Below are 288,358 nucleotides of genomic sequence, written 5' to 3' on the forward strand. Positions count from 1 at the left end.
CTCAGCTCTCTTCCACCTGAGCTCTGGGGCCCTCTAACATCCCCGAGATGCAACACCCAGTGGAGTATGTTGGCAGCAAGGTGGAGAACAGACAGCTAGGGAACTACTACAGCAAGACAGAGGCAATGAAGCAGAAGAGTGATTTTTTTCATATTTTAGGCTGATGATATAGTAACTCTCGAAGTCTTTAAACAGAACATTTTTGTCTCTTTCACTTTTGATAAATGAAAGCCTTAGATTTAGATTCTTTCTGATTTCACTGTTCGCTTTAAGTTTCACTCATATGCAACCCAGGATAGGGTGAATAAAATCATAGTATAGCCCCCTCCCTCCACCTCTCCTCCTCAATCTCTAAGCCTGTCCAATGATTTTACTTCGTAGGGGAGATGGTATTAACCTAAGGCAGGTCTCTTCTGGAAAAAATGTGCCTGCATTATCACTGCATGACTCTGAAATGAAATCCCTGTGCATTTTTCAGTGGCAAAGAGAGGAGAAAGCACATTATAAAACACGTTACTCAAAAAAATAAATAAAACAGCTTAGGTTCGTGGTAGGAAAGCAGTCTACAGCAAAATACAACAACACACAGGAATGTATTTCTATGTTCAATATTGGGTTGTGTCTGGAAAGTAAACTGAAAGCCATTGGAAGGTAGGGACAAGTCTTACCTTCTCTTAATCTTCCTCTGTGCTTACAAGACTCCTTATCTCTGAAGACTATGCAATACTATTTTTGTTTCTCTATTGACTTTTTTTGTTTTTCTCCAGCTGATAATATAGCTCCCCTCACTAATCTCAGTGTAAGTGAAAATCTGAGACAGTGACCAACCTGAGGCTGAGATAGCAAGTACACGGTGTTGCCCTAAGTGAAATCCCAAGGCTCTCCTAGCTCTATCAGGATGCTTTGTGGTCAATCAGTATTTGCCAGGGTGAAACTAGGATACTAATGTGATTTATAGGCCAGGTATTCACTGGAGTCAATCATAAAATGAGCAGATTATTATTCACACAGGGTGTCCTTGCTGGGAAAACACCAAAACTTCAAGGCTTAGAAACAGGTATTTTTGCATCCTGTCTCTCTGGAAACTTCTTTTTTGGTTGTTTGGGAAAGACAAACTCCCTTCTATATTTAAGTAGCTGGCTTAAAATGCACAGTTCTAAAGGGACAAGGGGGGAAAATGAAGGCTTATGGATCTTATGTTAGGACTCAGATGCCAGTTGGATTTCTCTTGATAGTATTCTTCCTCCTTGGAACCCCATAGGCTTATAACTGTCTTACATTATGAGTCTTTTTATGTCAAGTTGTGTTACTTCTCCACCTGATTATCCTTTCCTTAAGAGGAGTGTGCCTTATTCATGTTATATCCCTTCAAACACTTAGCATACTGCCAAGTTCCTAATAAATGTTGAATAAATATTCATTCACTATCTTAGCTTGGATTTTTTAGGGAAAAAATACCCCATTGCCAAATATTATGTGTTAATACTTTATTGTGGAGGGAGTGCATTCCCAGGGAAGCAGGAACTCAGGAAAAGAGGAGGGAGGCAGGGAAGGAGAAAGAACAAGTATAAAGTGTGCATAACCTAACTGGACACTCCTTGATGTCAAACAGCACTAGTGTTTGATCTTACAAAGTTATATCAAAGAAATCGTATGAACAACTATATCACAGGACAGTCCACCTAAGGGGTAAGAAAGATTAATTTTTCACTGTCTCTGTCTTCCATTGGCCAAAGGTTAATGGCTCCATAGACCATTAACTCCTCTGCCCTTCCACCTTGCATGTGATGTGCCCAGGATCTGAGCGTGTCTGTAGCACCTCATACCTGACAGCCATAGGTAAACAGAAAGCTAACTGGAGCCCACACAGAGCTAGTCATATAACATCAGCTGGGAGGAACAAGTGGCCAAGGGCTCCAAAGGCAGTGAAACCAAGAGAAACTCAAGTGGAACTGAAGGGGTATCTAATCCTTTAGTCAAAGTTGCTAGAGTTCTTAGACTAAGGACTGGCTGAAAAGTAAGATTCCAATAAACTGTTTCTGAGGTTTACTGGGACAAATGTCAATCAACCATATTAATACTATACTGTTAAGGTACTGCCTTGGAATCTTTTTATCACAAATGTTCTTAACATTTAGAACAATGTTATGTATACTCTATATGAACCATATGTGCTGTGAGATATATGTGCTGAAAAAAATGACACAACATAGTACTAGGGTCAAGTTTGTCAATTGAACACCACAGTCGAACCATACTGATAATGGTCCAAATGCTCACTCTTCCTCAAGATTTCCCAACTGTGAAAAGCAGTAAAGACTATGAGAATTTGTGTATAAACACAGACAACCACAGTGAGACAGCATATTTATTCCGTACAGGTAAATACAACCTAACAAGTTATGAAGTGAGCTTCTACTCTGACCCAGACAAGTGCTGAAAATGCATGAATATAAAGCAGCCCTGCCTTCCAGATGCTCCCACTTTGGGAGAATGGGTAGACAATCATACAATTGTATCTAGGTATTGGAATTTCCACACTGAATACAAACTCAGTAGAGGGGATGCTTAACTAGGCCTTGGGAAATAAGAAAAGGCTTCAGAAAGGATGAACATTTAGGGGAGGCTTTAAAAAATAACCAGAAGTTTATTAGGAGCAAGGGAAAGGGAATAACATTCTAGACAGAAGCCATGGCAGGGGAGGAAGTCCCTGTTCAGTAAACATTATCCCAACTGCAAAAGAAACACCTACCCTTCTAAGGAACTTTGTTTTCGCATAGTGTCAGGGATTTAGATTTTCTTTCATTCTGCCCTAGGGCTGGAATTTGAATTTCAGCTAAGGTATAGAGAAAGATTCCGCCTAAAAAGTATTAGAATGAAAGCCAGAAAAGGTACTGGTGCTTAGGTCCCCAGGGCACAAAACACCCAAAGTAAGAAACTCCCCTTTGACTAGTGCTTCCTTTCCATGAATGACAAAGCCCCCTCCCTTTTGTCTAGTTTCCCAGGAGCCCTGAGTTGTTTACATCATTTCAGGTGGGGGGGAATGGGTGGTGAGCAAAGTGAAGGCATAGAGTTTGAGAAAATTCTGATGGAGTTTGACAATTCCAATGGATTCTACCCCCCTCTCAGCTAATTAAGAACCACCTTTGTGCTAAGTATCTGCATTCTTCTTTAATGGTTATTTTAAAATACAGTGACTTCGAAAAAGCATAACAATTTTAAAAGACATTTTCTTTTCTGCTTTTCTCAAACTAGTTAAAGTACAGGGTGGAGCAAAGTAGGCCTACAGTTGTGAGTACGTGAAACACAGAGTTTATTGTTACATTATTATTTTCCATACAAACAACTGTGTAAACCTACTTTTGCCCACCTTGTATATTGCTTTTTTTTCTCTTCTTTTTGTCTATGAGCATTGGTTTGTATATCCACTTATTTTAAAACCCATAGAACAGTATTAAATTCTTCACCACACAGGTTCACTAATATCTTTTGTGGCATAGTAAAGAGAAGCAGAAAGAAGTTAGGAAAATTTTATTTGTGAAAATGCTACCAAAAATATAACATATATTAATACATATATATTTTTAAGTATTTACCTATATATTGCTTTTCCCATTTAAAAATATCTTGCTTTAACTTAGAAAAACTTGACACAATTTTTTTGAGAAAAACAATGTACTATGCAATCTCAAATAAATCCTTTTTGACGGGGGAGAGGAACTGGAAACCTAAAATAGGTTGCATTTTATATTTTACTGATTCTGAACACTCATGTAGTGTGTTGGTGATATCTACTAAAAGAGTAATAATTTCTTTTTTATTAGCTTAGAAATGCCATAATATTTAAACTCCACAGCTAAATTTTTGTGGTGAATATCAACTGCCTTTGTAACATAACATTTTTCTATAATACCAAATGCCAAAAATTTAGCTCAAGAAAGAAATGCAGTTTTTTTCTTAGACTGTGAACCATTTTTTTTCCTTTTAGTGCATAAACACGTGCCTAACATGTATCATAACGATTTAATGTTAAATCCTGCAAGAGCTGCAAATCAACACAATAATGAAATCCCAGAATATCTCTTCTTTCTGATTTCCACAGACAGTCCAACTTCCCTTTTTATTTAGAATGGCCTCACTCCTCATTTTTGTGTTTGCCAGCCTGTTACAATAGGGGATACAGCGAGGGTTACCTTGAAAGCCGCTGGACCATTCAGCTGCTGCGAAATGCAGCAGCCGCGTGTTTGCTCGCTCGGCCAGATGGATCCTATTAACGTCCGTGCACTACGGCTTGCACTGGCTACCAGGGTGTTTCTGGACGCAGTTCAAAGTGTTGCCTTTGATCTATGAAGCTGTATACATTTTAAGCCAGAAACTATTTATCCTAAAATCACCCACAGTGGGCAATTTGAAACAGGGAACCATTGTTGAAGCTGCTAGCATCATAATTCAAAGTTAGTACCTTTCTCAATCAAGTCCACCAAGTTGCCATTACCTGGAAAAGTCAGCTGCACTTGACTGGATGGTCTAATGTAGAAGATAAAGGTATAACTTTTCCATAACACAATATTTCATGTATTTAAAATAAATAAAGTGAAATGTTTTTGTATATTTAATTTGAATTTTAATGTACTATACATCTTGATTAAGGTATATAATTTTTTAAAAAAGGAAACAGAACATATTTTTAAATTCTGCATAATGTTTTATATGCTTGAGATGTATTATTATTTTAGATCCCTCAAATAAAAATAAAACAATTTGTGGTGGTGTTACTGTTTTTAAGAAAAAGTGAGATTACATGTAGATAAGCCAAAAAAAAAAAAAAAAGAAAGAATTAAATCCACTCATCATTCTATCATCCAGTTATTCTAGAAGGTTGATAATGGCCTTGAATTCAGCAAAGGGCTATGTATCCACCATTAAGTAAATTAAGAGGTATCTTTTAATAATTATTTATTTATTTATTCATCAAATAAAACACAGTGCTACAGGCTGAGTTAAAGACACAGATAAGATTTGGAAGCTGATCTGAGTTAAGAATCATATAAATCAATAATTACAATAAGTGTACTATAGTGTTATAATTGTAATATTTGAAAAACCTTTAAAGAACAGTGGTGGTCTAGAGGACAGTAACTCAGTCTGCAGCAGGAAGCCAAAGTCGAATTTAAGGAGACAATGAAACTGAAGCTGGATCTCGAAGCATGAACTGAACCATCAAGCAGACATGGGCGGGAGGAACAGGAAATAGCACTAACTCTGGGACCAGATTGCTCGGATTCAAATCCTGCCTCTACCATGGCACGTGCTCTGAGTGACCTTCTAATTAACTGACCTCCTGATTGAGTAACACTCTGCCTCAGTCCCCTCGTTTCTGCAAAACGAGGATAATAGTATTGGCTTCAAAGGGTTGCTTGGGGATTAAATGAGTTAATCTATACAATGTCTCTAGAACAGCATTAGCTATTATTATAGAGATATGTGAAATATCAGGATGTATTTGAGAAAGTGCAAGTATTAGGGCCCTTGAGTACAAAGAAAGAGCTGGGGAGCTTAAGAACATGAGGTGGTAGAGTGAGTGGGGGTCAAATCATAAACAAGTTTAATTACATGCCATGCTAAAGGGTTTCGACTTGATTCTACAGGCAAAGGAGAGCCGATGAACTTTTTAAGGCAGAGGAGGGATATAATACTACTTGCATATACTACCTGCATATCAGCAAAATAATTTTAGTGGCAATGGAGAGAATGAATCATATCACAATCATATATTAACAGCACTAAGGAAGCCCCACTGCCTTTTCCAAGTTTTTAATGAAAATTTTAAAAAGTTTAATATTAATGCTATCAAAAGAAGAAGGGGGCAAACGACATAAAGAACGGTCACATCAATGCCATTTATATTCTTCCTTTTCTACAAAATATAGCATATATCTTCAAAGCTTAATTTGCATCTCACCTCTAATGATTCCAGACCTATGGCCAACATTGTACCTCATTTAAATCTCTAGAGATCTGAGCAAAGTTGTAGATCTACATATATTTAGAAATTGACAGAAATATCTTTTGATTAATTAATATCAGGAAAGTTGTATAGGATAAATTGTGCTGAGGGCAGACTGGGACATTTTCTGGAAAGGAGGAATCAGATGTAAGAAGGCACAGGAAGAGAAAGAAACCTGGAATTTTAATGAAATAAGAAGACCAACTTCAGTAGAATCAGAGACTATGTTAGGAGCTCACAGGAGCAAATATGAGCATAATTTAAACATGAAAGATAAAAGTGCCAATGTAGTATTTTCTTTTGCTAGTTCAGAGGCAGGCAAAACACCATTTGTGTTTTGGTTTGTTTTGGCTCTTGGTTCTCTATGTATTTGCACATTTGTCAATCTACCTCATCTAAATTTATTTATTTTACAATATTTTGATAAAATTAGAAATTTATTTCACTACACACACTTCTTTCAGTTCACATTTTAAATCAATTGATAAGTTCACCTTTTAAACTTGAATAATAGCTATAGAAGAAATGACCCACATTTTTCTAATTCATCTCTACTGCAACTATTGGCAGAGGTTAGATCCATTTTATGTGTAAAATATATGTATGTAACTTTTTTCTTTTAAAATATGATATCTCTTTCTCAGACCTAATAAATATGAACATTGACCCAAGGGCTCCAGTCTTTTAAATAACACTTTGAATAGCACTTCTAAATAGCACGTCTAGTCTATATTAAAAATTAACTGCAAACGCTCTCTAAAAGAAATTCTACACCAGGGAAATGTAGAAAGAAAAGTCTCTGGTGAGTAGCAAGGGGTGGGAATACTGAGTGGTGATACATCTCTGAATTAGAAGTTATAATAAACCAGCTGCCCGATCTGGTACAGGTTTTTTCAGGCTAAGGCTGGGTAGTGGAAAATGTTAAGGAGAAATTTTCCATTCATCTCACATACTTCACTGCTTAGAAATATGAACCACCTGTAACAGGAGCCCCAGGGGATTAACAAAAGTGGTGCAGATTACCCATTAATGACTCAGACCCCCCTCCTGTTTGAAACTCAGCCCCCTTTTTCCCCCTCTGAACATTTCATGATCTCCTCCACTAATTATTTGGAATTCGTTTGTAATAAATGCCTTATGTTCCCCTACTGAGGCAAGCTTGTTCACTAACATTTCACTTTTTCTGTGTGATGTGAGCTCCACAATAGAATTCCAAATGAAGAAAAGATAAACTTTTGCTCAAGTTGTGTTTGTTTTAGAAAGGAGAGGAAATAAAAGTGTTTATTTGGGCTGGGCTGAATGGTCCAGTCATTGCATTTTCTCCAGTAATTCTTTCATATTCTCCTTTATTACAGACAGAAAATACTTTTTTTTTTTTTTTCAGTTTGGGGGGAGAATCTAACTTGTCTTTGGACTGAGTATACAAAGCTTTAAATAATTTATTTAAAGATACCATTCTATTGTTTATGTAGTCCACACACACAAACACACACACACATTTGAACCCAGGACTTCAGCACCATGCCAGTATTTTCAGAGACCTACATCACTGGAGTGTCTCTTAGGTATACCTAGTCTCTGTATCTGTATGTTTTAAGTGCATCAAGTTTATTTCATGTTAAGGAAATAATTTTATAAGACATATTTCAGTTTCTACTAATAAATAGCTAAAAGATCATTTGGTTACTGCTCTATCTACTTCTGGGCAATTTAGTTACACAGAGTACATTTGACAATGACCAATAGATTTTCACTTGACGCAAATGGCAGAGTGGTGTGCTACTGGTGGTAGAGGCCAAGAGATCCACTGCACATCTTACAATACCCAGGAAATTCCTCCACAACAAAACATTATCTGGGCGCTCTCCCTCCCAAAAACATGCCCTCCCCTCAGGCACATTAAAAAAAATTATCTGGCTACAATTGTCAGTAGTGCTGAGATAGAGAATGCTTATCTAGACAAAGTTACTTACCATCTCTGAACTCCCATTTAATCATGTGTGAAAAGTAAACTATTCATACTGCATAAATACTCATGTTTTTTCTTGTCCTGTTAGGAGTTACGGAGTTTTAATTACATTAGAAATTTCTCAACATCTTTAAAGAAGCACAACATCTAAGATCTCAGAAACACAGAAAGCCATCTCACAGATATGTAAGGATGCTTTCAAAATGAAACAGAACAGCTAAGCCTTTATCTGGATGCAGGAGAGTTTTTAAAAGTGACATTGAGAAAACACATTCAGTGGATGTTGCAACTGGCAGACACCCAATCTTGGTGCACAAATCCAAGAAATAAGGTATTGAAGAGATTACTATCATGTTTACTGAAATGGCTAAAAATTAAAATAGTAATACTATTGGAGAGAGTAGCAGTGAATCAGGAACTAAAAATTTCTCAGAAATGTGACAAGAGATCCAGGCTTTGGTAAATAATAAAAATGATAAGGGACTGTGGCTTAATGAATGTAATTCTATTTATGTATAATCATTTATTTAGGGCATGTAGGGATGTGGGTTTGTGTCTTTTGTTTGGTTGTTTTTTTGTCCTGAATTACTTTCTATGATGAATTAAGCAAAAGCTTCTTCTATTTTATTTAAGGTTCACATTCATTTACCCATTAAAGCACAAGATAAGCTGCTTTTTTCAGTTATACTATTCTGTAAAGAAACAAGATACTGAGTCAAACCACTTAATTTCAAACTGACAATGTTCAAACTTGATCTTAGTGTTTCCCAACCTTTCCCACAGAAGTTCCTTAATTACAGATCTCCTTGGAAGAGCTGGTTTGGTAAGCCAAACCCAAACATATCTACCCTCTTTCCTTTGATGATATCAGTCCCTCTCTGGGGAATGTCCTCCTCTAGCCCCATTGTTCTGAGTCTGCGATCAGAGTATCCAGCCCACTGTCCAGAGGGGTATATGGGACTCAGGTATGCCGCTAGAACTGCCAAAGATTAGGTACCCGGCCCAAGAAAAGTTAATCAGCAATTTTCTCTGCCTTTTTTTTTTTTTTTTTTTTTTTTTGTATGGACATACTAAAAAGTTGCATTTCAGGAAAGCCTGAAAGAGAAACAAATACATGGCACCACCACTATGTGATGGAAGCCCTTCTGCAGTAGGAGAAAATAAGGCTGAAAGCAAAGAACAACTCATCTGAATGAACTTTGATAGCTTTTATCTTCTAGGAAAATTTCTCGTTTCATATAACTTGTCTAGTCTCTGGTCATAAACTTGGTAGTAATTGTCCCTTAATAATATTTTAATATCTGTAAGACCTGAAATGACGTTCATTCTCTCATTTCTAATATTGGTATTTTATCTCTCCCTCTCCATCTCCCTCTCTTTTGCTCTCTCTCTCCCCGTGATTAGTTTGACTTGAGGTTTCAGTTCTATTGATCCTCCCAAAGAACCACATTTCAATCTTCTTAATTATTTTTATTGTTTTACTGTGGGGTTGTTGTTTTTTTATTGATCTCTGTTATTATCTCTATTCTTTCTTCCTGCACAATTTGGATTGAATTTTTGTTTGTCTTTCCTGTTTCTTTAAGAGGAAGCTGAGATCATTAATTTTCATTATTCTTGATTTAATTCTTTAGTTTTAGCTGCATCTGACAATATAAAGAGAGAATTCACTTATTTCAGAATATTTCCTTATTTCCTTTGTAATATCTTCTTTGATTCATGGGCTATTCAGAAATGTGTTGTTTAATTAACAAATATTTGGAGATTTTCTAGGTATCTTTGTTATCGATTTCTATTTTAATTCAATGGTGGTAAAAGAGCATAGTTTATATGACTTGAATCCTTTAAAATGTATTGACTTGTTTGCTGACCCAGAACCAGGGTAAATGCTTCACATGTACTTAAAATAAAATGTGTCTTCTGCTGTTGTTGGGTGGATTAATCTGTCAATAAGGTCAAGTTAGTAGTGCTTTGCAGGTCTTTCCTAACCTTGCTAATTTTCTCTCTACTTGTTCTTTTATTGAGAAAAAAAAGCATAGGAGTTCCTCACTATAATTGTAGATTTATATTTCTCCTTTCAGTTGTATTATTTCTTTATGTCTTGTATTTTATTTTATTTTTTCTTCCAAATGCCAAAGTTCGTTCTTTCTTTCTTTCTTTCTTTCTTTCTTTCTTTCTTTCTTTCTTTCTTTCTTTCTTTCTTTCTTTCTTTCTTTCTTTCTTTCTTTCTTCCTTCCTTCCTTCCTTCCTTCCTTCCTTCCTTCCTTCCTTCCTTCCTTCCTTCCTTTATTTATTTATTTATTTATTTATTTATCCATTCCCACCCCCAGGCCTTCCCCATGCCAATGTCTATGTCCATGGGTTATGCTTATAAACATATAAGTTTTTGATTAATCTCTCCCCATCCATTCCTCCCTCCCCACCTTCCCTCTGACATCCCACAGTCTGTTCAACAGTTCTATGTCTCTGGATCCATTTTGTTCATCAGTGTATTTTGTTTATTATATTCCACATATAAGTGAGATCACATGGTATTTGTCTTTCTCTGACTGGCTTATTTCACTTAGCACAATACTTTCCAGTTCTCTCCATGCTGTGCCAAAGGATAAAAGATCCTTCTTTTTTACAGCTGCGTAGTATCCCATGGTGTAATTGTGCCACAGCTTCTTTATCCACTCATCTACTGATGGGCACTTGGGCTGTTTCCAGATCTTAGCTATTGTAAATTGTGCTGCTACGAACATAGGGGTGCATAAGTTCTTTGTGATTCGTGTTTCAGGTTTCTTAAAATATATACCTAGAAGTGGGATCACTGGATCAAATGCCAGGTCAATTTTTAATCTTTTGAGGAAACTCCATACTGCTTTCCATAGTGGCAGCCCCAGTCTGCATTCCCACCAGCAGTGCACTAGGCTCCCCTTTCTCCACACCCTCGCCAGCACTTGTAGTTCAATGATTTGTTGATGGAGCCATTCTGACAGGTGTGAAGCAATACCTCTTTGTGGTTTTATTTTGCATCTCTCTGATGATTAGCGACATTGAGCATTTTCTCATATGTCTCTTGGCCACCTGTATGCCCTCTTTGGAGAAGTGTATATTTAGGTCCTTTGCCCATTTTTTAATTGGATTTTGTCTTCCTTTTGTTAAGTTGTACGAGTTCCTTATATATTTTGGACATTAACCCTTTATCAGATGTGTTGTTGGCAAATATGTTCTCCCATACAGTGGGCTTTCTTTTCATTTTGTTGATGGTTTCCTTTGCTGTGCAGAAGCTTTTTATTTTGATGCAGTCCCATTTGTTTATTTTCTCCTTAGTTTCTCTTGCCCTAGGAGATGTATCAGCAAACATATTGCTACAAGAGATGTCTGAGATTTTGCTGCCTATGTTTTACTCTAGGATTTTTATGGTTTCATGTCTTACATTTAAGTCTTTTATCCATTTTGAATTTACTTTTGTGTATGGTGTAAGTTGGTGGTCTAGTTTCTTTTTTTTGCATGTACTTGTGCAATTTTCCCAACACCATTTATTGAAGAGACTGTCTTTACTCCATTGTATGTTCTTGCCTCCTTTGTCAAATACTAATTGACTATAATGGCGTGGGTCCATTTCTGGGTTCTCTGTTCTGTTCCACTGATCAATATGTATGTTCTTGTGCCAGTAACAGGCTGTTTTGATTACAGTGGCTTTGTAGTATAACTTGATATCTGGTATTGTGATCCCTCCAACTTTGTTCTTTTTTCTCAAGATTACCGTGGCTATTCAGGGTGTTTTTTGGTTCCATACAAATTTTTAGAATATTTATTCTAGCTCTCTGAAATATGCTGTTGGCATTTTAATCGGGATTGCATTGAATTTATAGATTGCCTTGGTTAGTATGGACATTTTAATGATGTTAATTCTTCCAATCCATGAACATGGTATATTTTTCCATTTGTTTATACCTTCCTCTATTTCTTTTTTCAGTGTCCTGTAGTTTTCCAAGTAAAGGTCTTTTACATCTTTGGTTAAGTTTATTCCTAGATATCTTATTTTTTTAGTTGCAATAGTAAATGGAATTTTTTTAGTTTCTCTTTCTGAAAGTTCATTATTCGTGTATGAAAATGCCATTGATTTCTGGGGGTTAATTTTGTATTCTGCTACCTTGCTGAATTCATATATTAAATCTAGTAGTTTTTTGGTGGAGTCTTTGGGATCCTCTATGTACAATATCAAGTCATCTGCAAATAATTACAGTTTTGTTTCCTCCTTTCCAATTTGGATGTCTTTTATGTTTTCTTCTTGTCTGATCACTGTGGCTAGGACTTCCAGTATTATGTTGAATAAGAGTGGTGAAAGTGGACACCCCTGTCTTGTTCCTGTTTTAGAGAAAATAGTTTTAGTTTTTGCCCAATGAGTATGATGTTGGTTGTAGGTTTGTCCTACATGGCCTTTATTATGTTGAGGATGATCCCTCTATCCCCACTTTGCTAAGAGTTTTTATCAAAAATGGGTGTTGGATTTTTTCAAATGCTTCTTCTGCATCTATTGGTATGATCATGTGATTTTTGTCTTTCAATTTGTTTATGTGATGTATCATGTTCATTGATTGCAAATATTGTACTAACCTTGAATCCCTGGAATAAATCCCACTTGGTCATGGTGTCTGATCTTTTTAATGTATTACTGGATCTGATTTGCTGATATTTTGTGGAGGATTTTAGCATCTATGTTCATCAGGGATATTGGCCTGTAATTCTCTTTCTTTGTTGTGTCTGTATCTGGTTTTGGAATTAAGCTAATGCTGGCCTCATAAAAAGAGTTTAGAAGTGTTCCTTCCTCTTGGATTTTTTGAAATAGTTTGAGGAGGATAGGTGTTAATTCTTTGAATGTTTGGTAAAACTCCCCTGTGAAGCCATCTAGGCCAGGGCTTTTGTGTGCCAGGAGCCCTTTGATTACTGCTTAACTTCATCAGCAATTATCAGCCTATTTAGGCTTTCTGACTCTTCCTGATTGAGTTTTGGAAGGCCGTATTTTTCTAGGAATTTATCCATTTCAGCCAGCTTGTCCAGCTTGGTGGCATATAGTTGTTCATAGTATTTTCTTACAGCCCTTTGTATTTCTGTTGGATCAGTTGTTATTTCACCTTTTTTGTTTCTGATTTTGTTTATTTGGGTCCTCTCTCTTTGTTTCTTGATGAGTCTGGCTATAGGTGCATCAATCTTGTTTATCTTTTCAAAGAACCAGCTCTTGGTATCATTGAATTTTTGTATTGTTTTTTTAGTCTCTATGTCATTTATTTCTGCTCTGATCTTTATTATTTCTTTCCTTCTACTTTGGGCTTTTCTTGTAGTTTTCTTTCTAAGTTTTTAAGTTGTAGGGTGAGAGAGTCTACTAGAAGTTTTTCTTATTTTTTGAGGTAGGCTTGTAGTGCTATGAACTTCCCTCTCAGGACTGCTTTCATTGTGTCCCGTAGATTTGGAGTTGTTGTGTATTCATTTTCATTTGTTTCCAGGAAGTTTTTTTCTTTCTTTTTTGATCTCTTTGGTAACCCATTCATTGTTTAAAAACATGCTTTTCAGCCTCCATGTGTTTAAATGTTTTTTAGTGTTTGTACTGTAGTTCATTTCTAATTTCATGCCACTGTGATCTGAGAAGATGCTTAATATGATTTCAATCTTTGTGAACACATGTTTTGTGTCCTAACATGTGGCGTATCTTTGAGAATGCTCTGTGTGCACCTGAAAAGAATGTATGTTCTGCAGCTTTGGGGTGGAATATTCTGTAAATGTCAATTAAATCCATCTGATCTAGTGTGTCATTTAAGGTCATTGTTTCCTTGTTGATTTTTTTCTGGAAGACTTATCCAGTGAAGTCAGTGGGATGTTAAGTCCCCTAGTATGACTTTATTGCTGTAGATCTCTCCCTTAAAGTCCTCTAGAAGTTTTTTACAAATTTAGGTGCTCCTATCCTGGGTGCATATATGTTTATCAGGGTTATATCCTCTTGTTGGATTGATTCCTTTAGTATTATGTAATGAACTTTCTTGTCTCTCATTATGGTCTTCATTTTGAAGTCTATTTTGTCTGATATGAGTATTGCTACCCCAGCTTTTTTTCATTTCCATTTGCATGGAAAAATTTTTTCCATCCCTTCACTCTCATCCTGTGTGGGTCTTTTGTTCTGAGGTGGGTCTCTTGTAGACAGCATATATTTGGGTCATGTTTTCTTATCCATTCAGCCACCCTACATCTTTTTATTGGGGTATTTAATCCACTTACATTTAAGGTTATCATTGAAAGATATTTATCTACTGCCATTTTGTTTCTTTATGCCTATGTTTCTCATTCTCTTTATTTCTACTTCTAATTATAGCAGTCCCTTTAACATTTCCTGCAATGCAGGTTTTGTAGTGATAAAGTCTTTTAGCCTTTTTTGTCTGGGAAGCCCTTTATTTCACCATCCAACTTGATTCATAATCTTGCTGGATAGAGTAGTCTTGGTTTCAGATCCTTGTTTTGCATTACCTTGAATACTTCATACCATTCCCTTCTGGCCTGTAGAGTTTCTGACGAGAAGTCATATGACAGCCTTATTGGGGCTCCTTTGTAGGTGACAGGTTGCTTTTCTCTAGCTTCCTTTAAGATTCTCTCTTTCTCTTGAATTCTTGGCATTTTAATTATGATGTGACTGGGCATGGACCTTTTTGGATTCTTCTTGCTTGGGACTCTCTGTGCCTCTTGAACTTGTGTGACTTTTTCCTTGACCAAGTTAGGAAAGTTTTCTGCCATTAGTTCCTCTAACCCCTGCTTACTTTCAACCTCCTCTGGCACTCCTATAATACAAATATTGTTGTTGATAGGTCCAAACAGAGTACTAAGGGCCAGCCTGAGTACCCTGAACAACAATATTCGTTTCATGCTGTCCCACAGTTCCCTGAGACTGTCCTATTTTTTAATTGTTTTTTGTTTTGGGGTCTCTGATAGAGTGATTTTTTTCTACTCTCTCTTCTAATTCACTGATCCAGTCCTCAGCTTCCTCTAATCTGCTGTTTATTCCTTCCAATGGACTCTTTATTTCCGTTATGTCATTCTTTATTTCTGACTGGTCATTTTTCATAGTTTCCATATCTTTTTTCATGCTTTTGAGCATCCTTACAATCAGTATTCTGAACTCTATATCTGAGAGATTGCCTATTTCCATTTCATTTAGCTCTTTTTCTGGAGACTACTGTTGTTCTTTTATTTGGGGCTTGTTTTTTGGTCTCCCCATTTTGACTGCTTTTTTGGGTTTGCTTTTAAGTGTTAGGTAGATCTCCTAGGACTCTCAGTCTTTTTGGAGGGTCTCTGGTATAGGCCAATGTCAGACACAGTTTGTAGCTGGTTCTGAGTACCCTGTTTGGACCTATCAACAACCCCAGGCTTGAGGTCTCCACTGCTGGGGCTGGGTGCGTTTGGACAGGACCAAGATGCACACCAAAGTCTGCTTTTCTAAAGGCCAGGTCCCAAAGCAGATCAGGCAAAGACTCAAACACCCTGAGGTCTGCCTCTGCCTGCAGACTGATTAATCTGATTCTCTTAATGAGCCTCAGGCTGTAGAAGCTGCACAGGGTGTAGCGGCTCTTTGTTATCAATCTCTTAACAAGCCTCAGGCTGTAGAAACTCCTCTGGGCAGTGGGAGAGGCTTTCCACCAGGGTGAGGCAAAAGCTGAATATTTGCCGCCTGAAAAAGATGTCCCCTACAGTCTGGGTGAATGAATCGGCATAGGAATTCAGACTGGCATCCCCTGATCTCACTCTCCAGAGCCCACAACTCCAGACTCTCCCCACGCAGCTCCAGTCCACTCCACTCCCCCTCCGCTGGAGCCCAAGGTGAGTGGCTGCACAGGAAACTTTGTGCGTTGGCTCTTTAAGAGGGGCCTGCATTTCCAGCCATCTCTCCCTGGCAGACAGAAACCCAGCTGCTTTTCACAGCCAGATGTTAGGTGGGCACCTTCCTCAGTTCTGGTGCTCTGGGCTGGGAATCCCAGCCTGGGGTTAGGCCCCAGAGTCCTCAGTGACCCACCCCCACCCCCCCATCCCACCCCCTGACTGAGATCTCCCTCCAGACCTTCAGCTGCTGCCTGTGGGAGCCCAGCCGGCCCTCTCGTGTCCGCATTTCCTACCAGTCTCTGTGCGGTCTCCACTTTTCTTCCTTGGTTATGAGGGTGCTCTCTAGCTCGTCTTCAGTTGGTTTTCAGGGTGGTTTTTCTGTTTTAGTTGTAAATCCAGATTGGTCCCGGGAGAGTGTCAGTGCAGCTTCCACTCTGTCTGCCGCCGTCTTGGGTCTCTTACGTCATGTATTTTGAAGATCTATTATGTGCCTATACATCCAGGGTGGTTATGTCTTCTTGATGAACTGACCGTTTTGTTATTGTAAACTGACTTTTTTTTTATCCTTAGAAATATTCCTTACTCAGAAATCTACATTGACTAATATCACCAGAATATTCCCAGCTTCCCTGTGTCCCTAAAGTAAACTGAGTTTATTCTTCCATTAAAATTTTTCACTCATAGGTCCTCTGAAATTCTCTTCCCTAGGAGGTTGGCAAAATTGGTATTTTCCCAGAGAGCCTTCTCCTGACCCTAACCTGGGAGCCTCCTTTCAGTCATTCTTTTTTCTTCTTCTTTAGCCTATCTTATTTATTTATTTTTTTAGGCCCAGCACTTATGACTAGCTGACATTATTTATTTTAAACATTTCTATTTTCTCCTTCACTAGAATGTAGAAGGATATGTCTTAATCACAGCTACACTTTTACCATGTAAAAATAAAGCAATATTCCCTGCCCCCTTTGCCTTTCTACTCCTGCCCATCACTGTCACTTGCATTTATTTCTTCTAATGTGTGTGCTAGAGAAGATACATCCTGAAATTGAAAAACGGCATCAGGATGTATGAAAATATATTTCTTCTTAATGTGGTTTTATTTTCATTTGCACTCCTGAGTTGACTGTGCTCTCTTTTTCTTTCTATTCTACCCTATTAATTTTCTCCCTTCTTTCTAATCTAAGTTGCTACATACATGACTAGAAAAATACTTGATTTTTTTTTAGAAGAAAGACTTTTTATTTTAGATTTTTTTTTACTATGAAATCAATTACTTTATTGATTTAACTAGTACTTACCAAGAGTGTACATATCAGCTCAGTCAGTGAAAAATACAATAGAATTTTCTGCCCTCATGGGGCTTACATTTAAGAAGGAATTTTTTTTATCAAAAATAGTAATTTTAACTCTATGCATAAGAAATAAATAAAATAACACAGACCAAAATAACAAAGAACAACTGAGAGGAGACTGATATGGAGATAAGAGAAGTCTTCTCTGAAGAGGGGACATTTGAGCTGAGCCCTTGATATAAGAGAACCAGCTGCACAAGTATATGCTAGAAAACTTTCTAGAAAGAATTAAGTTTGGTGATATGTAAGGAATGTCAAGAAGAATGAGGACAACTACAATGTGAGAAACAGAAAGCAATGTAGCAATGATTAAAGGGATAATCAAGGTCTAATTTTTTTAGAAATATATAGTCTATAAAAATGAGTTTAAAATTTTTGCTAATGCAATGGGAAGCCATTGGAGTGTGTTTAATGAAGGAATGACATAATCTGATTTAGGATTAAAATATTATCTTGGTCAGTCTATAGAAAATCGACTTTAAGAGATCAGTAATGCAAACATAGAGGCCAGATGGGAAATTATTGCCAAATCCCGTGAAGACATAATGGTTCCCTAGAGCCAGCAGTTATTATGGAAATTAGAGATTGAACTTGGGATATAGATATTAGAGGTGGAGCTGGGAGGAATTGGATATGAGGTCTGAGGCAGAGAAAGGGATTAAGAATAGACTTGGTGTTACATTAGCTGGACCTTAGGTTGGAAGTCTGGTCCTGACTTTTGCTAGCTGTGAAATCTCTGGTAAGTATTTACCAATCTGAGCGTCTGTTTTCTCATCTTTGAAATTAGGATAATAGTGTCTAGAACTGATAGTATTCAAAAAGGTAAAATTGTATCATGTCTAGTAGTGTACCTCAAACTCAATGGGTATTTAATAAATACAATAGTTTTGAGGAATTAGTTATTCAAAAAAACTACAATTTATTATGTAGTGCACTGTGACTTCTACAAGACATTTTTATTTTTTATTTTTTAAAATGTATCTTTATTGATTTCAGAGAGAGGAAAAGAAAGGGAGAGAGAGATATAAACATCAGTGATGAAAGAGTCATTGATCGGTTGCCTCCTGCACACTCCCTAGTGGGGATCGAGCCTGCAACCTGGGCATGTGCCCTGACTGGGAATGGAATCGAGATCTCCTGGATCATAGGTGGAAACTCAAACACTGAGCAGCGCTGGCCAAGCCTGCAAGACATTTAATAAAATCTCTCCTGATATTTGATGAAAGAGTAAAAAATTCCTGAACCTGGTGATAATAATTATATGAAGTCATATCTGATTGACTGACTGTACCAAACAAGAATTGATGTCTGAACGGCTGCCATCTGGAAGGCTGCCTTCCTGCTGTCATGCCCATGCCTCCACCCTTGGCCAGGCAGATGTTTGATATTTGGTTAACACTTGGATGAAGAGAAGACCTGACTATTAATGCTGTAGATGATATAAGGCTAGAAGAGAGAGTTAATAGGGGAGATGTTGAAATCAGAACTCAGAATATTCTCAACAGGCTGACAGCATGGGCCAGAAAAAACAAAGACAAAATGAAAAGCTAGAAACATGAAGTTCTACATTTCTGTTAAAAAAATTAACTTCACACATACAGGATTAGCAGCAATTCATGTGAAAGGATTTGGCAGTTAGAGTTGACTGCAAGGTCAGAATGAACTTGCAGCATGACTTAGTTGCTAAAATAGTAGAGACAGCTTTAGGCTGCATTAAGAGACGTTGAGTGTCAAGGACAAATGAAGGGCAGGCTCTGTTGTGTTCTGTTGTGATCAAAGCCATCTGGAGCATGTCTGTTTTTTGATGCCACAATCTATACTTTTATTATTGAGTAGCTACAATTTTTCACTTAAGATTGAGATATTAGTAATACAAATTTATATCAAGCAGAGATTCTACTCTCAAGGATGTCACAGTGGACTAAGAAGAAACTGAGATATATGTAACTAATTAACATACAAGAAAAAAAAGAGATACAACTTTTAGGGTACATAGCAATAAAAAAATAATGCAGATGCTTGGGATAGAGATTGATCACTACCAATTATAGAAATCAAAGAAGTTGGACTTCATTATGTAGGCAATGGGGCAGCCATTGGAAATGTTTGCATTGGGAAATGGTATAATCAAAGCTGTGTGGAAGGAAGGAAGGAAGGAAGGAAGAAGGAAGGAAGGAAGGAAGGAAGGAAGGAAGGAAGGAAGGAAGGAAGGAAGGAAGGAAGGAAGGAAGGAAGGAAGGAAGGGGAAAGAAGAAAGAGAGAGAGAGAGAGAGAGAGAGAGAGAGAGAGAGAGAGAAGAAAAGAAGAAAAGAAAAAAGAAAAAGAAAAGAAAGAAAAGAAAAGAAGAAAAGAAAAGAAAAAAAGAAAAGAAAGAAAAGAAAAGAAGAAAAGAAAAGAAAAGAGAAGAAAAGAAAAGAAAAGAAAAGAAAAGAAAAGAAAAGAAAAGAAAAGAAAAGAAAAGAAAAGAAAAGAAAAGAAAAGAAAAGAAAAGAAAAGAAAGAAAGAAAAAAGAAATTTGCACATTATTCCATATGACTGATCCTCACTTTGTTGTGGCTGTGGGATTTAGCCACTGGAGGCAGAACCAGGAAAAACTAATGAAAATTGCAAGGAGACAGGTTTTGATGTAATACAATGAATTTCTTTCCATCATGTTGTTCAAGATAAAAGAACTACTGGTAAGCAAATAACCAATCTTTTCACTGGAAGAGTTCAAGCAAAAACTGGATGGCCACTTCTCAAACCCTGCATGAGCCAATGCAGTGGTTGGTCTTGGAGTTTCCTTCCAGAGCAAGCGATCTTAGAAGTCTGGTTTCCATGGCATAGCAATATGTTGATCAGTTAACATGGTGAGCAAAATTCCTTGTGTATTTTGTTAGATTCAAGTATGTTCTTTCTATCACCCAAAAATACCACTATGTGCTTTTAAAACTAATTATTATTTTTTATCACAAGATCATATTAAGGACTTGTTCTAACTTCTGTTGTCACATTGTTTTCTTTTAACTCATTATTCATTATGTTTTGATCAAATAATTTTGTTCATTACTTTTGTTTTCAGTTCCAATTGATCTTCCTAAATGTAAAATAAGCTTTAAGATCTTCCTTTCAAAATATACACCACAAGAGATAAAAATTATTAACCACAGGTATATGTATTTTAGATCTATCAGTTAGTACAATTAATGGGATAAATATGTATCATATGTTCTGTCTATGTTAAACGTACACATAGTAACAGAACTATAAAAATGGCAATTTGGCTTCTAATTGAGGAGTTTAATTTGAAGAATAATGTTGAAATATATTAATAGTTTATATTACAAATTATGCTGATTTCTTAACATTTTTAACAAAACAATGTTTTTTTCAAGTTTTTGTTAGTTTTATGTTCATTCTCAATATTGCCTATAAAGTACAAAAACATTGGCAATAAAAACACTACCACTTTTATACTAGAGAAAATAAGAAATCAATCACCATGCTGTCACAGGCAAGGAAACACCCACAAAACAACAGGAAAGGGGGCCACAGCACAAGCTTGTAGTGATAAATTATACTGTGGCCAGTGCATGCAACTAAATCAACAGTGGCCTGATTAATGGCTCCTCCACATAACACTGCAGAATGAAACAGAAAACTCTGCAACTTTTCATTAGGGAGTGTTTTTAGTACACCCAGGGGCACAGTGAGAGGAAGAACTTGTATGAGAAGTTTCTTTCTTTAAAAAATGTCTTGACTATACTTGGTTTAATATTTATTAACAGAAAACATACTCAGAAAATTAGACTTCTACTTGTGCTTTATTTATAAAGAAAAATAAACAATTGTCAGTTTAAATAAACTTTATGTTGTCTTCCAGAATCATATAGTACCAGAAAATATGACTTTGCTAGAAAAAGCAAATGTTAGTAATGACACTTTTGACATTTAAAGACATCTTTTACTGACAAATAAAAATTAGGTTCAGATAATGTTAGATAACAGAACAGGTAAATATGACTATAAAATTGCTAGTAATTACCCCATTTATAGGAGTGACTGCAAGTTTAATTTTTATTTTAAGATTTTTTTTTTTTCACATTTTTCAAAATTTTATAAAGTGTCCCAATTAGCCCTCATTTTCTGCAGCAAGACTACCAGTCCCCAATGGTGGAAGATTCTATTTCCTTGATTACCTTGACCATTTTGAGGTATAGTGGTTAGGTATTTTTTAGAAGATACTTATATTGAGATTTGTGTAATATTTTCTCCAAGGTTAGACTAGAATTAGGAGGAAGAACACAGAGGTAAAGCACAATTTTTATCACATCATATCAAGGGTACATACTATCAACATGACTTACCACATTTGATGCTAACCTTGATTGTATAGCTAACATAGTTTGTCAAGTTTCTCCTATAAAATTACTTTTCTCTCTTTTCATACTTTTTTTGAAAGGAAGTCACTATGCGCAACCCACACTGAAAGAAGCGAGGAGTTATGCTTTGTTTTCCAAATCATCCTAAAATTAATCACAAATTTCCTAGGGAAGCTTCAGCAACGTAATGGTAACACCTCAGCACTGGCCATCACCTTTGACCCAGAGGTAACATCACATCAGCCAATGCTGTCATATTTGGGTACTCTCCCAGCTCCCACCCACAGGGCTTCTAAGAACAGCTGTGACCCCAGGACCTGGGCCCAAAGAGAAATGAACGTGTTGAATGAGTCTATCTAGCAGAATAGATGCCAAAATTGTACAACTCATTAGTTACACTTCTCATCTTTTGCTCTTTCCTTTTGCTTAGTTGGCTAAAATGTATCCCACTTCTAAATTAATTGTAGTCATTCTCTCTCCACTATTCTTTTCTTACTCTGTTTTATTTCATAATTGTTTTATTCCCAAGTCTCCTTTTACAGATTATTTACAATGACTGAAAAAATCCAAAGCAACATCATGTTGATTCTGCCCTACTTCCATATATTACTGATCACACCCCTATGCATCATGTGCTAATGTCGAAATATTAAATTCCCTTGAGCAAAGAGTAAAACAGTAACTATTTCCATGGTGACACCATTACAAATTAATTGTTTTAAATGCACACTTTAGTTTATATAATGCTAATGAAAAAAGAGATCTCAAAAGTCTCTTTCAAAAATAAGTGCTGGATATATGATCCCCATACTCTGAACCAGATGCTGAAGATGAAAAGGAATGGATCCTGACATCAAGGAACTTGCAGACTGGTAGGCAGCAGTTAGCTACCCACATAGTATAATTGAAAGTTATCATCAACAGTTTTTCTGCATTTATTCTGAAATTCCAATCATTGCTGCAATTCTTTTTGTAAAGGTTATATTAACAGTTGACCTAATACTAAAAACTAGAGAATCACAAGTTAATAACGATGTATCTTTTTTTAAGCCTGATTGAAATTATTTAAATTAAAAGATTGGAAATATGCAATGTTGTTAAGGTGTGGTTCTATTATGGATTGAATGCCTATGATCTTTGAATGTTTATAATTAAGTTGTTAACCTTCTTTATTTGTTTGAGGTAGCTCTTTATCTATTTGGCTTATAGTTCTTTTATCTATCATAGATTTCAGATGTTTTCTGATGTTTACTTGTCTTTTTACATATTCATAACATTTTTTTCTATTCTAATAATTTTAATTTTACATAGCTAAATTTATTAATATTTTCCTACAGGATTCTTCCTTTCATATTCTTTTTAAATTATTACTGAAAATATTAAATAGAAAATATTTAAAATAATACTGTATAAACAACATTATTCTAATTTTGTAAAAATAAAATAAGTATAAAAATAAGGAAGAAATTATATTTCTCAAATTTACCCAACTTTTTAGTTAATGTGTATTATTCTTATAATCAGAATAAGCTATAAATGTAACATATTTTTAATATACAGCTATATCTCAAAGAGAAAATGCATGAACCCTCTAGCAACCACCCTCACTTCAGCATGGAAAGGCCAGTATCCCTGGAAACAAAGCTTAGGTGAATTTTAAGCAAATAACAAGAGAGGGTTCAATTTTCCTTTTGGGATAGATATTCCTCCTCTGCCAAGACTGGTAAGGCTGGTATAGTCTGGACTAAAAGAAAGTACACTGAACAGCTTGGAAGTAAAAAAACCAAGAAAAAACGAAATGTCGAGTAAATGCCACATCACTTCCTTTATTCACATGTGAATGATGGTCCTCTATTTCAGGCAGTAACTTAAATCTGTAAAAATTTCAGGAAGGCAATAGATTTTGGAGGTTATTCTCTTTTTCTTTAAAAGACACTAAATGCCTCTGAGTTTATAAAATGCAGCCTTCTAGATCTCAGGTATATATGGAAAAAAAAAGTTTTAAGGTAGTGTTATTCAGACTTGGCAAAATGGGAAGAGAAATGCTGCCTGGGCAGAGCGAGGAAGGGCTCTAAAGAACGCTGACCAAGAACAGATTGTATTTAGGAGGCTTAGGAATTGTCTTCAGACCAAGGGACAGCGCCATCACTAAGCTTGTGACTCTGGCAGCCAGTGGGGTCACCCTGGCAGTGAAGTGCCTGGCAGTGGGCCAGGGCAGCAGGAGTCGGACCCTGAGCAATCTCATCTTCCTTTTCACCCCCTGGGTGATCTCGCCTGGGGAAGTGGCAGTGGCCTCACTCATAAACGGGGGCATAGCAGGGTCAGCACACAAGGCGAGCGTGGACCGTGTGAGACGCGGCCTGCAGGGAGGGCTGCTCAGCTCAGGCTCACGAGGAATGTGTTTCTAGTTTAAAACTTGCCTGGCCTTCCCCGCAAAGCCCCCGCCACTGATCCTCCCGCCTCCACGCTGGCCCTGGGCACACTCAGGCAAAAGGGGAGCATTTGTGCCCCTGCTGAGTGAGGCGACTTGGACGCGGAGAGCAAATTCACTGCACATTTTCATTAGGGCAGTTAGACCCTGGTCATTAAAACATAATAATATCAATAAAAGTATGAGCAGTGCTTATTTATGCAGATGCTTCTGTGAGCCACGGCAGTGTTAATTGCATTTACTGCATTAAATTCCTTCTCCCAGCCGCCTGGGAGGTAGGTGTGGTTATCCCCACTCTGTAGATGAGGAAAGCTGAGGCCCAGGGAAGTTAAGCAACCTGCCTAAATGCACAAGATTGGTGAGCCCTCGGGGAAACTAGAAGCTGCCAGAAACTGAAGAGTTTTCTGTGTATATTCAGGGCACTCCCCACCACGTCCTATCACTTGTACAAAGTTGTCTTCCCAATTTTGGCTTGAATAGCTCCTACAAGAATTCTTACAACATTTCTACTCCCTGGCACATTTATAAGTTAACATATGTATTTCTCCAAAGTTTACATAGTTATAAATATAGTAATTTCTAATGCAGTTTAAATATAGACATTTAAAAATAAAACTCACCAGTTTAATTTATCCAGTGTAACATATATTGTAGTGTTTTAACACTGATCATTAGTCATTTTTTAAATACATGAGCACATTTTTTAAGTTACTATTTGACATCTTCCCTGTCTCTCTTTGAAGTCATATTTCCAGTCAACTTTCTCCACATAATTTTATCCTATTGTAATAATATATCTTTATGCTTAAGTCACTCAACATACTTGGCTGTATTTGAATGTTTTTTATTTAAGTTTCTATCACTTCAGGTCTAAGAGTTAAAACAGTTTCTTCAGATTTATTTTTTCAAATATTGTTATTTGACCAGAGCACTATAAGTATAATGCATATGTTGACAGTTAATATAATAAAAGTACAATTTATGAAGAATACATTGTTTAATAACATGGATAAAGCTTTTTTCTAACTGGTTGATGCATTCCTGAATAAATATTACTTGTTGCTAGAATGAGTCAGAATTTACACAAAATAAAAGTAAAATAAAAAAGAGAGAGGGAGAGAGTATTTGGACACTTAAGGGTGTGGTTTACAAAAGGTGTATTAGTCATTTTTGTTAAATTAATCAAAATCTAATATAAATTAATAAATGAGAAGAGTGGTGAGTGACAGTGGGCAAAAGACTTTTTTGCCCATGATAATAAAAACTGGTAAAGAAACAGTTTTGCCTACAAGTAGAAAAAAATGTTGAAAAAATATAGATTATTTTTATATATTTTAATTTAGAAATTATGAATTTAACAGTTTATTTTTTCACACTTGTAGGTTTAAGACTGATTCATCAGAATTAAATTTGAAATTTTTAATTCAAATTTAAATTTTAATTTAATTCCTCTTTCATGAAAAACATGTAACTGAGACAAGATGACACCTTGATAAAGAGCACTTTCCAGACTGATGTTTTTCTTTTTCACCATGAAGTTACTTGGTTGTTTCTTTTCTCTCTCTTTCTTTGGGACACTATTCCATGGCAAGGTTAGGGATTAGGATGTCTTCTTTTTAAAATGGAAGAATGGTAGACATGTTAGAGAAGAGGTGGAAAATAGAACCCACATAACACCCTTGACCAGAAATTAAGTCCCTAAAACTCTCCATGTCAATGAGCTTCTGAGAAAGTCTTCAGATACCTCAGGAGTACTCATGCCCGAGTTGGAGGGCTGCTGACATGCAATACTAAACATGGGAGAGTGGAAAGAACAACTACTTTAGAATCAATCAGATGTGGGCTTAAATCCTGCTGCTGCTGATCACAACTTGTGTGATCTTCAGCACATTCCTTAAACTCTGAGTTGCAGGTTCTAATATGTAAAAATTAAAATCATAATTCTGAATACCAAAGATTGTTGAGAGTATAAATGAGTCCAATGTGTGTAAATCCCATAATGTAGTGCCTGAAAAAATGCACTCAAGAGATATAAATTTACTCTTAATAAGTTTCCTCACTTCCTAACAGAGATATTAGTAATTATTCCACAGGATCTGTTGAAGATTAAAAAGGTAATTTCAGTTTTGTTTTTATTCCCCACTAGAGAGGCAGAAATTTTTATTTATCAAGAAGTTTGAATGTATAATTCAATAAATGTTTATTGAGTGTTTATTATGTGCCAGACACTGTTCTAAGTGGCTGGGTTGCAAAAATAAATAGGAAAGCATTCCTGGTCTCAAGTAACTCACAATTTGGCCATATAGATTAATGTTCCTACTAACCATATTATAATGAGTTAACCAGTTATTGTATTTAAGATGTTTTACTGACCTCTGAGAGAACAATTTCAGTAAGAAGATGAGAAAGTTGGATTCTGTTGGTGTGAGGAATAAATGGGAATTAAGTGAAGACAGAGTATATGGACTACATCATCAAGAAATTTAAATCAAAATGGAAGAGAATGTTGAAGATGGTTGAGCAGAAGGCAGACTAAAAAGATGTGAGAAATGCTAGTACATTTACAGACCTAGCAAGTGGGACTGACACCTAAGACAGAATCAACATGCTGGAGGCAACATGTGTGAGTCCTGCGGGTGCTTGGAAACTGGCATTAGAGCAGAGTTGGAAGACAGGAATGGAAAATAAGTAAAAAGATGCATGACAGAAAAAGTAAATGCTGGTTATTGGGACTGGATCCCTGATGTCAAGTCACAGCTGATATCCATCTTTCAGTGAGGAGGCATCCTGCTTCTGCCGTCCTCGTGCCAGATCCATCTACAGTATCACCGCTCGCAGTGCGCTGAGTTTGAAAATGAAACTTTTATCATTGACAGAAATAAGTGATAAAAACCAGAAAATCAAAATAGTAAAATCATCAAAGAATTCTTCATATTGATTTTATTTAGATTTTCCCTACCCAATGCAATCCACAAATCAGGGACTTACAGATTATAATACTCAAAATCTCTTCACTTCTAGTAGAAGTACTTCTTTAAAGATCATATATTCTTCACCCACAATTCCTTCTTATGTTTTCTTGTCCAGCCAAAATCAAGGATACATAATACCAAAATCTTAATCCATATCTTCATGATTTTCTAGAAGTGTAAAGAGTAAACCTGTTTGGGGTGGGGATTTCTAACAAAAATGAAAAGTCCAGATTTTTTAAAGTACATTATGTGCTATTATTCACTTATTCTGTCCTTAATGCAGTAGATTTTAAGTTACTGATCCATTATGCATGAGAAATGGGAGGACTGAGGATGTGCATGGCAATTTTATAGTTCCCTGTAGAAAAAAGTTTAAATTATGTGTTTGTAGACTTAAAATTTTACCAGATGTCCAGACATTCTTTTGTTATTTCTTCATGAGAAATTCTTTTTAAAATCCACCAAAAGTAATCCTTGTCTAGTTTTTCTCCCTAAATGAAACCTGTATTTTTGAACCTAAAATTAAAGATAAACAAGAATTAAATGTGTATCTAAGTAAAACTGAGTAATTTTCAAGTTTGAAAGTATTAACAACATACTGTTTAACAAAAATATTCAAAATAGCCTCTATTTAGATGGTGATGTCTGAATCTCAAAAAAAAAAAAAAAAAAAAAAGGAGGTAAGTTCATCATCAAGTTTTTCCTTTTTATGTTGTACATTAAAAGAAAGAATTGTTGGACATTAAAGATAACGATTCTTATCTTTAGTTAAGTATCTAAAGATAACTTAAGTGAGAAAAATTAAATTTTACATTTAATAATAAAACAATTGTTTAATATTTATTGCTGGTTTTACTCTTTAACATAAACTAGGCCAATATTTAATATATATGTAATCCCCTCAACTATCCTGCCATTATCCCTATTTTATATATGGGGAAATGGATTCTTAGAAAATAAAAGTGATTTGCATAAGGTCAAAAAGATAATAAATGGCAGGGCTGAATTTGAACTTAAGCAGTTCTGAATCTAAAGTCCAAGCTCCATCACTCTAAGCATTATTTTTTTAAATGTCCAAAAGTAAAGAATTATAGTTCATGTAAAAAACTTACCCACAGTGTGCACCAGAAAAAAAAAAAAAAAGACATGAAGGTAGCAGCAACCTCTCGATGAACTCATAGGACCTATTATATAGCTCATGTTGTACAAGAATTCAGTGAAAACATACTCGATGTGAGCCATAAAAACACTCTAAGCTTTACTCTGTAGCCAAATGGATTAAAATCAGCCGGTTTATAAGGAGCAGCATCAGATGTGATATAGCCCTGTTACATTTCAGTAAATAAAGAGGTCAGAAGGAGGAGATAGTTTCCACATGAGCAAAGAGAGTTTGTTTCCTACAACATGATGTTAAAGCCTTTCTGGGCAGCCAACAGGGTTTTTCATGAACTTTCACAAACTTTAAAGGGAAAAGTAATTAAATGGCAAATGGCAAAAGACTACTCAGAAATCTCCAAATTTACAAGAAACCCCTTGATTCACATATTCATTGCTAGGGTAACTAATATTTGCAAAGCACAATTCTTCGCCTAGGGTTCTGGTGACTTATATGGGACAATTAGGTGGGAATTTTATAGATTAGAAAACTGAGATCCCGTGATAATTGTAGAGCTGATGGTGCTTATCCGCTACACCAGTTCCAACCTGTGAAGAACGCTAGCCACTTCTGAGAGAAAGGACCCCCTTCATACAATCAAGAACAAGCAAAGCAAGGACATCCCGAACAGGACAAGGCAGAGCAGAGTTTTAACCTTTTAGTCCAGTGAGCGTTGCAGAGTAAGCAGCAATTAATATCAAACTAGTGTTTTATTATTGAATATAAAATTTAACTTACATATGTAATCTAAAAAACAAAATAACCAAACGGAAACAAATTCATAGATACAGAGAACAAACTGATGATCACCAGGTGGAAGGGGCGTTAAAGGATGGATTAAAAAGGATTTAAGAAGTACAATTGCCAGTTATAAAATTAGCGAGATGTAAAGTACAGCATAAAGAATATAGTTGACAATGGTGCAGAGAGGGACTGGGGAGGGGGAAGGAACGGGGTGGAACAGGTCATTGGGGAGAAAAAGGGACATCTGTAATATTTTAAACAATAATAAAACTTAAAAATAAATAAAAATAAATAAATAAAAATAAATAAAAAATAAAAATATAAGACAAAAAAAAAAAAAAAAGAATATAGTTAAGCCCAGTATGGCTCAGTGGTTGAGCACTGACCTATGAACCAGGAGGCCACGGTTCGATTCCCAGTCAGGGCGTATGTCCGGGGTTGCGGGTTCAACCCCCAGAAGGGGCATGCAGGAGGCAGCGGATCAATAACTCTCTCTTATAATTGATGTTTCTATCTCTCTCTCTCTGTTCCTTCCTCCCTCTGAAATAAATAAAAACATTTTAAAAAATGAATATAGTTAATAATATTGTAATAATGATGTATGTCAAATGGGTCTAGACTTAGAGGGGTAATCATTTTGTAAGTTAGATAAATGTCTAATCACTATGTTGTACACCTGAAAGTAACATAATATTGCATTTCAACTATAATTGAAAAATAATTTTTTAAACTATATAACATTCAAAGACTTGCTAAAACAGTGTAAAACTGTTCATGTACACTGAACATAGTTAAATGGAATAAGATGTGAATGCAGAGAGGCTAAAGCCTCATCCTGAAAAGCCTTTTGTGTTGTATGTAGTTGAGTTTTTTGTCCTAAAGACAGTGGGAAGCAACCGAAAGACTATGCAGATGACAGGCATTATTAGATTTGCATTTTAGAGCAATCACTCTAAAAGCAAGTAGAGTTTCTCATAACATGTAAAGTGGAAGCTGATCATAATGAACATTAGTTACTATATTCCTTATCCCCCCCCCCCCAATCTGTTCCAATCATATTTATAGAACTAGTTTTTGGACATTGTTTTTCATTTTATTATTTTTCACTCAAAAATTCTAATTATCACAAATTGTTTTTCATGATTGAAGTAACAATTATGATACTTTGTTATTTAGGACAGATCACTATCACAAATAATATACTATCTGTATGTAAAAAATCTCATAACAAAAATCAGAAAATTAATAATATTTCCAAAAACAATTACAAACCAAATTAAAAAGCCATCTACAGAGGAGGGTTCTAGGAAGATAGCAAAATAAGAATCACTAGAAATATGGCTCTTTGTTAGATAATAACTGAATTGGCAGAATCTGTCTAATGTAACTATTTTGGAAGTAAGTTCTGCAGCTACTAAAGCCTTGTGATTGTCAGGGGACAGTGTGAATAGCAAGTTGTAGTTCAGGTCAGTCAAATTCAGCTTTTACCTCAGCCCCATGGCCAGCACTGTGCACGTGTCCCTGGAACAGCTTGCACACAGGTTCCAGGACCCAGGGTGTACAATAAAATGCTGTCCTCCAAATATTGGGAATTTGCATTTGATAACTGATTTTTTATCTGATCACAAACGTGCAAATACAAAGGTGGGAAGCAATTGTTGCAAGCCTACATTAAGGCTAAATCAATTTCCAGGTGATTTAAAAAGTCAGTGCCCTTTCTACTCCTCCTTCAATTTTGTCTTTTTTTCCTCTTTTAGAAGCCAGACATTAAAGACAAATACATTCAAAAACAACTGCATGTACAGAGGATATTAGAAAGTCACTGCACATGCCCAGGGAAAGTGTAAGCTCAGAAAAGACCTGAAAAGACCTTAAGTTTCAACTTAATGTGATCCTCAGCATAGAGACAGCCTATAATAATAATAATAATAAAAGCAAACACCAATAAACCCTGAAAAAGGAGGAGAATTTAACTACCAGAGCTACCATATTATTATTTTTAAATGTCTTATTTTAAACAAAAAAAAAATCCTTTTTAAAAAAGTAGGTAGGTATAGCCCAATCAAAGGAAAAAAATAAACCACCAGAAATGGTCCCTAAGAAAGACCAGACAGCAGACCTACTTAACAAAGACTTAAAAAAGTGTTTTAAAGATGTTCAAAAAACAAAAGAAAGCAGATATTAATAAAGAAATAGAAAACCTGAAAAAGAAACAAAAATGCTGGAGCTTAAAAGTACAATAAGTGAAATAAAAAATCACTGGAGGGATTCAAACTCCAGTTTGAGCAGCTAGAAGAAAAAATGGTGAACTTGATGATAGGACAATTGAAATGATTGATTCTGAAGAAGAGAAAGAAAAAAGACTGAGGAAAATTAAACAGAGCCTAAGGGAACAGTAGAGCACCAGCAAGTGTACCAACATACACACTGTGGGAGTCCAGAATAAGAGGAATAAAGGGACAAAGATTACATGAAGAAATAATGGCAAAAAAACAACTAAAGTTTAATAAAATACCTATACAGTCATGTGCTGCTTAATGACAAGGATACATCCTGATAAATGCATCATTAGGTGATATTTGTCATTGTGCAAACATCATAGAGCGCACTTACACAAACCTAGATGGCATAGCTTACTATACACCTAGGCTATATGCTATATTACCATTGGACAGTGGTCTGTCACTGACTGAAATGTTCTGTGGCACATAACTATACGTTAACTAGACTTATTTTGGTGAGCAATCATTATGTCGTACACCTGAAACTAATATAATGTTATGTGCAAATTATATCTCAATACAAATGTTAGACCATAGAAGTTACTGTTTGGTTTTACTTCTTTGACTAATTTAAATTACAAAGAAAACTCTTAGGAACATAGAAGACACTTAATAAATTGATATTTGTTGATTAACAGCATTAAATTAAATTCTAGATAATATCTTTATTTAAAGCATACAAATTTGAGACTTTGGCCCATAGTATTTAAATTTCACTTTAACTTTTTCTTTAAATGAAAGCATGCACAGAAGATGAATATTTGCAATATAAAGGTGGACTTGTTCAGATTGAAGCAGGAAATCAGCAATATGACTGTTTAGTGTTTCTCCACCTCTTAACCCAAGCATTCCTTCCTCAAAAGGGTCTTTGGAGAAGCTCCATGAATCCCCAGAGGCTTATCAGAACATTTAAACCCATGCCTAGTCCCATAATATACCTGAACGAACAATCTTTTGTAAGTTAAAATCTTTGTGGCTTCTTAATTAACCAATGCTTTAATGGCTTTTCTCTTTGGACTTTTAGGAAGGAAAAATCTTGAAATCAAAATTTAGGTCTTGAAATCTAAAATCAAAGGCCATATGATAGTCCAAAAACTTTCCTCAAGAGCTGATGAGAAATGAACTCAAAAGGGTGACTCAAAATGAATAAAAATGAAAGCAACAAAAACAACTGATAAAATTCTCTACTCATCCAGTACATGAGGCTTCTCAGGAGTCAAATAAACAACTAGAGACATACCCAAAAATGGCATAATCACAACATGCCACCTAATAATCTCTGCTCAGTGACTCTTTACCTAGGAATATCTTTGTCCTAATCCCATGTGGATATGAATTTTCTTCAGAAGCCAGGTTATGTGTCCCTATATCATGTACCCACACTTCAAGCTAAATTTCCACAAATCAACTCTGTCTGTATTTACTTAAAGTGCAACCTGAATAGAAAATATGCAGGCCTTAATTATAAGTTGATTCTTTTGTTAGCTAAAAATCTAATTTCTACCCTATCAGTTAAAAATGCCTTTCTGAAATTCTAAATATTTGCTTTAAAAACACCTAGCACCTAAAATAAATTTTCCTTTTATAAATCCTGAATGAAAGAATGATCTAAAAAGCTTAATTTAATTATTTTGTAAAGCAGAGTCCCTTTGAGCTTAAACACAAACTTAAAAATATTAATTTTTGCCATCACTGATATATAACCACCATAAATAATATGTTTTATCTACTATTATGTCTATATTGTAATTCAAGTAAAAGTAGGAGGCATTTTATATAACTGTCAAATCTATCAACTAGATTTTATAAATACACTTTTTCAATTGTGTGAATAGCCTTTATTATAAGGTATATAAAATTTGTAAGTAAAGATAAAATAGATTATGAAATATCTCAGATTATTTCTTACTAGATAATGTAAAATATCCAAAATACCAAGAGGTACTGTGATGTTCCATCCTCAAAGTTTACTTCAAACTTTTTTCATTGTTTTTATTGATTTTTCATTTGGTTAAATCTACATGTGTTGCTAGAAAAAACAACACACACAGCATGTGCAAAGAGAATATCTCACAACATGTGATACAGTATTTTGAACATGATCTTGACATCTCTAATAAAAGTTAAGTATACATCAAGAACTATTACTTGTAAACCCAGAGCAAACCAAATGAAAAATAATATTCTCAGCAATTTAATTTGTATTACATTTATTCATGTTTACTTGCTTCTGTACACTTAGGTACCTTAATACTAATAATAAAATTAATGTTGGCAAGAAGAGCCATGCTAAAATCTTTTCCTAAGACATTAATTCCCTCTTATCTTTTGGAATGCATAATCTGTAAATTTTACTGACACTGTGAATCAATCAAAAGTGCTTAGAATGCCAAATGAATGTATGCTTTGCGGTTAAGTGTACAGTAATGGAAAAGATGAAAAACACTACTGCACTCCTGGTAGTGGTGGAGACACTTATCTAATTACACAGCTCATCAGCCCCTGCCAACTAAAAAGGCAACAGCCAGGTGGAGCATCTTGATTTGCCTTGCAATTCTTTATCAGGAATGTTCAAAAATATTTTATATCAAAGATCAGCTATTAAATTCCCCTCAAAATGCACTTTTTTAAGACTTGTTTTGGAGCAATAACTTAGGCAATAAATACGTACACTTTTTTATGACAAACTGATAGTACTCAGGGGTACTTTTCAGCTACATCTTTGACATTTGCACTAATTTTGACCCTTCTCTGTATGGCATAGGTTTTAATAAACTTAACTCTCAAAGAATTGTATAACCAGTGGCACACCCAAAAGGGTATAGGTTCTCTTTACATAGAGAGAATAACTTGTAAACATTTTCAAAATTAAAATAAGAAATAAGTTTGTTTTTTTAAATCTCCATTATCAGTATGTGCTATTTATCAGGATCCAGGAACTATAAAGCTACACACTGATAGTGAATAAATTAACTGTAGATTGTATTTAAGCATAGTTTTAATGAAGTTCTGGAGTAAACTACCAATTTTTCTTCATTACAGTAAATCTTAGACAGAAGTCACTAGAAAATATCTCCTTTGTGGCTCCAATTGGCTGTCTCCTGTTTTTGCTCATTTAGTTACCAGTTGATCCTTCCCTTGACCCATGTTAGATTGTTTCCACACTGTGTAAGAAACAACAGTCTTCAAAAAAAACAATTGGAGGAGAAAAACTTTAGAGCTATTTTTGGCATATTAAAATATGCAAATTAAAGAAGTATCATTCACTTATTCATTTGACTCTTATTGGATATTAACTAAAAAATTTTAAAACATTGTCCTTCCCAAGACACTAAAAATTTAGAGCATTCAAAATGCAATTTTTCATGACCTTCAACATTGATATAAAATATTTCTACATTACTTTATTGTGTAACATGAAACTAAAGATTAGGTCCTTGTGCTTATTGGTCTCATGCAGCAATAAAATATGCACTGAAACCTAAGGCAGTACCTGGCTGTAATCAGCTCATCCTAATGATCCAGAATTACCTATGTATGTGTAAAAATATAAAATATTTAAAATTAAAACACAAACATAAATTTTCAGAGGTAATATGTAGACTCTTCAGGGTCCATAGACCTTGTATGGGAAAGACCGTGGGGGTTTATATATGAATAAATTAAAACTAAAGCATAATTGAGATAATAGCCAAAAAACAAAATGGCCTCATAGTTTAAAAGGGAATCACCCAATGGAGCACCTACATACATAGCACAGACTGTATTTCCCAGTCCAACTCAAAAAGAGGTGTGACAGCAAGCCATGTGAAAAATATCTGACCCCAAAGTGAACTGAAAATAGAACTTTAGAATTGAAAAAAATAAATGAAAAAGAGAAAGGCTGAATTGAACTAAGCTGCATAGGTTGAAAAAAATCCTGAGTAGTGGTAACTCAATAAGTTTCTGAAAGCAGATTCTATATTAAAACAAGGTAGCTTCGATTTAAGTAAGAATTAATGCAATAAGTATGATTATGACCTGGCACTGAACGTGGCTGAAAAATTCCTTTGCTTGGATGTCGTTAACTAATGTGAGCATGTAATATATCATGGTTTTTGAAATGTAAAAAGTTATTTTTGGAAGTTAAAATTTTATTAATAATTATCCTGAGAAAACAGACAAAACTGGAGTACCTGGGTACCCTACCATTTACTGATTTAGAAAGGCTATAGGATGAGCTGAACTTGGGGTGAGGGTATTGGATATCAGGAACTAATTCTGGATATATTAAGTTTAACAGGAGTATGAGATATCTTAAAGAGTGATTGCATATAGGTCATTGGGCATAGGTTTCTGAGTTCAGAAGAGAGTTCTGGATTGGAGATAAAAATTTAAGTGTCATCAGTACATGCATTGATGGTGTCTAACGTCTTGCGCCTGGATGAGAGCAAAAGGGAATGAGTATAGCTAGATAAGAAAAGAGCTGACAGAACCGGCCTTGAGCCACTCTGATATTTAGAGGACAGGTGCATGGGGGCAAACAAGCAAAAAAGGATCTAGAAAGAACTCTGATCCATTTACGTATAAATTTCTATCTCATGTAGATATAACCCATAAGATACATTGAAAAGTTGCTAAGAGAGTAGAACTTTAAAGTTCTCATCACAAGATTTAAAAATGTGTAACCCTATATGGTGACAGGTGTTAAGTAGACTTATTGTGTTGATCATTTCACAATATATACAAATATTGAATCATTATATTATATACCTGAAACTAGTATAATGTTTTTTGTCAACTATACCTCATTAAAAATATTTATGGGGTGGGAGAAACCTAACAGCAAACAACACAAAATTCAAGACTTTAAAAGTTTATTCCCTTTAAAATCAGAAACAAGGAATCAGGAACATGCTTGAGGCCTGCTGTCACCACTTCTTAATAATGTAGCACAGTTCCAGCCAATGTTAAGAAGACCAAAATAAAATAAAATGTGTAAGAATTAGAAATGAAGAGGAAAATAGATTATGATGCTATAGAATTATAATAGAGTGGTATTGGCAAATGGATAGCAAATAAATCCAGTCTTAGCCATAAATTAATTTACATACACTATACAACAGAATGTGAAAAGGGTCAACTATGAAAATTAGTGCTAGGTTATCCATATAGAGAAGTTATGAAAATTATATCTATTTAAAAAAAGAATATAACTCTAACTTGTTTTCAAAATTTAACACCTGAGTTTTTCTAATATTAAAATATTGTTTACTTACTCAGACATCTCTTATAGCAATGTGTTTGCTGATACATCTCCTAGGGCAAGAGAAACAAAGGAGAAAATAAACAAATGGGACTGCATCAAAATAAAAAGCTTTTTCACAACAAAGGAAACCATCAACAAAATGAAAAGGTAGCCCAGTCTGGAAGAACATATTTGCCAACAACACATCTGATAAAAGGTTAATATCCAAAATATATAAGGAACTCATACAACTTAACAAAAGAAAGATAAATAATCCAATTTAAAAATGGGCAAAGGACCTGAATAGACACTTCTCCAAAGAGGACATACAGATGGCCAAGAGACATATGAAAAAATGTTCAGTCACTAATCATCAGAGAGATGCAAATTAAAACCACAACATGGTATCACTTCACACCTGTCAGAATGGCTCCATCAACAAATCAATGAACTACAAGTGCTGGCGAGGGTGTGGAGAAAGGGGAGCCTAGTACACTGCTGGTGGGAATGCAGACTGGGGCAGCCACTATGAAAGCAGTATGGAGTTTCCTCAAAACATTAAAAACTGACCCAGTGATCCCACTTCTAGGAATATATCATAAGAAAACCAAAACACCAATTAGAAAGAACTTATGCACCCCGATGTTCATAGCAGCACAGTTTACAATAGCTAAGATCTGGAAACAGCCCAAGTGCCCATCAGTAGAAGAGTGGATAAAAAGCTGTGGCACATTTACACCATGGGATACTACGCAGCTGTAAAAAGAAGGATCTCTTATCCTTTGGCACAGCATGGAGGGAACTGCAGAGTATTATGCTAAGTGAAATAAGCCAGGCAGAGAAAGACAAGTACCACATGATCTCACTCATATGTGGAATGTAACAAACAATAATAAACTGATAAACAAAATAGATCCAGAGACATAGAAGCATGGAACAGACTGAGGGATCTCAGAGGGAAGGTGGGGAGGGGGGTGTGGGTGGGGAGAGATTAATCAAAGAGCTTATATGTTTATAACCCATGGACACAGACATGGGTATGGGGAAGGCCTGGGGGTGGGGTGGATGTGGAGTGGAGGGGATCAATGGGGGGGGGGGGAAGGGGATATCTGTAGTACTCTCAACAATAAAGATAAAATTAAAATATATATATATATTGTTTACTTTTCAAACAAATAAGAAAATAGTGAACCTTAAACCACTTCTTAAAATGTGGTCAAATTTTATTTATTCACACAGCAAAAGAATCAAAAAACTGCTACCTCAATTATGACAATACCCTCAAAAACCTTTTAATGCTCCACAAATGGGTTTTTAAATAGAATACATCACAGCCAGTGTCCTGATTCAACTCAAACTGAATATTATAATCACTAATAGAAGGCTGCCAAAGCCAAGTTCCCATGGGGTAGCGGGTGGTAAGAAACATAATAAACCTTTGTAAAATTATTTGTATAAAATTCACTGGAACAATGTTGAGATGGATCACTAGGCAGAGTATGGACAATATCATCATCCATCAGGCTACTTCTTAGTAAAACAAAAATAGAAATCTTTTGGAACCAAATCAAAGATAATATTTTTAAATTAAAAAGATTTAACAGAAGGACAATCAGGACCTTAAATTATAAATGCCCATCCTTCAAACCTCCTCCAAAATAAGTTTATCTGTTTAACTGTTTTTTGTGATTGAGAATAAGTGTTAGTTCCACTAAAAATCTATCAGATTTTTATTACATGGGGAAAGCTAAATTGAAAGCTTTTTAAGATTTAGTTTTGAATTAGGAGACACTCATTTTTCCTAAGGTCTCAAGTGTCCAAATGTTTTTATAAAATGTATAAAATTTTTCTAAAAACCTACCTCTGTACTTGAGAAGTTTTTATAACAAATCTAAGAATAACCAAGAAAGAAGTTTCAATGTTATACCAAACTGTACCTGTAAGACTAAGTTGTTTACAAGACATTTTGTTTTAAACACCTAAAAGAGAGCTTGTCTGAAAAAAAGACCAGAGTTGCCATCTAACTCTAAGTGACAAGTATCCCCAGTATTTCCAGCTTCATCAATAAACCCCTCTGTTCCAGTTCTCTCATTTAAAATATTAAATGATCTTTTATTTCTTTTTCTTTTTCCATTATCCTTTATCTAATCAAATATTATTTTTGAAAATATTTTTTTCCCAGGGCAAAAATACTGTGTGTGTTTTCCTCACAGATCCCAGAGAACCACATCATTTAAACTGATAGAGACAACCCACTAGGGTTATTTAAGAAATTCCATTAGCAATAACAAAGCATGCAGTGGCCCCACCTATATGAAGCTTGTGCTCTGTTTGGGGGAGACAATTAACAAATCAATAAATTACATTAGGTTGGAAGGAATAACTTCTGAAAAGAAAAATAAAGGATAGATGATACTGAGTGTTGGTAAGGGCAAGCAATTTTAAACTGGGTAGTCAGGACAGGGCTCACAGTAGGGTTGAAACGGTGAGAGAGAAGGCTGGGAGGACACCTGAAGGAGAAGATTCCAGGTGAAAGGAACAGCAAATACAAAGACCCAGAATTTTAAGGAACAGAGAGGCCAATGTGCCTAGAGCAAAGGAGTAAGAAGAAATTAGTGTGAGATGAGCTTAGAAAGTAAAGGGGGCCATGCCCTAGCCAGTGGTTAGGGCGTCAGCCTGCGGACTGAAGGGTCCCGGGTTTGATTCTGGCCAAGGGCATGTACCTCAGTTGCAAGGTCCGGGAGTGTGTGGGAGGCAACCAATCAATGTGTCTCTCTAACATTTCTCTCTCTCTCTCTCTCTCCCTTCCACTCTCTCTGAAAAGCAATGGAAAAAATATCTCCAGGTGAGGATTTAAAATAGAAAGAAAGAAAGTAAGGAGGGCCAGAGCTTGTAAAACCTGTGGGAACTTAAGAACTTTGGCTTTTACTCAGAGTGCTGTGTGCAGGCACTGGAAGAGTCTGAACAAAGAACAAGGCCTGATTTACTCTGACTACCATGCTGAGTGCAGGCTCCAGGGTTGGAGGGTGGGAGCCAGAGGACCAGTGATCAAGGAGAGGAGTGATGGAGGCTCAGAGCAGAGGGCGGTAAAACTGGCGAGAAACCAACTGATTTAACAGCAGATGATGTAGACTGACAAAAAGAGGACGAGTGGAGCCATTACCCGAGATGGGGCTGACTGAGTGAAGCGGATTTGGGGGTGAGATTGGCTTCCATTGTGGGCATATTAAATTTGACACGTCTATTAGATATTCAAGTGGAGGTACTGAAGGAGCCTGGGGTTTGGGGAAGAGAGATCATTTAGAGCAGGAGGGTAGATAGAGAAGAAAACTAAGACCTCAGCCTTGAGGGTCTCCAATACTGAGCTCTCTAGGAAGCGAAAAAGATGTTCTAGAATTTCTTTGATAGGCCCATTTTTTCTTCATAGTTTGCTATTGTTCTCTTTGCTTTTTGATCTTTTTTTTTGGTCCTTAATCATTCTAAACATACATTTTTATATTGGCTTTCAGATTGTTTTCCTGTTATCAGAAGTTGTTGACACTAACTCTACCATGGGAGAGTCCTTCCTCAATGGTGGCATATTTGCTCTGCCACCACTCCAGGGCAGCAGCCAGTGAATATCTCTGGGTGGTGGAGGACTGGGGCTTATACCTTCTCTTTTGTGTCCCTCTATACTGTTTCCTGCAGTAAAAATAAATTTTTATAATGATAAATAAGGCAAAGCAAATATGAGTTTTTAAGTGTTCCCTGTAAAAGGATACCAACAATATGCATAAAATTTTACTCTACATGACACAGAATTATCCCTGTGTCTAAAAGAAATTTAAAAAATATATTTTCTGTTTAGATTACTGTGAAAATATGTGCATGACTCGTTCTCCGTGGTACAGGAAAGTCACTCAGTCTTTTAAAGGAAACTAAAGCAGCTTTCAATTTTACCTTTCTACTCAGTTGTGTGAATAATAAATTATGTGCCCATGTTATTTCAACATACCTGATATCTTAATAAAAGTGGAATATTTCTCAGTCATCTGAATCTTGATCTACATGACAAAAACTTTCAAATTTTTAAAAGTAGCTGGGTTCACTTTTTAAATCTGCTCGTTGAGTGCAGCCATAATATGAACTGCCTACAAAGAACACTTCCTTTCTTCCACTTCATTTTTAAGGTATCTGAGAAAATTTATTAGATAAAGAGATGGCAATAAAGCAAACTATTGTAGGAATGTTTCCACTTAAAAAGTTCTTCCTGGTCGACATATATTTCTGTGTAAAGTTGGGGCGAGGGGTCTTTCATCTCTGTCAAATCTTTGATCCTAACAAAAAAAACACATGCCAGATGAAGGCAATGAAAGGCATGCTTTTATGATGTTCTCTCTTTTTGAAGATTGTTAAATGTTGAAAAGGTGCCCCTTCTTATACCTGTCCTTGAATTTTAGTGTGGCCGACTTCACATTTACCAAAATGAAAATTCAAATCAATAGAACCTAAGTAATAAGCTGAGATGACTGAATAGATGAATTTTCAATTCATCTATTGATGAATATAGCTGCTACATTCGTAAGTGCAGCTATAGAAAAATGGGAATTTTCCAGAGGGAAAAAAAGGAGAAAAGCTTGCCGAGGCTGTATTTACACAGGCAAAATACAGTAGAAAGTGAAGAGGCTCTCTGGGGAACCTGGTGTCTGTGAGGGTATCTCAGCCGTCAATTCCTCCCACCCCATCTAGCGCCCGGGCCTTTTCCCCCTCTAATCATCACTGCAACTCAGTGATGTGTCAACTGTGACTTTCACGCAGAAATGCCCTAGATCCCATTTTCACAGTTTCCAAAGAGGCTTCAACTGAATCACGTGAATGTCATTAGTCCTTCGTTACCACTTCCCTGTCCAGAATCAGTGTGTGAAAGTCTGTCCTTCATCTTCTGTCAGCAGGTCACGAGTCCAGTTCTTTCCAGAAAAGACAGTCTGCTGAGAGTTTATGCTGGTAGATGTGTAGAAAAGCCTAGCAAAATAAGTTTAGGTGGTCTCAGTTCTCTGAAGTGTTTTTGAGAAGTACTTTAACTTCTTGAAGCTATGCAGCCAGAAGGAGGTGGTATGATTCAAAATACTCTTGCCACTTATATTCTCGAAGGGCCAGGGCTGTTCAGAGCTACAGACGGCGTGAGGGATCAGCATATCACATTCCTGCCTTCTCTCCGGTCTCCTCTACCAGAGGATTAGTACAGAAAAGTACATGAAAAGTAACATCCATGAACGTTTCCAACTGGACCTGAACTGTTGCTCATCTGCTCCTGGGTTTGCTTTTCTTTGGAATCATAATTGAAAACAAACAGAATTTCTTAGCCTGTAACTGATGTAACCCTGTAATTAGTAAGAGCATGAAAGGAGCTCCATTTCCATTGTCCCTACTTATGTTGTACTTTCCAAGAAAGAGACATGGCTTTTGGAGGTGGAATCAAAAGGAGGGTGGACAATGTTGAGTCTCTTCCTCAGTAATTAGGTTTGAAAGTTCTTCAGTAAAAAATTGCTTTTTGTTTTCACAATAAATAAAATTATTATATTAAAATACACTTCCTATTAAGATACAAAGAAAGGCAAAATTTTCTTGCCCATCTCTGGTTGACAATCTCTATTGTTCTAAATTCAACAAATGTGCTGGAAGAAGAAGAGTAGTTGGTCGTAAGGACTATTAAAGTGTTTCTTTAATAAAAAAAAACTTTAGAAACTTATATTTCTAAAGACTTAATTTAAACATCAGGGGAAAATTAATTGCTAAAATTAACAAGGAGGTGAATTAGGGGGAAGATACCATGCATTTATGGAGAACTTTTTCCTAATCGGCTTAAGATTCATTAAAAAAAATTAATTATGATTCCTTATAAAGTAGGAGGTATGCATTATATTATACAGATTACAGACCAGAATTATAAAACAAAGAGAGATTTAACAACTTTAAAAAGGTTACTGGCAAGTTTTTCACACCATGGAAACTGGCACTTGAAATCTCTGGCATTCTACACAGTTTCAGATTCATTAGATTATGTATGATTAATTTTGATATGAACAAATCTTGGACTCAAACTATATTTATAAAAACAATTAATAGACTTGGCCTTAAATGTTCCCAGAGTAAGAAAAATAGCCTCCTGTTAGCCAAATATGGTAGTAGCTAGGTGGGTGTGCTACTGATTTTACCAACAGACACTTCCCTGAAATATTGCATCACCTTTCTGAACACAGACTGCTGCCCTCTTTAATTATGTGTTTGGATGGCAAGCTACTTTCTGGAATTAGAGAAGTAACAGTTCAGCATCTAGCCTCTGAATTGAACTGGATGACCTTACCTTATAAAGGAATGGCAAAAAAGGCACTGACCACAGGACTGTCTGTTGGATCCAAAGATATGTTTGTGGGCAGCTGTGCTGGATACTGTTGAGAAGTATGTGTTCTTCTTTATAATCATCTTTTTTAAAAGCCAGGAAATAGAAGAAGAGGAGAGAAGAAATAAGATGTTGTTGATTGTAAGACTGACCATTTTATCTTGGGAAATTGGTCAAGCTAAGATCAGGGCCTGGTGATGAATGAAGATCGGAGAAGAAAGATAGCTCCCAGGAGAGATTTAGAAAATGCAGATTAGTCAGTCTAATCAAGCCTGTGATTTGTCAATTATGTAAATTTTAAATTGTACTAGTTAAATACATTCATATAGCAAGCACCTGTGCCCCATGTTGGAGCGTCTTAATAGATTAAATTACAGCCATATTGTTTTATATTTTGTGCCAACATAACCGAATCCCAAAACAATGCAATAGGAAATTTCTAATACAATTAAAAGCCATTAATATGGCAAAGAGTTACCTTTATTGTCAAGTTTGATACAGAGTTTCTATATTTTTTCCAAAATCAGTTTCAGCCCAACTTCCCTTAGTGGTTTTGAAAATGCAAACAAAGCAAGCTGAGATGCTGTGTTGTCTCCAACTCTATTCCCACAGGTGGATTTAAGTTAGTGCTACAGAGTCCAAATTGCTAAAGAATTGGCAGCTGTAATTTTGCAGTCTGAAGCTCATTCCAGCAATTCTAAGGGGGAGCAACACAGCAAGATTTTTTTTTTTAAAGAATGTGGATTCCTTTACTAATAATTTAGAATTTTATGTGTAGGAGGGATCTTATACAATCCTTTTGCCTAATAGATAAGGAAGCCGAGTGCCAGACAGGTTGTTTGATTTGTCCAATGACACACAGTTAATTATGCGGAACGAGAGGGCCAAGAACTCGTTTCTTGGCTGATAGCCAGGTGTTTGTAACGGGAGACTTTGTACAGTCGCCTTTCACTTTTTGGTATGTCGTAGTCCTGTTCTTTTCTTGCTCACTATTATAAAGTTCATTTCAAGGTTCTCAGTGGAAAGTAGAAATATTGGGGGGAGAAAATGGACAGTTTTGAAGCAGAGAAGTGAGCTAGTCTCATGGTAGAGGTAGTTTCAGAAGTGAGGTGGTCTCATAGCTAGAGACTGGAGTTTGCTTTACCCCAATAAAGGAGAATTTATTTTCTCCTTTAGAAAATAAGAACCACATCCTATCTACTTCAGTGGATGGTCACAAGCCTGAAATTCAGTCATTTAGATGAACACATTTTATAAATTATAAAGCAACTCAAGTATAGGCTATCAGTGCCCTAGCCAGTCTGCTCAGTGGTTAGAGCATCTGCCTGCTGACCGAAGGGTCACAGGTTTGATTCCAGTCATGGGTATGTAACCTCGGTTGCAGGCACATCCCCAGCCCCCACCAATGGCGTGTCTCTCTCACGATGTTTCTCTCTCTCCTTCCTCTCCCGCCCTTCCATTCTCTCTAGCTATCTATGGAGAAAATGTCCTCCAGTGGGGATTAAAAAACAAACCAAAAAATTGGGCTATTAAAATAACTAAAATTTTAGTTACATTTAAATTTAGACAGAGTTATTGTCTCTGTGAATGTTAATATTAATCAAACATTTTACAGGCTAACTAAACATTGTTGTTTTATTTATTTTAAATATACTTACTTTTACAGACAAACAAGCCATCACTGACCACCCACCCCTGCCAACCCTGCCTGATTATCAAATCAAAACACAGAATGAGAGTTTGCTTTACTTACACAGTAAGGAGAAGTTGAATAGGATAGGGTCAATTAAATATAAGTTTTTAAACTCTGGCCAGGTGCTTAAACCTTCTGATACTAAATGATTTAAATGTACGGAGGGAAATTCTTCACACAATTATAGAATTCTGGGAAGTATACATGTAAAATATTTCAATTCTTTTGCAAAAACAGATCCTGTAGAAATATAAACAGCCAAGATAGTGGGTCTTTTTGATCAAAGAAAGCCTCTCCCACAAAGGCCCTCTGATGACTTGAGAAGAAATTAATTAGTGACTTGTCTGTAGGGAGTGCAGGATCGAGCTGTGATTTTGACAAAAGGAGTGAAAATCTGTAAATTAGAGTTGTTTAATTCATCATTAAACCACTACCATTTAAAAAACTAATATTCCTGAAAGAAGCAAAACCATTTAAGATGCTGGGATTAATTTATGTTTGCATTAATTTTACTTACAGGCTTTAAATTTTCCAAAATTAATGACAACCATAATTTAAATCTCACATACATCAGAGATTTTTTAATTTTTTTGGCTGACAATATACCTTTTCAGTAGCAAATAAAATGTGATCAATCACTAGGAAGGAAACACAATTTTTTATATCAAAAGTGCTGACAATTCAATTTTGGTGAAGATTTAGAGCAAGCTGTGCTGTAAGCTTAGGATCTCATCAGCTCTTGGCTTGAGGATCACAGGACTGTTTCTAAGACAAGGAGTATCTGTAGTAATCTGTTTCAGAAGGGAAAAGAAGAGTAAAGAAAAAAGGCCTTTAAAAATAATGGTGGAGGGGGGAGAAATAAAGAGAAACAGACTTAAGCTACCAAAAGTCTCCATGGGGCAGTAAAAAATATCACTTTTTCTCTGATGGGCTCAAAAGTACAAAATTTTTTCAGACTTCAAACAGTTTTTATGTGACTTCTTCCTAGTTTATTTCCCAACAATTAACTATATTTTTAGCTTGTTAAATATCATAGTAAAGTTGTGCAGGAAGTACACTTAACCCTTAAGTTTTCATGAAGCCTCTGACAAGGAAATTGTACTAGTTTTTTTAATTAAAATGGTGAGTCCAGGGGCACCAGCCAAAGGCTAAAATTAGACATTCTGGAATAGTAGAGTGACATTAGCTTTAGTAGGTTGAATTTTCAGTCACTTTATCTTATTATGATCCAAATAAATTTCAGTCTACTGAACATATAAGGATATCAAGTTTATGTTCTCTTCTTTGAGAATTTTGTTCTTCCTTTAGTTGGGGAGGAGTATTTCTTTGTAATTCTCTTTGACTTTGATCAGACTTTGAAAAGATAAAGTATTTATTATAGCGTGGTTTTCTTTTTGTTTGTTTGTTGGGGGTTTTTTGGGGGGGTTGCCATGTGGAAAAATTAAAGAGAAAATAAATGTAACATATTACTAAGGGTTTTCAGGTATTTTAAGATAATATCCTAGGTTTATTTGCATGCTTTGAGTAGTTGTTTCCATGAACCCTTAAGTACTTTAAAAGCAAAGCAATTTTAATGGCATTCTCCCTTCCCACTCCCAGCCCCCGACACTGGCAAGTGTGTTTAAGGCCCTGAAAAAAAATGTTTTCTAAATTTTTTTTAAATGTCCTTCAGTTATGTCCAAGGAATGTTTCAAAATGGCAGAATATAAGCTACTAGAAGGAAAACATTAATAAAAAGTTTTTGAAAGGCACCCCTTGCTACAAAAATGGATCTTTAAGAATCCCTAATAATTTTATTAAACACACTTACTAAACTACATAAGATTTGGGACAATTAGAAGTATAAGCAGAAGGTGAGCTGGTATAGGTACTAAAGGAGGTTTCTTTCTATCTGGAGCAATGATGGCGTGGATACGGGGTTGAACAATTTTGGCTTTAGAACCTTGCAGAAGAAGGAGTTTTTCAGATGCCAACTACTCGGTTACCCCTCCCTGCCTCAAAACATCCTGAAAATTAAACTCCAGAACTAATTAGCTGAGAGGAGGTGTCAAACTTAGCGTTTGCTTCAGCAGGATCCCTAACAGCAGCCAACAGGCAACAAGGTTAGCTCCATATACAGCCAGGTTTGAGTCGGTTCTACCATTTACTGAGTAGTGGTAGGGGAGGCGATTATAGGAGGGAGGAACCTTAGACATGTGACTTCATGTATTCAGCACATGTTTGCTGCATAGTTTTCAGCCATTCATCTATTTGAGAGAGAGAATAATTCTCACATCATAACATTAATGTGAGGATCTGATGAATTAGTGAATTTAAAGTACTTAGCAGAGTACCAGGTATACGCTAAATAGCTCAATATAGGGCAGCTACTACTATAATAATAAGTGCAAATAGGTAATAAAAACCTTACCTTTGAGGATCTATTGTCCATTAAGACACATGCAAGCAACCACAGACAAAGTGTTTACACCAGGATTAAACCATTAAGGCTCATAAGATAAGGTTCTTAAATTTTCTTTAGATATTTGTATTATCTTAATACATTGCTCATCTTATATCCCCCAATTTAATATCCAATAAATGAAATAATATACTGTATAATATTCTAAGTGTGTATATCAAGTCTACAACTGGGTATATGAGTCCAGAGATCTGTGGTGTAGTTCAGGGCAAAAGCTATAAATGTGGTATATATTAGCATATAAAGCCATGATGAAATTATCTGTGGATTAAATATACTTGGAGAAAAGAGCCACAGGACTGATTACTAGAGTATACCAGCACTGAGGTGCAAAATCGAGCAAGTTAAGCTGGCAAAAGAAACTGAGATGGTACAGGTACTGAGGTAGTAGGAAAACAAGGCGATGCATGGAGACAAAAGCGCCGGCACCATTGAATTTAGTGACAGTAAAGTTATTGTTGACATTGAGAAGATCATTTTTAGGGCAGGGCTAGAGAGGAGAAAAAGCAGAGACAGAGAACATAGATAACTCTTTCAGTAGGCTTTTCAATAAAGGGAAGGGAAGACAGTGGAGACGGGAGGGTCAAGAAAGTTATTTTTTGTAAGATTATAGTTCCAGTGGGAAAACTCCAATAGAGAGGGATACATTGGTAATGTAGAAGAAACAGGGCCAAACTGTATGAACTAAGCCCTTGAGAAGGAGAGCAGAATGAGCAGACAGGCTGGGAGGAAAGGCAGAAAGTATGTGCAAAGACACACGTGGGTTTCTGATTTGCTAGTGAGAAGGAGGCACTCCCAACAGAGGGCCTAAGTTTTCTTTGAAAAGCATAAGGAAAGTCAGCAGATGAACAGAAAAGAGGAAAATGGGACAAAGCATGAAATGCTGGTGTTGGAGAAGGCAGAAGTGAACAAGAACTCCAGGGAAATTTCATAGGGTTGTCAGGCAGTATTGAGTGCCCATTTGAAAAATATTGTGAATTTAATGTGAAAACAGTTGAGTTGTGGGCTTTTTTCCATTAATGTTCAACCACTTTGATTTAACTAGGAGTAATTGGATAGTTAAATTGGGGTTGTGGAATTATCAGAACAAATTTGACAGTGAGAGAAACAGGAAGGTTAAGAGTGTTTGCACAACCCTCTGCTTTCCCTCTCAGAGTAAAACAATTACCAGGGACCTTTTGCTTCAAATCCATTGCTAAATATAGTAAGAGAGGGACTCATTTTTCCAGAGGCTATGGCGATTTGTGCACTACCTCTGAAGTTTTCAGTGAAACAAGGGAATGGTAGTGGCCTATTGGCCTAAAAATTCTGCCTGGCTCTTGGGTTCTGCCTTCCTATATTTTCAGCAGTCTTCTGACCATGAACACTGTTATCTCAGGTATTTGCTAGTGGAATATTAAGAAGTTATCTCTCACCCTGCTCAAATGAAAACTTGATTGTTATATGTCTTGAGCCTCACACAATTCCTGTACAAGAGAGAGTTGGCCCTATTTTCCCGGTGACAGGAATCAGTGTGACAAAATTTCAGACACCAAAGATTTGATAGGAGCTAGAGAATCATGGCCAACAAATAACACTGTCCTTAAACAATCTTACCCTCTCAAAGGCCCCCTGTGGGGTCATTACATTTCTGATCCGTAAACCAGCAAGAGATGAATTCTATGCAGGTTGATGATCTATCTTTAGAGCTTGCTGGAATTTTTGGCTCTTCTAAAGCTCACCATGTGAAATATTTCAGTCATCTTTGACAATGTTATCTTCCAACATGCACATGACTTTTGCTTAATACTATTAGCCAGTACTAAAATATAATACTGGGCTCTAAGATCAGGTTCTCTAGACTCAAAATGTCTCAAAAAACAAGGATCTGCACATTTAACACATTTAACTTGTTTTCTTCAAAGCACTATTTGGTTATTGGTATTATAAGTAACACTATTTATAATAGCTAACATTTTTTTTTAATATATCTTTATTGATTTCAGAGAGAGGAAAGGCGAGGGAGAAGGAGAGAGAGAAACATCAATGATGAGAGAGTCACTGATCAGCTGCCTCCTGCATGCCCCTGACTGGGGATCGAGCCCGCAACCCAGGCATGTGCCCTGACCAGGAATCAAACCCCCATCGCCTGGATCCTAGGTTGATGCTCAACGGCTGAGCCATACTCAGCCAGGCTAGCTAACATTTATTGAGTACCATCCTAAACACTTTATGTGGCTGAACTCATTTAATCCTTGTAGCATCTTTAATAGATGGGTACTATTATCATTCCCATTTTAAAGGTAAGGAAGCTGAGTCATGGAGGAAGTGACCTGCTCAAGGTGAAGGCAATATGTAGAAGAGCTGCAATTCGAACCCTTGCATCCTGGCCCCAGAAGTTAGTAATAATTGTATGATATGTCCCGATAACTTATTGGGTTTAAATAAAAGAAATAGTTTATTTGTCATCCTACTTCTACTAAAAACTTGTTTTAGATTGTTCTGTACTTAAAATATTATAGATCTGATCATTTTGCTTGAGACAGTTGCGTTTGCACAAAAAGGAATCAGACCGGCTGACCTAACAACAGGATTATCTACATCTTTCCTCCTGTGTTAGAGTCAGGGAGAAAATGTAAGTTTGAACTATATGAAATTGCTATTGTTTCACCTTTTTGACCAACAAAAATGGCAATTTTGTGTGACTCCACTTAATACAAAGGGGAAGCTACAAATCCATATTCAGTTTTGCTCTCTGCGTTATTTCAGTATTCTAATGATTTTACTGTCCTTTGCAATCTCTTTCCTGGCCTTCCTTGTGTCAGGAACAAACACCATCTCTTGGTGAGAGAGCAAGTCAGGTCCAGGGGCACACACTGTAACTGAGAGACAGACAGAATCATCCCTTTTAACTTAGTCCATGATGTCTGAAGCTTCCTGACCTTGGCCTCATTTGCCCTATGAGCTCCAGTCCAAGTGCTCAATAATGTGAGATGTCACTTGCCTCAGAAAGTAGATTCAATCCAAGCTTTTATTATTTTACTGTTTTTCAAAGAACCTCCTCTTGAAACCTAGCAGCAAAATACTTATTCTTCCTGATTGAAAAGTTAATTAATTATAATGGTTCCAAGAATCCTGTCAGACATTCAGGAATCATAGCATGTACAATGTGTTCAAGTCCTCATTTCTCCCACAGAATTTTTCAGTGCTAAAAACAGCATCAATGCCAACATTCCTGGCAAAAGTGTTGCTAATTTACAATCAGACAAATCCAGCTAATGTGTTTACTGAGTGTGAACATGAAAGGTTATCACATCCAGAAGTTCCAAAATAGTTTTCTTTCTTTAGAAAATGTGTATCTTCTCAGAACAAGTAGCAGTTCTCTCACATGTTTTACTCTGTGTCACTGGCCACCGCTGAGTCAGAACAGAGGTGACTTCTGGGTTATTGCAAGTGTCATTTTCTGTATTTGGCAAGTGGGGCAATCTGGATGTCCTCACCACGTGGAAAAGTTGACAGAATGGTCATTTAACAATTTGCCCAGCAATCCTATAGAAGGTATGAGAAGTGTCACCTAGAAGATAAATGGTAGGGTCAGAGAACAGAAACATGGTTGTTATCACTGACACAGACCATTCTTCCTGTCAGCAAAATATTACTGACATGTCTTTCACTGTGAAGTGATATGTTTTGGAGATACAAATAAAACAATATAATTTCTATCCACTTCAGAAAGAGATAAGTGTGAACACCTAAAAATGACACCAATATGAAGCAGATTGTAAAATAGCTAATGGCACTTGGTTTTATAATCCTCTCCTCCCAAATTTCTAACAGTAGCTAACAAAATTAGTGTCACTAGACAGAAAGATGTATATTCTTTTTTTTTCCTTTTTATTGAATTTATTGGGGTGCCACGGGTTAACAAAATTATGCAGGTTTCAGGTGCATAATTCTACTACACATCATCTGTACACTGTATTGTGTGCTCACCACCTCAAGTCAAGTGTCTGTCCATCATCATTTTTCCCCCCAAGATCCCTCTCCATCTCCTTCCAACCCCCCTCACCCTGACAATCACCACACTGTTTAGGAAACCATCTTCATCAGCCATCATGTATTAATGTACATGCTTGGAAAATTGTCTATAATTAGAGTGATAATAGAAGAAAGAATCTACTAATCACTGGAAAAATATATAAGCACTCTTTATCTTGGCAGGACCTTAGATACCATATAATCAAATTGCCTTCTTTTTAAAGCTAAGCAATAAGTATTTTAAAAGAGCATTTTATTAAAACTCAACATGGGGAGATCCAAGATGGCGATGAAGTAGGTGGATGTTACAATCAGCCCCTTCAAGGACCAAACTGGACTTACAGCTAAAATACAGAGCAATCAGCCTGAATAACTAACTGAACACTAGCCGACAAGAACTCGTATAACCAAGGCCTCACAGATAAAGCCACGTCAAGGCTGGTAGGAGGGATGGAGACTCAAAGAGAGCCTGCCCTGCTCCCCTGGGCAGCAGCTGAGATTCTAGATGATTTTGGCTAAATTATTTAACATCCCTGACCATGGGTATCATCTGTACAATGAGGATGAGGTCAAAGGTTCTTCAGGAAAATTAATTGAACTCATACATGTCGATAGTTCTGCACAGTGCCTGGCATCTCATACACAATGAGAGTTTTTATCGTTTTATTAAAACTGTATTTTGGCATCATACTTGATGAGATCACTGCCTATATCCTCTTTAAAACTGTTTTTCTCAGCAATTTTGGATATAATAATAGGAGAAATATACTGTCAGAGTAGCATCCTATTCATTTTTATATTCATGCAAATGAGCCCAGCTGTAATTCTTCTGTAAGAATTCCACACCATCCTTCCTTATTAATTTTATAAATCATTCTTAATAACCTGTTTTAGCTTTTTAAATATGTAAAACTTCATTTATTCAATGCTCTGTTGAAACCCAGCCACTTCTTCATGGGCCTGAGTTTGTACAAGCTGAAATGTTAAACATGTGCCTACCTGACAGCCCAAATTTGGGAATTTTTTTCTCAAAACAGCAAGGTTCCTTCAGATTCTATGATCTTTTAGCAAAGTAAATTTTTAGACATTATTATGACACTCAAGATGTCACTGAGAATGTAGATTCTATATACATTAAAACTTTAATATGTTTCAACCTCACATATGACCATCTGTCTTGGATTCCTAGCCTACTAAAAAATTTAATGATCAATAACTGAGTCCCATTTAGTTCTTTTACCCAAATATGTCATCCTAGCTTCCAAAACGACACAAGGATTGAAACAGATCAGCAAACATTTGCTCAGCAAATCAACAAATCTGCAAGTGCCATTCAATGAGCAAGGATATCCTTGCTCGTTGAAGTTACATTCTAACAGAAAATGAAAAGTAAATACCTGTTTAAAAAGAAAGAATTGTTGCACCTGTGATGAGTAGAATGAATGATATTACAAATATTCAGCTGAAATAGAAAATGATATTGGAGGCTGGTGGGGATGGCGGTAATGAAAGGAACCTACTTTAGGGAGGTGAGATGCTGAGAATGTGGCATGAGTCCCTATACATAAAAGTTGAAAAGAAGCCAGACATACAGGGTATTTTTTAAAAGTTTTAGAATGTATTCTAAATGCAATCAGAAATCACTGTAATATTTTATATTCTGAGTTATATTATTTGTGTTTTAAATCACTTTGAGATTTTCTCTATGTAAATTCAACCAAAAGTTGTTTAAACAAAATTGCCTTTTTTGATAAATTTGATTTTTTTTCATTTTGGAAATCATGCTATTTCTCAGAGTCAGTTCAATAAATATATTTTTTTGTCCTGTGACATGTCACCATGCTAGACACTGGCAGTAACAAGATGGGTGAAAAATGGTCCACATGTTTGTCTATTGGTTAATTCTAATAGTTGAACACCTATACACAGCGATTTGTTATTATGCCTATAAAATCATTTATATTTCAAAACCAAACAGTGTGCTAGAATTATGTTTCCTCTTCACAGTTCCAGTGTCCTAACACATGTGCCACTCGAAGAGGAATGTTGTTAGCATCAAAATCAATTGTATTTTCTTTTCTAATATTCTAGTCCACATTCTAATTTGCTTAGTATTTTAACGCTAACAAGTCTCATAGTGCTTTTTTTTCTTTTCTCCTAGAGTTTCAGCTCTTTTCCTTCTTGGTGAAAGAATAATCTGTCTTCACAATATTCTAGAATTTTCCGATCCCTTAACCTTGCAATGTATTGTCCCTGAGTCCACCAATCCCCTTCTTCAGCCTGAGCTACCTGTGTTGTAGATTGTTTGCACAGTTTACATGCAAACATTTCTCCTCCTGATTTCTGAGTTAGATCCTTTCTTGCATCTCATATCTTCCAATTTCATGGTTTTCTCCCACACCTTCCTAGAGTAACATCTTACTTTCTCAAGGAAAAAAAAAGCATAGATGGTAAACCAACTCAGATCTTGCATGTCTAAAAATATTTCTATTTGGCCTTCACACTCAGTTGACAATTTGGGCTGAGTATAGAATTATAAACTCAAAATCTTTTCCCCTCTGAACTTTAGAAGCATGCCTCCATTGTCTTCTCACCAACCCCCATCCCCTCACCCACTGATTGGAAGCAAGGTTTCTCCTTTTTTGTCCCTATTTTCCCCTCCTGTTCCTTTTCTTCATCATCTTTCTGGTAAATTTTGGAATCTCGTCTTTATTATTTGTGTATGGAAAGTTTATGATGATGTAATTTCATGTATCCTGGCCAGGCTATGGTAAGCATTTTTGGTCAGAAGACATTTCCTTTCTTCAGCTCTGGGAAATTTCATTGTATTATTTCTTTGATCATTTGCTTCCTTTCACATTTGGATTCTTCCCTTCTGGGACTCCCATCCAGCGAGATGCTCAAACACTGGGCCTCCTGGAGTAATTCTCTATTTTTCTTATCTTTTTTCATATTTTCTACCTGTGTCTTCCTATATAGTAGAAGAATTCATTAATTTTACCTTCTAGCTCTTCTGTTAAACCATATTTTGGCAATTTTTCTCTTTTTTAAATGTCCAAGAACCCCTTCTGTTTTCTCTATTTTTTTATTATTATCTTCTATTATATGAATATAATAACTTTTTAATTTCCCTACATATAAGTTATAATTGTTAACATTCTCTTGTTCCCCCTGAATTATCTCTGCTTGCTCTGGGTTTGATCTTTTATGCTGCTGCTTTTACTTACATGCCTAATGATCTGTAAGTGTCCTTTATTTTTAACAACCAATAAATAGGCTGATGATTCAAGGTAGCTGGGTGGTTTCCTCTGCAGTTGAATTTGTACATCTATTTTTGAAAGGGAAGGAAGACAGAGCTCTGAGTCACTGGGCAGAGCTTGTCATAGGGTAAGTTTCAAGTTGGAGAATGCAGATGAGAAGTCTGCCTAAAAGTTTGGGTCCCCAGATGTCAACATAAACAGGGTTTTAATTTAGGCACTAAAACCCACCTTAAGGCAACCTCAGCTGTTCCTCAGAAAATGTGTTCAGTTGTGCTAGAGAGAGCCTTTTGCTGTAATTTTTTGCATGTGGGTAAATCCCTGCTGCTTGTCACTTAGCACATAAGCATAGGCAGGTGGGAGGGGCAGGGCCTGAAGAGCTGTTCGTGGAGAGACCTTCAATTGTTCTGCTTTCAACTCCACTCCTCACCCTCAGGTTTTAGCTAGGAGGCTGGCTCCTCCCTCCCCTGCAGTGCTGACACAGAATGCTCTGGGCCACAGTTTCTTCTGCTGTGTGTAGTCAACCATTCACTTCCATCTGCTTTCTGCTGCCCAGAAATGTGTCCTATTGTTGCCTTGCTGAACATGATGTGTGGTGAGAAAGATGATGTGTGGTTGCAGCCATCTTTGGAAAATACAATTTGCTACACTAGTAAATGCTACAGAAATAGCTGCTCCTCAATTTCAGCACAGTATGAAATGGAGCAAGTATGGGGTAATGGGAGGGTTACAGACAAAAACAACTCATTCCAACTCTATTCGAAAGACATTTATTGAGCGCATAAGCTTCCCTACTGCTGAATTTTTGCCCATGTATTTGCTATCCTTTATTATCTACTCTTTATATTATTTAAGACCTTTAAATCTTGGGAAAATGCTAAGTACTCTATTCAGTTCAACTCAAGAAATATTTAGTGTGCTTACAATTTTTATACTGTCTTCTCCCCCAACTAAAAAATGAGTATTCCTTTAACAACCTTAAACAAACAACCCACCTTGTAGCTTTTTACCTATTTATAATATTGTGCCTTGTATGACCTGATTGTATATCTATGGAGTAAAGGAAAAGTCCTCCCCATTTCATGTACTACCTAACACCAACACTTAATAAGTATTTGTTGTATTAATAAGTTTGCTTCAGAAGCTCAGGCCCTAATTTTATGTCTTTTAGTAAGAGAAGAATTCCTCTGGTGTATTTACTTTTGATTTACCCAGAATTCTAAAAAATGTGGTTATATGATTTCTCAGCCTACAGAATAGAGGTGCAGAGAAGAGAAAGCACTCTGTCTGGTGAAGGAAAAAAAATGACTTAAGGAGCCAGTTAATAAGCATAAGACCAAAAAAAAAAAAAATCAAGAACACAACCTGAACTTTAAATGCATGATACTCTCAGTCTAGTTAGAATGTTAAGCATAGGACAAACAAGCATTAGTAATTTCTAACAGTTTCCCCATATCCATGCCCAATATGAGACTCAATATTCATAACCATGACAGTATGACATTATTAAGCACAGGAATTTGGGGGTCCAAACCATGGCTCCTCTATTTAATGACTAGATGGCTTTGCGGATGTTGTTTTTCCTATCTGAGCTTTGGCCTCCCTGTATTTAAGAAGATAATAATAGTGCCTATGGCTCTTAGAACTTGGGGAAACTCCACAAATGTTAGTTAATACTGTGTGCTTAGTCTTCTACACCAAAATTATTCTAGATACTTTCAATTTTTTTAAAAAAAGTATGGGCAACATTTTAGAATAATTTTCATCTAAAATGAATCCAAAAGAAAACAACAAAAAAGGCACAACAGAAAGTGAGAAGAAACTGATGTTTATGTAACACCTACCATTTTTAAGCAGCTATTGTGTCCCAGGCACTACAATAATTATTTATAAATTTTCTCATTAACTATAACACTATCGTTGATATTTTTATCTTTCTTTTATATATAAGGAAGCTAAGGCTCAAAGATAATTCCCATCTATTTTTTAACCATACAAAACACATTTCTTAAGATTCTACCATTTATCAAATACTAGCATAAGAAGAAGAGCCTACGAGCCTGGATCATCTTCCAGAAACCATCATTTATTTTAAAAATTCGTTTAAGCGATGTTCTTTTTTTCCACTAGATAAGTGATTTGTTGTTTTATATAATTACAAAATATAGATTATCAATGTAAAAAAATTGATGTACTTATATTTACTAAAGCATGATCAATAAATGTTAAAAAAATCTACAGATAAAAAAACATGTGAAAAGGAAAACATAAAAAGTATGAAATAAACCTAAGCTCTTCAAATATAAGTATTTTAACATGCATGTCAAATCACATGCACTCTCTAAAGGTGTCCAAATTATTCTGGTAAGGCTTTATTTCATTATATTAAATATTTTCTAAAATAGTATATCTTGAAATCTATGTAATTACCCAAGAATTTTTTTGGTAATGTTTTCCTAATAGGATTTAACTACACAAACATAGCACAGTTTTTTTCAGGAAAGGAATGATTCACCCTCTTCCCCTGTCCTTCCTAGTTCTGGGCATTTTGTTATTTGTTATCATCATTGCCATCTTTAAATTTGGCAGCTTTGGAATTATGTAGGCAAAGGGTTAGATTTCAATGTCATTTTAATGGGACATTTAGTAAATATCATCATTTATTGGCATACTTGCATGCACTTTCAAAACTGTGGTTACTTGTCAGCTCTTGAAGGTTGCTTTGATTGGGCTGAATGTTTGAGATGTGATTCAAGTGGTTTCCTTTTCTAATTCCCACTGAGGGAACAGTTTCCTGGCTTCAGTGCTCTCCTGGCAGAAAATGATGGATTCAAAAACTAGATATTTGATCCAGGCACTTTAAAGTTGTATCCATATCCATTACTTTATCATCCCATATCAAACCATCATTGACAATGTGGCAGAAACCACATTACCTTGAAGTTAAGAACCCAAGGTTCTTATACTGGCACTGACAATCCTTAGCTTTCTGGCCTTGGCTAAGGCATTTAACTACTGAGTATCTCAGTTTCATCGCTCACTTGGGTTATAACATATCCACCTTGCAAAGATAAAATAAATAAATAAAATTAAATCATGTTTATGCAAACATTTTTCAGTTTTCAAGGTACATTATTATGCTGGTATAAATCAGAGACTAACCCTACAAAATGGTATCCAATTGTACTCAACTCTGTGTTATTTAAACATGTTCCTCATTTCTTGCCAGGCTCTCCTCCTGGTACCTCAACCAGCTTTACAGTCGCAAAACTCTTCATCCAGAGTTTTGAGTCCGAACTCACAGTCCAGTGCCCTCTCTCAGCATTCCCCAGTCATCTTTTTGTTAAAAATAGGATTTATTTACTGCTTTACAGTTTATAAATCTCTTGGTTATTGAACTTGATTCAGACAGCAACTCGGTAAGTGACCTACAGAAGAGGTTATCTTGTTATTGTGGTTGTTGCATTATATGTTATATCCCACCTCCTTCGGCAAACATTTGAATTAATGGAAATTCAAAACCACATTTTGCCGATAAAAAACTGAGACTCAGGGAGGCTAATTGTAAAAAGACAAAATAGATATTTAGTTGTAAATCGATGAGTAAATCCAGATCTCATAACTACATATTCTGTTTTCCCTATTGAATGATCATCTCTTCTCTTGGTAATAATTCTTGCTGATATTCTCCTCATCTGTATTTACTTGTTCTACATTTAGCCAGAATTTCAGTAGCTAAATTACATGTTTTAAAAATTATAAATCTCTCACTTATTCATTTATTTTCACACTCCCAGAGAAATACAATATAATATGGTAAGACATCACATGACAGCTGTCAAGGAGCGAAGAGCCAGGGTTTCATATTAAGGTGACAAAGGCAACCAATTTAAGTATTTCCCGCAAAATTATAAATAATAAGATATTTAATTAGAAATTAAGTTTCTTTCCAATACATACTGAGATAGATCTTCCCTGTCTCATTATTTTTTTGGAAGTACTTTAGTTCATAGAATATCAATTATGACATTGTTTTATATAGAAAATGAAGTGAATTTGTCTTTCTGTTTTCATCTCATTTTTTACATCCTTCTGGCACATATTCTGTTCGCATTGCATAATTTCTACAAAGAAAGGGAAAATTGAAAAGCCCAGCATTTCCAGATGTAGTAAATCACCACCGTGAGGAATGCAGGTGGCTGTCACCTATTGAACTTGGCTTTGATATTTTTTCCTTTCTCTGTCCGCGTGTCCTTCAGCACTCATTACATTTCCCCTCACCTGCGGAGGTCTCCTAGCTGGACAAACAGCAGGTGAGTCAAACAAGACCAAAACTGCAGACTCATCAGCCATTCTCCAGACATTATATACTAAATCTGCTGATAATTGAAATGCGGGTGGAGTTTTTCCCGCATGTTTAAAAGGACAAATACATTGCTGCCAAATATACATTTTGTTAATAAGGAAACTGCCTCAGAAAAGAAGGAAATTATAAAGAAATTATGTCACTAGGTAGAAAATTATATGGAAAGTCGATTCCCACCAAGTGTGGCATTTTGCGGTTCTGCTTTAATGGAACAAAACAAAATGACCTTCAGTTGAGTTTCCACTTAACATTTAATTTCTTGTTACTAAGGCATTGGATCTGTATATAGGAAAATTTAGAACTAGAAAATAAAGAACTAGATCAGTATCCAAATGTAGATATTGATTTAGATTATTCACATTAATCCAAATGGGAATAAAGAAGGGAAAGCCTGAAAAACTGTTTAATTACATGACCGTTAAACACTGGGAAGGTCAGAAATAAACCATGAAAAAGAATCAATCCTAATTCTTCAAAACTTAAAATTTATTCCATTTTAAATATCAAATCATGCCTCCCTGTTATTTGTGATTTACACCAAAATTGTTCTTTTTACTTACAGAGAAAAATAAAGTGATCTTTTATTTAATAAGGACATTAATCAGGAAAGCGCCAATTCTCCCTATTTCTTATTATTTGGATAAGAATATTGCTATAAAGATTCAAGTAATAATTTGGTTCTTGGAAGAGACTTTTTTGATATCATCAACTTCCCTATTGCAAATAGAATCTTTGAAATCAAATTTAGACCTGAAAAGACCCATTTTAGTGGAGAAATTTTTGACAAATCAAAGGTTAGCCATTTGGTTGCCAAGTGCAAGCTCAAGCACCAGAAGAACATCAAACTTGAGCATAAATTACTTTCAGGCTCTTTATTATGGTATAGAGGTACAATACCATATGTATAGTACCATATGAAAAACTGTTTAATTACATGACTGTTAAACACTGGGAAGGTCAGAAATAGACCATGAAAAGAAGCAATCCTAGTTCTTCAAAACTTAAAAATTTAGTTTGGCTTGTATGGCTATAATTCTGAAAATATTCAGGACTTGCTCCTCTTGGATGTCACACATAATGTTTTCTGATTACTAAAGCTGATGGCAAAGTAATAACTGCTGTTATCAGGCATAAAATACCTATCTCTTCCACCCCCCCCCCCAACACACAAAAAGTATATACTTTTTATTCTGTTAACCAACTTAATGTTTTTGTTCAAGTTTATGAATGTAAGATGGCAACAACCACAGATAAGAACTTATTGACAAAGTTGAGTTCACAGACACACCAATTAATTTGTTTGACGTTGGCATTAATGTATGCCAGTGTATGCAGCTGATAACCGCATAGGCAAAATGACAATATTAAAATAATCTGCAGCAAAGGATGATATTAAACATGTTTCAAGAGGTTGAGAAATACGGAGCAGGGAGTTCAAGATGTCTTCTAAGAAACTCGCATAGATCCCTCTGCAATTAGGCCATGTTAGAGATGAGAAACTAAGAAGTTATAATCAATAATAAAGGCAAAAGGAGCATTCTTATACAATTGGCTGGCTAATCACCAGACTGCTGGGCAGAAAGATGAGAGCACCAGCAGAGAGAGAGAGAATGTCTGCAGCCCCATCCCTGCTATGCTGAAGGAAGGCAGGCGCAAGCCAGGCAATGCCCTGGAGCTCCTCGGGGTGACGTAACTCCCCCTGGGGGTGTTACTTCCAAACCCAAGGTTAAGCAGGAAGGCTGAGCAGACCAGGAATGCACATTCACAGAATTTTGTCCCAAAATTTGAAAGACTGACCTTTGCAGCAAAGTCCATACAATGGCAGTTCATGAATCTCATTTGAAAACTCATAGACACAGACAGGAGTGTGCTGATCCCCCGAGGGAAAGGGGGTGGGACCGGGTGGAAGGAGGTAAATGAAGGGTAAAGAGTGAAGGAAGGAGACTGGACTTAGGAGGGTGAACATGATCCCACACACCGAGCGTGCGTTATAGAATCGTACACTCGAAACCTACATCGTTTCATTTACCGAGGGCGCCCCAATAAAGTCAATTTAAAAAAGAAAAAAAAAAAAAGAATCTCATTTGAGATGCCATTTCTAACTATTCTGAATTCTTGAATATAAGTTTTAGCAGCACCCAAAATTAGTAGAAAATACAATTCAGTAGAAAATACAATTCTTGTCCTTTAAAATAAAGACATATTTAGAACTGGCACTAGTAGACATTTTATGATAGACATGTTTATTTTCATAGGACTTTTATTTAGGCTCTAGTGGCAAAAGTAATGAATCTTTTTTTCATCCCATAGACTCCCTGTTGCCCAGAGTCTGGGAAGAAGCGGAAAGCATGCTTTGGCTGAGTCGGGGGCTCTCCAGCATTGTGCAAACTGAGGCATTTCTCAGGGAGAAGGACAATCAGTTTCACATGGTTAGAGACACCAAATTCTCTGCTTAGCGACAAATTGTGTAAGCAAAAGAGCGCCCTCAGCTTGGGTTACCCTGCTGAATGCTTCAGGGGCTCTTGGAAGCCGAGGAAAGTCTTTTACCCACTTAGGGATGCTAAGTTTCAAGGGGCAGGAAAGCAATATGCTAATTTTTGTAAACAGCTATCCTTGGGACAAACATTCTCTAATACTCTGAAGACACAAGGAGAGAGGGTACAGCTCCTTTATTCTCAGAGAAACAAAATAGCTTGATCCTAACATTCTAATTAAATGGGGTTCTATGGAAATTTTATTTCAAGGGCAAGGCAGAGATTTTTCAAAGTACTTGTTTGGATATAAAGTCCTTATGCTTCTTTATTCTGAGAGAGATTTAAAGTTTTCTGTCTCCAAGGTAGTGTTTTCCCTCTTCTAAAAATATTTTTGATGACCTACTTCAATTGGGCTCGTTGGGGGGAAATGTTTTTTACAAACACCCACCATCCTGGTGTTTGTCCCCTCTGCCTCTGCCTGACACCACCAATTAGAGGGAATTCCTAACCTAAAGAGTGGGCCATTCAATTTCTGAACAGCCTAATTGTTCTAAAGATCATCTTTATATTGGCTTTCTAAAGCTTTCTGAACATTTCTGGCCATTAATATTAACTTTGCCATTCAAATATGTCAAAATTAATTTATTATTTCTCCTATACATCCATCTTCTCAATATTTAAAGGCAATCATTATCACTTTATTGTCCAGGAAAAATGGCCCCAGTTTTTCCATACTTTCTCCTTCAGAGTATATCATTTTTCTTGTATGTAACAGTTTTAAATTTTTGATTATTAATGTACTACTTTCATCTCTCAAGAAAATGTATTTTTTTTTAAATCCTCACCCAAGGACATGTTCTTACTGATTTTTAGAAAGAGAGAGGAATGAAGAGAGAGAGATCGCAGCCTCCCATACACACTCTGACTGGGAATTGAACCCTCAACCGTTGGTGTGCAGGGCAATGCTCCAACCAACTGAATCACCCAGCTAGGGCAAGAAAATGTGTTTTTTAAATGTGTTTAACTCCTCTCTATGATTACCAGTTTCTTTGCACATATTTAGCATCAGCTTATTATGGCAAGTATGTATTGAAACCTTAAGTATTATGCTCAGTGGTGCAGCAAGAGGTAAAACACAGAGTAAGTTAGGCTATGAAACTGTGTTACAGAAAAAGATAATGCAGATGTAAACATTAGGACCAGGTGACATGAAGTGAACTCAAACAGCATCGCCTACGACAACCTCAAAGGTAAAAAGGAATAAAAGAGAGGAATCACCTGTGGTGATGGATCCTGTATCCACTGGCTGCTAGCACCACTGAACCGAGGGATGCTTTCTTCAGTACAGGTAAGTTTGTGAGAACATATAGTCCCTCATGCTGTCATTATTCTTGATATCTGATATATCTTCCACATAGTTTATATCTTGATTTTAAGAAAAATAAATAAAAACAACCTCATCTGGGACTGACGTCCTTACATAAGACTGTGCCCTGCCTCAGCTTTCTGGCTCACTATTATAGGAGGCAATAACTTCCAAAAACATATCAATCCAATAAGTTTGAAAAGGTCTAGTTCTATTCGAAAATTAGCTAATGTAATTCACCATACCCACGGATTACTAAAAGATTGTATCATACAAGATCAATACACAAAAATCAATTGTATTTTCATATATTAGCAATAAAAAATTAAAAATTAAAAACAGGTATCATTTGTAATAGCACCAAACATGTAAATAATTAGATAAATAAAATACATGAAAATTTTATATGCTGAAAACGACAGAATGCTAATTAAAGAAATAAAGAATACTTAAACTAATGGAGAGAGATCACTTTTCTTCTACTTGAAGAACTTTTAAAATTATGTTCTTCGTGGGGACTCCTGGAGACCTCTGTACTTAATGTTTTTGTTTGTTTGTTTGTTTGTTTTACTGGATCCTTCTAAGATTTTTCTCTATATCAGAGATTTTTAGTATTCTAATTTTTGTATGTCTTGCTATACTTTTCTTCATGTTTCTCATGTTTGGGGTTTGTTAAGCTTTTTGGGTCTGTGGGTTATAAGGTTCCTTAAAGTTTGGAAATTTTTCAGCTATTATTTTCTCAGATTTTTTTTTCCTGTCTCCTAATCTCTCTCTTCTCTTTTGGGACACAAATTATACATATAGTGGGTCTCCTGAAATTGTCCCATAAATCACTGATGTTTTGTACATTTACTTTCCTTTTTCTCCTCATAAAGTTCATATTGTTATGTATTCAAATTGATCTTTCCTCCTTCAAAATCGAATCTGCTAATAATCTTACCTGGTGTATTTTTTATCTCAGATATTAGTTGTCATTTTGAGAAGCTGATTTGGGTCTTTTTTGAGTTTAATGACTGTACACAGCATTTTGAGCATTTAAAATACAATTACCACTAGTAATGTCCTTGTCTGCTAATTCTAATATTTCTTTAAATTCTAGGTATATGCTAATTGATTATTTTATACTTATTATGGGTCATATTTTTCAGCCTCTCTGAATGTCTGATAATTTTTTATTAAATGCCAGACATTATGAATTTTCCCTTGTTGGGTGCCAGATATTTTTGTGTTACTATAAATATTCTTGAATATTTTTCTGGGATGCAGTTATTTAGAAACAGATCCTACTGTGTCTTGCTTTTAAACTGTGTTAGGCAGGACCAGAATAGCCTTTGGTCTACGGCTACTTATTTTCCACTAATGAACCAAGACTTTTTAGTGTGAACTACCCAGAGTCCCGTAAGACTTTTCAGGCTGGCAGGTAATGACAGGAACTGATAAACTGAGGCATAAAGAATTAGTAGGAGGTATTTGGTCAAGGAGGAGATGACAAGAGGTGACTTAAGAAAAATTGTGGTTTCTCCAGGCAGAATTAACTTTTGGCTAAGCTAAACTATCACAAACATACACACACAGAGATACACAAAACTGGGAATAAGAAGGAGATAACACTACAAAAGGTAAGTATTAAAATTATCCAAAAATTATTGTTGCTATTAAACTTGAAACTTCCAGTAAAATTAATGTTTTCCAGAAAAAAAGTGAATTATTATTACTGAAAAAACATCAAGTACAGTTTACACTGTTAATCATGAAAGGATTTTAAAAGTTATAAAAGAATTATTCAAATGACTATCCTGGTTTTAAATTTTTCATGGGTGTTTACATTCATATTTACAAGAAACAGATAATATTTCTTGTATAGAAAATGTTAAGGGATAAGAAAATATAGAAGTCTGTTATTCCTTTTATGAAACTTTTAAATAATCTATCAATTAGCCTTCTACAAATATTGATAAAAATACTAGAAATTTTATCTAACATCAAATTAAATGGAGCATGACCAAGAAGGGCTTAACTAAGAATAAGTGGATAATAGTAAATCTATTAATAAATTAATTATATTAACAGATAAAATATGAAATTGTTTAATGCTTTTATATAATACTAAATATTGATTTATTAAACAAATATTTTTGAAGCACCCACTATGAACCAAGTACTATTTAAGTTCTAGGGATTCAGGACAAGTAATACAACATCCATGTCATAATGGAATTTACATTATAGGGAAAAAATACTAAATATTAAAAATTAAAAGAAATATTCTAAGTGGTAATACTAAGTGCTATGATCAAAACTATAAGATGGTTAGAGAAACGTGTTAAAGAAAGAAGCAGCTGTTTTAGAAAGCAAGTGAGAAAAATCTCAGAAAAGTTTGAATTATGCAGAGAATCTTGCTCAGAGACTATTTGAAAGGAGAATTTTTCAGGAAGAAAAATAATAAATACAAAGTTTCCAAAGTGAGTCTGAGGATGGTATGTTTTGGGGGCAGTGGGAAAGCCAAGATTTATAGACAGGAGTGGGGTAGGAAAAAAATGATATGAGATGTAGCCAGAGAAAAAGACAGAGCCCAGATCTCTCACAAACTATCTCACCAAGATTTTATTTTAAGTGTTAAAGGGTGCCAATTACAGGGTTTTAAGCAGAAGTGATGTAATCTGATTTCCAATTTTAGCAGTCTGCTGCGTGGAGAACATATTATAAACCACAGAATAGAAATAGCAGAACAGTTAGAAGATCAGACTAGTTTAGTCTAGGTAGAAAAATGTTAAGAAATGGTTGGAAAGGAGATATATTGTGAAAATACAGGGGCAAATTTGCTGAATGAACTATGGGTTATAAATTCAGTCTACTTCGCAAGAGTGCGGATTTCTGGGGAAGAGCAGGTGCGAGGGAAGAGGCGGTAGAGATTAAGATATGAAGTATGCTGCTGGGGACACACAGGTTAGACACTTTTGTAGCATTAGTGCTGTCCACCCTCAGGAGTAGCTTACATCATCAGTTCCAGTCAGCAGAGAGGGAAGAGAGTCGAACTGCTCCTTTTAATAACATGATCCAGAAGTCAAAGACATCACTCCACCCTCATCGTTTGGACTAAACTTAGACACAACAAGGCCTCTAGCTGGACGGCCTTGTGCTCAGCTGCAACTCAGGACGTTCTGTTATTAAAAGGAATAAGAGGTCCCTGGCTGGTGCGGCTCGGTTGGTTGAGGGTCATCCTGTGCACCGAAAGGTTGCTGGCTCGATTCCCAGGCTGGGCACATACCAGGGTTGGGTGTTCAATCCCTGGGGGGGGGGGGGGGGGGGGAGGCAGCCAGTTGATGTTCTGCCTTCACATAGATCTCTCTCTCCCTTCCTCTAAAAATCAGTTTAAAAATCTGTAAAAAAAAAAGAAGAAGAAGCGGAGAAAGCATAGCTGAAGAATGAACAATCTCTGGCACAATAATTAACAGTCTCTGGCAAGACACTCAAGTAAGATGCTGAATAGGCATTTGACATATAAGTCTAAAAATGTTTCTGTAACTTAAGGATATTTATGAAAAAAAGTGCCAATACACTATAGTGAAATATTAGAGAATCTCAAAATCAGAACTAACACACAGTTATTGACTATTACTTAACATGCTGCTGGGTTGCTAAATAATGTTAACCGAGAAATTACTAATACTAGTAATAACTAAAAGAGTTCAATAAGGTGGCTCACTTCAGAAATACACAAAGTCATTAAATTTCATGTTTTCATAGTCACATATATAAAATTAAATCTACACTAGCAATAAAAATATGTGGTTCATGATAAAAACTTTGGAAAATACTGTAAATTAAGAAACAAAAAATAAAGATCACCTAACATCGCTCGACATCACTCTTCAGAGGTGTCTATATTAATACCTTTCTGTGTTCCCATGTAAATATCCACAGAATGTTTTTTCTAACAAATCATGCTCATATTGCATATATATTTTAATATGTTTTTTCTCCCTCACATATAAGATTATCATTTTTTATGCTTTTATATTGTTGGTTTTATTAAAACATAATTATTATTATCACATAACAGTTCATAAATGGTAAAGACTTGGATAAGATCTTTGGGTTCCACCATTAAATGCTGATATTTCTTTATTCAAGATGAAGAAATGATTCTCCAAACAAGGATACAGCCTACATTCCAAAAGCTGTTGATATTAATAGACACTATTTCCTATCTCTTCAAAGTCTCTGGTTTTAAGAGAAAACAATTGGCAATATAATGACAGGAACTTTAAGAAGTATCTGAATTCTTTATGTTTCTGAACCAACAAATCCCAAACTGCCCTGTTATATCGACTTGAGACCATTACAAGAATCATCCACATGTTTATGAGCCTTAATTTACAGAGTTTTTGTTTTCTTTTGTTTTTTGCTTTTGATCTGTAGTCACAAGAACCTGCTTTCCTAAAGCACTTGTGTGGATTAGACAGAAGGATACACATCTTTTAGGAATGCCCAGGGATGCTTCTAGCAGTGCTTTCCAAGTCATCACTTAAGGATCCCATGGGACTTAGAGAAGGCTTTGAGGTCCCTCCTTTATTTATCTCTGTCTCCTTGCAGCCTCCCTTCCCCCAACCACAGAAGGGCCACTTTTATTCACTGATATTGAAGAATAAAGAAAGGAAATGATAATCTGAACGGAAATAGAAAATTTCAATCAGCTTGGAACATATGAAGCCTGGAAGGCCAAAATCTGGAGAAGTGTAGAAACCCATCTGGTATTCAACCCTGAGCCTGTTTTCTCATCTGCAAAAGATTGATGGAAACCAGTAATGACTGAGCTCTATCTCTATGCCAAGCCCTGTAAAGACATGATTTAATTTAAACCTAACTGGGTGTGCTAGGGATTATCATCCTTCCTCTACAAATGAGGGGTCTGAAATACAGATTGCTTGGAAATCATGTCTCAGGTGACACAACTAGTAACTGCCCAGGCAGGATTCCCCACCCAGCTCTCAGAGACCCCCATGCACATGTGTCTGCTATTTGTCACAGTAAATGCTACCTATCCCACTAAAAGTTTGTATGTCTATCACTACATCTCAATAAATGTTAGTTGACTGAATTAAAGCAGATTATAAAAACTGAATGAAAGCAGTCAACTGTTAAGGAAAAATTCATATTGGGTTAAATTTGCCAAAGACCTAGAAACTGGTGCTTTTTTAAAATCCTATAAACAGATAGTTATGGAGTATGGTGAAGAAGGGGAAACATTGATATTATACTTGAAAAATCTTTATTATGTTATATACTGGATAGTTATATATTTTTATATTTTAAAACCTGTCACATTATTAAATTCTTATATTAGTTTTAAAAGTTAGGGGCCAGTTCATAAAGGGCCTTGGGTACCAAACTTGTTTTGTCTTGCGTGTGCGGGGAGGGGGTAAGGGTGCTATTCCATTTTATCCCATTCAAGGACTTTGGGAACCTTCACACATGGCTATCACCAGCAATAATGGCAACGGTAGGGGGCATGGTGACTTGAGCCCCTGCTCCAAAAGGTTTCCATCAAGAAGTGACGCATGTCACATTTTACACAGGACAGAACAATGAGGCTTTACCACGTGCTGGAAAGAGAATTGACAATATGTTGAAGAGCATAAATATTTGTCACTAATGTTTTGAAAGGAAATGAGACTAGAGATAATAAGATCAGTCCAGCAACTGATTAAATTCAACATGAAAGAGGCAGCGAGGACGTGAGTCAGGGAAGTGGCTGAGGCAAGAGAAAGAATGATGGGGTAAAAGCAATATTAGTCAAAGCAATAAGCTACAGCAGGTGGAAATTTCTTGGACACAGAAAAGTGAAACACAAAATATAAAGACCATCTGTGCACCTACAGTCTTCATAAAGCTTTGATTCTTTTTCAAAGCAGAAAGTGGGTTTAGCTCATTTTTAATGGGTATTTTTTAAAAGTACTCAGATCAGAGCAAGGGAAATACATAATTTATCCAATAGTAGTTCACCAATTTCTTTCCTCAATATAAAAAAAAAAAAAAAAGAATTAAACACAAGCCAGTTTTCTCGGTGGTTAGAACATCAGCCTACAGACTGAAGGGTCCCGGGTTTGATTCTGTCCAAGGGAATGTACCCCGGTTGTGGGAGGTAACCAATCGCTGTGTCTCTCTCGCATCTCTCTCTCTCTCTCTCTTTCCTTTCCACTCTCTGAAAAGCAATGGAAAGAATATCCTCCGGTGAGGAAAAAGAAAAAACTAATAATTTTTTTAAATCCTTAAGTCATCTATTATGAAAAAAAAAAAAAAATCCATTTAAAAAGCTGTTAAGAAGAATGTATTTGGGAAACTAATCCAGAAAAAATGTTAACGAACAAAATTCTAAATCCTATTTCAAAAACAAAACAATGACCACCTTCAGTACCCTTCCAACAAATCTTTATTATTAGCATAGTCTGAGAAAAGCACAAGAATTGAGAGGAAAATGATGGTATTAAAGTAAATTTATAGCCCAGAATTTACTTCTGGGACTATAATTCCTAAGTAAGAGCCACAGAATTAGTCCCTAAAGTAATGTATTATTTAAGCTGGAAGGAGCAAAGTGTTTGTGGTAAACATGTTCAAGAATCTAGAAGTGAATACTAATTGAGCAATAAGATATACTTAAATCATTTCTGCCAAATAAATGCAATTTCCCTGTAGGATGGTCTATGGCATTGCTGTTGAAATTTTAGGCTGGTGAATTTCTGAGTCAGCACTTCCTTACCCTGGTCACAGTGTTGCTTACCACAACGGAGACGTTGTGAAACAAAGCACATTCTTTCCCATTTTGATATGATGCTGTGTGAATATGCTGGCATTTGTTTCTCTGCTGAGAATTGCATTACAAGCCTCAATAGAACAAGGCAGAATTTGAGAAAATAAAATTTTAATTTGATCTAATTTATGTAGTTACAGTTTTGGGTGTACACTACTTTGTACATTTTATGTTGAATTATTAGTCACAGGAGAAGAAAATATACCTAATTCCCTTTAAATGTTTCAGTTAATTTTCATAAAGGCATAAATTTGGAAGATTCTATGGGAGTTGATCTCCCTAAAGTAAAATTTGGAATATTCTTGAATAATAATAAATATGCTTGAATATCTTTGAGAATCCATAGGAGATATCATGGCAGAAAATCCTACATTCCTTTTTTACTACTCATCAACTCCCTCTTTGTCTTCAAATCATGGTAAGCAAGACTATTTATTTATTTTTAAATTCAGGAAAATGACAGATTTTAGATTTAATAAAGTATAAAACCCACATTTCAAAACTACTGTTTCAAACTTTAGTTGCTATTTTCATCTTACAGTAATATAGTATATTTATGTAGACACTCAGACTCCAAGAATTAGAGGATTTGTATTTTATTTCTAGTTATGCCATTGGTCTTATATCAGACAAAAATTTTCTATGTACTTTAATACACTTATCTAATAAACAAATAAAATGAATTTATTTCCCATAATAATCTAATTTTTTTTTTCATTGAAAGGTATAAGCAGGTTGTTCTTTCACGTGTGGAAAGCCAAAAAGCTTTTTTCCATCCAACACCTGTACTTTTCTATTTTTTTTAAATAAATGATTTTGATTTTGATTTACTTTTTTTAAAGCTCACCCAAGGCTATTTTTTCCATTGTTTTACAGAGAGAGTGGGAGGTGGGGGAGAGCGAGAAACATCGATGTCACAGAGACACATCGATTGGTTGCCTCCTACATGCACCCCGACCGGGGCCGGGGATCAAAAGTACCGTTTCAGGTACTTTCTTAAATGTACCTGAAACGATAGCTAAAGCATTGTTTTTGGATTAAAAACTGTTCACATTCTATTTGCAACTCCAACAGTCTTTCAAAGTAGACAGAAAAGACATTACTTTTTTTTTATTTTACACACCGGAGCACTGAGGCTTGAAAGGTTAAGCAGTATTTCCCAAGGCCACTTCGCTATTCTGAGGGCTGGTGCAGGGCTCATTCTTCTGCACTATGTTGTATATTTACCAATAAACCAGACTTTTTGAAAATATCATCTACTTGCCAAACACATGCTAGCTCTTTTAGGGCATACAAGAAATCAAAGATATGGTCACCAGCCTTATTAAGTATTACTGCATTGGTGAGTCAAAACACCTAAATCCAAGGAGGAACAAACATAGCAGCAGACATATTGAATGAAAAGTTACACAAAATGAAATCTACCTACTATATATAGAAATTGAGGAAGAATCTGTATCAATGGGGCATTCCAGAAGTACATCATGGCAGAAGGCAATATTTAAACTCATTATTTGAGCAGATGAGTGAAGCTAGGCGGCTTTCTGATTAGGAGAGGGAAAGTATTTGTTAAAACACAGAGACAAGAATAGGTGTGTGTTCCTGAGATGTTAAGGACAAGAGGATATTATAGGTGTACCTAAAGCAAAATCTGTGCATCGGAGGGGGCTGAAAAAAATAAGTTCGCATTGGGTGGTTAGTACAGCGGCAGTGAAGCCGTGAAAGTTTTGTTGCAGAGTTTGTTCTTGAGGTAAATACTATTAAATGAAGACAGTGTTCTATATTAGGTGAAAGTTCTTATTAAAAATTCCACTTAAATTAGATTATCCAGATTCATCTTGCTAATACATGTTCTGTGTATTTGAATCAAACTGGACAAAGGTTTGTAGCAATCAAGTTTACTGGGACCAGCCTAGATTAGTAAGTCATGACAGTGAGGAAGAAGGAATATCCATATTTTGGTAAAGAGTGGATAAACAAGAACAACTTAATGAGAGTTTGGGAGGTGTTATATCCGGGTGCTCAGAACAATGAGAGCAGGAGGAGTTTTGTGGAGAATGTGCTTAACAGACACTAGTGCTGTGTGTGGAGGAGACTGTCGACTGATGGAGAAAAAAGTCAGAGCTGCTAAAAAAATCATATCCTTGGATATATTTTAAAAGTTTAAAATCATTTTTCAACAACAATATGGGATTTCAAGTAAGCCTAAGCACAACCACTCACTGGTGTACTTATGATGCCTTATGCATATTCAGCTATATTATAAAATTGGGCTATAAGTGTAGCAACATGAGAGATGAGATGTTTTTGTTGCCCTGGAATTGGTGACTAAGATCCATGTCTGAGATAAAAAGAGACACCCTATATACTAACCAACCTACAGTGAACTCCAAACCATTAGAATTCCTCCTCTGGGGGGTTTAAGTGGTGGCTGAACCCTTTGCTCTCCATAGCCGTCACCACAAGAGCCTCTCGTAAGCAGAAATGGAGAGAGGAGGGACAATTGAAATAAAACTGTTGGAGTTATAAGGAATAATTAGTTTTCCCACCCTTACACCTAAAGCCACCTGGGGTGGTAGTGGGGAATTTAAGACAATTATTCATTGAGAAATGCCAGTGGGGGGGAAAGAAAACTGGTGTTTCATTCCTAGTTGGACGTTAATCTGGGAAATGGATTTGTTGATGTCAGTACTGCCTTGAACAAGGGGAAACTAGAGCGGAAAGAAGAGGGTAAGACAGAAGGAGGGGCAGTCCGCGCTGTGGGGAGCCCGCACGGCCACTCCGGGGACACACAGGAGGAAGACCAAGCGGCTCCCACGGAGACACATGTCCAGCCTCCTGCTCGCTGCAAGCCCAGCGCCCAGGCAGGCAGGCCGCAGCCAGGCCCCGCCGAAGATGCAGGCACGGCGGAGAGGCCAGGAAGGAGCGACGCTGGGCTCTGTCCCTCACATCAGGGGACTCTGAAATCAGCAGACACCGCTCCCTGCACACAGACACCTCAAGGAATTCATACATGCACCCTAGGTGAAGATGGGTGCTAAACGGTGGGTAAGAAGAACCTGGCAACTGAAGCTTCATGAGAGACATTTAGCCCTGTCCAAATTCCTCCTTTTTTAACACAGGGAACACACACACACACACACACACACACACACACAAGAGAAGGAAGGAAAGAATAGACATTTCTTCTCCAATTTGAGTTCCTTGGCACAAAGCTGCAGGAGATGAGTAAAGCAAGAAAAAGGTGAGCATTAAGAAGATGACAGCTTCTTATACATGCAAGTGGCTATAAAGATAAAGAACCTGCCCAGGATGTCCTTAAACGAGGTGATGGGACAGTCAACAGCATCTGGCGGAAGGCGGTGACTGGGAAACAGGTGAAAGGCTCGTGGCAGTTTCCCACAGTACAGACTGTTCAATACACTAACACATAACGGCCTAAGTATGTGTAGAGATATTTTGAAAATATTTGATACTTACAAAAGGTGCTTTAATTTTTACATATAAATCAAAGACATATCTAAAGTTTTGGAGGGCTTATTTATTTCAAGGAAACAAGCTATAGAATGGGAATAGCTTGTTTCCAGAATGAACAAAATTCAATCAATAAATGAAAATGCAAGTAAATTGAAAACTATACAACAGAATTGGAATCTAAACTTTTCTTTTGGAAAACATGTTTGTTCTAAAATGTTTTGGAATGAAAATGTGTCAAAAGCCCATTTTAGATAAAAATGTCAGCTTCAGAAAAAATAGTAAACTCGCTTCAATAGGGCTTATGAGTGCATGGCAGATAGGCATATTGCTCTTTAGCTACATAAGAAAACACAATACGCCCGGCCCGGCGTGGCTCAGCGGTTGAGCGTCGACCTAGGATCCAGGCAATCGGGGTTCAATTCCCGGTCAAGGCACATGCCCAGTTGCGGGCTCAATCAATGACTTTCTCATCATTGATGTTTCTGTCTCTCTCTCTCCCTCTCTTTTTCTCTCTCTGAAATCAATAAAGATTTTTTTTTAATTTTTTTAAAAATAGAAGAGAATGAAACCAGAAAACAAAAGCCCACTTTGAAATGAATTTTATTCTCTCTAGGCAATGCCAAACAGTGGCTTATGTCTTTTTCTAGAATAAGTGAAATACTACTGCTCCTTTAATAGGAATAAGAAAATAATGCCTCTTATCAGTGATGTTTTATGATTTATAGAATGTTGTTTCAAAACCTCATTGTTGCGAACGTCAGTGCTCCTGGAGTCTGTAGGGTTCTCTCACACACGTGGCTGCAGATCACTTAACCAAAGTTGTTTGCTCCAACAAAAAGTCTGCCCCAATACTAAAAGCATTAAGAAACTCTAAGAAATAGTTACAGGGTTAAACTGTTATGATTCAGATAAAGTTAGACATCAGACAACATATTAAATCCTCTAGGTTCCTATTTAAATAAGCCATGATTCCCATTTTCAATCTGCATGAGCCACTTGTTTTTGAGTGATAATTGGAAATTAAATTCTCGTGTAATAGATGGATTTAAAGTCTGATTGCCTCTGGCACATGAAGCAGTAAGAGGTTTGAACATAAAGTCCACAAGCCAGATCAGAATATGTCATTACTTCATAGTCATCTCTCCCATTTGTCATTTCTGTAATGCACACTTTTTTATTCTGAGTATTCACTCAACCCAAGACCATTCTCCCTATAGACTGGAGAATTTTTGGCATTTTCTTGCTGTAAGATGAGAACTCTGTGCACCAAGTTCTCACAGCAGCAGTCCAGGCCTCCTCCTCTTCCTAATGCACCCTGAAATGGTTCCAGTTGATTGTAAACACTTGCCAGCAAGTCCTGAAGTGTATCCAGTTGTTTTTCAGTTTGCTCTTAAGAGCCTTCACACCTCAGCCCTCAGCTTTAATTTTTCCCATTTGAGAAGAAATGGTCATCCAGAAATTTTTTTCAGCTCACAAGGCCTGAAGAAGTTATCTTCCATTGCAGATAACCCCAGGTTCTGGCATGTTCTTCATTAATGAAATCAACCCCAGGAATATAAAACAGATAGCTCAATGTGATCTGACAGATAGTGTCCAGAAACATAAGCCAACTGACATCTGAAGAGCCTTAAGGGATTAAAACACATTCCATACATCTGTTCAGCTTCCCAGCACCGGTTTTCCCCCAATACCTCCCAAGATTCATTCCATCTTCCAGTCTGACAGCCTCATCTACAACATCTATGTGTTCAAAGAAAATAGGCCTATATAGAATATAACGACATAAAACATAATGCACTTAAAATCACAATGCAATGACAGAAAGACTTTGAGATAAGAATCCAGTGAGTAAGATGTCCTTTATGTTTTTCCTAATCAATAAGACCTATTGTGAGGGATGAATAATTTACTGATTTAAAATTTCTATTATTGTGGCACTTAAATAAGTTACAGTCTGATTAACCAAAGACATATTTCAGGGTGATAAATTTCATGCCTATCAAGTTCCTGTATTGCAGCTTGAGAAATGACATTTTACCACTCCATTCATTATATTACCACCCTTATGCTATAGCCAAGTTCTATAAACTCCATTGGCAAAGGCCCAGCTCTCCTGATTAAGTACAGCTTTAAGACCCCAAAGTGACACTGGAAAATATTCTCATAATGTTGGAAACTCAGGTGCAATTAAAAAGTATTTTATTGAGCATTATTCATGCATAAAGCTCACCCTTCCTATTTATTATAGCATTAAACGATGTATTTTAAACAGCTCAAAATGTACTACACAAACTGCTACTTCTGCCCATTATGACTCAGATAAGTTCTGAAAAGCATGAGGACTCCCAAAAGATATAACTATTCCAAACAGATGAAGTCAGGGTAGCACACACCTTCATGCCAATTCTCCAGTTCAAGAAAATAGAAAAGTTCCTTTGAATTTAATTCAGAGGCAAGATTAGAGTCTGTGTGATGTCAACAGGCCTCCTCCCCACTAGCCTTTGTGCGCCTTCAATATGTCAAAGGAGATAAGTTGATTTTGTTGTGTTACTGACAATTAGGCAGGAAACGATAACTATGCTCTCTTTGGTATTTCAGGCGGCTTCCCCTCCTAGTCTGTACCTCCCAGCTTAGCTCCAAGAAGACAAGAATTTTCCTTCTGACAAGAGAGCCTCTGCCACATCAACAGTTTAGATCTCTTGCTATGATGATTTTTATCTAGTTGCAGTTTCTTTAATCCCACGGATCTTATCTATAGTACTGGTATTTGAAAGTAAGTTCCATATGACATGAAATTGTAATCAACCCCATCAGTCTTGCCAAAATTCCATTTAGTAGTGTTTCCAAAAATTCCAGGCAGTCCACAACATTATTAGGTTTTCTTATTGTACAACTACCCACCTTCTTCATATTGATACTGAGTTTAATCAGCTCTCTTCTACGCACTGTGCTTTGTGATGTTTGTTTTAATCTCCCACGAAGTTTCATCCAGATTTCCAATGTGTTTGTCATTTTCCATAATTTAAAAGTCCAACTTTGCTATTCTAGGCAAGAGTACTTCAAGTTTTCCCTCCAGGGAGGTAATGAAGTTATATAGTTTCTTGATTCTGGAAATAATTTCCTGAAACAAGCCTTTCATGTGGAATCCAGAGTTCTTGACAGAGTCATTTTCCTTCTAACTTGCCTGTTGTTTGTTGTAGAAAATTGTTAATACACCTGATGTCAATGCTAAATGTGAGGCTCATATAAACCATAAACTCTGTACTTCCTGGATGAAAAGTAGAAAATCTACTCAATTATTTAGATGAGAGTTTACTGTTAGAAAAAAGTTTTAAGTGTGATTTTAGAAAATTTGGGCTTTGATTCCTCTAACATAATCAAATAATGGGTTAGAGAATTATTTTCCCACATGATAGCAATCCATCTGCTGAGTTTGTAAGAACAGAAAATGATAACTGATAATAAATTTTGAGTTTTCATGTTTTAGTAATCAATTTACTCCCCTTTAACAATACATGTATAAGAATATATATGTATATGTGTATAATTACTTGATTTGATTGTTTCAGTCAGCATTATTGAGTCAGAATTTAGATAAAATATAATTCACCAATTTTAAATGTGCTATTAGATGAATTTTGAGAAACATGAGCAGTTGTATAACCACCTCCACAATCATAATATAGAATATTTCCATCACCCTAAAAAAATTTTTGTGTGTGTGTCCCTTAGTAGTGAATTCTCTTCCCTCATACCCTGGCCTCTGAAAACCACTAATCTGCTTCCTACCACTACTGTTTTACTTTTTCTAAAATGTTATATAAATGGAGTCATACAGTATATATTCAAGGATCTTTCACTTAGCATAGTGCATTTGAGATTCATTCATGTTTTTGCAATATCAGTAGTTCGCTCCCCATTGTTGATTAGTATTTCATTAGTTTGTCTTTCCAGTTCCTCACTTCCTAAATCAAGATTAACCTAATTTCCGAAGAGCTGATAGTGGGAATAGTAGCCTAACTATGGGAAATCCCACCTCTACCCATAAGGATGTAGCCTGATATCATGACCTCCTATAGATGAAAACACTATTGGCTTCACATCCTTCCTGTGCTCTGGGCTGACCTCTGCAGGTGGTGTTTCCCTGGCTTAATGTCAACTGACTTCTGGCCAAAGAGAGGCAAAGTATTAAAGGGCAGGGAGAATGGAGTAACCCTAGTATTTCACTCTCCAGCCTTTGGTTTTGCCAGCTCTTTTGAAAAGGTTGCATTTCCCCTTTGGCTTCACCTCCCACCAGACAACCACATCACGGTTCCAGTTTCCATCAGATCAACCCAACCCCTGGGCCCTAATAACATCAGTCTATCTTACTCCTTGTCTTTCAAACCTAGTGGTAAATACTTCCGCCTTTGCCAGTTTCTGGGTCTTCTATGTTCCTTGTTTGGTTTTCATCTCTAGCACCACCTGTGTAACTAATTCCCTGCATTAATTGTCTCTGCTGTAGCTACTTGAAGTACACTGTTTTCCTGATTAGATCATGCTATGAACTGAATGTTTCCTCCCCACCTTCACCCCCCAAAAAATGCATGTGTTGAAATCCTAATCCCAATGTGATAGTATCTGGAAGTGGGCCTTTGGAAAACAATTCGATCACCAGGATAGAGCACCTGTGACTGTGACCAGCATCCTTTAAGAAGAGGACAGAGATAGCTCGCTTTTCCCCATCATGTGAGGACACAGCACTAAGTCGGCAGCCTGCAAACCTGAGGCGGACCCTCACCAGGAAGCAACAATGCTGGCACCTTGATCTTAGACTTCTAAATTCCAGGTCTGTATGAAATAAGTTTCTGCTGTTGATAAGCCACTCAGTTTGTGGATATTTTGTTACAGCAGCCCAAGCTGACTAAGACCCTGGTTATATTTCACAAAGCCTGAGTCACTCAGTCTTCTCCATGTCCACACAAAACTTATTTAATCCTCATACTAATGCTAGAACATAATTATTATTCTCATTTATACATAAAGAAATGAAGCCTAGAGAAGTTATATATCTATCACACGGAAGACCACAGTGCTCATAAGTTACAGAGGTTAAGGTGCTAAGAGGCTGAGAATAGATTGAAGAGGCTGATGGGCAAGGACAGGTTCTGAGTAGGCTGAGTGTGGTTTGCAGAGTAGAAGAGTTTAAATTTGCCAGAGGATAAGAGAGTTTACATATTTTTAGGGGAAAATGTAAAAGCATTCTGTAATCTGCTCTACAAACAGAAACTTTCTGATACTCTCTTCTGATTAGACTGGAAAGAATGCATTTCCCAGATTAATAACTACAAACAGTGTACCTGAGGTTGTGTTAATCTGCTCTAGCAGCAATATCACATCTGGCACAGAAGCAGAAATTGGAGCTACTACTTGGTTGAGTTTGTGGTAACTAAACATCCTTCAGGATCCACCACCTGGGATAAGGCAGGGGCTTGGTGGAGGGGGGCAAAGGAGGAGGGAATTGGGAGACATCTTTAAAACTGTTAGCAATAAAAAACAATTTTAAATATAATAATGGGTTCTCAGACAAGAAACTGGACAACAGAAGTGCAATAAACATGTTTTGAGTCCAGCAAAGCACTTGGGAAAAGCATTGTTGACAGTCAAAGAATAATAATAAAATTTTGTGTTTACATAGTGCTTTTCACCCTCAAAGTTCTCTTCACAGATTATTTAATTATTTCACACAGAATACCCCTGAAGATACTAGGAACAACCTCGTTTTTTATCACTAAAGAGGGAAAACAGTTACAAAAATTATGTTTGCTTCCCTCCAAGCTTATGGATGATTTTTTTACTGTTTTCTAATGTTGAGGACATTGAGTGTGAAGCAAGCAAACTAGTGATTTAAGAAAAAGCTAACAATTTAAAATCTAAAAGATGTTGTTTTTTTAGCAATGTTAGACTAATACATTTATATTTTAACCTAAATGTATATCATCCTCACAAGGGTCATCATCCATCATCTCTCATTTGCAAAAGTTCAAACACCTACTTGGAAATATAGAAAATTAAACTAGAAGAAGCCCTCCCATTTTATAGATGAGAAAACTGAAATCTTGGAGCTAAATGGAATATGATCTGCTGAAATTCGTTTAACTTTAGTTCAAACCCACATCTCTAAGGCGTTTGCTCTTTCTATACCACACAGCAACACTTCTTTTGAGTCCTTTTTTCTTAAAAAAAAACGGGCGGGGGGGGGGAGATGCCAAATTAGGTTATTTTTGTGTGACATAAATAATAAATAGTTGAAAATTTCTCTTTAAATTCTTATAAGTCCAATTTCTATGTAAAAAACAACAGTGCAAGTAAAAATTCTGAATTATTGAATTATGTGTTTACTTGATTAGGAGGTAGAAATTTCTTATAAAAAATACTAGAAGATCAACTAATCTTTTGGCGGGTCCAATTTCTAAAACAATCTGATTTATTTTAGAAATTAAGGGATTTGCGTTTATAAGTTCAATGTACATCATATACTGTGATGATAGTGTAGAAATAGTTTTAGCTAAAACAATATTTACACCAACGTCCCCATTAAATCAATCCAGTTGTTGGGAGTAGAAAAATTTGTTGTTAAATAGTTTATCATCTTTTCCAAAGTCATGCAGAAACACTGTACTGTTATGTTCTTGGCACTTAGAAACATTCCAGTATGTGAGCTTTGGCTGAAATGCAAGACAAAGAGTAAAAATTAAGCTAAAAGTATTAAAAACCCTTGTCGCTCACAAACATTTGACCCAATCAATCCAAACACTACATGCAAAAAGGTACCTTCAGGGGCCTTTAGTCTGGCCCTGGAAATAAATGCCAACATCAAACCCCACTCGTTAGAGAAAATAATCACGACCCAATAAAATAGAAATACAACATATCAAAATGTGCGGATGCAGCTAAAGCAATGCTCAGAGCATTAAATGATTTTATCAGATAGGAAAAAATATTTCAATTCAATAATGTAAGCTTCCACCTGAAGAAACCAGATAAAAGCAGCAAAATAAACCTAAAGAAATAAGTATAAAAGAAATAACAAAAATTAGAAAAAATACACTGAAACAGAAAACTAAAAATGAAAAAAATTCAATGAAATAAAAAGTTAGCTTTTTAAAAAGAACCAACAAAATGAACAAACTTCTTGCTACACTAAAGTAGAGAAAAAGAGAGAGAAAGAGAGAGATGATACTAATTCTCAGTATCAGGATAAAAGATGGGAATTGCTACTAACATTCCAGAAATAAAAAAGATTGTGAGCTAATGCTACCCCAACACATTAGATAGCTTAGGTGAAATGGAATAATTCCTAGAAAGACAAAAATTACTCAAACTAATTGAAAAAAAAAAATTTCTAACTGAAGAAGAAATAGAGAATCTGAATAGACCAGTGAAAGAAAAGAAATTGAATTGGTAAGTTAAAATATTTTCACAAAGAAAAGCCCGGGCCCAGCTGGATTTTGTAAGAGGAAGCCTCCCACGCACCCGTGCACCCTCAGCCGGCCCTGCAGGAGGTCTCCGAGGCAAGGCTTGACTGCAGTCTAACCCAAGCCCTGGTGGGAGGCCCTGGGGTCCCTCATTGGGCAGGAGGAGATAAGTGCCGAGCAGTTGCTGCAAGGCAAGCTCTCACTGCTGTGCTGTGGAAGGCTGCCACCAGGCAATTTTCACCCGTCTCCCTGGTTTCAGTTGAGTGCGGGATGTTCCAACTGGCCCTCCCACCCGAACCTTAGGATACAGCTGGAGGTTTCTGTGGAGATTTATAAAACTGTTTGGCTATATTTTAGAGCCCACTTCTCCATGACAGAGTAGCCCACTGCTTGTGTTGTCTGCCATCTGAACTCTGGCTTGCTGATATCCCGAGGGACTAAGTATTTGGGAGCTGAGACTGTGCCAACCATGCTTTTGTTGCCTGTGTAAGTAATAAAATTTCTGAATGTATTTGAGCTAGTTGTCTTCTTATATGACTAATCTATGGGAACATGTGTGAAAAGTCAACTTAAAAGCAGTAGCAGTGATACCTGTGTCCCAATTAGCCACTACACAGCTGTTTGACTACCTGACCATTTCACAAGCAAATATTATCAAATATTTAAAGAATAAATAATGCCAAATTTTTTAAAGAACTATAGGCAAAGGGAAGACATACCAATAGTGATTGGTACCCTGACATCAGTTACTCTGAAACTAAAGAGTAAAGACAAAGATATTACAGAGAAAAAATTATAGACTAATACCACTCATAAAGACGCAAAACTCCTTACTAAAATATTGTTAAAACATATGTAATGATATATAAAAACAAAACTCATAGACACAGATAACAGTATGGTGGTTACCAGAGGGAGAGGGGTGGGAGTGAGGTAGTAAAGGGGAAAGAGGTCAAATATATGGTGATGGAAGAAGACTTGACTTTGGGTGTTGGACATACAATGCAATATACAGATGATGTATCATAGAATTGTGCACTTGATACCAACATAATTTTATTAGCCAACATCACCCCAATACATTTAATTAAAAAGAAACCCTCAACAAATGGGTATGGAAGGAAAACTGCTCAATCTGACAAAAGGCACATACAAAAATTTCATAGCTAACATCATTCTTAATGGTGGAAGGCTGAATTCTTTCCTCCTAAGACTAGGGGCAGGGTAAGAATATCTTGATGCTTTTATTCAAGATTGCACTGGAGGTTCTAAGCATACACTGATGATGATGATGATGATGATGATGATGGTAAATGAAAAGCAACAAGACTGGAAAACAAAAGTATAAAAACTGTCTGATTCATAGATCACATAATTTTATATGTAGAAAATCTCGAAAAGTGTAAATCTTGTACACGGAAAATTATATAACACTGCTGAGATAAATTAAAGATCCAAATAAATGGAGGGGCATTCCATATTCAAGAATTGGGTGACTCAATATTTTCAAAACAGTAACTGCCAACTGACCTATAAATGCAATGCACCCCCTAAGAATTATAGCAGCTTTTTGTAGAAATTTACAATCTGATCCCAGAACTTGTAGGGAAATCCATATGACATAGAATATTCAAAACAATTCTGAAAAAGAATAAACACTGGAAAATTATTTGATTTCAAAACTTATAAAACTTACTATAAAGCCTCAGCAATCATAGAAATATGGTATTGGCACAAGGATAGGCATATCAATGGGTAAGAACTGACAGTCCAGAAATAAACTCTTATATTTACAATACTGCATTTTTACAACAGCTTTATTGAGACATAGCCCTCATACCATTGAATTTATCCTTTTAAAGTGTACAATTCCCTGATTTTTCATATATTCACAGAGTTATACAACCACTAACATTATCTAATTTTAGAATATGTTCATCAGCCCAGAAAGAAACCTCAGCCTACTAAAAATCAGTTACCTATTCCCTAACTCTCTCCAGCCCTAGACAACCACTAATTTACCATTGATCTCTATAGATTTTTTTCTGGACATTTCATATAAATGGGATTATATAATATGTAGTCTCTTATGCCTGGCTTCTTTCACTTTGCATAATTTCAAGATTCATCCATATTGTAACATGTATCAGTACTTCATTCCTTTTTATTGTTAAAAATATTCCATTATATAAAAATGCCATATTTTATCCATTACTTTAATGGACATTGGGATTGTTTACACTTTGGGTTATTATTAATAACTATATCAACATTTGTACAAGTTTTGAGTGAAAATAAGTTTTCTTTTCTCTTCAGTATATACTTATGAGCGTAATTGCTGGGTATTAAGGTAACTCTATGCTTCACTTTTTGAGGAATTACCAAACTGTCTTCTAAAGTGGCTACACTATTTTACATACCAACCAGCAATAAGGATGAGGGCTCTAATTTTCCCAGAGTCCTACCAACACTTGTTATTGTACATCTTTTTAAATTGTAGCCATCTTAATGGTTTGAAGGAGATCTCAATTTGATTTGCATTTCCCTAATCACTAATGATATGAGCATCTTTTCATGTGCCTATTGACCATTTATATATCTCTTTTGGAGAAATGTCTAGTCAAATCCTTTGCCCATTTTTAATTGGGTTATTTAGCTTTTCATTGTTGAGTTGTAAGTTAGTGTCTACTGAAGTTCAAAAGTCTTTAATTTGTAGGATGTCTAATTTAACGAAGTATTGGCAAAGATGTGGAAAAACTGAAAGCCTCATATATTGCTTGTGAATGTAAAATGGTACAATCATCGTGAAAAATAGTTTGGCAGTTTCTTAAAGTGTTAAACATAAACTTATACAAACCAGCAACTCCACTTCTAGGAATCTACCCAAGAAATAAAAAACTATGTATCCAAAAGACAGATACACAAATGTCCACAGCAACATTATTTATCATAGCAAAAAAACTAGAAATAATTCAATTGTTCATCAACTGGATAAACTAAATGTGGTTATACAATAAAATGCTCTTCAGCAACATAACACGCTACAACATGGATGGATCTAAGTAAAAAAGTCAGACACAAAATAACTATATACTGTATGATTCCATTTACATAAAATTCTCAGAAAAGACAAATTTATGGCAACAAAGCAGATCATTGTTTGCCTAGTAGTGAAAGTGGGAGAGTGGACTGACTGTAAATGTAAAAAAAGGAACTATTTGGGTTGATAGAAATGTTCCATAATTAGACTACAGAGATGTTTGCACAACTCTAAATCTAAAAATCGCTGAATTTATACACTTATAATATGTGACATTTACGGTATGTAAATTATAACCTTAATAAAGTGTTTTTAAAGAACCCAAAGAAAACATTTTAATGGTAATTATTAGCATAACCTTGAATGAAATCAAGAGCAAAACATAAACATTAGACTTGAGCAAACTTATTAGGAAAAGATGAAAGCTAGGCTATATAAAGATTAGGAATAAGAAACAAAAAAATCCTAATGCCTGGCTGGCATGGCTCAGTGGATGAGCATCAACCTATGATCCAGGAGATCTTGGTTCGATTCCCAGTCAAGGCACATGCCTGGGTTGCGGGCTCGATCCCCAGCATGGGGCGTGCAGGAGGCAGCCGATCAATGATTTTCTCTCATCATTGATGTTTCTATCTCTCTCTCCTTCTCTCTGAAATCAATAAAAGTATTTTTTTAAAAAAGAGAAACAAAATTTTCATTATTTAAACACGATTTGATTATTTTACCACCAAACAAAACAGAAAATAACCGACCGGAAAATTAATTGAAATAATATAAGCACTTTGCAAACTGGCCAGATATAAAATTGCTATACAAATATTAATTACATTATATAATGGGAAACATAATTTAAATATTTTATATGTAACATAAAAATACATATTTATATATTAAATACTTAAATATATATTTATACCTAATATAAAACATATGCTACATTTTTTAATATCTAACATATGCACAAATATATTCACATATAAAATATAAGGTACCTCAGAGTACATCTAAGAACATGTACAATAACTCTATATAGAGCACTATAAAACATTAATGAAGACAAACAAATCTTACCATTTATTGTACTTATTAATCACTTGTTAGTGGAGAAAATTCAATATTAAATAAAAAAGTCAAATTTCCAAAAACAGATTTGTGGATCCAATACAAATCCTATCAAAATTCCAACAAACTTTTCCATAGATATATGTAAGCCAATTATAAAACATACAGACAAGCAAAGCCCAAAGATTAACCAGGATACTTCTGAAAAATAAGGTGGGGTGACTTGTCCTAGAAAACATTAAGAATTATTATCATACATTAGTATTAAAACCTGGTTGAATCTGAAGAAGAAATAGATATACTTATTCATGTAACCATTACAAAGAGCCTAGAATAAACCCAAATTACATTCTTTATAACATAGCATTGAGTAAAATATGACATTAAGCTACAGAGAAGTACATTTAGTGATTCAATATGTAACCATTTTTATGAAATTTAGGAATAAGTAAAACTAAAATATATTGTTTTATGGATATATATGGATATATAATTTTCTATATTTTATAAGAAAAAGGAAACACTAAACATATAGCTGTATTCCTTCTTTTGTATTACATACTAACTTTTAAAAGAAAATGGATGTGACATCTGTGAAATATCCAATCTTGGAATAGTTTTCAAGAATTGACTTCTCCCTCTGAAAGAGAGTGAGGCCATGGGACTTGCGGTGTTTGCTTGTGAATGGAATACCTTATTTTCCTCCTTATTGACATCACGCTTGGCCATATGACTTGCTTTGACTGATGATCAATGATGCAGGAAGTATAGAGCGCTTTTTGGAAATTTGACTTTTTATTCAGTTGTGCAGTAACAGTTATTCAGCACAACTGTTCCACTGACCTGGGTCTTGCTACCTAAGAGACTGATGCAGTCCAAAGAGCTTAACGTGTACGCTTCATCATCCTCATGCAGCGTATGAATCCCTGCCTCACCACCATGTGCTACTTGGCATCACCACTCATAGGTACATAATTTAAATGAATTCCAGTAAAGGGTAAGGACTGACTTTATTGTCATGCATGTGGGTCAGAGGCCAGGGTGTAGAACATATTCATCTGTTTTATTCTGCCAGAGAGCCCTCCTCCACCTAATGTAATCCTAGATTTTTTGGAGCACAGAATATACTTGAAGAGGTTCAGAATATGTCACCCTGAAATATGCTATTTTGGCATATTGATTACTGTAAATGAAAGGTACTTAAGAAAATGCCAGTAGAAGAAGAACACCCTGTCCCTCTTTAGTCTCCTGAATGCAGGAGATAAATATCCCAGTGGAAGGTACCCTCCCAGCACCAGAAGAGTGGAAAACATCCTTATCATGGAGACAGGGGATTAAGGGTTGTGAAGGCTGTATAAATAAACTTTATTAAACTTATCCTTACCTTACCCAAACCACTTTGTCTTGTCAATTCTTTACAAATGTATTTGTTTCTTTGTCTAGAAAGTATGAAAGCTCCCTGTTCTGGTCACTTCTCCAGGCTTCCACTTTCTTATAAAGACTCCCATGTACATGTAAAAATTCAATAAAATCTGTATGCTTTTCCTCCTGTTACTCTGTGTTATGCCAGTTTAATTCTTAAGCCTAGCCAGAAACCCAAAGAGGGTAGAAGATAACTTTTCATCCCCTATGTCCATGATGTGTTATTTTAAATATTTTTATTAATTTTTAGGTTTTCATTGCTAAACATACTCTGTCACCCTCAAGCAGTTGCCTTACCTCTAGCATCCCCAATAAATACAGAGGTCATTTCTTCTGAGTTACTAAAATTTAAGCAATAATGCTACCCAAAATTGGTCATTGGAATCTTTGGGCAAACTCTCTTTTAGACAGTTATTCTTTCACAGAGGTGATTTTTGTTTTTTCCAGAAAATTCAAAAGAAGCAACAGTATGACTAAAAGAAAGGGGAATGGCAAAGATTCTAAATAATTTCTAGGTTCTTGCACGGAATTTTCCTAAAGTCCTAATTAGGAATGTAGAGTCCTCCTTTCACCTCATGTTGAAGAAGAGCGCTGTAAAATAATTATAACCAAAAACCAAAGAATTTTATAATGATTAGACATAAACTCATGGCTTAGAGTCAGTGTTCCATTTAACTTTCACCAAAAAGTGGCAAAAAACTAACTAAAAAAGGAAGCCTACCAAACACATTTACCATCTAACTGAAGGACAAATTATACTGTTTTGTTCAATTTCTAAAAAAATAGAAATCTTTATAAATGTATAGTAAAATAGGAAGAGCTTAGGAGACTTATAATTTAGACTTTGGACAATTAAATTTGGGAGTCCAGGTATTCTGGTCTGCTAGCTGAAGACCTAGTACCAAATAACTGATATTTTTTATAGAGTATGAGCCAAAAAAGTACATCCAATACCCAAGAGGTAAGCCCTAAGTAAGAAGAACAGGAGGAACATGAGATTCTTTCTCCAGGACCACACAAGTTGGGATGATCTGTATAAGGTATGAGACTTATCACCGGTAGAGGCTACAGCAATGAGTATCCCACATAGAAAACATGGAACTCACGGGAACAAAGTCCAGCACTTGGAAAATGGGGGTAGGACAGGCACACACACCAAGCACTAAGTTCAGGGAAAACAAAGAAAACCAAATTCTTAATTTCTCCCTGTTTCAAGACATAAATAAGTGGGACTGAAACTAGAAAAAGGATAATCAATTCAAGTGATAGAGAATTTGAAGACAGGCGACAACAAGGACAGTGTACTAATTCAATGTCTGGCACAAGGTCAAAGCTCCATATTGATTTATTAACTTTGGCATAAGAAAGACAACATTTGACTTGGTCAGTTTCTTATAAAATAGCATACAAGGCAACCTCTAAATAGTTACTACAAAAGTGTAGATAGAAAAAGAGGATAATAAAGCTGTTCCTCTTTCACATCTTAGGAACTCACTCAGCCTCCTTTAAGTTTAAATTTCTAATAGCTTGTTAGCTAACATCAATAATAAAACATCTACATCAAGCAAGGGAGGGGTCTCAACTTAAAACTGGCACAGACAGCAAGAGATAAGCAATGCTATAATGCAATCCAACAGGAATCCAACATTTTTTTAAGATAATATTTTCCCTACATTTTTGCTAAATGTTTAAAAATAAAATTTCATGGCACCCTCAGAAGCCTCCTAGGAATAAGTCTCTGTCACTTTGTTAATTAGGCACTTCAAAGACAAGCGACTTCCAGCCAAGATGGCAGGGGTACACACAGCACTGGAATCCTCCCACAACCACAGCAAAAATACAGCTAAACTACAGAACACCCATCACTCAGCACTACCTGAAATCTAGCTGAATGGAAGTCCTACAACTAGGAATTTAAAGAAGGGCAGGAGGGAAGGAGATTTGAAACAGGCTAGTCCCACATCCAACTGTGGTGGTTTAAAATTGGGAGGGATATCTTGAGCACAGAAGGGTCACTAAGGAGTGAGGGGTCCCAGTTCCACACCAGGACCACCAGCCCAGGGTTCCAGAGCCAGGAAGAGGAGTCCCCATAACTTCTGACTGTAAAAACCAGTGGGGATTGTGGCTGAGGAAGGGGGAAGCTCCAGGAATCCCAGGTGTTCCACTTAAAGGGCCTGTGCACAGACTTAATCAGACACACTCCCTCTGAGCTTTAGCTGGGTGAATAGCTTGAAAGGAACCAGGGACACAGGAGGAAGGACTGACTTGCTTGGGGGGCAGCTTCCTGCCAGACAAAAGTGCTGGCAGAAGCCCTTGTCCCTTTTCTGAGACCCCCTTCCCCCACAGAGCTGGCAGGCAGGCACCACACCCGAGTCTCCATCACCGTTGCCCCGCCCTGGTGATTCCCTGAGACCCCGCCCCACCCAACTTTCATATCCATCCAAGCCATTTCCAGTGGCTTTTCTATACAACTGGCCTCTCTTGCCTCATGCTCCAGACCCCTAAAATCATCACCACCAAACCAATATTACATGAAATGTTAAAGGGTCTACTTTAAGAAGGAAAAAAAAAAGATAAAAAATATGAACAATCAAATGGCAATAAATACATATCTATCAACAACTGAATCTAAAAATCAAAATAAAGGAACAAGCAGAACAGAAACTGACTCATAGATATGGAGAACATTTTGACAGTTGCCAGATGGGAGGAGGGTTTCAGTGGATGGGTGAAAAAAGTGAAGGGATTTAGAAGTACAGATTGGTAGTTACAGAATAGTCATGGGGATGCAAAGTACAGAACAGGGACTATAGTCAATAATATTCTAATAACTATGTATTCTAATAACTGTGTATTAGAATATCAGATGGGTGTGAGATTTATTGGGATGATCACTTAGTAAGTTATATAATGTCTAATCACTGGGTTTACATCTGAAACTAATATAATATTGTATGTCAACCGAATTGAAAAATAAAAATTATTTTTAAAATAATAATAATAAACTGGAAAACAATAGACAAATGGGGGGGAAAGGTAGATGTACTTCCACATCACATGTTCACAGTATACTATACACTTTTTAGTTTATATTTTCCAATTTATAGGCTGGATATTCAGAACAACTTGATTAAATTGGCATCAGTGTCAAATTCAAATCCTTCTTACCTCTTCTGTCCCCAAAAGACACTATGGTCCTGCAACAATGAAGATAAATTTAAAAAAGGAAAGAAAGAAAAAAAGACACTATGGTAATGTACCTTCTGAGACCATAAAAGCACTGAGTATAATAAGGAAAAAAGATAATATGAAAGCAACGATATCAGTTTACAAAAAGAGAAACAAGACTATTTTTAAATGATGCTATGAACCCTGAGAAAGATATTTTGGTCAATTTTAGTTTATTAAAAATATAATTGCACTCATTATAAAATGAAAAATATCAATGTTATTTTTCTCTCAAGTCTATAGCCAGGGGCCAGTGCAGCAGGTCATTTGGTTTGAATATCACACTGGCCTTCTGCTGTTTCCCTCTGCTTGGATGTGGGCCACTGCAACATGTGGAAACAAGAGAGGCTGACACTCAGGGAAAAGTTTAGAGGTTTAGAAAATTCACATGGAGGTGAACACTTAATCTATAATAAATAGAAGTTTTAGGAATTTTAATTTTTCAATTATTATAGTTCATCATGCAGCCAATTAGATAAACTTAAGTAATATAACACAGAGGCTTAAAGCACAGGAATCAGAGACTTAAAATGGAATCCTCACTCTGTCTCTTATTAAGTAACTCGGGATAAAATTTTAAACCTCTTTAAATTTTCTTTCTCTGTAAAAAAAAATAATATTCTTAGTTACCTTTGAAATGTCTTGAAGATTAAGATTATATGTGTAAAGAACTAAGCATTGCCTAGCACAGAATAGGTTCTCATTATTCTAGAATCTTCATTATTCACATCTTATTCTTATAAATGGCGTAGCTTATAAGAAGCCTCAGACAAGTGCTGGAGATGTGATTCTGATTTAGTAGGTAATAATGCCAGACACCGCTAGGTGGGCAGGCAACTATTGATCTTTACCAGAAAGCCCCTGTGGTTAGCTAAATGTTGGCTCCCAACACTAGCCCACACTTAAGTTAATGGGCAAGGCTCCCCCTAATAAATGTTACTAATGTTTCTAACATGCCCACTAAGTACTGGAAGAGAAATCTGAAGACCTCTTCCAAGTCCAAACAAAATTATTGGATTTGATTCAAGCAAAAAGTCTGCTCATTCCCAAAGTGTTTGAAGCAATCCCCAGAACACTCTTTTCGTTGCCTGTGTCGTCTAGCAGCAGGGGCCTAAGAATGCTTCCCTTGGTAGTCATTAAAGCTTAGACCTACAAGCATTCGTGAAACTCAGACTCCAGCTCTCAATAATCATCAGTCTCTAAATGTAATAAACTTTCTAGCCTTAAGTCTCCATTGCCAGTAAAATGAGTGGCCAGTATATGTTATATGAACCATATTTCTTTGTCTAGCAACACAATGATTCTGATAGATGACAAAGGCCAACACAGAAGAGATTCTTAGGGAAGTTGTTGAGAAGTTAGCAGTATTGCCTACTAAATTTAACACGATCCATTGACACATACACTGTGAAAGTTCTGAAATACCTTGTTATTTTTCTCACATGCCCACTCTGGTGTACACATTTAATTTAATGGAAAAGGTTTTCAGGAATATGAATTCCTGGTTCTTTTTAACATTCTATGTACCATCTAGTCAAAAGGACATAAAATGAAAAATGACTCCTGTGTTCCTACAAATGCAAAAAGCATTTACTCATATCAGCCCTTAGGTGGCACTATATCTGAATTGGAACTTGGAATTCTTTTCTACTGCCTTTTCATTTATTTCTTTGAAGGCAGTGCACAGAATAGAAAGAAAGAACCATAGTAGTGAAGCAAGCAATCTCCCAACAGAAATAACTTCACTTGTATCACACCTAAATTAGTATAATTTACCTTCTGCCATTTCAGTGCCATTTTTATCCTACACTGTAACAGTTGAAAAGATTCATCTTCTAGGCATTAGGCTGTGGCCAACCAGGGGAAATCATTCCTCAAGGAAGTTACAAAATGTTCAACTCTGCTAACTCTTGCACACTAGCATAAGTAACTTTCCAGTTACTTCAAGTAAAAGTCTGCCACCATCCTTAGTACCCTGAGTATTAACAGGAATGCAGTGTTAGCAGAGGGGAGGCCCATCCACATATCCTCTACTCACAGCTTGCTCCAACCATGCAATGATGAGCCATGATCCTACTGGGTATAGATGCCTATCCTTACTGCTCCTGTGAAAAGGAAAAGAGAAGTGTCCTGTCCAGTAAGTCCAGGGCTGCTGCAGCTCTTGGTAGAAGATACTGAGAAAGGCTTTCTTCTATCTGGAGAAAGAGTTGAGGGATGGAGAATGCTTGAGAAAGGGCTAAATAGATTGTGGTTGAAATATGCTTTATCCCAAAGAGGAAGGATAATAATATACAAAAAGGGGAGAAAAGAAATGCAATTACAGTGTTTTGTATATGCTAATAGTACCTGCTGGTTTATGATCATCACAGGTAGAGCAAACTTCTACAGGTAAGCTATAAGTTGAGCCATATTTTCAGGAAAAACCACAATTGGAAACTGATTTCAAAATAAAAAGGAAAGAAAAAACAGAATTAAATGCTCCAAAATTTTTCCAAGTTTATGATGATTGTATTTTATGTGACTAAATAAAGAGTATTTCTTCAATTAAACTTTATTTTTATAAAGCCTTTATTGATTAAACACTAGACCAAAATAAGTATTCTTGAAATAAACTGAGATGTGAGCAAAAATGTGTTCACAAAGACATGTTCAATTCAGATCAAATTTATAATCATAAAAAACAAGAAACATTTTAATTTCCAAACATTGTTGACTAAGAAAATTATGTATTCTAATATAATAGAATAATATGAAGATGTTAAAATGTTGTTAACCAAGTTTTTATTTGGAAAAACATCCATAAGAAAAAGCTAATTAGGAAAAGTAATGTGAAATAGCAAAATCAATATTTTTGATAAGAACTGAGTTATTCTGACAGAGAAAGTAGGAGGATTTCTTTTCTTTCTCTCCTAGGAGAAATGGGGTGGAGAGGAGAGGGGAGGAAACAGGGTAGGAGAAATAACCAAATAGTATGAGGAAATCACCCACGAACTTGACAAAATAAGAACTTCTAATATTCAAGTGTAGAATTGTATTTGCCAAAGTTAATTCTGTTTGGCCTTCTAAGATCTTCACTGAGAATCTGTTATAATCAGGCCCCTTGTGAGAGAAGGGTATTTGTGGGGAACACAAAGACAGATACTAACTTCACTCATGGGTCAGTGCTTGGATAGCTATAAAGAAAATCTTCAAATGAGAATTTGCTAGGGACAAATTTAGTAAACTGGAGCCTGAAGTGACCATGACACTTGGAAAGGGCCCCAGGCTCTCAAAAAAGCCCCACTGTGAGCAAGTGGCAGAACAAAGTCCATACTCTTAATAGAATGGTTGCCTTTTTTCCTACTCAGTTGCTCATCTGTGAACTTTCCAAATCATTCTTAAGTGGAAATATTTACTTTCATAATTGGGAAAAATAGCAGTAAAGCATTAAAATGATCTTTCAGTAGCCACATGAAAGGACAATTCAGAAGCTGTCCAAAGACATGAGGGTAATATCCATGTCTGGAGAGCAAGTGGCAGATAGCTTATCACTTGGTTGCAATGGCAGTCCAAAAGTAGGCAAGCAAAGAAAAGACCATTTAAAACCTAGGAAAGAAAAGTCAAGATCAGAGAAATCAAATGGAATATGGCTTCTTTTAAAGGAACAGAGGAAAACCTTGGAATGCTACAGGATTCTATAGTTGATCAAATGGTGCAGCCATTTAGTAACAATAATTACGGAGTGTTTACTGAGAAGGACCCTGCGATAAATGTTCTATGTGTATTGGTTCATTTAAATTTCTCAATAAATCAGTAAGATAAATGAATGCTATGGTTATCACCATTTTAAATATGAGAAAACTGAGGCATGGAGCGATTAAATAACCTAACCAATGTTACTCAGATATTAAGTGGTATAGCTAGGATTTTAACCTAGATAGTTCAACTCTAGATCACCAAAACACAACAATCATAAGAGTTTACTATGTGTCAGGCATGCCAAGATTTTTTATTCTCTCATTTAAATATAAACTTTGAACCCCATGGGCAATAGGCATACTATTATTATCATAACCTGTTCACTATTTATATAATCATGAATTTACTTGGAGGACACTGTGTAATAACCACATGTTAGTGTTTTACATAATAAAAAGATGAAGGTAACTTTTAGACAGGAAGTGTATTTCAGCTTATCAGCCCTGCTTACATATACTTGCATCATTTTGTGAATTACCTCTAGGTTCATGATCCATGGTTGCTATCAGCAGTTATGGCTAAAGTGATCTCAATTGAATTTAATATTAGTTGACATCATTAAAGTGATACATTTGGAGGAACTGTAAAAGGTAATATGAAGAGAATGAAAAATAAGGAGAAAAAACAGTAAAGAGAACATTTTTAAAATTATCATTCCCAAAGCGAAAGCCTAAACTCTTGAGATTACCTAAAGATTGGGATATGCTGCTATATTTCATTTCAGATGGCTATAGCACCCTCTGGTGAATAACATTTATATTTCATAATTTTCTCCAAAATAATATAGGTAATATGCTCCAAAATCTATAAGTGGCTTTTGGAATTAACTCCTCTGATCCTTTGGGGTTTTTTTTTTAAGTAAGCACATGCCCAAATTGAATTTACTTTATTGCAGAAACTGTCCCAATACCAAATTGAGTTTTATGTAACATACAAATTCTACTTCCTGAAACAAATAAAAAATAGGGAGGCTTGGGAATCTTGGATTAATCAAATTAGTTGTAGAGCACAGTGCTTTAGAAGAAGCAAAAGCCTATGGATTTTAACTACAAAGTAATGTACACCAACAAAAAGATTTTGTTCATTTTCATGTGTAAATTTCAGTTTTTCACTGGGCTAAGATTCATGAATATATCTACACACTTTACTTCCCTGCCTCTTTTAGATCTTTACTCATGTGCCACTTTTTCAGTGATATTTTTAATGACCATCTTATTCACATACATAGCCTCCAACACCCTACACTCCCTATACCTTTCTCACTGCTTTTTTCACCAGAGTTATGAGGGCCAAATAAATTTTTGTCCAAATCAAGACACTTTTGAGAACAAAAGGGATGCTATTGGTATTTATACCGGGACAAACAAGCCATGGGAACACTATGACAAGGTCACCTCACTCATAGTACATATGACCTCCTAATGTACTATATATTTTACTTTTTAGACTCTTTCTTATCCCAGTAAAATAAAAGCTTCACAACGAGCTGGAGGTTTTGTATGTTTGATTCTGGTTGTTGTTTTTCTCATTGCTATAACCTCAGCACCTAAAACAATGCTCATAATAGGCGCTCTGTGATATTGGTTGAATAAGCCAACATGTTTATCCGCTGTGGTTAATCTATATGGCTGCAAATTCTTGGTCACTTGCCTCACTGAGAGGTGGTACTTATTGCCCATTCCCTCGAATCCAGGCTGGTTCTATGACCACCTTGACCGATAGCTTGTGGTAGAAATGCGCTGTGACAATTTCAGGCCTGGCCTTTAAAAGTACTGGCTTTTTTCTCTCTCTGTCTCTGAGAATTCTTGTTTCTGGCCTGATTCCTCTTGCAACTCAGCCACCATGCTGAAAGAAGCCCAGGCTACTCCGACAGGCCAGCCCAGCTGAGCTTCCAGACAACAGCCAAGATCTTCAGCAAGAAGACCAGGTTTTGAGTAAGACCTTTTGCCAGTTTCAGCCCATTTGAATCATCAGATGACTGCAGTCCCAGTCAACATCATATGGGGCAGAAAAACTGCCCAAGTAAGTACCAGAGAAATAATAAAACGATTGCTGTGTTAAGTCTCTACATTTTGGGTGGTCTGTTATGCAGCGACAGGTAACTGAAACATCTGCTATATCTCTGCCAGGCATCATGAAGGACACGAAGAACACAGAGTAGAAAAAGAGTGCTGTTAAGGAACCGTGAGTTTAAAGGGAGAAAAATTCATTTATATGAATAATGGTTTTTGGTAATGTAATTACTGCCATAAAAGGCCAAAAATAACTTGGAAGTTTATAGAAAGGACGAGTTCAAGGGAAATTTGGGAAAGTAAAGACAAGTTCATGAAGCTGGTGAGAATGAGCACCACATCACTAGGTGGAATCTGACAGTCGGGTGGAGGAGCAGAGTTACTGGCGGGAGCAAAGCTAACAGCACAAGCGCAGAGGTCAAGGGGCATGAATACCTATTCACCTAACAGCAGGAAGCTCAGCTTGGCCAGGGCATAGGCTGTGTGAAGAGAAATGAAGGACAGAATGGAGGATTACAAACAGGCCCTGGAGCCTTGAATGTTGTGCCAGTAGTTGGATTTCTTCCATGGTCAGAAGTCAGATGCAATTTTTTTTCTAACATCCACTGAGTTTTCTATCACTGATTATAAACATTATGTGAAACCTCTGTAAATGAAAACTTTTTTAAATATAAAGAAGAAAGTAAAATCATTTCAAATTCCTTTCCCCGGAGTTAATCACTCTTAAACTTTTCTTCTTGCATTTCCTCTGTACACAGATTATTGCAATTGGGATAGGGTAGACAGGAATAATTTGTATCCTCAGTCTTGTACAAACATTTATGCTTCTTTATCCACCTAATTAAGGAGTCCTTGAAAACAGAGTTTTAATATTTACATAAAATTTATCACATTAAAATAGCCAAAAAAATTTAAATGAACATTCTGCTAGTAAACATTTACACTGTTTCCAAATTTAAATATAGCCATAATGGAAATGAACACCAATTGTGCATTTGCCCAAATGTACCTGGGATAGTGACATCAGCCTATACTGAAGGATTTTCTAAGAAACAATTTTATGGAATATTCCTATACCTGTATGGACTGAATGTTTGTGCCCCCATAATTTATATGTTATAGTCCTAACCTCCAGTGAGAATAAATTTATAGATAGAGCCTGTAAGGAGGGAATAAAGGTAAAATGAGGTCATAGGGATAGGAACCTAATCCAGTGGAGCCGGTGACCCTATACGAAGAAGAAAAGACACACTAACCCTTTTTTCACTATATGAGGACACAGCAAGAAGGCAGCCCTTTGAAAACCAGGGAATAGAATCCTCACCTTGAACTGGGAAGCACCTTGATCTTGGATTTCCCAGCCTCCATAACTGTGGAATGTAAATTTCTGTTGTTTAAGCCACCCAGTGTGTGGTATTTGGTTATGGCAGCCAGAATAGACCAAAACAGTTGACATAAAGATTTGGCTGACAACATTATTAATTACATTATGCAATTCATATTTAAGAAAAAAATTCTCTTTGTAATGAAAATTTTTTTTAATCTAATGGACATTAAATTGAATATGAACTGTCATATTCAGTTTGTTTTGCTCTCTTGAAATCTTATACACAAATATGTAGCTCTTTTCTCTTTGACCCAATTTCCTCATTTATTATTTATTTTATATTTACTTACAGTATATGTATCTTTATAAAAAGCATTAATTCTTTTTTGAACAGTTTGCAAATAAATAAATGAAGAGATAAAATTGAATAAACATTATTTTAGCCACTTAGGAATAATTAAATACAACAGAGTAGTGATATAATGAAGCTAAGCATTATATAAACTATTAAACTAGAATCATTATATGAATTGGTAGATAAATATATCAGCATGATTTACATATAAATGACTTGGTGGAATGAGTAGTAACAGGAGTCATGGAAATTGTGTATTTAGTCAGGGGGCAATCTAAGGAAATATACTTACTTTTCCAAATCATAGCTAGACAAAGAAAGGAGATCTTAAAAATTATTTGAATAAAGGAAAAAGTTTAATAATTTAAGGAAAGGCAAGTCTTGTCTGTATAACTTTCATTAAGAGAGAAGACTCAGAGGCAGGGTGGGTAATAACTAAACCAGACTCTGAAGGAAATGTAAGTTAAATAAAATAGATTATATAAATCTTACAATTTGGTCTTCATTGTAGACATGGTATGCCTAAATGTAGAATAAGTAATGTAATGAATTTTTCCACGTCTCTAAAATGGCATTATAGTAATTAATAATATACAACTGTATGGAATACATGGCTTCCTGACTCTGTAAAACATTTCTCTGAAAACATTACTAACTAAGCCTTAAGAGGTTCAGTTAGTCTCACAATATATCTGTTCAGCTTGCTCTGTAGATTTGAGGACGGTTTTAGAGCTAAGTGAATAATTGCACAGTGGAAATGTTTTGGCAGGAGCCAAACAGTACTCTGAGAATTTCATCTAGTGACAGTTAAATGCAAAATTTATTTGGATATTTTCTGTAATGCAAAAAAGAACAAGAGATGATGTTTGTAAAGGAGTATAGTTCTTTAAATGTTGAGGGGAAATGTTTAATGTATGCAAAATGTATTTTTTTGGAGACAACATCCTCAATTCAATCAATACTTTCAAATTAATGAATACCTCCTTTTTCTCTGACAATATCTAGGGAAAAGTAACTAGAGACTCTGAAAATTTATTTGTAGTAGTTATGTCTGAAATCAGTGAAACAGCAGAATGAAGGAGGGTTAGTCTATATATCAAACAGTACTTTAATACCCATGTGGCACAGTGGAAAGAACACGGCTTTGAGGAACAAGATGTCCTGGCTTCAATCCCTATGGCTATGATTCAAGAAATATGCAAAGTTGGTCTAATCCTCAACAACTTAGAACATGTTATGAATGGGGAGACTGAGACAGGGGTATTTGCTATGTATGAGATTACAAAGCAGGTAAGTGACTGAACAGAAATTCTGGTAGAGGTTACTCGAAAGTCTGCATTCTTTCTACTTCATCAAAACAGTGCAATAGTTGCAAGAACTGTGAAGAGGCTGAGATTTTAACTTGTCACAATTTCATACGAGAGACTCCTGGATCAGAGACAAAGAGCTTCATTACTCACAGCACAGCAGGGAGTGTGAGTTTCTTGCCCATCAGTTCTCCCCCCACTCCCAATCCCCTGGGGCAGTGTAGACAGGTCCAGGTAGATGCTGGGCACAGTTTATGAACCTCAAGTTTAGGAATCCATCAATATTATAAAGGACAGTGCTAGCTAATATTGTCATCCTCTGTCCAAAAAGGAGGTAATATTTTTACTATGCTGGTCAGGAAACAAATCAGCCCTTTACCTCTATAGAGTTTATAAAGATCCTGTCTCTATCTTCCAAGATCCTCTGATATGCAAACATCTTTTAAAAAATACCTGGGACAAAAGCTGCCATAATCATTCTAGAAATGCCATGGAGAATTGCCCCCCCAACAATGGTATCAGAGGAAAAGTCTAAATGAAGTGGATTGTGAGATCTACTGTACAGCCTGACAAAGGCCCAAAGAGCTATGATTAAGTTACGCTTGGTGAATGTTTGCAAGCACTGATATCTAAGTGTGATTCAAATTCAGGTGTTGCAGTCTGGGTTCTATCTCATCCGCCCATGCACAAAGGGAACCAAGGCAGAAACGATTGGGAGCGAGAAAGAGACCAGCTTCTTGGGAAAGGAGATTAGCAAAACTAGGTAAATGTAAGGGCTCCAGTCAAGGAGACTATGCTCGGGACAGAAATTCATCCTGCACAGGATTCCTATGTTTCTTGTATGCATTAAGTCCGTCTGCAAGGACAAGCTACCTTCAATTTACTGAGGGCTCAGGAAGTAAGTGTCTCACTTCAGGGCAGGGACAGATTTGGTTCCTGACCAGAATACTAAAGCTTATGCTTTCTTCTTAACCAAAGATTGTACACGTTAGCATACAGCATCAGACAATCAGTCCATAATAGCAAGAATAATTCCAGAGTCGGTGGAGTTAGAGCTTTAATATGCTTCTTGCTCAGATTAGAATTAGCTTGCTAGCTGGGCAGAGCTGTGCTTGCTAAGGAAAACACTTCCAGGTGACAGAGACTGAGGGAGACAGAAATGGACAGAGAAAAGAGATAAAAAGCAAAGTCTTGAGGTGGCTTTTTCAAACAGATAGAAAAATAACCAAGTGAAATGTCAACAGCGAAAAAAGAGGGCCTTTTTACAAGCTAAACTGCTGCAATCTCTGCCTGGGGAATAGAAGTGAAATGTCAAGCCACTCAGTAGCAGAGTCTACCTGATAGCACAGCCAAAAAAAATTAGAATTTGCAGAGAAATGTCCCCTCCTAGTCATTTAAAAGAAAACATTATTAACAGCTTAGTTAAATTATATCCAAACCAGTTTAAAATCTAAGATATTAGTCTTTTCTTATTAAATCCCTAGTCCCTAGATAACTAAACACTTGCAAGGTATTAGGAATGTTGCTTTAAGGCACTGTTTTATTTGGGAGAATATCATCTTCTTGCATAATTTTCATTTTGGTGAGCCATCTTAGAGTCTGTTATATTCAAATCCTACAATCATTTCTTGTAAAAAGATAATATCATCTGCCTATTGTATTGTAGTCATTTCCATAATAAATGTTAGAGTAAATGCTGATAACATCATTAATTAAAAGGAAGTTGTATGTATCTATACATAATTATATATTTAATTCTAATAAATTTTTAAGGATAATTCTAAGAATAAGCCAAGGGACATCATTTTAATCTACTTATGAGCCACCTGTATTTTCCTGCTTTAATTTAAAGTTTCGACCATATTAAACTTTTCCTGGGTCTGAGAGAGTAAGAGCAATAAAAGCTTATCTTCAAACTTTGTGTGGAATAAAGAATAATTCTCATTTTAATGACATGAAGTTGACAAAGGAGATGAGCAAATATAATTTTTGATTCAAGTAGCTTTAACTTCTTTATGTTTAATAATCATGGTTGCATAGAAGAAAACCTATAAAAGAAAATAAAAAAGATGACAAATCTGGTTCATTTTCTCAGCTATGATTGCCTAAAAATATTGAAATTCTTTTAATTAAATGAACTAATATAGTTTTAAAAGAAATATAAAGATTAAACATATTTGATTTCCAAAACTTTATTGGAATTAAAATGATTTCTTAAGATTATCCTGTTTTAAAGATCACAAATATAAATATTTTATTTTAAACTTGTCATATATGAAAAATTATTTTTGTAAGATATCTCAAGGGTTGGTGTCAGTTTCATTTGTTTCCCCAGAGTCTACAAGTTCAAAGAAAAGACAGGTTTTAATAACTTATTTAGGATCGCTTCAATGAGTATATATTTAGTGAGAATACATGTTGGCAAGGATGTAAAGAAAAGGGAGCCCTTATACATTGTTGATAGGAATGCAAATTGATCTGGCCATTATAGAAAACAACAATTGGTGGTTTCCCAAAAAATTTAAAAATCAAATCATCATATATTCTAGAAATTCCTCTCCTCAGTATACATCTGAAAGAAATAAAATCAGTATCTCAAGAGATATCTGCACTCCTGTGTCCATTGCAGTATTAGTCACAAGATTCAAGACATGGAAACCTAAATGTCTTGATGGATGAATGGATAAAGAAAATATAGATATAGATAGATATAGATATAGATGATACAGATATCGACATATGTATATATACACGCAATTGAATATTATTCGGGCATAAAAATGGAAACTTTGCCATATATAAAGACATGGGTGAACCTGGAGGGCATTATGCTAATAAAATAAACCAGACACAAAAAGCAAATAGTGTATGATTTCATTTATATAATTTTTTTTAAAAGCTGACTTCATAGAAACAGAATAGAATGATGGTTGCTGGGTTCTAAGGGGAAGAGGAAATGGGGAGATGTAGGTCAAAAGGTACAAACTTTCCGTCATAATTAAGAATAAGCTCTGCCCTGGCCAGTGTGGCCAGTGGTTAGAGCATCAGCCCACGTACATGCCTGTCAAGGGCACCTGGGTTACAGGTTCAATTCCCATCCCATCGGAGCGCATGCGGGAGGCAACCAATCACTGTGTCTCTCTCACATCAATGCTTCTCTCTCTCTCTCTCTCTCTCTATATATATATATATATATATATATGTATATATATATATATATATATATATATATATATATATATATATATCTGTCTGTCCTCCTCCCTCCTTCCCTTCCACACTCTCTAAAAATCAATGGAAAAATATCCTCCAGTAAGTATTAATGAAAAAAAATATATATATATGTTCTGAGGATCTAATACATAGCATGGTGTCTATAGTTAATAATAAATATTATGGTTGACAGATGATACATTCTCTATAACAATATAAACAATATAAATAACATTATTGTATACTTGATAGTTGTTGAGAGTAGAACTTAAGCATTCTCACCGCACAAAAAAAGTTAACTATGTGAGGTGATGGATGGATATGTTAATTATCTTGATCATAATAATCATTCCACAGTGTATATGTAAATAAATCATCATGTACACTTTAAATAAATACAATTATATTTGTCAATTATTCCTCAATGAAACTGAGGGGAATTATATAATTCATAAGAGAAATGTGATCTTGAAAAATCTTGATAGGTTAAAATGTATTTTATAATCTTTGTATTACATTTATTATTTATTCTTAACATATCTGTAGTGAGAAAGACAATATAAGAGATACAGGAGACAAAAGTAAGTAGGTCTACTTAAAGTATAATATGCCACAGCTTTCATTTTAGCACAATTGAAGTTATGAATTTATGGAGCCCAGAATTTAATGAGATTATCTGGGAAGACTAACTCAGGTCAAAGAAAAATATCTTTAACCATCTATGAGGAAGACAATCTTCCTGCGAGTGTGGCAAGGTCCTTAAGTCCAAACTAAATATTCTAAACCATTAAACCTCAAAGTGCTGGAAATGTTGAACTTAGAAGTTAGTACTTCTCTTCCAAATTGTGAGAATATAAACATGTCAAAGGGAGACAAGTGCTTGTGAGTCTCTGAATTAGAACATTAGAATAGAACACCCTGATATATGATTCCTGGGATTTACTTTTCCCAGCTGAAAAGATTAGAAAAGTAGCAAATAAAAAGCAAAACTTCAAACTCAAGGTTATATAGTTAATAAAACATGGATAGTTATATTTTAGCTTAAATGAGTACTTAACTCACTACTTCCTCCCACAAAGACCTTTACCTTGAACAGGTAACAACTAATATTTAACATTTAAAAATTTATTAAATTATTATATAATTTTATCTATCAATTTAATAAAGAAAACTTTTATTTTTAATATAGGAGGGAAAATTATGCAGCATGTTACCAAAAAAACAGTAGATTTTGCCTTTTAAAATCGTGACATGAAAACATCCTATTCCTTTATTATCCTAAAAGCATCATAGGTAGAAAACCAGAACTAGGGGAAAGGACTACTTTTAAAAGAATTTTACTGAATAGAGGGTCTCTGAATTTAGGGGGGGGGAAATTGTCCAATTCCAGTCTCAAAACAGAGTCAAAACAGTACATGTGAAGGTGATATAATTTACAATAAGAAAACACTTTCACCCTTGGCAGCTCTAAAAAGTGACTTCTGTGTCCAATGCTCACCATCCACCCAGCTGAGGCCAGGTACTTCACCACTTGGTGTTATTTTTTCATCTGTTCTGCTTAAATCCATCCAAAACGACTAACTTCAAAGTTGGAGTATTTCAGGCCATCAGTTCAATCCACACATCTTACCTCTTTTCTTTGTCACTGCCTTTCCTGAACTTACACATATTTTTTTTCTCTTTTCCTCTCATCACTTAACTACATTATGCTTTCTTTACCACTTCTGCAATTAAATTGCCTCTGTCTCCATCGCTCTACTCTTGTAACCCAAATCCATGCCACAGGGCCCCTGGAATCTCTGCTCCATTGTAAACACTCATCGGCCCATTCTGAAAGTGCTTCTCTGCTGCCATAAGCTAAGCTTCCCCTCCCACAGCGCCAGTGCCTCTAGGGTAGGGTGTCTCTCCCCCCACCCAGCAGCCACTCAGAGCCCAGAGAGAACGCTGCTTCTCTCCCAGCCCTTCAGTTCTCTTCTACACTATGTAACAACTCATTGTTTTTCTGAGTCTCTTTCCTCCTCTTGGCTGCTATCATCTGCTGACCTCTGAGTAACCTCCAATTCTTTGGGGATTTATAGTTTAATTCATGGTCTTGTCTCTCCCTCAATACTTTTGTCATCCTGAGTTATCTCAACATCTAGACAAATGATTTATCCCACAGAGAAAATAGCATTATAATTTCTGAAGCTTCTTAGCTTTAGCAGCCTTCAACCTACTCTCTGCTTCATTCACCCACTCCCAAAACACATCCTTGTCCCCAGAGGATATTGTTCCAAGTTTGATTGCTTTCATTCAAACAACTGTCCTTCAAGCACTATTTCCTTTCCTTTCAGTTTCTCATTACCTTTGCTGACATCTCTTCAACCATTGAGAAAAATAAAGGCCCTTGAAGTCTCCATTCCCTTCAAGCCTGTCAATTCCTTTCTATTCACTTTTCATTCTATAGAGTCTGTGGTTTGTCAGCAGAACAGCCAATATCTCCTAGTGTCTAATGTCCAAATTAGTCCACTGAAACTAACCAGGCAAAACTCTAATCTAGAATACTACAAACCCATCTTGCCTGTTCCTACACTTGGATGACCAGCCTCTGCTGGAGAAATATTATTTGACTGTATAACTTGTATCTACCATGAAGTCTCATCTCCAACCCCACCAAAGCCCTTAGCACTATCTGGCAACTCTGCTATGGCACCCCCATCAGTTATTTATGCAATGCCAATCAAGAGCCATTTTTACTATAACAGATGTTGTCAAGAATATAGTTGATATGCCACTTTTACCAGGCTTCCAGGGGAACAGAGATAGAAAATTAACCAAATTCCAACTTCTCATACATAAAACTGAAAAGTTTTGTTAACCCTTTAGCCATGCAACAGTTGTATATTTTATTAATAGTTCTGTTTTCATGTATATTTTCCACACTAATCAGTAATTTCTTTTAAAATATAAATAAATCTTATTCATATGTATAGCTCTGCCTTATGTAGATACTCAATAACTACTGCAGTCTGAACAGATTTAGGAAGCAGTGAAAAGCTTTCCTAAACTCTCTGGGAGCCTAAAACTTATCCATGACTCCAAGAATAGTTTAATTTTGTAAATCAGAAAACACTGGTATAGAGAAAATATGAAATTATGGTCTGAATACCATGCCCCAGTTAAGGAAGTAATTAAGTATGAGATATATTTAAGTTACAGTTTCTGCAATTTTAATATTTTGAAAGTTTTAGTATTTAAATTGGTAATTCAGTTTAAAAATGAATTAAATATCTGTAATATACTGATAATGGCTCCCAAAGACATTTCTATGTGTTAATGTCTTGAATCTGCTGATATTACCTTATACAATAAACATGATTCAGTTAAGGACCTTGAGAGGAAGAACTTATCCCTGCATTACCCAGATGGACCTTAAATTCAATCACATGGATCTTTATAAGAGAAAAGTTGATGGAGTTTTGAGAGAGAGACACCAGGAGAAGGCAATGTAAAGATAGTGGCAAAGATTGAGTGATATGGCTGCAAGCCAAAGAATGCCAGGGATTGCTGGCAGCACCAGCAGCCAGAAGAGGCATGAAACAGATTCTGTCCCAGAGCAAGTCCTTGGAAGGAGCATGCCCTACCCAGACCTCAATGCCAGATTTCTGAAAACTGAAGCTAAGAGAGAATGAATTTCTGTTGTTTTAAGGCACTCAGTTTTGACAGCCACTTTGTGCCAGGCATTATATAAGTTTTTAGAAACAGGAAGATTAAAAAAATAAAAAGCAGAGTGTATTCCCTGAGCACTATTAGTCCCAACTTAGTGAGAAAATTTAACAAAAAAATTTTTTTAATCACTATACTGTATGGTTTCAAAATTGGTAACATATTTGGGAGTTATCAAGACACAGAAAAGAAATCTGTTCAACTAATGAGTTGTTGCCTTGTGGAAAAGCATGTTGCCTTGTGGAAAATCAAATGGGGAACATCTGTAATAGTGTCAACAATAAAAAATAAAAATAAAAGAGCATGATAGGGCTACAGAATGGTGACAAGTCAAAGGGGATCATCATAGGTGGAAGGGGAATAGAAGAGACATGACACAGGAATGATAGATTATAAAGCAATGCATTATTCTTTAGACAATGGAAAGTCACTGAAGGCTTTCAGCAAAAAACCAATATGCACTGATTTCTGTTTTAAAAAGACAACTCTGAAGCATTTATGTGGAAAATCCACTGAAGTGTAATAACTTCTTCACCTGACAATGCCCAAAAAATGAAGTGTTACCTAACTAAATTGGTTCCAATAGCAGGCAATGAATTTTCATTTGTTTTGGCAACACAGTTTCAAGCTAGTAGGCTTAAATTCAACTACTAGACAGGTCATTAACATTTCTTTACTCAGCCAAAATAAAAGTTTCAGTACCTTTCATTCCTGAAAAAGTAGGTAGGTTCAAGTAAAGAGCCTCGATTTATTACATAGATTATTTAAAAGCATCCAAATAGGTTTTTTCATGCAAGAATCTGAGAAATGTAGCCTCTCAGAAAAGATTTCTTATATCCTGATCCCCACCCCATCTTCCCCCCCCTCCCTGTACTGAGTAATTTCTCCAACAGCTATTGAGTAGAGAATAAATTCATTATGGCCTCATGGGTAAGAAATTATTAGCCTAATTGAGTCCATGACTTATTCCTCCAGAAAAAACAAATGCCCTGAGAAAGCTGTTGAGGACTTCTTAAGGGATAATAAATGCTGGTCTTAAAAACACAGGAAGTAATATAAACAAGCTGCTTCTGTTAAGCAGTGGCCAAGTTGGCCCAACAATGATCTTGCAGTTCACACTGTGGAAGTAAAGAAAAGAAAAACTACTTCCTTAAGTAGCCACAAGTGAGTGAACAGAAGTTAGAGATGAAAATCTACATTTTGTGGGTTTAACAAATAATGCAGAAATGCCAGACCAAATACACATTTTGAAACTGCGCGGCCCATCCAACTTAAAGGCATTTGTTACTTAATGAGCCCACTTTTTAGGGCTTCAGTGACCAAGCCAAGCATTGACCATGGACCAAGAATTACAAAAGCAATAGTCTTGAATTTTCAGCATTAGCGCCAATCCGCAAAACTATGAGACCATGACCCAAGTCATATTTCAAAGACAAACATTTTTATTTTTAATGATCAAATCAAACCATAGATCTCTGCTTCACTTTTATCCTTGGTCAGTATAGCCCGAAGTAAAGCAAGGGGCCAGTAAATACCTGAGAGTAATGACAATGAACATAGCCAAACCAGCCTTTCATTTTTGCCTGAATATGCTAGATTTAGCAGTTAACTGCTAACTCTGCATTTCATGTTTCACTTTGCTGACCCTAATAAGCCTTTCTTCTTTTTTTATTTTATAGACCCTGATTGTACATATGGGAAATTCAATGAATGGAGGAGAAAAATAATTGTCAATGAATTTACTGCTATATTTTGTACTAGTGATAAATCTACTTGTAAAATTCATGACTCCCAATGAATGTGTGACTGGAAAAATAATGGTATTTGAGAAGCAATAAATATCTACTGCCCTACTCTACCACACATTATAAACTTGGCACGGAGCACAGAAAAAAGTAAACAGTCCTTACTCTTCTGGTCAGTAAATCTAACTACTGCTGAATCAAAATTTTACAGCCAAAAGGAAACATTTGGGATACAATAGTAATTCTTTTAAAAAAAGATAACAGTATAAGTGTTGATAGAAATGCATTGGAAACAGGATGCTGGACTGTAAAATCAATGGGACAGAATTGCCCTTTCCCAACAAAGGCCCACACATCACAAGGGCCTAGTTCATTCTAATCTTGATCATACTTCACCTTAATTCACATAATTGTGTTAATTCCTGTGAATTTCAATAGCTTGTTATGATGCTTATGTACAAAGCCGGGTAAAAGACATCAAGTAGGTATATTGAGGGGAGAGATGGTATGGTGTGGGGACAGTGCTGGGGGTCTCTGGGAACCCTATGCAAAGTTTGCCAGTGGTAATAGTGCCTGTGGATGTATGTGCGTGTATTGCATACGTGTGTGTGTGTGTGTGTGTGTGTGTGTGTGTGTGTGTGTGTGTATGTGTGTGTGAAGGAATAATTTTCAAGATAAAAAATGTGTTCGTGTGTGTGCGTGTGCGGGTGCATGTAAAGTTTTCAATTCTGTCTAAGAAGTGTATACTTTTAAAATAATCTTGCAAGATTATTAAATCCACACTTCGATACAAGGTTGGAAAGACCATCCGTTCACAGCAGTCCTCTTTCGTGCTACCAGAGTCAATGATGTTTCTGAGGTAAGTATCTAAGGCAAAGTTGGACTAAAGGATCCCAAAAGAAAAGCATCTGATTCAACATTGTTTGAATCAGAAAAATATTTACAAAAGAAATAAATTTTGAACTGCATTTTAAGGTTAAAGAGATGCTTTCCAGAAAAAGATGAGTGAATAGATCTATTCTAGACAGTGGGAAATACATGCTCGGAGGTACAGAAGCATGGAATAACTTGGAAAGTTCAGGAAACACGAGGTAGTTCTGCAATGCAGTAGGAGTCTAGAAGTTTGGGAGAAGATGAAGTATTATAAGTGGAGCTCTATACTCCCACACATACCAAAATCTCAGTCTTGGATTCTCATTTCTGCTCCTACCCTTTTTTCCTTAACATACATTACATTACATTCCCCAAAGCTTTGCTCGCAAGAGCTGACCTCTCACTCTTGATCCTGTACCTGCAGCCAGAATGTTATATTAGAAAAGCATGAGTTTGGAACTGAACACAATTGGATTTGAATCACTGCTTGTTAAATTAGTAACTGTACTGTAAAGAAGAAGGATCTCTTACCCTTTGGGACAGCATGGATGGACCTGGAGAAAATTATGCTAAGCAAAATAAGCTATGCAGAGAAAGACAAATATCACATGATCTCACTTATATATGGAATCTAAAGAGCTTAAACTGATGAGCAAAATAGATCCAGTGGCATGGAAGCATAGATCAGACTGACGAATCTCAGAGGGAATGCAGGGGTAGATGGGTGGGAGGGGAGAAATTAACTAAAGAATTTATATACATAAATGCATAACCCAAGGACACAGACAATAGTGTGATAAAGGCCTGAGGTGGGGGTGGGTGCAGGGTAGAAGGGGTTCATGGGTGAAAAAGGGGGATATCTGTAATTCTTTCAACAATAAAGATAAATTTAAAAGTTAAAATTAAAAAAATAAAGAAACTTTCTAGCCATCAAAGGAAAAAAGTTAGTAACTGTGGTCATAAAAAAGTTACTGACTCTCTGGATCTGAGTTTTCTCTCAAATAACATGGAAAAGATAAAGCTTTTCTCATAGTATTGTTCTGAAAATTAAATGAGACTGCCTCTTGAGAATATGTGGCATATATTTATGACTTTCAAAAAAATGTTCATGCTCCCCTTCCACTACTATGAGAAAACTAGAAAAAGTCATGCCTTTCAAAGGCAGGTCATCCTGGTGTGAGTTTCAACTTCTTCACTTACTAGTAGCTATATGGCCTTGGGCTTAACTCTCTAATCCCCTGTTTTCTTATTAATAAAATAAAGATAATAAATTGAATCTCAGGAAGTTGTATGGATAAGATAAAATGCACCTCTCCCATTGTCTGGCAGTTGTAGGATCTCCTCCCCTGAATATTCTCTCGACACCTATGAAATTATGCTGACAACGCTTAACCTCTCCATCCAACCTTGAACAACCTCTTTATTACTGGTAATTGCAACACTATCTTCAACTCAAACTCAATACCCTTCATTTCTAGGCAGTCACTAGCTATTTCTGTCTTCTTTCCTCTACTTTAGTTATTAATTGCCCAGTGTTTTTCTAAAAGTTAAATAGTAAATATAAAGAAAACTGGTAAGTTTATCTTCGTAGCTCTTCCTGGCACTCACTAAAAAACAAAATTAATGTATATTATATTAACAGTAAACAGGATACGCATTTATTATTAAAGATGTAAAAAAATCAGTTGTTTAAAGGACTCTTAAAATACTACTCTCAAGGTTGCAGTCTATCTAATTGGAGAAAAGGAAGGGTTCCTTGTACCAAGTGCAATACAAAATACATAATTTATTGTATCTTTTTAAAAACCTTGTAAATTGAATAGTATTAGTATTCCCATTTTTATGCAAATCCAACTGAGTCTCACAGTGGTTAATAATGTTCAATGACACCAAAAAATGAAAGTGGAACTATCATCAAATACTTTTTGTGCTTACTTTAGAAAATCAGTTTGTATTTCATCAGTCTGCTGCTCTTTCCCATATAACAGCATTGCACATTTATATATGCTGACCTGAATAGCCTCCAGCTTTAAGAATTTTTCATACTTCATTGAGGAGAATATCCCACTATCTCCTGAATTTCATAGTTTAGCAACATGGCACAGAAAGCCATAGTGTAAAATAGTGTGTCTGGCCCCTGAAGCTAATTTAGGAGCATGTTCAACATATCTGTCTTATAATGATCAGAATAGCCTATGAAGCATCTTTCAACCTCATAAAATAAACTCAGAGCTCTTTCCAGCCTTGGGTTCATCATATCATTAATATGTCTGAAATTTAGTATACAGTAAGAATTCTAAGACTTTAATAAGCCAACAAACTCTTTTGAAACCTTGAAGCAATATTTCAATAAAATACACAAGGAACATGCATGTCTAAACAACAACAAAAACCAAATCTATGAATTAACAACAGTCTTAGAATAGCATACTTAATCATTACTGCAAAACGCAGTGCTATTCTTGGCCATCAAAGTTTAAATAGGAGATTCTATATGCCATGATTATATTGGAAATGTTGATAAGGGGCATTATTGTTTTTAGACAGAATAAACTCACAAGCCTGGTATCAATTGAGAAACGACTAGTCATAAATCTATTTCTGAGCAGTGAGTAATTAAGAGAAACATGAAATAAGTAAAATTATCCCCTTCCATCTTGTTTTTTCTATGAAAGGTCCAAATATGGTTCCAATCATTGGGAAGATCTTTGTGAACTCTACCTTTGCAAGTCTGATTAGAAATTATTTTTTAAATCCCACAAAACAACAACACAAGTAAAATCTGTTGAATAATATAATTTTTTTCTCCAAATTATTTTTCCAAATTCTCTGCCAAAGCAAACACATGGTACATGTTAGTCAGCTGGGTCTGCATCAATTCATCAGTTGTATGAACTGCACTGATTTTGTTGCCAAATCTATTACACTAAATCCCACTGTTTTTAAAACCTAACTCCAAACATCCTTTTTAAACTTGCGGAACATTCTAAATGTAGTTTAAATGTACACTATTTTTAAATTACTTTTTTTTAAGAAAACTTGAGAAAATTTCTCTTGGATAGATCCCAAATTTATAAGTTCTTTTGGTACATGCTAACAGAAAGGTAAAATATAGATTTTGTCCTTTGGCATGAAGTACAGAGAAAGGAAAAACATTTTTTAAATTTTTGTTAAGATTTTATTTAAACATTTTGAAAGGCAATAGGAGCTGTTAAAATAGTTTGACAAGAAATGTTATCAGACGGTTGAAATCCAGAATGTTAACACACAAATGTGCATTTTATTCCTTCTCACAGACTCATGTCACTGAAAAAGTCACTTATTCTAATATAAAATAGAAATTACCCACTCACCCTATGATGGTTTTAACCCTCACATAAAGAATATTATATTTATTGCTGTCCTTGGTCTTCAAAGATAATGTTGATAGTGGTGATTACCATCTCCTTGTTTCAGGGGTGGGGGAACTAAATGAGAAAAAGCAGCTATTGAACAGCCATGATGTGAATCTGCTACAGTTTTCAAAAAGCTTTATCCTCAGTTTATGCCACATTCTAGACCTTAATTTTAAATTTTAAATTGAGTAACTCTCCAATTTAAAATACCTGAGATTTGCTTGCCTAGTTTGGATACTGTATGATTCAATGTGAGATTATATACCATCTCACTATAAGTCAATGATTGAGGAAAAAATAAAATTCAAAGGAAAAAATAAAATTTAAGCAAAAAAAACAAAAAGAGTCACTTTTACAGTGGTTTGTATTCACCATCAATAAAGAATAATTTTTTAAAAAAGAATAATAAGATTGTTCAAATATTTATGATAAATTATAATTGCTTTAACTGACAAAAAAATTTAGTAATTTTAACTATTCTCAAAATTATTTTTCACTAAATAGTACCATTTGATACTAATTAAAAGATGATTGAGGAAATTACAGTACATTTTCCTTACCAGTTTCTATGAAATATAATTATCTAAATAAAATACATTTTGTAATATACTTGCATGAAGAGCTCCATGTTCCATTTTAAAATGTAATTATAGTATTCAACAAAGGCATTTTAAAATAGCAACGTAAACTTAGATGTTATTTTGGAGAGCTTTAAACTTTGAGATTTACTTTAAAGTTGGTCCTCATTTTGCCTGATGATACTCGGCTGTTGATCTTACAGGAAAATTGTCTACCCCATTCTGCTTGTTCATAGGATCTCTCCACTCCTCTACCTCCATTTCCAAGATAAAGAGATTGCACTTGACAAAACCCAAAATGGGCTCCATTCCCAGAAACATGGATTTTACTTTCCATAGAATTATTTCTCCTTACCTCCCAGTATCTACAATGACTATCACTAACTAAAGCTTCAAGCTTCAAGAAAACAAACAACAAAAAAACTCTTTTCCACAGAAATACTGAGGCCTCTTTATCTAGTTTACTCTTCTTATTAGAGAACAGGAAAAGTGAAGCACGGACATACCAAGTGGTGTAAGTTCCAAAAGCTAATCCACGACAAAGTTGGACCTTGAATCCATTTTGCCAAATGGCAAATCTCCGTTTTGTTTGTTTACTTGTTTGTTTTTGTTTTTTACTTTACAGTATAGCCTTAATTAACTTCTTAGATTTACTCTAGAGCTAAACAGCTTAACTGTGGTGTTTCTCTTTATCTTTATATATATACATATGTATGTGTATATATATATGTATGCTTTTAACAAACATTTTATCAGTGTTGAATACTGTCATTGGAGCATTTCATTTGCACTGAATATTGTGTTTTTGCTATCTATCTTATAGTAAATTTACTGGTATAAAAAAAACATTTCAGTTATTAACTATTTTTACTTACTTTTTAAATTGAAATGTAAAACTAAGTTGGTGTCCAACAACTGATTATTTGAATTTTTATTAATAATTCTTATTGTTGTATGGAGTATCTTGTATTTGCCAGCCAAGTTCTAAGAACAAATACTGATCCCAGCAACAGAACATGAACTTGATGGATCTGTACCAGATCCCAGCAACAGAACATGAACTTGATGGAGGTCTAACTCCTAAGCTCTTTCCATTTGCTGGGATTACACTTATTTATTTATATACCAGGAAGAAAACTGTCTTCTTTCCACATGCAGAAGAATTTTAAAACACAATCAAATGTATTCATTTCTCCCTTCCATTTGTGCCTCAAAATGTTGAATTCCATACCTCATCCCTAAACAAGCTTATACCAGAAATTTTGGTTCAGATTATTTTGGATGGTCTCATTAATTTGAAAAGATGTCTTTTTAAAAAATACTATTGTAACTTTTAATTCTTTTATATATAACATTTGAAGTTAATTTTGACTCTTAGAAAAAAATTTGTTCACAAGTAATAATGCCAGTTATATAAACTGTCCAAGGAGCTTTGTATTCAGCAATAGCACCTTTGTGGAATAGAAAGTGACATTCCATCACCTGTTGCACCAATCCTGGTGCAGTAACTGTGCTAACATTGGATGATGTAGGTCTTCATTTCAAATAATGTTTGTAATTCAAAAATGATTAGGTAGACATTATAAATAGCAATCATCTCTTTCTGATTCTCAATTATAATATACAATCAAATATATTATTACATATTGATATTGATAAGATAATCTTCTAATTGCAGCATCAAAGTGTTTTAAAGTCTTCATATTTAAAATATTAATGGAAACTTCAACATCCTTACTGGAAAAATAAGTCAAAAATATAAATTTCACTCAGTGAGGAAGATCTTTCGATGGGAGTGCATGCAGCTCTTAATTTTAAATAAAATGTAATATTTGATGAATTAATATTTATCTACCTTGCCAACATTAGAATAAATTCAAATAATCAGAGGAGAATCTTAATAATGAAAAATAATATATTAGGAGTTTAAATTTCTGAAATCTACCCCTCCTAGCCTATATCAGAAACGTTCTACATGCTTTTGGCTCACAGCTTAGCAGTGCATATATAGAGAGTTCTGAGTTGCTCAGAATTTACCAAGAGTCATGAATTAATTTGGTCTTCATTTCTACCTTACCAACTGTGTAAAATAATTTTTTTCATCATAATTTAAGAGCCGTATGGTTTCTTTGATAATAATTCAATATACTCCATATTGTTAAAATATCTTGATTCAGTGTTAATGTTAAATGTGAAGCTTAAGATTTTATCATTTAATGAAAATTTTATTGTATGTTTAATACCACTAGATCTTATAAAATAGTGAATATGTGCTCATTAGATACTCTCGTAATAAAACTTTTCAATAATAAATCATATCACTACTTACACATATGCTACTTGCACAATGGATGAGACTAAATGCCCACAGCATATTTATAGCCAGAGAACATTTTGACAATATGGTAAATTCACTGAATCTTATGAATCAGGCTGTTTCCAGGAAGTTTGGGGTACACACATAAATTATTTGCATATAGTTCACTTTGATGTTTGAGGGTTGATTTATAAGACTACCCAAAATGGGGGGAAAATTACTTCATTGCATAGAATATTTTTAGGTTACATAAAATTACTTGTTGAATACAGAAGAAAATTTAAATAGAACAAAATTAAAATCTCCCACATTCCAAAGTACTACCTAATTTTATGGAAAGTTAATTATTCAATAAACATATTTAGGTTTATGTCATATTCTAAAGATGTTAGAGTCCAGGGATCATAAATGGATGATCTGTCATTTAGGTAAGAGACAGAAATGTAAATGAATAAATTACATAGTCTGTAAAAGGCTATTTGAGGAGAGTAAATATTTCTATGACAGCAAATAACTAGCATCTAATTACCTAGGGAATTAAAGAAATATTAGTGGAAAATTTAAAATTGGGGTTCAGTCTTAGGTATGAGTAAAGATTAGTCAAACAAGTAATACAGAACCCATTAATAAAGGACATTTGGACTTTACCTTGTAATACATATGGTGGAATCTGGCATTTCACATAGCAGAGAGATACTATTAGATTTTTATATTTAAAAATATATAGAAATAGAGTAGGGAATAGATTTTAGGGCGTAGAGGCTGAAAGGCCAATAATTAGGCAGTTACTGTAAAAGGAATTAGAATGAAGTTTATTGAAAATGTATATGACTTAAATTACGGGAAGTCTAGTTAAGATGTAGATGAGGAGACATAAACAGTAGACACTCGAAGATATGTTTTTATAGTACCTGATGTAGGAGAAATTTACATAATCAAATGCTGGACATGAGGCTGGTTTATGGTATATACAAAAAGAGACTCAGAAACACCTAAGAGTAATGTCCAGATTACGTGAACAGGAGAGAGTAATGTCATAGGCACACTGAAGAAGCAGAATATCTAAAGACGTTCTACATGGTCAATAGTGTCAACTGTCATAGATGGGTTACATGGATGATGCCTGGAAATGTGCCACTGTGTTCAGCAATCCAAAGGTTAGGGTTAATCTGAGTGAACGTGGTTTTAGTAGAACGGTGGGAATAGGGATCAGATTATATTGGACTGAAGAATAAAGAATAGTTGGAGAAGTAGAGTTGGAGAATGGAATGACACTACAATTTCATAAAGTTTAGCAGTAAAACAAAAGATGGTAAAAGTATAACAGAAAAGATTGAAACAGTTTTCAAAGGGTGTGGGTAGGCTAAGAAGAGCCAGTGGAGAAGTGACTAAGACTCATGACAGAGGGAAGAATGTGTAAAGTGAGACGTTGATAAGGCAGGAAGTGATAATAATTCATAGTAGTAGCAACAGCTAACAAGTTTATACTGTGTCCCAGGCAGTGCCCTTCATGTTCTTAATGTTTTAATTAATGCAATATGTTTCATAACCTTATGAAGTACATCGCATCCATTTTAGAGATGGAGAAACTGAAGTACAGGACAGAGGTAAACACTGGACCAAGCTGGGCAGGGGAAATTAGAATCCAGGAAGTTGGGAACCAATACTGTTTTTCTCAACTACTGTGCTCTCCTGCCTCTCAGGTCTTTAGAAAGAACATGAAATACAGATTCTTCTAAAATAAAAGAGGAGGAGCAAATGGGTGCATAAGAATCAACCAATGGATGCATAAATAAGTGGAATGACAAATCTATGTCTCTTGCTCTCTCTTTTTCTCTCTCTTGTTCTCTCTCTCTCAAATAAATAAATTAAATTTAATTTAAATTTAAAAATGTCATTAGTGATTATCAGAAATGCATTTCCATGCAATGAGAAGCAGGTTCTATTACTCCAGTTCCACTGTAAGAGGCAAACTTTTATACTGAAAAGTATTTTATGAGACATAGTTCTTCCCCATCTCCTTTCCTACAAGCACAAAAAGCAGTAAAACTTGGTGAAGGCTGAAATAGGTATCTTAGGTTTTACATTCCATATCCTTGAGTGTACCAGATAACCTTCTAACAGTGATTCTGTAATGTTCTGCTTTGCCTGGGTTTTAAATATTGCAAAGAAATATGTTTCTACTACACTTCTTAAAAGATTAATTCTCCCCCAATCTTTAATGCCATGTTCAATCCTTAAAGCACCCATGTAAATTCTTTCTCACAGTGAAAGTATTACTTGTTGAACTTTTTTCTATTATACTATCATAAAACTTTACACTTTGAAATAAAACTATATATACTCCTAAACTGACATTTTACATATATGAGTAATGAGATGACTTTAGTTATTCAAAAAGGAATAGTAACTCATTACCACACCCAGCAGAAATCTTTCCCTCCCTAAAGAGACTTTGCATAACAGCTATCTATCTCTTGCATTTTGCTTCTTAATAATCATTAGCAAATGCGATAAACATACCTTCTGAAACACGATAAATCATTTTTAAAAACAAGCAAGTGAGGCAGTTTTCTTTAACTATACCCATTTTAAGCAGTAAAACCTTGATATTTATTGCTATTCTACATATTTTAAAGGGAAATTACCTATAAGATCTACCTCTTTTTGACAGAACAGTGACTGTGAATATCCATGAAGGCCACCTGTTCAGTTTCTTCTTATTTAGGAAACTTAATGGGCTCCTTCTGGCTTGAAACTTTATACAGATGACAAACATGTATGCTGCTTACTGAACCCATATTCGTGATAGACAGTTTATTACCAGTCATTATAGGTGCCATAAACTGGAAATGATACACAGAATCAATAAAAATGTTCTGATATTAACTAATGGTTTTTCTCCTGATAACTTTAGCCCAGAAGCACTGAGTGAAATATCTTTTCTCATCCATATGACATTCTTTTACTGTTCTAGACCTGAGTAATATTCTATTTTATTATAAAATTATCTTGCTACTTCCTGATAGCAAAATTAGTTTCTAAACATTGACTATTTTCTAGCTTCTCTGTTAAAAACCTCAAAATTCAGTAATAAAAATTTATACAAAATCTATCAACCACATTTCCACTGCTCATTTCTTTTCCTCATTTTCACTCTACAAATATGAGATGTTTAAAATTCAGAAAAGACACATTATTGAAAATGAAAATTTTCATTAATTTCTACAAAATGTTTGTCAAAGTAAGGAAATATTTTCTGTGGCTTTGGGAAGGGTCTCAGGGACCTCTATAACTTTATATGGGGTGAAGTAGGGGATATCATATTCCAAACTATTTTCCTGAAGGCAATTTCTTTACTCTGAAGAACTCACTTCTAAGATAATTTTCTGTTTTTCACCATTAATATATTCTCTCTCAACTTACTGGCTATTTCTTTTAAAATTACAAACACACATTTATATCAAGGTAGTAGTGTTTAAGTTTTCCTCATCGCTGACAGGTCTTCCAACGACAACCTATAAATAGCTTCTAAGCCTTTCCTCCTGGCCCACTATAAAATAAGGAAAGGGTCTCTTTTTTTTTTTAATTGAATTTATTGGGATGATATTGGCTCACCAAGCCATGTAGGTTTCAAGTGTATTATTCAATAAAACATCATCTGCACGCTGTATTGGGCACCCATTGCCCCAAGCAGTCTCATTCTGTCCCCATTTCCCCCCTTTGCCCACCTCATCTCTCCCCACCCCCCTTTCCCTCTGGCCTTCACCACACAGTTGTCTGTATCTCTGTGTTATGGATATGTGTTTTTTGGTTAACCCCTAAAACCAACACCTAACCTGTTTGCTAGAGCTGACCCTCTGCTGCTTACCAGGACCTCTCTTAGCTACTTACTGTATTCTCCACTTGCCCCATTTCCCATCAGTATTATACAGTTCAAATCTCTCTTATCTTTAAAACCTTCCCCCAGTTCCTCTCTAGCTACTGTCCTATTTCCCTCCAGAGAAAAATTTCTCCTGGGAACGGCTTCACTTTCACGACTCCCCTTTCCTAACCTCCTTCTTAACTCTCTGCAGCCTGGGTTATGTTCTCAAGAACTGCCTCTTATCAGATGTTGACTCAAGTAATAAGCATACTCCGTATTGCTAAGCACGGCAATTATTTTTCCCTTTTCATCATGCAGAACTTTCAGCAATAAAAGCCAAAACAGCTCCTCACTCCACAGAACACTGTTTTTGGAGTTTGGGGTCATTGCACAGTCTTGGTTTTCCTTCCACCTCCCTGCACCCTGCCCTTCAGGAGCCTCCATGGGCAAGTCTTTCTTTCTTGGTCCAGGCTTTCAGTGCTAGAATTCTTTAAGGAAAGGCCTTAGCCCTCTTCTTCATTACGTCCATAAAGGCAATTAGTTTATCTTTTATAAGAATAAATTTCTAACAGTAAATAGGATGGGAGAATTAATTTTTTTACAGAGAAAAACACTGAGGCTTGAAGAAGTATGATTTATTCAAGTATTCAGGAAAACACGTCCTACCCAATCCAGCTGCTCCTTCGTGGAGAGACCTCGATTAGAGTAGTATTACTTGCCTCTTTCTATATAGCCTTGCATGTTCCTCTCCATAGCAAGAGGAAAGACTGTCTGATTGGTGAATTTAGAGGAAGGAATGGGCATGCTCAGATCCACCTAATTCTTCTCTCTGCAATCTGCCTGCTGACTGAAATAAAATATTCATCTACTCCTCCATGACATAAATTTAAAGAGACAGGCCCTTGTGGGAAAAGCCCCTTATCCAGCTAACCTATAACTGGGTTACTGAAATAAAAGGAATAAAGGGTGAAATTTGAGAAAGATCCCTGAGCTAACAGATGTATCATTAAATTCTCCAACAGCTTTGAAGAAGAAAGCCATTATTTTATTCTCTCGCTGCCTGATGTTTTTATGTTTCAGTTGGTTTAGAACAGAGATGGAGGAAACAATTTTTCTATACTGATTTCCATAAAATATTTAGATTAAGATCATGCAAATATGTGGATAAGAATGCACTTTTTAAGACCTCTATAATTGATGACACAAAATTAATTTAAATCTGTACAGCTAATAAAAACACCTTGATCTCTTAAATTCTTAAAATGTCAAATAGATGTATATTTGAGCATCAACAAATAAGGATAGTAATGGATTATAACTCACTGAAAAGTAAGAATCACAAATCTATGTTGATAAGAAATGCATAGACCAATAAATAAAGGAGAAAGAAAAGGTCTCTCTCACATAAAATATCAACTGATAAATATAGAAGGAACAATGATATTAGAAAGTCACCATGTTGAAATCATCAAGGTAAATATTTGTTTAGGCAAAAATCATCAGTTAATGTTAAACAACTCAGTGGAAGAGGGAAATGAGTTTCATGAAGACCAGGATATTTACATGATCTCAAAATAGTTTCCCAGAAATCAGTTATTAATTATAAAATAAAAAAATAGTAACTACACACTAGAAGAAATGGAAACACCTTAGTCAACTGATCAAAATTAGCATCCTCTATAGGAGCTTCTAGAATTTCTTTGTACTATGCTTGCAATTTTACTATAGGTCTGCAATATTCCAAAATAAAAAGGTTTTAAAATACTGAATAAATTAGAATCATAAAGTTTTTCATTAAATAATACTTTTATATTTCCTTAATAAAATCAGTTTTAGTTTTCAAAATACATTCGCACACCTTATCAACCATTCTCTTACCATGATCTCACAAGTAGAATAGGCAAGATTATTGTTTCTGACAAAGCATGATAACCAGGGAAGCTAGAGACCACTTCCCTTGGCTCATTGCACTGAGTGACAAAGTCCAGGGTAGAACACATATATTTTGACTAATTGTCCTCCTCTCTACCACATTACTCCTTAATGTCAGAAAATAAATTTCAGAACCACCTGAAATATACAACTACATTAAAATTCTCTATTAAGAATATATGTAAAAACTATTCAGTCAATGCAAATATCTCTTCACTTCATAGAGTTTCAAAGACCAATATATGCACAGAGCTAGGTCAACCATGTGTTTCATAAAGATAAATGAAACATGACCCAGAAAAGTGGCCTGTGCCACCACCATGCAATATTCATAATATGAATATTCACTCATGTATATCAGAATTGCAACTGTGCTCACATTCTACTCAGATATGCAAAGAAAATACCGTCTCAATTTCTAGAACTAACATAATCTACCTAAGCCCTCTGAGTAACAGGGAAACTTGAAATTGCTGATTAACGAAAATCTCTTCTACATTAGACAGTCTTCTTGAATTCAAATACTTGGTCAATTTAAAGTCTAGCTCTGTATTTGGTCTGTTTAAATAGCTCTTTTGGATGACTCAGTCTTCCTAGGGAAATGCTCAATCTTTCAGAGTTTGGGCCCCTCATTCCCCTCTCTTCGGATGGCATCTAAGTAAGGGAATGTGTACCATCCACGCCGTGGCCTGGGTTGGGCATTGATGTAGCAAGAATAAAACTGGACGCCTACCTGGTTTCTGTGGGGTGAGGCTACTCTGGTCTGCTCCCTGCTCAGGTGACTGTGAGCTTTGAGGGTTCTCCTATGGGACTGTAGCTTCCTCCTGAGAAAAGCTTCACTGTTCCTGGTCTTCTTAGAAACCCTTAGATCAGTCTAGATGTTTCTGCAGTCTTTTACTCCACCCTTTAGTATGGATCTGGGGTGTGAGAGTCTTTGAGTTGGGCAAGAAAGACGGCAAAAGAACACTGGCCTTTGATCTCTTTGCTAGCTCTCCCCTCTCCCTCTCAATCTTCAAGGTCTTAAAGAAGTGGACTTTTTTTCCCTTTTTGCCAGATTTTCCCTCTCAGTTTATAGATTTGTTATTCAACCCCAGAATCTAATGCAGGGAGAAAAACCCAATAAAGGATCATGGAATGGAGGCAGGAAAAATCTAGTACACATTCCAGATACACAAACATTTAAATGTGTCTCCTAGCTAGGTGTGAGTCCAGGACTAAGATAGAGCACATTTTGCTGACTCTATATCAAAAGATAACTCCTCCACACTGCTGTTATTTGGAAGCAAAGAACAGACATTATTTGGGGTTTTCTTATGAGTGTTTGACTTTTTAGCCACCACCTCCTCTCAGGAATCAAAAGCATTTAAATTCAAAGTTCAATGAACTCTAACTGAGCAAACAAACAAAAGGAGAAGCAAATCACCCTGCCCCACCATTGCTGTTTCGGCCCATAGAATATGATCAAATGTCATCATGTGTGATAAGTACTTGCCCGGAGACCACTCCTTTCACCATCCGGGATAAAGTGATTGAACAGTAACATACAGCGTCGCTCCCATGTTGACTCTGCTGCAGCCTGAAGCTTCCATATGTTCCTTTGATACTAACAAGTTCCATTTGGTAGTTTCTATCATATATTTTAAACACAAAATATAGTCCATCTCCACTAATTCCATAATTAATCATTAAAAACTAAATATTATTTGACTACATGCAGACATCCAGCAAACTCACACTGAGTCAGAGCAAGGCCTGCTATGCATGCTATTCTCCTTCCCTGCAATTCAAGTTCATCTCTTCTAATGGTCTTTTCTCTGCACATAAACAAATATGTAGCCAAAGAATAACTTATTTCACAGGTAATTTAGTGAGGCTTTTTCAAAGTCAAAAAAGAAGACAAAACATAAATAGAAAGTTAAACTTATCACAAAGTGAAATCATACAAATAGAACAAAGAGCAGATAAACTGTAGGAAACTTTATTTGAAACAGAGAAAGTCATGGCAAAGGTGAAAGCCAGTGAGAAAAAGGCAAGAAAAGTTCAGGTAGTTATGAGCTTATATCTTAACATAATCTCTAACTTACTGGACACAATACTGAGTCTTGATCTAATTAAATATCTGTAGTTCACAATCTGAAAAAGAGCCTTAACCTTTGAAAGTGGAATATGTTTCCTAAGGAGTTCTGGTCTGTTGGAAGAAGGAAAGCCATGCTATGCAAATCTTTAACCACAAAAGACAGCTGCATTTTCTGGTATGAACAGATCCTGAAAGGATTTAACTAAAGAATCAATTATCAGCATCTCTGAGCTATTATTTTATTTGCTGCTTTTTTTTTTATTTTCCTTTGGGGGCAAACTTTTAAAGTATTTAAGGGAGGGATTTTTTTTTATATATCCTGTATAAAATTAAGATATCTACATAATGAAAATTGTCTTAACCCAGGCTGCCATTCCAAAACACCATAGACTGAGTTGCTTAAACAACTGAAGTTGTTTTCTCACAGCTCTAGACGGTGAGAAGTTCAAGATCAAGATCCAGTAGGATTCGGCTTCTGGTGAGAGCTCTTGTCCCAGCTTTCTCACGGCTGCCTTTTTACTGTGTTCTCACATGGCAGGAGAGACAGGGGAGAGGGGGAGAAAGAGAGAAAGAAACTTCTTCTCTTATAAGGCCACAGTCCTATCAGATTAGGGCCCCATTCTAACTCATTTAACCTTAATTATCTCCGAAAGACTATTTCCAGATACCTTACACTTCCAGTTAGGGCTTCAACATACGCATCTCACAAGGGGACACAATTTAATTGATAGCACTAATAAAGCAATTAAGAACATCAAAATGATCTTTAGGATTATGTAAATACTATATTCTACTGATACATCTTGATCCAAGTAAAAATTAAATAAATTTTTTTAGAAAAGACTTTAGATGATCAACACTTTCTTGACTGAAAATAATACAGGCCTGAATTGTGCAGTATTGCTGTTTACCCCCATGTTGGAAAGCAAACATTAGTAATTTTCTAAGCCTGAAGGATTTGTTCCCAAATGTTTGAGACCATGATCATTTGTTAACAGGTCAGTGCTAGTATAATGATGAGGTCTTTACATCTGAAAGTTGAATGTCAAAATATGTGTTTTCTGTTCCTCTGCTGTGTTTTTAATCCAAGGTTTCAATCTCTATGTCTTAACAAAACCCCTACTGAGTTTATTTTTATCTTAACAACAGGAGTCAGTTTTCCTCACCATGAAGTCCGTCGGACTTATGGAGGTGCCAGCAATCATCAAAGCCACAGACTCAAGCAATGAACTGGCAGAAAGCATGTTATGAAATTCTTTTGTTAAATTCACTAATAAAACAAGACCAATAAAAACAAATTCATGTTGCTTTTTTCCCCTTATTCTTACTTTGACTTTTACATTCCCCTTTTGATCCTTGCATCTAGGACTAAACAATATCAGATTTGACTTTTAGAATTTACAAGCTATTTTCTAAAATATCTGAAACAAAGAGCAGTTGTTTTCTTGTTGTGGTTTGGTATCTATTTGCTGAGAGCAACAGACAGCAGAAAGCAATGCACCTGGCCTTTCTGTCTTCTGCATGCCAAGCCCTGAACAAATTGATACAACAAACAGGTTCTCCATGAAGAAATGATTCTGTGGCATATTTGAAGGTGCAGGTGGAAAAGTTAAAAGCATATTGTATGATATCAAATATTTTACCAGTTTAGAACACATTTTAATTGAGGATCTGACCAGATAAAAGTTAAATTTAAATAATATTATAAAAATGTAATTTAGTTTTAAATATTATTATTGATTGTCCATAAAAATGGAGAAAAAGTATGAGATGCTTTAATCAAAGCCCACAATTAGCCATCCAAATGGCATTCTCTCTATTTGTTTTAACACTTCTGGGGGAAAAATCAGAGTATCAGATTTAGTTTTTATTTCTATTTTCTTGTAACCACACATCTTCTGGAGGTGCTCTAACAAGCACTGCCACTGTCAAACAGGTAGAGAGAGGGAAGAAAAAGGGCTTGGAGACTCAGCCCTGTCTAACTGATGTGGCTGTCTCAGCCATCTGACGGAGCATGGCAATAGGAACAGTAAAAAATAAAAGACATGGAAGAAATCAGAAAGTCAAACTATCTTCATGATTCTTTTAAATAACATTTTCTTTTCTGTAGCTTACTTTACTGTAAGAATATAGTATATTATATATAATTAAAAATATGTGTTAATCAACTGTGTTGTCGATAAGGCTTCCAGTCAACAGTAGGTTACTAATAGTTGAGTTTGAGGAAGTCAAAAAGTTACATACAGATTTTTGTCAGGCCCTGTACCCCAACATTGTCCAAGAGTCAACTGTATAAACTTTTCAAATGCCCATGGAACATTCACAAAGATATACTGGGACATAAAGCAAATATAAACCATTTAAAAGAATTTAAGTCATATAAAGTATGTTTTATGACCCCAATGGAACTAAGCTAAAAATCAGTATCAGAAAGATGCCTGGAAACTTCTGAAATGTTTATAATTTAAGCAACACTTCTAAGTAACCATGGGCCAATAAATCATAAAAGAAATTATAAAATATTTGGCATTGAGTAAAAATGAAAACACAGCATATCAAAACTTTTGGAATGAAGCTAAAGCAATACCTAAAGGGTAATTTCTAGCATTAAATGCTTAATTTAAAAAAAAAAAAAAAGGGGTCTCAAATCAATAATTTTTAACTTCCACATAAAAAAACTAAAATAGCAGACCAAATTAAACACAAGATAAGCAAAAGGAAGTAATAAAACAACACACAATATATTTATAAGGTATCTATGGTAATAAAATATGAACTTTGGTTCAAATTATTCACTTTATTCTCAAACATAGGTTTTCTTTAAATGATCAGCAGTCAAAGCATTTAGAGGCAAAACAGGATTGATAGGATTTTTATAAGTTGGACTTTCTCATATTTATTGGGATGAAGAGTTCCTTAAATATTGCTTTAGCAACCATATTTACAAGGTTAAAGTTGTTTGCTTCCTTTTGGAAAATAAACTTTCATAAAACCTTCATAATGTTACGTATTGCCCATTTTTTCTCATATATAGATTACTTTGAGATTTGAATTCTCCCAAAGATAAACAAAAAGCTGTCCAATTTTAAACGAGCTATTTAATAAATTCTAAAATCTATACAGTATGAGTGCATTTAGCTCTAAGAAAAAAGATCCAATTGAAATTCTAAATTACAATTTATAGAGTTATGTTTAGCTTCCAAAAAGTCAAATATATGGTGATGGAAGAAGATTTGACTTTGAATGGTGGGCAAACAATGCAATATACATATGATATATCATAGAATTAAATGCTTGAAACCTATATAATCTTAATAACCAATGTCACCACAGTAAATTTAATTTTAAAAATCCCTTGCCTTAAAAAAAATGCCCATTTTATTTAGATTTTGTTCTGGTTTATAAAAAATAAAAGCTATGTAAATAAACATGTTACAATTTGACATCTTTATTACTGGAAAATAGTCTAGTCTTGTCTAAAAATTACTTAATCTTGGTTAGAATATTTTGGCATTTTAAAATGAAAGATTTTTACTACATATTGAGTAACAACATTTTCTGGCAATGTACATTTCCTTCTTTGCATTTTAATTAATTTCTAGAACCTATGTTTAACTCAAAGTAATAGACTAATATAAGTGGTCAAAATATTATAGCATCTATTAATGACAGATGTTTTAGAACATTAAAAAGTGTTTGCTTCAACTTGTTCTCCTTATGGACTTAAGTAATATATTCTCTATTCTGGGATTCTTCTTACTTAACACATTAATAAATGTAGTTGTAAGAATCTCAAGTCTGTCATTCTCATTTAGTGAGATCCATGATACATATTTTACTTTTTAGTTATTACCAGCCAGCATTTGTTAAACTGTGCTTGTAAACAAGGCAATTTATTATTAGATTCTCTAACTGCAAAACTTTTAAAGTAGTAAACTTCAGGAGATGGAAAAAGAGAAAATACAAGAAGACATCAGTCCAACTTTTCTAAAGAGTGCAGTGTGCACTGAAAATCAGAACTAGACCATTCATAAAAGTCTCCTTCAAGAAGCAACAAAGAGAGAAACATAATGATTAAATTAAATGATTAAGAAAAGACCAAAAAGGAATAGAAATCAGAGAACTTTAATTTAGAAGTATATCTGCAAATAATATAAATTTGAAATGATTAAGATTTTGCTTTCATTGTTGACTCAATCTGAATCCACATCTTAAAACATCACATAACCTCTGTTTTAAAGAAGGGCAGTGTTGTTTTTCTTACTGACGTGCTGGGCTGTAGTTGAAGATATGTGCTGACCAGCTTTTCCATTCTTGACCTTTTCTTTTCATCCAGTCTAAAAATACAAGAAAAAAATCAACAAGTATCTGCTAAATGTTAAACATTTTTTCAGCACCAAACAGTTTTAGAATGATATAAGATCATTTAAAGCTACAGAACCAGAACACTCTAACTGGCCAATTTTACCTTCCTTGGTTTCAATAAGCTTTAAAACCAGTTGTTTTTTAAAGGTGTCTGATGTTATCAAAGACAAAGCCAAAAACACTCCAAAGTAAGGTAGACCAGAGAAACATTCTTATTCCTTCCCATGTATAGGACACCAGTAAGATCCTTTTGATGGAAATATTACATTGCATTTACTCTAAGACCATACAATAAAAAGGTAATATCCCTCCTTTTTGTACCATTGTTTTTATATAACTTCTTTTCAACTATTTAATAATATGAAATGTTGATTAATAATTTATTAAGTATGAATGTTCAACATTGAGGTTAATGGAGGTAAGTGCAAAGATCCTGATTTTCAGAGTCATGGGTACACAGACATGCACCTCAGCTTAAAGAGGTTAGCTTGTCAAGATGGGCAGCACAAACACGTTTATCCAAATAATAATGTACGGAAACTCATACATTATTACTGAGACTGTGAAAAAGTCAGCTCCAGGGCGACGTCAGAGGAATGATGATGTGAGAGGTTCCCCTGGTGTCTCCCCTTGAAGTTTCAACAATTTGAACAGTTATAATTCGACAAAGGAGTCCCTGCTCAACATACAAACACATCTGAGAGATCCATAAATTGAAACATCTGAAGGTGGGAGAGTCAGAGCCAGTGAGAGAGGAGGGAAAGGAGAAGCCGCAACAGGTGCCACTGGATGCAGGCCAGCCAGGAGCTCACTGCTGGTCTCGGTGCAGCGGGGAACCAGGTTGCAGCTGGAAGAGCAGACAAATACAAGGCAGGGACAGCCTCTGCCAGGGTGACCTGGGCTGAGACAGGTCAGGCTTGCGGCCTTGGTCATTTGACAGTCGCCCCTGCCAGGCTAGCGCCTCCTCTCATCCTCCCAGACTAGCAGCAGGCCCCAGAAGAAGCTGAAGCAGCGAGCACTGGGCTGGGGAGCATACTTTCTGCAACGCTGAGAACTGAGGCGACAGAAGCGATGTTTCCCTGAGCAGCAACAGCACCCTGGGGCTAATCCCAGGGAAAGGCTGGACATGCCGAGAGGCAAGGAGGCTGAGCCCTGGCAGTCGCCCTGACCGGGAGAACAAAGCCACAGGCTAACAGCCAGCCTCTCCTAGATCACCCCACTCCCACCCACGGCAGAAGCCCATTGCCCACCACACTCCCCCGTGGGGTTGGTGCCCTGGCACTGAGGTGACTTGGTCGCAAAGCAGATGCCTGCCTCCTTAGGGAATGCAGGGCATTTTCCACGGCCCCACCGAGATCCAAGAAGCCCGAGCAGTGCCAGAGAAACTCAAAAACTTAGGCTTCGGCGCCACCTACTGGAAAACAAAAGAAAGATTTCACTTCTTATCAACCTACCAAATACAGAAATGCCACTCTCAAAAAAAAAAGCAAATGTCATTCTCACAGATGCCTAGACAGAGAAGGAACCCACCAAATATCATGAATAACCAAGGTAACGAGGCACTCAGAAAGAAAACTTAAACTATCCAGAAAATGAAAAAAATACATGGAACTAGGTGATTTAAATGACAGAGAATTAAGAATTAAAGTTTGCAGTTCTGGAAAACTCAATGAGATTAAATATATGTATGTATATATATATATATACATACATATATTTATATATACATACATATATTTATATATACATACATATATATATATGCAGTTTAATGAACTCAGAAATAAAATCAACAAACAAAAGAAGTACTCTACCAAATAAATTAAAACTTAAAAAACAACAACACCAAATTGACATTTTAGAGAATTTTAGAATTTTTCATTAAAATAGGACTGATGAGGCAGAATCCAATTTATGTTTACCTACTAACTCATCCTATGTGAAAAGGAGGAAGAAAAGAGGTGTATGGCTCTGTATAGCCTAATATGACTAGATATTTTGATATTGTCTGATTTATCCCTTACTATAGCCTTATTGGAACTACTTGTATCTCCACATAACAACTTAGCTTATATAAATACATAAGTTTGGAGAATTCACTTTCCTAGTATGTATACATAGAATTGACTAGATCATCTCAAAACCTTCCATATAGCTCAAAAAAAAACATTGTTCTGATAATAGGAAAATTATCTCTATAGGTAAGAATAATGCACATAAAGGTTCTAAAAATAATTGGTCATATGATCTGATAATCTTTAAAAAGACATGCTTCAAGAATATTTGGGTGGGATCTGCAGCCCTCAAAACATGAAACTTGGTTCCTTGGGCGATGGATGAAGAATAAAATATTCAGACAGGGAAGACCTGGAAAGAGGCCCTGGGAGATTTGGGGGAAAATCTGACTAGCCATCCAAACTAATCAAGTTTTATCCAAACCAAATATCCAAGTCTTTTGAAGTTTGCCAGTTACTAATCAAAACCCCACTGAGCACTTAGTATCTCAGACAGTTTTAAATAACATCAAACCAACTATCATGTAATATAATGAGTAAAGCCAAATCTGGATTTTGTCTTAGAGCTACACACACACACACACACACACACACACACACACACACACACACACACACTTGTCTAAAATAGTCTTAGCAAAGTAAAAATTTAAGCTAATTTAATTACTCTTATTTTATTTCACACTTTAAAGTCATCCCAGCATTTTTTAAAGGAGATAAAAAACTAGCTTTCTATAAAAGCTGAATTATTAATAATAACTATCTGGAAAATTAGTTAACTAAAGACTTTACAATTACTGTTTAACACTCTATTACAAACACACTAAAAAATTAAGATTTACTAATGATTAAATAAAGGCCTTAATTGTCCAAAGTCCTTATTTTTTGTAGTGCTAGACAGACTAATTTTGAACCAAAAATAAAGTAATACTATTACTTTAACCTTAATGCATTTAATTCTCTCTAAAATTATGACTATTTTGTCATAACTATAGCTCCAATATCAATCATCTTTCTGCAACTATGGTATAAATCATGTTGTTAGCCAATTTTCTTTAAAAAGATCTTTAATGATGAAAGTATTACAATATAATCTTCACATCTTTTATTGATTTAATTTGACAGGAAGTAAATATATGACCACGAAATGACTACTGTCATTTTTCCCACTTTTAATCAACTTCTCTTTTTCCCTTGAAACAAAATTAATGAAATGTCAGAATGGAAAAAACATTCCATTTTGCTGAAAGAAAGAAAAAATAGTCTTACTGAAACACACGTTTCTTTTTCCCTATTGCAAGTTCCGTATGCACATGATGTTAAAATGAAAAAAAAGAGAGAGAATTTATGCATGTGTGTGAGTGACGTGTGTGTGTGTGTGTCTAAAATTATCTAGGAAAGGAAAAAGCATCTGGAATTTTGAGATGACGGTGGCCATGTCACTGCCCGCCTTCTTCCTCAAGGGACACCTGCCAGGCATGAAAGATGACAAAACCAGGTGGCGCTCAAAGTAGCCTTCCAGTCAGTTGCTATTATATTTTTCTATTTGAATTCCCTACACGGTATTTTTCCAATATTTTCTTGCTTAATTAATTATCGCCTATTGGTTGATTTCTACCTGCCTCCCCTAGAACATAAGGTTTACTATGTATTCTCAATAGCTGGAAAATTAGTTACCTTCAATTTGGTAATGAGTGACTACATCACTAACCACCAACCAGACTGACAACTATGAAACTTCTAAATATGTGTACAGGGAAAGGAATAAACCCAAACTATCAAGCCAGAAATTTTTCAAATAAAGAAACAAAAATAAAATAATGGCAAAAACAAACTGCAGAAGAAATGTAAGCAAGTATTTCAGCGAGTTCAATAACTATAAAAGGCTGCCTGCTCTACTAGACAGATAATCAAACTGGCTTTTAAAGCATCTTTTTGCCCTGGCCCGTGTGGCTCAGTTATCAGGCGTCGGCCCCTGCGCCAGGTTTCAGGTTCAATTCCACGCGTGGCTTTGGGCTCAGTCCCCAGGAGGGGCCATGCAGGAAGCAGCCAACTGATCTTTCTTTCTCTCCCTCTCTCCCTCTCTCTAAAAACAATAAAATAAAATAAAAAGAAAGTTACTTTAAAGCATCTTTTTGTTGTTTTCAAAAACCATATCCTAAACAATAAAAATTTAAAATAATGGTTAAATGCAAACAAAATAAGATTAGATATTTAATGTTAGACATTAATAATTAAATAATATTAGATAAAGTGAAATGTAAAGGTAGTGGCATTGAAATTAAAAAGTGGAGACATTATTACATATTGGGAAATGATAATAATCCATCAAGAAGATAAAACAGTAATAATTATTTATACTGAGATGATCATATGATGTCTCTCCTGTATTATATTAACATGACATAGTACATTAATTTTTATATACTAAATCCACCTTCCATTCTTGGGTTTAATCCCACTTGGTAGAAAATCTAACCAAATAATCGTAGAAGATATTAGAAATATAAAGTCTTACTATGAAAACTTTACCAGTTCAGATTAATTTTATGGCTATATTTTATCCCATCTTTAAAGAACAAGCGCTTCATATTTATTAAACTACTCTGAACTATAAAAGTAGAAAAATTCTTTAAAATTTAATTAAAGACAATCCAAAAAAGAAAAAAGAGAAGAAAGGAAAGAGGAAGATGGGGAAGGGAGTGATCAAGAAATATAAGAGGGTGCTGTCATAAAATTATACATTGAGTTTTTTAAAAACAGCCAAACTGTTACCAAATGTGCTTCACTGTTTCACGTTCCCACCAACCATGCAAGAGGATTTTAATTTCTCCACGTTCCCATCCACACCTGTCATTGTTCATCTTTTTTATTACAGCCGCCTGAACATATGCGGAGTGACATCTTAGAGTGGTTTTGATTTGCGTGTAACTAATGACTAATGATTTTGAACATTTTTATGTGCTTACTGGGCATTTTTGTATCTTCTTCAGAGAAAAACCTTTTCCCCAATTTTTAATTGGGGTATATTTCGTTGTATTGTTGAGTTGTAAAATTTCTTTATATATTCTGTATACTAACCTTAAATGATGAAACTCAATTTATATATTCTTCTGTTGTTGCTGTGCTTTTGATGTCATATCTAAACAACTGACGCCTAATACAAAGTCATTATTTATACATGTTTCCTTCTAAGAGTGTTATCATTTTAGTTCTCCCATTTAGGTTAATGAAACATATTGAGTTAATTTTTGTATATGGTCTAGCATAGAAGTCAAAATTCATCATTTTGCAAGTATATATCCAGTTGTTCCTACACAATTTGTGAAAAAGACTACTTTTTACCACTGAGTTGTCTCATCACCTTTGTCAAAAGCAATTGGCTACCATTGTAAGTTGTGTTTATGTCTGGGCTCTTGATTCTATTTCATTAATCAGTGTGTCTATACTCAGGCCAGCACTGCACTGTTTTAGTTATGGTCACTGTATGCTAGGTGTTGAAATTGGAAGTGTGAGTCCTCCAAGCACTGTCTTAGCAGCATCCCATAAGTTTTGGTATGCTGTAGAGCTGTTATGAGCTACAAATTAACATCCTTTTAAAGAAGTAGTTATCAAGTGATAAAGGTTCAAAGGATCCTACGGTTAGATTGGGACCAGTATTGCCACTCAATAAATCTAATATCACCACTCAAGAAATACGAAGATTTAAAAGTGATCAATATTCAATTTTACAGATTAATATTCCATTTATATGAACTTCCTACAGTCCATTTTACTGCTATTTCCTGAATACAGAGAAATAAAGGGGGGGGGGGGATTGACAAATATCTCTACTTCCAGAATTGGCTAAAACTTTTTTGATCCTTTATTTCACTTTGGAATTTTAAGATGTATTAGACAATGTTGATTAAGTATCCTGACAGACAGAATAATGTGATGAAGGTAGAAATATTTTTTATTTTATGCATATACTCTTCTCACATATCTCTAAACTTTATTACCTTCAGTCCTGGCTCAAAACACTTTGGGAAATATATACTAGTATGGTACGTAGAGCACAAAAACGCATGATTTGTGTTCCAATAGGTATTTGTATTCATCTTTCCAAAACTGATAATATTATTTAAAGGTCCAGTTGTTTTTCAAAATACCTAGAAAACCCCCAACAAGCTATACTAAAAATAAAGTCAACAATATTGAAGTGCTAAGAGGGCTTTATTTCAAAGTATTTGTTTATTTCTACTGTGAAAAACTGGACCTTTCTCTAAATCACAATTTTATTAGCTTCAAGTCAAGGAGGCAGTTGTAGAACACGGGGAAAAGTACTTACAAAAGTATTCTAACAGCTCCATGGGTTATTGTCTTTATATTTAACTGAAAAAAAAAGTGCAGAAAAATTACCAGTCATTTTTTGATTCATTGCTTCTGAAACTTTCCTCTTGAATATCCTAATTATGGCTTGGAAGCCTTTTCCTTTTCTAATGTGGCTTGACTTCTTTTGAGGTTTCACATTTTTAACGGCCTTTTGTCTTTTTCTTTATTTTCAATAGCACTCACTTTTCTGGCCATGGTTTACCTATTATTTTGGAAGAATTCACTTGGTTTTCTTTCTAAATAGCCTCTTTTATTATACTGAGAAATTTGATCAATTAGAATATCAGTTACAAAATTTATGAAACTTGGAATTCTTTTTTTGCTTAGTCCTATATTTCTAGCAACTGGTTATTCTTTTAAGTTTTAGTAATCTATAAATCAGGAGGAAAATGTATACTTTAATTTCTCTTGTTGAGTCCAATTTGGCTTTCAGAACCGGGCCTGTTTCCCATAAAAGTCAAGCTCAGACTTTCAATTTTCTTCACCTCATTTCTTGACCCAATTCAAAACAAAATTATAGTCTTTTTAAGCCTTACAAACTTTTTATACCTGATATTTGACCTGAAGATAACATAAAGAAGCTTCTTTTTCCCAAGCAAAAGGGGACACAAGGGCCCATATCTTGCAGTGGAATTTAAGTTTCTGATTCATTAGACTTTGTAGCTTCTTCAATTCTTATGTCTAACACTAAACCCTATCGTCACTATTAATCTAGACTTTCTTATGACATTATGTCCGGAGATTACAAATGGTAGAAAATTAATACTTATCTTTTTGAGAGGACCACCTCTGTTTTTTTAACTCATAAATCGTGTTTAATGTTCTTATTACCTATCTCAGAGAAAGATATGGAGATGAACCAGTTTATAAATAATTCTTTGCTTCTGTTAAATCCAATTAAGGATCATAGAGTTAAAGTCAGGCAACATAATGAAGTATTATTTAAACGCTTCGTTGCAAGATAGACTCAGCTATTCAGTCTTTCTCTTATTATCTTCCAAATAACTAAAAACCTTTTTCTTAGGCCATTTTCAGACTTTCCTACTTACGTTGAAATGTCAGCAATTCTAAATAATGAGAAATTTAAGTAGAGTTTTCAAACAAAAAGAGACCTTAGAGATCCAATAAAACACTTTTGAATGAATAATGGAGGTACAGAAGACCAAAAACTTGTCAAGATCACACATAGTTAGTGGCAGATATCTGATTTGAGCACTAGTAACTAAAATCTTAGCCGTGTTCATTCTCATCAGTCTTCCTCTTGTATAACGAATTGTCTCAACTTTAGAATATGTTTCACACGTAAGAAAGCATGAAGATATAATGAGGAAAATAACTCCCAATGGAACTCTTAGCTATTACGTCATAGGTTTTATGAATTCTGCTAGGATGAAACTATTCAGTAATAATCAGAAATAGAATACTCCTGAAATCAGAGCTATTTCTAACTATAAGTAAAATATGTTTTAAAGAATCATAAACCATATTTCTAAATATGTAACAAACTCTTTTCAAAGTTAACTAAACTTAAAATTGGGCAAGTTAGCCTTCTACTTCTTTGCCTACCTCTGTTCTTTTGAAACACCAATTATAAAAATCTTTCCCATTACCTGGAAAAAAACAACTCAGCTTTTGTCTGGTGTTAACTAGAACTTCATAATTATGCACTATCTGTAATGTTCCTTTGTTATACCATATGTATCTTTCCAACTTGACAATTCTTTATTGGTAGGCTTGATTCCATTAAAAAGAAAATATCTATTATTCTAGAACTTGTACTATGGAAAACACATTTTAGAAAAATTATTTTTTCCCCACAATAGATTCACACTTTTGCCTGACTACTATTTTTGGCTTATATTTGGAACCACACGATTAAAGCCTAATGTTTATAGTCCTTTTAATTTTATTACTCGAGACTGCCTGCCCATAATCCCTTCTAATCATTTCAGCTATGGCAATTTTACCAACTTATAATGTCTGGTCCGACATTTAAGCTTTATGTGTGAGGCTATGTTATTTCACTGGCTTGGCACATTTGTGTCATATCATTAAGCCTGAGTTTTCTCACTGGGCCATTTCTTAGCCTTGTAATCATTAACTTGAAGTACTACTTTTGCTGAAACATTGATTCTGTCCAAACAATAAAAGCCCTTTAAGAAGAATATTTGTCAAGCCAAGCCAAGAGGTTCAACAAAATTTCTGAGATTCAACTTAGGAAATAAAGGTCAAAAATAAAATTATCAGCAGAAAAACTATATAAATGTTCCACCTTCATATTTCAATAAAGACCATGAGACATTCAAAATACTAACAGCAACTGCTGATCAAGATTGGCTTATACATCAAAAAAAGTGTTTCCCACCTCTCAGAGCCCACTATTTCATTTTATAAAATGCATAAATGAACTGCCACGCTTGTCACTGCAGAAAAATTGTAGCATGATTATGAGGAAAGAGGCAAGATGGTCTGAAAATGGAAGGTGGAGGATTTGCCAGTTTGCTACTCTCTCGTTATTCTCACGGAACTGAGAGCAGCAGCAGCAACTGCCCTGACTGACATTCATGTGCTGTTTTTAAAGGCCAGTGTGACCTACTGCATCTAATACCTTCTCTGGTAAGAGAATTCTGGAGACTTAGGCCAGCGAGCACTAGGTAGACACGAGATTGGATTACAATGCTGAGTGCCTCAAGAGACACACTTCACAGGAAGCTCAAAATCCAGGAGCTTTAAAGAAAGGCCATTCTGGGGTATTACACAGATTCCAAATATTTCTGAGAGGCTCCTGGTCAAATTATGGGAAATTAAACACTGTCAAGATGATAATGCCAATATTTTAACTATGTAAAACATCCTCAGACAAGATCATTAATAAAATGACAATGAGCCTGGCTGGCATGGCTCAGTGGTTGAGCATCTACCCATGAACCAGGAGGTCACGGTTCGATTCCCGGTCAGGGCACATGCCTGGGTTTCAGGCTCGAACCCCAATGTGAGGCGTGCAGGAGGCAGCTGATCAATGACTCTCTCTCATCATTAATGTTTCTCTCTCTCTCTCCCTCTCCTTCCTCTCTCTGAAATCAATAAAATATATTTTTTTTAAATGACAGTGAAATAAAATACTTCTAGGATTTTCTAAATATCAACTGCCTCCAACTGAAAAAATGTACTAATATAATACTAAAGGATCAATAAATATGCATTAGTTTCTCTTAATATGCCTCAACTCTTCTACATTGGTACAAAAAGAACACTTTAGAATCAAAATGATTTTTAATGATTGAGCAGCTAATCAAGCTTTAACAAAGGCCAGTGACATTTAGGTGACAAAATCCAGAAGCCCTTCAGGACCTGTTAGATGATATCAACCCTCAATCCTCCCTAAGAAGGCATTTGAGAGTTTTGGACTTACTTAACTTCCTAGATTTGAAAGCTACGTAGATCTGTCAGAATTCATCCTTTTAATTGAAGTAATATTTTATAGCTTGCCTTTAAAGTGTCAAGAAGAGGGCATTAAAAATTTAGTGTCAGTGTAAGTTAACAGGGAAATTTATAGAAGAACCTAAAACAGAAGACAAGAATTGCTTATGAAGATTCAGGGGAATGTTCTAAAGTTCATCCTTCCTTTGCTCATCTTTTTAATTATTTAACTCCGAAACTCCTAGTATATTTCCAAACTTCATTCAAGCCACTGCATGTTCTTCACCCTCTTTTTACAAAGTGATTCAAAATCCATATAACTTTTTAAATGATTGTAACATATGTGCAAAGATGGGATCATTTGTAACTCCTCTTATTCCTGAATAATACTGACCGCCTGAAAGTAAGTCAAAGGTTGGGCTACTGCTGCTCATCATGACTGATCCACTTGGTAGTTCGCTCATTTTCACCCTTAACAAGCAATATGAAATCAGATAACTGTGTTAAGGAATAAAGATTTGTTTTGAATTCCTTCATCAGACAATCTAAGATTTCGTAACAAGTAGGAATGTTTCATTTTAAGAGCTAAAGCAATTATCTGAATGTGGGATGTGTTATGAAAGGTTTTCAATCTTCTCTCTGTATGCATTTGTGCAAACAGGACAAAACATTAGGCTGTTTTTGAAGAAAGGGAATTGAAATGATCTTGTGCTCAGGCCTACTCTATGCAGGGCTAGATAAATCTTGAAGGTTTCTTAAGGTCATGAAGGTTTCTTAAGGTCGTGTCCTTAGTATAAATGACTTGGCAACATTTAAATTTAAAATTTAGAAGTGTTAACCCTTTATACACTTTTTCTCTTCTTTCTCCCTCATGAAAATCATTGTTACATTAAGAACTAACTAATCTGGACTTTAAGAAAATTAAGACATATTTATGGATAAAGTTCTCAGATGCATGCTATTGACAGCAAAATCACTTCTTTAAAGCAAGATTTCAAACTTTAAAAAGTTACAAAACTTTACCAAGTGCCTTATTTTTACAGTATCTTCAACCTGAAAAATGAAGGTATATATACCCATTGTGTCAAAATGAATTAAAACCAGTTTTGTTTTCTCAGTATAATTATTTAGCCTTTGAAGTTGTTCAAGATTATTTGTACTGGATATTTTTGTTTAGTATGGCTTGTGATCTTTAATCTTATGTGCTAAATAGTTCATTTGTTCACGGTTGCCTTTTGCTACTAGAATTGCATAGTTTCATTTTAGCCCGGCAGGGCGTGGCTCAGCGGTCGAGCAATGGCCTAGGATCGTCGGAGATAGAGGTTCGATTCCCGGTCAGGGCACATGCACGGGTTGTGGGCTCGATCCCCAGTCGAGGGCGTGCAGGAGGCAGCCCATCAGTGACTCTCTCATCATTGATGTTTCTCTCTCTCTCTCCCTCTCCCTTCCTCTCTCTGAAATCAATAAAGATATATTTTAAAAAACAGTTTCATTTTATTTAAATTACAGAAATATCTTCAAAGTTTATGTTATCTATGCCTTTCTTTTAGGCTACATACACTGAATACTAACTTAAATAAATAATATGTTCTTCTCCTTAGAGGAGAATATTATTTGGGATCTATAAGAAATTTTAGCTTAGGCTAATGCACAATTAACTTCTATTTCCTAAGTAAAAATTTAGAAATCAATATTAAAAGTATTTACTTTTAGAACCCTAAAAACAATAATAGCAGCAATGAAGGTATAAGAGAATGCCTGTTTACTTCCATATTTAGGTGCTAAATAGTAAAATTTGGAGGTGAAATACCAGGGAGGAGCACCTAGGAATGGTACTGCTTAAGATACCCATAAGCATGGGAAGGCCATGTAGATAGCATCATAAAATACTGGAAAATTTAAACACTGGGCAGTAACTGATAAATCTAGTAAATAATAATACCAACACTTAATATAGTAGCACTTGTTACCCTTAATCCGTTCTCATTTTTATTTTACCCTCACTACACTTCGAGGGCAGGAGAGTCATTAGAATTTGTGTCTTCAGGATGAGGGTCTGGGGTTGATTTAAGAACAGACATAATCAATAAAACATAAAAGATCCTGCAAATACTTAATATTAATTTTAATAATATAGTACATAATATAAAGATATCAAATCAACAAGAAAAAAAGAAATTTCAATAGGTAATACACAGCAGGATATTAACCCTTTAGAAATAAAGATTGGTTTTTACTCAGGAAAACAAAATTTTCTTTATATAAAAAGCAAAAAAAAGTGACCCCCAACACAAAGAATTTATTTTAAAAAACATTTTATATCAGCAGAATTATTGCCCCTATGCATCTATTATCCTATGCCAGTATGCTTTTTCAGCAGTTACCATCCCTTACTGTTAGAATTCTTATTTTTGGATAAGTGATCAAGTGTTTCATGCTGACTTCCCCCAGCAAGCTATAGGCTCAGTCCATCTGCAAAAATTTTCTAACTCTGAGCAAAGGCTCCATAGGCAAAGTCAGGATTTGATCTGTCAAACACAAACAGTGTAGCTCTGTAGGAGTCTACTCAAGAATTTGAGAAAGGAACTTTAGGAAAGAGATAAGTTTGTAGCATGTATGGCTGTTTGCAAACCTGACCCAAAAAGGTGATCAAAATCCACATATAAATGACTATACTTATCTATTATATAAGACTTCTGATATACTAAGCTTACTTAATTTACCAAAATTTCCTCTAAATACATATTATTAGTTAGCTACACATTAAATTAAGCCAGGAGCTTAAAACAAGTTGTTCAGGTTGTTCGGGGGCACCCGATTGTGAGTGCCGAGTTATATATACAGCTTTTAGTCTTCTAAACAAAAGTCAATAATACTGAGGGCATTCCTATACACAAATGTTGATAACACACAGATTTTCCCCCAGTAGGTTGGATTTATTCTATTATCTTTCTAGAAGGGATTAAATTTGTATGTGTAGGAATTTGAACAGAGCAGAAAATGTAAGAAATAATTTGTTGTGTTTGCTTAGCTATCACCCCTTCAGAGAAGTCTGATGAAAATAAAACCAAATTTATTTCATTTGGCCTTGTCAAATTCTTCAAGTACTTAACCAGTTGCTCCCTAAACAACCAGAAAATTCTAGTTGATGTGGATCCTGTATCCTGAACATGACTCAAAAGGGCTATACACCAAGATAATGTCAGCATCAGGACTCCAATGCTCCTCATTTATAACAATCACTCTACAAAGGAAATAAGCAATAATACTTCCATCTCAAAAATGGCTCTTTAATTTGCCCTGAGCCAAAAGTCTCTCATTTAATCAATTAAACTATCATAAAAGAACACCCTGTGTTGTAAAATGAAACTTCATTACATATGTGTGTTTACATGCAGTAGCAGAGCCTCTTAAGTGTTCCCTTGTTTTCTTTCTCCCTTTCAGGAACACTCAGCTCCTCAAGATGTGGGTACTCAACTCGAAGCTATGTGTGCCCATGTGATTGGCTTTCTGCTAATAGTATTTAAACAGGAGTAATTTGTACAACTTGAGCCTTCCCTCTTTAAAAGAGAAAATCACTTGCCTTCCTCTTCTCTTTTCCACATCTCACAGCCTAGAAAGCAAATGGTGTTGACACCAATGTCCACCTGGCAAATAAAAACAACCTTAGGGAACCGCAGAGCAACACTGTGCAAAGAACTTGACTTCCCGAATGGCTCAGCAAGCAATCTCCCTCTGGTTTGTTACATTAATGCCCATTATCCATTTTGTTTGAGCCACTGTGATTTGGGATTTCTTTGTCAGACATGTGCCTGTATCCCCCAAATACAGCAATTATTCAAAATAGAACTCCTTTCTCCTCATTGCTACTACTTTCTTATGTGTTGAAATGTCACTGCTGGTGACAATTTTGCTTCGGTATGTAACAAAAGACTATTTTGGGATCAGAGTTTTTCTTCTTTTTAGACAAACAAAAGCTGTTCTTTCAGCATATGACCTGAGCCGCTGGGCTTAAACAACCTTGGGGCAGCCAGGCTGCTGCTCTTTATTTAGTTCTATGACCTTTTTCATCATTTCATTATACCGTCAACATTATTGAAAGTTTTTTCTTCACTTTGCTCTTGCGTCAGTCCTTATTTCTGCTTTTTTAATTATCATCGTAAGACAGTAAGACATTTGTTTGAGTGTCTGCTTGTTATTCATTCTCTGCATGTGTCTGGCCAAGGGCAACTGGGCAATAGTATTATTTTACTGATATTCACCCAATTTCCTGGCACTTGAGAGAGACTCCCAAGCTGTCCCACTAAAATAATGCTGAATATACAAGATCTACATTGCCAGTGTTGCTGCAAGTGTCAGCCTAAGAATATACAAATTTCTATCACTAATGTAAGCTTTGTTGATAATGTTCTACAACCTGGATTTCTTTTGCAAACAGAGATCACTCTTCTCTTTTGTTCTTCAATTCTTTTTTTTTTTTTTTAGTCTCAATAAAATGATGCACAATTGCATCGAAAAAGTTCTATATAATATCTGTGATTTCCAATCTTTCTTACATCTAGAAAAACAAACGTCTTTCTTTTCATCTGACAAATCTGAGTATTTTCAAAGGGAAAAGAATCTTAAGGATTATCTTTTCCAGGAGTTTTTAAATTGTATTCCTGGAACCTTACAACTCCAAAGAATTAACTTGACTATGTCTGTAGTGTGGTGGAGGAAGAGGCTGAGTGAGAGGAACCAGGGTCTCCCCACCCTGATTCAAACGGAGCAGCTTTTCTTTCACTTTTAATATGTTACAGTTTAGGTGTCATTTTTTAAAGGGTCTCTAATATTTAAAAGGCACTGATCTAGTCTACATGAAATGAGGGAATTAAGAGCTTGAGAGAGTAAGATTTCCTTATAAGGAGGCCTGATTGGTCATGATTCTAAGATGGGATCCTAATCTTTTGCTATCTGGTCCAGAATTATTATACCCAAGTTGAAGAGATTATTGAATAAAATGTGAGCACCCAACCACACACAGTAAAAATAACATAGCTACTCCAGTGCTCATGTGACTACAAGAGTTTCAACATCAACTTCAAATTTCTATTTGGCTTATATTTCTGAATAATGCTAAATGTTTTAATATTATATTTCTGTGTTTAGCAATTAAGATGTTAGCATTAATATTATTCCATTTTTAAAGAGCAATTTTATTCATTAAAAGGGAAATTAAAACTGCACTAAAAAATAAAACATTTTAAAGAAAGGAAATTAGGTGACAGAATGTATAGGGCCGTAAGTTAGGAAACATGATTTCAAATACCGCTTTGCCACAAATACAATAACTTTGTGCCCTTTCTTTGCCAGTTATGCCATCTTGACAGGCCTCAAGTTAGTTAGTTTTTAATGTGCTTAGTACTTTAAAACTTATAAGCTTTCTCCCAGATCTAAAAATCTATGATTCTCTCTTTCCGATGAATTTGGTTTATCTCCAGATCAAAAAATAAAACATAATAATTCACTGTATATTTCAGTGCACAATTTATGTGTGTATGCATTAGCATATGCCTACAGATAAGAGGAATCCAAGCTTTTCATTTTATGGTTCTACGTTACTTTTTTTCCCCATTTTAAAAAATAAACTGTTACATACAATAAAGTCATTATTTTAAGTATACTTTTTTGCGAGTTTTGACAAACTATAGTTATATAATCATCACCAAAATCAAGATATATAACCATTCCATCACACCAAAAATTCTCCCAACCCCATTACAGTCAGCCCCACACCATCCCTGTTCCCTGATAACTACTGCTCTGTTTTCTGCCATTGTAGTTCCACCTCTGCTTCTTTTGTATTCTTTTTTAATTTTGAGCCTTCTTACTTTCTTATTTTATCCATAACTCTGAAAGTTAAATGATATAAATTGTACCTACTCTGATGGTTGCCTTCAATCTTGTTTAATTTTAACAATATCTCTGTGATGTAGGCACCACTATACTTCTATTTTATATATGAAGAAACAGGATTATAACAAGAAGTAATTTTCCTGAGTCACACAGCTCATGAGCAAAGGATCCCAGCTCCACAATGACCATTTTACCACAGTACTGTCCCTGGTTCAGCCCACCTCCAGATTTCTTTTATGTGAGAGCAAAATAAATTTCCATTTCTTCGAGTCTCTGTTATCTTTAGTTTTTTGTTGTATGAAGCAAAATCTAACCTCGGTTACTTTGGATCCTCCTTTTTGGACCATCCTCTTCTCAGGACATGCACTACTTTTCTCTACAGCAAATTTACCAAAGCCAGGGAGAGATCATAGTTTAATTCATGGTGTTATATTTTTATAGGCCTGATTGTGGCCTAAGGTCAAAGCGCATTCTCAAATTCACATTTTTTTAAATCTTCATCTATCAGAATCTAAGTCTATAGTTCCATCATTTCCAAATTGAGAAGACAAGGAAGATATTTGTTGGAGCTCCTAAACCCCAACATTTTTCATTTCTAATTTGCCAGATGATGCCCATTCTCCAACTAAACTTGTGTTAAGTATATTTTTTAAAAACTACTTAGCCTTGATTTTAGCATGTACAATTTACACCAACTCACATTCACAGAAGTGGGTTTGCTTTATAGCAAAGGCAACCCTGATGTTCAATAAGACAAGTGTACTTCGCACTCCCAGGTGCAAGATCCCCAGGCCAAGATTCCCTCCAGTTTGGTCCCCTTGGAATATCCTGTATAGTGGAACACAACTCCCTGAACCAGCTTTCTTAATCTTTGTTTTTAAATTTATCTTTATTGTTGAAAGTATTACAGATGTCCCCGTTTTTCCCCTGCATCCTGCATTCACTGCTCTCGCCCCCGCAGCTTTCCCCACTTTCTTAATATTAAAGCTATTGACAAGAAATATAGTGTCTACTATAGCTAGAATGGTCTATAAATACAAAAGACACATAAGAAGAACTAAAGCTTACATTTTAAAACATTGAACTTTCACCTGTACATTCATGTTAAACAATCTGATGTAAGTTCATAAATAGTAACTTTACATTGCAATCTGCATATATATTTTTGTATAAGATCTATGAAGAGTATGATTAAACCATCCAACCGTTACATGAACAGTACACAAGCAAGCAATGTGTTAAAAAATAAGTAAAAAAATGTTGAGTTTTTAGTGTTGGAATCACTAACTTGCGGAAGAAAACATAATGTTGTCTGGTATTACTAGATGATAACATTACTAATCTTGTACAAATGGAGAGGAAGTCATAGTATGCACAGGGAAGAAATTTTTTCTCCTGTCTTTATAGGAAGAATTGTGCTTTTTGTGACCAGTGGCTATATTTTTAGCTTATGCACTTTCTGACTGTTGGAAGTGATTAGGATTTTTTTCTCTCTCTTTTTTTAACTCTTAAAGCTTAGGGACATATTTATGTATCCTTTTCAGCAAGCAGATATAAATTCATGACCTGTATTTCATGTTCTAACATCATTCCAGAGGTCATCTTTTTCTGAACTCATTTTCTTTTGTTTATTTTAAAATATTTTAAATCATTCACCTATTTAAATATAGATATTCTTGTACTATTAAATCATTTGTTGAACAACACAAATTATAAATTAACTAACTAGAAAATTATGCAAACATTGGTTTTTTTAGTTACCCACTTAAGACACCTAAAGTAATACAGATATTAGAATAGAATGTGAATGATAATTATACTATCATCTTAATTCTATAAGATCAATAGTCAAAAGAAGGTTATAGAGTACTTGGCTATCAGTGGTATAAATTCTATTTAACTCATAGGGAAATAAATACATGAGAAAGCAAATAAGTCTACTGATTCAAAAATCAGAAACCTGATATCAATGCACTGTTACTGACTCCAAGTTCAGACTGTCAGTTGTTCATCAACAGAATGAAAGTTAATGAACTTTATTATTTTAAAGGTGTAGATATAGTTAAATATAACCATACCAAGTGTTTTGGTTGGTTCAATTTCTTATTACAGATGAACTCAAATTAAGAGAAAAATACATCTGCTATAATATTTGTGTAGGTATGTGAATCACTATAACAATATTATACATAGAATAAAATAACAAATCGAAAATGCTTAATGCTGACAGAGTTTTCACTGACAGTGCAGAAGGAAAGAGAAGAAAAAACATTTTTAAGTCCTTTGCCTCTGGTAGGTCCCTAAGCAATTTTGCTCTAAAGTTATGTGCAAACATTCAATATCATTAAACTGAAACAGTTTAACTGGGGAAGTTCCAGTTTATGCCTCTAGACCAATTATTGCACTTTAGTTGCTTAAGTGCCTTCTCTCACTTTCAAAAGTGTCCTGATTTGAATGACAAATTATATGGTCACCCTAAGTAGGATGGATTTTATTCAGTAGTTCTCGAGAGTGGTAGATAGCATAAGGCCTTTCCTCCCAAAATGGTCATGATTCTGTCCCTGGGAGACAAATTAATCATGCAGAAATGGAGGTGATCTCTGTCTGAATACTATGGCTAAACATTTTTATAAGCTGTCACATTATCTAGGCTTAGAGCATATTTAAAGGACTTCTGTAGAAAGTTCATGAAACAATCCTAGTAAGGTTGACATTTATTAACTCCCTACTTGTAAATGCACCAGGAACTACACTAAGTATTTGTTTAGATTGGGTTATTTATTCCTCAGCAGCCTTATACTTATTCTTAGTACTACTCACACTTTACCAATGGGAAGTTGACACAGATAATAAGTGACTTACCCAAGGTCACAGCTTGGGAGTGGCAGAGACAGAATTCAAACCTGGAATTGAGACTTCAGCCAAAGGCCCCTACAACTAGCTCTACTCATCTGTCTCGAATGTTAAGTGATATTATACATCAGGAAAGCCAAACAACCCCACTACAACAACTAACACGAATCCCAGAAATTCTGTTCCAAGAGGGCCATTCCCTCTGGCTTTGTTTAGCGAGTACATGAACATTTTGGGGTTGCGATCTATTGCTTATTCTTCTATTCACCTATTTGAATAATTTCTGATTTAAATTTGTAGATTCATGGGGTTCAGGTGAAACTGACACCTCTGGAGCAGGAATGGCGCATATGGCCTAAGGTTAGCTAATTGTAAGTATTCTTTCCTTTGGCCATAAGCATTGGCCCAAAGATGGGCAACTGATACAACTGAAAGCCTCAGTATTTACAGTTAGAATACTGGGACATAGATTTATCTTCATGCTAGGCATGAACAAGAGCATATATAGTCCAGGGAGCTACCGGTATCCACTTAGGGATTTTGAAGATAGAAGAAATACCACATAATGTAGAGAAAGGAGATGGAGAGAAATTGGATCTTCACCTGTCTCTGGCTTTTTAGTTATGTGAGTGAGTCAATTTCATGTATTGCTTAAGCCAGTTTCAATTAGTATTTCTGTTAGTTGCAATTAATCTCTCCTGAACTAATACATGAGAGATACCTAGGAAACTGGGCCTGTGGAGTGGACAGGTCTCTTAGAATGAGTGACGTTTGAAGAGGTGAGACATGACACACCCCAATTTTACCAAGGGCTGCCAATTTTACAATATTTTATAGGTCTCTGTGACCTCTCTTGGTTTAGTCAGTATACTAGTTCTTTGCAATATTTTATGGGAATATAAAAAACAAATGATGAAAGTAAGAAAAAAAATGGGTGCAAAAAATAAAATAAAAATAAATAAATTTAAGCAAAAAATAAATAAATGCTTATGAAAGAAATAAGTTTTCATCTATCTATAGTCTACAGTAATAGCCTTATATTCTTCACTTGAATCACCTAAATGGACAGAGGAGATCAAGGCTTAGGGAAATTAAGTGACTTTCCCAAGGACAAACATTGACTATGTGCCAGAGGCAGGATGCTATCCCAGATTTGTTGGATTCCGAAGGCATTGCCCTTTACTAGCTAAGCCACAATGACACCCCTGCCTTAGTTCATCATTTTTGCCCAACACACATTTTGTTAGAACTCCACCCTACAAGGGCTGGCTTGCGGCTCTCTCACTGCCCAGTTCAACACTTTCCACAACCCTCATCATGAGATCATACCAGCTCTAGTTTCTAATATTATTATTCTTCTCTGCAAAACCAAAATTAGTCTTTTTTCTCATGACCTACCCTGTGATTTGTAACAATGGGTGGTAATGGGTAATCAGATATATTAACCATTTGCTAATGGGTTGCTATTTAATGTGTAACGTTTTCTCAGGAAAAACAATATTCTAACCATTTAAAATAGATGTTACAAGATGGCATTTAGTAGGCACTATAAATACTACAAACTAAACATATGTCAGTGGAGCTTGAGACATGGAAATCAACAGTAGGGCAGTATTCTGTGTCAACTGCGATCTGGCATCTGTAAAAACTACTGCATAAGCCTCTCAGCCTACTGCTATGTAAGTCAGATCTAGTTACTGTCCACCTATCATTAACTATATGCATGAGAATTGCTCCAGTAGAATAATAGGGACAAAAGCCTTAAGTGTATTCCCCCAAAAGTATAAAGAAAGGTAATATGTTTGCATTGGCCAATTCAAATCGCTCACCTATCTGCCCTCACCTTGATGAACCACATACCTGCAGAACATAAACAACTGTGTGATGACTTGCAGGTCGGTTGACTTTGTGAAAAAGTAAGCAGGGCTAAGTGAAGAATGTGTGTAAGATTAAACATCTGGAATAAATGGTCAGTAAAACCTCAAGTTCTATACCATAGAATAATGCTGCAAACCTTTTTTAGATTCCAGCCACTTTGCAAAAATGTTATTCAGACTATAATAATTTTAGGGTCATGTCCTTGTATTTTAAAAACACTTTTATGCCTCAGGGGCAATCTCTTCACTTCCATCACTGCTTCTCAAATCACTAAGCCAAGAGACCGTACCTTATAACTGTAAGAACACAGATCCTCAGGCAAATGGAAGAAAATCAAAAATTATTCCATTTATTTTATTGCCATACCCAAGTCACTTTTAGCCTACAGACTGATTTTTTTGCTGGCATTTTAATGAGATTTGCATCTCTATCCATTAATGTTAGAGCTTATTTTCATGAGAATGCTATTTCTCATATACAATGTTCTGCAAGCAATTTCTGCAGAGATGGGTACAGCACTACCCAGAAGGGAAGTTGTCAGATTCCTTCAGTAAAATAAACAGGTGCCCTCAATCAGAAGGGTAATGGTCAAATCAAATTTTTTGGCAAAATGTGACAAAAGAGTGCCAGAAAACCTGATTTTACACATCACGAGAGGCATGATACTATTGTTCAGAAACTCTTAAATTTGTTCTGTATAGTTTCACACTTTTCTAAGTCATGACATCTTTCAAAAACAACCAAGTATAACACATTCACCCTAGCGGACTGGGACTTGGGATGCAGCTCTCTTACAGAGACTATAAGACTTATTCAATTCCTGTGATATCAGATGTGTCTAAAGTTAGCATCTCCTCTTAAAAGTTAGGAAAATATAGCCTTTAGGCAGGCATCAAACAATATTTTTGGTACTTTACTTCATGCCAAATGATATTCTGGTGTTAATTTGATAATGCCTTAAGGCTGTTTAAGCTCATTGGAAGCCACTTGAAATATGTACAGAACTTGTGAAAATAACTGTGAAATTATTTGCCTACTTGCCCTAAAGTGTTCACACACCCCTCACCCTAACCCTAACCCTAACCCTAACCCAACAGATCGTTCCCTAACAAACATTTTCCTTTTTTAATAACCAGTAATGTTTCAGGCTTTAAACTTTTCCCCAGACCTTGGCCAAAGAGAGATAAGCATGATAGATTATTTAAACTATCTCTGAATCTTGTCAGTTCTGCCTCCTGTTTCTCTTATTCCTGTTTTTATCTTTCCTCTGTTTCCCCACTGCCACCATCCTTGTCCAAGCTAACCAGATCTCCCACCCATATTTTTGCAGTATCCTCATAACTGATCCCCCTTCTTTCAATCACACCCAATTCCATCCACTTTTCATTCTACAAATGAATTTTAAAACACACACACATACAATTGTGTCATGTTTCCTCCCCATTATGACATTTGCTTAACTTCCCATTTCCCTAGAATAAGGTTAAACAATCTTAACATGGACAATAAAGCATAAGAGGATCAGGGCTGCCTACATTACCATCATCAATTTTTCCTGCTTTCCTAATCTTTCAGCTCCTCATATTCACCAGGGCCTCCCTTGCCTCCGGAACTTTGAAATACCTATCTCCACCTACTCCCAATAATCCAACCTCCCCCCATCTTCCAGCATCCCTCCAACACTTGTTTGGCTCATTTCTACTCCCCCTGCAGTCTCAGCTTTAACTTCACTTTCCCAGAGAATCTTTTAATGACCCCTGGCTTCATGTCACATTCTATGTTGCATTTTCTTCGCACCCTGCCCTTCACCTTTCTTGATGTCCTCAACAGTTGAAATAATTTAATATCTATATTTCTGTTGTCATAAATTCTGTGATATCAGAAACTTCGTCTGCATCATGCTTGACAACATGCATTCCCAGTGCTTGGCACATAAATGGAGCCCAATAAATAATGAAGGAAATAGGACTTTCTGATTTCTGTTCTAACAGCAAAAGTTTCCAAAAAAATTTGCCAGGTCCTAGGATAAGAGCCCACATATTTTTCTGTTTCCGGAAACAGACACTAATGTCTATTGAATTTGCAGAACTCAAAGTGCCATTTTGAGCATAAGTGGAATGCAGAATTTTTTTAAAAAGTATTTTGAAGTCTGTTATGTGCTCTGCATGGAAAAAATTCATCCAAATGCATGTAAATATTTATGTATATACTAAATACTTTCAGTCTTATAATGTGTGTTCCATGCTTATTACCTAGGGCAAAAGAGCTTGGAGACGGACAAAGCAGAACTGTGTGTGCGTGTGTGTGCCTGTGTGTGCCTGTGTGTGCCTGTGGGTGTGGGTGTGGGTGTGGGTGCGGGTGTGTTCCTGAAATAGCTACATAGTAAAGGTACATGTGTTAGGGTTCCAAGCTTATCTAATTGGTTTTGCCTCATTCTCCCGTTTGCCTTCTCTATCATTTCATCCTTTTACTGAGATTTTTCCATCAACTTTAGTGAATCCTAGCAAAAACCGCTTGTTTATTTAGTAACAGGTGCCATCAAATTTCAAATTTTCCAGAGCTGATCTCTGAAGAAAATGTTCTTCAGAAACTTTATAAAGCAACAGCAGGCTCCTTTTAAAGACAATAAACAACATGAAAGAGATGAGTCGAGAGATAAACAATGCTGATTAACCAGAAGCTTCTAAAACATACCCAATATTTAAAATAGCTTTTGTTCTATGCATTACACAAGTGATAAATACACACAATAACACATTTTCATTTTTGTTTTGAATTTTAATTTTTATTTCGAAAATATTATCTCATAAACAAGTCAAGATAATAAATAATTCAATTAACTCTTATGTAACTATCAACCAGATTCAATAATTATCACAATTTTGCCACATTTGTTTTACCTGTCTTTCTTTCCTTTTATTCCCTTTGTGTCAATTCTATTTTACATAATTCACTACTCATATCTAAAAAATATATGGACTTTTTCTCCCATGATCACAATGCCATTATCACAACAGACAAAATAGTCATCATGCCCTGATATTGTCTCTTTAAAATTGATTTATTTGAATCAGGATCCAAACATCCCTCATACATTACACGTAGTTGCCACGACTATTAAATCTCTATGAATCCAGAGTGGTTTCTCTTACAGCTTTTATTCATGCCTTTGACTTACAAAACCCAAGTCTGTTTTCCCCTAAAATGTCCTAAAAACTGGACTTGCTTGTTTGTTTGTGGTGACATTTAACTTGTTTTTAAAATGAAATAGACCTAAACAAGAATACTTATCTTCCAAAGACATGTTCAAATATTCCAAAATAATTTACAGCACTTGTACCATACTTTGACTTTTCCAAGTACTCATTTGCACACCATTAAGTAGCTATTATTATTTATATGTTGATCCTAGCTATTTCAATATTGATTCTGGAACTGAGTCACCTGATCATTCATAATGAAGCCATCATAATCAGTCAGACTACAAGTATTTGGACAGGTGAGGTCAAGTTAAAAAAAAAAAAAAGAAGGGAGGAAGGGAGGGAGGGAGGGAAGAAGAGAGGGAGGGAGGGAGAAAAAAGGTACAGACTACAATGTAGCAGAAATGAAAAAGCCAAAAAGGGCTATAGAGTCAAACAGTCCTGGGTCTTAATCTTGTCTTTGCAACTTACTAATTGTGTGTCTCAGACAAAATACCAAACCTGTTTGAATCTCAGTTTCCTTATCTATAAAATGCAGGTGGGGGTGATAACCCTACATTACAGGGTTATTGTGAGGATTAAATAAAACAACCTAATTATGCCTGTATATTGCCTAGTTTTAAAGGGCAGTGTTTGTAAGATACAGGAAATTTGAATGAGATATAAACTGAAGCATAACATGAATTAATCTACTTTATTTACAGTGCCTTTCCCCAATCTCTTAAAAACATCTCTAAGATGGGGCTATTTTATTTCATATTTTCTCATATCACCACATATAAAAAGTTTATGTTGTCAAGAGAAAACAAGCCACAGACTGGGAGAAAGGACTATTATCCAAAACATGCAAAATATAACTCTTAAAACTCAACAATAAGAAAATGAACAGTCCACTTAAAAATGAGCAGCAGACCTGAACAGGCATCTCACCAAAGAAGATGTACAGATTGCAAATAAGCACATGAAAAGACGTTCAATATAATATGGCGTTAGGGAATTGAAAATTAAAACAATGAGATAATACTATACTTCTATTAGAATAATGAAAATCTAAAACACTGGCCACAGTAAATGCTGGTGAGGCTATGGAGCAAAAGGAGCTCTCATTCACTGCTGCAGGGAACGCAAAGTGGCACAGACACTTTAGGAGACAGTTTTGTGCAAAACTAAACATGCTTTTACCATACAATCTAGCAACTGTAATCCTTGGCATTAACCCAAATGAGTTGAAAACTATATCCACACAAAAACTGCACACATATATTTATAGCAGCTTTATTTATAATGGCCAGTCTTGGAAGCAAGCAAGATGTTCTTCAGTAGGTGAATGGACACATGAGCTGTGGTACATCCAGATAATGGAATATAATTCAGCCATAAAAAGAAATATCAAGCCATGAAAAGACATGGAGGAAACTTTAATGCATATCACTGGGTGAAAAAAGCAAATCTAAAAAGGCTACATATTCTTTGATTCCAATTATATAACATTCTGGAAAAGGCAAAACTATGGAGACGGTAAAAACCTCAATGGTTGCCGGGAGTTAGTGGGGGAGGGAGGGATGAGTAAAGGAAGCACAGAGGATTTTTAAGGCAGGTAAAGTCTCCTGTATAATGCTAATGGTGGGTACATGTCTAAACCCCTAGAATATACGCCACAAAAAGTGAACCCTAACGTAAACAATGGACTTTGAATGATGATGATATCTGGATATATCATTGATTGTAAGAAATGCACCTCTCCGGTGTGGAATGTTGATAGTGGGGGAGATGGCTTGTGTGGGGGCAGGAGGTATATAGGAATTCTCTATACTTTCCACTCCATTTAGCTGTGAACCTAAAAACTGGTCTAAAAAATAAAGTCTTAAAAATGTTTGTCATCATTGCCATCACCCTCGTGTCAATCCCATTGTTTTATACGTGTACTACTTGTATTTCTATTTTTAATTCTTTCCACTTACTACAGTTTGACAAATATTTGTGTGTGTGTGTGTGTGTGTGTGTGTGTGTGTGTGTGTTAGTATTGCACCCTCCTTCTAGAATATAAACTCCATAAGAGCAGGAATCTCTGCCTGATTTTGATCACTGTGAGTCTGTATTCAATAAATATTATTAAATAAATGAAATGTCCTTGTTTCTTGCAGCTAAAGTGGATCTTTTTTAAAATATAAATCACAGGCAGACATCAGAAATGGATAGATTTTGAATGATTTAATGGTCTAGTTGCCCCAAATTGTTTCCTATCCAGATGTCACTGTGCATGGAAACATAACATTAATCCAGGTTTTTACTAAAGGTTCCTCTTTAAAAATATATAGACTCTAATTAACTCACACAAAGGTTTTAAAGACTATATTTTTTACACTTGTCAAGGGAGACCTAGCTAATAATAAAAAGTGTTAGAGCAAAGGAAAAACTGTAACAAAGGTGGTAAGAAAGGATGGAAAAAATGTCACCTACTTTAAACTTTTGCTTGTTGCTCTCTCTATTGTAAAATACCAGATGGAGAGATTTAGGAAAGACTACTGAAAATCTGAACCATACTAAACCAATGAGAAGCTATTCTGCTTTTAACAGTTTCTCCAGATGTCACTTCCATGCCTCTTCAGTTATTTTGATTTGTTTTATGTCTGTCGTAATTTCCCATCAAATGTATGAAGCAGCCACCTTTCCCTTGTAGTTATTCTGGTTCATGTTCCACCAGTGAGACTTATCCAAAAGGATACAGGGAATGGACTTTTCACCTGCATATTTGGGTATAATTCAGCTCTTTATTAAGCTACCAGGAAAGTAATTTTACAGGGTTTTACAGGAATTTTTGGATTTTTCCATACTCAATGACTTTTAATAATATACTTAAGCCCGACCGGGTGTGGCTCAGTGGTTGAGCATCAACCTAGGATCCAGGAGATCAAGGCTCCATTCCTGGTCAGGGCACATGCCCGGGTTACAGGCTCAATCCCCACTGTGGGGCGTGCAGGAGGCAGCCGATCAACAACAACTCTCTCATCACTGATGTTTCTATCTCCCTCTCCCTCTCCCTTCTTCTCTCTGAAATCAATAAAGATATATTAAAAATAAAAATTTTTAAAAATAATAATAATATATTTAAGTATCTTTGAGAATTAGGAATGCCTAAAAATTAAGTTCTCTCAAACAATATCAGTACAGATTCCTTGATGTGATTTTCCCTTGTATCTTGACTGTCAGACATTTTTTGATGCTGACTTTCAATACAAAAACAAAATTAGCAGCAAGCGTGCACTCTGAGGAAAATGAAATAAGATTGCTTCCAGCAGCACCAGCAGCTGGATGCTTCTTGATGTAATAAATTTTTATCCACCTGGAGAATTTTGGCAATATAATAACATTCAGAATATACTTGAGGCTGGGGATATTGTGATGAACAAATCACTTTAGTACTGTTGTGCTTTGATGAAACAGCTATTAACCTAAAATTATTATAGAAAAATGCTTTAATGAGATAATTAAAATAACTATCAAAGCTCACACTCTCAGACTTTTTGTTCTTATGAAAATTTTTTAAATTATATTATATATATATATATGTAATTCATAGATAGTGAAAAAAATCATACACTTTGGGATGGAGGAAATTTATTTGAAGTTACAGAGCCCAACTACTACTGGTAAGGTCAAGTTATTTGACCTCTTTAAACCTCAACTTCATTTTATAATAGGGATATTGACACCTGCATTATAAAATAATTTTATCAGCCAGATACAGTAGTAAAAAGAACTAAAAAGCTCCTGGTACATAATAGGTATTCAATAATTAATAATAGAGAAAAATTAGCTTTTGAGTCCAAGTTAAGTGTTGTATTCACTGGGCAAACCATTGCTATCTCTTTCAAAATCAGCATAAACTGATCATTAAATGGTGCTACCTGTCTGGATATGAACAGCATGATAATCGAACATATTAAATCACTATCTTAAGATCTAATTCAAGCCCAGGTGGCATGGCTCAGAAGATCCTGGTTTGATTCTCAGTCAGGGCACATGCCCGGACTGTGGGCTCGATCCCCAGCAGGGAGCGTGTAGGAGGCAGCCAATCAATGACTCTCATCATTGATGTTTCTATCTCTCTCCCCCTCTCCTTTCCTCTCTCTGAAATCAATAAAAATATATTATTTTTTAAAAAGAGAGAAAAAAGATCTGATTCAATGCCTTCAGGAGGATTTGGATGAAGTCACCACATCAGGCAAGTGTGAAATTGGCCTGTATCAGCTTTGCTTCCATTCACCCCAACTGATGGACAGGAAAATAAGTTATTCCTGCTCTGAATGTCATACTCCAACATGGGACAATGACTCAATGAAGGTTGGGAGACCCACAGTTTCATTTAACTTAACAACTTTTTTCTAAGAAATTCACTATTCCTTATGACCTTTGTTCTGGTGATCAGCTGAATGAATAATCTCAAAACAGAATTACACCCCTTACTCCTTCACGGTAGACTGAGCTTACTAATTTGCTTCCAAAGAATAGAATACAGGAAGGTGAGAATTAAATTTACCTTGGATAAATCTGGTCAACACTGACTGTGCCAGGTGGTCAATGTCAACATCTATAGTGATGTGTTGATAGCATGTACTTACTCCCTGATGTGATGAGAATGGCACTTCGTCTCTTGTATGCTTCACCCAAACCCAAACCCTAGTCTGATTATTAGAAAATATCAGGCAAACCTAAATTGAATAGCACTCTATAAAATCTCTAACCAGCATTTCTCAAAAATGTGAAGGTCATGAAAATGGAAAAAATATTTTATGAACTAGGGGAAAATACAGAGACATGATGACTACAAACAATTTCTATTCCAAGATTGAATCCTGGAATAGAAAAAAGCACTAGTGGGAAAACTAGTTTAATCTGAATAAAATCTGGAGTTTAGTTAACAGAAATATATCAACGTTGGTTTCTTAGTCATGACAAATGTACCATGGTTATATAAAATAGTAACAATAAGGGAAACCAGATAATGAGGATATAGGAATTCTCTGTAATATCTTTGCAATCTTTCTGTAAATTAAAGTTATTCCAAAGTAAAAAGTTTAGTAAAAAATTAATTTTAAAAGTAAAAATAAACCATACAACAGAATTACAGATAAACAAAAATAAAATTCATCTAAGTAGTCTTTATTTTAGCTTTTTATTTTTATCAGAATAAAGGAGACTGTAAATATATAAAGTATAAAATTTTCTACCATATCATCTATATTATAAGTCAATAATTTGAATGATTTTGATCCAGTTGTCCAAATATGTAGACGTATCTTCATTGTCTGGAGTCAAAGCTCTCATTAGCTTCTCACAGCTCTCATTAGCTACTCAAAGAAGGCTTGGGAGGAAGAGGAAGGGAAGGGGCAAGGTGAAGAGCAGGAGAAATACTCATGGAGCGAAGCCTGTGGGACAGAACTGTGTTAATGATCTTATCTGAACTATCTCATCAAATCCTCATAATTCCTTGAGCTAAGTATTATTATCGCTATTTTTACAGCCAAGAAAAAGGAGGTCATGATCTTGTCCAAATTCACACTGCTAATAGTCAGGAGTATCTAACTGAAGAGCCCAAACAAGCATTCCCGATATTACATTGCCCTCTTGTAAGCCAAAAAGGCTCAAAGGCCTCTTGTGCACATAGATGGGAATGACAGAGTTCTGGCAGCAATTTTATAAAAAGAAAAGAAAAAATTAAACAAAAGCCAACAAGGCATGGCAAAATCTAGTAAATTATTCACTCATTTTTTAGAAGTGCTTAATTTACGTTTTGTGAATTACCTAGGCCATGCAGCTACCTAGCCTTACAGATACCTCTGTGCTGTTTCTGTTTGCAGCTCCTCTACAAAAAAAAGTTTAAAACAACCTAAAGGCCACAAAAAATCTAATTCAATTTTGATGCCTGTGTCAATTTAATCTTGGTGACGCAAATGCAAGATTCAATTAGAACTGATTCTGGACATCTTGTTCACTTCTCCCACACTTGGGAACTTTTAATATTCATAAATTTAGACTGGGACTCCTGGAAATAGCAACAGTAGTGCAAGCAAAGTTAAGGAAAATGAGTGCATTTGGGAAGCCTTATCAATAAAAGAAAATGTTCTTTCCTTTCGTCATCCCTGGTTCTAGCAAACTGCATGCCAACTTATATGTTTTCACCATAATTATTTCTTTCAGTTGGATTTACTGCACATCCCATCAGTGAAACTGCTGCGCATGCTTGCAGATTGTGAAATCAAAACCCATTGTTGCTAAAGTTTACAGTCAAAAGAACAAATACAAAATAAGTTTCATCAAACAGGACTAGCAAACTCAGGTAAGACCTGAGACTTACCCACTACAAAACCTAAAGTGAAGGGATTGTTTCAGAAAAGGAAGAGATGGCAATGAGATAGATATTGGTACTGGAGTCATTAAAATCATTGGTTTCTTTTCTGTATCATGACTATGGACAGCAACTCGAGTTCATTCTTTTGTAGAAGTGCATTCTACTTTTTGGAAGGAAAACACAGTGGCCCTCAACTCACTGAATTATTTACAGCACACTCTGGACCCAGGAGTGCCCTTAATATGTTATCATCAGACACAACATGGAGCATTGAAAATAAGAAGCTCCCTGATCCAGTTTGGTGAAACTGATAGATTCTCTATGTCATATTAACATATCCAAGTGACCTCACCAAGTCATTGCCATACTAAGTTTCTGTCCTCCTCAATATAGAAGAGATGACTCTTATAGTAAGTTTAAGAGATGTATAAATAAATATGCTGCCAGCACTGAGTTATTTGGTGTGTGGTAGCCATCACTTAAAAGCTAAACACAGAATCCATGTAGATTGAACTGATTCATTACTTATTCAAGTAGGAACTGCTTGCAAAGTTATTCTCAAAGAGCTTACAATATAATAAAAATTCAACAAATCTTGCATATTATTTGTTTATTGTTGGCTTTTCATGGTGCTCTCTTTGACATTAAAAAACACACACATTTGTGAAATCATAGGTAGAAACAACCAAATCTTGAGAAGTCTATCAGTTTACAGACCAAAGTAACAATAATAAGGGAGAAAAAAGAATCTAAGAAGGTTTCACAACTTCTCTTCCTGATTCACTTCGTGTTAGCAACCCTGTCAGGAAATTCCTCAGTTTTTCTAACCTAACTACAAACTACCTCATACTGCAAGTTACGTTTATTTCTTCATCTTCTGGCTCCAGTGGTGATGGAAAACAGATGGTCACTATCCTCTGCATAATAAGAATAAAAAATGTTTTGTGGTAAAAATATGTTGTGGCTTCAAAGACTTAGTAAATCTTTCCTTGATTATGTTTTTCACCTCAACAAATAAGTCTAGTTTATTAAACACTATCAGTAGTACTATGTTTGAATATAGCAGACAATTGTTAAATATCAAGGAAAACATATCCATTGTTATTAACATGCGCAAAACATCCTCAAATCAGCTATTTTGAGAAGGTATCTATAGGCATCATAATCAGCAAAATGGCAAATAATTTCTTTGAAGATCTCTTTGAAGAAGAGATATCTAGGAATTAAATACAATACAAAATTAAGAAAATGCTTAAGTAAAATAACTTCTGCAAAAACATGAAAATGATTAGGATAAATGTTTTTAAACTTAGGTTCAATTTAAGAGGGATCTGAATAATTTTAGGTTAATTTACCTAGGCTAGTGTAAACTTCAGAACAAATTATAAAGATTTATATTTCACAGAAACCCAATAAAATTCAGGATAAGAAAATAGCACACATCATCAAATAATCATTGATAAGACTGATGAGAAAAGCAGACACCTGTTAACTTAGCTGACAAGACTTAATACCTCAAGAACTGAGTAGATAAAAACAGAAATTTTTACTAAAAAGTAGCATGTCTAAAACATGGACTTTTAGGGCATTTTTGCTTATATTTTAGGAGTAAAAGAAAAATTTCTGGCATCAAAAGAACAATTCATTTATTTCATCTTCAGGGATTGAATTTTTGTCATTTTGGTTGTTTGTTATTTTGTTTTTTTCTATTGTGTTTCCCCCACACACACTAAATTTGTTGTGGTCTCTCTCTCTCGCTCTCTCGCTCTCTCTCTCTCTGCTATATACTGCCAACAAATTTTGAATTTTAAAATTTTTTTCACCCTTGCCAGGTAGCTCAGTTGGTTAATGTGTCATCCCAATATGCCAAAGTTGTGAGTTCAATCCCAGGTAAGGGCACATACAAGGATCAACCAATGAATTCATGAATAAGTGGAACAGCCCAGTTGACATAGCTCAGTGGATTGAGCACTGTCCCATGTACCAAGAAGTCATGGATTCCATTCCTGGTCAAAGCACATGCCTGGGTTGGGGACTCAGTCCCGAGTAGAGATCTCTCTCCCTCTCCCTTCCTCTCTCTCTTTAAAATCAATAAAAACATATTTTTTTAAAAACCTCAAAATTTACATTAATTGTTTAAAATAAATAAATAAGTGGAACAACAAATCAAAATCTCTCTTCTTTCTCAAATCAATAAATAAAAATTTAAACTTTTTTATTAATAAAAGCAAATTCTATCACTGTTAACCAATCTCTAATCTTTTGGAAATTATAATAGTTCAATCTAAAAGTGTGAATAGCTTTTTGTCTCCCTGGTGCTCTGAGATAAAATGTTATACTTTATGAGTCTGATCTCATTTTCACAAGAGTTGGACAAAATTATACACAGAAATGAGCATCATTTATTTTCTTACAGATTTATATTCACCCAAATCCAACATGCCTTTTCCTAGAAAATATTATTTTAATTTTTAAACTGTTCACTTCCAGGAAAACTTGATTCACTTGCATGATTCTGTTGTGATAATCTTACAAAATAACTTAAAAATCAAATTTAATTCATTTAAATGGAAGTTAAATTCATTTCTAAAAAACAAATATAACTTCTCCAATTTAAATAAATGTATGTTCATCTCACATGTGAGAGATTTGTTATTAAGAACCCAGAGCACCAACATATCCATGGTTTTGCTAACAAAATATGCCAAGTTTTTTCCTAATTCCTGCATATTTTGCTATTTGAGTTGCCCTATAATCATACTATGTAAAAGGAGAGCTTCCATTCATCAGTGGTAATAGGTAAACTATGTATATATCAAAATCTAATTTTTAGGTGAAGAATTCAAAATAAACTCTAAGGGAGGCTTCTTTGAAATCCCAGATTATGTTAGACTTTTCTTTGACTATATGATATACTCTTCTTCTCCTCCAACATAAAAACCATGGTTATAATTTTTAAAACTACTTTGTGAAATTAGCTGTGTAATCTTCCACTCCCCTGGATGAACCTAAATTCCATGAGAGTAAAAATCATGTCTCTCTTATTCACTAGTAAATTCATGCATAAAGTAAGCACTCAAATACTTATTGAATGAAAGAAGTAGTCATGAATTTCAAATTTCTGATATCTAATTAAAATTGGGAATAATCTCCAATGGCTCTAAGAAATGACCTGTAGAAATTTTGATTCATGACACTAAAATCAAATTCCTTTAGACCACTAATGCTGTTTCAGCTGTGTTATTGAATTTGATGCCAGGAAGGATAGAGAAAGTAAGAATACTTTTCTCTGGTTCATTAAACACTTCTATAAATAACAGAAACTGACTATCATGATAGTCTCTTTTATTTTAAACAATTAAAAAGTGGTTGGGTGGCTTCTCCTTGGCACTGCCTATGGAGGTGGCAGTCATCTCCTACTTGGCATCATAGCTGCCCTCAGACTCTTCATGACACCCAAGATTGTCAAAACAAAGACCAAGAAGTTCATTGGGCAACAGTCAGACTGATATGTCAAAATTAAGTATAACTGGTGGAAACCCAGAGGTGTTGATGATCGAGTGCACAGAAGATTCAAGGGCCAGATCTTGATGTCCAACATTAGTAATGGGTACAACAAGCAAACAAAGCACATGCTGCCCAGTGACTTTTGAAAGTTCCTGTTCCACAACATAAAGGAGCTTGAAATGCTGCTGATGTGCAACAAATATTACTGCGCTCACAGTATCTCCTCTCAGAACTGCAAAGCCATTGTGGAAAGGGCAGCCCAACTGGCCATCAGAGTCACCAATCCCAATGCCAGGCTGAGCAGCAAAGAAAATGAATGGACAAGATTTTATACATGTTGAATTTATGTTAATAAAAACATAAAATTCTGCCAAAAAAATGGTTGGGTCACAGTTGTGTAATAGGTACAGTTATTCCATTAAGTATCTCACTATAATATGATTTTTGTGGTGATAATCATCTCCCTAGACATGGTTATATGAAGAAACTTATTTACAAAATCAGCAGAAAGCAGATGTTTCTCTTGTTCTTGTATGTCAGAATTGTAAAGGCATTCTCAATTCCCTGGGGCTCATTAGCTTTGGTCTTCGCTTTAGGACCAATTACATACAGAAATGAGCCCCCTTAAATAAGTATTTTCGACTCATCTCATCTCTGTTTTGTCTTAGTAAACATGAATATTCACATGGACTTATCAAATTTTAAACAAGGTGTCCTGCTTTCAAAAATATTTATTTGGATTCTGGCCCACTGACCAAAAAAAAAAAAAAAGGGGGGTGTCAGAAACCAGCCTAGAAAATTCAGTTATGCCAAAACTTATCTGTCGGTCAGAGGGCAAGCCCATGGAAGTTAAGATTAACAAAATGTGTGTTTCTTTAAATTCAAACAGTGCTGGGACAATTCCAAATATTTAGGAACCTGGAGAGCTAATTTTCTAATTCTATTTAAACATATTAATGGGACCTTCCTTTCTCATCCGTATCAGTAAATCAAGCAGAAGAGAGATACTGATCATGAGGCATTCTCTCAATTATAGCAATCTGAATACTTCTATGTAATTTAACATAAAAAATAAGGACTATACAAGATAAAGAAGTAAATTTGTTTGAAAGGTATTAGGAGTATAGGTGACTTTTTTCCCTGACAACTCTAATAAAGCCTTCAAAAGCAATGCACCCAAACCATCAATGGCTTCGATTTGTTTAATACACAATAAAAGGCTTCACTAGCCTCTCCAGTGAACGATTTCACAAAATAAAACTCTCAATTTGAACCATATTACATGGTATATTAGGCAGAAAATGCCAAGAGCAGAAGGCAAGCATCAGATGTAGGATCTGTGAAGCAAATTTACTGGAACTGTTAGTAAATTTACTGGATCATTGCTTTTGGAATGCCACATAAATCATGCAGGTCACTGTATTTAGAAAAAACTGTATAACTGCCTAAATGCAATGTCAAAGAATGATAACAGGAGGCTCCCTGGTATTACTTTTGCTGAGAATGCCCTGACTTTGGTTCAGCTTTTTCCTTTCAGATTCAGATAAATATGATTCAATTCTTATTCAAATAAAAGGTATGAGATAGCTTTTCAAAACCAATAACAGAAAATTGCTTTTGGAAAGCCACATAGAGAATACACCTCCACTTGAGTACCTTAGTACATAGCCGCCACAGATTGCAGTCCTACATCTGATTTTAGTTGGCTCTCCAGTTAAAATGCTTATGAAGAGCAAATTCCCAATAACAGAAAGTTGCTGCCATCTACAGGTCTTTATGGAACTTTATCCTAAGTATTTAACAATTTTTCTGAAATCAAAGGACAAAGATCGTGTACGGTAAACAGATATGTTGTATCAGCCTACATTCCCAATAAAGAATATATAAGAAACCTCCTTGTTTGTTGGAAACTTCCAGATGATCTCTGAGATATTAGACTTTATGTTTTAAAACAAGAGACATTTAATTAAAAAGTTAAAACTTGGAATAATTTTAGTAAATTAACTATCTTGTATCAAGTAACATACGCACAGCAATAAATATCTCTCATGACCTTATCTATATTTTCACAGCAATCTTAATCATTATCTAATTTTTTCCTCTTATAACCATTTAATTAGTAACATATAAATTACTATTAAATGTAGTACGGCAGAAAGGACCAACTGCTCAGAATCTGAATTCAGAGGGCTCATCTTCAAATTTCGACTCTATAACTTATCAGTGGTATTTCATTGGACAAGTAACTTGGCCTCTCTGTGCCTCAGTTTCTTCATCATTAAAGTGGGCAGACTACATACTCCATATGGGTATTGTGAGAATTAAATTAAAATTGCATTAAAGGCACTGATAAAATTAACTGGCACTTAGATCACTAAACATTAGCCTTATTATAACAAATGTTATTATCATTATAGTAAAAGTCACACATGCAAAAGAAATGACATTTTATATTATCTCTCTGTGTATATGTAAATGTATGTATTGCATATATACAGATATTACATACATTTCCACATGTCAACATAATAGGTAAGGCCAAAGTGTTTATCCCACTGGTTCTCAAGCCTGGCTGAGCACTGGAATCTCCTTGGGAGCTCTTAAAAGTTGTGGCTGCCCCAATTTCACTCTCAGATTCTGATGTTAATAAGCCATTTTTTCAAAGTTCTTCAAGTGATTCTAATGTATAGACAAAGTTAAGAACCATGCTACATATTCAATTGTACATGTTATTATATCACATAACAAAAAATACAGAGGAATTTTTCACCGATGTACACGAGTTGACAATTTGTTACGATATTCATCAACAGTATAGCTAATTTTACCATGGCCTGTACCTTCCCTTTCAATTACGTCTATGTTGAAAACATTTATTTATAAAATAAGCCACTTTTCTAGCTGTCAGCAGACATTGCCATTGAATTGGGGGGGAAATCATTTTCATGTTTACCTACGAGCAACACCACCAGTGAGGATTTTATTATTAAACATCATTTGATTGAGACATTTTAGCTTGTTTGTGGTTTAAAGAAGTGGAAAATTTCTGTAAGCCTGATTCTCCAGCAAGATAAATTTGAGTAAAAGCTAAAGAATAATCCCACATTTGCAATCTGACAACAAATGAGACAAGAAAAGGAAAAAGTCATTACAGTCCAATGAGATTAGCATTTTACATTTCTGTACATACATTTTGAGTATTTAAATCACAAGATAACAGAGACTGTGTCTTATCTTGATTAAGTAGCAAAGAATCAATGTAAATGTTTATTAATTTCTAAAAACACATGCAGATTTATGTGACAAACAAGTTTCTTTATTCACTGCCTTATACTATAATAATTACTCAGAATGTAAAGCTTTTATATATTCTAACAGCATATGTGAGTTAGTTCTAACAATTTCAGCATTGCTAACATGAGGCTCTCCATTACAGTATAAATATGCAAACATAGTTCCAAATTAGTATCTTTCAGTAGCAACTTTAGTCTTAAAATAGAAATGTTAAGCCAGTGATATACTATTTGTCAAGCAATGCTCTTCTAACAAATATTGGTGTATTTTTAGAGTATTAATAAATGCTAGAGTATCCATTCTTGTGTGGTCTATGTAATCTAGTTGACATATAATTCAGACATTAAAATTACAAAAATGAAATTATTTCACTCAAAGCAGCAAATTAAACAGCCTAGGGAGGAAAGCAGGCTTCCCAAATATAAGCAACCTATGGGGTAAAACATGGCATAATTATTAACATTTTGTGTAAATTTAATGTACCACATACACACATATTCACACTCACACACACACACAGGAGTTCTAAATACTACAAGACAAGTCAATTATCTAAACTGGAACAAAGAGCAACAGAAAACAAAGTTTCCCAAATTAAAAAAAAAAAAAAACCTGCTTCTGTTCTTCATAAGTTTAATGCCATAAAGTGCAAAAAGCTAAAATCAATAAGAATTGACTCAAAATGAGTAAGTCTCAAAAGCATCATAATGCCTAAGTCAATAATAAAGATGAAATAGCTGTCATTTTAACTGTCTCTTTGTATATAAATCCACATGATGACAGAGATTAGGCAACTTTACTAGTGTTACAATGATAGAATTTTAGAGATACAGTTATGGTAAGGACCATTTAGTCCAGTACTTCTCAATCTTTCTAAACTATGACGATTTTTGAGAAATAATAATGTAATTGGATAGATGTACTGGAGACTTATCATGTGCCAGATAGTGTTCTGTGTGTTATGAGGTGGCTATAATTATTTCTCAACTTTCTAGAGGATGAATATGAGGAACAGAGAGGTTGAGTAATTTACCAACTCTTGCCTGGCTTAGCCAGGATTCAAACCTAGGGGTTGGCTTCAAAACCCAGATTGGCATTTGCTACAAGGTGGTGAAGCCTGAAAAAGTCCACTGAATTTGTTACTAAGTTACTGACATTTGTTGTAGGGAGAGTACTGGCTCCCTAAATATGTCCACATCTGGAACCTGTGAATATGTTACCTTAAATGGCAAAGGGGGCTGTGCAGATATAATTAAATTAAGGATTTTGAGATGGAGATACTATCCTGCATTAGCTAGGTTGTTCCTAAATATAATCACAAGGTCCTTACAAGTGAAAGAGGAAGGCAGGAGAGTGAGAAAAGGAGATGTGCTGATGGAGACAAAGTTTGAACTGATGCAGTTGCTGCCTGGGGATGAGCAAAGGAATGCAAGCGGCCCTAGAAACTGGAAAGATAAGGAAATCTATTCTCGAGAACCTCCAGAAGGAATCAGCCTTGCCAACATCTTGACTTTAGCCCCATGTAGCCCATTTCATACTTCTGACCTCCAGAGCTATAAAATAATGTGTGTGCTGTTTTAAACCACTAAGTTTGTGGTAAATTGCTACAGCAGAAATAAGACATTAATAACATTTCAGTTAAGGGGTTAAACTAGTCACTACTCTGCACATAAACACTGGAGCTCTGGTGTTAAAAACTGAAACCAAATCCCACAGCATAAATTACGTAACACTTCAAAGTTTTGTTTTTCTAGTCTATAAAGTGAGGATAATAGTAGGGCCTACCTCAGTGTTGTTGAGAATATTGAATGAGATAACAGATGTAAAATATTTGTATTAGTGTCCAGCATACAGCAAAGTCTCAATAAATGTTAATTATTGTTATGTCATCTGATGAAGGATTAAGGGGTACCCTAGGCAGAGAAGTAAGTTAGTAAGATGTAGAGAAAGCTGAGGCCTGTAGAAGCTCAGTGATCTCAAGCTCACAAGACTGCTTTATACTGACCCAAGTCATACTCGCACTGGTGTTGACTTCTGGTCCAATCGAGTTTTTGCACTATATCACAGTATTTGTGGCAAAGACTGCTCGCTAACTGTTCCTTTCACTCGAATTATAGAAACCCTGTGTTTTCTTCCAGCAAATCACATAACCTTTCCAATCCTTCCTTACAGATAGATGTCCCATGTGACTATATTCTGATCAGTGGAGTGTGGATAGAAATAAACCATGCCACTTCTGGATCAATCCTCTAAAAGGAATATGACTGATCTCTACTTTCTCCTTCCCCCGTCCTAAAGACTAGAGCATGGGCAAGGTGCTAGTGAAGCACCTTCATCCACGCAAGAAAAGACCATCCTAGGAGACAGTGTACAACACCATGAGTGGGAACCAGATTCCTACATGGCCTCCCTAAATAGGGCCTTGAACCACCCACCTACCTCTGACTATTACATAAGAGAAGCAACTTCTGTTTTGTCTAAGCCATTTCATTCATCCTCTACGTAATGGTACTGTTCCTATAAATTAATGAAAGAGAAGAAAAAAAGGAATATAGAGCAATAATAGAGGAACCCTGAGGCTTCACATTGCTAAATCTAATCATTACTCCATGAAAAGATTGAAAATCTCTTTTCTGAAGAGTAATAAAAATATTAATAATAATGTTAATTGCACGCATATTATGCTCCAGGCACTAGGTTAAGCCCCCCTCTTTTTTTTTTTTACATATTCCCACTTAAGCTCTACTATATTTCTGTGAGAACGGTCTTAATTTATATACCCCCTTTCAGAAAAGAAAGGTGGGTCTTAATGATATTAACTAAATTGCCAAAGGCCACACAAATAGAAAATGATAGAGTTGAGATTTTAACCAACGTTGACCTAATTCCACAACCCCAGATCTTAACCACTATATATCCTGCTTCTCACGCAGGAACAGTAAACAAGTTAGCACTCTTGGAGGGTAGCTAAGGTATTATCACATATATTTTATACCCAGTCACAATTTTTTAAAAATTTTTACTGGAAAACATAGCTTACATAATGATTTTTTCTTTTACACACATTTTATGAGTATCTGGACATTTTTTTATTGGAAACGTAAATTTGAGCTGCACATCTTATGCACACACACATACAAAAACACAGCAACATATTCCAGAAGTTAACAGAGGGGTTGGCTGGCTCAAATCATAAACAGAATATGAGGGGATAGCTGCATAAGATTTAGAACCTAAACTGCTAATCTGCCACATGTTCAAATGAGCCAATATTAAGCAAATTATAATTTCAAATTATTATATATTTTTCAAATACACATTCTTCAAACAGTTACTAAAGATTACATCTGGAAATTGAAGCCTATCTCCTAATTACATGTTTTTTGATCTTTGAATGAGACTTCTCAAAAGAAGAGATTGTAGTTTTGTTTAACGACTGCCCAGAAATTTCAGTCCTTTTTCTAAAGCTTATTATTTCCTTCAAGTGTAATATATATAGTTAGGCATGAGCAAAGACCACTAATTTGAGATTTGATTTCTAGAGCAGCAGTCAGTTCAGGAAAGGACAGCTAAACCTGATTGCAACACTGCTATTGACCTTGAGGCCACATTTAGAAGTATTAAAAGTCTTCCATTAAAACTACAGTATTGAAGCAGCCCAAGTGCCCATCAGTAGATGAGTGGATAAAAAAGCTATAGTACATTTACGCAATGGGATACTACTCGGCTGTACAAACGAAGGAAATCTTACCTTTATCAACAGCAAGGATGGACCTGAAGGGTATTGTGATAAATGAAATAAGCCAGTCAGAGAAAGACAAGTACCATATGACTTCAATTATATGTGTAACCTAATGAAAAAAATAAGCTAACAAAATAGAACAGACTCATAGATACTGAGAACAGACTGAGAGCTGTTAGAGGGGAGGGGACTGGGGACCTGGGAGAAAAAGGTGGGTGAAGAGATTAATAAATAAAAACCTTACAGACACAGACAACACAGTATGGTGATTACCAGAGGAAGGAGGGCAGGGGAGGAGGAGAAGAGGATAAGGGGAGATAAATGGTGACTAAAGAAGACTTAACTCTGGGTGGTGAATTCACAATACAATGTACAGGCAGTGTATTATAGAATTGTTAAACCTATATAGTTTTATTACCCAATGTCACCCCAGTAAATTCAATAAAAATTAAAATAAAATAAAAAACTATATAATCAAAACCATGCAACATATTACAAATGAACTGCAAATTTAGTGCTCACGACTAGGTTTCATAGGACTCAAGCCTAGGCCCAGTGAAAGAGGTATTTGAATACAGATAATTCCAGATTTGTAATTGAAGCTTTTTCATTGTCATAGACTGTATTCTCCTGAGTTCAAAAGATAACACTTAATCCTCAATGCAATGGTATCAGGAGGCAGGCTATTTGGAAGGTGATTAGGTTATGAGGACAGAACCTTCATGAATGGGATTAGTTCCCTTATAAAAGAGATCCCCAAGAATGACCTTGCCCATTCTGTCCTGTGAGGACGCACCGAGAAGCAGGCAGTCTACGAACCAGGAAGCAAAGCACAGACCCTGTCAGCAGGGAGCTCTCCGTCTACTGGGGGAGTTGGTTTTCTCATCAACGCACCAAGAATAAGTGTTAAATCACAGGCCTTCTAGGTTTTATGATGAAAAGATACAGATCATTACAATAGTACAAAACAGGAGGCATAGTACAGCTCACACCAGACAAAACTTCACTGAGGAAGAAATGTTCAAGTTGTGTCCTAAAAGATAACAGGAAGTTACCAGAGAGGAGAAAAGTGTACTGGCAGGTGGAACTATATGGAAAAAGAAGAAAGCATTCAAGAAACTAACATAAAGCCAGTGTGGAGCTTGGGGCAAGATGAGGTTGGAGTGGGACGCCAAGCCAGAACTAACAGAGCTTTATACACCATATTAATCATTTTGGTCACTGTCTTATGAAGAGTGGGAAGACAATGAAAGGTTTTAACCCAGGAATAACAGGATGATATAAAAATGTTCTGGCTTCATCATGAAATTTGGAGGGGAGCAAGGATGAATAATAAATGGGAAAGCAGTTTGGAAGTGTGTCAGTTCAGCTCTTCCAAGAAGTGGATGCCAAGATGGAGTTAGAAGTGCAAGAGATTTATTGAGGGTAGTCTATCTGAAAGATAAAGAGGAGGAGCTTGAATACCCAGGGAAAGACTTCAGACTGCAATACAAGAATGCAACCTGTAAGAGAGAAATGTCAGGAAGAAAGTATGAGTAGAAAGGGCCTCAGATGAGTCTCAGTCAGCCCAACACAGATCCCCAGTGCAAAGATCGCTTATCGAGGAGTTCCACATGGTCATAAGAGACCAGGCCCCACCATCCCTCTGTGATTAGTCGTTGCCTAGAGCTGAACTCTATGTTTGACTCTCACTTGGAGAGAGATCTGAGAAATGTCTCAGTCGCAGGAAGGAGTTGTCTTAAAAATTCAGGCAAGAGATGAGGTAGGCAGTAATGAGGATAGGAATGAAGCCAAAATGATAGAGTCAAGAGATATTTAGGAGGAATGAAAATGAGTAGTGAAAGGAAGGTCAGCATTAAGAAAGCTCTTGGGCTTTTGGCTTGCATAATTGGACAAATGGTACTATAATTCCTTGAGACTGAGAGCCCTGAAAAATGGTTAAGGTGTCCATGGTAGATAGTAAGTTAGTTAGTTAGTCAGTTAGTTAGTTTTGATAGGGATTCTAAGGGGAAATTACAAATTTGATTTTGGACATGTTGAAATGAGAGACCTCTGAGACATCCAAGCAAAGATGCTTAGTGTATTAAGTCATAGGCAGATATGATGAGATTGACTAGGGTCAGAGCAAAAGAGTGAAAACAGGTAAAAAACTAAAACTAAGCCTTGAAAAAGTTTTTTGGTAGATGGACAGAGGAAAATAAGCATGTAAAAAGAGTCCAATAAAATCAAAAAAATGTGAATTACTATCATAAATTTTGTTTAAAATTAAATACTTAAAAGAATATGTCATTGGGAATATAAAGAAGGGGGATGACAAGGAAAGGAAACCTCAACTTAGCGAAGGGAAAGAGAAGCTTTGCCCTTTGTTTTCTTCATAATATTGCCAAAATTGAAAGAAAGTCTATCTCAAGAGCAAAAATGCCAAGAAAACTGTCCATGCCTTTCCTGAGAAGTAAAAGGGGAGAAAGCCTTATACTCATTCCCAGTTAGGAGGAGGAACAGCAACTCAGGTGCCCAGTGGCAAATGCTAACTAGCTGCCAACAAGTAGAGTTTGCCAAGGAAATGCGCATATAACTTTTCCTTTTTTATGATGATTCAATATAATGAGAAAATCTGGGTGGAGCCACTGAGATACCAATATATTTCCAAAACCAAAGAAGCAAATAAATATGACCTAAACATTTGGTATCAAATTAGTATTTAGCTATTGTCTTAAAACTAGGGAAACTTCCCTTGAGATTTCCAGAACTTGAGGCAAATTATATTTTGAAAAGTATGTTAAAACTGATTTCAAGGTATGTCTTTTTGAAGAAATTCTGTTGGGTTAATAGCAGGATACCACGACAACCATAAATATGCTTTTTGCTTAGTTATGTTATATGCAAAATGAAGCTTATAAAGGAGCCTCATCCTAAATTTTAATGTGCAAGTAAAAATGTGTTGGTTGTGTCTAAAACTGGCTTTCCTGCCACAAATATTCTTTACTGGTAAGCATGTTTTTCTTTCAAAATTGCTTACCTCAAAGTTTGTAGACATGTTTTGAAACATGCCAATAAGTTCTGAAATGCTTTCACTTGGAATTATATATCTCATAAAAAGTTATATAACTAGTTATCTAATAAGTTATTATATAACATGAAGAGTAACCAATTTTAATATGGCTGATTTAGCTGCTGACCAATAGTCATAGTGTCCACAATGTAGTCATAGTGTCCAAGACCCAGTTGGCATGGAAACCTGGCCCACCAAACCAAAACTGAGAATCAACTCCCTACATCTTTCCACAGTGTGTTGAGCTGGCTGCAGTCAACCATAAACTGATCATGAAGTGACACCAATCCATGTGAAGCATCATGAGCACAGGTCACAAGACACACTGGCAAGGAATGAAGCATGGCCAAGACAGAAAAAGAGACTAACCAATGCCTGGATCAGAAAAAGCTAGCTGTCCCTCCCATTTCTCTTACCTACTCACAGTTGCAGGTTAGCTTAAAGGTAGGAATGAACAAATGACCATTGCAGCTGCTAAGTGATGCTTCCTGCTGCCTACACACAGACATCTGAAGTGCAGGCCTTCTTGTTGATCTTAAAGTGTTGTTCCTCAGAATGATGCGTTAGGCAACACTGACGATGTGTACTTGGTTAAAGAGTGTATAGAAGCAGGGGAGGGAAGGGGGAGAGGTCCTTATATTGAACTTGTTTCCCCACCCTAAACAAAGCTTTATCCTGGACTACCCTAGAAAAAAGGAAGTCATGCCAAAAGCAAAGAAAACAACAATAAAAAATTGTCTTGATGTCTTATTGGCTACTTGGGGGGTTTTAAAAGGTAATGGTGACTATGAGTGATGTCACCGTGAGGGTTAACTGTAGGACGAATGTCTGTGTGTAAGCAGCATGAGAGAAATCGTCCCACCCCTTCCACCAGTAGGTCTATCATTAGATTTGTAGCGGGAGAAAACAAAACATCTAATCAGGTTGTAAGAGAAGTTTAAAGGTATTACACTCACCTGGCCGGGCGTGGCTGAGTGGCTGAGCATCCACCTAGGATCCAAACAATCGGGGTTCGATTCCCGGTCAGGGCACATGCCCGGGTTTCGGGCTCGATCCCCAGTTGGGGGTGTGCAGGAGGCAGCCGATCAATGACTCTCTCATCATTGAGGTTTCTCTCTCTCTCCCTCCTTTTCCTCTCTCTGAAATCAATAAAAATAAACTTTTTTTAAAAAGTATTAAACTCTGATATTAAATTGTACTTTTTCACCAGCACTTGGATTACTCCTTCTTCCACAGCTGTCATAGACCAACCTTTCCATCCTTAAATCCCCACTCACTATTTACCATGGATTCCCAAAATTCTATTTATGATTTTTTTTAAATACAGCTACAATGCCTGTTAAAAATAAACCTTAAAGTTATGTTTTCCATTTTTTTCTAAATATCTGTATAAGTTGTAATTAGTTTTATTACTTATAAAATGTAGGACAATAATATGACTTTACTAATTTAAGAGAATGCAAGTCAATTGCCAGAGAAAGTTCTAAAGAAGTAAATAAATTCCTTTCTGAATAAAACAAAAATCACAGAAATAACAGTGTGAAAAGATGAAAGAGACCAGGAATATACTTCTAATATTTTAATGTTGGGAAAGGATTTCAGAAGAGATAGAAAAAAACTAAATGGGCTTACAAAGATTATTTCAAATACTTTTAAAGTATTTTATAGGACTTTAATTTTAAGTCATAATAAAATACACAATAAACTCTTCTACAATAAAAAAAAATGTGAAGAGGAATGAAAGAAAAGAAGGAAGGAGGGAGAGAGAAACCCAGAGAGTCTAAATTCTGATTCAAAGAAAAATACTAACTTTCTATATTGAACTCTTGTCACTTATAAACTGATTAAAGGAAATACTAAGACCTTCTATATCCCAAAACATTGAGATCTGCTAAACTTAAATCTTTTAGCTTTGGGGCAAAAGCCACATCAAATAATAAAATATAGGGCTTTTGTGTAAACTTTCTGTATAGTAAAAGTTAAACTTTACTGAGATAATAGAGAACAGTTAAATCAATTTTAATGACAAAAAATTGCCTCTGTCTAAATGATCTTCAGATATTGAGAAAACCTCATTTTATAAAATAGACATGCCACCAAACATTGTTCATAAATCTTTTATTTTTTTCTAGTGGAATCATATTTCTCCACTAACTTGTAATTTCTAACATGCTTTATCTTTATCCCAAGTCATTCTTCAATTGGCAGAAATGCCTGACAATTTGGCTTTTAGTTTCTTTGTCAACAATCTGTCCTATAGTAAATGATTTATAGTTTTAAAACAAAAGAACCGATATACCCCTTTTTTTTAAAGGGACTTTGCCATGAATATTTTTATGACATAAAACTCATGTAACAGAATGGCAGTGCAAAAGGATACTCATCTTGCCAGGGTCAGTCGTTGAGCATAGACCTATGATTCAGGAGATTGCGGTTCGATTCCCAATCAGGGCACATGCCTGGGTTGCAGGCTAAATCCCCAGTAGGGGGCGTGCAGGAGGCAGCCATTAAAAGATACTCTCATCATTGATGTTTCTATCCCTCCCTCCCCCTCTCCCTCTCTCTCTCTGAAATTAATAAAGACATAAAAAAAAGGATACTCATCTTACCCTCTGAACTATATTAGTCAGAATCAGATAGCAAATAAACCCCCAAATATCGGTGGCTTAAACATATCAAAGTGTGTGTATCGCTTCTTGACATTAGTTAGGAGCACTTAAAAGAATCTCCTCTCTTTCATGTGGTGACTTAGGGGTTCAGAATCTCTCCGTCTTAACCCATGCCTCCAAGAGTGCTGTGGCAGTAAAAAATGTAGCCAGAAGGTTATAAAGGACAATTTATGGCCAGGCCTATAATTTGCATGCACCATGCATCACGCAGGCGACCCAGAAGAAGAGAAAGATGGAAGTCATTAGTCACCACTCAACACTCAGTTGCCCACTGCTACACTAAGTCTTTAAACCCAATGTTAATTTGGGGAACAAATTATTATTTTTCTCCCACTTTGCACTGCCTATAGTTTCCGAAACTAAGATCTCTTCTGTCCATATGTCAGTCTACTACATCCTGCAACACTACATTAAAATAATCCATGTGAATCTTTTCCTAGCAAACTGTAAGAGTTTCTATACCAATTTATCTTGAACTCTGCCACACCTGGAGCGTGCAGTAGACCCTGAATCGATGTCCAATGAAGCAGAATAAAACTGGTGCTGCCTATCCTAAACTGAATTACAAACGGAGGACTCTAAGAAGTGTAGCAGGCAATTTACATGTCTCTATTGTCCCAGCACATTTTGAATACCCTTCCTATGTGTGAGGAATTTCCCACCACTCAAGGCCTGTCTTACTAACATAGAAAATATTCCTGCAGTTGGGAGCAATGTTGACAGTCAGGCATTCCAGTAGGAGGCCTTGCTGAGCAATGTGAGGAAGCATATAGAATCCATTTTCCAGTGAGGGCAGAGGTGGGAATGTGACCAGCTTCCAGCCACAGAAGGACTCCAATGTCCCTGGTGCAAAATGGCAGCAGAGAAATTTCCAATATCTGGTAGCAGCTTCTCTTCAGATAATTCTACAGTGTGGTTTGGGCATGGTTCCTGGACATTTAGCCTTGAGTCTGGTTCTTTGGATCTCCAATGGTCCAGTGAGCTCCCTGTTATCTTTTTAAGTAAAACTCCTTTTCTGTTTAATTCACCCAGACTTCCTTTCAGTTGCTTGCAGTTAAGAACATTAAGTGATGTAGTTAGTTTGAGCAAAGGAAAACAATTCTAAGAGTTACTAATACAATAAAAATTAAAATTGATACTTTTCTGTATATGTGGGAAGTAGGGGTAACCCAAGCTATCAGAAGGACTATCCTGAGAAGACCCTCACTTTGTAGGGAATGGGTCACAATGTTATAACCAATACTCAAAGCTTTGTTTCCCGAAATCCTGCCATCCCTGTAAAGATCAGACAAGTCCATGTGAAGAGATCAGCCTTTAATCACTCCAGGCTCAAGCAGGAGAAACTTAATGGCCTATTTTTCATATTTCAACCACTATTCCCAAGACGTACTTTTGCGCAGGAACTCGATAGCAAAATTATGCAAGGACAGAAACAATAACATTTCTGAGGACCTATGAAGCCAAACATATCCTATGCGTGCTGGGTTTTTATTTAAATAATGTGGTGCACACTGTGTTTTCTCAGCTGCAGTCTATTTAATGGAGTAATTTGACTTTCAGTGTATGAGTGATTCTAAAGTACCATTGGAGTGAATCCACCGGCTCTTGCCAATGATGTGGGACAATAATCTTCTGACCGGTGGTTTCTCAAGTTTTGCTGCATATTGGTATATCCTGGGAAAAAAATTTTTAAAAGCTGAGGCCTGGGTTTCAGCATCAAAGATTCTAATTGTTCAGGGGTATGACCTGAGCGTCAGGATTTTTCTATTTTCCCAGGTGTCTCTAATATGAGCCAACATTCTGAACCACAGTTCTAGATCCTGGCTACTTCATAGACCAGCAACTTATGGAAACTTCTTAGAAATACACCATCTCAGGCCCCACCTCTGGACTACTAAATCAGAATCTGCATCTTAAAAAGGTCCCACATGAACTGTATAAACACCAGATTTTGAGAAACACTGGCCTAGACCATTTTATATCACTTGGGACATTTATAAAAACTCCATAATCAGCATTGGTTAAAAAGATTGTTCTTTCAACTCACGTCTTTTTCTTTCCCTTTTTTCCTCTCCTTCCATCCTCTCCCATCCTTCCAGTGTTGCTTGAAGCATCCTGAACAATAGTTTCTCTTCAGGTATAACCTATATGCCTGAGAGTATGCTTGATATCTCCATCTTTTTCTGGAAACTAACCATTTCACAATTAACCTGGCTGTGGCTTAAGAGAATGAATACACTGAAGCACAAGCTTGTACTAATCATGGGAGAAGCATGTAATAAAAAAATTTTTGATAAGAATTTTTCCATTACAAGGATATTTTATTTTAAAAATAGAAAATGCATTATTTTATACATCATTCTAATTTATTAAATTGACAGTAATTTTGTCAATTGAGGTTTTTACAGAATGAATAAACAAGCCCTCTGAAATTTAAAAGTAGTTATATTTACAACGTTCCACAAGGAAAGATATTATAATAGATTATTTTACAAAACGTGGGTTGGTTTCGCTTGGATTTTTCTCCTTTGTCTTGTTGGTTTTTTCTTTATATAAAAGGAATAGCTTAAGAAGAAAGAAATCAAGGAAGCACAGAAGTACTTTCTAATTACCATTACTTTTTCTAATCTTATAACACAGTATTTAATACTATTTTATGAGATCATGAATACTAGATGAGAGTACTTTAAATTTTAAAAGTTAGGGTTTTAGCTTAGAACATGGAATATAAATATCTGCTAAATAGGAAAATTCCAGATGCTTGATAATACTTTTGAATTGCAAAACCAAAAGACTCCCTTTGGAGGCACAAATCAATTCCACTAGATTTAAAATATTCTCTGATCTTTTGCCTGTCATCCCAGAATTTCACATTATCTGGGCTAGGATAAGTTTCTCCATGCTCTAAGTTTCTGTAACCTCCACACCTTCCCATTTTAAGAGTGCTCACACTTCATTATAGTCATTCTTTTGGTGCCTATCTTCTCTAGAAGACAATTTCGGGGAGTGAAAAATACAGATTTAGTTGTTCATTGCTATATTCTGAGCCTTTAACCAAGTGTCTGACACACAGTGAGGGCCAAAAAAAAAAAAATTGTTCCAAAAATCAAATAATCAACTAATAATGATATCCAAGTATGTATTTTTATTTACTAACTTTATAACAAAATTTCTCTCAATCAGGAGACAAATTTATAGAAGTTAGGAACTCTCTTAGAAATCTACTCATTTGTAATTATTGGCCTTCTTATCAATGTTAGTAAGTAAAAATGAAGCACCTAAGAAAGAAAAAAATCCTGCTACATCTTTCCAATTTGAAAACTGTGCTACTCAGCACAGAATAAAAATAAGAATTCCCTCTTCTCACAGTCATTTGTGAAAATTACACTTACAGCACAGGTCTAACAGTTCTTACCAAGAATATAACTTAAAAACATTTCCCATTTTGCTTGTCATAAAGATTTCCTTCAAGATTCTTGATATAATGCAAGGTAGGTAAAGCTATGCTATGGTCTTCCAAAGATGTCCTCCTACTTCCCAGAATTTATGAATATGATAATATATCATTCCAATGATTACATAACATTGTATGGTACAGTTGGCCATAAAATATGGAAATCACACAAACCCTAATCTAATCTAATCTAATCTAATCTAATCTAACTACAAAAGAAGAGAACTCTTCTAGCTGGTGGCGGAAGGGAAAGTCAGGAGAAGGATTCAACATGCCATTGTTGACTGAAGATGAAGGGGGAATGAGCCAAGGAATGCAGATAATCTCTAGAGGCTGAAAACAACCTCCAGGCAGCAGCCAGCAGCCAGCAGCCAACAGCCAACAGCCAGAAAGGGAACAGGGACCTCAGTCTAACAACAGCAAGGAGCTGAATTCTGTTAACCTGAGTGCACCTGAAGGGGATTGCCTCCCTCCCACCCCAAGCCCTGAGAGCTTCCATTTATGATAGCAATAAGAAGATACCAGAGATAAATCTAACAAAAGATGTCATGAAGAAATAATAAAATCTTATAGGAAAATATTGACGACAACCTAAACAAATGGAAATCTACACCGCAACATTAATCTGTTAAATCATTCAGTTACGTTCAGACTAACAGGTCAGTTCATTGAAGTTAACAAAACTGATTATCAAATCTATAAGAATGAGCAAAGACCCAAGAATATTAAATATAATATTGAAGAGAAATAATAAGATTCAAGATAAATAAATACAATACTGAAGAAAAATAACAAGGTATGGAGTATTGCCCTACTGATATCTTGGCTAACTAAACAAAGCAATAGAGACAATGTGGAATTGGCACAGGGATTAAGCAAAAAAGAAGAAGAAAAATAGATCACAAAGAAAGCCCAGAAACAGAGACAGGTACATATGAGAACTTGGACATGGCAAAGATGAAATCATTATACACAGGAAAGTGTCTTTAGGTCTTCATAGAAGGAAGAATAAACCATTAAGGAAAAGACTGATAAGTTGACTATATTAAAATTTAAAACTAATGTATTAAAAAACACTATTAAAGAAAGAAAGAGTGAGAGGGCCGGAGAGAGGAGGGGGAGGAAAGAGGAAGGAAGGGAAACTGTCTTGGAAAAAATATTTGCACTGTGCTGCATATAACTAGCTAAAAATTAGTAGCCAAAAGATATAGGCATATCTAATCAATAAAAAATACAACTTAATAAAATGAGCAAAGAATAAAAAGAGTAAATGCCTAGAAAAGGAAAACACAGTGGCCAATAAACATGAAAAAACGATGAAGCATCAGTAATCTGAGAAATACAAAGTTAGATAAGATACAATTTCACACCGCTTGAACTGGCAGAAGTTTAAAAGCCTGACAATATGGAGTAGAGGGAGACTTCATGTACAGCTGGGAAGATAAATGATGTAATCACTCTGGAGAATAACTGGCCATCTCCGGTGAGGAAAAGATGTGTGTTCCTTGAGACCAAGCAATTCCACTTGTAAGTAAGTACACACCCTAGAGAAACTCTCACACAGACCACCATGAGACATGGACAAGGGAGGTCACTGCCTTGATAGTATTGATGAGTTTCTCTTGTATAAGTTGGGGATAAAATTAACACTTATCTTGCCCTGGCTGGTTTGGTTCAGTGGTTAGAGCATCAGCCTGCGGATTGAGGGTCCCTGGTTCGATTCCAGCCAAGGGCACGTACCTTGGTTGCAGGCTCCATACCCCAGGCTGCATGCATGAGGCAACCTATCCATATGTCCCTTTCACATTGATTTTCTCTCTCTCTCTCCATTACACTCTTTCTGAAAAGCAATGGAAAAAATATCCTCAGATGAGGATTTAAAAAAAAAAAAAAATTAACACTTATCTCATAGGGTTGTTGTAAGGAATAAATGAATTAGAACACGGAAGTCCTCGGAACAGCACCTGAAACAGAGCAAGTGCTTAATAATCATTAGCTGTTGTTAATAAATCCATTTCTAGAACTCCCCCTACATTATTTTGATTCCCAGCACCTACTTCACTATGCTCAAAACTTGAGGTATTTTCCTTTGCAAGCTTTCTTCTCTTCACAATTGCTGACCTCATTTAATGGGTTGTTCCTTAAATCCCAGACAAATCGCTTTGCCAGGTAATCAGACTGCAGCCAGGCCTGCTGAGATCCGGGTGAGACTTGCTCATCAGGTCATAGTTATGCTGAACCTTTTCTCCAGAGGTGGGCTGGCAACTATCCCATCTTACATTCTCCCCAGTGAGGTCTGCCAAAGTTCTTAAACTTATTTTGATCTATGAGATGAACAAATGTTAAGTCATGCCAATAGGCTTTCAATTTTACTTCCTAACAGGATTTTTCATTGTAAGATTCTACCCTAAATAAATGTAAAATGAAAGAGAAATGGAAGGAAGAAAGGAAGGGAGGGGAGAAGAAACTGAAAGAAGAGATTCCAAATACTATTTGAAGACGGAAGAACTGCATATAATGAACAGCATAGAGGCATGCGTTGTTTAGCAAACCTACCCAAAACTTCGATGTGTGTAAATTTTGCATTCTACCTTCACCTACAGCTGTTTTATAACTCCTCTCCCTCTTTGATAATTACTCTCATTCCCTCAGAATCGTGTCCTTTGAAACTCTTGATCCTAAAACAAATCAATATTTAAGACCAATGAGTGCTAACATATAATGTGTCATAACATATTGATATTTTTAAATGGTCCCCTAAAACAGATGCAATCCTTTACCAGGACTCTCTAAAAGTCAATTCTTCATTGTTAAAAGTTTTAGTCACAATGGCCATTGAATGTGAGAGAAATTCTGAGAGAGCAGAATTTTTGGAGTCTACCAAACTGCATTGACTATCTGACTCACTTATAGGTAAGGTTGACTGCAAGTACCCTCCATCCCACCCCCTGCCTCGCTGGGGGAAATGGGCTTAATTTGACCATAAAGGGTATATATTGTTCTTATTAGTGACCAATTTATTTATTTAAAAAATATTTACAAAGCATTACAATGTACCTGGCAAGTCTTAACAGTTACAGATCATTATTTGATTTTTGTTCTACTCTGTATTACGTTAGTATATCTTTTTCCATGTTCACAGCTAAGACTTGCTTTTGCCCCTTCTCTTAGTCTTTCTGCCCCTTCCTCAGGACAGACAGACAATAAAGGTATAAGGATAGGGTCCATCTCCTCGGGGAAAAGACTAACAGGGGGGAGACTAATAGCAGCAAACTGGGAAACAAACCAGGATTCAGTGAAGTTACAACACAGCCACCCAGAATGAACCAAACCTCCCAACATACAGATACTTTCTCTGGAGTTCTTTTTGTGATAAACCAGAAGGATTTTACAGTCTGCTTCTACTGGGCAATGCTGCTTGCTGAAAGAGTCTGTGTGCGTGTTTTGTGATGTGCCTGTACACGTGTGGAGAAGATGGGGTGACACACAGGTTCTGTGATCTCAAGTGACACACTATCGCAGTGTGGCCATGAATAGGTAAGACTAAATATTAACTTTAATCCCAATGTCAGACAGATGAAAACCACATACAGAATTAATCAAATGCTGTTTATTCAGAGCTTAAGCTATTAAAAAAAAAAAAAAAAAGTCAGCTCCAGTCATTAGTTCTGCTAGACTGGATGGGGTTTGAAAGGAGAGTAGGCTTTATAGAATGAAAGAAAGAAGTCTTAAGAAAGTCTTGACTTGGTCAGTGTTCTATTAAAAATGGTAATTTTTTGTTAGAATGGGATTTGGGGAAATAGGATGGGGAGACTTTGAGATTGGCTTTTGGAAGCCTTAGCTCGGTTCACTATCTAGTGGCACATAAAGCTTTCCAGGCTGGCTACGGACATACGAGCTTTCCTGTTTCAACTAAAAGACTATCTGGTCCTCTACTTTTGGGTTCAAATTTTAAATTAGAAGTTCATAAAAATAATTTATTGTTCCAGTAAATTCACTTTTAATGAATTTTCACTTACCTCTATTGCCTCATACACCCCATTTTACATAAACTTTTACAAAAACAGTGACTTTTGATTGTTCAGAAACTCCTTATTCAAGCACTTTATAGAAATTTTGTATATAAAGTGCCATTAAAACTAGTGTAATAAAAACAATAACTGCTGGTTTAATTATACTATAAATTAATAAGGATGCTAAGCTGTTATGAAACCAGATATAGTTCATCGTTTTCGGTCCAAATCTGCGGCTTTTAAAAATAACAATAATAATTCCAGGATCTGGATCTCTAATCTGATGGTCTCTGTTCTTTAGCAAGTCCTTAATTGTTTTTTTCCTCACTTTGGAGACAAATTTCTTGGGTGTATTTTTTTCTTATGTAATTAACAAAGGACAAGTGAACAGCAGCTTTTTTGTGTGCACACTCTTGTTGAAATGGTATTTTTGTAATTTTAAATAATTAGTGTTCCTTTTAACATGTCAGGATGACCTTCCCCACCATTTATTAGTACAACTATTGCAATTTCCCTTTCCTTTCTCTAGTTGCATCAAATACTGTAATCATCTTATTCTGCATTTTGGTCAGCAATGCCTTCTGTATGCCCTTCAGCTCTGTCTCTTCCCACAACCACTCTAAACCTTTTAACTTCATACAGTTGTAATCCCTGAATTATTCCTGCCTTTCATCATAAGTCAATTCCTCCTAGACTCCTCAATTATCCCCAGACTCCTACTTTGAACATTTCCCAACTGGATTGCACAAACGTAGTAAAGTTGGTCTGGATTTGCTTGTTCAGACTAACAAAGACTCTCACTTTGTGAGTCTCTACCTCAAATGAGTCCCTTTGCTACGTCCTCTTCATACATCTTCTCATTCAGTCTTCCCAACAATTCTATGAAGTAGGGTATTTTACTAATAGGCAAGTGAGACTCAGTGAGTTCAGGAACCGGGAATGTATATGTGATCACACAGATCTGGGGAGCCGAACCTTGTCAATGTAATTCCAAAGTCTGTGTCCTACCTTAAATAATCATTATGTGATGGCTAAGAACTGTTATGCACCAGAATTACCTGAAATACCTGAAAAAATACAGACTGCTGGGCACAGCTCAGACATTTTGAATTAATATCTCTGAGGAAAATGACCAGCAATATACATTTTTAACAAGCCCCCAAAATGATTCTTAGGCACAGTAACAGTTGAGAACTACTAAACTGAAAGGCCCTCATCTTGTGTATTACTCTCTGTGTCTCCATCACCACCCACAGTATCTGGCTAATCAATAATAAGTACTTGATGAACTGAAGTCCACTCATCCTACCAGAAGAAAGGTGTGTTGCTATTGATACAGTGACTTCGGCTCTTTAGGAAAAGGCTCTATAAAAAAAAACCAGGAGAGAGATTAGTATCTTTACATCAAAACTGGGTACTCCGAATCCTAGCATCGTGCCAACTTAGTGAGAGCCACCCTCACTTGGCACACACCACGGTAAAGCTCTGCGCAATGGCCTCTGTTACTAGGAGAGTTATTGGAAGATGGATAAAATATCTTAAGACTGTCTATGTTTAAAAATGGTATCAGCCTCAGAATTTAAGAAATCTCTCACCAGAGATGCCTTGTTCTACTTAATGAGATGATTGCTTAAAACTGACTTCCAGCATCCTGTAGTAGTACTGACCACTCCTTTGGTAGCCTAATAATATGATTGTTGAGAAGGTTTACTGTGGCCATTATCTGAAGCAACCATCTGCTAATAGTGGGAGAACTGATGGTCATAAAAGGTAAAATTTAAAAATACATCTTTCTTATTGGGGGAAGGACATGAGGGTGGTGACTCTGTGGCATCAGGGGGCTGTGCCACTGTTCCTCTATAACATTCTGCCTTATGGGAAATAGCAAGTACTAAGTAGATTGTTAAGATAATGGGAAGATTTTGTAGGTAATTAGGAAATGCCAGAAAAATCAAACCTAAAGAATTCTCAAAATGCCAGCTGTTTGTTTATTCACTAAATATCTTGCTGGCTAGGTTTTGTGAGGGTGGGAAATTGGGGTGTGTGTATATAGCCTTCCACTGCCTCATTTCTGCTTTAGGACCAAGACAGAAGATGATAAATAAAGGAAGGTTTGTATCTGGGATAATAACTTCTGGGTAAGCAGTAGCCTGGGTTTATGCAAGAATTACTCAACGACAACTTGGGGTTCCCTTAGTCCCTCTTTTGGAGATATCACAGTCTTGATCCTCAAGGCAAAGTTCCTATGTTAGGCAGCCAACAATAATCAGTATTATCCCCTCCAAAGGAGTTTCTGCCTCTAGGGTTTTTCTGTGTCAGTTAAACTTCCACTCCTCCTTGCTTGTGCATGTAGGGAAGGCAACACAGTGAGCCCTCTTTCTCCTCACCTCCTTGCCACGAGCATAATGTATCAAAAAGTATACCACGATGGTCATTATACAAGTCTCATTCAAAACTACTACCCAAAATTACTACCTGCCTGGCCACTTGTAGACAGTAGAATTTTGTGTGATATATTTTTCTGATTCTTTATCCTGATTTAGTATTTCCCACATTTTTCTTTTTTTAAAAAGCCAGAATACAGCCACTCAGCAAATTTTAAAAATTGCTAGCTTTTTTTAGAGAATCAAAAATAATATAATCGATAAAAAGTAAGGTTCAAATTTTAGCTTAGTTTGGTTTTAGAAATCTGCTTAAATAGTAAAAGCTGTATAAAATATTTCAAATGTAATACACATTTTTATGTACAAAACGTAAAAGATACATATCAAATACATTTGAGTTACTGACTACATAGGGATGGAAGAAGGGATAAAAGACAATGAATAAAATACAAAACTGTTCTAATAAAGGCATAAAACAGCTTCCTTCAAACAACAGCAAATATGTCCCAGGCTGATTGAGGCAAACTAACATAATTTTAAGATTGTGTGTATATTTAGGTTTAATTACTTACTTTTGAAAGGTTAATATCTACTTTTTAAAGTTGTTTGTAAACTTTACATAAAGCAAAAGACAAAGCCATACTCCATTTATGGCATGAAAGAGTTTCCAGAGTGATTTCTGACACAACTTTTCCTCCCTTACCTCCACTGTTAGCTTTGAACCACAGTAAATCTGCTTATGGAACTCAGTGTGATGTAGAGGCACCTCAAAAGAATAGCCAAAGCCTGGCCTAAAACACTGTTATTATTTTTAGATAGATTTAGCAGGAAAAAAATTAAAGTAAGCATCATTTCATTCTAAGAGAAACAGCTGTCTCTTTTATTCCTTTTTTCCTAGGTATAAAAACCTCACAAATGGCCCCTATTTACAGGAGAATTAATAATATACATCTTGCAAGTTATAAAAGACTCTTTCTAACAGTTTTGTTTGACAATAACAAATTTAAAGTTACTCACTTGATGGTCGGATAAATATATTATGACAAAAACACCCTTGGAAATAGTTTAAAATTTATCAGACAAAAAAAAAAATTATAAATGTGGCCCAGAATTTACAATTTTTTAATCTTTACTAATAACACTTTTTCCTGACTAAGCCATCTAACTCACTAGAAAAGATTCTCATGAGAAAACATTTTTATAAAAAGTATGCTGTAAAGAAGTATTAAGATACATAGGACATTCTGAATGTTATTCAGCCCACTGCCTGGTTCTCCTTCATTCCACGGTTCATCTGGACTCTGGGTCTTTGTGCTAACTTCATAGTGTCCCTGAAAACATATTTGTCTATTTAAACTAAGAGTGTAAATCAGTGAATATTGAATGACAGGGTTTGGTAGGAATTTGTGTTATATACAAATTAGAAAAGTAGCTAATCATGTTTGGCATTGAAACAAAACAAAAGTTTAAAAATAAAGCAATAGAGTATTTAAAAACAGAATACAGCTTTATGGTAGGCATTAAATTTATCGAAAATAATTTATGTCAGGTAAGAAGAAAAGAATGTTAATTTTATTCTTTTATTTCCCCAGGATAATGTGGTCTGGTTAATTTTATATTTATAAAAAAATACTAGTTTAGAGAATGCTTAGATACTGTTTTGTGGTATCACATCCTACTTTACTCTTATTTTCTCCATGAAAAAAATACATTACTGGGACTTGCATATATGTTGTTTTTTCCTTTGTACATTTAGATTCAGCAAGTCCCTTCTAAATGTAATCCCTTCTGAGTAAATCAGAAACTAAGAAAAAAAAGTAGTTTGTTTAACCGCTCCCTGTGGTCTACAAGATAAATTCCAAATTATTTTATTGTGCCATTTAAAGCCATGCACTTTGCTTTCTTCTACTTTCCTACTACCTTTCACTCATATAAAAAAAGCCTCCCTTGTTGAACTGTCCACTCTGCTCTCATTCAGATCTGGGTCACCCTTCAATGGAAACTGGCAGCGATCCAAGCAAGTACAAGCTGATGGAATAAGTGGCAGGAATAAAACAGGATGGACACTCAAAGGTCATTTTGAAGGTAGAAACCACTTAAGGTTCTTTCTTGGGAAGGTCTAAATTATAGACAAACAATCTGAAGGTAGAAGAAAATGAAAAATGAAAAATTATAATACTATATTGTACTATTATTTGTATACTTCAGTTTTATGTATATTGTAATCTCCTTGAGAATATATTTTTATATTTTTCTTTATATACTCATATGTTTTTCAGAGTGACAGGTAGCAGGTAGGCATTCAATAAATACTTATTGGATGAATGAACATCAGTTTTTCCTTGATTGCCATTTTATTGATATCTTTTTTGTTTAAAAATTTATGAATGTTCACATTTATAATAAAATATCTTATTTATGACAACTTGAATGGAGAAAATGGGAGGTCTGACAACATCAAGAGGATAGGGTCAACTATAACACATGTAATATGAGGAAAAGTGTAAAATAGAACCACTTTGGAAAACACTTTGGCCTTATATGTGCACGTCCCATGACCTAGACTTTCCACTTCTAAAGAAATTTCTACATATAAACTAGAAATTCTTGCACATATGCTCCAAAAGGCTCACAATAACAATGTGTGTAATAATAAAATAGAATTAGAAAAACCCAATGTCAATCTAAAAGAAAACAGATAAATAACATGTGATATGTTCACACATGAATAATAAAACAGTACAAATGACTAAACTACAACTTGCAACAAAATAGATGCCTCTTACTCAGATAATTAAGTAAAAAAGTCAGAATCAGAATCAGAATCAATTAAAAAAGCCATATGCTGCATGACACAAATTTTATTAGCTCAAAACAAGCAAAAATAATACTATGTTGTTTAGGAATGCATACACATGTGATTCTTTTAATTTAAGGTAGGAGAATGATAAATCTCTCTGCTGATTCTCAAGGTAGAGGGAGGAGTCAAGAGGATAAGAGAGAAACCGAGCACCCAGTTTAGATGTAAAATATTGGTAAACTTTTTAATTCAATGACAGGTTCCTTGGTGCACATTATATATACTTTAGAACTTACATATAAGTTACATATATTCTTGTTATGTAGCAAGGAACACATTTAACTGATGATAAAAGGAAAATGTTCAGAAAATAGCAGCCTAAAAAAAATGGTTTAAGAAAAAACTGGGTAGAGCTTTTTCATGGATATAACTTGTAGGTTGCAATAACAATTAATAGCAACAGAAGACAGTGGGAGATTCAGGGTTGTACTGAACTTACTACATTCATTACTAGTTTTTATTTCATTAAATTTTTTGCCCCATCAAAGTACTCTGAACAATAAATTTAGTTTGCCCAACATATGGGAAAAATTAGACAGAAAATCTTTTATTTCACATTGTCATGTCCAGAACAATCTCTTTGTTTAGCACTGGCTTTGTCCTCAAATTTACCAGGGACAAGTAGGAGGAGAAAAGTTATGACAAACATTAATTGAAGTGTTTTTGTTTAGTGTTTCTATGTATTTTTGCAGCAATTTTGTCACAGAGAACTTTTCCAAAACTTTATGTTGTCTGATTGATTCTTTGATTTAATACGAAGGTCCTTAGGGACTACACTGTATCTAGAAATTCTTGAACCTGATTATTTCTCATCTCCTTCCAAGAGATTTTGTCACTGTTTCTCCTCTCCTCGGGTATCCTAGCATACTATCATCATGCCTGTCAGTCTTTCTATCTGAATCCATGTCTCCCTTAGGAAATCATTCTATTCCAGAGGTAATGTTTGCACTATCATATCACTTCAAACATAAAACATGTCCTTGAATAACATCTCAGCTCTAAAGTCAATGATTCTTATATCTATGAATTTAAAATATCCTCTTACAAATGTAAGTTTTTGTGTCCCCATGTTTTGGTGGATATGACTTAAAATGTTTCTATTGAGAAAAGTAAGGGGTATGAGTGAATAATTGAACAAAATGTTTTCCAGAAATACAAACCTATTGTAATTACTAGGAACTAAAGGAAACCCAGAGAAAATTCTGCTTCATCAGTATCTCTAAATTCTTTACGTATTCACTGTAAGAGAGAAATCAATAAAACTAGCATTCTGGGATTGCATATCTCTCATTGAAGTTGTACCATGCAACAATGCAACAAAGGAAATGACTTAGAAATAGATGCAAACCATTTGCTTGACAAAAATCTTCCCATAGTAAGTAATGAAATTGCTGCAGAATGTGAGTGAAACAGCATCACAAAGCCTGAGGATGATCTTTGTTCAGATATAGTGGCTTCACCTTCATGCATCATTCAAAGACCTACATGTGAGAAAGGATCACATGCAGGTGGCAGCAGGGCTAGTTGTCAACATAAGATGTGTGACAACAAGGCTTATCACACTGTCTGTTCCCAGAAGAGGAGAAGGAGAGATCAGGAAAAGAAGGGCGTCAAAGGTAGATAAAGTAGACAGAGGGCCATAGGGCATACATCAATTAGGGTTTGCAATTTCAAACAACATAAACTGACACTGATTTTAGGATAAATGGAATTTATTGAAAAATAAATTCTGAGTTGGAGAACAGGTGGACAGGAGGGCAAGAAACCACGGCCAAGCCATTTTACAAAACCAGTCCAGAGAAGTCACTGCTACTTCTACCACTAAACGCTGGATGCCATGGGTTGCTCTACCACTGCTTCTGACACTGGACATTAAAGGCCATTGGTCATGTGCTCACATTGTAGGTGAAAGGAACCCTGGGAAAACAAATATCAAGCATTCTCAGCCTCTATAATTTGAAAGTCAGCCTCTGTCTCTCACCAAGACAAATTATATAGGGTATTCCAGGAATATGAGAAGAACTTCAGATATTAGTCAGCCCTCTAGCCCCTCAAAATAAACAAACAAACAAACAAATATCCATTACAAGCAAGCTGAATTTAATGAAAGAGAGAGTGGAATTCAATTAATGTTGATTTCATTCAGATAAGCCTGAAATCTTTTAGAATAGCAAAAGACAGAAAGATTCTCTCTACTTTCCCACTGAGTACCTCTGAACCACTACCTACAGGTGAAGAACATCCGCTGATACCTTAGGAAATTATACCAGTGAGTCAACACCAGGGAAGAATCTGTATAAATGCTTAAATAAAGCCCTGGCTGGGTGGCTCAGCTGGTGGGAGCATTGTCCTGTACACCAAAGGGCTGCAGTCTAACCCCAGTCAAGGCACATACCTATTGTGAGTTCAAACCCCGGTCGGGGCACATACAGGAAGCAACCGATAGATGCCCCCGCCCCCGCCTCATTCTTTCTTTAAAGAATCAATAAAAACATATCCTGGGGTGAAGATAAAAAATTAAAAAGATTAAATAAAGAAAAAAGAAAAAAAGATTAAAGTATAATACTAATTGTAAACTTACTGAAGATTAGTACCAAACCTACTTATATACTTTTTTCAGGCACAAATTAAGATTAAATATGTAGCTTTCTGTTAAGAAATAATAAAAATAGATTGTTCATTAATTATAACACTATCTTAAGCATTCAATTTTGCTGCATTTGCCCTCTCCATTTAATTATAATATATGTAAATATCTAACCAGACTTGAACTCTTACTATGTGCCAAGGACTGTGTTAATTACTTACAAAACTATTCTGTGGTCTTTATATCCAACCTTATGAAGGGAAATGCTGTAATCATTCCACTTTAAAGATGAATTAAATGAGACTTGCTGCAGGAAGAGACTTACCAAGGGTCACACACAAATAATAAATCTAAGGCTCCACCCCACTTATGTCTTCATTTGAAGTTCCAGTTCTAATTCCAAAGCACAACTCTCATGAAAAGCTCAGCAAAGTCTACCTTTCCCATTTTTGTTTTATTCTCTACCTTCTCTTCAGGGTTAAAATGAACTATATTAAAACTTCACCGCCAAAATCTAAATTCATAATTGAAAGTACTTATGCAACATGTTGTGCTAACCCTGCTCTAGGGTGTACTATGTCCTGGGCAAAATATTTTTGCAGAACCCCAACCTAAATAATCAATTTGATTTTACAAAATTCATGGATCCTTGTGAAGATTAGGGACTTGATGAAGATTAAAATGAAAATGAATAGAAATAAGGTATTTATTTGTTTATTGTCCAATCTGTTCTTGTGAAGATTCATAATGTCCAGATGCCATTTCTTCCTCTTCAGGTCTAGGAACCATCTCCTTGTGTTCTTTATTGTTATATATGCTATTTTATATCTCCTACTATGAGAGTCTTATTATCATAATGCAATAGTTCCTTAAAGCCCATTTTTTCAGCAACCCCTATCTTCTTGCCTGTTCAGTTCTGCAATAACATTTCCTCAATGCTAGTTACATCATTACTCATGATGCTCTTGTATCCCTCATGCTGCCTGTGAACAATAGCTTCCAATGGTTTTCCCAAAGGTTGCTAATCTTCTCAAAGAATGATGATGACAACCACAAATGCAGTCTTATCCAGAGTATGCAAGAAATGTGAAAAATTAATTTACTGGTCAGGTTAAATTTATTATTAAGAAGTTTATAGCACAGACATAAAACAACACATCTTACAACAATGTTGACAACACTTCTGCTTTCCCCACACTGCCCCATCAAGAAGGCAAGGGATCCATGGGTGAAGCAAGGATAGTCCCATTTACACAAGGAATGTGCATCTTTATCTTGTATGCCCTTTAGAACTGCCTGACAAATGACAAGAAGCCTGCAGAGGAGTTGGAGTGGCCACCCTGGGCACCAGCCATGGGGATGGGGAGGTTGACAGTGTAAAAGATGCCTGAAATCCCATTCTGCACAAGTCTTGAGCTGTACTATATGCAACAACAAGATGTTTGGGTTGGTAAATATTTCACTTTTTGTTCTGTCTCCATTTTATTATCCCTGGCTTAAAATACATTTTCTAAAGAGATCTGGATGTGTAAGGAGTCCTTGAAGTCATGATTCTCTATAACTATATCTACTCTAATCTTAGTGAATTTGAGGAAATCATGTCACTGTTTTTCACCAGTTCTCTTGATCCCCAGTTTAAATATCCTGCTCCTCCTAATAAATTATATTTAAATTTTAGCAACTGGAAAATACCTTATAATGGTCGATATTTTGACAAATGCTTCCATGATACTGCCTCAAGAGTAAATTATTAGTTAAATGAACAATTGGATAGATCAAATACAAAAATCAAGAAACACAATCTACTAAGTATTTGCTGAGTAATCGTGCCTGTGGCTGGACAGATACATGTGCCAGCCTAACATTTGTTTGAACCTATTCTTCTAGATATAAATTGGTAGTTTGACCTTATATTTTTATGCTATTAACTGTGATCAAAGCATCCTATGACAAATTATACAGGGATCATTGGAAAAAATAATGTCTGTTGGAGACTAGTTAGATCAAATCACAGGAGGAAGACTTATTTAAGTGTAAAATTAGTAATGTTGAAATGTTTTTCTGTCCCTGAGTTTGTTACATCTACAGTAAAAACAATATGTTTAGTAGAATATACTGAATTTTGTTGTGTTTTACTATTTTATGTTGCCTCTTTTCCCTGCAGAACAATACGGTTAATGTTTCATCAGAAACATATCTTAGTCTTTTTCAACATATGAGTTCATTGTTTTCTTGTTTAGGCAACAAAATTTTAACTAGCCAAGTGTCCTCTCTAATTCAATAATAAAATAACAAGAAAAATATAATAATTCACTTAACAAAGATTTGGATGACAAAGTTTTCTGTTCCATTAAGGGAATGGTAGAAGAGTAGCTGGCTGTGTGTAGCTCAAACCATGAGAACACCTTCTCCAATTAAGTAAATCCTTATTTATAAATAACCTACAGAAAACTGATGCATATGAAGAAAGAATCGGAAGTACTTCCAACAGAAATTGCTTTAATTTTTAATACAGGCCAACCTCTTCATCCTTGAGAAATATTTTGTATAGAGAAGTGTCCTAAATTCTTCCAACAGTGCACTTCCCAGCTGCTCCAAGTAATACATCTTGTCCTTGTATGTGAGAAAGTGTTTAGTAAAACCAGATGGCCAACTGTTTTCCTGTCCTAATGCACTTAAAACTGGCAAGAATATATCTGAGGTCAAAAACCTTACAGATCCTAATGACATGAACAGACACTTGAAAACTCTGGTTCATTCATAATTAGATTATTTCAGTTATTCTCCACCCAACTCTAACTGAATCTCAAGTTTATTATCTGAAAAATATTATCCTGGCACACACAGAGCCAAAATCTCCTCCACCCACACCTTTGTGAAAGTCTGTACAAGACCTATGCTATCATTTGAAGCACTAAGGAACCAATGGGGAAATAAAACAAGATTTCAAAGCAACATTTAATCAACCAGTCTTTATTACCAGGTATTCTGAGTGTCACCCCTGAATATTCAACTCAGAGAGATCCACTCATGCACCAGAACTCAGCTCAATCATGAAATCTGTATGCAAGACAAGTGGATGTTCTAGGCCAGTGCTTCACAAAGGAATCAAGTAGGGATCTCGTTAATATGAAGATTCTGACCCAGCAGGACTACAGGGGGGCCCGAGGATTTGCATTTCTAGGCTCTCAGGCAATGCCAATGCTGCTGGATGGTGGACCATTCTGAATAACAAATTTCTAGGGCCAGACAAATGTTCAGAATTCTGCTGCTGCCATTCCTCACAACTTCTCCCACGACCTGTTTCCAACCTACTTATTTTTTTTCACCTTTCATGACACCCCAGCCCAACTCCCCTTCTATTGACTATTGGTGCAATCATGAAGCTTGTAGTTTTGTCCAACTCTCCTACCTCTGTTTCTCATCTCATGGAAGATTCTTTCTTCTAGTATCTGCCCTCTGAAATTCCTTTCTACATTTTAACATCACCTCTAGAGCTCCTTGGAGGGTAGTATCCAGATGATAAGAATGGATGGAAAGGATAAAAGAAAACCCTAAAATATCAAAAGGAAGTATACACTAGGAAAAGTGCTGGGGATCTGAAATCCATTTGAGAGATATCAAATAATTAAACCTAAAAATCTGTTGTCAGTACATAATTCCATGTAGGAGCCAAGTGATCAACCAGTGCTTAGTAGTTCAGAGAGAAGACTAATTAATCAGAGCAGACAGAAGAGGATGCCTTATGGGAAACAGAAGAGATAAACTCTACATTCAAAGTCGTGTAGGAACTAAACAGGTGAAGTTGTGTAGAATAACATTCCACGGAGAGAAAATAACAATCAAAGGTGCAAGGGTAGGAAAGCTTAAGGAGAAGATATGAGTACACCCATCAGAGAAACACAAAGAGTAATACAAAGTTCCTGAATGTCAAGCTAAAAAAATTTTAGTTCTATTCATAGATGGTGGAAGGCACTGAGTTGCAGAAGGGAGTGACATGACTGGAACAATCCACTTCGCCTAGGACAGTCCCAGTTTACACCACTGCCCAGGTATAATTATAATAACTATTAATATCCTCCCTTTCACTGTTCAAAGTGGTCCAGTTTGAACAATAAACTTATATAATCTCCCTAGACATAATGGAATTAGTATTTCATTCCAAATGGATTAGAACAGTGTTATGCAGCCTGTAGTCCCAGAAACTATGCGGGATACTAAAAGAACATATTTGCTTGGTTTGGTTATGCTGGTTATTACATGTGGATCAAATTTTTACTGTAGTTAACACATCATACATCTTACATTTATAAATATAGATAAATTAACTATAAGTACCATGACAGCTTATAAATTTAATTTATTTTATTATTAGAACTTTTCAAAACTTTAATAGTGAGGAAATTAATACAGGAAAGTGTAGAAGTGACAGCTGAATTAGAATATATTGAAAATAGGAAGGCAATGGCAGCTTGGGGAGTGTGGGTAGGAAGCTGATTAGGATGGCAACAGGCATGAAAAAATAAGTTCGATGTTAGATATATTTTAGATGGAGAATCAACAGGGCTTAGAACCTACCTGGCTGCAAAAAGGCCAGAGAGGGGAAAAGGAAAAGGGTGATTTTTTTTTTTTTTTTACCAGAACATCACATAAATTTATTTTGGATATAACAGCAATGTTAAAAGCAACACATTTAATTCTTAACTACACCAAGTAGACTTAGCCATTTAAGTATTTTTTTTTTAATTTAAACTCAAACAGGGCTGGTTTATTTTTTTTCTTCTTTTTTATTGAACTTATAGGGGTGACATTGGTTAATTGAGGGAGCTTTACTTTTCCACCCCATATATCATGGTTTCCCAATAGTTCTGTTTTCTGTTTTGGAGGACTTTCAGTTGATGAGTAAGCTGCTTTGGGAATATTTCAGAACTTCTTTCCCCAAATAAAAACTAATCTGGACAAATTATATATTGCATAGATCTCTCTGAAGATTATTTTCTTTAGAACCAAAACACAATTGTCATCCTGTATAATTTTTACTTATTCACCCAACAGTAAAACTTAGCTGTCCTGAAAAATATGATAGATAGGATCCTGTGATCATCCAGTTAATAGAATTGTTTTACCTCAATGACAATTTTAATCATATTTCAAAATAATCAGCTCAACATAGGACATTATTTCAGTCTTTACTGACTCACAAGCATATGAAATAGTGCCCAGCAAATGTCACTCTGACCTCTACTGACAGGACTAGTTTATGCCAGATCATTTTCTGATGCATAAGGAGTGGTTTGGATGGATTGATAACTTTTTGTAAGATAGGAGACATCTAAAATTTTCTCGTTTGCCAACACAGTCCCATCTCCAATATTTAAATTTGTCTGATTGCCAATATTGGTGACCCAACAAATAATCTCATTAAACTTTAAAACAATGCACAGAATTTGAAGATACAGTCATTCAACCTAAAAAGGAAGGTTGATTCATAATATTTATTCTCTTATACAAATTCTGCTATGAAAGTCTCATCTCTCCACATATGTTAAATGACAAAACTATCTTACACCATTTTATGCACATTTTATAATCTTAAGTTCTTATTTGAAAATGTGACAGTACAAAGTATAATAGAAATCAGCAGTCTTAATTGAGTGCCAAGAATTATACAAAGAAAGCTGATGAATGAGTTTACAGGGTTCTAATCTTAAGATAGTAAAAATATAAAAAGAGCATGCTGGTTTCTTGGGTATCAGTTTCTTTAGCAGCCTAAGTCTAACCTTCGAAGAAGAGTTCAGTTTAGCACCTTGACCTTCGTGATAAGCTTCAGCTTGCTCTTGCCAAGAGAAGAGTGCTTGAGTTACAGAAGGCATAACTGGTCTGAAGAATTCAGCCTTTTTGTAAACTTCCAGATACCCAAATAGATCTTGATATGTAAATGAGTTTTCAGATATGACACTGCCTCTATTTCTATACCCATTTCACTTGGACTATGTAATCATTCCTATGAGTGTATCCCTAAATATGGTTGTTGAAAACGGAATAGCTGCCTTATGACAATTGAGTCCATGTTATTTAAAGAGGAAAAAAATATTAAATTTTGAGTTGCGTGTGTAGGCTCCCTATCATTATAGTGTTCCTTTTCCACACTAGTCAATGAGTTTAACCTAAATTGTAAATGCTTGTAAAGAATTAATTGTCCCACTTATGGAGAAGGGAAAAGGGTGATTTTTTGAGTTTTAAGTTTGGATCCCTGAAACAATTAAGAAATACAAGAAGAATTGCAGAGTAGGAGAGTGGGGAGTACAGACAACGGGTTGATGACATGATCTTCAAGTGGACATATCCAATAGGTAATTCAGTTTATATTTTTGCCTAGAAACTGCCTTCCCTTTCATTTTTCACTTATAAAAGTCATATCTATATTGTCTGTTATCTCTCACATACTTTTAGGTCCAGAGAAAAGAAAATGAGAATGAATACTTCCATTTTTGTGGAGACATCAAATGTCTAGTTTATATTCCCAGTTTCAGAGACGTGGAGTTTCAAAACATTTATGTGATTAATTTGACAGTGCTTTTTAAAAATTAATTATCACCAGGAAAATTATTAATTTAAGTTATATCCACTTGAAGATTATGTGACCTTAAGTATCAAGCCATACCCAAATTCAATGGCATATAAGAAGGCAGCTTTCATTAAAAATCATATATGAAAGAGAAAACTGGTTTGATTTACACATGTAAGGATTAGTCTGCTGCCTTCTTTACCTAAATTGAGTAGTTTACATCAGCAGTCTATCCCTGCTTTACTTTCTCTCTTTCTATTCCTAAGCCAGGCAACATTTGGACTTCTTGTTACCTGTATAGAAAGTGTATAAGGGACCAGGGAAGGCCAAGCGTTACCTCAGCTATTAAAGTTTTCTTGCAGCTGGTGCCTTAAATCTATTCTTCTATTTATTTTTCCTACTCTATGGCTCTTAATAGTTCCTTAAGTCCAGAGACTGCTCAGATTTTGAACCCTCTGCCCTACCTTGTCCTGGTCATATATTCTTTCCTGCGTCCTACCACAGTCTCTGATTTCCATATTCAGGTACCCCCTATTGGTTTCTACCCTAGTTTCTAATAGTATTTCAAACTAAGTCTTTTGTGCTCGAATGCTTCTGGGCTTCTTACCACCAGGTAGTTCATTTGTATCCAACTTAAATCATAATGTTAAAGTAGGAAAAAAATCTCATAGAACACAGTGTGATTTTATAGATGAGAAAACTGAGCCCAGATAGATTCATCAGAGCCATATAGCAAATTTGTCGGAGATTTAAGACTTGAAGCCAAATGTTATGTCTTCTAGCTCAAGACTTTGTCTACCATAAAAGCTTCTTTATTTCTTAGCTGTGGTCCCAGTACTGAGAACAGATTTAACAATAATTGTATTTTGATCTTTAGCATAAACATCACCCTAACTTCCATATCCTCTAAGCTTCATTTACAAGATAAAGGTACTTCATTTTCACCTGTAAAATTGAGATGCTCCTGGGGTGAAATATAATAGCTACTGAAGCAATTCACTAAAAACAAATTAAATTCAAGCAACAGAGAAATAACATATTACCAATTCGAAAGGACACAGGGAATCTAAATGATGTTGAGTAACTACCAAAATGAAAAAGTAGATACAACTCAAATACATTATCACCTTAGTAATGTTCTCAGAGAACTAATATCATCAGGGAGAAGTTTCACGGGATTTTTATACGAAGTTAGAACTTTAAGATTTCCCAGGAGCCCAGAACTAATTAGATTGTAAACTACTGGCTCAGTACCATTTCAAAAGAATAATTGCACATTCTAAATAGCCAACATTGATGCTCTAACAAGCTGAAAATTCATTTTGCTTACAGATTTCAATTGTTCTTAAAGATAAATTAAACAAACAACAACACAAACGCAATATCCCAAAGCTGATAGTTGCTACAAAAAAGGGATAAAAATCACAGTAGAATTCCAGAGTCTCAAATGTACATCTTGTTCCAGCAACAACCCACATGAATTTTGTCCCTCCCCACTGAAAACCAAAACACTAATTTAAGTGCTTCAAAGCTAGATGGTTTTTGTGCAATGCACTTACTGGATGCTTGACATGGAAATAAATCAAAAGATGGTAAAAAAAAAAAAAATGTTTTGCATGAAAAAGTGAGGATTCAAAATCCAGGTCAATGTATTTTTTTCCTCTGCTTTCTCTATTTTACATAGCAAGTCCCAGATGAGACGACTAGGCATAAATAATAAGAAGGGAAGAATAAAATCTTAACACCTAACCTCCCAAGCCCTCAATAGAAATAAACAAAAGGGAAAAGCTGAGATTTGCTTGGTCTCTCAGGTACAGTGAGTGGGTGCTCTTTTTGCTTAAAACCCTTTTGTTTGTGCATTTTTAAATAAAGTAAATAAACATAAAAATAGCCCAGCCAGTGTGGCTCAGTGGTTGAGCACCTACCTATGAACCTGAGGGTCAGAGCATATGGCCAGGTTTCCGCTGGATCCCCAGTAGGGAGCTTACAGGAGGCAGCTAATCAATGACTCTCATCAGTGATGTTTCTATTTCTCTCTCCCTCTCCCTCTCTGACATCAATAAAAACATGTTTAAAAAGATAAAAATAAAGTTTCTTATAAAATACCTTTAGAAAAGTAACAAAAGGGATTTCAATTTGAAGATGAGTTTGTTTGTTTTGCTTTGAGAAAAGTAGATACAGACTTCTGAGCTAATGAAAGGTAAGAAGTTATTTATTTCCAACATTAAAAAGTACTATGTCTATGTTGGATGTTTTCTCCATCAAGAAGTTACAGTGGCATGGATAATATTTTTTCTTACAGTTTTAATCTCACAAATACAACAGTGGAAAAAAGGCAGGCCGTAAGTCAATCTCCCTTGTTACACTTCTGCAAATCTCAAGAGGAAAACTAATCCAATTTACTGAACAACTACTTGGTTCCTGTTTTGATGCTGAGGGCAGGGCGTTAACTACAATATTTGCTGCAACCTTAGAAAGTAGAAATGTCATTGACCTGCTGTTAGTAAAGACATTATTATGGTTTAGATAGTAAGCAAGTGGGTGACTGAGAATTCAAACCTCAAGTTTTCTAACTCCAAACTCAATCTCTCTCTACACTGTGCTGCCAGTGAAACTGCAGTTGATCCACCAAGTATGTGATTTAGACGATTTATTGCATTTACTAAAAATATCAAAACAACTCATTTATTTGAATTTGATAGCTAGAGAGAAAATACTTATATAATTATTTAACAGTTAAGTTATCCTGTGAAAACACCCTGATTATTTTGTTATTAAAATATCACTGATGCACATAAAACTAATAAACTCTTTGAGCAATTTAGAAAAATCCCCAAACTATTCAGTGCATCATATTTCTGAATATATATTTAATTGCTCTTATTTCTTCCCCACATTTCCCTACTAGAAGGGACAGTGAATGATAAGATGATTTCACAGATGAGACCCCAAAGAACTGTCACAACATGCAACTTCAACTTGATTGATTTCTATTAATAGATGTGTTTGCTCCAACCTTCAATTTGGAACAAATATATAAGGAACAGCTAACCAGAAACTTGAATACAGTTATGTGGCCAAGGAACAGTGTTTCTGTGTGACACTAACTAGCACATAGAGAGAGCTAAGTCTCATTGACCTCACTGAGATCAGTCTGTCAGCAAGTGAACTATCTGGCTTGAATAATCCATGAACTCTTGATGGCTTCTCCAAAAACCCAAGACTTAGTTATATGTATAAGTTCCAAATATAGCCACATATATTCAGTTACTAAAAACCTCAGTCACACATGAAAATGTCAGAAAAAGCCTTCAAAGCTCCTTTCAATCCTGAATCACTCTCTGACCCATAGTCAAAGAATGGAAGTGTTTTTTGCTGCTTCACCATGCTGAGAAGGTAATGATCTACACAATAGTCAATGGTCAGAAGCCTTTTAAAATGAGATGTCCACTCCTGTAAGACACTGAACTTTGCTTTACTTTAGAAAGGAGTGTTTGGCATCAGCGTCATTTGCCTCAGAGCCACACTGCTGCTGAGTGAATTAACAAAGGTAGATTGTCTAAGCGTGGCAGCCTGCTGGGCAGCCCAGTTCTGAGTGGTTAGCATCGTGGCTGTTGTAAGGCCCCAGGCCAAAAGCAAAGTAATTCCCAAGAACTGCGTAAATCAACTGAAATTGTTTTGTTAGGCTTTCATATTGCTATTATGAAATGGGATTAATATAGACTAATAAAGAAAGATCTGCTGCTACATGCTAAACTCTTCCTGTGCCTTCCCACTTTCTCAACGGTCTTTGGTTTGAAATGTACCATAGGATAGAAATCATGTATAAAATTATCTAGCTTAAAACAAATTCTGTAGTGTGTGCCTGGCTTCTGACTATGCTACCAAGGAAATTATCTGTGGACACCAGGGACATTGTCAAAGCCATCTATGTGACAAGTGAGGCAAAAAGGTCATGTGTGCAAGGAGGTAAAGAAAGGGAAAGGTGTTTTTCATACATTCAAAAGAAAAATGTGAGCCTCAAACAACTTTTAGAGAAGCCTAATCACCAATTTTCAACAGGTAATTTTGAGTTACCTTCTTAGGTAGCTCCAGAGAGCTATTAATGAGCAACATGCAACTGTACATATTGCCAAGGAGCCTCAGACTTCGGCCCACTATACCTGGAATTTTGTAAATTTCAAAAAAAATTGCAAAAGCTTAGTTATGTCCCAAAATGAATATAGTGATAATAACAATAGGTACCATTTTATGACTTTAGATTATGTGCCAGGAATTTAGCATTCATTATCTCATTAGGTCACAATAGCCCTATTTTAGGAAAATTTGATTTTAGAGATGAGGAAACTGGAATTCAGAGTTCAAGTAATGCCTTCGTTCACTTGAATATTATCTTCACTAGGGCAGACTTAGTATAATTCACTAATGTACTCTCAGCTTTTAAAACAATTCCGGGCACACAGTAGATATTCAATTAATAATTGTTGACGGATGGTATGAACAATTTCAAAGTTGAAGGCACTTTCCCTGTGCCACACTGCTTTTTTAGAGATGCATGAAGAAAAGATTAAATAAAAAGCCAGGGCATTGGGGGAGGAAAGAAGGAAGGTGGGAGGAAAGGAAAAGAGGAAGGAAAGAATATCATTTTCTTAATGGGAACAAAATCTATATTAGAAAAGCAACCTTAGTTTTAAAAACTATTAAAACTCAAATTAATGCATAAAAAGTGATTCTGCCCAGCCATACCGGTGCTCATCAATCCTCTGCTGTACTATTTTCTGCAAAAATCCTGCCCTGCACTCTTGTGGATCCTTCCAACCTATGCAACGAACATGGAGGAAAGATAACCTAAACTGTATATGTCACTGCACTCAGACTTCCTGTACCTTTCATGGATGTTAAGGAAGAGATAGGAATTGTTTGATGTATATGAAGGCATGAAAACAGTGCACACCTTGAAGAACTAACTTCAATGTAGAACTGTTTTCCATTCTGCATTGATAGTTATATAGTTGATGGTGGTCTTGCTATTTGGATATTTATCACTCACTTGAAATAACTGAAAGAAATAGATACGATATATCAAAATTTTATTTAATGAGGGCTAAAATTTAATTTTGTAATACCAAGATAAATATTATACCTGTATTTTACTGTACTCCAGGCAGTTATTGTATATATGCCAGTTATCTAAAACTATGACATAATGTTATCTCAACTCTTCAATTATAATCGGTAGATAGAAGATATTTGGTTTTATTCAGATGCAGAATAAAATTTAGAAAGGCTTTAGGAATTTCCTATTAGTTTTCCAACATAAATGTGCCTTGTGCACCACCTAGAGGAAAAATGCAACATTTCTACTGACCATAAACACTGGTTATAAAAACCGACTGAAAAATCTCATCAAGTGAGTTATAAAGTAGAAACTTTTTAAATCTGCTTGAGATAATTTTCATGTAGTCCTGCTAAATATGATTTGCAGTCTTATCTAAATGAAGTCAGATGCCCATTGCAATCTAGCAGGAATACTTATAGTTGCAATTACTTAAAATTTTTCTTGAACATAATTTAAACTCTAATTTCCCTTAGTAAATTAGAGAGCTTATAGCTAGATTTTCTTCTAACATTAAGCTAAAGCCTAGATACTTAAAATAAAGTGTAACAGTTGTGTTACCAAAAAATAGTTTAAATGATAAGGAAAAACCTTTCTTTTGTTCTTCATACCAAAAACAAACAAATAAATAAATAAATAAATAAATAAATAGTATTACTGACAGGAAAACTGAAATGTAGATTATAAAAACGTCAAAGCCCAAGTGTTTTATTACCAAAAAAAGAGAGAATCAAACTTCATCACCAAACATTTTTACCAAGTATCTTTCTGGGCCTCATAGCATTATGTAACAAAGTGAGTTACATTCACAGTAACACTACCTTCTATGAGTAAACATTTTTAATATGCAACTAGTCTTTATGGCATATAATCAACTTACTTTCTAAAAGTAATTATTACTATTACTTATAAATACATTTTTTATTTTTTTTAAAAAAAAAGCTAGAAGAAGCTCCTTCCTTTTACTATGCTATATTAAAAGTACTTAATCAGGACTAAATCTCTATGCCTTTTATCTTCTCTATGCTCTCTTTCTAATTAGTCTCATTAAAAAATAAAGTATCTTTGGAGAAGTATCTATTCAGGTCCTTTGCCTATTTTTCAATTGGGTTATTTGTCTTCTTGGTGTTGAGTAGTATAAGTTCTTTATATTTTTTGAAAACTAACCCTTTATCAGATGTGTCATTGGCAAATATGTTCTCCCATACAGTGGGCTCCCTTTTCATTTTGTTGATGGTTTCTTTTGCTGTGCCAAAGCTTTTTAGTTTGACGCAGTCTCATTTATTTTATTTTCTTTGTTTCCCTTGCCTGAAGAGATGATATATTTGCAAAAATACTGCTACAAGAAATGTCTGAAATTTTACCTCCCTTGTTTTCTTCTAGGATTTTTATGGTTTCATGACTTATATTTAAGTCTTTAATCCATTTTGAGGACACACAGATGGCCAAGAGACATATGAAGAAATGCTCAACATCACTAATCATCAGAGAAATGCAAATTAAAACCACAATGAGATATCACTGCACGCCTGTTTGAATGGCTATCATTAATAAATCCACAAACAACAAGTGTTGACGAGCACATGGAGAAAAGGGAGCCCTTGTGCACTATTGGTGGGAAGCAAACTGGTGCAGTCACTGTGGAAAACAGTATGAAGTTTCCTAAAAAAATTAAAAATGGAACCCCTTTTACCTAGTGATCCTACTTCTGGGAATATATCCAAAGAAACCCAAAATACTAATTTAAAAGAATATAGGCACCCCTATGTTAATTGCAGTGTTATTTACAATAACCAAGATCCCAACTGCCCGTCAGTAGATGAGTGAATAGAAAAGCAGTGATACAGGATTCTTGAACAAGAGGGAGTAGTAACCGTGGTCCCCGCCGCCTCCCGCAACCACATCAAAATTACAACTAAAATACAGAATGACCATCATTCAGAGCCTCCTGAGATCTGGCTGCACAGAAGCCCCACAACCAGGGAGCTGAAGGAGCACCGAGACCGGGAGGAGGGGCGGAGACTCGGGAGGAATCTCAGAGACGCGGCCGAGGGCCCACACCCAGTGCCTCGGGTTAAACCCGGGAGGGAATCTCGGCGGTGGGAGTTTCCCAGAGGAGGGAGGGGTCCCAGCCCCACAGCAGGCCCCTGGCCCAGGGCTCCAGGGCCGGGAAGAGACGTCCCCACAACTCCGGGCTGTGAAAGCAGCAGGGACTGTCCCTGAGGGTCGCGGAGGCTGCGGGAGCCCCAGCAGCTCCTCTAAAGGGCCCGGCACGGACTCACTCGGACGCTCCCTCTGAGCCCAGCGCCGGGCAGCAGCCGGAAAGGACCCGGGACACTCGGGGGGAACTAACCTGCCTGAGATCCGGGCGAGAGGCGGAGGGCGGCTTCCTCCCAGGCAGAAGGGCTGGCGGAGGCCATGGCTCCTGTGGCGAGTCCTCCCCGCACAGCCGGCAGGCAGGCGCCATGTTTGAATCGCCAGCACCTGACTCGCACCTTTGGCCCCGCCCCGTGATTCCCGGAGGCCCCGCCCCTCCCCACCTGCAGCTCATCCAGGCCACTTCCAGGGGCTTTTCTGTGCAAGTGGCCTCTTGAGCCTCATGCTTAGGACTTTCCTAAAATCTCTCAAACAAGCAGCAGCGGGCCCCAGACGGCTTGATAAGTGGCCCCAGGCCTGGCACTAGCGGCAGCTGCATTGGCTCATAGCTTGGCCTCTCCTGGGCACCTCCAAGCCCAGCACAAGGAGCAGCCAACTGCGGTTTGCTGTGTAGCTCATGCTGGGTGGCCCTGGGCAAGGCACTGGCACAGGCCGACTTTGCACCTCCCTGGAGGCCCCAGAGACAGTGCACCTGGTGGTCAGACTCGACCACGCTGGATTACAGCCCTACCACATCCACGAGTGACACACTCAAGGGGCGCACTTGGTGAACACCAAAGCCCCACTGAAGTAAATCCTGCTCCATAGGGGTGTCTCCAGCACAGCAGCTCTCTGGCTGTAGTTGCAGCTGGTCCTCACAGCCGATTGGCCTGGGGGTCAATTCCTCCCAGTGACGCCAACAACCAAGGCTCAACTACAACAGGACAGTGCACACAGCCCACACAGGGGAGCACCTAGAAGGCCCAGCTCAGGTGACTGGGGAGGCTGAGCCACTGGACCCTACAGGACACCTACTACACAAAGCCACTCTACAAATTCCAGGAGACATAGCAGCTCTACCTAATACATAGAAACAAACACCTGGAAGCAGCCAAAATGTGGAGGCAAAGAAACATGTCACAAAGGAAAGAACAAAAGAAATCTCTAGAAAAGGAACTAAATGAAATAGAACCAAGCCAGCTACTAGATACAGAGTTCAGAATTATGATTATAAGGATGCTCAAGGATATTAGTAAGAGTATTATGAAAACAGGTGACACCATCAATGACCTAATAAAGTACCAATCTGAAATGAAAGCTACACGAACTGAAATGAATAACTTACAGGGAATCAGCAATAGAGTAGAGGATGCTGAGAATCAAATCAGCAATTTGGAACACAAGGAGAAAAACACCCAACCAGAAGAGCAAAAAGAAAAAAGAATCCAGAAATATGAAGATAGTATAAGGAGCCTCTGGGACAACTTCAAGAGGCCCAACATTTGTATTATTGGGGTGCCAGAAGGAGAAGGAAGAGAGCAAGACATTGAAAACTTATTTGAAAAAATAATTACAGAAAACTTCCCCTACCTGGGGAAAGAAATAGACTTACAAGTCCAGGAAGCACAGAGGATCCCAAACAAGAGGAACCCAAAGAGGCCCACAGCAAGACACATCATAATTAAAATGCCAAAGGTTAAAGACAAAGAGAGAATCTTAAAAGCAGCAAGAGAAAAGCAGTTAGTTACCTACAAGGGAGCACCCATATGACTGTCAGCTGATTTCTCAGCAGAAACTTTGCAGGCCAGAAGGGAGTGGCAAGAAATATTCAAAGTGATGAAAAACAAGAACCTACAGCCAAGGTTACTCTACCCAGCAAAGCTATCATTTAGAACTGAAGGTCAGATAAAGAGTTTCTCAGACAGGAAAAATTAAAGGAGTTCATCACCACCAGACCAGCACTACAGGAAATGCTGAAGGGTCTTCTTTAAGAAGAAGCTAATGAACAAAAGAATCTGACAAACTAAATAGATCCAGAGCCATTGACATGCAACAGACGGTCATATTTCAGAGGGAAGAGGGAAGGGGGGTGTAGGGTGGGAAGAGATTAACCAAAGAAGTTATATGCATATATGCATAACCCATAGACACAGACAATAATGGGGTGAAGGTCTGGGGAGGGGGTTGGAGTGGGGTGGAGGGGGTCAATTAGGAGGGGGGGAATGGGACACCCTTAATACTTTCAACAATAAAGATAAATTTTTTTAAAAAAAGAGCTGTGATATATTTACACAATGGAATACTACTGGGCAGTGAAATAAGAAGGAAATCTTACCTTTTGCAACAGCATGAATGGACATGGAGAGCATTATGCTAAGTGAAATAAGCCAATCTGAGAAAGACAAGTAACATATGATTTTGCTTACATGTGGAATCTAATGAACAAAATAAGCTGACGAACAAAATAGAAACAGAGGCATGGAAAAATGGAACAGACTGACAGCTGTGAGAGGGGAGGGGACTGAGGAGCTGGATGAAAGAAGGTGAAGGGATAGCCAGAGGGAAAGGAGGCTGGGGGTAGTTGGGGATGAAGGAAGAAGGGGAAATGGGGATGGAAAGAGACTTTGCTAGGGGCGATGGGTGCACAATGCAGTATGTAAATGATGTTTTGTTGAGTTGTACACTTGAAACCTGTATGATTTTGTGAACCAATGTCACCCCAATAAATTCAGTTAAAAAAAATAAAGTCTCAGTCAATAGTTATGTGCCATTGACTTCAAGTTAGTAACCGAATACAGATCTTGCATCTACATATTCAAAAGCCAGCTCAGCATCTCTGTTTATTTCAAAGGACATTTCGACTCAACATTTGCAGAGCCATCGTGTTTTTCTCCCAAAATGTGCTTCCCTTGCATATCTCCTTTGTTTAGTCTATGGCACCATGAAACTTGAAGGTCATCCTTGAAAATTGCCTCTCCCTCTCTTTTCAAATCTAATTCATCCTCCAGGCCACTGATACGGCTTCTAAATAACTCAAACCTTTTCATTCCTTTCCATCTCTACTTCTGCAGCCCAAGCTCAAACAACCAACACTTCCGACCTGAACAATTGTCATAACTTTCAAACTCATCTCACTTCATCATTAATGCCCTTGCTCAATTCACCACACAGCAGCCAGACCAGTCTCTCCACATTGCCCCACCCCACGAACTCTCTACAGTCTTTCAGTAGCTTCCCAGTGCTCTTACAGATCCAGACCCCAGTCCTGAGTCTACCGAAGAAGGCTCCTTTCACATCTCTTCTGGTCAACACCTGCTCCCTCTGTCCCACGTCACACTGCTCTTCACTTTGTCCTCATATGGTAGCCGTCAGAATTCTTTTTGTTCCTCTAAACACTATTCTTTTTTCCAAGTCTGGGGCTTTGTAAATACTATCGCTATTTCTTGGAATGCTCTTCCTCCCACCCCATTTTAATTACCTCATTTTCAGCTATCCTTTAGGTCTTAATTCAAATTTGATTTCTCAGGGAACACTCCCCTCCCCATGAGATAAGGCCAGGCTATCCTCTCATCTGCTCCTTTTTGTGTCTCTGTGAGCATGTAAATATTCTCTGTTTTGCTAATATTTATATTTTAAGTGCAAGGCATAGAGTTAGGAAACACTTAATAAGTATTTCCTGAGTAAACAAATAGATCAATGAATGACAACGATCATTTTGTCTTCATTCCAAGGAAAAAAATCAAAATGAAAGAAAAAGTACCTATGTCAATCACCTCTCTTTCTCAAGACTCAGTGAAAATGATAGTAAAGGTAAATACAAAAAATGGCATAAACCAACAGTGAGCAAAAGAGAAAGCAGGGCAATCAGCAAATGATTTCAACAAAATTTTGGGAAGACTGAAAGCAGATGACGAATTAGTGACTGTAAAGTAAGGCAAAGGAAGATGCTGTAAAGTATCCACAGAAAAGGCTATAATAAGAAATTAATCTGCCCAGAGCCTACTACTGTACAGTGGAGAGAAGTGAGGCATGGGCTAAAGACAGATGCACTGAAAGATTTCAGAGAAAACACGTTATTTCCCCCCCACACCCACCTCTCTCGCCCAGTATTTTTTTCAGTAGGTCCAACTGCCTAGCATTTACCCTCATCCCAACCTTAGGTGAAAGAAAGAAAGAAAAAGAAAAACAGAGAGAGCAGGTGGAGTGAGGGAAAGATGGTAGGAGAGATCGGCAGGAAGGGAGGAGAGGAGGGAGAAAAGAAGGGAGAGAGGGTGGGAGGGAGGCAGGGAAAAGCAGCCCTTCTTTTTGATAAAAACTGAACGCACTGCTTGGGAAGGAGCAGTGCAGCTTGTGTGGGAGCTGGAACTGTGGCATCTAGGAGTTGCAAATTATAATGTTCAGCGCCTCTCCCACACACCTCAAAAAAAAGCTTGCCAGGGCAGTAAACACCTTTGACAAAAACTCACTCAGCTTTTCTATTATCTCTTTCTTAACCTTAAATGGACAAGCAAGAGCCACCAAAACGCAGAGGGGGAGAAAGAACCTGAAATATGAATAATAAAGATCAAAATAAGCAAAAATAATTCCAGGGAAAGCAGAATCAATTCATCAACAAAGGGATTTTAAAAATACTTCTTATAGCATCCTCAGAAATACTCAAGAAGATACTATGTCTATTGCACAGATAAAACAAACAAAAAACAAGAACAGGCTGCTATTAAAATTTTAAAATCAGAAAACATTTGTGTTAAAGTGACAAATTAAAATATAAATAATAAAAATCTTCCAGAATAATAGAGCTAAATGACAAAAGATAACAAATATAAGGGAAAAGAAGACAGAGGATTACTCTAAAATGTCCAACATTAGAGAGAGAGAACAGAGCTAATAGAATGGAGGTGATAATAAAAAGAGGGGAAATCTCCTAGAGCTGATGTCCTTCGGGGAAAGTCTACAGAGTGAAATAGCCCGTGATGTGTCTAGCTTAATGAATAAAAGAAAGATGCACTAAGCCATATCATTGTAAAAACCTCAAAACAATAAATAAAGAGAATATATTTAAATTTTTCAGTGTAGAAATAGAACAAATTCCTTAAAGAGGAATAAATTACACACTCATCAGAATTATCAGCAGTACTAGATGCTAGAAAATAGTGAAAGACTTTTTCAAAATTCTGAGGGAAAATGATTTTCTACCTGGAAGTCTATATACAGCAAATCCATCCATCAAATGTAAAGGCATAAAATAAATGTTTTCAGGCATTTAAGAAATCAGAAAGTTTAGTGACGATGATGCTTTTGGTTGAAATTCCTTTAGAATATATTCCAACAAAAAGGACTACGCCAAGAAAGAAGAACATACCAGGAACCAGTGGGTTCTGCTCAGAAGAGCAGTGAAAGCGAGTGGCAGGGTGATAGTAGGGCACCCAGTCAGCCCTAATGGGTGGACCAGGAGGTCGGAGGGCCACAAGCAGGAGAACCTGGCAGGAAAAAAGGCCCACAGTACCACAGACCCATGACAGGAAGTTTGAACAAAATGTAAAAAAGGCAAATGATGCAAGGAAAAGGAAACCAATAAATATAATGTAACGTACTACTTGACCGCAGGGAATGATACTTACATGACCGTAATAACCATTAACAGTGTCTAACGAATTTCATATTTTAGAAACAACTTACAAAGTATGAAAGTATTGTGTAGAGTAGAATGTAAGTGGTGTGACCCTCGATAAAAGTAAAAATACAATGCCAACAGTTGAAAAGGAAAGTAAGGGAGAACTGAAGGGACATCAGGGCTCCTGTCCCTGTTTTACAGAGTGGAGTCAAAATTACTCTCTGTAGTTGCGGAAACAAATCAAGGTAGTAAAAAATGTATATCACCTAAACTAAAGCTATAGCATAGAAGATAAAATTTTTGATAAAAATATATTGGGAAGCAGGGGAAATATTGGAAAGCTTGGTAATGAGCTATCTATCATAGCAAGAAGTCAATACTGGAAAGAATAATTAAAAGTGATGAATCTAAAAACAGATATATAAGCACATTTTGAAGATATCTTAAGGATTTACTAACTGTATGACAGCTAAGCTAACTTAATCCCATTGTGCCTACTTCCTCATAATGAGAATAGTATAGTACAAACTTCATGGTGTTTATTGTGAAGATTAAACAAGTTAATATATGTAAATCTCTTATAATACTGCCTGGTACATTGCGTGACACATACAAATAAATATATATTTGATGCCTCTTGATGAGTAATGCTGGTGGAGATAGGGAAGGGGGCCATAGGGCTCTTAATTTTAATTATTTACCTTCACTATTTTATTTATTTTAACAAGAATAAGTACTGCTTTGATAACAAAACAAAAAAATAACTTTTAAAATCACCTTTTACCATTGAATAGTCAATTCCAAAACCTAAAGATGTCAAATTTAAAATTATAAGATGAATTTTTAAGCTCTGCTATAAAAGTTATCAAGTCTAATTGAATTAAAGAATTAATGTGAGTGCAACTAAGCCAAATTGTCATTCCTCATGATTTTCCAGGTAGAAATGTTTGGGCACCCTACTCCTCTTTGCTGTGTGCATGGATTCTTCCTTTCATTTTTCTCCTTCACTGTCATTCATTCTCCCCTTGCCTCTTTTTCTTTTTCATTGTTTGCTCTCCTTCTAAACTAGTTGCCCTGCCTAAGTTTTAGCATGTCCGTGGCCTGTCTTACACGGCTTGTTTATCCCTGTTGGGGTACTTAGTGGATGGGTAACCATGGAAATAGATATTTCAGTAATTAAAATGTATTGATTCCTATAACACATTCATTTCTGTGACTCATATAAATGCAATTTATTTAATATTATAAATATAATACTGAAATGATTTTCTAAGACCTCATAAATTACCACACTGTTTAAATCTAAAAAAATAACTTTTTAGAAAATTCAAATAACTATGAGCCGTGCTTTAATAGTATTCCAAAATTCTATTGACTTAATGAATCATTGAAATAACTCAGAGAAACAACGTGTCTCTAACATCATCTACGACACCTTTTCTAAAAAACCATACTTGCCAATAGAATCACTTACTGTGCACTCATGTCTTACTGTTAACCAAGGGGAGAAAATCTGATCCTAGGAAATACAACTCTGAAGTATATTCAGTAACATAGTTTTGCTAACAATGAGCAATTCTAGTGCTGGGAGAGTGGAACTTATGAAATTAATCATTAAATACCATTTGGGGGCCTCTTAAAATGAGATTCAGGTTTCTTTAATAGACTTTTTTTTATAGTAATTTTTTTCCGTTGTATTTTTTTTAACATAGCGGCCGAAATAATGCATTTACAGGTCGCAGCACTAGCGCAGCATGAACAGCAGAGGGAGCTAGAGGCGCAAGCCAGGCTGTGACTGCTAGTGCCGCGAGCCCCGCCAAACCAGGCCTGAATCTGTCCCGGGCCTGCATGTGCAAAACTCCGCACCGCCAGGGTGCAAAAAACACATTGATTAAAATAATTGGGAGATCTTTTTATTCTCAAAGGTAGTATAAAAATGTCAAACTATCCTTACTGGAGCCCATTCTTACCAAATATTAATTCTTGGGTAAATATAATTAGGAAAAGATCTTGTCGATTTATTTTTATAATATTTTAGAAACATCCTTTTCATATATTTAGCTGGTTCTATTCCTGGTCAGGGCACATATACAACCCCAGGTTGTGGGTTAGATCCCTGGTTGGAGAACTTATAGGAGGCAACCAATCTATGTTTCTCTCTCACATACATGTTTCTCTGTTTCTCTCTCTCTCCCCACCTTCCTGTCTCTCTAATTAAAGGTATCTCTTTTGATTTCTATCTGTCAAAATTCCCCTGAGCACCAAATATCAAATTCTTCTCTATCAAGCTTAAACATTTGCTTTTGCCATAGAAGCATGATGTTGACATTCCTGGTTGCTAGGAGCGTCACAATATTCGATACGTGTACAATAGCATTCTGTTGGCTCAAATGGAAAGTATCTATTTACCATGCAAATTATAATCTTAATTCACTAATCCAGAGAAATAAAAGCAACCATATTTAAGGACTTATGTTTAGGGATTCTTTTTGCAGCATCTTTCATAGTGAAAAAATAAATAAGCAAAAGCCTTGAAACAAAGCAGATGTCCACCAGTAGCAGAATGACTGAATATTTTGTGCTGCACAGACACCACAGAATACCAAGGAGTCATTGAAAGAAGTAAATTATAGCTATGCCAGTTGACTTGAAAGAATTTCCACCATGTGTTGTCAAATGAGGAAAGCAAAATGCATAAAATTATCTGTATACAGCAAATTCATAGCAGTATTATTCACAATAGCCAAAGGGTGGACACATTTAAATTCTGAAATGTATTAATTACACTTTATACTTAATTTTAAATTTTATTACATAATTATGAATAATTTATAACTTAAAAAACATATGCATATAACTTTACTCTTTCAAATTTTTACAATTATTTTAAATAGCATTGTATAAAATATATTCAATTTGGATTTTAAATACAATTATACTTTGAATACAATTACATTTTTAATACTTTGATTATTACCATCAATAGGACATAGATTATGTGAAAATCTTGATAAGTTAATAATTTTGCTGAAGTAAAGGCAAGAAAAAACAATTTTATAGAATAAGCATATTATTTATGAATTATATTGTGTCTTTATTTTATTAGCCATCTAAAACACCACTTCTCAATCAATAGGACACCAAACAATAATTAAATTTTATATTTTTGGATACTTTGCCAACTTAGTGTCTTATGAAAACTATAACTTTACATATATTTTTCAAATTTGTTATTATGAAAATATATTTGTCCAGGTAGGAAAATAGAATATATTTTATTTAACAGCTTGTTAACCTGATTTGTGGTCTTCAAATGTTCTAAAATACATATGTGGGCCTCCATTTTTACTTTCAACCCAGGCTACCCAGATCTTCTGGACTGGCCTGAAAAGTGCTTTGAATAAAGGACCTATGAGAATCTAAGTTTAGGGTACCTAAGAAAGGCAAAGGCTACTCGGCTCAAGGTATCTTGATGGCCAGGGTAGTGAAGAGCAGGAGCACCAATACACTGTTTCTAGTCAATACACGTTATCACGAACTTTGTTCATTTCACCAAAGAAATATCCTTTCTGTTTCTATTATCCTCATAACAAAATTTCCAAGAAAAGCCTTCCTAGAGTAGGCTTTTGATTAGTTTTTCAAATACTGACTAACCACTCCTGGAGAAAGCATTCCTAATTAGGACATTTCAAATGTTAACCGCCCCTAGGGTGTAAATTACAATGAACTGTCACACTACATACCACTGTTTAAATAGCTGTATTTAAAAGTAAATTATAGCAAATGTATCAATCACTATATATAAGGGCTGTATAAATAAAGACTTAGCAGTTCTTTCAGGTGTTCTTGCAGGTCCTTGATTCAAAGGATGCCAGACTTTCCTCTGAAAAGTGAGAAGTTATCAATTCTGTCCTAAGATGCTTCTATTTGATCTCTGCTGTACCGAACTGCACTTGGAGCTCACAGAGTAGAAAGGACATCTCCCTTTCCAGCTGCACATAATACTTGGCTAAAGTTTAAAGAATTGTTCCAGTCATTGTCAGCTCTCACCTCCCCGATCATGGCACACATCTGTGATAATGGCTACCTTCTCTATGAAGCCAATTTAATTTTTAATTTCTCCAGTTTAATTTTATATTTAAGGTATGGATAGACTTCTGTACTTAAACCATATGACCCAGTTCATTTAATCTTTGAGGGGCCTCCAATCTTCACCATTAAATTATTTGAATAAAATAATCATTTAATCCCATTCTATAGAAAGATGAAGTACAAACACCATCTATTTTGGCCACCACCTCCATTTGGAGCAAGACCAGTCCCAAGGGAATGGAAACTGGCATCCTAGCATGATGCTATTTTAGTGGAAATAACAGAAGGCTTATATATCACAGGCCATGTCGCTAATCGACATTTTTCTAATGCTTCCAGTCCTTTTAAGTTTTCTGGCCTTGAGTTTTCTTTCTTTCCAACATCTCTCTGCATGGGTCTGGGCCTCCACCAAGATCTTGATTAGTGGGGCACATCGATTCCTTCCATTTATCAGCTGGCTATTAGGATGCCTGTGAAAGGGTACCTCGACCTTTCTTCAGGAAGGGCTAAGAGGTGCATTGAAGTTTTAGATACCTCATGGGCACTAGCTGCCAGACAAGTTACCTGGCTTAATGAGTCCCTGCTTCCTGTTCAACATCCATAACTGGAAGAGACTAGAGTTTGGGTAATTAATCACCCTGGTTTGCTCTGACTGAGACAGTACCTGGGGCAGAGAACTTTCAGCACTAGAACAGAAATGTCCTGCTGAAACCTGGACTTCTTTGTCACCCTTAATGGTTGGATTCAAGCAAATTTGGCATACAAGGGAACTTTCATGTAAAGGGGTCCCAGGGCAAGTCTAGTGCAAGTGATACTAACACATTTCCTAACTTTAAAAGATCCTCCAGCCGGTGCCTTTTGCACCCAAGTTGTAGCCTTGGAAAAAAAGAAAGTACGTTGACCGTCTTTAAATTTTAAGAAATTAACTTTCACTGTCTTCTAGCTCTCTACTTATTCAAAAGCATACTATAGGGTGTTTTAGCTCTTTGCCACTCTGTCCAAAGAACTGCCTGTTTAAAAGACAAATGACCTCAAGCCTGGAACTCTATGACATTCCATTAATGTCTGGCATTAATGTCAAGATCCTCGTATTTGCTCCACTAATAGTCCCTCAATCATATGCCTCTTTGTTAAGCTATCCTTATGTTCTCCTTGTCTTCATTGTCCTCTCATGTTAACTAAAATGTTTATATGGACTGAGACTTATTGTAAGGAGTTTCCTTACTAAGTAGAGGACATTTTATCCAAAGGGCTTCAAAAACTAAAATTATTCATTCAACAAATACAGGGTGTCCCAAAAAAATGTTTACACACTTTCACAGCTGACAGCTCAATTTTGAAAATGAAATGTATTTTAGTAAACACTGCCTTTATAATTATTCAAAGTATATGTGTACATTTTTGGGGGAACCCCCTATATTTATCCAGCAGTTCCTATATTATTACCACTGTATTTACTGCTAAATATACAAGAGTGAATGGCGCAAGCTCAATCTGTCAGGCTAAAGAGGGGTTCTGAGAAGTGAACGAGCAATAGCAGTGTGGGGGACACCGTAAAGGTCAAGTTCCACATGCTATGGGACCATATGGGAGGACCAGCTAATCAAAGTTAAGTCCTGAAAGCTCAATGAATGGCTAGCACTCAGGTTAATGTATTCATTGATTAAGCCAACAAATATTTATTGAGAGTCTAATGTGTACCAAGCGCTGTGATAGCCATTATAGATGAGAATGAATGTAAATATGACATAGTCTTTATGCTGGATTGTCATAGTCTAATGTAAAAAATACATGCAAATGAATAATTACAATCTGATTTAATAAGGGCTGTAATAAAGGTCTTTAAGGAAGGTCTCACAAAAAAAGGTGACTTCTGTATGGAATTGTACCTGGCCTTGAAGGTTAAGGAGGAACTCACAGGAAAATGGAGAAGGGCTCTCCAGGCAGAGGCATCAGCTTGCAGAAGTAGGTCTGGGAGGGAAAGAACATGGCCAGTAGGTAAACACACGCAGTGGCGTGCAGCTAAGGGTAACGCGTTTGTGAGGCGCAGTAGACAATGGCTGCAATGGTAGGTGGCGTAAGATCACAGAAGGTCTTTTCTGCATCTACAGGAATTTAGATTTATTCTGAAAATTATGGGAAGCCACTGAATGGTTTTAAGTCAGGCAGTAACCTTTTCAGATTTATGTTTCAGAACGATATCTGTGAAGATCGTGAGGGTGGACTGGAAGAAGAAGCAATTTATCTGATCCTCAAAAACACTCTGTGAAGTTGAACATAGCAGGAATTTTCACTCGTATTTTATATAAAAAGATCTAGGTGTCAAGTGACTTGCTGAAAGTCCCACAGGTCATTCCAAATTTGAACAAAATCAACACTGTCCAGACAGGAATGTAGGTGGAAACTCTATGCCATTTACCTTTGGCTTCGGTCATGTTATACTTGAAAATACTCTTTAAAAGTTCTGTTTGCACTGCTGATTCCAACTATTTTTGCATAATTGATTAGACAGATTTGTACAATCTGAATCAGATGCTTTGAAGCATCAAAGTGCTCCACAGTGTTCATGCCTATTTCCTAGGCAAAGGACTGGGTCACTCATATTTTCTAATGTTCCAAATTTTCTAAATCATATTTTATATGATTTAGAATCAGGGAATTCACTTTAAGAAAGTGATATTTGTATCTTATAATATTGTAAACATTTCAAAATTGTTGACATTGGCTCAAATTTATTTCTTCTGACATTTGTGGGATAGCATGTGTGGCAAATAATTGTGACTTAAAAAGCTTGATTTCATTTTCCTTCTCAGTTTCATAAATAAGTGCAAATGAACCAATAATGATTTTTCTCTTCCATCCAAAAAATGTCTTTAGTCAATAAAGTTTTTGAAAAGTTTATTAATTCCAATCAATATTAAGGATCCAGTTCACAGAAAAAGAAAATACAGTAGTCTAAATTATTCCTGGAATGTCTGAATTTGTTGAGATGAAGGGTAACAACAAGTCTGTATATGCTTGAAAGGGAAGGTCAGATTAACTTTTTCTTTATAACGGTGGTTCTTAAAGTGTGGTCCCAGGGCTAGCAGCATCTGTGTCACCTAGGAACTTGTTAGAAATGTGAATTCTTAGCCCGAACCCCAGACCTGCCAAGTGGAGTAAGGGGAGAAACAGCAATTTGTTTTTACAGAAGCCCTTTGGTGTAAAGGAAAAAATCATACGCTTCAGACTTCAAAGAACATGGTTTCAGTTCTAACCCCAGCTGTGGAATTTTAGACACATCATATACTTCCTGGTGCCATCACTAGATTATCTGGTTAATAACTTAGCCCCTTAGCTGGCCTTATTAGTATTGTAGACACTACCTAAGTTATTCTTATTCACTTGTTACATTGGCAGGCTCCTCTTTCCAAGTGATGTAGATGCATACTTAATTTTGAGAACTACTGGTTTATAAGATGTAATACACTCAAACACAGCAGCTAAATAACCTGAGAGGCCCAGGGCAAAATGAAAATGCAGCCTCCCTTGCTCAAAAATTAAGAATTTCAAGATGGTGACAGCAGAGCATTAAACAAGGAAGAGGCCCTACTAAGCATAGGCCAATGTCTGTACAGGTTCAAGGCCCAAAGAGGAGTTTGCACTTGTATCTAACCACACCTTTTTTTTTCTTCAGATGGAAATGATACAATGCCATGAAAGGAGGTCCCATTTCCCCCTCAGAACCACCAATCCTAACTCCTGAGTTGCCTCTCTTCATGCCCATTAGCTCCTCATGCTCGCTCACTGTTGTCTGCCTTCCTTTCAGCTATGTGTGTATTTTGTACTTCAAGACCCAACTTAAAGCCCTCATCCTCCATGAAATCTTCCCTTACCACCTTAATTCACTTAACTCTTGTCTTTCTAGACTTTTAAAAAGTACTTGTTTTATACTGTAAGTTTAGCCGTTTTAAAATTTTATCTTTATTGTTGAAAGTATTACAGATGTCCCCTTTCTTTCCCCATTGATCTCCTCCACCCGCCTTCACCACATTGTCTTTGTCTATGGGCTATGCATATAAATTCTTAGGTTAATCTCTCCCTTCCAGCCTCTCCCACAGTGGCCTTCCCTCTGAGATTCATCAATCTGTTCCATGCTTCTATGTCTCTGGATCTATTTTGTTCATTTGTCTTTCTCTGACTGGCCTATTGCACTTAGCATAGTACTTTCCAGGTCCCTCCATGCTGTCACAAAGGGTAAGGGATCTTTCTTTTTTATAGCTCTTATTTTTTAAGTATTAATGATCGCTGATCATTGTGTTCATGTTGTTTCTTGAGTTAGAATATATGCATCTTAAGCATCAAGATGGTGCCATCATCATACAATAGAAAGAGCACAGATTTTGAGGCTTGGGTGTAAAATATCCTGTCTTATTTGCTAATTGTGATGAGATAAATTAATTCACATTGAGCCTCAGAATCTTCATTGGAAAAACTGGATAATAAGACTTACTTCATTGGGTGTTTATGAGTATTAAATGAGATAATGTATGTAAAGAGCTGGGTATATATAAGGGCTCATCAGATATTAGTTTCTTTATCAGATGTATCCTATCATACATCTGATTTGCTTCTGCAGGCAGACCAGTGCTGAACACAAAAGTCAGTATTCAATAAATATTTGCTCATTGGAAATCGAATGCATCTTTTTTTTTAAATGTACTATTTTACAGGTATCCAGGAAGTAAGCCAATCCTATTGTATTAAGTTTTGTATCAAGTGTTATTAGCTCTTTTTTTAAAAAGCATTTTCACACCTACTATGTTATTAATAATACTTTACATGGGTGAAAATAGAGATATTCTTATTCCCAATGAGGAAATTAGGAAGAATGGCACCAACAGATTAAGGGATTTCTCTAAATTACAAGGTACCAGTGCAATTTAATATGCACTGAAGTGTTCTTGAAGCTGAGTCTAAACTCAGATATGCTGACTCCTTGCCCACTATAACCAAACTATCTCCAGCAAATAAGAATATGCCTGTAAAGTACGTGGGGGGACATTTATTTTAGTAGATTAAAATAATGTAAGACTATATTATGTTGAGCATATAGTGGGCATTCAATGTTGAATTAAAAACAGCATGTGAGGTGCCTATTACAGATCCTGGTTCACAGTAGTATGCACATGGTTAGTGAGATATTTAAAATCCTCTTTTTGATAAACGTATTTTAAAGGGCCCATTTTCTCCTAATTAAAACTTAAGAGCAAGGTTTCTTATTTTTACGATAGTTTCAATTTAGGGCCTAACACCTGGTGCTCGAAAGCTGCTCCCCTCGCCCATCTGAACTACTGCGCTTTCCTGCTGACCGCGCAAAGCACTCACGCCTGCCAGCCGGCGCCCCAGGCCCAGAGGACTTTCCGCAGCGCTCGGCCGCAGCCGGGGACCCAGCGCCGTTCCCACGTGAAACAGCCAAACACTGCCCCTGAGCCAGAGGTCCGCTACAGCGAGGGCTCTCGCATAAAGGGCGAATGAGAAGGCAGCACCCCTTTCTGCTCCCGCCCACCCCATGCCGTCCTATCCAATCGCCTTTCTCTGTCTTGTGGCCGGCGCCCGGGATTGGCCGAGAACTAGACCAGCGCTGGCTCGGAGCGCACGGGCGGAGCGTGGAGGCTTGTCCGTCACGTTCCGCCCGGGGCCTCGGGGCCTCGTTGCGCGCCCGGCGAGGCGGGGGGGCGGGGCTGAGGAGCTGCTGCGCCTGCGTTGTGGGCGTTCTCCGCGAGCAGCTGCCGTCGCCGCCGACGCCACTGCTGCGTTCGGGTGTAGAACCTGGAATCCCTGCGCCTCGGTAACAATGAAGCAGAGTTCGAACGTGCCGGCTTTCCTCAGCAAGCTGTGGACGCTTGTGGAGGAGACCCACACCAACGAGTTCATCACCTGGAGCCAGGTGAGGGCCCGGTGCGGCGGCCGCCGAGCCCGCCTCACTAACCGCCTCCTCGCTCGCTGTCCGCGGGCTGTCCCTCGCGGCCTGTGGCTCGACGCCCCGTGTGAGGCCCGTGGGGTGGCGGGGCGGCGCGGGCCTCGGCGTTCGGCCTCGCGGGGGACCCCTCGCGTTATTGTTCGCGCGGGGGGTCGAGGGGAGCCGCGCGGGGTCCTGGTGGGCGCCGCTCGCCCAGGCCGCGGTGGGGGAGGGGCGGCCGCGCGGCGCCGCGGCCTGGGAGGCCTCGTAACGGTCCTGCGGGTCAGCGTTCGGAACCGGCCGCCGGAGCGGGGCGGCGAGGAGCCGGCGGCGAGGGAGCCGCCGTACTGCACACTCACCCGCGGTGCTCCCGCCGGGCTCGTGCGGTGCGAACCGGCCGCCGGGGGCGGGATCTCCGGCGCCGGGGTTTCCTGAGACATCGACCTCAGCGACCCGGTTCTCACTGGACACACCGCGCTTTACGGCTTCATGAGGGGCCCCAGGGAGGAGGCAGGTGTGCAAGGCAGGTGGCTGCTTATCGGGAGCGTTCGAAATACTTGGTAGGAAACAGCACATTATTATTTGGAGGTTCTGAGCCATTTGTGTGGACGGATTTTTATGATTATTTTAATAGAAGTGCTAATAGGTGTTGAGTAACTTAGTGAGGAGCGAAAATGAATCACTAAATTTTACCAACAGTCGCTCCAGAGTGATAGATGAAATGCCGTGATTATTGGTTGGATCCCAGTTCTGCCATTAAGCAGGGATGACCTTAGCCAAGCTCCTCGTCTTGTCTGGCCTGTGCTTCAACGTTGGTAAAATGAATGGGTGGCCTAGGTGATCTAAGACCCCTTCAGTTTCCAATTACTATGATTCTAAGTAGAGTGATTTTACACGAACTGTGTCTTTGGGTTAGAAGTCACTCTTAGGCAGTTGGAATGGTTTTGTGAAAGGGAGTGGATTTTCCTTTTTGTAGATGGTCATCTGTTTGGGTTATTTTCTTGGTTAGAGGTCTGGAGAAGCGAAAGCTACCTGCACAGTACCTAGCACCTGTTAAGCGACGAGTAAATGTTCTCTGTCCTCTTTCTTTCTTTTCTGTTCCTTTCCTATAATCCTCAGTTTTATTTACTTTTGTCTTAACAGGGAGCACTGTGTTGAGTACTTGACGTTTTTGACTACTATAACATCATATTCTGCCTTACTTTTTTATACCTTCCTTCTAGGACTTAATCTTCTTGAAGGTCGGTATCATGAACTGGATGGTATTAAGCATTTGATGAATGCTGTACACTTGTACAAAGAAAGGTGAAAATAGGGAAGCCAGCTGCCTGCATATACTTAAAAATAAACAGATGTCTCATGCTTTCATCAGTCAGAAGGATTAAAAGTTGACAAGGATGGATCAGCACAGACTGCTGTTACTCAGTCTTGTTTTCGTGTTGGAGATTGGACTGGGAGTCTTCCCCCCCACCCAAGCTGACTTTATCATACCTTTTTGACTTTCATGGGCCTTCTTGTTTTTATTGCCTACAAATGGTGCATAAGTATATTGGTAATTGGTTGAAATTAAGGGCATTATGTTGGTGGCAGGTCTAAAATTCTCGTTAGACGAAATATTTTAACATCCTTATTTTATGAGCAATATCAAATGTAGAGAGTTTCATACTAACCTATAAATGCATTATTTTATTAATCCTAAGCCAAATAAGCAACTTAAAGTCATTCTTATTTATCCCATTAGGACTAAACTTAAATACACATTTTCTAATACATAATGGGACAATTAAAATATAAACTCAGTGAGGGCAGGGATAGTATCTATGCCAGGGACAGGGTAGGTACTTTCAATAAATGTTTGATGAATCAATGAAATTCTTGAAATATATAATGAGAGTGATAAGTATGATAAAGATAGAATTATGCCTGAAAAGAATATTAGAAATCATCTAGTTTAGCCTTATCATTATGCAGATGAGGATTTGAGGCTTAGGTTAAATTAGTTGTTCATAATTACAAAGCTAGCCATTATTTGAGGTGGGAATCTAACAGATTCCTGACCTTCTACATCAGTGTTCCAGCAACATCACTACACTTAATACAGGGTGGCACAGTATTTAGTTACCAAAGTGTTACCCTTTCAAGACAGTGGACAGTTCTCGATTGATGTTGTCTAGGGCTAAAGCTTAGTGGCTTAGGGAAGCTGTCTCTCACTCTGCCACAGATTTTTCCAAAAGCAGTGACAATGAAAGATAAAACTTTAATTAAACAATAATGTTAGATGGAAAAACCAAAATAAGTTACTCTCATCTTTTAGAAGTTGCTATTTAAAAAAAAATTGTTTCTGATTTCCCTCAAACTTGTCTTGCTGAACTTTTGTTGAGGTAATTTAGCATTTATACTATTTCAGTGAAAATCATTGGGCAATTTTATGCAATTTTTTTTTTTTCGCTAGTAGAAAATAACTTACTCCTTTAGCTTGAGTGTAAGGGAAGGGGAGAAAACTCTTACCAACTATAGTTTGAAAAGCTTGGCTTAATATTCCTAAAGACTTATATAACTTTAGTTTTCTTTGAAACTTGTAATATGACAAAAATTAAAAATGAAATCATATCGCCATTCTCATTAATTATAGAAATATTCCAAACAATCAAAATTATACTAAGTGTGTTATTGATTCAAATAATAGAAATATCTTTAGATCCAGTGTCTTTAAGACATACTGTATGTGTTTTATTTTTCCCATATTCTCCCCATGGAAGTTTTTTGTTTTTGTTTTTAAATATATCTTTATTGATTTCAGAGGGAGGGAAGGAGAGGGAGAGAGAGAAAGAAACATCAATGATGAGAGAGTCGTCACTGATCAGCTGCTTCCTGCACACCCCGGACTGGGGATCGAGCCTGAAACCCGGGCATGTGCCCTGACTAGGAATGGAACCGTGATCTGGATCCTGATCTGGATCCTAAGTCCATGCTCAACCGCTGAGCCACACCTGGCCAGGCTGGAAGTTACTTTTTACTCTTTTTTTGTTCTTTCAGTTCCTGTAACTTCAAAATTTTATGGAGCTATTTTGGCTCTGGTAAGTAGTCTATTGCTGAGTCAAGGACAGATAGTAATATTAGACAACCTAAAGCTGTTTCTATTGTGAAGGGGTCCTAAACAGAGGATACAGGTTTAACTTGGAAGCAGCTGAGGAAACTTGATATACAGAGATGAGGTTGTGGAAGTTGAATGGAAGTTCTTGCCATTGATAGTGAGAAACAGCCTTCACTGCTATTGATATTTGATGCTTGTGTATGTTGAAGTGAAGCAGTTTAAAAAGGGGGAAAAACTGGAAAGTCATTGTTTTGCCAGTGTTACTACCTTTGTCTCTGTTCTTCAGATTGCTTTAGAAGACCATGAAGTGATTTCCACTGAAGGCCTTGTATCTACCGTTTTTGTGCCCTTTGGCATTCTGTACTTCCCTATCCCTCTCAAGTCGTCAGAGACGAATTTGGAAATAGGAAAAGAGTGCAAAAACAGAATTTTTTGTTGTTGTTGTTAATCCTCACCTGAGGATATTTTTTTCAGTTGTCAGAGTAGAAGGCCTGTAGGGAGCGGGGGAGAGAGAGAAACATCGACATGAGAAAGACACATTGACTGGTTGCCTCCTGCACGTACCCCGACTGTGGAGTGAACCCACAACTGAGGTAAGTGCCCTTGACTAGGAATCAAACTTGAGACCCTTCTGTGCACAGGCCAGTGCTCTTAACCACTGAGCCGCACCGACCAGGGCTGTAAACAGAATTTGTCCAGTGTTCTCTAGCTATCTTGGTTGAGTTTTTTCTGTAGGCCCTTAGACTTCCCAATGTTCTGTTATTGTTTGAACTTCTTAGCAACCATTGAGTTATTCCAGTATTCCCAACTGAAAACAAGAAAGGCCTCAAGTATGGCAGAAATCCATCTTAGATGGGCCTACAGAAAAGTTGAAAGATTCATTGAGAAGTGTTTTTAGTTTGTATACACAAGAGAGAATGAGCTCAAGACTCGGAAGGAATGGCTGTTGAACATTAAGAAGTTGTAGATTGCCTTGGTCAGTGTGGGTTCAGTGGTTAGAGCATCAGCCCTGGGACTGAAGGGTCATGGGTTTCATTCCCTGTCAAGGGCACGTATCTGGGTTGCAGGTTTTGGTCCCTGACCCCTTTCAGGATGCATGTAGGAGGCAACTAGTTGATGTGTCTCTCACATCGATGTTCCTCCCTCCCTCCCTCTCTAAAAATCAATGGAAAACATATCCTCAGGTGAGAGTTAACCAAAAAAAAAAAGGTTGTAGGCTGATGGTTTTTAAAAACCTTGCAAATTTCTATTCTGAAAAATGTTTTGAAGTAATGGGGCTGAGGTATTAGATTTTTAGTAAGAATTTTTAGATGTTTTTGACCAAGAGGGCCAATTTGAGCAGTAACAACTTTAATACTTTTCAGAAGCTTGTCAACATTTATGAGAGAGGCCTAAAGAGAAGCTACCCCTTTCTCCCACTGCACTCAGGAATGGCTTCTGCCCCGTGTAAAGTGTGTAGGGCGAGTCCTGGGTTGTATTGCTTGAGCCTCACAGGTCTGAACAGCAGCAAGGTGGAATGTTTGCACTCAGAGAGGTTATTTACTAATTTTAGAGTGGAGACTGCAGGAATACCATAAGTGGAATCAGAATGATATGAATGAATGAGGGATGTGTTTGAGAGAGAGAGCACGCAGAAATAACCAAGAGGCATTCATCTCTTCATTTGATATAATCCAAGACTTGAAATTCTAAAAATAAAGTTTGCTCTCCTGTGGCCATAAATTTATTTATTTCACTCACAAATATTTATTGTGAATCTGTTATGGCCAAACAGTGTGCTAGCACTAGGAATTCATTCAGTAGCGAACAAAGTGTCTGCCTTCATAGACCTTACATTCTAGTGAAGGATACTGATAATTAAAAAGTTAGCAAACACAAATAATGTAATATAGTTAGTGTAAGTGCCATAAAGGAAACAAAGCAGGTTAAAAAGAGAGAATATTGATTTACGGTCCAATTAGGAGACAGAAGTCACACAGTTTTTTGAACAAGAAAAGTTTAATAGAATTGCTAACTATATTAGGTGAATTAGAGTAAAGAAAACTCTAAAATATAGGAGTAGCAGTTATAAGAAGCAGCCATCACTGCTAGGGCTAACACAGACTACCAAAGTAAGAGTCCTCTTGCCTAGTCTAAGATCCTGGCCTTGTTGGAGAGAGTATGACCCTGTCTCACTGAATGGCAAAGAAGTTACTGGTGCCACACTGGTGGAACTTAATGGAAATTCATCCTTCAGAACTTGCCAGGAAATACAACCTCTAGGGTAGAGGTTGGCAAACTGTGGCCATGAGGCAGCCGTCTGTTTTGCAAATAAAGTTTAATTGGAACATAGCTATTCTTAGTTTATTACATATTGTCCATATAGTTGCTTTCTTGCTACAAGGGCAGACTTACGACCTTGTGAGCTACAAGCTTAAAATATAGGGTGTCCCAAAAAAATGTATATACACTTTGATTATAAAGTCAGTGTTTATTAACATATAGTTCATTTTCAAAATTTAATCTAGAATCATTTCATTTAGTATTTGTGTGCCCTCAATTTGTCAGCTGTTGCCAGTTTTGTACTGTAAACTTGATCTTTTATTTATCCCCATTAAAAAGTCTAGTGGATAAATTTGCTTTGTTTAAAGCTTAGTCTGGCTTCACCCATTTATTTCAGATCAGTTAAACCTGAAAAGGAGTGAAAATTAAATGAGTTATTAGCTGTTAAAGTCCCCCCAAAAATGTATACATACTTTGAATAATTATGGAGGCAGTGTTTGTACTGCAAGTGTGTTTCGAACTTCCAATAACATTTTAGGATGAATTTCCTTTGTTCAAAGCTTAGTCTGGCTGAAAAAGAAACATCAGTTGAGCTATCAACTGTTAAAGTGTGTATACATGTTTTTGGAACACCCTGTATTTACTATCCAGCCCTTTAAGAAAATGTTCATCAGCCCTTGGTCTAGAGTACCCTAGAAAGCTGTTCATGGGGAGATGTCTTATTAGAGATACTTGAATTTGGGGTCTTCCAGGGAAGAGGGAGTGTTGGGGGAAGCTGCTAGCCTTGTGGTGCTGCTGTCCATATACTGTAAGAGCTAAGTGCTGGAGAACCTGCCTGCCCTGAAGGATCTTGTTAAGGACACACTGGAATCAGGAAGGAGAATGCTTTCCTCTTAATTCTTTCTAGACTCTTCCATTGACAAAACTTAATACCATACTAGCTAGAAAAAGAAAGCTATTTATGGAACCCAGCTCCATGTTTATGGAACAATGAAGAATTAATTTGGAGCAATAAACTAATAACTTGCATGTAAAATGACAGAGATTTGTGTGTATTTTAGGTAATGAGGAAAGCTTCTCTGAACAGTTGACTTTTGAGTTGAGACTTGGATTAGAAAGGATGGACCAAAGGGAAATGGCAAATGTTAAAGACCTTGAACATGGCATTTTTATGTGATTGGAAAAGGCCCATGTGGGTAGAATGTCTTTAGAGAATGTGAGGTCAGAAAGGTAGGCAGGAGAAGATGGTATAGGGCCTTAGGGCTGTGGTGAGGAGATTGGAGATGAGGGAACTAGTTAGAAGATTATCACAGTTTCCCACTACGGTATGGAATATAGTGTGGTTGGGACTAGGATAGTAGCAATGAAAGTGGTGAGAAGTAGTCAGATTTGATAACCTACTTTGAAGGCAAAGCTGCATAACTTAACTGATAAATTGGCTGGAGTTGGAGGAGGGACAGAACTAGTTTTGACTTGAGCAGCAGTATGAATGATGCTACCATTTGCTAAGATGTGACAAGATTGGGAGAAATGCAGGTGAGGCCATATTAACTTGGGCCATGTTAATTTTGAGATTATAGATGGATCACTAGTAATACTTGAAAATTATTTTATTTTGCTTACATTTTCATTGACCATATTTATTCATGGCTACACCTAATTTTTTTTTTTAATCCTCACCCTAGGATATGTTTTATTGATTTTCAGAGAGAGAGGAAGTGGGGGGGAGAGAGGCATCGATCAGTTGCCTCCTGTACGCACTCTGACTGAGGATCGAACCTGCAACCTAGGTTTGTGCCCTGACCAGGAATTGAACCTGACACTCCAACCGAGCCACCCAGCCATGGCTGGCCACACCTAATTTTAAAGGAGGTGGGGAGGTGCAGTTTTAGCAAGGAGAATGAATATTTCTGAACAGCCTGAATGACTTCTACACTCCAAAACATCCATGTGGAAATCTTGAATAGGATGTTTGGATGTAAGACGTGTTCAGGGTGAAGTTTGGAGCTTGTGAGTGGTAAAAGCCATGGGACTGGATGAGATCATCCAGGGAGACAAAAGAAGATAGAAGGAACTGGAAGATAGAGTATTCCAACATTTAGAGGGTATGAAGAAAAGAAAAATCCAGCAAAAGAGAGAAGAAACAATGAGAGGAAAACAGACGGAGATCATAAAAATTAATGGAAGAAAATGGTTCAAGAAAAGAGTTGGTCAACTGTGTTATATACTGTTATGAATATTCTTATCCACCTTTCCTGGTGTATATAAGCAAAATTTTTTTCTAAAATATATACATGTATGTTGAAGGGTAGAATTGCTAGAAAATAGGGTATGAAATGTTTAACCTCAAATAGTTCACGTTGTTTTCCAAAGAGATCAAACCAGTTTATACTCTTAGTTATATATGAGGTTTTTCATTAACACACATCTTCAGAATTTGATTTTATCATTTTTACCAATCTAGTGGATGTATTATCTCAATGAGCTCTTAATTTATAATTCCCTGATGACTAATAAATTCAAACACCTCTTCGTATTTATTGACCATTTATGTTTCCTATTCTATGAAATGTTTGGTCATTTTTCTATTGGGTGGTTTATCTTTTATTACTTGTAGGAACTCTTTGTATATTTTGTATATTCATTTTTTTGGATATGTGTGCTGCCAATATCTTCTCTCAGTTTGTGGATTGTCTTTTTACATTCTTTTGATGAGCAGAATTTCTTAATTTTAGTATAATTTAATATATCAGTCTTTTTTGTGGTTTATGCTTTTTTTCCTTTAGGGTGTTTTTCCTTACCTCCTCCAGAGAGAAAAATACTTTCCGATCTCCTTTTCTCTGAAAGTTTTAAAGGTTTACATTTCATATCTTAATCACCTGGAATTGATTTTTATGTTGTATGAGGGATCCAGTTCATTATTTTCCGTATTAATATTTAGTTGTCCTAGCCCCTTTATTGAATAGTTTCTGCTTTCCCCAGTGATATGTATTGCTACCTCTGTTTTCTAGCAAAATTCTATATTGTGGTTTCGTTTCTAGGTTCCTGGTGCTGTTCCATCAGACAATCACATATCACAGGCCCTTATCACATGTAATTACTGTAGCTTTATAAAAAGTCTTGCTTTTGGGAGGGCAACTTGTTCTTCACGAGTGCCTTAACTGTTGTTGGTCTTTGATCTTCCATGTATGTTTTAAAATCAAGCTCTATTTTTTAAAAAAACCTATTGGAATTTTTATTGGAATTGTGTTGAAACTGTAAATCAGACTAGGGAAAATAGATATTTTTGCAGTACTGAGTATTCCCATGAACAAGGCATATTTTTAAATTCATTTTATTTAATAAAGTTTTATAATTTTTTTGTAGTTAGGTCTTGCACATCTTTGTTAGATTTTTTTTCCCCTAGGTATTGTGTAAGTGGTGTCCTTTAGTTAAAAATACAGTTCTAACTGTTGCTGGTAATTAGAAATACAAGTACCATTTGTATATTGATAATACCCTAGTGAGCTAATCATTTTTACTGACTTGGTTTCTCTTAAGTGTAACATCTGTAAATGACAATTTTGTTCTTTCTTTTACAACCTTATACCTTTAGTTTGTTTTCTTTTGCAGTGGCTAAGACCTCAGTAAGAGTTTCAAACAGCAGCAGTGGTCATGGGATCCCTTTTCCTTATTTTTAAAGGGAACATTTTTAATGTTTCTCTTTTAAGTGCTAGCTGTTAAAATTGAGAGTTTTTAATTTATTTTTGTTGTTGTTGTCAAACTTAATTGGGTAACTTAAAGGGGAGAGAGGCATGCCAGGATGAAGGATACAGGAAAAAGTTGATTACGAGTAGGAAGATAGGGTTGTAATACCCAACAGGATGAGAATATAGTGAGTTAAAGAACATTGTGTAAAAATGTTGACAAGAGGAAATCTAAGTGTGAAATTAGAGATTGCAAGGGCAGAGGTGTAGATGTGATAATCATCACACATAATAAAATCAGTAATTAGATACACTGGTGTGGGTGAGATTGCCCAAGGAAAGAGTGTAATAGGTACTATGGTCAAGGATAGAAGCCAAAAACACCCTACCTCTTGGTGGGTGGAAGTCAGTTAAAAGGAAATGTAAGAAATAAGAGAGCCAATGGTGTGTAGTTTCAAAGCCAAGAGTAGAGCATTTAAGGAAGGGATTGTCAGTAATGCCAAATGAAATGCCACAGAGAGGTGTAGGAAGATGAGGACTGAAAAGAGGGCATTGAATTTGGCATTTGACATTTTAGAAAAAAACAGTTTTAGTTGAGTGAGGGAAACAGAAACCAATTTTTTTAGTGAAAGTTAGTTGATGGTCCTGAATTGGAGAAAGAGACTAAAATATTTGTTCAATTTTGCAGTAAAGGAAAGATAAATGGGGTGGGTAGATTGAGAGGGAATTAAGGCAGAGGGAAAGTCCTTTGAAGATAGGGAAAAATGTATGCATTTATAATTTATTACCTAATAACCAACAGTAGTTATTATTAGACTTTTTAAATTTTGCCAATCTAATAAGTGAAAATCATTTGTTTTGCTGTACATTCAATTATGAATGAAACCAAGTCTCCCTAAAATTCACATTGTTGTTTTTTATTTGTTAGAAATTTTTAACCAATGCAGTTAATCTCTCATCATAAATGTTTAAAATATTTTGATAATGGTCTTTCAACTTTATTGAATCTTTTTTAATGACTTTATTATCAGTTAAGTTTAGACACAAGTAACAGAAAGCCAAACAAGAGTGCCTTAAACAAAAGGATGAATTTTTCTCTTACATCTGAAGATGCCCAGTCATCCTCTGTTTTTTTCAGCCATACTTACTTAGTTCCTCTACTTCAGTGGTTTGCTGGAGCTCTGTCCAAGTTTCAAGCAGGTATATGGAATATAGGAGTTTGACAGTTTTAATCTCTCCCCTTGTAGAAGCTTTTCTGAAAGTTCCACTTAAAATATTCTACTTTTATTTTGTCAGGTGTGTTATTTGATCACCTCTAAATGTAAGGAAGACTGAGAAATGTAGTTGCAGCATCAAACAAAATTATAATTCAGTTAGTAAGAAAATAGAGGATCACCCATGTTGTTGCATATTGCAGGGTCTCTTTTTTTAAAAGGTGTATACTGTCCCATTGTGGGACATATGTATAAATATATATAATTATTTTTACAGATGAACTACAGTACTGAATATTTCCTTGCGTTAGCAGCTCTTCACCCTGCCTCCAAAAATCTTCCCCCCCCAACTGAGAGAGAATTGATCAATTTAAGGAGAATTGACAGTTTCACAACTGTGTATTTGTCCCTCAGTAGTTTAATATTTTCTGAAAGGTCTTGTATATTTTAAATTTTATTTTTAGATACTAGACACTTTTTAATTATTGGAACTTTTATTCCATTTTATTTTTAATTTTGTTGTGATAAAATATACGTAACGTAAAATTAACCATTTTTTTAGTCGTCACCCTAGAATATGTGTTTTTTTATTTTTAGAGAGAAAGGGGAGGGGGGGAGAGAGAGAAACATCAATATAAGAGAAACATCCATCAGTTTCCTCCCATACATGCCCCGTTCAGGGATCTCACCCTCTACCTAGGTATGTACTTTGACCGAGAGTCGAACCTGCACCCTTTTGGTGTAGGGATGATGCTGCAACCAGCTGAGCCACCCAGCCAGAGCTAAGCTTTTTAACCATTTTTAAGTATACAGTTCAGTGCCATTAAGTATATTCATACTGTTATGCAACCATCACTACCATCCATGTCAAGAATGATTTTATCTTCCCAAACTGAAGCTTCATAGACAATAACTTCCAGTTCCCTCCTTCCTCCTAGCTTAACTACTGTATCTATGAATTTGACTATTCTGAATACCTCAGATAAGTGGAAATATACAGTATTTGCCCTTTTGTGATTAGTTTGTTTCACTTAGCATAATTTCTTCAAGGTTCACCCATGTTTTTGCCTGTCTCAGGTTCTTTCCTCTTTAAGGCTAAATAATATTCCATTGTGTATATATACCACATTTTCCTTATCCATTCATCTGTCAGTGGACATTTGGGTTGCTTCTACCTTTTGGTTACTGTGAATAATGTTACTATGTACATGGGTGTACATATATCCTTTCAGGCCTCTGCTCTCAGTTCTTTTGGGTATATACATAGAAATAGAATTATATGGTAATTCTCTTTAATTTTTTGAGGAACCACCATACTGTTTTCTATAGTGGCTGCACTATTTTACATTTCCACCAGCAATGCACAGGGATTCCAATTTCTCTTCATCCTCACCAACACTTGTTTTCTGTATGTTTCCCCCCCCCCCCCCATGTGTGTGTTTTAATAATGACCATTCTAATGGCTATGAAATGGTATGTGGTGGTTTCGTTTTTCATTTCCCTAATGATTAGTGGTATTAGACATCTTTTCATGTGTTTATTGGCCATTTGTATATCTTTGGAAAAATGTCTATTCAAGTCCTTTGCCCATTTCTAATTAGATTGTTTTTGCCATTGTTGAGTTGTAGGGGTTCTTTATGTATTATGGATATTAACCCCTTGTAAGATGTGTAAGTTCCAAATATCTCCAGTTCCATGGGTTGCCTTTTCACTCTCTTGATAGTGTTCTTTACATAAAAGTATTTAAGTCTGAGGTAGCCCCATTTGTTTATTTTGCTTTTGTTGCTTGTGCTTTTGGTATTATCCAAGGAATCATTGCCAAATCCATTATCATGAAGCTTGTCCTTATGATTTCTTCTAAAAAAATTTTAAGTTTAGGTCTTTCATCTATTTGAGTTAATTTTTCTATGTAATATAAGATAAAGATTCAAACTTCATTCTTTGGCATGATTTTCAACATCATTTGTTGAAAAGACTGTCCTTTCCTCATTGGCACCCTTATAAAAAAAAATCCTTGGATTGAATATGCTAGAATTTATTTCTAGGTTCTGTTCTGTTCTGTTCTGTTCTGTTCTGTTCTGTTCTGTTCTATTCATCTGTCTTTGTGCTAGTACCATGCTGTTTTGATTACTGTATTTTTCTAGTAAGTTTCACAGTTTATTTTTTTGTATGGAAGAACACTAGTGACTAAGTATTAATTTGTAACCAGGTACCTTACTAAATTCTCTTACAGTTTTTCAATTGATTGTACAAAGATATAATTATGTCTGTTGCAAAAATGATAATACTTCACTCAAATATATCTTATTAATTGTGTTGGCTTTAAAACAATATTAAGCCCTGGCCTGTGTGGCTCAGTGGTTAGAGTGTAGGCCTATGCACCAAAGGGTCTCGGGTTCGATTGCTGGTCAAGGGCATGTACCTGGGTGGCAGGTCCAATTGCTGTATCTCTTTTCACATTGATGTTTCTCTCTCCCTCCTCCCCATTTCCTTCCACTCCTTCTAAAAAAAAAAATCAATGGAAAAAAATAGCCTTACTCCTTGAGTGAGGATAAAAAAAACCAACCACCAATAGTAAATAATTATGCTGGCTACATATTATATTTATTTTTCTTGTTTCTGATTTAATGGAAATTTTTTTAATATTTCACCATAGAGTATGATGCAGGTTTTGATTTGAGACTTACTCTTAAAGCTTTTGAAGTTGACATGAAAAAGGTTAATTGCAGCTTGACACTTAATTGGAGTTTGTTTCTTGTTGCCATTAACAGATATAAACTGTTCATCTGAATTACCATAAAAGGGTTGCCCAGTTTGGGGTTCATATATACCATTTAGTGTCAGAGGACTTCAACTAATTCCTTCCAACTAATTGACTTTTTTATTTTTTCAGAATGGTCAGAGTTTTCTGGTTTTGGATGAACAAAGATTTGCAAAAGAAATTCTTCCCAAATATTTCAAGCACAATAACATGGCAAGCTTTGTAAGACAACTGAATATGTGTGAGTATGGACAGCAGTTTATTTAGAGTACTTTCATCAGCCAATGATTACGCCATTTTTTCCCATTAGGAAAATATGCTGCATAGAAGCACCATTAATTTTTGACTTTCCTCCGTTTTAGCCATCTAAATTTTGAATCTTTTTCAGATGGTTTCCGTAAAGTAGTACATATTGACTCTGGAATTGTAAAGCAGGAACGAGATGGTCCTGTTGAATTTCAGCATCCTTACTTCAAACAAGGGCAGGATGACTTGTTGGAGAACATTAAAAGGAAGGTGAGCTATTGTTAACATGATTTAATTGGGGCATTACCATGTCATATACTTGGCCAAAACATATTTCACTGTTGAAGTTAATGCATAGAAATACACTGGTGTTCTTTGTTGGATAACTTAGACTAACAAAATTTTAATTGCCCCTTCTTTTTTTTTTTTTCCTGGTGTTAAACTATATTGAGTGCTCAAACATCTTTAAAGGGAAGGAAAATGTTTACATTCTGACTGAGGGTGAGGAGTCATTCATATTGGGATAGCTCACTCCTTTTAATTTAGCTTAAAAAATGTAAACTCCTACTAGAATATAAGCTCCCTAGAGGGCTTTTTATGTAGTTCACTGCTGAATTCGAATGCTCAGAATAAGTCCATTGCATACAGCAGGCATTTAACAATACAGTTTTGAGTGAACTTTTTTCTGAAATAGGTATTTTTATCAAATCCCCAAGATGGTAGGGGGTGGGGTGGGCCGTAAAAAGGTAGTGGACCATGAAAGAAAATGGCCTAGCATGAAGCTATTACTGCATAAATTTAATTAAATGTGGAATGGGATAAAGAGGCTTGGGGAAATTACAGAGTTTGACGGAAGGAAATGGGAGGGGAACTCCTAAGGTGTCCCTGCTTGTGGAAACTTACCCACATTTAAAAAAAAAAAAATAGACTGATTAATCCTTATTCTCTCTCTTTGAGCTACGAAGTGTATTCTTTCCCTAGAATCCTATCCTGGGCCTTTTGGAACTGGATCTCACTTCCCGAACAGGCTATAAAAACCTCTTTAGAGGGAAGCTTTGAATTACAATCATGGCATTTAGTATTTGTTTGATGTCCTAAATTTGCTTTTTGAAAGGTTTCATCTTCAAAACCAGAAGAAAATAAAATTCGTCAGGAAGATTTAACAAAAATTATAAGCAGTGCTCAGAAGGTTCAAATAAAACAAGAGACAATTGAGTCCAGGCTTTCTGAGTTAAAAAGGTAAAGTATCATTTCCAAATATAATTCTAATATGGGAGAGTTGATGTGTTGTGTGTTGAGAGTTGAAGGTTGGTGCTTTAAGTACTTTTAGATCATGTTGAAACCAAGATCAAAGATCATTTTTCTGTAAGTATTGGTTCCCTTTTGTTCTTTATTTGTAGCCATAGACTTTATCCCAATATTGTATTTTCATAAAGGTGGTCGAAAGAATACAAAAACCTGGGCGTTCAAAGCAATATGATGCACGTGCCTTACTGACAAAAGAATAGATCTTTAAGTTGGTGTAGGAAATAGGATTCTACATAGGTTAGCTTTTATATGATCCATACATATGAGGGCACACAAAGTACTCCATGTGTTACCCATTCTTTTATGGTGGTTTTTAACTACTTCTCTGTGTGATCTATCTCTTGAAAAAGTAGGGCATAAAAAATAGGGAGAAAAGGACACAAGAGACTTGCCCTATTTGATATTTATTTTACATACACTGGAGGAAGTATTATTCAAACCTTTTATCTACAGAAAAATGCTGTGTTTTGTTTTACTACAGTTCTTGGCACCATTATTCTAACTTGCCATAATAACAGCTTGTATATAGAGTTGATGTGTATTACTTTTTTTTGTAAGAAGGTGGGATTTTGCTTATCCTAATAGATGTACAGGTCTTGAGAATAGATATTTTGTGTATTTTCTCTCCCATTTTAAATATGGGCCATTAGTTTATTTTTAAGTATCTTCATTAAAATAGTAACAATGGACTTTAATTCCCTTTTTGACTAAGCCTTAATTTTAAGTTTCCCCATTTTGCATATTTTATTTAATTACTTATGCTGGTTTACTGTATGTATCTTATGTCTACTGAGGTGCCCTTGACCCAGCTCTTTGAATTTCAGGTTGTCTTTAAGGAATGGGATCTCAAATTTATTCTTTAAGTCTTAGGCAGATTACAGTATCTTTAAATAATTCTGAGTCAGAAAAAGTACAGTATTTTTTCAGTAAGTATTAAAGAGTCACATTTTCAACACCCTCTATTTGTAAATCCAGTTCTTTTTGTAATAGTTTGGATTGAGGAAGATGGCTTTTGTGGAAATTAAAAAAAGAATGAAAATTAAACATTTAGTACGTAGATTATCCTTAATGTCTTCTTAGTGTTGTTGCTGCTGACATTTAATAACAATGCAATTTCAATATATGTTGAATGAAGAAAAAGAAACTATTACTACTGGTCCAGTTATTGGTTTGTCATATATTTGAATATGCTTTTAAAAAACAAATATTTTTTAGTGTTTTCATATGCTTGTTTTTGAGACATCTTAAGATAGACAGTTTTAGAGTCTGACAGACTTCAGTTTGTCTTTAACACTTAGCATATTATCTGTGTGATCTTGGGCAAGTCTTCTCAACTCTTTGAGTCTCAGTGTCCTCATCTATAACATAGAGATAATCCCTTCAGGATGGATTTGAGAGAAGTTTAAATAACTAGTACATATAAAATGCTGAGCATAGTGCCTAGAGCATAGCAAGTGCTAGGTAAATGTCACTTCCCTTTAAGAATTGTTTCCTAAGCACAAATACTGAATTCACTTGGTAGCCATAGTTGAAAAGTTAGCTTAAATGAGAAGTAATGAACCAGATTGTCAGAAGAATAAATTGCCTACTACTATATGAATATAAGCATGAGTCTTAAGTTTTGTGTATATAGTGCCATAAGCAGAAGCTACTACAGTTATGAAGGAATGATTCTGGATTTGTGCCAAGATGGTTGCCATCTATATAATTGAACCAAAGATTTTCTAGTCTCATAAAAATATGTAATTAAAACTAGTTAAATTTTCTTTTATTTTTTTTAATCTTTATTTTTAATTAAAAAAATTTTTATTCCCATGCCTTTACTCCCCCTCCCCTTTGGTAGCCATCAGCTTGTTCTCTGTATCTATGGTGTTCTCTGATATGCTTAATTAAAGATACTGAGGCCTGGCTTTCTGACTGAATTTTTTTATTTGTTTTTAATAAATGATAACACAGTGAGAATGAGTCCCTTTGGAAGGAGGTGTCAGAATTACGAGCAAAACACGCACAACAGCAACAAGTTATTCGAAAGGTAAGCTTTTTCCCCCAATGACTGTAATTGCGTTTGTTCAGTGAGTACCATTTGTGACCTAAAGAATTCTCTATTGACTAGTCAGTGATTGATTTTAGTCTCATATATTGGGTGCACAGATAGAAGTAAAACTATGAAATCAAACAAATCAGGCCAAGTGTTAATATTCTTTTTTATAAAAAACTTTTCATTAGCTAAATATGGTTATTCCATGCTCCCAGTTAATATGTCATTAGCTTTTAATAAAGAACCTTTTGCCTGATAGAACAACTTTAAAATACTTTACTCTTAGAAGCATAATTAATACATTACCAATTTCTTACACAATTTTTACTTTATTATAAAAAGCAAAGCCTTACTTTGTGGGGGTTTTGTTGATTTGTTTGTTGGTTCTACTATTTTTTTTACTCTAAAAGGCATGGATACAGGTTCGGAAGATAAATTACTAATATTTTCAAATCAGTTGACCAAATTATGAGTTCCAAAAAATGAGTTATCAATATATCATTATTAGTCTGCAGAAAAGCAGTTAATACAGTGTTGTAAAATAAATCCTAGATTTTAGTATCTGAGCTGAAAATTACTGGAAGAACAGAAGTCTCTCTGTTGCATTGTATTCTTGTGACTTAATCTGTTCATATCAGCTTTCATATGTTAATAAGAGGTGAAAAAAGTAAGGTAGCTGTTTTTTGCTCATAAATAAACTGGATTCTTAAGTTTAAAACGCAACAGATTTTATTTATTTTTTTTCCTTTGAGGGAGAAGTGGGAGAGCTTCAGCTTGTTCATGCTCAGAGGTCTTTAGCTAAAAATAGCGTTATGACTGACAGGATTTGAATCTAGTGGAACAGGCTTAGAAAAAAGATGAATGGTAGTTACACCCTTTGGCCTATAGTGAAAATAGGTTATTTTTTAAATAATTATTAATGCAAGTGAAGATTGAATGTAGAATTCAATTATAAGTCCATGTACATACATTTTCAAAACTTCCATAGCTAATTTCAACCCACAGTCCTGTTAAGAATACCTGATTTTAAATGATAATGTACCTTAACCTGTACTTTATTGTAAAACTCTGTTCCTCTTTTTTCAGAAAATAGTATTTTGGTTAAATATTAACTTACAATACTCCATAATTTGTTGGCTTTTTTTTTTTTTCTAATGGCAAGAATAGTTTGTAAAATACTTCTATAACATTTCAGGTTTTCATGAAAGCTAACATTCTATCTGCTCAGATTTGAGTTTGAATCTGTGTGTTTTGGTGAGGGTTAGGGAGTTTATATAATGCATGATGATAGCCAGTCATTTTTTCCTGTTCCTGGAATTGGTTTTTAACTCTACCGTTTACTCTTAGATGCCTCATCTTCGTCAGGTTACAAACTTTGTACAGTGTGGTGTAGAAGTGTAAAAGGAGAACTGAGGTGTAGAACAAATTTCAGAAGAAATTTAGCCAGTGATTCGTGTTCTTATAAACTCAATTACTAATGTTTTTAGAATTTGAAACATAACACTTTTATATAAACTAAAAAAAAATAATTGAAGTTGAATGATTTCAAAGATATCTTTAAGTGTAAATGTATTTTTACATTTGATCCTTATCACCAAAACAAATAACTGAACTGAATATTGGATAGGTGGAAGGATAGACCGGTGTGTCAGGCATCCCTTTATCCTAGGTAGTAGTTATTTTATCACAGGTTATTCTTCTGCCTGGAAGCTGGTATATATTTTTTTATATCAATTTTAAGATGCATCCCAATTTCAAATGTATTATATGAGAAATTATGTGACTTAGAATAGAGGACATGAAATACTTGAGTTAATTTTGTAAGACCAGTAATGTAGACTAAAGAACTAGGAGTTCTTTATGATGGAAAAATTTTTTATTTATTTTTCTAGATTGTGCAGTTTATTGTTACATTGGTTCAGAATAACCAGCTTGTAAGTTTAAAACGTAAAAGGTAAGTTTTTATGGTAAAACATTTTGATCTATATATGGACAACCAAAAATTTTAGTATTTAACCATGAATGGCCTACTTTTGCTTAGTGTGTGCCTGTTGTTTTGGATGAACAGTGCTCCCTCATTAAATTACACTCACATTTCAAGAGCGTGTCATTTCCTAGTGCTGTTATCCTGCTCACGTTTTTGAAAGATAAGGATAACCTAAATGGTCATTTTATAGACACATATAGTTAATAAAAAAAATCCATATTTCATTCACATTGGCAATTTATAATGTGTCATTAAAAACCTGAGGGAAGTTCTTTTAAAAAGTCCCTATCTTTAAAAAAATAAACACCAGTTTTGTTGTTATTTGCTAATTCTCATCCGAGGATATTTTTTCCATTGATTTTTTTTTTTTTAGAGAGAGTGGAAGGGAGGGAGGGAGGCAAGGGGGGGGAGAGAGAGCGAGAAACATGAATGAGAGAGAGAGACACATTGATTGGTGGCCTCCCATATGCACCCCGACTGGGGCCAGGGATTGAACCTGCAACCCAGGTGCATATTCTTGACAAGGAATCAAACCCTTGCGTCCCTTTGGTGCAAGGGCTGACACTCTCATCACTGAGCCAAACAGGCTAGGGCAAAATAATTTTTTTTTTACCTGATCTTATGTTTAGTCTACTCATAAGGGTCTTTAAAAGCCTGTATGTCAACCGTGAGTTGTGATACCTATAATTATCAGTAACTACCATTGTCACAACTGATATATTTTTTAAAATGTAGACAAAGGAATATTTGGAAGGAGAAAAAACTGTCTTGAAGGGTTAAGAGTTTAGCAGAGCTTGGTTATGTTCACAGCTTATGCTGTGGCCTTAACTAACTCTACTTCCACTAACTAGATCTTATATTACCTATTTATTTTTTAACATGTAAGCACAGTTCTTAAAGAATAATATAGTTCAGTAAAAGTATATCTGGAGAGAGTAGTTTATTACATTTATTATAGCAAAAGTACAGATGAATGGAGAAATAAAAGTTTTAGGCACACTCATCCCTCAGTTACTATTTCTAAGATATAATCATTTTTAAGGGTTTCTTTGTATCCTCACTTAAATTTTTTATTCATTATTAACATGATTGTGTTGGTATGTAGATAAATTATTAGAAGCAGTTTAAATTCCTTGTATGTTTGCTTCACTGAACTCATGGATATCTTCTCGTTTTCAGACCTCTACTTCTGAACACTAATGGAGCCCAAAAGAAGAATCTGTTTCAGCACATAGTCAAAGAACCAGCTGATAATCACCATCATAAAGTAATTTTTTTAGTTAAATTCTATTTTATATTTATTATCTCAAACTAAATTTTATTAACAGAGTCCAGACTTCGTTAGTATCTGATTATCATTGTTACTTTCAAGTCTTAGAATTTTAAATACTATTAAGACATTTATTATTGAAGTTTCAAGATTTTGTTCTCAGGAAAATCAGAGTTAACGTAACATGGTTCCTTGTTCCCACCACTGTTTCTAATCAAGCACACCTAATATTTTGTTTTTAGGATTGAAGATTCTTATAAGAGAATGAAGATTTTTAATTTAACTGGATTTATATATTTTTAAATACTTTATATCTTCTGCCTCTGTATTATCTAGTGTTAAAATTGATAGATTTTTTCATTATACTAATGAGTTTAGTTTGCTTTAAAGAATTGAATGCTTTTTTTGTCAATGTACCTATGGTCTGAATGTAGCTAAATTCAAAAAAAAAAAAAAATTACTAAAATGCCAGGCTGACATTTAACTGGAATAGTTGAAGTGGTTTTTTTTCTGATTTTTGAAACCATTTAATGAGTAAGAATAAAATATGTGTCAAACAGAATATTTTGGGATGAAATAGTTCCCATCAATACAGCACCCCTGTGGTTATGCTTGAAAATTTCTGGTGAAATCCTGACTTTTTTGTTCTTTGGGTATGGAAATATACTTTAAAATTTGAAGATCTTTCCATATAAGCATTCTGAGGCATGTCATCTTCAAGGTCCCTTATAGTTAAAAGAAAAAAGTTAAGTAGAATGCAGAGAATATGCCTCATACCTCTGTACTAATACTAATTAGGGTATAAATCCAAGAAGGGCAGAGAACATATTTGTTTTGCTTGCTATTGTAGTCTCAACATTAAGTAAATAGTAGGTTCCCAATTAGCATTTTTAAATAATAATGTGTTGTAGTTAATATAATTTTATTTTTTTATATATTTTTTTTCTCCCTGATTTTTTAGGTTCCACACAGTAGGACTGAAGGTTTAAAACCAAGGGAGCGGATTTCAGATGACATCATTATTTATGATGTTACTGATGATAATGCAGATGAAGAAAGTATCCCAGTTATTCCAGAAACTAATGAGGATGTTATATCTGATCCTACCAAGTAAGGAGATTGTGAAATGACATTTATGAAAATACTTTTCTTACCAAAGAGCTAAATTCAAGAACACTTTATTCTTTGATGAACTAATATCTAACTCATGTTGGGTTATTAAACTGAAAAAGTAAGTCAAATTATTCAACTAGATTACCACCCCACCCACCCACCCCCAAGCATAAAGACTCCCAACAAAAAACTAATGAGAATTCTGATTTTTAAATTTTATAGTTAAACCTTTAATTGATTCTTTGTGGTCTTATATCGTACGAACTATCAATATTTGTGTTAAGATACTCTCCCAAGAAATTTAAGCCTTTTGATATGTGGTTTGGGGAGAGGATTTCCAAGGAGAATGAATGGATAGAATTAATTTATTGATTTGGTCTGTAATTGGTTCTTTCTTCTATTGCTGATTTAGCTGTAGCCAGTACCCTGATATTGTCATTGTTGAAGATGACAATGAAGATGAATATGCACCTGTTATTCAGAGTGGAGATCAGAATGAACCAGCCAGAGAATCCCTAAGTTCAGGCTCTGATGGCACGAGTCCTCTCATGTCTAGTGCCGTCCAACTAAATGGCTCATCCAGTCTGACCACAGATGATCCTGTGACCATGATGGATTCCATTTTAAATGATAACATCAATCTTTTGGGAAAGTGAGTGCTCATCTAGATGTCTAAATTTATTTGCTCTCATTGTTTATTTCATATATTCTATTTCTCTTTGGTCTTCCTTTCACATTATGAACTCATGTAGTCTACCTTTCTCTGAATTGGTCAGGCAGGGCTGAGCTCCACAAATGCTATTTTGAGAAGGAGTTAATCCTGAGAGCAGTCTTGGGATTTTCTTGGCAGTTTCTCAGATTTTCTTAGTGAAATACTTGTTTTGAATGTCTATAAAGTATGTGTGATTGTATTTGTGTTTATATCAGGATGATGGAATGACATATCTCTATTAAGGGACTTTTTAGCATTAAAAGAACAAATTAGCAATGATCAGTAACTTATTACTGGTTAAACATTTAATAATTTGTAATATAGAGGGAAGAGATAAATCAGACTGTATTGTTGCAGAACCTTTTTTCTATAAACACTAAAGTTGTGTGTAAAGGTTCTAAGTTCTCAGTTAACCGGATTTTCAGGAAGCCCAAATATTGAATAGAATCTATTAAGATAAGAATTGGTAAGGATTCAGCAGTTGCTGGGAATGTTTTGTCTAGCTACATTGCAGTGTAATTTAAACATAAAAAGAAAAACTGATTTTTTTTCCTCTCTCAATTTTTTTCCCTTAGGGTTGAGCTGTTGGATTATCTTGACAGTATTGATTGCAGTTTAGAGGACTTTCAAGCCATGCTGTCAGGAAGACAGTTTAGCATAGACCCAGATCTCCTGGTTGATGTAGGTACTTTGAATAAATCTTTGCTGTACTTGCAGGTTGCGTGTCTGTGTATATTATTTATAAATCTGTACATCATTTTCTTGTATTCTACACTCGTTTTTGCAGTTTTTTTAAATGAACGGTTTTATCAGAAAGATTGAACAGATGGGTTGAGGACAGTGAATGAGGGTAATCACTACTCGTCAGTGAGTAGCAGTTCCGTTAATCCCCCTGTAACAACATATCAATTCTGTTCAACAGTACTATTAAGTCCAGGTCTTGTCCGAACTTGTTGCTTATTGTTTTTCTCTAGAATAAATTGGTGGAAGTTACTATTAGAGGTATGTAGCCAGGAAACAGCATGAAGACACTTATTAACTTTGGGAATTATTAATGTTTTCCATTCAGATGTATTAAACTTGCTATATTTTTAAATTTTTTATGTCCTGTGTCCTAAGGTTCCCCTGCTCCAGTCCCCACCACCACCTCTGTGAACTTGACTCCAATGTTGTCTGGTCTGTGAATCCTTATCTACCATTTCTGGCACTAACCACCTTTCTTCTTCTCTTCCCTTGTGTTCCTATCACTCCTCCTCCCCTTACCTAAAGCTCCCATCCAGATAAATCTGGTTCTTTCCTCATTTTCATTTTCTGTTGTGAACATATTTCTGTCTTTTGAAGGCTTTGTTTCTCCTTTTTTGGCATTTTTTTCCCTTAAAATGCAGCTTCTCTCACATCAAAAGTGTATAGTTTTGTCCTTTGAAGAGCTTCTCAATGAGGCTAAAAGGAATTATTCCTTCCTTACTCTTCAATCTTAATTTACCACCTTATCCCTGTTCTTCTCATCAGTCTGTGTCACAAGACTTGGTCATCTTTTCCAAATAATCAGTGCCTCACAGGATAGATTTCATCATCTTTGTGAAGACTTCTTTCCATGCTGACCTATGTTACTATCTTAAGTGTATTCAGCATTCGTGTTAATAACATTCATCTTAACAGGAAACTTGACTGTCCTTCTTAATTCTGTCAGTCTTTGTCCCCTCTCTGAATCCAGTGACCTTCTAGAATATCTGTCCTTTAGATCACTAAGAAAGAAAGAAAATCCCATAATTCTGATAAAATGCCAAAATTCTGGCCCTCTACAGGTTATTTTAATTCAACTTTGAAACATCACAGTCGTTTGTCTTTGTTTACTATTCACAGAGGATAATTCATCCTGCCCTGGTCCTCTCGTAACATGAAGAATATTATCATAGAGGAAGTGCTTACTTCCTCTTTAAAGCCAATTTGTACACCTGCCCTCTGTCTCTGTTTTTCTAGCTCTGTCCTTGATCTTTCCCATCTGCCTTCAATAGGTTCAGAACTTCCCCATCTTAAAAAACATTTTGATGTGTTGCTCTGCTCAGTTACCATTCTGCTTCTATAATTGTTTCACTCATTTAGAAATGAGTGGCTATATTTGTTACTTCTTTTTTACTCTATATTTTGAAACCTTGTATTGTCTTCCTTATTTACTCTAAGCCTGTGCTGCCTTGGTTTATCCATAGTAAGTAGGCTGTGATTTTTTTTCCTCCGCAAATTAGGTGACTGGACTAGTGAAGGAACATTTGTTTTGAATCAGATTTGGGTTCCATTTTGGGCTTGTGTTACTTATTAACCTTGGGAAAGTTAACCTCTTTCTCAGTTCCCCCATCTATAAAATGTAGCTAAATCCCAGAAGGGCTGTTGTAAGAATTATAAGTAATTAGCAGTATTATTATTAATACTGTTCATTTTCCACGATTTTAGAAGCCCTGGACCTTTGCTCCCCTCCTGTCTCCATTTCCTCAAAGAGCTTTTCTTTTTCCTGCTGCCTTTTACTTCTCCTTGGGTCTTCCCCAAGGTACTCAGCCTTTTATTCTCTCTTGTTTTCTCTACCTCTTCTTTTTCTATCCTTCCTCTCTGAAGGGATTTGTGCTTGTAGAGTTGCTCTCAAATATATATCTCCAGCTCTTAATATTTTTTTAAAGTAAACTTTGCTTGAATTCTAATTCCATGCCCTTGAGAATCATCAGATCTTGCCTTAAGTTGATTGTGTTTAACACCAAATTTTTCTTTATTCTCTAAACTGGAGACCCTTTTCAGTTTTTTTTATTTTTTGTAGTGGCATCAGACTTCACTTTACTCACCCAGGATGGTAATCACAGAGGCATCTTGGCTTCCTGATCTTTTATCTCATCATTCACCAAGTCCCGTGTATTTTCCAAAATAGCATTCACAAGCTATTTCTGCTTTCCGTTTCCACCATTGCCTCTCATCCAAGACCTTCATTAGCTCATACTTGAATTATGCTGTATTCTCATAAATAAAAAATCCACCCATAGGTTGCCTTGTTCTCTGAGATGGCAAAGATAATAAGGACATGAATAAGTATGGTAAAGAGTTCATGAGTTCTCTCTGCAAAGTTCAGCACTGAGTGACCCCATGTGTAGTCAGCAGGAGCGGCCTGGCCATAGAATTCAACCAACTATGTCAGCTCCTCATCTGTGATCTACATCTTTCTAGTTCATATCATACACCTGGGAATCCATGGAGGTAATCCTGAGTCATTGTGAAGGGGGAGCGGAATAAAGAATGAGTGAGGATCTTACACTGTTGGCCCTCTTTAGATGCCACTTTCAGTAGGGACAGAATCTGGTCAGGCCTCTAAGGCAGTGCAAGCTGAACTGGAAGACATTGGCAGTCACATATAGCTATCTACTCTTAGGGAACTGAGTCTCTTCCTTCTCATAGATTAGTAGGTGATAGAAAAGGGGGAAAAGTTAATGAAAGAAAAGAAAAAGAGCTGAGGATATTTTTAGGTCTACCATGAATGTGGAACTTTCAGAGGAATCAACGTCTAGAATAGAGAAGGAATCTGCCTGTGGCCTCTGCATTTCATTCTACCCTGTGAACCATTTGGTGTGCTCATTCTCTCAAAATGCTTTAATCACTGTATTTCATGGCTCAGTCCATTCCCAAGGTTCTTATTGCCAACAGAATGTGATCTTGTCCTCTGACTGGCCTTTGCTTTACTTTTTGAACCTCATGTATACAGCTTACTATTCAACTGAGAACTTATGTGTAATTTGGATTGGTCATCGTATTCTCTGTTGTTGCTAATGGTATAATAGTATGTTCTTCCCTCCGTCCTTCCTTTCCAAGTCATTAACCAGTCCTCAGGGACTGACTGATACATGTTGCATAGCTTTATCCAGACCTTTTCTTTATCTTGTGTATGTATGCATATGTTTGTGTGTCTGTATTGTTCTTTCTTTCTTTCTCTTAACTCCTTAGTACTTTTGAGCTCTGCCATCCATTATTATTATAATACTGGATTGTATCTGATCATATGTTGCTATTTGATGTTGTTCTTACCTTGTCTTTTAGATTGTAAGCTCTTGAAGAGCAGGAATAGTGTCTTCATTTTATATTCTTTATGATGTCAATTATTTCTTATATGGTCAAAAAGTTCCTGTGGAATGAATTAGTTTGAAACTTATGACTTAAACAAAAGTTATGTCTGTAAACTGGCTGGACTGAGGAATTCAGTAAGCAGTGGTTTTAGCATTTACAGCTTCCCTTGCTGGATGAGGTAAGAAGAACCAACAAGGAGGTATGCCATTTGTAATCTAGGAGTCACTATCATAGAAGAGATTCTATAAATTTATCACATAATTAGCAAATAGTTAGTGAAGACTTAGTGTCAGGGCAAGGAACTCAGTCCTGGTTGCCACTTAAGACCCAAGGCATTTAGGGAGAAGAAAAAGAAAGGAAATGAAGGAGAGGGGAGCTGTGGATAACCACCATTTATCTCAAGTGATTTACTTCCTCGTTTTACAGATAAATTCTTACATGCATTCTAATGCATGGGCTAGCTTGCTCTGCTTTTGTTTATTTTTCTTTCTGCTTTCGTGCTTTTCTCTTCCAAACTTATTTTACTTATGGAAACTTCCTAGTGCAGGAACTACATCTCTTCACTCAACATGGCTGTATAAAATTTTGAACACAGTTAGTTTTTAAAATATTTTTTAAACTTATCTTTCTTGTTTGGTCTTTCAGCTTTTCACTAGTTCTGTGCAGATGAATCCCACAGATTACATCAATAATACAAAAGTAAGTTTTAATTCACGTTGCTCAGGACCCATAGCTATAAGAATTTTTTAAAAGTCCTAGTAAGCATAGAGTAATACCACTCCCAGTTACAAAGCATTTTATATTAACTAAAATGTGCAATCAAGATAGTAAAATTCTCGATGAAAAATTAGCTTTTTGTTATGGGGTAAATCATTACCCAGTTTCACTGGCACTTGTGCAATTAGCTACCATTATGAAATCAGCCCTCAAAGTGCTGGGAGATCACGTGATTAAACTTAGCATGATCAGGTTGTATCACTGAAATAAATTATTAAAATATGATTTCTTTATGTTTTATGTGCTTCGTTTTGCATTCTTCTTCTATAAACTTCTCAGCATTTTTTATTGAGAATTTACTGGTACCTGTATTCTTAAGTAAGTTTCTTCATTTTATTAGAATGTAGTAAAAGCTCAGGGATCTGTACTAATTTTATAGTAAAGGCAAATTGAAACAAAGTTTAAGTAATGTTTTTTTTGTTATTTTCTTAAAGGTGTAGGAAGTCCAGTTGGGATTAGCACGTGTTAATAAGAAATTCTTTGAAACTGGTTTTTTATGTGTAATAAGGGACAATTTGAGGTTTTTAGAGTAGACATAAAGAAATTATTACTTTGTGCTGCTTATTGTCTCGAATAGGTATATACTCCATTTATCTTGTGTTTATACCAAATTGTTTAGTAACCTCTGTTTTTCATGGATTACAAAGGTAAATCAAGTCATCTGAAATTTGTACAAATTCTATATTAATGGAATCAAATATAGTTTAAAAATGAACACATATCAAATAAATATGAGTGATTATAGTGAGGAGGGGGTACAGTTTTTCTGACTATTACCACACATAAGGATAGCCTAACCAGGTTTTTTACATTTTCAGATGTTATAGCCTGGATAACTTAGAGTTGAAAGAATTTGTGAACTTTAAACCAGAAAGTTGATTATACATTCAGTTTTGGATGATTTATGTTATGGGTTGGCAGACCTTTTTCTGTAAAGGCCAGTTAGTAAATATTTTCAGTTTTGCAGGCCATGTGTTCTTTTGTCATAACTACTCAACTCTGTAATGATGTAAAAGTAGCCATAGACAGTACATAAAAGAACGAGTGTGGCTTAGCTCTAATAAAACTTTATTTACAAAAGCTGGCAGCAGGCTGAATTGGCATGTGGACTATAGTTTGCCTAGATTTATGTTGTAAGGTTCTATGGACCATCTCACTGTGTTTCAGTAAGTATGATGTTATTGAATGTCAGCCCTTAAGTTGAGTGAACCCATATCATGCATTTATTTAATGAATGTGATATGCTGTTTATATTTTGTAGACATTGAGTCATTCTTTATTCTTGGATCTCCTCCCTATTCCACAAACCAATAGCTTAAATACAATTTTCAGAAATAGCAGTTGGCATATTGCTCCAAAATACTATAGAAAAATTAAATTTGAGAGCAACTTTTCATTATAGTTCTAGAATCTAGATTAACGTTTTCAAATAATTCGCACATCAACTGTTACTCCTTTGCTCATGACAGGTATTATGTGGCATGGATTACAAGACTCTTTCCTAATAAATCAGGATACCTTATACTCCTCAATACAGGAATCTAAGTGGCCACTACTAATGAATAAGCATTTGCATGGGAGCTGAAACCCATTTGCCATCCTGGTTCTCTCATGTTTTAGTGGTATCCTTGGAAAATACCTATTTTAAGAAGTATAAAAATAAAAATAATATTGCTTTAATGTTTATTGTGAATGCTAAAGGAGAAATATTTTTATGTAAATTTTTGGAAAGGTATAAGTTTTTATTACATCTTGGCATTGTTCTCTCTGTATCCTGGAAACTCATACTGCTTTATTTTACAATATCAGGGAATTACAGGAATTAGTATGTTTGTTACACCATATATAACTAACCAGCATGCAGCTATATGGGACTTACAGCTATTTAGGAGAAATTGTGAACCTCTGCACTTCACTTTGAACATCGTTGAAAGGGGCATTGAAGAATTTAACAGCATTAGAGATTTAATTCCCTTACAATCACATGTAAGGAGAGAAGACACTGGTTGAAAGAAGCAATTTAAATGACAGAAAAGAACGGAAAGAGCCACATAAAGGAAACGAAGAACCACCTCAACTTTGAGGCTTCCAAATATAGGGATAAATAGTTTTAGGATTTCACCATGTTACCCTCAACTACTATAAATGTGTTCATTTACTCTGTGAATGAAGAGAAATGTGTAATATATTTTTAATGAACACTTTAAAATTAAAGAATGATCTCTTAATTAGAAGTTTGAAACCAGCCATCTTTGACTTGTTCCCGTCTTTTATCCGTGACAAGTTCTGTCTCTTCTGCTGTTGAAATGCCCCTTCCTTTTCATACTTATTGTCATCCTAGTTCAGGATCTTTGTTTCATCCACTTGATGACAGCAATCGTTTCTTAACCAATCTTGTTAATTCTATTCAAATCTCTTTTCTCTCTCTAGTCCATCTTTCCTGATGCTCCCCCTTCCTGTATATGTCAGATAATATACCAGTATTCATGTACCAGTTTTTTTATTTTTTGCTGTTTTCAGGAACATAGAAAATATGAAAAAGTACTTTTGTTATTTTTCTCTCTTTTAGTCTGAGAATAAAGGATTAGAAACTACCAAGAACAATGTAATTCAGCCAGTTTCAGAAGAGGGGAGAAAATCTAAGCCCAAAACAGGTAGGTATAAATGTATTACTAGTTTCTATAGATTGTCAAAATTAGGAGGCTTACATAGAAACTAATTCATGCCAGTGAAATTCTTGCCTTAACAGTTGGACATAGAATGTATTGATCTCAGTTCTATGCATAATGTGTCAAGGTTCCAGCATACAGAGAAAATTGAATTGGTGAGGTAATGTTATTAAAAAAATTGTTTTCCTACTTAATTTTAGGAGAACTGAAAGAACCTTCATTTCTTAATTGTTGAATAAAAGACTTCTGACTTGAACAATTTTTAATTTACTGACAAATATCTTTCTTATTTTGTTGGGTTAGTGATTGCATATAAGCACATCTCTGTTTTTGTTTTTTCTACTTTTCATATTGAACTCTGTATCAGCTGGTGATAAAAGAGCTTTTTTCTAATCTTTGTTATAGATAAACAGCTTATCCAGTACACTGCCTTTCCACTTCTTGCATTCCTTGATGGGAACCCTGCTTCTGCTGTTGAACAGGGGAGCACAGCATCATCAGAAGTTCTGTCCTCTGTAGATAAACCCATAGAAGTTGATGAGCTTCTGGATAGCAGCCTGGACCCAGAACCAACCCAAAGTAAGCTTGTTCGCCTGGAGCCGTTGACTGAAGCCGAAGCTAGTGAAGCCACTCTGTTCTATTTATGTGAACTTGCTCCTGCACCTCTGGATAGTGATATGCCACTTTTAGATAGCTAAATTCCCAAGAAGTGGACTCTCTGTATATATTCATCAAAATGATGAACTATTTATTTTAAAGTATTATTTGGTACCTTTTTTTTTTGTAAATTGCTTTGTTCTGTTTAATTGGATACTGTGGAATCAAAAGCACCTTTTGCTTTTCTCACTAACCACACAGTCTTGCAAAGCTTTCATATGTTACTCAGCTATGTAGGTACACAAGATTTAATGTACATTATTGCACATCTTTAAGTTGGATTTATATGGGCATTTTTTTCCAATTGTAGTAAATTTGAATTATTTTTTATATATATGCCCATTAACCCCAGTTAAACTTTTGTTTTACTTGTTTGATGCTGTCTGTTTGCATTGAGTGTAAGTCACTAAAATTAATGGTAGAGCTCCTAAAGCTTTCCTCTGTTCCTGTTACTTTTACTAAGTATTTTTCACTTGGCTTATTTCTAAAACTGGGAACATAAAGTGCCTGTATCTTGTAAAATTTCATTTGTCTCTCGGTTCAGAGAAGTTCATGTTCAACAGGAAAGGCAAAGTATACATGAGTGCTTGATGTCTGATATGGTTCCAGTTCTGTATACATAGAAGGAAGGGGGTGGGATCGTGTCAGCCCAATCCACCTACTTGGACTAGTTTTAAGTAAAAGTTTTTTGGTTTGTTTTTTTGAACCATAATATTTAGTAAAATAAATATAATGAATGTTGCATATTAGTGTCTGTTATGTGTCTTCTTTGGAGATGACACCCACGTGTACCATTTTTTTCTTTTCATAGGAAGTAGATAGACTGAAACTGTAAAAATTGAGTCTGTTATCCATTCTTAATATGAGTTACACCATGAATTTTGTGCCTCATCTCAAAAGATAAACTGTGTATTGCAATAAGGGAGGAATATAAAGTCTCTAAACTTAATGTGTTTTATAGTTCTTGGTTTAAAAATTATAGTGACTTGCTTTCTGTTTCTAATAAAGAACTTAGAAGTATGCCTCTCATTGTTCCAAGTGAGTAAAGAACATTATCACTGGATGCCACTAAGGGCCTATAATTTTTGTTCTGAGAGAAGGTAAGAGAAAGTCACATCAGCTACACCTTTTGGAACTCAGAGGTGCTCAGAGACTATAGAGACTTAATGCAAGAGAAGGCTACCTCTTTTATCACTTAAAGACAGGCAGGGGGCCAGAAGCAGTATGGCTAATGTCTGAGTATTTTATAGGGTTTATTGATGAGGAATTACACAGATGACTTCCCTATTGGCCATATTCTGTCTCTTAATATCTTGGAATTTCTCTTTTTATGATGTAAAAGAGCAGAGTAAAGCCTAGCACAGAGGGATAGGAAACCCTTTCTTAGCAGATCCTGAAATATTTGGCTCAGAGAGTGGGATCTTGGTGAACTAATTAAAGGCCTCAGAACAGTTCCGCATAAGTTTTCATATAGGTTTTCAGGTGAAAAAGAGTTGAGAGACTGAGAGGAGAGAGAACTTTAGAGAACTAAATGTTCTTTTTAGGGTGTGTCACTACAGCACGTCCTCAAATAATACTTCGTTCACTTTTTGTTTCGTTTTAAGCTGATGAGGAAAAGAAATCAGTTCCTAGTTGGGGCCACTGTGTAGTTTGCATGTTTTCTCCATGCCTGCATGGATTTTCTCTAGGATTTCTTTCCTCTCACATAAGCAGATTGGAAAATATATTGTTTTTATTAGTCTTTCTTAAATGTATGTATGGAACACATTTTAATGTGTAATACTGGAAGTATTTTGTTGTATGTCGTTTTGATGAACATGTATAGAACGCTACATTTAAGAATTAGCACTTAGACCTTTGTTTCAAGCATACATGAAATTTTTTTGAGAACTGGTTGTGCATTAGGCTATAAAGCAAATAATCAAATTTCAAGGAATTGGTGTCAAACAGACTACAATACAAATAAGCTAGACCTTGACAGTTTTGTGGAACAGTGCCTGGTGTTTTGCAGTGTCCCTCAATTTGGGGTTACCTGATTTTTTTTCATGATTAGACTGGGGTGCTGGGTTTTGGGAAAGAACAGAGGTGAAGTATCATTTTCAACATATATCAAGGTACATGCTATCAAGGTTAACTTTTCATTGTTAACCTTGACTTGGATTGGAATGTCAAAGGGAACGTTCCTGTGAGCCCAGAGGTTGTACAATACCTCCAATGCTCCCTCAAAAACAACCCAAGCAGCCATGGTGCCATTGCCTTACACACACCAGTCTTTTGTGATTTTGTCTGCCAGCTGCAGATTTTAGACTTGTCAGCCCTTGTAGTCAGCGTGACAATTCCATATACATATCCTGTTGGTTCTAATACACTAAAAAGTAAACAAGCTCTCTATGCTATATACCTTAGAAAATCAAGAGTGAAGGAATGCTATAGCTTTTGCACAGTAAATGGGGATACTTTGAGAGATGTCACCGGGCAGTACTAAAAGGGGTAATACTGGCCAAATACAAGTCGAACATAGGAACAGCGAGACAATAATTAATTGAAACATTTAAGGTCTTATTAAAAATTGATAAGCTGAATCTAATGAAAATTAAACGCTTTTGCTCTACAAAAGACCCTGTTACGAGGATGGAAAGACAAAGCTATGTACTGGGCGAAAATATTTTCAAACTACGTATCTGATAAAGGACAAGTATCTAGAATATATAAAGAACTCTCAAACTTAACAGAAATAAACCAATCTGATTAGAAAATAGCCAAAAGACATAAAGAGTACACATGGATGACAAGTATGCACATGAAAAGATACTATACATTAGCCATGTGGGAAAGGCAAATCAAAACCACAATGAGGTATCACATTTCTATCGGAACAGCTAAAATAAGAGTGGTACCAAATGCTGGTGAAAGTGCAGAGAAACTGAACTCATACATCAAAGATGTGAACGTGAAATGCTACTGTCACTCTAGAAAGTAGTTTTGCAATGTTTTATAAAACTAAACATGTGACTCATCTACAAGGACTCCTGCCCCTTCACCTCTGACTCTGGGGACCCAGTAATCTGTTCTCCATTTCTATAATTTTATCGCCGCAAGCATGCTATATAAGCAGCAGCATCCTGTATGGGCCTTCTGGGACTGGCTTTTTTAACCCGGCATACAGCCCTGGAGATCCGTTGAAGTTGTACCAATAGTCACTTTTTTATAGTTTAGTAGTACTTCATGACATGGATGTACTACTGTGTTTAAACCTTCACCTGTTGAAGTACATCTGGGTTCTTTCCAGTTTGGGTTATTACCAATAAAGCTGCCATGAACACTTATGTAGTTTTTTGTGTGAGCATTAGTTTCTCTGGGTAAATATCCAAGAGTTGTGTGGACATTGTTTTGTGTATAATGTTGGAGAGACTCGGACCATTTCAAATGAGTTATTAAACGTAATAAAACTTGATAATTCATATGTAATAGAGCATTTTACTATGTTTTTTGGGTTTTTTTTTGAAATTCACAGCAGGAGCAATACTTTATTAAATTTATTGGGGCGACAGTGGTTAATATGAACATACAGGTTTCAGGTGTGAGTTTCTGTTAGAAGATCTATACATTGCTCTGTATGGCCACCACCCAGTCATATCTTCTCCCATCACCATATTTTAAGATGCCCTTCAACCCCCACCCCCTTCCCTCTGGCATCCGCCACACTGCTGTTTGTGTCCACAAGTTTGTTATCCCACATGAGTGAAATCATATGGTTCTCAGCTTTTTCTGACGTTTCACTTAGCGTAGTATTCTCAAGATGCATGTGTTGCAAATGGCAGTACTTCCTTCCTTATGGCTGAGAGTATAACGGCCATCTCCTTCATCCAGCCCTCTGCAGGACACTGGTTGTTTCCATGTCTCGGCCACCATGAATAATGCTGCAATGAGCATATATATTTTGGGGGGGCGCATATATCTTTTTGAATACATTTTCGAGTTTTTGGGTACATACCCAGGAGAGGGATTCCTGGGTTGTATGGTAGCTTTACTACTTTTTGAGGCACCGCCAAACTGCTTTCCATAGTGGTTTTACCGTCTACATTCCCACCGGCAGTGAATGAGGGTCCCTTTCTGCACAACCTCCCCAACACCTTATTGCTTATCTTGCTGATCACAGGTGTGAGGTGGTAGCTCCCTGGAGTTTTGATTTGCATTTCCCTAACTGCTAGTGAGGGTGAACACCTTTTCATATGTCTACTGGCTGTTCGTATGTCTTCTTGGGAGAGGTGTCCAGGCCCTCTGCCCACTTTTTGATTGGGTTGTTTAAATACTACCCTAAGAATAAGAGCAGCAGCATCAAATGGCAACTTAGGGAAAAAATGACTGGAGGACACAGAGGTATAGAATAGAATTGTCTGTCAAGTGAATTAAAAATATTCTCCAAACTAAACTGGTCCACCTACAGGTTCTTTAGGGTGAGAACACCACTTTAATTACCTTTGAGATCCAATTTCAGGGGTTACTTTCAGAGGAAAAAAAGGGTAAATATCACCTTTAAAACAATTCAATTTTTCAGGACAGAAAATGGTCAATTAAGCCTCTAGTGTCAGGTTATTTTATACACAGTAGGAATGAAGGTCTGAGTATTTACAGCCACCTCAATTTGATAAAAAACACCCTGCACACTTCCTCTGAATTCATTTATTTAGAGAGAATACAGTCATTCAAATCATGGAACACAATATCAACACAGAAAAAAGTGGGGGAATTAAGTTGTTACATTTCATTTAAATTAATAAATACATTAAAAGCAAAGGTAGACTTTTAAGACTAAGACACCACTAAATGACACAAGTAACTAAGAGTTTCTAATTAGCTGTTATACTGTTTTATTTTTAAGATTATAACCTATATATATTAATTAGATGGCAGCATATACAAGAGCATTTTAAACATCTTTTGAACTGTATAGTATATTATAAGCAGGAGTTTATTCTACAGCATTCCATCACTCTCATGATCTCGGTTTACAGGCAGAAGGCAAGCTGGGTACCGGCCATCCACATCACATAAACTGCCCACCACTGCTCAGGTGTAAAGTCCACTTTGCACATACTCTGAAGAAATCAGTTTTGAATGCCAGAAAGAATGTCAGACTTCGCACTGCCAGCTTTGCCACTAATTAGCTACCTGAGGTGTTTTAAGTCCGCTTCAGTTGCTTCATTTTTAAAACGGGAGGACTGGACTGGATTTTGTCTAAGTACTGAAGCCTAGTATTTTGCAGTTTCTTGCTGTCCTGTCAAAAGTTTACCACCTTTGATTTTCAAAACAAACTTTGAAAGTGATTTTCAACAACTTCCTTCTCATTCATGATTATCCTTTTCAAAACCTTTGTCTAAATCCTTCATAGTTCCTAAGATCTCCATTAAGCCCATACTTTTGCATGTTTATAATGACCAAAACAAAGTTCACTGTGTTGGTATGGAAGGGCGATCCCTCCTCAAGGAAGATTTAACCTAATTGAGTATTCTATTTAGTACCTACCACCAATCTGAGTCTCTTTGAAGTCTCTGTCTCAATCTCCATCATAACCTACCTTGCTGTCTATCAAACACTCCCTACTTGTTTAAGTTTCCTACCTTTATATCAAGGGAAAAACCTGAAAAGATCTTCCAGACAACTGTTGTTTAAGTGACTTTATATAATTTTTAAATGGTTCTTTGCAATCTCCCATAGGGCAAGGCATCAAGTATTTCAAAAGGCAGCCATACACTTCCTTTTATTCTTTCTAAGACAGCTTAAGTTCTAACACAATTTAAAAAATTGTCAAGTAGGTCTTTTATCTATTATTTTCACATGTATGGAACAGGTTAAACCTAACAATGTCCACTTTTCCTATCTTACCACCATACTCATAAAACCTCTGTGATTCATTCTAACACACCTATCAATGCGCTTGGCAAGAATACAATGAATAAAATGGCAAGCAGTAAAATCTAATTCATGCCAAAACACTGGAGAAGTTTCATGGGAAGCGCACACATACACAACTTTACAAAAACTGGAAATACTGTTAACCTCAAATAAGCAGTGATCAAACTGGGACTCTCATGCCAGACATTCAGTCAAAATCACGATTTGTAAGAACAAGTGGTGCCACCAGTGTCCAGACATACAGTACAAGGCCGATCCAACTAGAAGAGATTTTCACCCAGACAGCTGTCCACTGACTTTTCATCTCACGAGAAGGCTCATACCTGAAGTTTAAAGAAAACAGAAAGGGGAAGTGTTGAATTACCAGCCATCAAGCTACTTCATTACTTCAGAAGTTTTCTTTGTATACAGTTTGTAGATAACAATAATATAGTTGCTGACTAATCTGCTGCCTTGCTTTCCTCACTAACTTTAACAATGTGAAGGTAAAAATCAGTAATTTTCTTTAAAGGAGTAAAAGACACAGGCATCTAAAGTAGTTTTTTTATATAATACTCAGAGGCTTTTTGTGTATTTCTAGCTCAGTGGTTCTGAGATAGCAGAGAAACGGAGAGTGACCCCTAGATGTTGTTATAACACAAAAGACTTACCAATCTTATCCTGTATAACGAGTATAATCTGTTCAAAGCATACATTGGAAACTCCCCCCTTCCTCCCATCTCCCTCTCAGATTTAAGACTGGGAAGGAAATACATCCCAAACTTAGCTGATTTTTGTGTTAATGAAACATACCAAATATATTTTTGATCTAAAGTCTTAACATTTACTCTTATTACCTGAGACCCAAAACTGAATTATTGAGAACTATGTGGATTCTTACAGCTTAGTATGTTGCATTGTAGGAATTTAAAAAAATGTTTATTTTTCAATAGTAAATGCCAGTAAAGGCTGCTCTCAAAGAAATGAAGCAGAGTGACTTTTTTCTAAATCTTTTGCTGGTAATTAGTCTTATTACAAGTTAAAGGTATTATGCATTAAAAATTATTAAAAACAGAACTGCCCAAAACATCTAGTTCACCTTGAATCTCAGATCAAATCTTCCACTAATCATTTGGACAAAATTTGGATTTTCAAAAACAATATAAATTGCTACATTCCTCTTACCAGAAACAGATTTACGGATTAGTTTTAAAGTGATAAAAAAAACAGATTAGCTTTAAAGAGGTTCTATGGATCTATCTACACTAATGTATTCACACTTCAATTTTAAAGCCTTAATGACAAGGTTTGAACAAAACAGAAGACATATCTTTTACTGTATGTTGTCGAGAAGTGGTTACAGTATTTAAAAAATAAAAAAAATAAACTATTGGATCAACTACCAAGTATTTCTGTAAGAAATGTCAGTTTCATGAAAATATCTATTTTAATCTCTACTGAATTTGGAAATATTTTAATGTTATCACAAAAGCACAGAAGTCTGCATTTTGCACACTGATCTCAATATTCATTTCGCTATAAATTTTGAAATACACTGAAGGTTAAAAAGTACTTCACACCATACTTTGCAATGGAATTAAGAAAAAGCTATCATGCCAAGCCTGTATGGCTCAATGTTTGAGCACTGATCTATGAACCAGGTCACAGTTCGATTCCCGGTCAGGGTACATGCGCAGATTTCAGGCTTGATCCCCAATGGGGGGTGTGCAGGAGGCAGCCAATCAATGACACTCATCACTGATGTTTGTTTCTGTCTCTCCCTCTTCCTCCCTCTCTCTGGAATCAATAAAAACATATTTGGGGGAAAAAAAAGAAAAAGCTATCAGAATTTCTAAATGCAAAGTTTTCACAAAATATAAGTACCTGTACCAGTTGGTAAGGGTCATCATGATATAAAGGGAAGCCAGGAAAAGCATGAAGTGGAAGAAGGAGTAACTGTAAGTGACACCATCCCTTTCATTATCTACAGCTCGGTGAACATCATCTCCATCCTCAAGTGATCCATCAGTTCTGGCTCCACCATCTTCTATTAATGTTGATTCATCACTTGTTAGAGTCAGTTTATTAACCTGACTATTGTTTGAAGTACGGATGCTGAATGACAGTTTAAAAAGAGAGAAAAGGGGCATTAAAAAATTATGTATAAATGAATATCTAGACTTCTTGTTAAAAAAAATTCCGTAATTTTTCTTACCTTGAATAAAACACACACAATAAAAAGAGGATTAGTCCTATAATTCCTTGAGCATGCCACCACTGGACGGATTGTCCCTCCTTTGGGACAGTTCTTGTTGTGTTGTATCCAATTATGCTCAGTAGACTTGGGTTGCAATTTGTTTCTGCAATGTAAATTAAGGTCAAATTAAAATGTTAGAATAGTATGAAAAATGTATTTTTCAAGGTATAATTGTAGTTCCTTTTAACTTTTTATACCCTTACAAATTCAAAAGGCTTTCTGGAAAACAGAACAAGTGTAACAAATATTTTAAAACAACTAGTATTTGTATTAATAATGAAACCTTTCAAGTTTTATATTGCTAATTTTATAGAAGTGCTTGAAAAGTTAAATAATTTCATTTTCAACCTCATGCAGAGCTGAGAAATATTAAGCTCTCTAAGGATAAATCTCTAGATGACTCAGGAATAGAATTCAAGTATTCTAAACCAAAATGCATTGGCTTTTAATATATGCCGTCATATACCAGCAGTTTCTACTGACTTTAAGAACTCTATCAACTTGTCAAAGTACATTGTTATAAAAGCAAGATAGCTTACACATAATACCAGTTATTAAATTCTAGGAAATGCTTTGTGGAAATGAAGATTATATGCTCTAATGACCTGAGTCATTACTCAGTTTCTTAACTCTTCTAAGAAAGAATTAAAGTAGGGTTGGTAAAGTATTCAGTGAAATTTCCAAAATATGTTGTTTTTTTCTCACCAAGCAGGGTATGTCAATCACCATCTTATTAATGAAGATTATTCTTATCTTAAAGCCATTCAGATACGGATAATTTCAAAATCAATATTGTTTTTCTAACCACTTACCTAGACAAAATTAATAATGGCTCTTTCTCTAATATACTAAAAAAACCAAAAACCCTTTCTCCAACTAGTGATAAAAGCACCTAGAGTTTGTAAATTCAATGAAATGTGATTCAGATAACATTTTATAATTATTTTAAAGGAAAAGAGACTATTTTCTTCCTTTTAAAAAAATAATTTCTCACCAATTTGTTTCAACTCAAGTGACATATATTGGCTTGTATTCCCATGAAATGCAATGTAATTGATCTACAGATTCATTACAAAGCCCAATTCTATTCACTTGCTAGGTAATAAAAGACAAAAAGAATAACTTCAGTGAAAAAAACTGTTAGTGTCTACAACTGAATTAAGAAGCATTTGAACCACTTTTATTTCTTCTTATTCATATCATATGCACTGGGAAAATTAGTTACATTTCTTATAATTTTCATATAACTTCTTATAATTTTGTTAGTGAAAGAAATTAAAAAATATATAGCAATGCATCAAACATGGGTATTATTTCCATACTCTTTATTGCTCTAGAAATATAACCATCTTCTCTCACCTACAATACAGTTGATCCCCTTTATCCAATATGCCCTCCCTCTAGCACCCCTTGCCCTCTGGTAACCATCTGTTGTCTGTCTCCGTTAGTTTGTTCTTTTGTTTGTCTTTATATACCACATATGAGTGAAATCATACATTTGTCTTTCTTAAATTTTAAATAGCTTAATTTCACAAAGTGACCATCTTTGGGGGGAAAAAAAAGTTGCAGGATTGATTAAAAATAAATAAAGCCAAGCAAAAAAACGTACCTGGTTCATTGGTCATAGCAGACCATGTCAAGTACATTGTGTAGACTGTAATTACTGAAGACTGTAACAAACCAGATCTTGGTTGTGATTCCTACAAAAAATAAGCAATGGAGATAAATATTCAAGACTTAGGAAAACTCAGAAAAATAGAAGCTTCATACAAACTAATGATATAAAGAGCATACTTGGATTTTTGGCAGTATAGACATTACAGAAGCACCAAGGCAGAGGAGCATGTTGACACTGATGAAGGCCTTATTTTCTGAACAACTGGCTGGATGAGTATAGTAAACAAAGAACAAGACGATAGCAACTAAAGACAGCAGATAATTCAGAGCTGTAGCTGATAACAAAGCTGTGAAAGAAATACAATTGGACAATTAGATTTTATCACAAATATTAGAAATTAGGCATAGGCTTTATTTAAAATAATGTTTTACTCAAAATACACTTAAGCAACTAACACTGTCAGCATTATGCAGGCTATAAAAGGAAGGAAAAATATTAATTCTGAACTTTATAACAGAATAGTTTTATAGTGTTTACACACAGCTCACAATTAGATGTTTTCTAGTAACATACTAATGTGGTTGTTATTAATAGTAATCACAGAGCTTATAAAACACATTCTCATACACTAAACATTATTTTCAAAATACAGAAAAATAACTAGAAGGGGAGTATTACTTAAGGTTTTTTTAATCTATTTTTTCCCCATCACCATTTATCCCTTTAGCTGCTTACATCTCCACCCACCCTCTCCCCAACCCACAATCACCACTGTTGGCTGTGTCCATGAGTTTTCTCTTTTTTGCTCACTTCCTCCTTCCCCCAACCCCTTTCCCCCATCAAAGCTGTCTGCCTGCTATCTTGAGTCTGTTTTGCTGAGTAGTTTAGTTTGTTCATTAAATTCCTCATATGAATGAATGAAATATGGTATTTGTCTTTCTCTGATTGGCTTATTTCACTTAGCATAATACTCTCCAGGTCTATCCATGCTGTCCCAAAGGGTACGAGATCTTTTTTTTTTTTTTACAGCTGCATAGTATTCCATGGTGTAAATGTCCCACAGCTTTTTTATCCACTGATCTACTGATGGACACTTGAGCTGCTTCCAAATCTTGGTTATTGTAAATAACTCTGCAATGAACATAGGAGTGTATATATACTTTTGAATTAGTGTTTTGGGTATCTTCAGATTATTTCCAGAAGTGGAATTGCTGGGTCATAAGGCAGTTCTGTTTTTAATTTTTTGAGGCATCTCCATAGTGCCCCCCACAGTGGCTGTACCAATCTGCATTCCACCAACAGTGTACAAGGTTCCCTTTTCTCCACATCCTCACCAACTCTTCTTCTTGTTGACTTATTGGTAATAGCCATTCTGACAGGTGTGAGGTGATATTTCATTATGGTTTTAATTTGCATTTCTCTGATAGAGATGTTGAGCATCTTTTCATATGTCTATTGGCCATCTGTATGTCCTTTTTGGAGAAGTGTCTATTCAGGTCCTTGGCCCATTTTTTAATTGGATTGTTTGTTCTTTTGGTGTTGAGTTTTAAAAGTTCTTTAGAAATTTTGGATATTAATCAGATGTACTGGCAAATATGTTCTCCCATTCAGTGGGTTCTTTTCATTTTGCTACTATCCTTTGCTGTGCAAAAACTTTTTAGTTTGATGTAATTCCATTTATTTCTTTTGTTTCACTTGCCTGAGATATATAAGAAAAAACATTGCTACGAGAAATGTCTGCGATTTCACTGCCTATAGTTTTCATCTAGGATTTTTAACGTTTCACATCTATCATTTAAAAGTCTTTAATCCATTTTGAGTTTATGCTTGTGTGCAGTGTAAGAGGGTGGGTCTAGTTTCATTTTTTTTTGGCATGTATTTGTCCAATTTTCCAATACCATTTATCGAAAAGGCTATTTTTAGCCCGTTTTATGTTTTTGCCTCCTTTGTCAAATATTGACTATAAAGGTGTGGGTTCATTTCTGGGCTTTCTAATCTGTTCCATTGATCTCTATGTCTGTTTTTATGGCAGTACTATGCTGTTTTGATTATTATGGCCTTGTAATATAGTTTCATATCAGGTAACATGATTCTTCCAATTTTGTTATTCTCTCTCAGGATTGCTGTTGCTATTTGAGGTCTTTTGTGGTTCCATATAAATTTTTGAAATATTTGTTCTAGTTCTATGAAATATAGCATTGATATCTTCATAGGTACTGCACTGAATCTATAGATTGCTTTGGGTAGTATAGACATTTTAATGATGTTTCTTCCTATCCAAGAACACGGTATACACTTCACTCATTTGTATCTTCTTCAATTTCTTTCTTCAGTGTCTTATAATAATTTTCTGAGTACAGGTCTTTGACATCCTTGGTTAAATTTTTTTCTAGGTATTTTATTCTTGAAGCAATTATGAATGGGATTGCTTTTTAGCTTCCCTTTCTGATAGTTCATTACTGGTGTATTAAAATGCAACTGATTTCTGGATATTTACTTCATATCCTGCTACATTACTGAATTCATTTATCAGTTCTAGTAGTTTTTTTGATCAAATCTTTAGGGTTCTCTATATACAGTATCATTTCATCTGCAATGACAGCTTTACTTGCTTTCTTTTCTATTTGAATGTCTTTTATTTCTTCTTGTTTGATTGCTGTGGCTAGGCTACTTAAGGTTTTTAAAGAACCATAATTGTTTAGTTGTAAATAAAGGCATTTGAAACAAAATTATTTTCATTGTCAATGCTAATAAGCCCATAAAACAATGCTTTTCCTCAACTAAAATCTTTAAGAAAATTTTTGTTATGAAAGAGTAAGTCATTATTATTTAATAAGGTAGCCTAAGTTTCTTCTAAATAAATTTCAACATACACAATGTATTTTAGTTTTGTGCTATGTATGCTTAATATATACACATTTATGTATATATAAATCAAGGACAGGGGATCTATCCAACAAATATTTAAATGCCTACAACATTCTAGGCCCTGGGGACACAACAAGAGGACAAAACAAAAACTCTTACATTAGACTTAACATTAAAGACTGACATATTCTATATAAGTGAATTTTCCAAATGACTAAAGCTTATTTCTTTGAATAGCAAACTCTCCTATTTTAACTACTGAGATAAAATACCACAAGCTAGTTGTGTGAGAGAAACATTAGGCTAGCAGGTATGTTGGACTTACCTTTCATTTTGATTTAAAATATTTTTTAGCTGAAACTCAGACCATTTAACATTAAAGCTAGATTTATGGCTTTTTTGAAAAATAAAATCAGAAAAATTAAGCAACACTGGGTTCACATTTCCACAGGGCAACTATAGGATGGAAATGAGCAACAGCTATGCTCTTTAAACAAGGCCTTCATAGTCTCCAAAACATCAGTCTCTACTATTTTTACAAGGGCTGAAAAGAAACTTAAACCTGGCTCTTTTCCTCCATTTTTATTATGTGTTGTAAGCATTTGAATTTTCATCTATTTTACAGTATAACCATAAGACTCAAGTTCATTATCATTAATAAATAATTACAATAAGAATTCTTTTAGTGTTACTGATATACATAAACCTCTTCATAAAAAAATTAAACCCATAAAAATCATGATTTCTCTATAGTCTACATATCTGCTCCCATCTTCAAAATTCAACTATCTTGAAGATATTCTGTAAGATAAAAACTTACCTGCATACCAACATCTTGAGTTTCCTTCTTCCATTTTTTCAACCCATGATTCATTCCAGGAATGGGCAAAATCAATAAGTAAGACTAGCTGTATGAGGATGAAGCAAAAGGCACCTGCCATGCCTACATAAAACCACACTGAAAGAAAAAACAACACACATACAAATGAGTGGCTCATTGAATTTTTATTATTTCATTGTCACAATCACAATACTCCAAGGGGAAAATAGTATTTTACATAAATGCTTTGATTTTGCCAACTAAGAGAAAACAAAACAAAACAAGTAGCGTTACAGTTCCAAGCAATTATTTGTTTCTTTAATAAAAGCATCATCACACAATTAAAGAAATATATTATCTTACCAGTTGTAAAAGTTCCTTCTGGAATGAAGAAAGCCCCAATAATAATTGCTATTGCTGCAGCAAATTTAAAGAACCAGAATCTAAAAGAACAAGAAATATGATTTTTTTATTAATAAACAATAATTTCATATATAAAATCTTTTAAAAGCATTTTAAAGAATAGCAACACTTTAAGTGGCTGTTCTTTTTTTTTCTGATGACATCCTGAGAATGAGAAGTGAAGACTACTATGTAAACCATTTTAGGACAATTTTAAGAAAAATATTTTTGTCGTTAATTCATTATAATAAAATAAGACAATCAGTTCCATTTCACGGGTATATTTTATGTAATGAGTGAAATAATATGTGAAAATGTAAGGTACACTGTACAGCTAAATAAGGTTTCATTTCTTTTACTGATTGATTTTTGAGAGAGAGAAACATTGATTTGTTTTTCCACTTACTTACGCATTTATTGCTTCTTGTATGTGCACTGACTTAACCCTGGTGTATCAGGACAATGCTCTAAACCAACTGAGCCAACCAGCCAGGGCCTTTGGTGGTGGTGTTTTTAACTCATGGCACAAAAGTGATAAGCACCATTATCAGTACAAAAAACACCTAATCTGTAGCTCATCCTTTAAAATGGGTGGGGAACCTTTTTTTCTACCAAGGGCCATTTGGATATTTATAACATCATTCGTGAGCCATACAAAATTATCAACTTAAAAATCAGCTATGAAAAAAGCTCCTAGATTTACTGAATATCAAGTCCCGTCTGTGGTTGCCTTGGCAGGGCCAGGCAAAACGATTTTGCAGGCTGGACATTCCCCACCCCTGCTTTAAAACCAGAAAAGCCAAGAGAAAAGCCAGTAGAGATTCTTGTTTTTACTTAAGCCAATGTACTAAATCAAGGCAGACAGATGACCAAAAAACTGTTTGCTATCTCTACTTATGCTGAGCTAGACCAGTGGAACACTGTCTTTGTAGGAAGGTTTTGACAGGAAGAAAGAATTGCAGAGTCCCTATCCCAACAGAAAACCTAACAAACTGATTTATACAGAAAGGGTTTTAAGCAAACCTGCACGAATACTTAACATGCTATAAAAGGACACCTGTTACTCTACTTCCAGCATAAGCACACATCCACTGGTGCCCAGTAAAACAGGAGTGTTACAATAAAAAAAGCATTTTTGTTTTTATAGCACTATCAACTAAAAAGCACACAGCACATAATACTTGATCTTTAAGGGGGTAACCATGGAAATCCCAAGATTATATCTACTAGGGTAGCCTAAGTATTCAACTACAAAAATATTTTTTCAAAAATGCTTAAGAGATTTCTAGAAACAGTGCGACTCCATCAGGACCAGCAGAAGACACAGTGATACAAGGACTGCGAATGTAAGTCTAGGAACTGATTTTCACATGTAACTTTTAGGTTAAGAACATCTCTTCTCAGTTGATTTCCAGTTAAGACCAGCTGTGATAGTAGGAGCTCCAGAAATCTCAAGAAAGGCATCTGGCTTCAGTAACACCCACATACACAGTCCCAAACAGTCAAAAAACCCCACTGAGGACTGAAACGTTAATGCATATAAAAAGCTCTGCCTGCCCAAGACTCATGCAAAGCCTGCTGGAACAAAGAGGGCTGGTGATAGTGGTTGCTGACACACCAACATGTATGCTGGAAAAGGCCCCCAGGTGGAATGGGGGCCTGCTCCAGAGAAGCCTGACTCAAAAGCCCCTGAGAGAGGAGTCTACTTGGGGAAGGAGTATTGGTGTTACTGAACAAACAAAGTTTTTCAGGAGAACTAGGTCATAGTAAAGTCAGGTAATTTTTTTGACCCATCAATACTTAACATTAATGAAGAGTTGCAAAACAGAGCCAGTCTTTCCAAGATGTATTCTTCCATCATTAGCTGAAGCTTCTCCCAGTATATTTGGCAGCCGCTCTCCAGAACAATCTCATTGCCTGGAGGTGGGACCTAGCACTACAGATTGTTTTGGGAAGCCAGCAAAGATGATTTGCACAATGAAGTTACCACTAAACCACTGCGTAAGTCCAGTCCCCAGCCTTCTTCTGCTCTGTAGTCCAGAAACATTTCTTTAAAAGCCAGAAAATTGGTAAATGTCGGTAGCATGTAAAATATGTCCCCAGTCACGTCTTCTTTATGCTGCTATAAAGTTGTTGTGAAAGCCGCCATGTTAAATCCAGGAATCTGCTCCAGCAGCTCTTCATCAATACACTTTTCTACCAAAGAAATATATTCGTTAAATATAGGTGTGTAGGTGAGTTTATTCTCTTCTGTGTCTTCAAACTCCTGGTACTAGTTGTCCATAAAATTTCTGTCGTAACTGGAACTCCATGAATGTCCAACCACAGCATCAAAGGTAGAAGAGAAAGCACGAAGCTTTCTTCCTCTAGGACATCCATCCTCACTGTGGCTGAATCCACCCTGCATGGGGTGAGCGGGTCCACAGGCCTTCTACCCCACCAACCGTCAGGGCCCAGCCTCCATTCTCCAGAGCCCCAACTGGCATAGGGGAAGCCTCGTCGCCAAGGCCACGACCAGTTCACCCAAGCCCTAGCCAGGTCAGCACCTGCATGCCACCCTACCCTCAAGATAAGAAAACTATAGACTACTTTCCCTGATGAATACAGATGCAAAAATTCTCAACAAAATATTAGCAAAGCAAATTCAACATGATCAAGTGTAATTTATCCTTGAGATACAAAGATGGTTCAATATATGCAAACCAATAAATGCAATAATTGAAGGAAATATAAAAATCATTAAGACCATCTCAATAGATGCAGAAAAACTATTTCACAAAATACATCTTTCATGACAAAACAATCAACAAATTGGGTATAAAAGGAACATATCTCAACATAATAAAGACCATATACACAAAACCCACAGCTGATACCATATTCAATAGTGAAAGAATAAAAGCTTTTCCTTGACAATCAGGAAGAAGACAAGGGTTCCCACTCTTACCGCCGCCCCCCTTTCCCTCTGAGACTTGTCAAGTCTGTTCCATGTTTCCATGCCTCTGGTTCTATTTTATTCATTAATTTATTGTGTTCATTAGATTCCAGATATTAGTGATATCATGTGATATTTGTCTTTCTCTGACTGGCTTATTTCACTTAGCATAATCATCTCCAGGTCCTTCCACACTATCTCAAAGGGTAATAGATACTTTTTTTACAGCTGCATAGTATTCCACGGTGTAAATGTCCCACAGCTTTTTTATCCACTCATCTACTGATGGGCACTTGGGCTGTTTCCAGATCTTACCTATTGTAAATAACGCTATGAACATAGGGGTGCATATATTCTTTCTAATTGGTGTTTCAGGCTTCTTAAAATATATTCCTAGAAGTGGGATCACTGAGTCAAATGGCAGTTCCATTTTCAATGTTTTGAGGGAACTCCACACTGTTTTCCATAGAGGCTACACCAGTCTGCATTGCCACCAGCAGTGTTCCAGCGTTCCTTTTCTCCACATCCTTGACAGCACTTGTTAATTTACTGACGGTAGCCGTTCTGGAAGGTGGGAGGCCTCACTGTCATTTTAATTTTCATCTCTCTGATTAGTGCCACTGAACATTTTTTCATGTCTCTTTGCCATTTGTATGTCCTCTTTGGAGAAGTGTCTATTCAGGTCCTCTGCCCATTTTTTAATTGGATTGTTTGTCTTCCTTTTGTTGAGTTGTATGAATACTTTATATATTTGGAAATTAACCCCTTATCAGATGTATCACTGGCAAGTATGCTCTCCCATACAGTGGGCTCCCTTTTCATTTTGATGCTGGTTTCTTTTGCTGTGCAGAAGCTTTTTAGTTTGATGTAGTCCTATCTGTTTATTTTTTTCCTTTGTTTCTCTTGCTCTAGGCAATGTATCAGTGAAAAGTCTGCTACATGAGATGTCAGAGATTTTGCTGCCTATGTTTACTTCTAGGATTTTTATGGTTTCATGACTTAAGTCTTTTATCCATTTTGAGTTTATTCTTGTGTACAGTGTAAGCTGGTGGTCTAATTTCATTATTTGCATATACCTGTCCAATTTTCCCAACACCATTTATCGAAGAGACTAACTTTACTCCACTGTATGTTCTTGCCTCCTTTGTCGAATATTAATTGAGCATAATGGCTTGGACCGATTTCTGGGGTCTCTGTTCTGTTCCGTTGATGTATATGTCTGTTCTTACGCAAGTACCAGGCTGTTTTGATTACAGTGGCTTTGTAGTGTAACTTGATATCTAATATTGTGATCCCTCCAACATTGTTCTTCTTTCTCAAGATTGCTGCGGCTATTCGGGGTCTTTTTTGGTTCCATATAAATTTTTGGATTATTTGTTCTGTATCTGTGAAATATGTCATTGGTATTTTAATAGGGATTGCATTGAATTTATAGATTGCTATGGGTAGTATGGACATTTTAGTGATGTTAATTCTACCAATCCATGAACACAGTATTTTCAATAAAAGTTTTTCCTCCACAATCAGGAAGAAGGGCTCCCACTTTCACCATTTTTATTCAACACTGTATCAGAAGTCTAGACATAGCAATTAGGTAAAACAAAGAAATGAAAGGTAACCAACTTGGAAAGGAAAAAAGTAAAATTGTTATTTGCAAATGATATGATCTTGTATATAGGAAATCCTGAAGACTCAACTAAAAAACTGTCAGAACTAATCAGCAAATTCAGTAAAGTTACAGGATATAGAAATCACCATATGGAAATCAGTTGCTTCCATTCACTAATAACAAAATATCTGAAAAAGAAATTTTAAAAACTATTCCAAATCCAATAAAATAGTTAGGAATAAATTCAGCCAAGGAAGTGAAAGATCTGTACAATGAAAATTACAAAACTATGATGAAAGAAACTGAAGAAGAAACAAACAAATGGAAAGATATCCTGTGTTCATGAATCTGAATGAAGACTTATACTGTTAAAATGTCCATACTACCCAATGGCATCTATAGATTTGATGCAATACCTATAAAAATTCCAGTGGCATTTTTCACAGAAGTAGAAAAAACAATTCTAAAATTTGTATAAAACCACGAAAGACTCCAAATAGCAAAAGCATCCATGAGACGGAAGAACAAAACTGGAGGTATCACACTATACTACAAACTATACTACAAAGCTATAGCAATTAAAACAGTACGGTCCTGGCATAAAAATAGGCACATAGAACAATGGAAGAGAACAGAGAGCCTAGTACTAAACCCTTAGATATATGCTCTTTAAGAGACAATCTTGGGAAAACTGAATAGTCACATGCAGAAAAATGAAACTGGACTCCTATCTTACACTACCCACAAAAATTAACTAGAAATGGAGTAAAGACTTAAACATATGACCAAATACCATAAAAGACTACTAGGAAGATACCAATACTAAAAAGAAAAAAACAGGGAAGAAGCTCCTTGACATTAGTCTTGGCAACGAGAGACACCAAAAGCACACTAACAAAAGTAAAATCAAACAAGTGGGACTACATAAAACTAAAAAGCTTCTACATGGCAAAAGAAACAATCAACAAAATGAAACCTACAAAATAGAAGAAAATAACTGCAAACCATATACTAGATAAGGTGTGATTATCGAATATATACAAATAACTCATACAACTTAATAAACAAACAATATGATTTAAAAATGGACAGAGAAATTTTTTTCAAAAGAAACAATACAAATAGCCAGCAGGTATATGACAAGGTGCTCAATATCACTAATTGTAGGGGAAATGTAAATCAAAACAATTACATCACTTCACACCTGTTTGAAAGGCCATAATCAAGGCAAGAAATAACAAGCGCTGGTGAGAATATGGTAAAAAGGGAACCCCTATGCACTGTTGGTGAGAATGTAAACTAGTTCAGCCACTACAAAAAAACAGTATGAAGGTTTCTCAAGAAATTAAAAATAGAACTAACATATGATCCAACAATTCTACTTCTAGGTGTATACCCAAAGGAAATAACAGGATGCCAGAAAGATATCTGCACTCCCATGTTTACTGCAGCATTATTCACAATAGGCAAGATATGAAAACGACCTAAGTGTCCTGTCAATGGATGAATGAATAAATATACTGTAAGATACATACATAATAGATTATACAGCCATAAGAAAGAAGGAAATCCTGCCATTCTCAAATAGACACAAGAGGATTTTCTTACCTTATCGTTCATGAATCACAAAATAATTCTGCAAATTGTTTACATTTATTTTATTTCAACATTTAGACAGATTCAAAATTACTGAGAAGAGACTACCCATGCTTTTATACTGAAGTTTACAGTCATGCACCACATAGCAACATTTTGCTCAACCACAGACAGGCCACCTATAGGACAGTGGTCCCGTAAGATCATAATGAAGCCGGAAAAATTCTTATCACCTAGTAACAATGTAGCTTTCATAGTATCATAGAGCAACACATTACTCATGTGTTTGTGGTGATGCTGGTATAAACAAACCTACTGTGTGTCATCCTATAAAAGTATAGCACATACAATTATGTACAGTATGTAAACTAGATAATGCTAATAAAGAATTGTTACTGGTTTATGTATTTACTATACTATACTTTTTAAAATACATTTTTCAATTCAGGTCACATACAATATTATGTAAGTTTCAGGGTATACTATACTTTTCATTATTACTTTAGCATGTACTGTTTTCTACTTATTAAAAAAGGTTTCCTGTAAAACAGTATGCAGTGTTATGCCAGCAGCAGCCTCATGTATCTCATGTTTACCATGTCTCGATTGATTAGTTTCTCGTGTTTGATTTAATCTTGTGTTGTTTCATATATTCAGTGTAGCCTACGTGTACAGTGTTCAAAATGTCTATCTACAGTACTGCCCTAGGCTCTCACATTCACTTACTCATTCCCTGACTCACCCAGAGCAACTCCCAGTCCTGCAAGCTCCATTCATGGTTAAGTGCTCTATACAGGTGTACCATTTTTATCTTTTATACCATGTTTCTATTGTACTGTTTCTATGTTTAGATAGATACACAGATACTTAACAATGTGTTACAGCTGCCTACAGTATTAAGTACAGTAACATGCTATTCAGGTTTGTAGCCTAAGGGTCATAGGCTACATCATATAGCCTAGTTGTGTAGCAGGCTATCCCATCTGGGTTTGTGTAAGTTCACTCTATGATGTTCACACAATGACGAAATCACCTAACAACACATTTCTCAGAATGTACCCCCATCAAGAAGCAGCGTATGACTGTATTCAAAAACTTACCCATTGTGCACTGCAGCTCTAGGATCGCTGCTGCTCTTCACTTTGATCATTAACAGAGAGAGGAGAAGATAGAACATAGCCAAGCCAAAGCACAAACGGTATACAGCTTTGTAGCCAACCAGAATATTACAAGGGACGACACCTTTTTCATTCTCACAAAATCCAGGAATCTAATATAACAAAACAAGAGTCTGTGATCTAGAATTTTTTCAAGTAAAAATAAAAATTCTATATAATCAAGTAGTTTAAGTAAAGATTTAGAAAATTAAAGTTTGCTTTTCAGTTTATGTTGAATATGTAATCAAAGTATAAGTCTGGAACATTTTTATAGATAAAAGTTTAATTCTTTTTCACTTTACGTGAGTACATGATAAACTACAAATGCAATTCCTACAGAGAATGTTTATTTTGACTTGCAGACTTATTCTGAATTTTTTTAAAACTTGCATTCTACTGTGATATACTGAAGTACCTATATAAGAAAAAAATACAATCAATAAAAGTTTAAAGAATTATAGAGCAACTAAGTCACCTTTTAAACCCTTAAGAGAACAATGATGGCTTTTCAAAACCAATGCTACTTAAATTCATTTTGAGTTCTGGTCCCTTATTCTACAAGTGTTATTTCTGATAATGAATAAATTTGGGTTAACATAATCACTGGCAATAATTTTCTTTTTTAACTTAGAATCTTGAAAAAGACTGATCGTTTCAGAAAGTCATATTGGAATCAGAATACAAAAAAATATTTTTAAGTGAAATAAATAGTAGTCCTCAGAGCTATATACACTATTTGTATGTATGAGAACTTAAAATAACATTTAAACTAAGAAGGTGCTACTTCCTTTTGCTACTTTCTACAGTCAATAGCCCTTTTTTGGTCTGACTTAAATCCTACCTTTCCAATGCAGTTTAAACCTTATGGCAGTATGTATTTACACATAATCACTTGTAATATGTACTCACTAGCACCCTTAATTATCCCACTCCCTTAGAGTAGCACACCATCTGGCCAATTTCCATTATTAAGTTAATTCAGCCACCTATATTAGGTAGCGCTGGCACAGTAACCACCCCAATATATCAGCTTAAGACAGCAAAGGTATATTTCTTGCATCATGTACATGTACATAATTGGTAGTCAACTCAGGAATCCAGGCTGCTGGAGAAGCCACCATCTCAAATGATGTGCAGGTTGTAGTAGAAAAGAAAGGAGCTCTTCCATCATCAAGTAGCTGAAGTGTATCATACCCACTCACAGCTCCCTGATCAGTACTGGGGACATGACCCTACATATCACAGTACTCTAGGAAATACAAATCTTTGATGCCCTTCAGAAAGCAGAGAAGTAGAAATATTTGGTGATATGAGCTAACATCCACCAACTAAACTTTTATAACCATGGTCAACTAGATCCATGACAAAACCATATGAACATCTCCTGGCATGTTTTTTGCTTATACCCAGGACTTGGAATAACATTAACTGAGTATCCAGATGTGTCATATACAATGCTAGCTACTTTCAAAATCATAATAATCTAGTTTCCCAAACTTTCACCATTTTTCCTCACCCCAAAGCTAACCCCAAGCAGACAACTATGTGCTTTAAAATGGAGGTTCTGACATTAAATATTCTCTCTCAACCTCAAATTTCCTGTCATCATGCATCTTGCCTTAGAGGACAGCTAACTTCTACTGCATATCCCCTCCCTCAATCACCTTCTTCCTCCTCTCCCTCTTCTTGTATCACTCTCCTACACACACAAATGAGATCTCTTATCTTTGACTCTGCTCAAAATACAAACAATTAAATCTCCCCATTCTAAAAAATCCTTTCCTTGACTTAGTTTCCTGCCAAGACCACCATCTTCATTATAAAACTTCCAATCAGCAGTTTATACCCACTGGGTACATTTCCTTATTGCCTGACGGTTCTCCTCCCATTCCCCTCTAGCCCCATCACTCTATAAAGAAACTACTTTTTCAGGTCATGAACCGATTGTCCAAGACTCTCTTCCTAATGTCTGCACAACAGTACATTCTCCTGGTTTTCCCTTTTTTCACTGGTCCTTCAGAGGTTCCCTTTTCCTCTATTAAACCCCTTTCTTTTTTAAGCTACACACTCATGTTTTCTACTTCCTGCTGGATTCTCTCTCTCTCCCTCTCTCACATACATAGTTCAGTACTCCCAAGTCAACATGTTACAAACTATAATAAATTGTATTTTCCTCATCTTTTTACAACCTGACTCCGTGAAAAAAAAAATCTTAAAAATAAAACACCCACCCATTTTTTTTCTGGGTTAACAGCAACAAGTTCCTCCCAATTATCTAAGACCAGAACCTTGTTATTATTTATAATCCTATCACTGCCAATATTTAAATCCAGATTCAGTCATTTCTACAAAGTCTATTTCAGGACCCCTACACACTTATTACATCACTGCAACAGCCTCCATGCTTAATTGCTTGTCTTCTATCCTAATTATCAGATCAATCTTCCTAGAGCATACATAATCAGGCTCAAAAAAGCTCTTTATCTTCATCAGGATTCCTATTTTTTAATCTCTGAATACAAAAGTTGTACTCATTCTTAGAATGTCCCTTTTCCCATGAGACCCACTGACATTTACTTGATTAGAATTACTTATTTTCTCTTATTACCAAAGCACATTTTCTGCACCACCATCACAGAATTTAACAAGCTGCCTTATATGGTCTGTCTTTTCTAAAAGATTATGAGCTACTAAAATTGGGACTATGTATTATCTTACTTTGTACATTATTCTGCTTCCAATACACAAAAATCAGTTTCATGCATACATACACTATAGGTTCAGTTAATCAATTTAAAAAAAAAAGACTAACCTTATTCAGTTGCTCTTCCATTCCCGGTATTAGCATTACACAAGCTACACACACTCCAACAAACAAGAAAAATGCATAGATCAGCCTAGTTACAGTGGAGTTGTTTCCACTAGGACAGCATCGGCACAGCAAACAAGGAGCACTGCCACACAAACATGGTATCTGAGAAAAGAATATTAAAAATAAGTATATTTAAAATGATACTGTGAAAATGTACATTCTACCCATTCAAAAAAGAAAAAACTGAAGTTAAAGTAATTACCAAGGGATAAAAGGTACATGGCTCACATACATATCTGTAAATTATAAAACTTAGTAACTTCTAGGTAAAGATGGAGCAAAGTAAAAAATATGGACAGCAAATAAGCACATGAAAAAGTACCCAATATCATTAGTTATTAGGAACATATCACTACACACATATTAGAATGGCTAAAATCAAATAAACTGATAATATTAAGTACTGACAAGAATTCAGGGCAACTAGAATGCTTTGCTCATGGGAATAAAAAATAGTGTAGACATACTGGAAACCAGTTTGGCAGTTTCTTATAAGCCAAACATACACTTACTATATGACTCAGCAATTCCACTGCTAGATATTTACCTAACAAAATAACTTAAAGTCACACTAAAAACTTTTATGGGAATTCTTATAGCTACTTTATTACCAAAATCAGGAAATGCCCTTTAACTGGCGAGTGGATAAACTATGGTACATCTAAGCAATGGAATACCATACAATAAAAAAAATAAAGTATAATAGTATGAATGAATCTCAAATGAATTACACTATGTAAAAGAAGCCAGACTCAAAAGGCTATATACTGTATGATTTTATTTATACGACATTCTGGAAAGGCAGAACTCTGAAGACAGAAAAAACAGGGGTTGTCAAAGATGGGGAAAGAAGAGTATTTTAAGGAGATAATTGCTCTGTTGTGGTTACACAAGTACATGACTTATCAAAACAGAACTATATACACTACAAAGCATGAATTTTATGTACATTGTATCAACTAAGAAATGACAAAAATAAATATAAAAATAATAACGTGGAAGGAAAACAAAGACAGTGTAACATAAAGGTAACTGGTATCCTTAAAATAGAGAATCCTCGCCTGCCTGCCTGGCGTGGCTCAGCAGTTGAGCATCGACCTATGACCCAGGAGATCCAGGATTGATTCCCGGTCAGGGCACATACCCAGGTTGGGGGCTCGATCCTCAGTGGGTGGAGTGCAGGAGGCAGCCAATCAATGACTCATCATTGATGTTTCTATCTCTCTGTCCCTCTCCCTTCCTCTCTCTGAAATCAATAAAGATATATGTTTAAAAAAAAAATTAAAAAATAAAGAGAATCCTCTAAATAAAACAAAGGAAAAGGAACAAAGATTTAATACAAAAAAAACTTCCTTAGATGAAGAAATTTAACCTGTATTTTCAAAAGAACACTATTTTCCAGAAGCAAAAAAAAAGTGAGAAATGATTTAAAGTCTGACATATTTCATTAATTAATTTCAAAAATAAGTAAAAACTCTTCAGTTACCCAGGTAGAAGCAAGTCAACTGCACATGTGACATGTGTTGGCAGGCATGGGATAGAGGGTGGTATTAAGACAGAACACAATCCATAGAAATAACTACAAAGTTGAAGGAAATGGGTATACAGTTGACCCTTGAACAACAGGGTTTGATCTGTGTGGGTCCACTTATACGTGGATTTTTTTTTTAATACCTTATATTGTTTTTAGTCTGCAGCTGGGAGTCAAGGAGGGCAAAGGCTAACTGTATGCACCAATTTATACCATAGTACATAGGTGACTTGAGCATCCATGGATTTTGGTATCTGCAGGGGGTCCTGGAACCAAACCCCTTTGGATACCAAGGGTAGTTAAGTTTTGGGGGGAGTGAAAAGTCATACTTGGATTTTTGACTGCATGGGGGGGGGTCAGTGCCCCTAACCACCTCCCCTTGTTCAAGGGTCAACTATACCATTATACCAGTCCACAATCTCTCTCAAGAATTTAACAGACATTTTTATTTTTTTATTTTTATTTATTTTTTATTTTAAAAATATATCTTTATTGATTTCAGAGAGAGGAAAGGCGGGGGAGAGAGAGAGGTAGAAACACCAATGATGAGAGAGTCATTGATCAAGCCCGCAACCCAGGCATGTGCCCCAACCGGGAATGGAGCCCCGATCGCCTGGATCCCAGGTCGACGCTCAACCGCTGAGCCACGCCCGGCCGGGCCAACAGACATCTTTAAATATCGAAGAATTCTGGGATTTCAGCATTCATGAATCCTTTTTAAAAAAATCTATTACATACCAAAAATTGGGAGAAAACACGGTAAAAAGGTAATGCTTTTAGCTTTGAATCTACTTAAGTGGAGGGCTTATTAAAACAGAAAGCTGAGCCCTTGTCAGTGTTTCCAGTAAGTTTCCTAGTATGCTAATGCTACTGGGTCTAGGAACACACTTTAACAATGACTAGTTTAGTTCAAAGACTAAGCAACTGTGGCAATTATGGTTATAAAAAAAAACGGCTACATATAAAAAATAATACAAGAGGGATTCTGGTTAAAGATGGCATGCTGAATATATGAATTTACTCATGTTCCCTTTAGAAACACCAGTAAAATGAAAAAGGGATTTTTTTAAAGGAGAAATAAACTTAAAAGGCCAAAACAACAAATTAAATCTGGAAGACAGAGTAATAATAACTGACTTAACAGAGTAAGAAAATTGAAATTATAAACCATCAAAGGAAAAATTAAAAAGCAATAAAATTTATAGCAGAATCTCCAAATAGATCAGGAATTGGTGGCAACACATACCTCCACAAGTGAGACTGAAAATAGGATTGGTTGAATGCCGTTATACACACACACACACACACACACACACACACACACACACACACACACACACACACACACACACACACACACACACACAGATATATATCCTTACTAGGTAGAGGACATTTTATTTTTTTAAATGTCTTTATTGATTTCAGAGAGAAGGAGGGAGAGGGAGAGAGAAAGATAGAAACATCAATGACAGAGTCATTAATTGGCTCCCTCCTGCACGCCTCCAACTGAGGATCGAGCCTGCAACCTGGACATGTGCCCTGACCGGGAATCACCTGGATCATGAATTGATGCTCAGCTGCTGAGCCACGCTGGCCAGACTTGAAAGAGTTTTTAAAGAGCAATTTAAGACCCCAGATTTCATTCCATTTTTTGCTCTGGCCAAATGAAGACGATAAGGCAGAAATGGCAATATTGATATTTTGGGCCAAATAATTGTTGTTGGGGGCTGTCCTAGAAAGTACATCGTAGAAAGTTTAGCAGTGTCACTGGCCTCTACTGCCCACTAGGATGATATTAACACTGCTTACCTCAAGTTGTGACAATGAAAAATGTCTGTAGACATTTCCTGAAGGAGGCAAAACTGTGCCCAGATGAGAACCATTGCTATAAAAACATTGCCTTAAAAAAATCCTTTAAACTCTCCTAATGAAGAAATGTTTATTTACCATTCAGAAATTCCTTTACTTTTTCTTTTGTTAAATTCAGAAAAAGTTAGATTTATTGCTTTAAAAATACATGTTTACCATGCCACTATTCCCAAAAAAGTATTTTTGTCTATTTATTCGTCCATTTGTATATATGCACTGAGACAGAAGAAATATTATGGGCCGTGGGATTGTTTTGTTGTGTGACATTTTAACTGTACACTCTGCATTGCTTGACTATCTGTAGCAGCTATGAATCATTTCCACAAAACAAGCCATTCTATCAACAAAATAAAAATCTAGCAAAGGGTGGTGCAAAATAGGCAGTCAGTAATCACTAGCTCTTTCTTATTAACTACTTAACTACATTACTGTAAACATCTTTGGCAAAAAATGACAGTTATTATATACAAGGTGCAGTCATCCAAAAAAATCAATTCTAGTCACTAACACTGTTGTTGAGATTGGGGTGGGTAAAAACACTTAAGCAAGTTTAAATTGCTGGTAATGTTGTAGTTATAGGATTAAGCGGGAGGTCCAAAGATGTTTTATGGTGTTTAAAGTCATCACCAAACGGTATGAGTCATCTAATTCCAGGCCCCTTAACAGAAAAAAAAAAAAAAAAAAAAAATCAATGAAATAAAAAATTTAACACTCCAATCTCTACACAGTATTACACTCCTTTTCCATAGTTCGGAAATTTTTTAGTTGCTTTATTAATCAGAAAAACTTTTACAAAAATTAACCTAAAGAAATTTGAGCAAAGGAAGAATGAGGTTTGCTTAACTGATCTAATTTAATGATGTGAATACTTTTTGTCAAAACCTCTAGGTAAATGAGCATACTGACTGTTAAGACTGTGGAAGAAAATGGATATGTATATTAAAGGGCAAATTCCCCTTTAATTGCTGTGGAGCTGCACTACAACTGAACACTTCAGGAATAAAGAGACAAAGGCACCAGGAAGGAAAAGGGAAAAGATGACCTGAATTGCATACTACAGGGTAAATTCCCACACTGGCCACAATAATCTAGAACCATGAATAACCTTGGCCACCTAGCCTCTCTATCTGCCAGAGATGTAATTACCAGAAGATAAGAAAACTACCTCTTTGTTACTATCTTTCCAATGTACTTGGAAAGGGAGTGTCAATTCTATTGCAGTTTTGTAGTCAATAAAGGTGGAGAACTAGAAAGACTGATCATCACTGATCTGGAGAAGAGAAATGGAAAACATGTACCCCTCCTAATTAAATCTTCCCTATATACAAAGAAATGTCCACTTGATAACTGGACAAAATCTAACTTTATGAATAAAATTACATGGTATCTTCCACTACAAAAAGAAACAATGAAAGCTATCTTATAATAATCATTTATTATTTTGTAATGCATTTTATTTATTATACTAAATTATGCCTCTTTTGTATAAACGTTAATAGACAAGTAGGTTCTCTAATTTATTTGGATAAAAATATTCCAAGTTTTCCTGTCCGACTATGAGAATGGCCTGGGTTGGAGTAACAACCTCCACTTACTATTTTATTAAAATTTAACATTTATAATTCAAGCCATATCAAGAACTTTTTGAGAGAGAAAAAAGTATGTAAAATAATCAAAACGCTGGCTAAAGTATATGATAAAGTATTTTGGGTAGTCAGACAAGCAACTGTTAGAAGTGGAAATTAGAACTCATAGATTAAAGAAAGATGATTTGAATCCAAGTATCTCGCCCAAAGTTACAAATACCGCTATTAACTGTAATGTCAATGTTTTGTCTACTTTTACTTGGAAGAGTGTGGTTATTTTGAACTAAAATTGACTTGTACCACCTAAATCAAGAAATCTTGCCACTAAAATGAAAAATGGTTTCACTCTAAAAACGCTGTCTAATCCAGATGAAAAGTACGCGTAATTAAACATGAAATTTCAGATTACGCAATCACGCTTTATGTCAAAAGACACAGGATGTTTAATACTGCGGAAGTGACCAGCTTTTCCAGACACCCAAATTACTGGAGAAGTACTGTATAGCAATTTCTTCATAGCATTAAGGTCGAGCGCCCAGTCGCAGGGTAGGACTATTTATTTCAAATCGACATCACTGCATCAGTATTACTGCCAGGCTGTCCCAAATAACGGGCACTGAGCGCGGTCTGCGCGGCAGAACAAAGAGGCCGGCGTGCCCGAGGGATGGCAGCGCCGCAGCCTGCGGCGGCTGCGGAGGAGGAGACGGAGCACCGCAGGGGGAAAGGGCCACGGGCTTCGCAGGGCTGGCCTAGGCCGACAGGGAGAAAACAACAAAGGGGGCCTGGGCGAGCGGGGAGAAGCCTTCGAGAAAGACGGGTGGGGCGGGAGGCTCGCAGCTCCCTTCCTCGTTTCTCCCACCGGAGTCCCCTTCCCATCGCCACCGTTCCCCACCCGACGCGGTCAGCTCTCAGCAAGAATCACAGCCCCGAAGCTGAGTCGGAGTGACCAGGAGACAGAAAGGAAAATGGGGACGGCAGGCACTCCCTGTTGGGCGGGGTGCGGCGTTCTCGCCGGTCTCCCCAAGCCCACCCGAATCCCTTTCTCTTCCGCCTCCCACGCTAGCGCCCCGAAGGCTGCCCCAAACCCCCTTACCCAGCTCGCCATGGAGCACAGCCCCAAAACGCTCCCCATCTCCACAACGTCGCAGACGCCTCAAATGCCAACAAAATGGAGACAGCGCCTCGCCAACCCTTTCAGGCTTATTTACGATCCAGGGGCCACTTCCGGCGCAGCGCCGCCCCGCCCCTCAGCCTTGCGTCACGTCCTCTGCGGCGGGGCGGGGCGGGGCGGGGAGGACGCCGCGCCCGGACTGCGCGTGCGCGGCCGCGGGACCCGGGCCGCCTCCTCCCGGGGACGTTCTAATTCCCCGGATTGACGGCGCCGGCGGCCGGCGGTGGTTTGTCGGATTAGACGGTGTGAGGAAAACTCCCCTTTGCTTCTTATTTAGGTAGTAGCAGAGGGTAGAGCTGAGGTCTTGGTGGCCGCTGTGCCCTCCTTGGCTGGAGAACCCCCTCTTCTGCTTTTGGGGGTTGCTTGCTTTCGGCGTTCATCCCTCCTGCCTCCGCTTCTCGTTTCTCCACTTCTGCGTCTTACCCCCCCCTCTCCCCCTCAAAAACCCAAACAAACACGGGCGCAACCTCCCTTCTCGGTTTATTCCTGCAGCTCGCCGTCTGGGACGGGTTTTCTTGTGGTATTTCTATTCATTTGAGTGTAATCGCTTGTGTTTGCTCTTGTCAAGCATTTTAATTTCTTGTCCTATTGAGATTTTCAAAGAAGTTTGCACATTCAGCACTTTTAAGTTACTAAAATGATGTATTTTTAATTTGCCTTTACAGTCACAGCATTTCTTATTGCCAAACAAAATACCTCCTACTGATTATTTAGTGCTTAGGCCTCAGATGCTAAGGATTCGGTGGCAAACAAAACAGTAAACTAGTCCAACAAGTAAATATAAGTGGAATGTGGAATTAATAGTATCAGGGAAATTCAGGAGCCTGAGCAAGACACGAGCCAGACCAGACGGGCGCAGCGTGGCCGAGGGAGCCCTGGAGACGATGGGCAGGCTTCAGGCTCCCGCAGAAAAGCCTTCATTCTCGCACGGGGGTGAGCAAAGCACCCCAGCTCCCGGTACAGCCTGACTGTGGTCTTCCTGGTCTGAGAAAATGTAGAACAACGTTATCAAACTTATTCTGGTAATAGTAAAAAATTCAGTAATGCATTTGTAAAAGTCAGTTTAAACCAATATAATCCCCAGGATGACTTAGACGTAAAATTTACCCTTATGAAACTAAGTTACTTTGAACTATAGACTTGACTATCACTCATTAAGTACTATGAGAATATCTACCCCAGATAATAATTTTGGTATCAGAATTTACCTGTATGGCAATAAAACCGTATCTCAGTGTGCAAGAAAATATATAGCTTCATATTTCCTATGGCAATCTATGCCTGGCTTCAAGTCAGAAGAAGGGTTAAAGCACACCTCTGCTTTATAATACTCCGGAAATTACTATCTGATCAGTAAGGAGGTTATTCCTATTATCCCCAATACTCAGATTATATGAAAGTACAAGTTTAAGAAAAACAAGGGTAGCCTGGGCTTCATATTGAATTCACAGCATAGTCCATGATAATGTTGTTTCTCCAAAACAAGTATGAATAATGAAATATCTTTTTAAAAGTTGGTAACAAACATCTTGTAATAATGCTCTAGTCTTATTAAGGGTTTATTATTATAGAGTAATATGGAACCCACATTCAGACTTCATGGCATTGTACCTTTTGGAATTACTCCACACTTACTCCTGAGCTGCTCTAGTTTCTGCTCCTTGAAAATTAGCACTGTTGAAACTCTTCTCTTAGGTTAAAATGTTTCCTTTTGTACAAAGCATAGACTGGGAAGAAATCAGTTCCATATCTCATGCAAAACTGGCAATTTTAGGAAGCATATGGTATATGTATAGAGCTCCTGTTGCAGATGTTCCAGACAGTTCCTTCCTTACTACGTGTTCCTGGGGATGCCTGTGCCCAACAGCAAATAGTCTGTAACCTTTCACCCTCTCCTGTAATTCCTCATCCATGTCCGTAAGGAAAGGGTTTAGAGTCTTGCACATCACATTAAAAGTTCCCAGTTTAACCTAGAATCAGTGTCCATCCGCCAAGGTTAGCCGAAATCAGACTGACTTTGGTTCCAAGTCCTTTCTGCCTTTATATACATCTCTGCATAAACTTTAAAGTTAATTTCTTAATGGACTACAGCTATGAAAATTATGAGATAGAACAGATTTTGAGGAAAAGAATCAGGTCATGTTTTGCTGTTAACTAGAAATTATGTTGCTTAGTTCCCCTGTCCTCAGTAGACCAACACTGAAACTAATGTGGTTTAAAACATCTTTGGTCTTCAAAATAAATTGTCTTAAAGGATGGTTGAAATTCATGCATAGTTTATGTTGAGCAATATCAGGAGAGAAAAAGACTATGAAAAAAGTATTTTATGGCTTTACTCCTAAAATAATTAAATCCTAAGTGTAAACATGTTTAAATATTGGTAATTGTATGTTCTGAAAGAATAAACCAGAAATAAATTAGAACATAATAACCTATAGGGGTCAGTATAAACTTAGAATTGGAAGAGCATATCCTAATAAAAGACATGCTTTTGGCAGTGAAAACATTTTGTATTTATTAAATAGTAATAAAAAATAACAAGCTATAATGTTAAAGGTGCAAACACTCTTCTAAATTATTACCTTAATAATTAAAATAGCAACTGAACAATTTTCTTTCCACACAGATTTTCTTTTTTTGCCGAAATCTGAACCAGCAATTCCCATGACAACCAGATATGTTTGTGCTAGTGAAGTAGATAACTACAAAAATACAACATTTCTTTCAGGAAGAACATATATAAATTTAGAGAAAAAAGCATTTATCATGTAAATAATGAAGTGGGTAGAGAATTCAAATGTTTCTAATGTTTAATATACTATTTTATAACCATTGAAACTACTTAAAGAAATGCTAATGGAATTCATAAACATTTTGCATCTCAAGGGCGGTTAGCTAAAATATGTTTTAAGAGTTGATAAAATATAATGTTATCATATATTGAAGACCTTCTATTTGAATCAAGTGCTCACTTACCAAAAATGTTACTTATTATGCTATAGAAAGGAACCGACTATTCTTATTTTGGCATTCATCAGATTTTTGAATTCTTATTAAACATGTTGTTAAGGCAGTGTCTAAATGAGTGCTTTCCAATAGAAATATGTAAGCCACATTTGTAAATTACAGTGTTTTAGTAGCCACATTAGAAAGAAAAGGGAGATGAAATTATTTTATCCTCACCTGAGGATGTGTTTATTGATTTTTAGAGAGAGAGAGGAGCAGAGAGAAAGAAAGAAAAAGAGAGAGAAAGGAATATCAATGTGAGAGAGAAACCTCAATGGGTTACCCCCTGGGGAGCGAACACACAAGCTGACTGGGAATTGAACCTTCCACCTCCTGGTATGTGGGACAGCACTCCAACCAACTGAGCCACTCCCGCCAGGCAAGTTATAGATTGTTTTATGTGCTCCAATAGTACTGGGCATGCCTTTGCACATAGTATATATTCAATAAATATTTATAAATGAATAAACTTAAGAGTGAACTTGGCCCGCCAACATGGCTCAGTGGTTGAGCGTTGACTATGATTCAGGAGACTGAGGTTCGATTCCCAGTCAGGGCACATGCCCAGGTTTCAGGCTCGATCCCCAGTAGGGGTTGTGCAGGAGGCAGCCTATTAATTACTCTTTTTCATCATTGATGTTTCTATATCTCTCTCCTCTCTTCCTCTCTCTGAAATAAATAAAAACATTAAAAAAAAAAAGAGTGAACTTGATGTTAGGGGGAAATAAGGAAGATTTGGATGACAGTGAGTTACTTAGGGTCCCTTTTTGCCTTTTGAAACTCTGATGAAGATATTTCTTTGATAGACTAAACATTTCTGGCATCTTTTATTTTTTTGGAAATACAGTGGTACCTCAGTTTTCGAACATCTCCGTTGACGAACATTTCAGTTTACCAATGCCATAAACCCAGAAGTAAATGCTTTTGTTTTCGAGCGCACCTGGGAAGTTAAACATGCCCCACAGCTTCCGCTGAGTGCAAGATCCTGTGGCCTAGCTGTCAGCTGTTGATCCCTCGGTTTTCAAATGTTTCAGAATTTGAACAGTCTTCCAGAATGGGTTACATTAAAAAACCGAGGTACCACTGTAATCTAAAATATCACAATCGGGAAATCATGTTTATTTTTCCCCATATTGATTTATTATTTTTTATTTAAAAAAAAACAAGTATGCTGACAGTCCTAAATGAACAGCCATTGCTAAACCTTGTATTAGTAACAAATGTAGAAAAAAGCAATCTATGACATTATCTATCGAGAAAATCTATTAGGGTTTCCTTCCTACCTCCCACCCTGTCCCCCAAATGCTAGTAAAATAGTAGGAGGGCTTTAATGCAAAACAATATTAAGTTGAACCCTAGCTCACAAAATTTCATTTTCTACTTTGTTCTTCCTCGATGATAAAAGGGTTATATGTGGTATATTATGATGAAATATCCCAACAAAACTTCACTTGTGTACTGAATGGGACCTGAAAACATTTGACCTCTTTTATATGTGCTTGGGGTAGAACAAGTGACTTTCTTGGAAATAAAACTTGAATCTCTGACTTATTTGGGGATTTAATTTAAAAAGCCAGAAATACGAGTTGCCACAAATTGTAACTTTTAGAAAGCCAGAGATATGAGTTGCCATGAATTTTAACTAAGAAATACCTCACAACCTTAAAAACTTTTCTTCGTAGCTTATAGAAATATCACGCCAATTTAAAGTTTCACAGCATTGCCCAGCCAGGCGTGGCTCAGCGGTTGAGCATCGACCTAGGATCCAGGAGATCGGGGTTTGATTCCCGGTCAGGGCACATGCCCGGATTGCAGGCTCAATCCGCAGTCGGGGGCGTGCAGGAGGCAGCCGATCAATGACTTTCTCATCATTGATGTTTCTACCTCTCTCTCTCCCTCTCCTTTCCTCTCTCTGAAATCAATAAAGATATAGTTTTTAAAAAAAGAAATAAATAATAAAGTTTCACAGCATTCAAATCATCCTCTATTCTGGAAGTCTTGATTTAGAAAATTGGGATTAAAGAGATGTGGAGAAGGAAGAAATTCTTGCAGAAAGTATGGTTGCTTTTGTCAACAAAACCCTGAGATGCATTCAGCCATTGAGGAGGGAAACAGAAAAATAAACAACTGAAAGCATAAAGCTTGATTGTGAGTATTATGTAAGTGACTAACAAAATACTTCACCCACAGCGTGATTGCCAATAACTCCGTCATCATAGGTACATCTTATCTGTTATTTGTTGTTCTCAAAACTCCCAGGGGATTTTTAATTTGATATTTACTTCCAAGTAAAATAAGATTTTTCAAATGCATTTATTCCTTCCCAAAAATGCCTGCAGCCAGTGTCGGTTGTTGCAGATGGATTGATTTTTGATTCTTTAAGAGCTTTTCAGTTCTTCTTCAATAATACCCTCTTCTGTAGGCCCTGGTAGTGGAACAATGTCATACATTCTTTTGACTTTCACAGCTTGACCTTCCTTGTGTATTCAAAGTCAGAATGTAGGCTTCATAAAAGCAGGCATTATAATGCTTGAGAGATTTGTGTAGGCATTATATATGCCAGCCAATAAATATGGTAGCTCTTATATAAATAAAACCAATGTTTTGTCTGAGAAAAACAGCTGACTATCCTAAAAATTGGTTGTTGATTCTGTATATATTAATATTTGAATTAAGATTTCAATTTTAAATAAAAGTTTTATTCTATGTAGATGTTCAAATTTTACCTTGAAACTACATGTTAAAACACTTGCAACTTGGGTCAGAATGTTTATATTGAGAATCCTGACTTAATTTACAAGGTTATTGATTATGTCCTGAGAGAAATATATGGAGTATAAAATGCCAGTGATTTAAAAGGGATTGTCTATATCGTCTCTCTACAGTAGTAAGGTTTAGTTCTACCCAAGGCAAGGTAATGGAATATTCTAGGATAGATGCACTTTGAAAATCTTACAGTTTGATGTGAAGCCTGGTTTTAAATTATAACTAGATTTTTTATTAACTCTAAGTAATGCTTGAATTATTAGAGGTAAATTTTGTCCATTTATGACTGATATTTTTGTAATATATATTTACTTTTTTTTGTTAATCTACACCCAATGATTTTTTTCCATTGATTTTTAGAGAGAGAGTGGAAAGAAGGGAGGGAGGGAGGGAGGGAGGGAGGGAGGGAGGGAGGGAGGGAGGGAGGGAGGGAGAGAAACATCAATGTGAGAAAGACACATAAATTATTTGCCTCCCAAACACGCCCTGACCAGAGCTGAGGATCGAATCTGCAACCCTGATATGTACCCTTGACTGAGAATGGAACCCATGACCCTTTGGTACATGGGCCGATGTTCTAACCACTGAGTAACGCCTGCCAGGGCAATAAATATTCACTTTTTAAATATGAATATAAAATTAAGAGACCTGACACTCCTGAATGACATTTCATTTCAAAAGTAAAAGCCAAGCCTGGCCGGGCTTGGCTCTCCAGTTCAGCATCGACCAGGAGATCGTGGTTTGGGTCCCGGTCAGGGCACATACCGGGATTTCGGGCTTGATCCCCAGTCGAGGGTGTGTAGGAGGCACCTGATCAATGACTCTCTCTCATCATTGATGTTTCTATCTCTCTCTCCCTCTCCCTTCCTCTCTTTGAAATCAATAAAGATACGGTTTTTTAAAAAAAGTAAAAGCCAACAAGAATATTTTAGTTGACTATCCATTTTCTAAGTCCCTTTGTTTTATATTTAGTTTGAGGCACAGACATTTATTCCAGGGCAGGAAAAGTAATCACCTAGTTGCTTTTCCTCTACATGATTCATCATCATTAATGATAATAATAATAAATTAATCCAAAACCTGTACTATATTGAAGGCATTATAATAACTATTTGCATGTGTTAATTTGTTTAATCCTCATTTCAACTCTATAAGAAAGGTTTATTAGTATTCCTATTTTACAGATGAGGAATTTGAAGCCTGGATCAATTCATCTAGTCCTTGCACCAAGGATTATGAACTAGAAATAGTATTTTTTGGCTGCAGAATATACCACCAGTTTTTGGAAGTATATTTTTGGTGGTGCTTTTTGAGATCTATTTTCACTGGGCCCCTGCTCTTGATATTCTTGTTTCCACTGCTTCCTTTGTATTTTCAGTGAATGTCATCTGTTTTTAGCAGTGTTTAATATAAAATGGAAATCTGGGAGTTACACATATTTCTAAGTTCTCAAAAAACTGGTTCTCAAACTTAGAAAAGCTTTTTCTAGTAGCTTTTGAATTCTGCCCATGAGAAGGGGAAAATGCTGCTTTATGTAATCACATTCATAATTAACACATATTGTGTTCCCTAGGAGAAAGACTCTGAGATGGAGTTTAGCATGAGGATATATTCATTCAGTAGTGATCCTGGGATCAATACCTGTAGCAGGGAGGGGAAGGAAACAGGAATGGGCAGAAGGAGAAATTGTGCTGTGATGCAACCTACCTGCAACCTCAGTTGACTCCATGGCGAAGCTCTGAAACTAGAATGACCCCTTTAGAGTTGCCTTAATGAAGTTTAGATGTCCAGGCCTTTATACTCTGGCATGGATAAGTTGTTGATGATATTGGCCTCCAGAAGGGGCATGGTGGCTTTGGGCAAGCTGAGCCTTTCTGAAGGAGCTGACAGCTGAAGACTGTCTGTAGATAATACTTTGTACAGCTGGTGCAAAAAGTCTTTCCTTGAAAATGGATCATGGAAATTTATCACAGTCCTGGTGGATGCCCTCTGTATATGCACTTTTGGGCTATAGTCTTCATCTGATTTCAAAGCTGTTCATGACTCAGAAGTATAAAGAATCACTGGATTATTGGGAAAGTTTATTATGTCTGTACCTTAACTGTTTTGATGTAGAAAAATCAAAGTTAATCTAGAAAGCTTTGAACTAAATTTCTGGAACTGCTTGGTAAAAATAAATATTCTGTGTTTACAGTTGGCAAATTTCCTTTAGTTAGATGTGAGGATTATGAGCGATGAGAACCCTTTGTAATTTTATCACATTACTTAAAGTGAAAACCCACCAAATGTGTATTGGTTACTCAGCTATTTGTGAAATACTTGGGAGGTTTATTCAGAAGCTTTAAGCCACTTGTCCCAGTGCTTGAGAGAGTACTGCATAGAACCAAGAGGGGGCAGAAAAGGAACATCAGAATAGGGAGCTAGAGGTGTAAGAACACATCAATGAGAAGGGTACCGATTCTACCTTGGTTTTGGAGATCCAGATAAATAGATTTACCTGGTGGTTTGGGTTATAAGCTTACTGGGAGAATCACCAGTTGTTCATGTGTAGTGCTCATGGAACAAAAACTCTAAACAAAGGAATAGCAAATTGAATGCAGGTTATAGGGAAGCCTGGAGCGTGTACTTCTTTTGGACCTATGACCTAGGGCCACATTGGCCCTTGGCCTGAACTGAACCCACAGGTGGACACTCTAGCCACTGAACCATACCAGCTAGGGGGCTCATGCACCTTTTGATCCTAACAGTGCATCAGGGTCAATTATGCTGCACAAACTGCAGCTGTAAAAACTCATGCATGGGGTTTGTGTTAAATTATGCAATCAATCATCTATTTTAAGACAGACGTTTTTGTTTCTTAAAGAATTGTAAGTTTGAATTGGCAGTTTTTCTGATTTTTTTGTTAACGTAGCCTGAAGACATTGGTAAAGCCTCAATCCTGTTTACATCCAATATTTGTCTAGTCCATAACTACACCTGTAGGCTTTTTCTCAAGTTTGGTTTATGGCCACAAAATCTCAAAATTACTTGTCACTCTTATAGTTTACCAGCTTCCCTGAGTTCCCTCTAAATATCATTTTAATAATGGTAGTTTTAAAGTCTATGATAATTTCACCATCTCTATAATTTCTGAATCTCTTTCTTTTGACTTATTTTTGTCTAGCTATGGGCCACATTTTCTTGCTTCACACGTTTATTGCTTTGTATTTGATGCTGCAATCATAAGTTATGTTAATGAGTGTCTGGAAGTTTTCCTTCCCTGTGAGTGTATTGTACCTGGTAGGTAAAGTTGTTTATGAGCCAGCGTGACACTTTTTCTCCCCTTTCTTTACCATTCTTTTTTTTAAAAAATTTATCTTTATTGCTTAAAGTATTACAGATGTTCCCTTCCCCCCTCCCCCCATTGACCTCTTCTATCACACTCCTGGCCCCTCCCCAGGCTTTCATTGCATTATTGTCTGTCTGCTTCCATGGATTTTGCATGTATGCATATAAGTTCTTTGGTTAATCTCTTCCCCCCCCACCCCTCCACCATGAAATACATCAGTCTGTTGCATGCTTCAATATCTCTGGGTCTCTTTTGTTTGTCAATCAATTTATTTTGTGTATTAGCTTCTTCTTAAAGAAGACCCTTCTACATTTCATGTAATACTAGTTGGTGGTGATGACTTCCTTTCTCTTTTCCTTGTCTGTGAAGCTCTTTGCCCGACAGTAGCTTGAGGCTTGTGAGACTTGTTTTTCAGCGCTGATAAGGTGGGTCCTGAGTAGCCTCTATGCTTGTGCTGGGTTAGCCCACTGCTATGATGTCATGCTTGCAGGCTCTGCACCGTATGCCTTGGTATTCAATGGGGTCTTTTTACTCTGGATAGTAGGAACTTGAAATCCATCAGCTCTGTGTGACTCTGGAAATTATTTAGCTTACCAATGACCAATTATTTCTTACCTCATAAAGTTTTACCTTATTCATGCATAACTGAGCATTCAGCACAGTTGCCTCAGATAACCCAAATTCCAGTATCTGTCTTCAGAACCAGAGAGACCATCATGCTGTGGGTGGGCCTTCCTCCCCAGTCTGTCATATAAATAAGGCCACCACGGAGATAACCAGGGTGATTGTAAAGCAGACCTGTTGTCTCAGTTCTTACAGGGATCACAGCCCTCCTGTTAACTGATGTTTGAAGGCATATATTTTAACCAGTTTTCTATTTGTTTATTTTGGGAGGGCAAGTCCAATATCAATTTCTCTGTTATAGTCAGAAGTGGAAATTCTGATTTAGTTTTTAAATGTCCACCATCAATACTAATTTATGATCTAAATACTATAAAAATAAGTTTAAAAAAAGTTTTTCTCTATCCTTTTAGATTGCAATGCATTTTAATTTCAGAGCATAAGAGACTTCATGTAACATCTTACTTGTAGAATTTTTATGTTTGTGTTTTAAAATCCTGGGAGAACAACACTATATTTTAAGGTGAGTTTGTTTTGGATTTGATTCCTCAAGTAACGAGAACAATTTACAACCGTAAAACTAACTCAGGAAAACATTACCTGATCTTACTAAGATAATGTCTGACTCCTGCTTCCTTTCTCATGCCCACCAGCTCTTACTGTTTATCAGTTGATTTACCTTAAAATCTTGTCTCAAACCTTCTAGCGCTTACCTCTTCTCTACCTCTTCTTTCTGCCGCTCGATTCTTATCCCCTCAGCCTTCTTCTCTGCCTCCTTTCGTGCTTGTCTATCTTGTGTTTTACAGCCTGCTGCCCACTCACTTCCTCTCTCCTCCAACTGCCAATATATATGTCACCTGTGATCTGATTTCTTCTTTTCAAAGAATCTAATTATTTTCTATTAACAATAGCAATAATAATATTCACTGATAAACTAATCAATGCCCATGTTCTGGAATATATATATCACAGCTAATCCCTACAGCCACCCTTATAGATATTATTGTAGCCATTTTTAAGTGAGGCAAAAGATTCGGAAAGTGTAACCATCAACTAAAAAAACATACTATTTTTATATATGTGAGATTAATAGAAAGGAATACCAACAAGAGTTCCAGGGAACATTCATTCATAGTTTCTCCAGATTAGTCATATTCTCTTCTTCACACATATATTACCTCATCCAGAATTTTCATAATTGCTGTAATGCATTCAAATGGTCAGCTCTTCTTTTGTAAAAATAGATCTAGCCTGGCCGGGCATGGCTCAGTGGTTGAGCATTGACCTAGGATCCAGGTGATCGGGGTTCAATTCCTGGTCAGGGCACATGCCCGGATTGCGGGCTCGATCCCCAGTTGGGGGCCTGCAGGAGGCAGCCGATCAATGACTCTCATCACTGATGTTTCTATCTCTCTCTCTCCCTCTCCTTTCCGCTCTCTGAAATCAATAAAGATATATTTTTTTTAAAAAATAGATCTATCTTCAGCTTCAGTGATTAATGTATATAATACCCTCAATAAGTTCCTGTTTCCCCCTCCAAATTTGAAAGGCTTGATCAGACCTGTGGATTGTTGTTTTTTCTCAATAAATGCTTGGGAGATTTAGAGATCTGTTTTTAATTAAGCTATGTCTGCAGAACCAGTTTGGTCTTTGTAAAATGAAATTTTAATTAACTTTATCTTCAGAGACTTTATAATCTAGGTAGGAGGTTCACCTACCGGATACTAACTCTTCAAGTAGTTTTGACTACTAGTACCCAATTTAAAATTTTTAAACATTCTTTGTAAATCACTACTTCCTTTTTCTTTTTCCCCTAAAAAAAAGTTCAATTATGAGTTTATTTTATATAAGCACCATTCAAACAATATTTGCTTTTGTTCCTTACT

At 36.0% G+C, this 288,358-nt stretch overlaps 2 protein-coding genes and 1 pseudogene across 3 annotated transcripts; 2 read left to right on the forward strand and 1 right to left on the reverse strand.

Annotated features, from left to right (window-relative positions):
- The first annotated feature begins 62,320 nt into the window (after positions 1 to 62,320).
- Positions 62,321 to 159,492, forward strand: LOC148093118 (large ribosomal subunit protein eL32 pseudogene; annotated as a pseudogene).
- Positions 159,493 to 216,483: 56,991 nt separating this feature from the next.
- HSF2 (heat shock transcription factor 2) lies at positions 216,484 to 247,306 on the forward strand. Of its 2 annotated transcripts, XM_016212660.2 has the most exons (13): positions 216,484 to 216,661; positions 229,823 to 229,931; positions 230,079 to 230,206; positions 231,051 to 231,175; positions 233,201 to 233,276; positions 235,175 to 235,236; positions 236,449 to 236,536; positions 237,501 to 237,649; positions 238,065 to 238,304; positions 238,940 to 239,045; positions 243,105 to 243,158; positions 245,806 to 245,890; positions 246,311 to 247,306. In XM_016212660.2, exons 1-13 carry the CDS (start codon positions 216,569 to 216,571, stop codon positions 246,601 to 246,603), a joined length of 1,608 nt encoding a protein of 535 aa, XP_016068146.2. In that variant the 5' UTR covers positions 216,484 to 216,568; the 3' UTR covers positions 246,604 to 247,306. The 2 variants fall into 2 exon arrangements, with proteins under 2 accessions (XP_016068146.2, XP_016068153.2); XM_016212667.2 differs by lacking the exon at positions 243,105 to 243,158 and having other exon boundaries at positions 216,485 to 216,661.
- A 3,924-nt stretch (positions 247,307 to 251,230) lies between these two features.
- Positions 251,231 to 276,777, reverse strand: SERINC1 (serine incorporator 1). Its single transcript, XM_016212678.2, has 10 exons — positions 276,674 to 276,777; positions 270,532 to 270,693; positions 267,663 to 267,832; positions 260,384 to 260,463; positions 260,021 to 260,158; positions 256,509 to 256,678; positions 256,324 to 256,414; positions 254,673 to 254,817; positions 254,342 to 254,572; positions 251,231 to 252,801 (listed from the first exon to the last, which is right to left on the reverse strand). Exons 1-10 carry the CDS (start codon positions 276,710 to 276,712, stop codon positions 252,666 to 252,668), a joined length of 1,362 nt encoding a protein of 453 aa, XP_016068164.1. The 5' UTR covers positions 276,713 to 276,777; the 3' UTR covers positions 251,231 to 252,665.
- Positions 276,778 to 288,358: the final 11,581 nt, after the last annotated feature.

The sequence above is a fragment of the Miniopterus natalensis genome, chromosome 5 (genome assembly GCF_054644295.1).
Source record: "Miniopterus natalensis isolate mMinNat1 chromosome 5, mMinNat1.hap1, whole genome shotgun sequence".
In the NCBI taxonomy this organism is placed as follows: Eukaryota; Metazoa; Chordata; class Mammalia; order Chiroptera; family Miniopteridae; genus Miniopterus; species Miniopterus natalensis.

What these genes read in the sequence shown, in the direction of transcription:
- SERINC1 (XM_016212678.2), bottom strand. Translation starts at nt 276,712, where the DNA reads ATGGGGAGCGTTTTGGGGCTGTGCTCCATGGCGAGCTGG. An exon ending in TGTGCTCCATGGCGAGCTGG is followed by an intron (nt 270,694 to 276,673) that starts GTAAGGGGGTTT and finishes TTCTTTTCTCAG; the next exon opens with ATACCATGTTTGTGTGGCAG. An exon ending in TGGAAGAGCAACTGAATAAG is followed by an intron (nt 267,833 to 270,531) that starts GTTAGTCTTTTT and finishes TTGTTATATTAG; the next exon opens with ATTCCTGGATTTTGTGAGAA.
- HSF2 (XM_016212660.2), top strand. Translation starts at nt 216,569, where the DNA reads ATGAAGCAGAGTTCGAACGTGCCGGCTTTCCTCAGCAAGCTGTGGACG. An exon ending in TGTAAGACAACTGAATATGT is followed by an intron (nt 229,932 to 230,078) that starts GTGAGTATGGAC and finishes AATCTTTTTCAG; the next exon opens with ATGGTTTCCGTAAAGTAGTA. An exon ending in CTGATAATCACCATCATAAA is followed by an intron (nt 236,537 to 237,500) that starts GTAATTTTTTTA and finishes CTGATTTTTTAG; the next exon opens with GTTCCACACAGTAGGACTGA.